Source organism: Ornithodoros turicata, chromosome 1 (assembly GCF_037126465.1).
Source record: "Ornithodoros turicata isolate Travis chromosome 1, ASM3712646v1, whole genome shotgun sequence".
NCBI lineage: Eukaryota > Metazoa > Arthropoda > Arachnida > Ixodida > Argasidae > Ornithodoros > Ornithodoros turicata.
The window spans coordinates 209,703,777-209,992,134 of NC_088201.1; the positions used below are offsets into that span (position 1 = coordinate 209,703,777).

At 45.8% G+C, this 288,358-nt stretch overlaps 3 protein-coding genes, 3 long non-coding RNA genes and 8 other non-coding genes across 16 annotated transcripts; 1 reads left to right on the top strand and 13 right to left on the bottom strand.

The window, feature by feature from the left end:
• Positions 1-15,147: 15,147 nt before the first annotated feature.
• On the bottom strand, positions 15,148-17,524 carry LOC135375982 (uncharacterized). Its single transcript, XR_010417468.1, has 2 exons — positions 16,592-17,524; positions 15,148-15,816 (listed from the first exon to the last, which is right to left on the bottom strand). It is a non-coding gene; the product is annotated as an uncharacterized LOC135375982 (long non-coding RNA).
• Positions 17,525-26,036: 8,512 nt separating this feature from the next.
• LOC135375990 (uncharacterized) lies at positions 26,037-28,412 on the top strand. Its single transcript, XR_010417469.1, has 2 exons — positions 26,037-26,968; positions 27,744-28,412. It is a non-coding gene; the product is annotated as an uncharacterized LOC135375990 (long non-coding RNA).
• Positions 28,413-32,203: 3,791 nt separating this feature from the next.
• Positions 32,204-130,986, bottom strand: LOC135375996 (uncharacterized). Of its 2 annotated transcripts, none has more exons than XM_064608626.1 (7): positions 130,833-130,986; positions 68,067-68,164; positions 57,444-57,639; positions 49,868-50,032; positions 46,153-46,277; positions 44,443-44,653; positions 32,204-32,324 (listed from the first exon to the last, which is right to left on the bottom strand). In XM_064608626.1, the coding sequence occupies exons 1-7, from the start codon at positions 130,929-130,931 to the stop codon at positions 32,295-32,297; spliced, it is 924 nt and encodes a 307-aa protein (XP_064464696.1). In that variant the 5' UTR covers positions 130,932-130,986; the 3' UTR covers positions 32,204-32,294. The 2 variants fall into 2 exon arrangements, with proteins under 2 accessions (XP_064464696.1, XP_064464692.1); XM_064608622.1 differs by lacking the exon at positions 130,833-130,986 and adding an exon at positions 73,229-73,399.
• Positions 130,987-134,681: 3,695 nt separating this feature from the next.
• Positions 134,682-135,230, bottom strand: LOC135394148 (uncharacterized). Its single transcript, XM_064624703.1, has one exon. It carries the CDS (start codon positions 135,228-135,230, stop codon positions 134,682-134,684), a length of 549 nt encoding a protein of 182 aa, XP_064480773.1.
• A 4,838-nt stretch (positions 135,231-140,068) lies between these two features.
• On the bottom strand, positions 140,069-140,141 carry Trnar-ucg (transfer RNA arginine (anticodon UCG)). The gene has a single exon. It is a non-coding gene; the product is annotated as a tRNA-Arg (tRNA).
• Positions 140,142-140,274: 133 nt separating this feature from the next.
• Trnar-ucg (transfer RNA arginine (anticodon UCG)) lies at positions 140,275-140,347 on the bottom strand. Its single transcript has one exon. It is a non-coding gene; the product is annotated as a tRNA-Arg (tRNA).
• Positions 140,348-145,210: 4,863 nt separating this feature from the next.
• On the bottom strand, positions 145,211-145,283 carry Trnar-ucg (transfer RNA arginine (anticodon UCG)). Its single transcript has one exon. It is a non-coding gene; the product is annotated as a tRNA-Arg (tRNA).
• Positions 145,284-157,158: 11,875 nt separating this feature from the next.
• Positions 157,159-157,231, bottom strand: Trnar-ucg (transfer RNA arginine (anticodon UCG)). Its single transcript has one exon. It is a non-coding gene; the product is annotated as a tRNA-Arg (tRNA).
• A 134-nt stretch (positions 157,232-157,365) lies between these two features.
• Positions 157,366-157,438, bottom strand: Trnar-ucg (transfer RNA arginine (anticodon UCG)). The gene has a single exon. It is a non-coding gene; the product is annotated as a tRNA-Arg (tRNA).
• A 548-nt stretch (positions 157,439-157,986) lies between these two features.
• Positions 157,987-158,059, bottom strand: Trnar-ucg (transfer RNA arginine (anticodon UCG)). The gene has a single exon. It is a non-coding gene; the product is annotated as a tRNA-Arg (tRNA).
• An 8,109-nt stretch (positions 158,060-166,168) lies between these two features.
• Positions 166,169-166,241, bottom strand: Trnar-ucg (transfer RNA arginine (anticodon UCG)). Its single transcript has one exon. It is a non-coding gene; the product is annotated as a tRNA-Arg (tRNA).
• A 29,043-nt stretch (positions 166,242-195,284) lies between these two features.
• LOC135376013 (uncharacterized) lies at positions 195,285-200,055 on the bottom strand. The gene is made up of 3 exons (XR_010417491.1): positions 199,534-200,055; positions 197,785-197,948; positions 195,285-195,329 (listed from the first exon to the last, which is right to left on the bottom strand). It is a non-coding gene; the product is annotated as an uncharacterized LOC135376013 (long non-coding RNA).
• Positions 200,056-201,627: 1,572 nt separating this feature from the next.
• On the bottom strand, positions 201,628-267,091 carry LOC135376020 (uncharacterized). Of its 2 annotated transcripts, none has more exons than XM_064608634.1 (7): positions 266,933-267,091; positions 247,081-247,178; positions 228,691-228,883; positions 223,546-223,704; positions 219,652-219,776; positions 210,274-210,493; positions 201,628-201,769 (listed from the first exon to the last, which is right to left on the bottom strand). In XM_064608634.1, exons 1-7 carry the CDS (start codon positions 267,029-267,031, stop codon positions 201,722-201,724), a joined length of 942 nt encoding a protein of 313 aa, XP_064464704.1. In that variant the 5' UTR covers positions 267,032-267,091; the 3' UTR covers positions 201,628-201,721. The 2 variants fall into 2 exon arrangements, with proteins under 2 accessions (XP_064464704.1, XP_064464711.1); XM_064608641.1 differs by lacking the exon at positions 201,628-201,769 and adding an exon at positions 205,083-205,160.
• A 14,501-nt stretch (positions 267,092-281,592) lies between these two features.
• On the bottom strand, positions 281,593-281,665 carry Trnar-ucg (transfer RNA arginine (anticodon UCG)). The gene has a single exon. It is a non-coding gene; the product is annotated as a tRNA-Arg (tRNA).
• Positions 281,666-288,358: the final 6,693 nt, after the last annotated feature.

Below are 288,358 nucleotides of genomic sequence, written 5' to 3' on the forward strand. Positions count from 1 at the left end.
TCTACAGTTCCACAAACTACGCTGGAAAACCGCTAAGAGCATAACAGACACATACTAACAAGCAAACACTGATATTCACTTCTACTGATAGAATATTGGAGTTAAAGGCGTGAACCACTCGTTAAGACAAAGCACACTGCTCAGGGAAAGCATATCAAATGGTGCGGAACAGGACTCGCGTCGAGCACTCATAAAATATCCAGAACAAGGACTTCATCAGGTTCGCTAGGCAATTCTATGAAAAATACTCGGCCCATCCTACAAATTGCAACACAAAGGCGATAACCCTTATTTTTTAAACCAGGATTTCATGCAATAGTAAATAAACTCAATCTTGTGAATTAGTCAATCTTGTCACAGAAAAAGGCAAATACAAAGAACTTAGTTGTCAAGTGGGAGGCCAGTTTCACTGACACATTGGCACATTCACGCTGGCATTTTTCACATGCACACACCACGAGCGAAAACCAAAAAGTATCATCACGACCACATAAAACCGTATTATTTCTATAAGTCAGTGATTGTCCACGCGTGAAACCACGGCCTACATGTACCACATACGTGTGCGCCGATGAAAGAATAGGATGCAGTAGGATATCGCCAGTCGACCGTCGCGAACGAAAAAAATAAAGCGGCTCAGGAATGGATGTTGACTATACATCCAAGAAAACAGCTGCCATGCTTTGGTGCAGCATTTATAATACAGAAGGGGAATCATTTCATTTGACTTTGATTCGCTTACCCTACTATTGAGTGGAACGGGTAAATGAGAACATCATTGGCTACACGCTGTACCTCCCATCATTTTTAAACCAAACCAGTTTACAAATGTTCACAAGCACACCGCCCTCGCAGTTGCGTTGGGCATTACTGAAAAAAAAAACAGTTTAGCCTTGAGACAATAGGATGACGTTATGACCAATGAGCAAGGGCCGCCGAGGGCGCAAGGATTCCCTTCTCTCTTGGCCTCTCGCAGGTATGGATGTCTTACTGAAGGAAGGCGCGCATTTATTTTAATTTTTCAAGTAGTGTTGGCCGTTACTGGAAAAGCGTAGCCTCAGTAGGATTCAGTCTGCCTCTCACAGGGTACGAATGTGTGGCTCCTCACAGGCGGGTGGTATGCGACGTCTCTGATGTTTTTTTTTTTTTTTGCCGAGCAGATTTACAATGAGGGAGTGCTGTGTACGTGGAAATACTTCGATGCTGATGAGTGTTTTTTTCACTGTGTTCAAGTGTCTCTCTGTGCTTGCTTTCCTTTGTTGCCCAGCAGTCGTGTGATTTTGCCTCGTTAGACAGTGCCCGTTGAGCAATGTCCTGACATGCTTTGACCTGTTCTGTCTTATGATGCATGCTTTCCTTTGTTGATGCATCTACCTCTCTATTTTTTCTTTTTTGGACGAGAAGCTACTTGTTGATCACTCTTGTCTTGTCGATGACGCTAGTGCTCCAGCACCGTTGATCTAAACAGGAGTAGTGCTAGAACGATTCTCAATAATTTTGCGATTCAATGAGTTCAGAAACTAACCATAAAAGTGACAGGTGTCTGATTTTAGAGGAAAAAAATTATTACGATTGAGTTTCTGCGTGCCTCTCTCGGATGTAACGAACGTGATAACTTTCATTGCATTCAAGGTTTTGAAACTGAGTAGAAGGTGGCTGTTACGACGAGAATCGCAAGTCCACCCAGAGTGATATAAACGATGTAAACCAGATGTGAACCTCTGCGTGAACCAGAGGTGAACCGCTTAACCATATGAACAGTTTAGTGCAGAAAAGGAAAATAAAAGGGTACAGCTTTTATTAAGTTTGAGTGTTTTGAGAGTTTTTATTAAGTATTGAGTGGTCATGCCGGCAACAGCATGAACGGTGTTACTTGTCGTCATCTGTTGTTCCTAACACAGGTGTCCCTGTTGGTACCATCAACATCTGACGGTTATCATGCTCCGATAGACTTCGGAAAGCTTCGGAACGATTATCTGCATCCCTCGTGTGCTGCGCATCAACACTTCACTAGGTCTGATTGGACATCTACTGCAGCTACCTCTACGTTGCCGCAGGGCTTAAAAGACCATCCCCGCCTCTGCATCTTCAGTGGTCATGCCGGCAACAGCATGAACGGTGTTGCTTATCGTCATCTGTTGTTCCTAACACAGGTTAGTTACTATAGCACACATGATAGATATGGGTTCAAATCCAATGACGTATTTTTGCTGTTGCTGAGATGGCCACGAAATGCTTGTCCCTTACTTTTTTTAGGTTCTGCTGAAAAAGTGTTGGGTGATGTTGTTGACGTCTTTCTCACCTCACTCTTACTACTTGCTGTTGACGTTGACACAAACCCTGGTCCTTCTACGGATAATGACGCTGCTGTACTTGAACTTCTATTAGAACTTAAAGCCGGGCAGGGTGCTATATTGGCTGACCTGAATACACTTAGGGAGAAGCAGCTAAACACAGAAAAAGCTATATTGGACTTGTCAAATAAAGTTGAGAATGTTGAGGAGAAAATTAAAGAACTTACTGATATCTGTACAGAGGTTGGAAACATTGTAGACATGTCAGGATCTCTCCGCGTTGATATTGTTTCCTTGCAAAAGAATTTTGTTGATATGAAGAATCAATCCAGGCGATCTAATCTGGTTGTGTACGGTATATCCGATGTCGCTAGTGATTTAGACTTTTCTGTGATGTCTGTTCCTACCACTATGGAGTGTGTATGGTGTCAATTAAAGAGGGGAGGCGGTAACATAGTGGTGGGTTGCTTCTATAAGCCTCCTTTATCTTCCTACGATTTTCTCTATCTTTTAAATGAGTACATTAGTAAAGAAGTTCCTTCAAGGAGTAAAATCATTCTGATGGGCGATTTAAATATGCCCCACGTTAACTGGAGCTGTATGGTTTCAACCTCAAGTAAAACCGGAGCGTTATTAGACTTATTATTACGCTATCAGCTGAGACAGGTAGTTCACGCCCCCACTAGGGTTACTGCTTCCTCCTCTACTATTCTCGATGTTGTATTGCTAGGAAGCGACTTATTTCTGGCGCCTTTCTCCTGTGAGGTACTATCAGGCATATCGGACCATAATATGGTTCAGGTTACTGTTACTCTCGCGCATGCAGTCAGAAGGAGGTCAAATATGATTAAAATAAGAGATTACAATCATGCTAGTCATGAAAGTATTATCGATAACTTAGCGATATCACTATGTCAGTTCCGGTCATTGTCCAATGATAAAGATATTTCTGTTTGTCACTTGTGGGACTTTTTCAAAAACACTGTTCAGTACTGCATAAACAATTTTGTCCCTCTTAAGCGCAAGGTGGTGCACAGAAATAATCCATGGATAACCCGGGAAATACTGCAGCTGAGTTGTAAGGTTAGAAGACATAGAAAGAAACCCTGCAGTAATAGAAAAGACCTGTGCATAGCGTTGAAAGAAAAGATCACCTCTGCCAGATCGAGGTATTATGATACTACTCTACATAATTTTCTCCAGTCATCACCACAAAAGTTCTGGCGGTACATATCTACTTCCTTAACTTCACCAGACAAAGAGTCCCCGTTGATGGATGGCGAAGATGTTGCTGATAAATTTAGTAACTTCTTTGAATCTGCGTTCTCGACTGATAACGGTATCATTCCAAATGACTCCTTCGCTTCAAGTGTGCCCCCTATGTCTGACATTGACATCTCATTGCCCGGTAGTATATCATCCCTTCTTAAACTAGATTCCAAAAAGACCCCAGGCTCTGATGGCATTCCTAATATTTTTCTCCGAACTTATGCTGAATGGGTAGCGGAGTACCTGGCGACTATATTTCATAGATCGTATCACAGCGGTGAGGTACCGTCAGATTGGAGAATAGCTACGGTTATTCCAGTTCACAAGAGGGGCAACCGGAAGGAAGTGAAAAATTACCTACTATGTATCACACTAAATTGTTGCACAAAATTAATCAGTATTTGAAAAATCAGAAGGTCGGCAAATGGTTAGAGGGCTATCTTCGAGACCGTTCTCAATTCGTTACCTATAATAATAGAAACTCTGCACTTACATCCGTGACTTCTGGTGTTCCCCAGGGGTCAGTTTTGGAGCCCCTTCTCTTTATTATGTTCATGAACGATCTCCCAACACATATTACCTCTAAAATTAAAATGTATGCAGATGACTGCGTTCTGTATAGGCAGATCACCACTGTTGATGACCAGTGGGAGTTACAGAGGGACATCGACAGAGTGTCGGAATGGTGCCAGAAGTGGCAGATGACGCTAAACTACGAAAATACGCTGTGCATGACAGTGACCCTGAAGAAAAATTGCCTTTTGTTTCCCTATACGTTAGCCAGTGAGCCAATTAAACTTGCAACTAAGCACAAACATTTGAGCTTAACGATTAATAATAAACTTTCGTGGCAACCCCACATCACAGATGTTTGCTCCAAAGCGTATGGTCGGCTTTTTTCCCTGCGTCATGCCCTAAGATTAGCTACACCTTCCACTAAATTAGTGGCATATACCACTTGTATTCGCCCCTTAATTGAATACGCCTCTACAGTCTGGTTTCCACAAGCTAAGACGATAGTGTCACAGCTTGAAATGGTTCAGAGAAAATCACTGCGCTTCGTATACAGTAAATATAACCCTTTAGACTCTCCTTCTACTCTGCTGGTACGGGCAGGCCTTCCTACATTAAAACACGAGTAAGGATACAACGATTGAAAACCTTTTGGCAGATTCTGACAGGATTTTTAAAAGTTCCATATGATGAATACTTTACATTCATTCAGAGAGGTGCCACCATAACTACCCATAATCTTTACATTAAGCCCCCGTATAGTAAGGTTGAAGCCCTTAAAAATTCCTTCTTCCCTATTGTAATTAAGGACTGGAATGCACTGCCTAGCGATCTTGTTAACTTCAACTCTCTTGCCTCATTTATTCGTGGAATTGATGATTACTTTCAAAAATGTAAACAGACTGTATTTTATTTTTGATGGTGTTTCGGTACATTTCTGGTAGCAAAGTGTCGTTTTGCTGTTGATGCCTACTCCTGTTTAAATGCGTGTTCAGTTGTTTGTTCAATTATTGTTTAATCGCCATTTAAGTCTTGTTAATTTTGTTCTAATTCCAAGACGGTAGATTTACTTTTGCTGTGCAATATGCTCATGACCTGTACATTTTCTTTTATTTTCACACTCCTGGAAATGACATCTTGGTGATGTCAGCAGTATCCCTTAAATAAATAAATTAACAGCTCCGTCAGCGAGCCGTCACTTTGGGTCACCAATAAAAAGATTTTGCTCTACCTGTCGGTTTAGTGGTACCCTTGCCTATGACTTTCACCAGTCACAGTTATTGCTTTGTCTAATATAGTGCACTTTCAGTGCAGTTTTCATCTGTATCAACGAGTCCTATCGCGCATTTTCCGTGATGGCAGCGCGTGGGCTTTGTGTGCGTCTGTCCATCTCGAATTTCGCGTAACAAAGACAGATGAGTCACGGTTGCACCCAGGAGTGTAACCTGCCTTTTTATCTTCCATTTTCGTGATAAAACTGTTCGTAGTCCAGCGTGTGTGTCGCCCCTCATTCCTCGTCCATGTCTTTTCACCGCTGGTTTACATCGATAACACCATGTACCAATAAGTCCATTCCATTCTGTAATATAATAACCTGGAATGTTCCAGATGATGTAGTCATGATCATTATCTTGAAGTGCACATAAGTCAGTGCAATACCAGACAGTTTTGAAGCGAGCTGCTATTGATCCCTTTTGCATAAAACAAATGTTAGTAAACATTCAGTTCTGAAATCACTTTCTCTTACTGTCCTTATCTTGCCTCCACAGAAAGTCTAAGGTATTGTGGGTGGCCTCAACAAGAAAATGACTGCCGAAAGGAAGACAGACATCGCAAGAGCGCTCAACCAAATGTGAACGCTTAATTTTTGAGTGCACCAAGATTGTTCAACTTTGTAACATTTCAAGTTTTGTTACAAGGAACATTCTTGTTTCCTTGGACAAGCTCCTCATCGGTGAACACAGCAAGTCATACTTTTACCTGGTGGAGGCGACAAATAAAAGTGTACTCAGTGTTGGTATGCCTTGCCCAACAATTACTCACTGCAAGAGGAAAATTTTTGCAAAACTCGTCGACTTTAATTTGAATACTCTGCAACTTTACTGCAACTGAAGTGACTTAAGAATGCATGTCCATGCAACAAATATGTATGTGCACAGAGTAATTGATGCACTTTTTAAGGTTGCCATCTGTCACCGTCACCCCTGTGCCCCACTCCTTCCTAATGTCCTTTCTCCATCTGTCCACGTCTATACTAATAACACAACACTAATTAGAGCCTTGGATAGCCACCTTAAAAAGCTGTCGAGATTCTGAATAATGGGTCAACTGACGTAAACTGCATGGAAATTAACTCCAGCATGCTGTGTAGCGTACAATATGGGACATGGAGTTACCTCTTTCCTGAAAGGAACAACAGTGTTCGCAGCCTTCGAAGCGCAGCACAATAATTGCAGGCATGAATAGCAGTAGTATGGACTGGACACAGACTGCCGCCAACTCACAACTTCGTCTAAACACGATTTAATTAGCAATTAGAGCTAATTGGGACCCCCCACATTATTCAGGACCCTCCAGGGAGTCATTACACTAATTGGGGAGCATCTAACTCGTGTCCAGACCAAGCTGTGAGTTGGCGGCAACCTGTGTCCATAAAAAATAAAAAATAGGTAGAAAATAAAATAAAAAGACGGAATTAGAGTGGAGAGAAACAATTTATTTGAAAATCAACGATGCTGCGACGAAGAAGCCGCTCCGCAACCCCCGAGTGACCAGCGCCCGCCATGTTGGTTGTTGGCACCCAGCAGTTGCAGAGATCGACGACAGGTGGCCAAGTAGTTGCAAGGCATCACACCAGATGGCGCCACCATCATAGCTCTATGCGAGAAAGAGAACAACAAGATACTAGCGGCAGGTAAAAATGGCAGCACTGCTAAACGACAGGCATGCGAGAGAAAAGGTTTAACACACAGTACACACAGAAATCGGGGAAAAGGCAATCGACTAGGCCTAACCACAGCGTCACAACACTATGCAGCTAACACAAGGGGGGAACCGCTAAACGTGCGTCAACACAGAGAAAAAGGCTTGCTCTCCGCTAAACAAGTCTAAACATGCAAGAAAAGGCTTAACACGAGCGCGGTCAAACATCGACAAATCACTCGTTGGTCAGCGCTAAACCCTGGGGGCACGGCGAACATGCGAGAAAAGGAGCGCGGCAAATCATCCACCTTTTCCCACGCGGCGACTGCTCATCAGCCAGGCAGAAACTGAGCGGGCGCGGCGACTGCGAAGCAACCGAGCACACGTCTGCTCTCCGCGACAGCCAGCCAGAAAGTGAGCGAGCGCAGGGTCTGCGGAGCAACCGAGCACACGGCTGCTCTCCACAACAGCCAGCGAGCAACTGACTGAGGCGACGTCTGCTCTTCGCGACAGTCAGCCAGAAAGTGAGCGAGCGCGGGGTCTGCGGAGCAACCGAGCACACGTCTGCTCTCCACGACAGCCAGCGAGCAACCGACTGAGGCGACGTGCTGCGGCAGCTACGCACATGCGCGCGCGCGCGCTCCTAGCGCCCTCTGCTCCTACCGCCACCTGCGGCGACCACCTGCGAGAGGCTAAGAGAGAAGAGGATTCCTGCACCCTCTTCTTGCGTTGCTCATTGATCGTGACGTCATCCCATTGTCTCAGGGCTACCCTGCTTTTTTTTTTTCACACAGTCAGAACACAACTGGCCAAGGTCAATCTGCAATGAAGCCATGGCATGATGTCATCATGCATCTGCGTAGCTCAAGGACGCGTGCGCTCTAGACAGGGGACTATTATTTAATGAATCACTATCCCAAGATTATTTCCTTTATTCTTCTATAACGATTAAACAGGAAACTATTGCAGAAAAGCACCATGCATGAAAGCTGATCATAGGAATTCCAAAGTCTTACTAAATGAGACTTGCAAAAGAACAAAATATCCTAACACGTAACTCCATCAACGGCTAATAAGAGGACTAGGCACTCAACAAATCAACACAGAGTACGGGTAACAAGGAGTGCAGAACGATGCGTCTACTCTATCTGACAGCCAGGCACGGAACTGAGTCATAATGCTTTTTCTCCTCTATAAAGTCATGCATCTGTCCCTCTTGCGGTTGATTTCTGAACTAATTTAATCGCGAAATTATTAAGAATAGCACTATTCCCATTCAGGGCAGCACTATTATCAAGACAACAATGTTCCTTGTCAAAAAAGAAAAAATACAAAGCGTCAACAAAAGAAAGCATGCATATCGGGGCATGTCAGAACACGCCAGCACAAATTGCACGACTGCTGGGCAGCAGAGGAAAACAAACACTTGAACAGAGTGAAAAGACACTCACTATCATCGGACACGTACACTACATTCCCTCATTGTAAATCAGCTCGTTACAAAATCCACCTGCATCGTCGAACACCATTCACCAGTGACGAACCACACATCCGCACCCCATCAGAGGCAGACAGAACCCCAGCGAAACTAAGATCTTCCACTGACGGCCAACACAATTGCTAGAAGCAGAATTAGCGTGTCCAGACCCACCAGTGTCCAAGAGAGAAGTGAATCCTTGCGCCCCCTGCAGGCCGTTCTCTTTGGTCGTGACGTTGCCCTATTACCTCACGGCTGCACTGTTTTTTTTTCCACTAATGCTCCTCTAGACAAGGTCAACCTGAAACAATAGTGTTGCGGTATGACGTCATCATGCAGGTTCGTGGCTCAAGGATGCTTACGCTCTAGACAGGGGACCTGTTATTTATTGAATCACTATCCCTAGATTATTTCCTTTATTCTACTATAATGATTGCGTAGGGAACTATTGCAGAAAAACACCATAGATAAGAGGAGATTGTAGCATTTCATTCCTGAAGTCTTACTGTACAGGAAAAAACAAAATAATGATTCAGCAAGACATGTCCATCCGAGCCGAGAGCCATGGAGCTAACTGAATAATGACGCTTTGTTCCTCCTGAATAAAGTCACACACCTGTCCACCTTGTGGTTACTCTCTGAACTAAATGAATCGCAAAATTATTAAGAGTAGCTCTACTCTCATTCAAGGCAGCACTATCGTCATCGTCAAGAATATTCCTTGTACAAAAAGAAAAACTACATGTAGAAGGAAAGCATGTCAGAACAGGTCAGAGCATGTCAGCACATGTTTGTCAGACAACAAGGGGGGAAAAAAGCGAAAAGAAACAAAGAAGAAAACCAGCATCAAACTATTTCTAAGCACACACACTCCTCTTATTCAAAAACAGTGCTCATCATAAATCCGTCCAGGACAATACACACCATTTTTCTATTGCTACACTTTTTTCCAGTAACGGTCAATGCATTGCTACAGACTGCGTGACGTCATCACAACCTGTCTGAAAAAGACAGCGGCAAAGACAAAGACTCCGATTATTTATTGAATTGCAAGATTATTTCCTTTGTCCTACTCTTAATGACATTCATTCTCTCATTAAAATTCAACAAAAAAGCACCGTGCATATTAACGATTTTCACCCCAAAGGCTCATCATGGTCATTAGAATTACAGTAAACTACCACTGCTGTTTAAAATAATAAGTGAGTCCATTCAACATCACCTCCAGGCTTATGTAATACATGACCCTTTCTATGCTCATACATTCGTTGTCTGAGGCTACACCTGCGAGCAAAAAGGCGCGAAAGCCGGGTGCAAAGTTCCATTTGCGCACGCCAAAGCACAAGACAGAACGCCTTTACGGGAACATGATGGCATTCCCACCATATTAATAATTTTCTACCTTGCGTTGCAGTTTTAGGAGCCCATTAAAATCCAACTTTCTATGGAAACTATAATTGCCCTATTACTTGGATCGCTATTAATGAAGCGCTCCAATTTTTTCTCGCTTCCCATTTCAGCCTTGTCATGCAGTGAAGCAGACTCACATCCAAAATAATTAATTTACACTGAGCGTGCCGTGCTTCAGGAATTCCTATCCTGCGCTCAGATGCAAGCATTTCTTCACGGATACCTTTAACAGCTGACTTCCTCAACATACCGAGCTCCTAACAACATCTAACAAACAATCAGAGAAACCCTCTTCTCAGCTGTACCATGCGACTTTCTTCTGCGTAAAATCGGTGATTTGAGGAAGAGAGCAGTGAAAAATTGCGTGCACTTGTGCTTGACTTAAAAAACCTGAAGCATATGCTAATAAACTAAGAAAAAGACACTCATGTCTGGTATCTGATAGTGCCACATGCACAGATGCATTGCCCTTGTGTAAAGAAAGCACAGGACAGAGATACACAAATTTCCTTAGGTGAGCAGGGAAAAGGCTTAAGACCTCAGGTCATCACACATCGCCACGCGGCTAGCACAACATGACACCAACAAGATACTAGCAGCGGAAAGAACTGCAACACTGCTAAACAAGTCCAGACATGCTATGGTGACGTCACAAATCAGGAAAAAGCACACGCATGCACGCACAGAGGACAACGCATTAAACACACAGAGCGCTCAGGAATAATCGTAGCGTTACCGCACATCGCTACGAAGCTCAACGTCTAACACGAGACGACAACAACAAGATATTAGCGAAGGGTAAAATTGCAACACTACTGAACAAGTCCAGACATGCGACATCGCATACAAAACACTGCTCATCGGGGAAAAGGCCTAAGCCTGCCGCGGATCATCATAGAGCATGCACAACGTCATTTTTCTATTTCGCGTAAACTAAACGCAGTTTGCTTGGAAAACGGCGTACAAATTTTCTTAGGAAGCAGAGAAATATTGAAATTTCTACCCCGTGCTCAGATACCAGCATTTCTGCTCAAAAACCTGCAAAATTAAGCACTGCTTACTTCGTCGAGATATCGAACACCCAATAAAATCAAACAAACAACCCCACTTCCACTGATAGAACACTATTCAGCTCTTACGCAGGAAGCTTTCTTCTACATAAAAGTAGAGAAAATAAGAAAAGAGCAGCGAAAAATTACACGCACTTTTTATTCCAGCGCCAGCAGAATGTATTCAGAAAAGGCTTCGGGTGTGTAAGGTCATCCCAAGGCGTGGTGATGGGAGCGCACTGCTCTGTTGGGTCTCTATAGTATTCTTACAAAATATATGGGTGCAAGAAAATAAAAGGAAAACGAAGAAGAGAATTCACTCCTGTATGATGATCGCTGCATAGAAGCACGGCACCGTTTTCTTCGTGGAGGTATAGCGAACGTGCATTCCTTTCTTTCTTTTTTGGTTCGCGTCGGTCGAGTGGCGATATACTATTACATCCGGAACGAGGAAGCTATCGCTTTGCGATCGCATACAACAGTGAGCCATCTTTTGACGATGGTACGATAATTATTGACCTGAGGAATAATATGGATTTATGTGATTGTGAGAATAGACTGTATTTGTGAGTGTGAAAATGTGAGTGTGTGTCTGTGTGTGTGCGCGGGCGCGCGCGCTTTTCTGAACCAGGGATCCCATTTGACAACTAAGTTCTTTGTGTGTGCCTTTTCATGTGACACGAGTGATACATTTATGTACTATTGCGTAGAATAGTGGTTTAAAAAATAAGGGTAGCAGCGCTTGCATTGCTATCTGTAGGATAGACCGAGAGCGTTCTTAATGGAATTGCATCGCGAACCTGTTGAAGTCTTTGTTTTGGGCAGGCTATTTTATGAGAGCCGGTCCTGTTGCGTTGCATTTGATACGCTTTCCTGAAGCAGTGTGCTTTGTTCTTGCAGTGTGGTTTACGCCTTTATAAATAGAAACGAATAGAAGTGTTTGTTTGTTTGTTAGTATGTGTCTGTCCCGTTCGTAGCGCTGTTCAAGCTTTATTTTCTGTGCAAAAATTCAGACTTTATGGTATTAAGCTGTTCGAGTAGAAGTGACTTTCCCTGCTCACTTAAGATAAATTGTGTATCCCTGTCCTGTGCTTTCTTCATGCAGGGACAATGGAAATGAGTATTTACCATTATGAAATAATTATCTGATAACAGAAATGGGTGTCTTTGTCACAGTTTATTAGCGAGTGTGTCGTTATTTTTTTTTCTCTTATAGCTATGCGAGCAAAAGTGCGTGGAATTTTTTGCTGGTCTTTTCTTATTTTCTCTACTTTTATGTAGAAGAAAGCCTCCTGCGTAAAAGCTGAATAGTGTTCTATCAATGGAAGTAGGGTTGTTTGTTTGATTTTGTTGGGTGTTCGATATCTTGACGAAGTATGCAGTGCTTAATTTTGCAGGTTTTTGAGCAGAAATGCTGGTATCTGAGCACTGAGTAGAAATTTCTATATTTCTCTGCTCCCTAAGGAAACTGGTACGTCGTTTTCCAAGCAGACCGCGTTTACTATACGTGAAATAGAAAAATGAAGTTGTGTATGCTCTAGATGATCCGCCGCAGGCTTAGGCCTTTTCCCCGATGAGCAGTGTTTTGTATGCGATGTCGCATGTCTGGACTTATTCAGTAGCGTTGCAATTTTTACCCTTCGCTAATATCTTGTTGCTGTCATCTTGTGTTAGACGTTGAGCTTCGTAGCGATGTGCGGTAATGCTATGATTATTCCTGAGCGCTCCGTGTGTTTAATGCGTTATTATGCCTCTATGCATTATTATGCCTGTGTGCGTGCATGCGTGCTTTTTTCCTGATTTGTGACGTCATCATGGCATGTCTGGACTTGTTTAGCAGTGTTGCAGTTCTCCCCGCTGCTAGTATCTTGTTGGTGTCATGTTGTGCTACCCGCGTGGCGATGTGTGGTGACCTGAGGTCTTAAGCCTTTTCCCTGCTCAGCTAAGGCAAATTGTGTATCCCTGTCCTGTGCTTTCTTTACGCAAGGGCAATGCATCTGTGTATGTGGCACTATCAGATACCAGACAGACATGAGTGTCTTTTTCTTAGTTTATTAGCGTATGCTTCAGGTTTTTTAAGTCAAGCACAAGTGCACGCAATTTTTGTCGCTGCTCTCTTCCTCAAATCACCAATTTTACGCAGAAGAAAGTCGCATGGTACAGCTGAGAAGAGGGTTTCTCTGATTGTTTATTAGATGTTGTTAGGAGCTCGGTATGTTGAGGAAGTCAGCTGTTAAGGGTATTCGTGAAAAAATGCTTGCATCTGAGCGCAGGATAGGAATTCCTGAAGCACGGCACCCTCAGTGTAAATTAATTATTTTGGATGTGAGTCTGCTTCACTGCATGACAAGGCTGAAATTGGAAGAGAGAAAAAATTGGAGTGCTTCATTAATAGCGATCCAAGTAATAGGGCAATTATAGTTTCCATAGAAAATAGAATTTTAATGGACTCCTAAAATTACAGTGTTGTAGTAGTTTTTCTAAACTGCAATGCAAGGTAGAAAATCATTAATATGGTGGGAATGCCATCATGTTCCCGTAAAGGCGTTCTGTCTTGTGCTTTGGCATGCGCGAATGGAACTTTGCTCCCCGGCTTTCGCGCCTTTTTGCTCGCAATGCGCGAATGGAACTTTGCCCCCGGCTTTCGCGCCTTTTTGCTCGCAGCTGTAGCCTCAGACAACGAATGTATGAGCATAGAAAGGGTCATATATTACATAAGCCTGGAGGTGATGTTGAGTGGACTCACTTATTATTTTAAAGAGCAGTGGTAGTTTACTGTAATTCTAATGAGCCTTTGGGGCGAAAATCGTTAATATGCGCAGTGCTGTTTTGTTGAATTTTAATGAGAGAATGAATGTCATGAAGAGTAGGACAAAGGAAATAATCTTGCGATTCAATAAATAATAGGAGTCTTTGTCTTTGCCGCTGTCTTCTTTAGACAGGATGTGATGACGTCACGCAGTCTGTAGCAATGCATTGACCGTTACTGGAAAAAAGTGTAGCAATAGAAAAATGGTGCGTATTGTCCTGGACGAATTTATGATGAGCACTGTTTTTGAATAAGAGGAGTGCGTGTGCTTTGAAATAGTTTGATGCTGGTTTTCTTCTTTGTTTCTTTTTGCTTTTTTCCCCCTTGTTGTCTGACAAACATGCGCTGAAATGCTCTGTCGTGTTCTGACATGCTTTCCTTCTTCATGTAGTTTTTTTCTTTTTGTACAAGAAATATTCTTGACGATGACGATAGTGCTGCCTTGAATGGGAGTAGAGCTATTCTTAATAATTTTGCGATTCTTTTAGTTCAGAGAGTAACCGCGAGGGGGACAGGTGTGTGTATATTTTGTTCTTTTGCAAGTCTCATTTAGTAAGGCTTTGGAATTCCTACGATCAGCTTTCATGCATGGTGCTCTTCTGCAATAGTTTCCTATTCAATCGTTATAGAAAAATAAAGGAAATAATCTTGGGATAGTGATTCAATAAATAATAGGTCCCCTGTCTAGAGCGCACGCATCCTTGAGCCACACAGGTGCATGATGACGTCATGCCATGGCTTCATTGCAGATTGACCTTGTCCAGTTGTGTCAACTGTGTGAAAAAAAAGCAGGGTAGCCCTGAGACAATGGGATGACGTCACAACCAATGAGCAACGCAAGAAGAGGGCGCAGGAATGCTCTTCTGTCTTAGCCTCTCGCAGGTGGTCGCCGCAGGTGGCGGTTGGAGCGCGCAGAGGGCGCTAGGAGCGCGCGCGCGCGTATGCGTAGCTGCCGCACCGCGCCACCTCAGTCAGTCAGTTGCTCGCTGGCTGTCGTGAAGAGCAGACGTGTGCTCGGTTGCTCCGCAGTTCCCGTGCCTGCTTAGTTTCTGCCTGGCTGATGAGCAGTCGCCGCGGGGGAAAAGTGAGTGATTTGCCGCGCTCCTTTTCTCGCATGTTTGCCGTGCCCCCCCCCATGTTTAGCGATGACCAACGAGTGATTTGTCGAGTAGTAATGGAACAACCCAAGATTTACACAGAAAATCCACGGCAAGTATTGCACATTTTACTTTAAATTATTTTAAAATTACTTTAAATTTTTTTTTAAAATTTTAAAAATTTTTTAAAAAATTTAAATTTTTAAAATTTTGAAATTTGGCAAAATCTGACTCAGTGCAATACTTGTCGTGGATTTTCTATGTAAAACTCGGGTTGTAGGAAATAAAAAACTAGATAGAAAGGAAGCAGACAGTAGGAAAGGTTTTATTTGAAAATCAACGACGCCATCTTGAAGAAATCACGCCGGGGCGACTGGAGCACGACGGTTGCAGAGGCAGGTGGCACGCTAGTTCCAAGGCATCACACCAGATGGCGCCAGCATCGTAGCTCTATACGAGAAACACAGAGAACAAGAAAGTACTAGCGACACGTAAAAATGGCAACACTGCTCGACAAGTCTAAGCATGCCAGAGCGCGGGGAAAAGGCCTAACCGCTACTGCTAAACAGCACGGAGAAAACACTACACATTGGGGGAAAAGGCTTAAGGCAATCGACTAGGCCTAACCACAGCGTCACAACACTTCGCGGCTAACACAAGGCGGGAACCACACGATGGTAAACGTGCGTCAACAGGCTTGGACACCGCTAAACAAGTCTAAACATGCGAGAAAAGGCTTAACACGAGCACGGTAAAACAACGCGCAAACATCGGTAAATCACTCACCTTTTTCCCCGCTGCGACGGAGCGTCCGCTCTCGTCGACAGCCAGGGATCAAGTGACGACGGAGCGAACGACCGCACGTCTTCTCCCAACGAGAGCCAGAGGTGGACTGACGTAAACGCCACTCTACGGGTGCTACGCATGCGCGCGCTCGTAGCGCCCTCTGCGCGCTCCTACCGCCACCTGCGAGAGGCTAAGAGAGAAGAGCATTCCTGCGCCCCCTGCTGGCCGTTCTCATTGGTCCAGACATCATCCTATTGTCTCAGGGCTACACTGTTTTTTTTTCACTAATGCTCCTCTAGACAAGGTCAATCTGCAGTGAAGCCACGGTATGACGTCCTCATGCACCTGCGTGGCTCAAGGACGCGTGCGCTCTAGACAGGGGACCTATTATTTATTGAATCACTATCCCAAGGTTATTTCCTTTATTCTTCTATAACGATTGCATAGGAAACTATTGCAGAAGAGCACCATGCATGAAAGCTGATCGTAGGAATTCCAAAGTCTTACTAAATGAGACTTGCAAAAGAACAAAATATCCCAACATGTAACCCCATCAACGGCTAATAAGAGGACTAGGCACTCAACAAATCAACGCGCGCAGAACTCAGGGCAGCACTATCGTCAAGACGACAATGTTCCTTGTCAAAAAAGACAAAATACAAAGCGTTAACAAAGGAAACCATGCATATCGGGGCATGTCAGGACACGTCAGGACAAATTCGCACGACTGTTGGGCAACAGAGGAAAACGAACACTTGAACAGAGTGAAAAGACGCTCACTATCATCGGACACGTACACTACATTCCCTCATTGTAAATCCGCTCGTCACAAAATCCACCTGCATCGTCGAACACCATTCACCAGTGACGAACCACACATCCGCACCCCATCAGAGGCAGACAGAACCCCACCTAAGCTACGCTCTTCTACTGACGATCAACGCAATTGCCAGGATCATAATTACCGTGTCTACATCCGCCAGTGTCCAAGAGAGAAGTGAATCCTTGCGTCCCCTGCAGGCCAGTCTCATTGGTCCAGACATCATCCTATTGTCTCAGGGCTACACAGTTTTTTTCCACTAATGCTCCTCTAGACAAGGTCAACCTGAAACAATAGTCTCTCGGTATGCGGTCATCATGCAGGTGCGTGGCTCAAGGACGCGTACGCTCTAGACAGGGCACCTGTTATTTATTGAATCACTATCCCTAGATTATTTCCTTTATTCTACTATAATGATTGCGTAGGGAACTATTGCAGAAAAACACCATAGACAAGAGGAGATTGTAGCATTTCATTCCCAAAGTCTTACTGTACAGGGAAAAAAAAAAAGGTTCAGCAAGACATAAAGTCACACACCTGTCCCCCTCGCGGTTACTCTCTGAACTAAATGAATCGCAAAATTATTAAGAATTGCTCTACTCCCATTCAAGGCAGCACTATCGTCAAGAATATGCCTTGTACAAAAGGAAAAAAACTACATGCAGAAGGAAAGCATGTCAGAACAAGCCCAGGCATGTCAGCACATGTTTGTCAGACAAGGGGGGAAAAAGCGAAAAGAAACAAAGAAGGAAACCAGCATCAAACTATTTCTTCTTATTCAAAAACAGTGCTCATCATAAATCTGCCCAGGACAATACACACTATTTTTCTATTGCCACACTTTTTTCCAGTAACGGTCAATGCATTGCTACAGACTGCGTGACGTCATCACATCCTGTCTGAAGAAGAAGACACCGGCAAAGACTCCTATTATTTATTGAATCGCAAGATTATTTCCTTTGTCCTACTCTTAATGACATTGATTCTCTCATTAAAATTCAACAAAAAGCACCCCGCATATTAACGATTTTCACCCCAAAGGCTCATCATGGTCATTAGAATTACAGTAAACTGCCACTGCTCTTTTAGAATAATAAGTGAGACCACTCAACATCACCTCCAGGCTTATGTAATACATGACCCTTTCTATGCTCATACATTCGTTGTCTGAGGCTACACCTGCGAGCAAAAAAGGCGCGGAAGCCGGGTGGGCAAAGTTCCATTCGCGCATTGCGAGCAAAAACGCGCGAAAGCACAAGACAGAACGCCTTTACGGGAACACGATGGCATTCCTATACTATATTAATGATTATTGCATTGCAGTTTAGAAAAACTACAACTAAACTATAATTTTAGGAGCCCAACTTTCTATGGAAACTATAATTGCCCTATTACTTGGATCGCTACTAATGAAGCGCTCCAATTTTTTCTCTCTTCCCATTTCAGCCTTGTCATGCAGGGAAGCAGACTCATATCCAAAATAATTAATTTACACTGAGGGTGCCGTGCTTCAGGAATTCCTATCCTGCGCTCAGATGCAAGCATTTCTTCACGGATACCTTTAACAGCTGACTTCCTCAACATATCGAACACCCAACAAAATCAAACAAACAATCAGAGAAACCCTCTTCTCAGCTGCACCATGCGACTTTCTTCTGCGTAAAATCTGTGATTTGAAGAAGAGAGCAGCGAAAAATTGCGCGCGCTTGTGCTCGACCTGAAGCATATGCCAATAAACCAAGAAAAAGGCACTCATGTCTGGTATCTGATAGTGCCACATACACAGACGCATTGTCGCAAAGAAAGCACAGGACACGGATACACAAATTTCCTTAGGTGAGCAGGGAAAAGGCTTAAGACCACAGGTCACGACACATCGCCACGCGGCTAGCACAACATGACACCAACAAGATACTAGCAGCGGGAAGAACTGCTACACTGCTAAACAAGTCCAGACATGCCACGATGGCGTCACAAATCAGGAAGAAAAAAAAAGCAAAACGAAAAAAAGCACACGCACGCACGCACGCACGCACGCACAGAGGACAACGCATTAAACACACGGAGCGCTCAGGAATAATCGTAGCGTCACCGCACATCGCTACGAAGCTAAACGTCTAACACAAGACGACACCAACAAGATATTAGCGAAGGGTAAAAATTGCAACACTACCGAACAAGTCCAGACATGCGACATCGCATACAAAACACTGCTCATCGGGGAAAAGGCCTAAGCCTGCGGCGGATCATCATAGAGCGTACACAACTTCATTTTTTCTATTTTGCGTAAACTAAACGCGGTCTGCTTGGAAAACGACGTACAAATTTTCTTAAGGAGCAGAGAAATATTTCTACTCCGTGCTCAGATACCAGCATTTCTGCTCAAAAACCTGCAAAATTAAACACTGCTTACTTCGTCAAGATATCGAACAAAATCAAACAAACAACTCCACTTCCACTGGTAGAACACTATTCAGCTTTTACGCAGGAGGCTTTCTTCTACATAAAAAGTAGAGAAAATAAGAAAAGAGCAGCGAAATATTACACGCACATTTGCTTGACTTAAAAAACCTGAAGCATATGCCAATAAACCAAGAAAAAGACACTCATGTCTGGTATCTGATAGTGCCACATACACAGACGCATTGCCCTTGCGTAAAGAAAGCACAGGACAGGGATACACAAATTTCCTTAGGTGAGCAGGGAAAAGGCTGAAGACCTCAGGTCACCACACATCGCCACGCGGCTAGCACAACATGACAGCAACAACATACTAGCAGCGGGAAGAACTGCAACACTGCTAAACAAGTCCAGACATGCCACGATGACGTCACAAATCAGGAGAAAAAAAAAGCACACGCATGCACGCACAGAGGACAACGCATTAAACACACGGAGCGCTCAGGAATAATCGTAGCGTTACCGCACATCGCTACGAAGCTCAACGTCTAACACAAGACGACGACAACAACAAGATATTAGCGAAGGGTAAAAATTGCAACACTACTGAACAAGTCTAGACATGCGGCATCGAATGCGAAAACACTGGTGATCGGGGAAAAGGCCTAAGCCTGCGGCGGATCATCATAGAGCATACACAACTTCATTTTTCTATTTTGCGTAAACTAAACGCGGTCTGCTTGGAAAACGACGTACAAATTTTCTTAGGGAGCAGAGAAATATAGAAATTTGTACTCCGTGCTCAGATACCAGCATTTCTGCTCAAAAACCTGCAAAATTAAGCTCTGCTTACTTCGTTAAGATATCGAACAAAATCAAACAAACAACCCCACTTCCACTGGTAGAACACTATTCAGCTTTTACGTAGGAGGCTTTCTTCTACATAAAAAGTAGAGAAAATAAGAAAAGAGCAGCGAAATATTACACGCACTTTTGCTCGCATAGCTATAAGAGAAAAAAATAAATAAAATAACGACGCACACGCTAATAAACTGTGACAAAGACACCCATTTCTGCTATCAGATAATTATTGCATAATGCTAAATACTCATTTGCATTGGCCCTGCGTGAAGAAACCACAGGACAGGGATACACAATCTATCTTAAGCGAGCACGGAAAGTCACTTCTACTCGAACAGCTTAATACCATAAAGTCTGAATTTTTGCAAAGAAAATAAAGCCTGAACAGCGCTACGAAGGTGACAGACACATACTAACAAACAAACAAACACTTCTTCGAGTCTGTATTATCTTTTAAAAAATAACGAAAGCACACATAAAAAAAAAATCAAATCGGCTAGGTAGCCTTCCAGACGTTGTGCCTTAAAGTTGGCTGCACGCAATGTGCGGAAGCATGCTGTAAAGCCAACTTGCGGTTTTGCTGGATGCACATGAAGTCCGATTCCAATTGGAAATCGCGCTAAGGACGTGCCAAACGTGGAATTTTCGCAAGATTAGTCCCAATACCTGGAATTCTATTCATTTTAGCGGGAATGCTGGCGCTTGTGCTCCATTATTCGAAATTTTCGAATATTCGAATTTCTCGATTATCAAATTTTCGAATACGAATAGGGTTCGAATATCAACAATATTCGAACAATATTCGAAAGTTCGAATATTCGCACACCTCTAGTGAATACTGACACTCAACGATATATAACAAAAAACAAACAAATTCCATTCTCATGAACTCTCCTCTGCCGAGCGGCTTTCTCCTGCTCTACCTGGATGCTGACTTTTTCCCCCCTCACCTACATTCTGAGTAAAAACAGTGACAGAAGAAAAGAACCGCGAAACATTACACGCATTTGTGTCACAGGACAGGGATACACAAATTTCCTTAAGTGAGCAGGGAAAAGGCTTAAGTCGGTACCGCTCAGGAATAATCGGAGAATCACCGCGTATCGCTACGCGGCTAGCGCTTGAACAGCGCTACGAACGTGACAGATACATACTAACAAACAAACAAACAACAGCAGGACCGGCGTCGGGCACTCATAAAATACCCTGGCCAAAACAAAGACTTCGCCAGGTTCACGAGGCAATTCCATTAAAAACGCTCGTCCTATCCTACAGATAGCAATGCAAACGCGACTGCCCTTATTTTTTAAACCACTATTTAACGCAATAGTACATAAGTGTATCACTCGTGCCACACGAAAAGGCAAACACTTACTTGTCAAGTGGGGTCCCAGCGCGTGCGCGCGCGCACACACACAGGCACGCACACACATACTAACATTTTCACACTCACCAACACAAAGTCTATTTTCACAACCACATAAATCCATATTATTCCTCAGGTCAATAATTATCCTGCCATCGTCAAAAGACGGCACAGACATGTATGCTTACGCAAGACAATCGGTCCTCGTTCCGGATGTAATAGGATATCGTCACTCGGCCGGCGCGAACCAATAAAGAAAGAAAGGAATGCATGTTCGCTATACGAAGAAAACGGTGCCGTGCTTCTACGCAACGATCATTATACAGACGCGTAAATGTGAACATCATTCGCTACACACTGTAGCTCTCATCATTTTTAAACCAAACCGTGTTCATAGGTCTTCACTAAATAGGTGAGCCGATAATGACTCCAAATCAAATCAAATAAAATAATCATTCCAGCATCGCTGGCTGCAAGCTTGGGTACCCAACAGAGCAGCGCGCTCCTATCAACACGCCTTGGGCTGACCTTACACACCCGAAGCCTTTTCTGAATGCATTCTGCCGGCGCTGGAATAAAAGATTTATCGCGAGGGTACTACGATGTCAGCTCTGTTGCTGTTTAAGTGATAAAACAGTGCGCTTACTCGGGCAATCGCGCGCGTCCAAACCGCGAGAACGGGTCCGCGTTGCGCTCGCGCCGCGGGGAATCGCACGCGTCGCGAGTCCAAACCGCGAGACCGGGCACGCGCGCGCGCTTCGCGGTTCGGGCGCACTGTTTTATCACTTAAACAGCAACAGAGCTGACATCGTAGTACCCTCGCGATAAATCTTTTATTCCAGCGCCGGCAGAATGCATTCAGAAAAGGCTTCGGGTGTGTAAGGTCAGCCCAAGGCGTGTTGATAGGAGCGCGCTGCTCTGTTGGGTACCCAAGCTTGCAGCCAGCGATGCTGGAATGATTATTTTATTTGATTTGATTTGGAGTCATTATCGGCTCACCTATTTAGTGAAGACCTATGAACACGGTTTGGTTTAAAAATGATGAGAGCTACAGTGTGTAGCGAATGATGTTCACATTTACGCGTCTGTATAATGATCGTTGCGTAGAAGCACGGCACCGTTTTCTTCGTATAGCGAACATGCATTCCTTTCTTTCTTTATTGGTTCGCGCCGGCCGAGTGACGATATCCTATTACATCCGGAACGAGGACCGATTGTCTTGCGTAAGCATACATGTCTGTGCCGTCTTTTGACGATGGCAGGATAATTATTGACCTGAGGAATAATATGGATTTATGTGGTTGTGAAAATAGACTTTGTGTTGGTGAGTGTGAAAATGTTAGTATGTGTGTGCGTGCCTGTGTGTGTGCGCGCGCGCACGCGCTGGGACCCCACTTGACAAGTAAGTGTTTGCCTTTTCGTGTGGCACGAGTGATACACTTATGTACTATTGCGTTAAATAGTGGTTTAAAAAATAAGGGCAGTCGCGTTTGCATTGCTATCTGTAGGATAGGACGAGCGTTTTTAATGGAATTGCCTCGTGAACCTGGCGAAGTCTTTGTTTTGGCCAGGGTATTTTATGAGTGCCCGACGCCGGTCCTGCTGTTGTTTGTTTGTTTGTTAGTATGTATCTGTCACGTTCGTAGCGCTGTTCAAGCGCTAGCCGCGTAGCGATACGCGGTGATTCTCCGATTATTCCTGAGCGGTACCGACTTAAGCCTTTTCCCTGCTCACTTAAGGAAATTTGTGTATCCCTGTCCTGTGACACAAATGCGTGTAATGTTTCGCGGTTCTTTTCTTCTGTCACTGTTTTTACTCAGAATGTAGGTGAGGGGGGAAAAAGTCAGCATCCAGGTAGAGCAGGAGAAAGCCGCTCGGCAGAGGAGAGTTCATGAGAATGGAATTTGTTTGTTTTTTGTTATATATCGTTGAGTGTCAGTATTCACTAGAGGTGTGCGAATATTCGAACTTTCGAATATTGTTCGAATATTGTTGATATTCGAACCCTATTCGTATTCGAAAATTTGATAATCGAGAAATTCGAATATTCGAAAATTTCGAATAATGGAGCACAAGCGCCAGCATTCCCGCTAAAATGAATAGAATTCCAGGTATTGGGACTAATCTTGCGAAAATTCCACGTTTGGCACGTCCTTAGCGCGATTTCCAATTGGAATCGGACTTCATGTGCATCCAGCAAAACCGCAAGTTGGCTTTACAGCATGCTTCCGCACATTGCGTGCAGCCAACTTTAAGGCACAACGTCTGGAAGGCTACCTAGCCGATTTGATTTTTTTTTTATGTGTGCTTTCGTTATTTTTTAAAAGATAATACAGACTCGAAGAAGTGTTTGTTTGTTTGTTAGTATGTGTCTGTCACCTTCGTAGCGCTGTTCAGGCTTTATTTTCTTTGCAAAAATTCAGACTTTATGGTATTAAGCTGTTCGAGTAGAAGTGACTTTCCGTGCTCGCTTAAGATAGATTGTGTATCCCTGTCCTGTGGTTTCTTCACGCAGGGCCAATGCAAATGAGTATTTAGCATTATGCAATAATTATCTGATAGCAGAAATGGGTGTCTTTGTCACAGTTTATTAGCGTGTGCGTCGTTATTTTATTTATTTTTTTCTCTTATAGCTATGCGAGCAAAAGTGCGTGTAATATTTCGCTGCTCTTTTCTTATTTTCTCTACTTTTTATGTAGAAGAAAGCCTCCTACGTAAAAGCTGAATAGTGTTCTACCAGTGGAAGTGGGGTTGTTTGTTTGATTTTGTTCGATATCTTAACGAAGTAAGCAGAGCTTAATTTTGCAGGTTTTTGAGCAGAAATGCTGGTATCTGAGCACGGAGTACAAATTTCTATATTTCTCTGCTCCCTAAGAAAATTTGTACGTCGTTTTCCAAGCAGACCGCGTTTAGTTTACGCAAAATAGAAAAATGAAGTTGTGTATGCTCTATGATGATCCGCCGCAGGCTTAGGCCTTTTCCCCGATCACCAGTGTTTTCGCATTCGATGCCGCATGTCTAGACTTGTTCAGTAGTGTTGCAATTTTTACCCTTCGCTAATATCTTGTTGTTGTCGTCGTCTTGTGTTAGACGTTGAGCTTCGTAGCGATGTGCGGTAACGCTACGATTATTCCTGAGCGCTCCGTGTGTTTAATGCGTTGTCCTCTGTGCGTGCATGCGTGTGCTTTTTTTTTCTCCTGATTTGTGACGTCATCGTGGCATGTCTGGACTTGTTTAGCAGTGTTGCAGTTCTTCCCGCTGCTAGTATGTTGTTGCTGTCATGTTGTGCTAGCCGCGTGGCGATGTGTGGTGACCTGAGGTCTTCAGCCTTTTCCCTGCTCACCTAAGGAAATTTGTGTATCCCTGTCCTGTGCTTTCTTTACGCAAGGGCAATGCGTCTGTGTATGTGGCACTATCAGATACCAGACATGAGTGTCTTTTTCTTGGTTTATTGGCATATGCTTCAGGTTTTTTAAGTCAAGCAAATGTGCGTGTAATATTTCGCTGCTCTTTTCTTATTTTCTCTACTTTTTATGTAGAAGAAAGCCTCCTGCGTAAAAGCTGAATAGTGTTCTACCAGTGGAAGTGGAGTTGTTTGTTTGATTTTGTTCGATATCTTGACGAAGTAAGCAGTGTTTAATTTTGCAGGTTTTTGAGCAGAAATGCTGGTATCTGAGCACGGAGTAGAAATATTTCTCTGCTCCTTAAGAAAATTTGTACGTCGTTTTCCAAGCAGACCGCGTTTAGTTTACGCAAAATAGAAAAAATGAAGTTGTGTACGCTCTATGATGATCCGCCGCAGGCTTAGGCCTTTTCCCCGATGAGCAGTGTTTTGTATGCGATGTCGCATGTCTGGACTTGTTCGGTAGTGTTGCAATTTTTACCCTTCGCTAATATCTTGTTGGTGTCGTCTTGTGTTAGACGTTTAGCTTCGTAGCGATGTGCGGTGACGCTACGATTATTCCTGAGCGCTCCGTGTGTTTAATGCGTTGTCCTCTGTGCGTGCGTGCGTGCGTGCGTGCGTGCGTGTGCTTTTTTTCGTTTTGCTTTTTTTTCTTCCTGATTTGTGACGCCATCGTGGCATGTCTGGACTTGTTTAGCAGTGTAGCAGTTCTTCCCGCTGCTAGTATCTTGTTGGTGTCATGTTGTGCTAGCCGCGTGGCGATGTGTCGTGACCTGTGGTCTTAAGCCTTTTCCCTGCTCACCTAAGGAAATTTGTGTATCCGTGTCCTGTGCTTTCTTTGCGACAATGCGTCTGTGTATGTGGCACTATCAGATACCAGACATGAGTGCCTTTTTCTTGGTTTATTGGCATATGCTTCAGGTCGAGCACAAGCGCGCGCAATTTTTCGCTGCTCTCTTCTTCAAATCACAGATTTTACGCAGAAGAAAGTCGCATGGTGCAGCTGAGAAGAGGGTTTCTCTGATTGTTTGTTTGATTTTGTTGGGTGTTCGATATGTTGAGGAAGTCAGCTGTTAAAGGTATCCGTGAAGAAATGCTTGCATCTGAGCGCAGGATAGGAATTCCTGAAGCACGGCACCCTCAGTGTAAATTAATTATTTTGGATATGAGTCTGCTTCCCTGCATGACAAGGCTGAAATGGGAAGAGAGAAAAAATTGGAGCGCTTCATTAGTAGCGATCCAAGTAATAGGGCAATTATAGTTTCCATAGAAAGTTGGGCTCCTAAAATTATAGTTTAGTTGTAGTTTTTCTAAACTGCAATGCAATAATCATTAATATAGTATAGGAATGCCATCGTGTTCCCGTAAAGGCGTTCTGTCTTGTGCTTTCGCGCGTTTTTGCTCGCAATGCGCGAATGGAACTTTGCCCACCCGGCTTCCGCGCCTTTTTTGCTCGCAGGTGTAGCCTCAGACAACGAATGTATGAGCATAGAAAGGGTCATGTATTACATAAGCCTGGAGGTGATGTTGAGTGGTCTCACTTATTATTCTAAAAGAGCAGTGGCAGTTTACTGTAATTCTAATGACCATGATGAGCCTTTGGGGTGAAAATCGTTAATATGCGGGGTGCTTTTTGTTGAATTTTAATGAGAGAATCAATGTCATTAAGAGTAGGACAAAGGAAATAATCTTGCGATTCAATAAATAATAGGAGTCTTTGCCGGTGTCTTCTTCTTCAGACAGGATGTGATGACGTCACGCAGTCTGTAGCAATGCATTGACCGTTACTGGAAAAAAGTGTGGCAATAGAAAAATAGTGTGTATTGTCCTGGGCAGATTTATGATGAGCACTGTTTTTGAATAAGAAGAAATAGTTTGATGCTGGTTTCCTTCTTTGTTTCTTTTCGCTTTTTCCCCCCTTGTCTGACAAACATGTGCTGACATGCCTGGGCTTGTTCTGACATGCTTTCCTTCTGCATGTAGTTTTTTTCCTTTTGTACAAGGCATATTCTTGACGATAGTGCTGCCTTGAATGGGAGTAGAGCAATTCTTAATAATTTTGCGATTCATTTAGTTCAGAGAGTAACCGCGAGGGGGACAGGTGTGTGACTTTATGTCTTGCTGAACCTTTTTTTTTTTCCTGTACAGTAAGACTTTGGGAATGAAATGCTACAATCTCCTCTTGTCTATGGTGTTTTTCTGCAATAGTTCCCTACGCAATCATTATAGTAGAATAAAGGAAATAATCTAGGGATAGTGATTCAATAAATAACAGGTGCCCTGTCTAGAGCGTACGCGTCCTTGAGCCACGCACCTGCATGATGACCGCATACCGAGAGACTATTGTTTCAGGTTGACCTTGTCTAGAGGAGCATTAGTGGAAAAAAACTGTGTAGCCCTGAGACAATAGGATGATGTCTGGACCAATGAGACTGGCCTGCAGGGGACGCAAGGATTCACTTCTCTCTTGGACACTGGCGGATGTAGACACGGTAATTATGATCCTGGCAATTGCGTTGATCGTCAGTAGAAGAGCGTAGCTTAGGTGGGGTTCTGTCTGCCTCTGATGGGGTGCGGATGTGTGGTTCGTCACTGGTGAATGGTGTTCGACGATGCAGGTGGATTTTGTGACGAGCGGATTTACAATGAGGGAATGTAGTGTACGTGTCCGATGATAGTGAGCGTCTTTTCACTCTGTTCAAGTGTTCGTTTTCCTCTGTTGCCCAACAGTCGTGCGAATTTGTCCTGACGTGTCCTGACATGCCCCGATATGCATGGTTTCCTTTGTTAACGCTTTGTATTTTGTCTTTTTTGACAAGGAACATTGTCGTCTTGACGATAGTGCTGCCCTGAGTTCTGCGCGCGTTGATTTGTTGAGTGCCTAGTCCTCTTATTAGCCGTTGATGGGGTTACATGTTGGGATATTTTGTTCTTTTGCAAGTCTCATTTAGTAAGACTTTGGAATTCCTACGATCAGCTTTCATGCATGGTGCTCTTCTGCAATAGTTTCCTATGCAATCGTTATAGAAGAATAAAGGAAATAACCTTGGGATAGTGATTCAATAAATAATAGGTCCCCTGTCTAGAGCGCACGCGTCCTTGAGCCACGCAGGTGCATGAGGACGTCATACCGTGGCTTCACTGCAGATTGACCTTGTCTAGAGGAGCATTAGTGAAAAAAAAACAGTGTAGCCCTGAGACAATAGGATGATGTCTGGACCAATGAGAACGGCCAGCAGGGGGCGCAGGAATGCTCTTCTCTCTTAGCCTCTCGCAGGTGGCGGTAGGAGCGCGCAGAGGGCGCTACGAGCGCGCGCATGCGTAGCACCCGTAGAGTGGCGTTTACGTCAGTCCACCTCTGGCTCTCGTTGGGAGAAGACGTGCGGTCGTTCGCTCCGTCGTCACTTGATCCCTGGCTGTCGACGAGAGCGGACGCTCCGTCGCAGCGGGGAAAAAGGTGAGTGATTTACCGATGTTTGCGCGTTGTTTTACCGTGCTCGTGTTAAGCCTTTTCTCGCATGTTTAGACTTGTTTAGCGGTGTCCAAGCCTGTTGACGCACGTTTACCATCGTGTGGTTCCCGCCTTGTGTTAGCCGCGAAGTGTTGTGACGCTGTGGTTAGGCCTAGTCGATTGCCTTAAGCCTTTTCCCCCAATGTGTAGTGTTTTCTCCGTGCTGTTTAGCAGTAGCGGTTAGGCCTTTTCCCCGCGCTCTGGCATGCTTAGACTTGTCGAGCAGTGTTGCCATTTTTACGTGTCGCTAGTACTTTCTTGTTCTCTGTGTTTCTCGTATAGAGCTACGATGCTGGCGCCATCTGGTGTGATGCCTTGGAACTAGCGTGCCACCTGCCTCTGCAACCGTCGTGCTCCAGTCGCCCCGGCGTGATTTCTTCAAGATGGCGTCGTTGATTTTCAAATAAAACCTTTCCTACTGTCTGCTTCCTTTCTATCTAGTTTTTTATTTCCTACAACCCGAGTTTTACATAGAAAATCCACGACAAGTATTGCACTGAGTCAGATTTTGCCAAATTTCAAAATTTTAAAAATTTAAATTTTTAAAAAATTTTTAAAATTTAAAAAAAAAATTTAAAGTAATTTTAAAATAATTTAAAGTAAAATGTGCAATACTTGCCGTGGATTTTCTGTGTAAATCTTGGGTTGTTCCATTACTACTTTGTCGATGTTTGACCGCGCTCGTGTTAAACCTTTTTTCGCATGTTTAGACTTATTCGGCGGAGAGCAAGCGTTTTTCTCCGTGTTGACGCACGTTTAGCGGTTCCCGCCTTGTGTTAGCTGCATAGTGTTGTGACGCTGTGGTTAGGCCTAGTCGATTGCCTTTTCCCCGATTTCTGTGTGTACTGTGTGTTAAACCTTTTCTCTCGCATGCCTAGACTTGTTTAGCAGTGCTGCCATTTTTACCTGCCGCTAGTATCTTGTTGTTTTCTTTGTCGCATAGAGCTATGATGGTGGCGCCATCTGGTGTGATGCCTTGCAACTACTTGGCCACCTGTCGTCGATCTCTGCAACTGCTGGGTGCCAACTACCAACATGGCGGGCGCTGGTCACTCGGGTGTTGCGGAGCGGTTTCTTCGTCGCGGCATCGTTGATTTTCGAATAAATTGTTTCTCTCTACTCTAATTCTATCTTTTCATTTTATTTTCTACCTATTTTTTATTTTTTATGGACACAGGTTGCTGCCAACTCACAGCTTGGTCTCGACACGAGTTAGATGCTCCCCAATTAGTGTAATGACTCCCTGGAGGGTCCTGATTAATGTGGGGGTCCCAATTAGCTCTAATTGCTAATTAAATCGTGTTTAGACGAAGTTGTGAGTTGGCGGCAGTCTGTGTCTTGTCCATACTACTGATAGCCTCTTAAAAAGGTGATTTGAAATTTCAATTGATTTTAATTCAGTTGATTTTCCTCTTGAAATGTGAAGTAGACTTGAAATTCTGATTACTTTTTCAAATAGCGGAATTACACGGAAATTACTTCCAGCATGCTGTGCATTGTACTTAGAGGACACGGAGACCGCTTTCCTGGGAGGAACAGAAGTGCTAGCAGCTTTCGAAGCGCAGCACACTAATTACAGCCATGGATAGTCCCTTGAAAAGTTATCGAGATTCCGAATAATTTCTCAAATGGCACAAATGATATGAGAATTACTTCCAGCATGCTGCGTACCGCACTTATGGGAGACACAGTGCCATCCTTCTCGAGGGGAACATACATGCCCGCAGCGTTGGAAGTGGTACACTACGAGGGATCTTCAAACTGCGGACGAGAATGCGATTAATGGCTCAACTGTCGAAAACGGCATGAAAATTACTTCCAACATGCTGCTGTTGGGCGCTTACAATATACGCACTTACCTCTTTCCGGAGGGGAACACAAATGCTGGCAGCGTTCGAAGCGGGACACACTATTTTTTTTTTAATATTCCGTGTTAGCGCCGCGAAGTAACTGCGGCTATGAGCGGCGTACAGACGTGGAGAGATGGAGCGAGGGCAGCAGCAAGGAGCGGGAGACAGGGGGGTTAGTATGCGTCCGGGGCCGACTTCAGGGGGAACTATACTTACATTCGCCTGGAAAGTCTTGGGAAAACCCAGGGAATACCTCAGACAGCACAGCCGGTGACAGGATTCGAACACGTGTCACCTCCCAGTTTCTGCGTGGAAAGCGGTCATCCTAACCACAATGCCACGGGAGCTGGTGGGACACGCTAATTACCACCATGTATAATCTCTTTGAAGTTGTCGAGATTCTCATTAATGGTTCAAATGGCGCAAATGACATGACGCACGTCTCGCCGGGTGGCTCTCGCTTGAAGATGATTCTTGGTGGTCAATGAAGGCCAGCCTTTGTGGCCAGCCTCACGTCACGAGACTCGAGGAACCGCTGAGTGATGTCATCAACGCTGCGCTCTCTCTTGCAAAGCAATTTTCTCTGTTTATTCGCACTTCCCAAAGGAAATATTTTGGGCTGATTAGTACCGCATATCGGGTATCGCTTCTGGCGATGAAACTGCCCAGTCATCATCTTAAAATAAAGTTGTCGTTGTCATTTTGCGTGACGGTTCCTGAAGGTAATAAGCTCACATGGTGACGCAAAAGAAAAAAAAGCGTTCCAAGTCGTTTTTATGCTGTTTTAAGGTGCGTACGTGGGCGATCTTCTGCTCTCATTTCGCCCAGGCGTACACCCCACGGGGCGGCACATCTGGTTAGAAGTGTACAGGGCTCAGTCTAAAGGGTTGCTGTTTACGATAGAGCTTGCAAAGGCGAATGTTTACATTGTGTTGACATCCACGATTAAGCACTTGATTTCCACAGGTGCTGGTGCTACTATCCTAGATCTAATAAGGGCTCGTTGCCGGTCGAGTCGGCTAATACCAAAATAGTTAGAAGGGGCTTCAAGAAAGCGAGACCTAAGCTCTGTTTCACCAACGGCGATTAACATTTGAACATAGATCAATGGTCCCTTAACTTCAATTGAACGCTTAAATGTGCTTCACTAAAGGGAGTTTTTGTTTCTCAAACATTCCTCGCGTCACCAACTAACGTTTGGAAAAAAAGACGCTTGGTGTCGGTTCAGAGTTAGCCAGCGTTGGTGAAACTGGGACTAAATGCAGCACTGCAATGTTTACGTGTCCATCCTATTTAAAAATCCCTGAGTGTGCAGATCTATAAACCACCACATCTAATGTGTTCCCGGTGGGTGTCGTTGTATTTTTAATGACCGAACTAGAGGAAGCCTTAGAAGAACACCAACAACAGATTGCACGGAAGGGCGATCATGACAGACTCAACTTGAAAAGCTGGAAGATATCAAGGATGCGCCTGTTGTCGTATCACACCCAATAAGCTGTGTAGTTTATGCAGAAAGATGAACAGTACAGCATCTCACGCTGGGTACCAATGTGAGCATGATACTCCATATGTGGTGTGCCGTGAGGCAGTTGCTTCACATGTGGACGGTTGTTCATTGACCAGAAGGAGGGGAAGTCTTCCGCAAGACTTCAAGCGCTCCATGAGTAAAATCTTGCAGCCAAAGAGAGGACGGAGCCACAACGGTAGAAACACACAAAAGCGGAACTGCAGTTCCGCTGTTGTGTGTTGTGTGTTTCACAGTATCTGACCACGGTGAAAGACAAGTGTGAAGTCATTGTGTACAGTACGTCACTGCTTGCTACAAACAATAATTTCATAGACCTTTTCTGATTTACACCAGGGATGGTAATGTTAGTTGTCTGTCTTTCAGGCTGACCGAAGATGCGTTTAGTTGCGTATGGTTGGTCGGGTTCACTGTACAGCAAGCAGCAAAGTGTGGTTCTCTGTATTAGTGTGATACCACTTGTGTTGTTCGCTTTCTTTCTGTCTTCGTTTCTTTGTTTAGGTTCACACCGTTTCAGGATAAATCTCTGTCAGTTGCGAATTAGCACATGTGTAGTCCATCTATCTCTATGTGTTCGTTTTGGGTGCCTTTATTTGGTGTGACCGTGTACCAATTACCTTACACCTCACCTCTTGTGAACCTAACACCATTACACCGCCGGAGACATTCTACTACAGTGGTACAAGGTGCAACCATAGGATTCCTGCAGTTTCGATGTTCGACGTTTCCTACTTTTTCGCGACCTAGATTGATTCGGTTTGCTATCGCAACCATTAAGAGCAGGCGTAAGGCGGGGCTTACACTCCTCGTTCAGCGGCTGAACACACAAGACGGGAAGTTACATTTTCAATGTTTTTACTTATTTATTACTTCAAAAGGAACGCACACACACACGGACACCGTCTCCATCATCACACGTCGCCAAGCTATTAGACCTCTGGGTTGACCATTCCTGACGTCTGCAAGAAGAGGACAAAACGTTTCAGCTTTTCAGCTTCTTATCAGTATACTTGATTGGGCTAAAAACAGTCAGCATACAATGAAAGGAGTTTAGCGTTATTCAGAACCTAGGTGAACAACTGTCGTATATTTACATGAGCGTGTCATTCTCCTAGTGCAGCAACGAAAGTTTTACATTCTGTCATAATATGGCAGAGATGCAGACAAGCTCGTGGATCAACCTCATGATGAAGAAAGCCCGTGCTCTGGACGAAGACACAACGGACGCAGTGTCCTGTCTGTTTGTTGTGTCTTCGCCCGTTTAGGCTATTTCTTCATGGTGGAGTTTACCATGTGTTTTTGCCTATGAAATCTGAAGATACGGGGACCTAGCATGTTCTGCAGATTCGTTCACACAAATATTCTTTAACGTTCAGCGAAGAAGTAAGACACAAGCAAGCTGCTGTAATGAAGACGTAAATGATATTTTCTTGAGCATGAAGATGTTGCATGACAGCAAGAGACATGAAAGAACGAACTCCGATCAGCATCTCCTGGTTTCACTAGCACAGAGCTTGTCTCCTCCCCTGTCTGTGCTCGTTTGCAGTGCTAGTTTACCTCGATGCTGGTTCAAGTTGGTCCCTCTGTGTCTCTTATTTTCCTCACCACCCAAGGAAATGTTTCCTGGTTCCCCTCGTACTCAAAGTATTGTTCATTTACATGGTTTACTTTAGTTACAATGGCGGGAAACGTACAGCTACAACGTGCAATTACACTTAGGTTACGCGGAGCTGCCTTTCAGTGTTCAGGAGGAACACTCGGGATGCACGACTTCCAGCCGTGATGCACCTTCTAATCCACTAATAAAACAAAAAAATTCTTAAAGGGACCAAAAAGTGAAAAATAACCCCCATATTTTTGCCCACTGTCGTGCACAACATCGTTGTTTGATAAGACACAGAAAGCATTACTTCTCAATTCGGCATATTTTTTACGTATAAATATTTTGAAGATTGCCGGAACATGGACGGTGCTGCCAGCGAACGGCGAAAAAGAGCAACTTGGGTTTCGGGTCCAGGGCTCCCAGGGATTGGTCAACCCTTACCACGTGAGAGTTAATTTTGTAGAGAACAAGTTGACGCACATTATCTTACAGATAAACGCCATTTTAAAAATGACGCTCACTTCCATAGCTTTTACGTTAATAAAGCATTCAGCTACTTCGCCGCTACGAGCTACGATCCGCCGCGCCATCTGCAATGCCATCTGTGCATCTGTGTTATCGCGTTTATTGTTTACGTCGTGGGTGGTCATGTTGGTTGCGCGAAGCAGAAACCACAAAGTATAAGTGAATGACATGTTCGTGGCTGTTGTGTCGATTATTCGAGAGACCTACATATGCCCGGTGTAGTTTTGGTGTTCGGGGATGCAAAAATCATGTTCGTTCACCATCGGCGGCGGGCGTTTTCTACCACAAGGTTCTACAGGAGAGTGCGCGAAAACGAATGTGGTTCGAAACACTCGGCTATTAGATGTAGCAGTCGTGTCGTGTGTGCTGAGCTCATTTTGCTGCCGATGACTACGAAGATGCCGTAGAAGGCGAATTGCGAAGACGTCCGAAGCACACTGATGTTCAGTAACTAGTGATTTTGCTTCACCGAGGTGACGAGTTCAACACAACGTCTTAGGTATGTACAGGCGCCACACATGTATAAATTATAATATAGCGATGACGTATTCCATTTAACTTATGTTATCCTACTTGTCCCGTACTCAACATTGTCAACATCAACAAATTTAATTTTAGGGGCATTCCAGTGTTGAAATGGCGCAAGACTGCTTCGTGTGTGTGTGATCCAGGCACTCAAGTTGACATGACAGAAATAGCTGAAAGCAGGTATGCAAAGTCTACAGATGGAAGCACTAGATTTGTTGCGTGTTGCAGACTTTGTGACATTTTTTGGAGTCTTTGGACAGGTGCAGAACATTAGTATGACGTCAACAATAGGAGAAGAAACCGATGAGAGCTACTAGCTTGTTTGAAGGGTACAAGAATACTTCCTGTTGAGATGTAGTTATGTCTAAGGAACGCTAATTAATTTTCTAGAGATGCATCCTCTACACTTGAATGCCCAAGGAAACAGCAAAAGTTCATTGTCTTTGAAGCCCCACTGCTGGAATTGTTCAATGTGTGTCAGAGCTGCAGTGAGCCATGCAAGGTTACCACGTCATATTGGTCCTAAATTTGCAGAGTTCCCCTATCACGGACGCAACTGTCATTTCTCTTTATTGCTCTTCCGATCCCACCTTCTCAGAGGTTAATGTGGTTCACCATACACTGCATGGGCACTGCCTTTTTCTACTCATGCTTTCGGTTTCTTGTTCTGTTGAATAAATCTTCACTTGAGTTTGCAGCCATCACGCTGGCTACTGTGTTTGCCCCTCATCTATATTGATGTGCTATAACGGTATAGCACATCAACATGCCAACAACCTACCAACAACAACCAAACAACCTTGCCTAGTCCTACTTTTGGATGGAAACTACACGATGTGGTAACATCCACATATATAAAGTTTTAGTCGACGGAGATTTGCTGTGAAAGATAGATGCTGTTTTTGAACAACCTTCATTGTACATTTCTTTTGTCTCACTTAGCATGCCTGAAGAAATGTTCTCATCTTCATCAAGATGACAGGTCATTGTTTGATCTGCAGCATTATTGTTCCTGTAATCTTTTCACCAAGAGAGAATACAACAGTGAACAAATGGTAAAATATAACTAGCTTGTTAAATTCAAAAGCGAAAGAAGAAACTGTTTATACTTCTCTTGTTTATTTGGTTGCAGGTTTTACAGCTCTATCAAGTACGTCGAAACATTAGAGGGCAGGAAGCCCTACTCTGTTTCCTAAATCTCTGGACAATAAAAAAGAAAGATATAGTTTGAGTTGTGACAAAATGTTGCTTCTGCTCTTATATTATATTTCAATTAAATGTTACGATGCATTTGTCATGCACACTGAAGCCAGTTGCAGTTTACGGGGCTGTTAAAAGTACTTTACAAAAGTACATCTCAATTACAGTAACAGAGAACTTATGCAATAAATTATTTAGCCATTTTGGAGTATTATGAACACCAATGGTGCATGGTTTACTTTGAACCCAGATCAAGGGTTAATAATACCTGAAGTCAGCCCTCAAGTCCTCCTTTACAAATGTTAGTTGGTGACGAGATAATGAATCAGTTACAAGTACTCCGTTTAGCAACACAGAGTTAATTAAGTGTAAATCCCAATCTTGGTTCAAATATTAATTGACATTTGAAAACGTGGTCACTAAGAAGTATACTAAAAGGTTCTGAACACAGTTCAGCTGAATGACACTGATTAAAATTATCTTACTTACTCCTCATATATACAATTGAGACATGAGTATAACCTACAAATACATCTATGCCCACAGGTTACTCAACACTCAAGGAACAAACTAGTAATTATAATATGCTGTGACAGCAAAGAAAAAGCAATGAGAAAAACTTGCAGCAAGCAAGAAATGAAAATATGCTGACATCAACATTTCTACAAGTCTGCGCACTGAGGGGAAAGCATCCCTAATAGCATGCACGACGCAGATCGAGATCCAGTGGAGTACTTTCTATTGTATTTTCTCGGAGCACCCCATATCCTTTTTGTGAATGGCCGACAGGTGGTATAACGAAATTTCCTGCAGAAATAAGGGTTTTACGTCCAGTTTGCCGTTCAAGTAGCGCGTAAAGACCACACGGCGCTGCCGTGTATGTTGCCATGCTCTTCGGTTTCTCGGATGTATCTAAAAGACACTTGCAGTACTTCGGTGTCAAGGCACAGTATTTCGAAATATTGGTTAGTTCTGATGCAGTTGTCTGTCTGCTTTTCACACGCATTCTCTACGTCCCGGCGGCAAAAACCGTAGTATCCATCCGTAGTATCCGTCGGTTTGCATTTCACACATGAACACCTGCACGACGAAAAAACAACGCTTGTTTCGGCTTACACAAGTGCTTCTCCCTGATACATGGAAATTTCACAAAGCAGTCCATGTTCACGGCACGGTGAGCTACTGCTGAGGACGAATGTGACTCCGATTAATTTCTGGACGAGGAATCTTCTGCTGCGAAGAACACACTTTCCAGCACGCCAACGCACGAACAGCAGTTCTGTGTGAGCGACAGTTATCGAATGTGGAATTCCAGCGCACTCATGTTCAAGAGGCTCGACATTTTCGACGTAGAAAGTGGTCACAAATGCCCACTGCCATTTTCGTTTTCGCCGGATTAGCGCCCGGAAGTGCGCGTATTACATGCGTCCTCGACAGATGGCGCGGGGTCATGTAATTGTTGACAGACTGCTCGGTTTCCTACTAGGTCCCTGAACATGTAATCATGGAAAATTCGATCACAGAAAAACTACAGCGATTTCAGCGGAGTTCTTTGATATTTGAACTTTTGAAGGTTCAAGCTTTTCGCTGAACATAAAGTTTCGATAGGTTTATATTCACTTTTCGGTCCCTTTAAAGGGACCGTCGCACTTATTGAGGTCCACTCTACAGCCGTAGTGCTGTTTCTTTGCGTGTCCATTACTGACCATAACGCCGAAAATACCATGCGTTTTACGGAGATTGATGTGACGCATGGCAAAGCAGACGACGAACGTTGAGGATATTCCGGAGCGCACTCTGTGAAAATCAGGGAACACGTCACAAGTACAAAGCCAATGAGTAAGGGCCCTATTCCCAAACCACCCGCAACTTCGCCCTCAGTGCGCCCGTGGCGCAGGGTCCCTTGAGAGCGAACAACAACAACTTTATTTGAAAGAGGAAGAGTGGGGAGGTTCATCGCCAGAGGCGATACTCTACCCCATTGCTGGTGGGAACGCGGGGAATAAAATAACGAGCCCCTTCACAATAACGATCGGAGTCCGATGGTGTCCAGAAATGTCAAAAGAGCTTTGAGCGTCGTTGCTGGGCTGGATTGGGCCAGGGACCAAGCAATTTCGATAGGGAGAAGGGGCGAGAGTCCAGACTGGAGAGTCCAGAGAGTCCTGACTAAGAAACTCGGAGAGTGCGGCTCCGGAAGGTTTGTAGTGGGGGCAATGAAGAAGAATGCGCTCCAGATCCTCAAGGGCACCACAGTGGCAGCAGGTGGTAGGATCAACTTGTCTCAAGCGGTAACGCCACTGAGCTGTAATGGCCACATCGAGGCGCATTCGATGGATTAATGCAGCATCTTGACGAGAGGTGTTTCGTGGTATGCGGAAAGCGAGCGTTGGATCAACTCTGCTCAACATAGATGGGGGGAGAATGTCGGTGGTCCATTGGCGGGAAGCCAGGGGTGTCACGAGGCGTCACAGAATGGAACGGCGGTCTCCTCGCAACAGAGTAATACTGGTCCGTGTCCGATACGAGAGTGCTGTTTCTGCGGCGCTGTCGGCCTGCTCGGCCTGCAAGGTTTCGCAGTGCGCAATAGGTGATTTTATCGGGTCCCGGGGACGAGGCTGCGTTCACAAGCTTCAACGCTGCCTTTCGCTCGATTAGTGTGAAGTCGCGGTCCATAACTTCCGGTGGACGGGGTCAGTCTTGGTGAAGTTCAGCCGTCAAACTTTGCACAAAACTGCGGTGTAGCGGTGTCGTCGAGGCAGCCGCCGGTGTCGTTAGTACCACACACAAGTCGGTCGCTAGCGTGTTTTCATCTACACCCTGAACGATAGCCAAGGCCGCGAGAGGATTCTTTTGAGGGGCGCCTCCTTCAGAGAACGGATTGTCCGCCAGATCTTCGTGGCCGGGTTAAAGGGTGAAAGATGGTGACAAAACTTACGCCAACGCTTTCTTAAGTTCTCGTGTTACTTTAGCTTTCGTCCGGAAGTAATCAACAATGTCCGTAAGTTGCCCTGTCCGACGAGCCGTTCTTTCTGCCCGGTGACGTAATGCCCTAAAGTGGTTAATTGCTGGAGAATGACAGACATGTCCGGTTACCCTTTTAGACATGAGCACCGCGTGCTGAATACCACGGCTAATTGCTTGCGAGAGAGCCTCTGGGGACATACCCGCGTGCACAGATGTTCTGAGAGCCTCGCGTAAAAGTCTCCAGTTTGTGAAAGAAATCAGTCCAGTAGTTGGTGAGTGGGGCAGTCTGTCGTGCGAAATATACAGAGGAAAATGATCGCTACCTCTAGTGTCGACGTCTGTAGCCCACGACAAGTGGCGATGATGTCGGTTGAGCACCACGAGAGGTCCAATACATCAAGTGACGTTGGGGATCGCATGTAAGTTGGCTCTCGATCGTTCAGCAGTGTTATTGTTCTCTATTGCCTCCAACAACCTCCTTCCTCTACCGTCCGTCCTTCGGCTTCCCCAGGCCGAGTGATGGGCATTGAAGTCACCCAGCACGAGCACCGGGTTTCCAGAGAACCAAGTAAGCGTTCGAGGTCACTCCACGGGACCTGTACCGCGGGACGTATATAGATACTGACGACCATGGGGCCAAGGCGGATCCTGCAGGTGACATAATCATAAGAGCAATGACAAACTGACCCTATGGGCGCAGCAACGAGGTCATTACGAACGTATAGCGCTGTTCTGCTCTCAGAGGATTGATGAGATCGATAGATTGTGCATCCATTAACGCGATGTATAGAATCCATGCCGTGTTCGCATACAGCTATGAAAGGGATCTTGTACTGTTGTAGATGTAATTTAAAATCCGGGAGCTTGTTACGCAGGCTTCGAGGATTCCACTGCATCGCCATAGTCTTTCTATACAATGCCGTCATGCTGATGCAAAGATAATGCCTCCAGTGCCAGAAGCGCTTGGACCTCGGGCAGTTGCGGAAAACAGAGACAATTGCCTTAAGGGCAGCGAGTACCGCTGAGAAGAGTCCCAGAGAGGGCACATCTTCAGGGGCTGATGAGGGTAACTGTCTCCTCGTGCCTGCTGGTTCCGTCACACTGCCATAAGTGTGTGTAGTCTGCCTTGATGGACGAGGAGGCGGTGGGTGACTGCTTGTGATGGGCTTAGCCGCGATTGTGTTCAGCGATCCTCGTTCACCTCGTGCAGATCGAGGGGGTAGTGCAGGAAATTCTTGTGTGTTTGTACCAGACGGGGGTGTGGCACTACGACCCCTAGAAGCGCCAGACGGAAGTCCTAGTGTCCGGTCTCGATGCCTTTTGGTGGCGGCGGTCTTCATAGGACATTAAAAAAATGATGCGGGATCGCTGGATTTGCAATTGACATACTTTGGCTCTCTTTAATTGTTGCAGTCTGATCTCTGGTGAGGCCCGGCGCATATGCCGCACCGTGCAGAACCTTGGCAATTTCGTGCAATATGGCCAAATCGTTGGCAGTTATAACACTGCATGGGGCCTTCCATGCACTCTTGAACTGTGAAGGTCTGAAATCCGATGGCAATTCGGTGGGGAAGACTGATTGTAGGTTCAAAAGTCAGGATAACGCTCCGTAACGGGGTAAACGTATCACTGCCATCTTCTGCCATGGAATGCCGAACCTGTCGCCGTGCAGATAAAACCCCTGCGTCTTTGAGGTAGAGCACGAGGTCGTCGTTCGAATACTCTCTGGGAACATCACATATCTTGCCCATATATCTGGCATACGATTGGGGTATTGATGGTACCACCGGAATCCCAGCTAAGCACTTAGCTGACAAAACGTTGCGGGCAGCTGCTTCGGACCGTACGCAGACGAAGAGAGAACCATCTCGGTGGAAACGATGGTGCATAACCTGTTGTTGGGCTAGCAGGCGTATCTCCCTAGCGACCGCATTGGGATTCACCTTCCCGAAGGAGTAGCCACTCGTTCCTTGTCGAAACACTATGGGAATACCACCGGCTCGGTTCTTCCTGTAGGTGACAGAGGTGAACGGGTCATGAAAAGAACTGGCAAGGCTGCCACCGTTCATCTCTTCTGTCTGCTGAGGAGCTGCCGGTGCCAAAGTATCCATGGTGTTATCGAGAACATTCACGGCCTGTGTATTGTCGGAATCACCAGAGGAAGGGCTCCCTACCCGTTGTCGTTTGGCAGGGCTGGCGGGGACCTGTTGACCTGTGGGAAGTGTCAGACAGACGTTGGACCTCCCGTCCAGATTACGGCGTGAGGTCCGTGAAAGGTTATATCTCTCCTTTCAAAAGGCTCCGAAAAAGCCTAAGTGCCCGTCCACCTGACAATGGTTATCTTCATGGCTGCTTCGTTCTGAGGGCGAACATCCCCTCAGGGCAGCATGCGTTTCTCGAACGTAAACGTGCACGCCCTCAGCGAAGGGCTGGGCTGTCGGGAGGGTCGAACGGGATTCGGCCAGATTCCTCGTAGAACGAGGCAGAAGCGCATGCGCAGGACCGCGCTTCATTTCCGCTTCCGACGGCTATCGTCTGCTAGTTTGGTATCTCCAGTTCTGCTTGCGTTTGGCTTCCTAACTTCATGTCAATATTGCGTTCCGAGGTTGTACAACTGTTGGGTACGGCGGATATGATTTGTACCCATCTCATCATTGTCTCTTGTGCATGCGTGTTGTACTAAAACGGCCAGATTGTAACAATCACTGGATGGGCGGACAAGGGAAGTCAGGATTGTCCGTGCCCCTCCTGATGTTCAGTATAGTCGGTAGTGTTCATGCACACACAATTTGGATAAGCAGTATCTTCATTTGAATTCATATTCGTCGTACCGCTCATGGTGGTTTTCCCAGTCCCGAATTCGTCGCACCGTCACTACGGCAATAACGCCGTGGGAGTAACGCTTGAATCGCAAGACGCGATCCACAAATGCACATGTCCTCCCTGTTTGTTTCGAGGCGAGCGTCCCTCAGGGAGCGTACAGGGAGCTTGCGAGCTCACTTGGCTGGCGCGTGCCCTTGGGGCTTCCATTGCAGATACGGGTGCTTTGGGAAACGTAATTCTCCTCCCTCTGGGCTAGCGCTTACATAGGGAGCCCTCAGGGTTGCTTGGGAATACGGCCCCAAGCGTCCTTTGTCGCGGACAAGTACAATTATGGAACATACACGACCGGGCGGTGGTCTGGAGCGGCAGCGTCTGCTGGTCGCGAAGAGGATGTGGACGGCTTGTGAAATGTTGTTTATCATAAGTGCCGGACCTGTTCGTACAGCCAGGAGCGTAACACTGTGTTCCACGCAACATGGTCACCTCAGGTCTCGCACTGGCAAGCGAAAGTCGGCGTATTTACCCATGACTTTTCACTCAGTATATTGCTGCACGAACGCGAAGCGGACGACGTCGGAGAAAATCGCATGCGCTGTGCTTCCATTCGAGTGGCTGGCTGACGTGAGCATTATGTACCTGTGGCTGAGACTTCCTGAGCTACAGAGCACGTGCGAATCTTTAAAACCCGTTTATTTCATAAGTAACTGTTTTTCGGAAGAGAAACTTGGCCAAGTTGACCGTGAAGCGGCGAAGAACGTTATCGGTATTATTCGTATGGTTTCGGATGTGATGGTCTCTTTAATGGAGCTGGTCAATTTCTCAAATGCCCATATTCTTTCGTGCCCTTGCCTGCGCGATTCTATGACGAACACGGCGCACCCCAGCTGCGTTTCCAACAAGCTCTCATCTTGCTCTTTTATTTTCTTTTCTTTTTTGTTTCGCGAGGAATTGGCGGTGTCCTTCGCTCGGAAACAGCGCAGATGTATTTTGGTAATGCGGAGGCCTGCTGTTTTCTAGGTAGGTGCTTTACCGGTATTACCATGACGTTGTTATGCTCAAATGTCGTCCACCAGTAACAAGGGCATGAAGAGGCAACACCACCTAGATAGAGAAAACCTGCGCATTGCCTCCTCTCCCTCTTTCGCTACGTAGACATATATAGTCAGAATTCGTCTGCTTCTGCGATTCACCGTTCTGCGACTCCGAGTACCCGCAAACGATTGCAGCTCACCTGGAACCCGCAGACCTAAATATCTAGACAAAAAGTGCAAGACGCTTTCCAGAACATCACTTTTGAGAAACGTTGAGACCGTTTCGCGCTCTATTTCAACTCTTTTTCTTTTCTTTTTTTCATTTACTACGTGGGGACATTCAATCACAGCTCGCAGAAGATGGTGGTTCTCGATGCTCACAACCGCTGAAGGCACGTCCGTGATTGGCTGCCGCCGTTGAAAACATGATCCTGATTGGCTGACACTTAATTGTTACGTCACGTCGACCACTAAGCAGGCTTTCTTACTTTATCTAGGAGGTGTTTGAAGAAGGAGGTAACGAATTTCGACACAGACGCAGGGCAAAGCTGCCACCGGGCGTCCGCCTTTCGAGAACACTGCGACATTTTCCTAGTCAGAGACGTGACAATCTCATCTTAAAGGGTCTATGAACTCTTCCACTTAGCCCGGCGACTGTGTCGACACGAAGAGGCGATTATAACGTGTTGGCTGTGACACCTTTTGTATAGATGAATCCCATAGGTCTGCATCCAACCAATGCCATCACGGTTACCTCAGGTACTGATCTGTTCCGCAGCCGATCGGTCCGCCAAAGTTTTTCAGTGCGCATTTCTTCTTGTCATCGTTTTTTTTTTTTTTGGGGGGGGGGGGTGAGAACAAAGAATAAGTTTCGCATTTTAGGCAGATCGCAGAAAGCGTACTTTGTGAACTAAATGCGCACTGTGTGTGATCCTTGTCGTCGTCGGAGTTAGAAAGAAAATGATTTGCACTGACACCTAGAGCAAGCACCAAACACAACATCGTAGTAAGCAAAGCCTGTGAAACGAACGACGAGAAGAAACATATTTCTCGCACATTTTCTGCCCAACATTTTAGGCCATATTCTACCAAATCGCGTAAGTTCTTCATCTTTTCTCGTTGTTTTTAGACTGCTCACCGACCAAGAGCAGAGGACGCAATGTGTACCTCCCCGTTGGCGTCTGATTGGATGCTACAGTTCGACAAATGACGTAACTACTCATAGAGGCAACTGTGTGGCAGTACTTATAGACGCCCGTATCCGATAAAAGTCTGCTTTTGTATTAATGGCGCACCAGTTACGAAGAAATATTGTACATGGACCTGTATATATAATCCGAAGGATAAAACAACAATATGGCGCCCGTAGCTCAATAACTGCAGATACGAGTTCTCACCTCCTTTAAATGTGTGCTACCAAGCTTCTGCTATGGCGATTAGCCTGATAATGGTAAGAATAAGAATATTAATAATATTCATTATTATTATAATTACTATTATTACATTATCAGGTTCCTGTAGCGTTAAGGGATCAATGAGCTGACGTTTAGCATGGCTCGAAACATTGTCACATTTGTCAAGCTGTCCATCAGGAGTCGCCGTGGAAAGTATTTTCATTCTGCGGTGGATAGCCGGAACGGATAGCTACGCAATCCATTTTAGAACAGCACTCAGGAAAAGCACCCAGGACGACTCGATCTTCGCGTGACGTAGGGAGGACCCCGTGCCTCCATTTTTTTTTATATTGTTTCCATCTTCTCGGCTCGCCTGTACTTACTTCAGCTGTGTCGCAATTCACGTGCCTCTGAACCAGTTTATGTCCGTAAAATTGTTTTTGGATGCGCTTTTTGTACGAGCGGATCTTTTTTTTTTTATTGTGCAGAGTTGACATCTCACGAGAGAGCGCTCCGTAGGTGCGCTGCACTCGTCGCTCTTTCGTTCATTCAATTCGTTGCAGAGAACGACTCAGCGAAAAGTAAAGAAATATAAGATTGGGTACACCTCCCAGACCTACCGTACTCATCAGGACAACAGGTGTTTCTTGTAAATTTCGTTTTTAGAGGTGACGTGGAGGCACTAAACTCAGGACGGTAACCGCCGGCGTTTCGAGCAGAGATCAATTCCGGAACAGGGTGTGTTCGAAATACTGGCGGCTCACGTCCAGGGGTGCTTCCCATAGTGTAACAATGACAATGACCGTCAAGTTGTTCGTGTGATAGCTCTTCGTGCCAACCCATGCCATATTCGATGACGTGATGCACTAGAGGGCTGTCGAATTGACATCTCTGTTTTTCTTGTTTTCTCTCGGCTTTTGTTGAGCCTACCGTTGTTTAGTGAAGAACCCATGTTTGCCCCCCCCCCGTCCCCATTGCCCTCCCGTGGAAACAGAGTCGCCGCACTCACCATGCAAACCGATATCACGTCGAAGTTTTCAATGATCTTCACTGGGACGGTGTGCGTTCCGTCCACACCCGTCAAGAGCGTCTTGTGATTATCCTGGTATATGAGGACCAATTCGCCTTTCTCGATGGTCAGATGGAGCATTGTATCTGCACTGCGGTCTGATGGGGGATCGATCGTAACTTCGGAATCTTTCATGATACCGAGCTTTATCCTGTTGGAGCAAATGCATAGTCACCGCTCTTCCATGGTACATCCAGTGATGAAAACCTCAAAACTTTCCGCAATTTTCGTAATTTTAGTGTTCGTGACGAACGCTTCTGTCGCACCAACATCTAATCTGCGTGTCCGACACTGTCCAAGTGTTCCAAAATATTGTCGCTCTATATGGTACGCAAGTTTCACAAAATTAATTTCAAATTTTATTTTCAGGAGTGCGATGTCAAGGTACGCCTAATCTACCCATAGACCATTGGTCGCCTAATACCACTAATGCAATGCCTAATACCACTAATACCACGCCTAATCTACCACTACCACCATTCATCATTACCACAGCTGCTAGCAAAGCACGTGAAAATTCTGCTTAAACTGCCAAGTACCCGGCACAAGTAGTACCTTAAGTGCAGTACAAAGATCTTGAAAGTGAACATATTCGACACAAGTGGGTCTGGTTGGGTGAGAACTATATGATAGTAACGAAAATCTCCAACCAAGGTAGAGGACGGGGATACCCGACGATTCGGAGCCAGTTCGGCTGCTTCCTTAGGGGTGACTGTAGTGGCCGTTGGCAGCAGCGTTCTTGCCGTGGTTCGAATTTCGCGATTCGTCGGATTGTTTTTCAATCACGTGACGGAGGCCGCTGACCTATACGCTGGGTAACGCTCCAACAGATCGATTAAGGTTTCCAGGTGTGGATGGCATATGCCAGGACTCTCTGACATATGCCAGGACTATCTCCGAATCAGATCAAAAGAATGTTTGCAGAGTCCTGGCATATACAATCCACACCTGGAAACCTTAACCGATCTGTTGAAGCGTTACCCAGCGTATACGTCAGCGGCCTCGGTCACGTGACTGAAAAACAATCCGACGAATCACGAAATTCGAACCATGGCAAGAACGCTGCTGCCAACGGCCACTGCAGTCACCCCTGAGGAAGCAGCAGAACTGGCTCCGAAACGTCGGGTATCCCTGTCCTGTACCTTGGTTGGAGATTTTCGTTACTATCATAGTACAAAGATCCACATCGCAAATGTACTTCAAGTAAAGTACAGAGTAATCATCTGCTCCCCTGAGTTCAGAAAACGGCGCAAGAATGGCATGACTAATGCACGGTGACGTCGGCCGAGCAGAGAAAGGAACGAGAAGTACATCCATCAACGTTCGGTGGGAGCCTGACTTTTTCTAACTTCGAAACTTGTGTATATGATTTCACCTTCGTTTTCAAATGAGGTATTTCACAACTGTGTGTCAGTCCACGTAAATGATTGCGGAAATACTGCAAGCTACAAATTCATTTGGTTCGGGAGCCTTCCTTTAAGAGACCCGGAGAGCGCAGTTTGCGATGCTTAGTGTAGAGAATGAAGAAGAATGTGCTCTAGATCTTCTAGAGCACCGCGGTGACAGCATCTGGGAAACCCCATAGACTTGGCTTTACAGGTATGTGCACATGTCAATAGCTAAAACCAAAAGTTCTTCAGAGACACTCACTTGTCGTCGCCTTGCCCTGTCTTCTTGTACTTTCCGAAAATGGTCATGGAACCTCCCAGCTTGAAGTTGGCGCTTTGTTGGAAAGATCGGCTTTGGTTCACTTCATCCGAGATTAACCAGTGGTTCTGGCAGGGCACACAGTGAAAATAATGACTGTGGTATAGCATGTACTATTTAAAACATTCGTAGCGCACTGGTCCTTGCTTGAATACCTTAACGAATAAACGAAAGAGCTGCAACGTTCCTTTGGTGGTGTGTCCAATTTTCCTGCACTTTTACTTTGCATCTAGTGGGTTGCTCTTACGCGAACAAAGGAAATAAAAATAACTTTAAGCTTTATGACCAAGTCGGCTGGCGCAAATCCAAGTACCGATCCTTAGGCACCGTGAAGCAGTGGACGATCAGGTTATTTTGGTAGCGCAGATTAATAGTTTATTGCTTTTAACCCCCCCCCCCCCTTTATGAAACCTTTATACGTGCAGCTTTGCGATTTTTTTAATTACTATTCCATTTCCGATCTTACAGAAATGTGGACCACCTGCTATAGAGGCAGAAGCCTGACAAGGCAGCCGGACCGACACAGCTTTTGATTCAACCTACTTACGATACGTGCTTTAAAAGTTCATACGACATCCATCTAGCGGTTCTACCGCCCTCCTGGCCTATCACTTCTGAGAGAAATCAATTATGCAGTTCTAAATTATCACAACCTGCTTCTCTCTATGCAGATGGTGTTGAAAAAAGCGAGACGAAACCCATCATTTTGGTCTGACACCAGGGATATCGGTTTCAATCCAATCAATGCAGTGCCTCCAAAACAGTAGCACCCAGTAATGAGCTAATTTCTTGATGGCCTGCACTAATAGAGAACTGTATTTCAATCTGTGATTGGCTAGATATCTCAAAAAGCAGAGTTCGAGGTAACGCGTTACTGTAACCAAGTTCCTTTTGGGGTAACTTGTAATTTAACACGGTACTTTTGCGCCATGGTAACTTTCAGAGGAACTCGTTCAGTTTTCAGGTAACTTTGCCAAAGTAACTTAAGTTATGTTCCAAGTTGCTTTTAACTCGCTTTTCACTCGTGTCCACATATTTTCTTGCTTTCTGTCTGGTTCCTTCATGGCATTTTTTGCCATGAAACGTGATATTCAGTCATGACAGATTATAGGACAGTAGACAGACAGGAAGTAAGAACCGCTGCCATTGAAATGAAACTAAAATATTGTGCACCCACAGGGGAGTAAGATGCAAAGCGTTCGAATCGACTTCTACCAGAGAAACGTCATCATGACATTGGTAGACAGACTGAAACCGAAACAAATCGGAAGGAGAAGGCTGGGTTCCACGAACGAGCGTTGTTCTCTGCCTCCCACTGAACGAAAATCAGGACCAAGGATCGCGTCCCTGTAAGGAACCATAAGGGAACCATGGCCCCCAATAAGGGACCATATCGTAATCCCCTCAAGACCGTGGCTTTCGGGCGCGACCTTGTTCACCTCTAGCTTCGAGCGTAGTTAACTTCTACCAAATTTGTGGCGCTGTCAAAAATTATGACGTCATTTGTTTACAAACAGGGAGAGGTCTATTGTTGGACACACACGAAAACGATCTAAGCGTGTTGCACTCCTCTGCAAGCAACGTAGAAATCTTAAGGAGTATGCTAGAAGGAAACCTACGAAACTGGAACGTACGGGCGACGGGAGCGCCATATTGAATCAGCTGCTGTTGCCGTGGCGCATGCAAAAAAAGTAAGCATACAGCAAACATAACGCCAAAAATTGTTTTGGAACAGTAACACACAGCCCGAAATCATGAAACCGTGAGATATATGAAAACACACACGAAGAAACAAAAACACGACACGGACGCAACATGGGGACGCCGTCTCCGCCGCTGCGTCAACCAGACCAACCAGCCTTGACTACAAGCCTGGAGAGGGGCGGACACTGACGAAACACGTAGCCAACGGAAGCAGAGGAGCAACCGAGCAAGTGTTGCAACAGTTTTCAGAACTGTGGTTACTCACACGGGCTAGAAATACGCGACGTTTCCTTGGCTGATTCAATATGGCTGCCTCCGAGCGCATACATTGGGAGAGGGAAGAGCCCCGTTTCAGTTCTTTGCTCTCCTCCGATCCTCCTCCCCGCCTTTCCTTCTAGCCTCTCTCCGCAAGATTTCTATGCCAGGCAACTCAAGGTCTAACACAACTGCTCATGCGCGCTGCACCTGCGTAATGCTATTTTGTGTCCGGATTAACTTGGAAGTAACTCGTTCTTTTTTTTTTTAAGTAACTGAGTAACTGCGAATTACGCTTCAGGCTGGAGAACCTCGTTATTAACTTAGTTCTATTTTTCACGCGGTAACTTGTAACGAGTTCTTTTTGACGGGTAACTTCTCAATGTATGTCAGAAAGTGTGTGGAGCCTCAGACATATGCACATCATTAATGGCCATACTCCCTTTTAATACACGACACTGAATGCAACGGGTCTGGGGCGAAGTCTGGAAGGAAATAGTCTGAAATTTGTCAGGCAACAGTGATCTATGCTCCCGGCTGGCTTGCTGCTTATCATGGCTACGTAGCCGACACGTAGTCGACTTCTTTTCTTTAAGACACAGTATTAGGCGCATGTAATGCGGCTTTGCCGGGCTTGACAAGGAATGCGCTATTAATGCCGTCTTTGACGTAGTGTTGCGCGTAATTTAAAATTTGTGTTTTCTACAAAATATAAACCCAATTGTGACCAAAATGTGACAGAAATTACTGAGGGCTCAAGCTATCGGATAGATATATGTATAATATTCTGAGAATGCAGCTCTCTTTCTCTACAGTACCTTCTTTTTTTTTACTCTCTTGTCCGCCCCGAAGGAACTGTGGCTATGAACGGGGGGGGGGGGGGCAGGGGATACCTTCACAGTGGCTGCTCCTCCCCGACCAAAGTTACCCGTGATAAAGGTGGTGGAAGGCGCTGCATTGGTCGGTGTTAACCTACATTGCGACATCGGAAATCGCTTGGCTTAACTTTCGGGGGTTCCATTTCATGCTTATCGGCTTGGCCGAGTTTCATGGGTAGAGCAGAAAAGATACAGGTTCGAAGGGGTTCATTGTAAGCAAATTTGCTGATATTACTTTGCAAATGTTAGTGCACGAGCATTGAACTTTCTCTCACTGAAAGTGGGAAAGCGATCACTGCGTCGCAGGTAGCCTTGGCACGCAAAATACGGGTGGAAAGTGAAAGGACATATTGTGTTACCTGGCGGGAATGTAATTCTTCTGACAAGGAGTGATATGGTAATGTAATAATATTCGATATAATATGGTGATAACATTCGACTCCGCTCAGACCTTTTGCGCACTCCGCGTAGTATTGAAGTCACAGGTGATCTCCCTCGCCAGAAATAACCCGAATGTATATGACGAAATCCCCGAGTCTGCGGGAATATCCGAGGATATTCCAAGGGGACAAAGCTAGCAGTGAGAATGTACTTAAAAGAGATGAGAACGGTGGCACCCGGAAAGAGACAAGCCGTAGGAGATAATTATACAGATAAGGTACATTCAATAATTAAGGAGCTTGTACACGAAGAGGCAATCTCGAATAAAGTGAAGTAAGTATAGGTAAGTAAGTATAAGTAAGTAAAGCGCCTAGTAGCGTAAGTCATCCTATGGAATGGCAATACCAGTTGCCTGTGTGCCGCAGTACACGCCGGCTTACCATTGGCAGGAGAGTTGACACATTGCTTTTGTCGCATGTAAAGTGGCACTCGAAGCATAAGATGTCCTGATTCTCCGCGAGGTCTACCCACGCTGCCATGCCGTCGTACACAGGAGGACTTCCAGGTAACGCCTCCTTGTGGTACGAGTCACCATTGAAGAGTATCTGGAAAACCAGGCATGAGCAGATGGCAAGATACGGGAAATGAACATCGTTTAGGGAGGTCGAACACGTGGTGACTTGGAAAATTTCAAACGATATTTTTATACGTTCCGGAACACCTTTGCTACAAAACAGAAAAAAAAGAAAAAAGAAGAAAACATATTCGAGCGTTGCTGGTGGGCGATTCCACGCGAAATGATCCAGCGGACCTGCTCGGCCCCCACAAAACCATCCCAAATTTTTACGAATTTTTTTTAGCAGTCTCTAATAATGCAAAACGACACACCACGAAACATTTCTTCCCAAATCTCAATTTGGCGGGTGCTACACTCGAGCAAAGTTCGCAGCGCTGGCGAAAACCGTGCCTGGCGTGAACGGCAACTGCGGCTCATAGAAAGCACCTAGAACTGTGCGGTTTTCCTTTGCGTATAGAGGTAGCTATGCTCTACACAGCGTTCAAATCCCGGTTGTCGTGCTGTAATAGGTGCAAGTATAGAAAGGCCGGAAGTTTCGCAATTTTCCTCCTACTTTGCTATTTTTTGGGGCAAAATGAAACCGTTAAATTTTAATGAATATTTTTTCTTGCCAAGGCCCCAAGGAATACTTCAACAGGAAAAATCGCCAGACACGTAACTTTCATAGTCATTGCAGGAAAAAAAGAGGAAGTATGCAATTTTTCCAAAATTCGCTACAATCCAGCGTAATACACGCAATGAAGAGGTCGGAAGAGACGCCTGAAACCAAGGCAGTTTTATAGAACAAGCCTTCCTCTACAACATATAAAAAAATCTCGAGGGTGTTTTTTTGTATACAGGAGAAAATATTTTTTTTTGTAGTAGAGGGTATTACAACCACAGTGACCCACGTTGCAGTGTCCAGTGGGGTGCTATATTTGTTTCTTGGGCTCCTGTTTTAATTCTTTTGATTTTCAATTTTTCTCTGGTCTGGGGTGGGTTTTAATGAGCAAGCAATATGCTGTGGCACAGACTTCTCAGGGTTACCATAGCCTTTGCTTCTGTAGCATATCACGCCTATTGCAATCCTGGGTGGTTAAGTTTATGGCATTGTTTCCGGTGTTTACGGTGCCGGCAACGGAGATTGGGGATTAGCGGTGATGGACAGGTCTAAGTAATACTTTTTATCGTGTGAGCTAAAGCCCTGCGCGGGTGAGCTTTTTCACATCCGCATCCTATCCGAAAAAATCCGCGTCTCCCACGGCACGCAGCAATAGTTCAGTTTCTATGCTCGATATATCAGGCCAATTTTCCAGGAAATAAACGTTATTTCCCGTCAGCACAAAACAGCAAAAAAAATATAAAAAAAAGCTGTCACCAAACTTCATCCACACGAGCGACTTCCTCTCTCTCGTTCCGACAGTGAAAACCACGGAGCGGCATAGCTTTTGTAGCGAGTCCTGAGCGTCCATGATGATACCAAAGGATACACGACAGCAAGTACAGATTTAGCTTCCACGAAAGACTATACGGCACCAAGCACAGCAACACATTTTGCACCAAACGGGATAAGTAGAGTTTATTACAAGTGAAACGCAAGATCGGCGCTGCACGCGCACCTCGACTCGAGACGCCAGAGCCAGAGATCTCTCTCAGATGCGCGAGTGGCTTTCGTACACTTTGTACTCTATCTTCTGTACCTATAGTGTGAAGTAAACTGATGGCGCAATCTCGCGGTTTATCCGAGTCTGACCCGCTCCTGATCTGGCGCCATCCACGTCCGATCCGTAGATCACAACAAGCGTCCATATTTCATCCGAACCCAGAAGTTTCTTGCGGATATCCGCGGGTATACGCTTCCATACGTGGTGCAAGGCTCTATATAGCTGTGAGCCTTATTGGAACCTAGGACAGCATGGACGATGAACCACCACCACGAGATTCCGTCGTTTCCAGTACTGCCATGTAAATGACTTTTTTGCACGTTCGTCTTTTCCTCTAGCGTTATAATTTGTTAGACTTTTCGTGGTTAATATTTTTGCTGAATTGTTCAGCGTTTAAATGTGACAGTTAAAGGAAAGTTTCTTCAGCTGAACCTGCATCCACGCGCCTATAATATTCATACTGGTGAATTGGAACTCTACAGAGCGCAACTGGAGCCATGTTCCTTTGGTCCGGGTGGCTGTCATATTGAAAACCAACAAGAAAAAAAATCGGAAATACGCAGAATTAAAACGGGAGCCCAAGAAACAAATATAGCACCCCACCGGATACATGCAACGTGAGTCCGTGTGGCCGTAATACCCTCTACAACAACAAAAAATTATTTTCTCCCGTATACGAAAAAATACCCTCGAGATGTTTTAATATGTTGTAGAGGAAGGCTCGTTCTATAAAACTGCGTTGGTTTCAGGCGTCTCTCCCGACCTCTTCATTGCGTGTTTTACGCTCGATTGTTGCGAATTTTGGAAAAATCGCATACTTCCTCTCTTTTTCCTGCAATGACTACAAGAATTACGTGTCTTGCGATTTTTCCTGTTGAAGTATTCCACGAGGCCTTCTCAGGGAAAAATATTCATTAAAATTTAATGGTTTGATTTTCCACAAAAAAATTGTGAAGTAGGTGGAAAATTGCGAAACTTCCGGCCTTTGTTTACCAGCACCGATTACAGCACGACAACCGGGATTTGAACGCTGTGTAAAGCATGGTTTCCTCTATACGCAAAAGAAAACCGCGCAGTTGTAGGTGCTTTCTATGAGCCGCAGCTGCCGTACACGCCAGGCACGGTTTTCGCCAGCGCTGCGAACTTTTCTCGTGTGTAGCACGCGCCACATTGAGATTTGGGAAGAAATGTTTCGTGTTGTGTCGTTTTGCACTATTAGGGACTGCTAAAAAAAAATTCGTAAAAATTCGCGATAGTTTTGTGAGGGACGAGCAGGTCCGCTGGATCATTTCGCGTGGAATCGCCCTGGTGTACGATAATTGGTAACACATTTCCCACGCCCCTGGGGAGCTACGAGGAACGGATAAACGGAAACGCCAGTTTGTATTCGTCCTTTATTCATAGCTCCTCACACTGCGAGCCACTAATAAACTTCGCTTCAGAGACTGACCTCTGCAACGCGAGCAGGAGAGGCACGTAGATGCCATTTTGTTTTTTCGTCGCACCAGCGCCACCTGGCGGTGCGTGGGATGTCATTCCATTGAGGTGGTTGAGAAATGTTCCTGCTTCAATCAGCTGACCACGGTTGATGCCCTGATGGCGTTCACCTCCTCTGAACAGTCTTATCGACAATGCATTGATAATGAATGCCCCACGACAATCAAATACCATTCCCTAGCCCATGCTGTGCACGGCGAGGATTGTTATGTTAGTTGTCTCTGTTCCCCAACTGGAGATGGCCATGGCACGGAGCAGAAACAAAAAGTCTTCCCTGCTCGGCTGTGGAACTCAATGTTGTCGCACTGACGCGAAGCTCATTTAGTGACGCGGTCACTCTGGTAAATCCGTCTTCTAGTGCGTCGTTAGAAGACAAGCGCCAAGTGCCATTAGTACGTTAGACGACACGCATGATGTAACATGACGCATGATGCACTGGCATGGTTCGGTGGAAGTCATGCAGGAGTGTTTTGTGTGGCGTCTATTTTAGCCGCTGTTCCTTCATCAGAATTCTACCCTCCTCACCTGCCCTTTCTCGTGTCCCCTCACCTTGCTTCGGCCCTGCAGAATCGTTAAAGCACACTGAACGCAGCACTACTGCGAAAAAAAAACACATTTTATTTGAGGCATTCAGTTCACAACAACACTGACGAGTTAAACAGGAGCAATCGTCCAAATAGCAGTATTTAAGAAAGTTAATGTGTCGATAGCAAATTAGGAATAGGACGACAAACGAGAAATATGGGATGTGTCTAGATCGTCAATTAAGTACAGGGTGGAAACATTTTAGGGAAAATTTTGAGAAATAAAATCATATAGCAGTGGATGATAAAATTACTCCTCTGCGTGCTAATGGAACATGCCAACAGACGTACATCCAATGAGTCGCGTTTGGGCACATCCAATATTCTGTCTACTTCATATTAACCCTTTCCTGACCGCGTTAAGTTTTAGCGTGTTTCGACAAATATAGTTCTTCTATGACTCTCGGTATCACATTAGAATAGGTTGCTATAGCAGAATCTGTACCTAACTCAGCGCCCTATGGAGTGGTATAGGTTTTGGAAAACTAGCAATCCCTGTACCTCGTGAATTATGCTTTTAAAATTAATTATAATCTCCAGCGCGCTTGCTTTTTTGCAATTCTTTTATTGTGATTTTTGTGTAACGTTCGTATTGGTGTACAAGGTGTGGACACTTTGTGCTAGCAGAGCTTTAATTTTTAATCGAATATAATTGACGTTATGCCTTCCTGATGGTTTATGTGGATGACACTTATGAAATTTCACGTTTTGGCGTTACGGTTTTGTGTAGGCTTAATTCACGTTGCCAATTTAATGAAGGTACCATAATGAAATTACAAGTCACCAAAACTAAATTCTACTCCAAAAAACCTTGCGAACCTCTCCAAGGAAAAGGTTCCCTGAGAAATTCCCACAGAAATTCCAAAGGCAGTAAGCTGTACCAAGTGAGGACAGTGTGAGGCCCTATGCTGAATCTCAAGATTCGCTGAGGTAACCGCACGAGAGCTACGGCCTGGTCTGAGGTCTCGAGACGGAACCTTAAATAAACCACAGCAAGATCTGGGGTTCTGAGGTGTACCCTCAGACTTTCTTGAGGTTACCTCAAAAGAGCGAAAGTGAGGTCTGAGGTCCTGAGGCAAAACCTCAGAATTTCTTGAGGTAACCTTAGAAGGACCACAGCCGGGTCTGAGGTCCTGAGGTAGAGCCTCAGGGTTACTTGAGGTAACCTCAGAAGAACCACAGGCAGTTCTGAGGTAACCTCAGGATTTCTGGGGTAACCTCAAGACGTTTTTCCAATAGGGATGCATGATTCACACCGTTGAATCGTCACGCGTTACGGATGTGGCACACGGCACGGTTCAAATGGCACCCAAGTACGGCGAACCGAAATGCACACGCACAGGGTTGGCCTGGGCCGAGCTCTGTCATTTTTTCTGTTTGTTGGACTTGCGCCACAATTGTTGACCCGGACATCTGATATGTCTGTCGGCGACAACACTTCGCAACAGCAGACCACCATCGGACGCATGGACATGAAGCTTGCTCCATTCTACGCGGCCCACCCTGATATGATGGGTCGGTGGGCTGGTGTCGCTCAACAGCAATGTTTCAGGCCAAGCCGGCGCTCATTCGGAACCCGCCCCTGTATCTCTTCTCCGACAGGAAGTTCTAGAATTGAAAAGCATGGTACAACAGCACACTTCCTGCAATGCGTTACCCTCCCATGCTCGTTCTTCCGCACGGCGTGCCTCCCGAGACCGTTTCCGGCGCCGTTCTGCTCGTTCTCCCACACCAGACTCTTCCCAGCCGGAACGGTTGCAAGATAGCCCTCTACCATACTGCTGGTATCATTTCAACTTTGGTGCATCAGCCCGGAGATGCAGTGCACCATGTCAATGGCCGCGAAATGGTTTAGGGAGCCGATAACGACGACACCCGGCGCCTCGACTTCTGCACTTAGTCGTCTTTTCTACCTTACGGACCGGAAGACTGGGATAAGGTACTGGATGAAAGATGAAAGATGAAAGTCACTGAAAAGGTTAGCCAGCTGTAGGACTCGAACCCACATCTTCTGGATTACCGGGCCAGGGCTCTACCAATTGAGCTAAGCTAACACGCCTTCTCAGCGACTTGCAGGGTGCGTCATCTGAAGGGACAAACCAGCCACTCTCTTAGCTGAATTGGTAGAGCCCTGGACCGGCAATCCAGAAGATGTGGGTTCGAGTCCTACAGCTGGCTAACCTTTTCAGTGACTTTCTTTCATCGTTAATTTCTTAGGCAAATTGAGGCTTTGTATGTATTTGTCCCTTCTATGTTGTTCCAGCCTCAGAACATCAGTTCTTTCATGTAAGATACTGGAGTCGCTGTAAGCGTTCTTCCTCACTCCCACTCACTCCCAGCGCCGCCAGAATCCTATTTGGTATCTCACGGCGGTCAACAATACCGGAATTGCTGTGTTTGGACAAAAGTCTCTCACCTTGGACCTCGGCCTTCGTAGCCAATTTCAATGGGGGGGGGGGGGATATGCTTATTGAAGAAAAAAACGAGGAATGATTAGTCAGGCATAAACCGACTTGCTATTCCTTTCATAAAAAGAAATTGCTCTTCACCGTCGCTGCAGTGAATCAGCCAATACTCGTTGGCGATTTTCTCGAACACTTCGACCTTTTGGTTGACATTGCCCGTCGCAGGCTACTCGACTCTATGACATCCCTTACCGTACACGGAATGCCTGTGGGCACTTCTAGAGCATTACGAACTGGAACTGTGCCTATCACGGCGTTACTCAGTTCGTTGACATCCTCTGAGACCATCCTTGCCTTACTCAACGATGCGACTGGTCGAAGCCCGTCAAACACGACGTTGTGCACCACATCATCACCAAATGCCCTCCAGTCACTTCACGATATCGTCGGCTTGCACCTGAGAAGCTGGCAATCGCCAAGCAGGAGTTCCAACACATGATCGACATTGGAGTTGCCAGACCATCATCCAGCAGCTGGTCGTCACCCCTCCATATGGTCCCGAAAAAACCGGGGACTGGCGACCCAGTGGTGACTACCTACACCTCGCAGATCCCTACAGCCTCCATACGCTCGTCCTTACCGCGTCATATCCCGGTCGGACAAAACCTTCCTCGTCGACATCTACGGCCGCCATCAGACAGTGTCTATCGACCGCTTGAAGCCAGCGTTCATTGCATCCCTGTCCACCAGTTTCCCTTTAGATGACACCGACCTGTGTTAATCCCACGTTTCCGAGTCTTTTCGAAAGCCTAAACCCAAGAAGCTCTCTTGGGCTTCGACCAGTCTTCAGTCGTGCTGCTTCATCGCCTCACCTCTTCCACCAGGAGGGGGAGGGGGGGCGTGGCAGTGTAGCGTCCTTTCGCCTCACCATCGTCAAGCCGGTGGCTTCACCGCGCGCTTCAATAAACTATCATGCTCATCCTGCCCTTCTGTGTAGCAGGTCATTCTTTCTCTCTCTTTGCCTTGCACGGAACACCTCCGGCTGCGCAGCTTTCCAAGGAGCGAAGGAGCACTGGAGAGTGAAGCCATATGGTGGACTGGACAGTGACTGTGAGACATTTTTCCGCATCAAGAACGCATGCGCCTGTACAGTGTGCCGTACGGCAACCGCGTGCGCAGTCGATCCGTACCGAGCCCCCAACGAAGAGAATTTGCGGTGTAAACGAGGTATGATCCTTCTTTTTCTCTTTTTTTTACGCATGGACACTCGTACGCTCCATCATTCGCACAGCATTCGCAAGCATACTTACACTGAAGCTGCTCGCATCTCTCACAAACTGGATCCAGTAGAAGGTTTTCACGGCTGCCGTACGCGAAGTGTCGGTTTTGGTGGGGCCGGTATTATCATGGCCACACTTGATTTTGTTATCGTCCGCGAAAGTACCGATTTCAAAGAAGGCAGTCTGGTGCCCAACTTGGAATACGTGCCCGAATGCAATGCGGAATCTGCGAAAAAGAGAGGAAACAACCGGAAATCCTACTGTAGGTGTTGTGGGAATAAAAGCATGGGAGAGGCCACTGCTATACAGTCACATAGAGTAACTGTACAGTGCACTAACAGTGCAGTAACAGAAGGCGCGAAAGGATGAAAATACTTTTCGTAGTGTGATGTCCCTTCCGGCTGAAGGGGACGCCCTATTGAAAAATCCTACAAACTTTCTTATAAGATTAGAGCTTTCTTTTATGAATTCTCACAGAGGATGTGGATTCCAACAGACATTCTTACAGAGAACACATTTTCTCACACAAAATCATTTAAATGAACTTCTGATGGTGCATCTTAAAGGGTCTCTGACCAGAAGCTGGAGAGACTTTTCCTCAGTGGCTACCGATAGAATATACAAAAGCAACTTCACATACACAAATGCATCTTTCACCACCTCGTTGTTTTCGTAAACTCGAATTTTGAACATCGCGGTTCACGCCGACGCTGGCACACCTAGCGTCAAACCAAGAAAACGTACGCATATATAGAAAACTCATGTGGTCATCCCACTGGGATGACATCAATCGCTCATGCAATCAGCGCGCAGAATGCCGTCACGTGATCGAGCACTACAACAGCAACTTTCAGCAAGAACCAACATGTTTTACACCGATAAACTGTTGTCACAATGCGCTGTTTATACAATACAATGTTTTATAACAGCGATAATTAGCGACTTCCGTGGAAAGAGGAACTAGCTACGAGGCTACGAGCTACGACGACTTTCGGGATCCAGCGCTAGAGTCTACCAGCGCGCTGTTTCACCGCGTTAGTGTAGTGTGTGTATTTCCAGGTTTTCTTTATTTATATCTTTTGGAACAACGACCAATATATCGAGGTACACAGACTTTATTTGACATGCCTCAGTTGTGTCGTCAAAGCGAGATTTCTCGGCGGCCATTCAGTTCCGTACGATACTGCGCGTTCAACCGCAGCGGCAGGTATGGTTGGCAGCGGATTTGATGATTTTGCCAATCGTATTTGAAGAATGCAGACTATGAGACGGACCCCTCGGTTTGAGTACAAAGAACCTCTGCCTACAGCAGTCCGCAGTGCTTTCCTCGAATTTATCTTCCAAGACTGTTGCATCTGGACGTGACGAGGTTAGTGTCTTCTGTATAATTTATACAGATTAGTGATTAGATAGTGATTACTCTCCTTGTGAGAATTGCGTTGTGGCTTGCAGATGTTAGGAGACCATTTACGCAACAAAGAAAAATAAGGATGAAAGAAAATTGAAGTTTACGCTCTAAATCAAAAGATATACTGTACAATTCCGAGTGTTGTTCAGAATGCAGCCATGCCATTGCATGCCCGCCATGCATTGCCAGTAAGCATCATCTACAGTACGTGAAATGAAGATGTGTATTCCGCATGTAGGTGTAACATTTTAATTGTCACAGCAGTGTGCACCAATGTAGTTTATGACGCCCTTGGACAAGATGTGGAACCAAATGTTGGAAATGCAAGGCAGGGATCAGCTACAAGTTTTCTTCTATTTGTTTTCCTTATAATATGCAGCATACTGCACACAGTAAAAAAGGGCTCTGGATTCTAAACCAACGCAGTTGAAATCTTTAGTTTACCCCAAGCTGTACTATTGTTGTCTAATCTGGGGAAACACCGCAGAGGGCAGCTACAATAAAATGGTGTACGACAACCATGTCTACAGGTGCAATGTGCTGGACCCTCGTTGCAGAGAGGCCCACCAGGGGTGCCACTACAATCCATCCATCCAGCCCCTCAGCTTCTTCAGGACATGCAAAATACAGCAGACAAAGTGTTCACTTGCAAATCAGACATTTATACAAGATTGCCTTGCAAATTCATGATCTTTTAGCGCCAACTCAAACACTCTCCATTACGGTATGAAATCCATCACTGTACCATCTTACAAGGTTCCACTGGTACGGACCAACTGCGGAAATCAGCAGAAACCGTTCTTTTTCCGAACAAATTTTTTCGGCTGATTGGAAACGGTCTTCCTGTGTCCAGTTTCAAAACAGAGTTACACAAACTTGTTGAAGTCTTGTTAGGGACAGGCCACTCTGTTATGTATTTGTGTGTGTGTGTGTGAAAATGTACACAGCTCGGTGCAATTGTGTATTTTATTTATGTGGTTGTGATCTGCTGTATGCTCGTAGTGGTCATACCTCAGTTATCGCACACTGTATTGGTGCTAGGCACCTAATCAGGCTGATTCCTTTCGTGCCTGGTAGCCTCATTTAATTTTCTATGAAATGAGATCCTAATAAATTTATATGGCTTTTTTTTAACAATATTAGGGTGATGACTTCATGGAAGTGGAAGTAACAGGAGAGGAAGTCATTGTCATGACAGTTGTCCGTCAGGTACGGGATCAATTTCTTTTATAAATGTGGTATATAGCGTGAAGTTGTTACTAACAACAAGTTTTTTGTCCCCTTTAAAGGAATCTACAGGTGGTGAGCACGCGTAAGGACTTGACATATCTCAATACAACTTAGACCTGCCTGTTGCACATGAGATGTGTGACTCTACTTACACACACAAGCTTCTGCAGGTTCGATGCATGTATGTTTTGAAACATGAAAGACAGAGTGCTAAAAATATATCTGAGGTGAAAAATTGAGCAGTTCATTGCAGTAAATCTATCGATTTATTTTCAGCGTTTTGGGAAATATATAGTGACGGCAAGATTACCTGTGTTGTACTGCCAGACCATCTGCTATTGGAGTTCCATGACCTAGTTATTACATATAATAGCTGTTTGAAGCTATTACATATTTATTATGAAAGTTTTGTGCCTGTGACTTCCTGCAAATGTGCTCTGCGGTGATCATACTGGACAGGGAGCTATGCCTGTATAATAACAGTGGCTAATGTTCTTCTGCCCATAAAGCGATTCCTAGGGTACATCCGCACCCTTGGAATTTACTGGAGAGGTGTGTTGGCTTAGCTCAATTGGTAAGAGCCCTGGATCGGTAATACAGAAGATGTGAGTTCAAGTCCTACTACTGGCTAACCTTTCCAGTGACTGCCTTCTTTCATCATTCATTTCTTACGCACTTGATGCTTTGTATGTATTTGTCCTTTCTATGTGTTCCAGTCTCAGAACATCAACTGCCATGTTCAAAAGAACTGGGATATGCCTCTGCAATCTGGAACCCATCCCAACATCTCTTAATCGACAAAGTAGAATTTGTACAGAACCGCACGGTTTGTTGCTTGTGATTATCATCCTTTTTCCAGCGTCTTAGCCATTAAAGCCCAACCCTCTCTTACTCCTTTGATTACCAGATCAGGTATCAGGCCTGGCATTCTTTCATAAGTTATATTACGGTCACCCTCCTCCCCACCCTACTTACTGTCAATCCCCTCACAAGTTACTTCCAAGACTTGATGACCCGCACAAAGTACTTGCTCCACCTACACAAACAAAAAAATTCCTCTACTTTCCGCACCAGCTGATGGTGTCAAACTGGAATGACCTTCCTGCCCACATTGCATCAGAACAAAATATATCGTCATTTATTTCGAAGTGCTATGATCATTTTCAGATCGAATGAATTCCTTTGTGGTGGGTGAACGAATTTTGTGTATTTTTTGTGTACATCATTTTGGTATTTGTCGTTTTTGGATACAAACCTCCAACCTTTATGTAAATCCCTTCACAAAAGTATTTAAAGTAAACAAATGAAATGAAGAACTTCGTGATACTTTCATAGTTGGAGCATTTTAATGCATATTTTAAAACAGTGGCTGCAAAAAATGTGTCAGACACCATTACAAAGGCTGCCGTCTGTATCAGGTGAATCATGATTTTTCACAGAAGCCAAGTAACGTATGACGCTGCATCACATATGCTATTTTGGAACAATCTCTGCAGACATATTATGAAGATCTTATCTGAGTGCCACAAAAAATTTATGAACCGCATTTCATGTTACATCATCTTTGACTACAACATGCCTATTTGAGCAGCCCAAGATACAAAGCTTGGTTCCTCAAGGTCTACATCCTACTCTAACGGGTTCCGCACTTTGCACACAAAAGGAAGATTGAGGTTTTCGATAGTTAACTTGTGTAGTGAGCACTTCTCGAGGACTGAGAGCAGGAACCGGATGTCACACACAGGCTAACCTGCATGACAGTCTGATTTACTTCCACATAACGATCAGTAAAATACTTGAGGTGCTTAAACAATACTATTTGGGTGCTATCAGACAGTAAGAGTTCGAACAACACTTACGACATACTGACTGAATGGGTGGACAAAAGGATGCGTCAGAACAGGATTGGATTTGTGTCTGGTGGAATTGAGAGCCCAATGTAATTCTTACCAGGCGGAGCAGGCTGATGAGATGGTGCTCTCTGCCAGGGATCAGCACAAAGGCTTATCCAGAATCCCAAGCATGGAGGGGTGTTGAAAAAAGTTGGGGTGGAGGGGGGTCATTATTATAGTTACATCATTACCGACATGTGTCTACAGCTGAAAATGCAAGGGCACCCCCTGTGGGGGGTACTTCCACCTAATATCTTGTGTATTTAAAGCATGTAGTAGTTAGTATGGGAAAGGCTTTGCGTATCCTGTTCACCGGGCAGACTGGTATAACGATTCTCTTGTTTTTTTTTTTTTTTCAAGTTTGTGCAACACCCATCTCATGAACTGTTGGTATGTAGTGTATCTATTTCCTGTATGAGACACGCAAGCTTTGAACACCATCGCCATCCAATGTATGTGGTGTGTGTGTTTGAAGAAAGCTAAAGCTAGTAGGACGCCGAGTATTAATTCAGCTGCACTCTTTCTGAATAAGTGACGAACAATAACGAAAAGTTCAGAATAACTATTTTGTATTGAAACCAACCGGCATGATTGTGCATGAGACACGCTTCTTACTTGTGAATATGAGCGCTAGGTTCGTGCTGCCCTCGAAGTTCTAAATATGCTGCTCTAAGAGCAGCTCCTTGCAACATAAGCACTCGATTTCTTTCGGCATTATTATGCATGAACCACTCCGGCCCCTTTACACGGCGCTGTCAAACACGAAATTTACACAAACTGTTCATGGGCTTCATCATGATGAATGCTGAAAGCTCATCTAACAGTCTGTCGTTGGAACTTCCTCTTCATGCTGAAGTCGATTCGCGGGTCAACATTTCAAAAGCAAGGCCTCCAAACTCTGCTGCACGTAGCAGGTCCCTCTCAGCTGCTGAAAGGTAGCTGAAAAGCTGACTTGTCGACTCCGCTGTGCTTCCTCGTCCATACTGAAAAAGCGACCACCAATACGGAAGTAGCGGAAACCACCCAAACTTCCGGTGTGCGCTTTCCACCAATAAACGTCGCGGACGTTTGCCGTCATACACACGGGAAAACCACTGCATAATAGCTAGAGTTTTGCGCTGATCGCACGAGTTGAGGGCAGAAATCGAAACCGCTTTTGGGCTCCTTGTTTGGAATAGTTCGCGGCTCCGCAGAGACGAAACGTTTCAGTTGTAACTTGGAGGCACCATGTAGGTTCGTTATCCATACAAACAAAGACATTGACCAGGTTCTGGTCAGAGACCCTTTAAGAGAAATTTCAAGGATGGTTTTTGTGAGAAGAGATGCAGAGCCCTGTTGAGGTATATAAACTAACGGGTACGCTGATATCGGAAGTACTGTACGAAGCTTCCAAAATTGTGTAGTTAGAATAATGTTGATCTCCCGCTAGAGAATATTATATCTCCCCCAGCACACCATCAAATGTCGTATTTGTTTACTAGTTGTAGTATCCTCCACGCCCTTTTTGGTAGGGGTGGGAGATGAGGAAAGTACAACAATTGCAATTTATGTGCTGTGCGTGGTTTTTATGAATTCATGCTGTTGTGTATTTGTATTGCATCATTTTTACAACTCTCTTGCTCTGCAAGTCAAATTATGTTTTATGCTCTCATGTCATGTCATGTCATGTCATGACTACTCGGGATGCATGACTACTATGCATCTTTATTTGTAGACGACTTTTTTTCTGTTTTTACGGACTTTAGACATTCTGCTTTCGGAACCTTCTGCATGCTGAACATTCTGTACCAAACGTAAGACCGTATAAACACCATGTAGATGTGTTTACGGTCTTACGTTTGGAACAGAAGGTGCAGACTCCGGAAGGTGCATAAAGGAGAATGTGTTAGAGCCACAAAAAGAGCATGAAAATTAAAGCAGCGTTCGTTATTCTCATATTGAAATTCTATATGACTCGCAATAATGATCTCTTCACAGCGATATGGTTTATCATAACTAAAACAGCTTATCCCGCACATTAGTCACCATTACCTGCGAGTATAAATTAATACTCCGACTGAACTGAGCGCGTCTATCACAATTGTGGTTTTCTGGCCTAGATTATGATTTGTATTGCACCATATGCCTGTATTCTAAAATATGTGCTCCTTCATCCAATTTCCGCACACACATGCTTTGCCTGCTTTTCCAAACAACAGCATATGTAGCATCGTAATGTCACAATTGACATTATGACGTTCTCACTTCCTTTTCTTTTTTCTTTCAGATGCATATAAATGATATCTTAATTATAGGCAATCAGGTCCACCGAAGGCTACAAGGCTGAGTTCTTTTTGTTCTTGTTGTTTGAACAATTTAAATAAAGAGTGAACAGATGACACCGATTGTCACTTGGTGAAGAACATCATTTCTTTACTGTCTCCTGCAAATCTTATCAGAACATTTGGGCTGTGTCTAGTGAGAAACAAGCTATAAGAATGTCTATGAGAAACCCTTAAGAGAAACTCTGTGAGATCTGATAGAGATCCTCTGAGAAATTCTATGAGAAAATCTGTAAGAATTTGGGCAATAATCCCATAGAATTTCTCTTAGGATTGTGTGACATGTTTCTTGTGAGAATTCCTGTAGGAGTTTTCGATAGGGCGGTGCAAAACATTCATCAAGAAAAGTGGATACACCCAACCTGGGCACCCGCAGGGGAATGACACCACGAACTTCGTTATACACAACAAAACATGATTTGATGAAAGCTCAACTGCAACGGTATTATTCACTTTGCATGACAGATTATAGAAACTGCGACAATAATACACGTGAGATAAAGCGGGCCCAACTTAAGACAACAACAACAACAATAAATGAAGAAGTGATGATGACATGGGCCAACTTAAGAGAAGGAGATAGAACTACCTATTTATGATGATGAAGAGCTGAAGCAGAACATCAAGGGAGGCTGTATACTATATTTACCTAACCCCCAACAATATATATAATACAAACACATCATAAAAATAAATAAAAAAATGGTTATAAACAAAACAATGTCTAAACAAATCCATAGAATGTACAGACTAATAAAAAGGAAAAAAAAGAAAAGAAGAAAAACATAGAACCTCTTCAAGTATCCAACACACAAAGCCAAAAAATAAATTTCTAAAAATATACTAATATTATCCCTCATAACACGGGAGCATCCAAAACAAAGGAAAAATGTAAGAAATGTATTAAGTTTTTACACGAGTCAATACCAAGCGAGACTTCTAGCCACAGACGGGAGAACAGCAAAAACGGAACAGAAGACCAAAGGGATCATAGGATTCAACAAGAAATGGAACTACAAGGAAGATAAAGAGGTTTATGAAGAGAAGAACAAAAAAATAATCAAATGTATCAATTAGCTAAAATTATTTTTTTCTTTACTCACATCACATCACATCACATCACATATAACTAGCAATGATGTCATATTCCTTTATCCGTATTTCTTGTAAGATACAAGATACTTAAATAAATCCGCTGATAGCTTTGCTCGTCCCCTTGCTGTGATGTTCGCTGGTGGTATATATACTAAACTCTTTCCTTTGTTTTAAACTCTTTTCCCTGTAATACTACTGTGAAACAGGGATGGAGATTATTTTCTTCCTCTTCTAACTTTCCTATCTTTCATTTTTTCCTTCTTCTTTAAATCTTCAAATCCCCCCCCCCCCCCACTTGGAGGTCCGGTCCCAGGGACTTGGGCACCGCCATCGTCGGTCCGTCTCTTAGCTCACCACATCGTAGGCGGGTGTACCTGGTTCTGGTAAGTCGCCGCCAGCTGGGCCCGTAGGTCGTAACTTCGGAAGTGCGAATCATTGGGCGTGTTGGTTGAGGATAATAATAGTGGTTTAAAGGCGCTAAAAGGACAAGGACAAAGAGTGCGACGAACAAAGCGCAAATAAAATGGTCAAAATTGGGCTGTTCGGGGTATCATACTTGGCGCTGTAGCATATTTACGGTGTAGGATAGCAGAACAAGGCGCTACATCCAACAAGGTTTATTGAAGAAGGCACGTCTTATATACATTTATAGGGAAAAGGCGGGAAATTGAAGAAAATCTAGCTCTTTATCAGACAGCGTTACCAACGGGGTATTGGTGCACCGGGTTTACGCACCGGTTTATGCATCGATGTCCCGGGTTTATATATTCTTTCTGCATCGATAATCTCACGAGTGGTCTCGTTGATAGATCTTGCTAGCACATTGCTTTGTCCAGGTGCTGGCTTGCAGCCGCATGATTTACAGTGAAGAGTGAGCCATCAGCCCTTCACGTTTCTAGCGTTATGTTTCCTGACCCTATCGTTCAAACATCCCCCCGCCTGGCCAACATAACTTTTCCCATAAAAAAGGGGGGAAACGATATACAACATTATTAATGCACTGAACAAATTGATACATCACTGTGGTCCTTTGCACACTGTTTTGCACTCCGGTACAGTGACCTTACAGAACCTCAGGAGCTTGTAGGGAGCGGTGAAGACCGCACTAAACACGAACTTGTTCACCCACTTTCTTGAGGTTATGCGGCACGCAGTGCAGATAGGGGATGACTGAGACTATGTCTTTCTTCTTTGTCTGTTGCACCTGAGGCCCATTGCTAAGCTTCCTAAGGAGGCTTCCGGCGGTCAAAAGGTGATGGGGGTAACTTGAACTGGTCAGCCTGTGCGCTTGGTGACTCAAACTAGCTCACATCCGATGTGGACAAGATTCTTTCAATAGCATTCCTGAAACAGTGACCAACAACTGCCCGTTTTACTAACTTCAAGCGGGAAGAGCTGCGGGGCAGGAGAGGCACGTTACCTCGGTGTTGATAGCCCCAACAGATGTGATTTTCTTGGAACGCAAGCCTACGGTCCGGGAAATTCATGCTATACGCTGTTCTGGCATCCATCTCATGGGTCACCAATGAGGGTGTATGGTTGCGTTTGGCCACGTCTTTTCTAGTTCAATTAAGCTAATTAGACAAATTAATGAGGTGCACTAATGGAAACCACCTGTTTCGGCGGCAAAAACTTTCACCGGTATGAGACAGAAGGTTTCTAATTTTTATCTCAAGTACTTTGCTTTTAACAATTAGGGGTCACCGTTAAGTGAAACACCTTGTATGTCATTCAGACTCCCAAGATCGAACTCGAACGACAAACATCGACACGATCGAAAACAAACTCACATCCAACTTACACAGCATGAATGTGAATCGGAGCGGAAAGAAATGGAGTAGCGAGAAATATATTAGCATCAAATTGGAAACTAAGAAGCAGGACCAACAAGCAGCAGCAGATGTCATTTTTTTGTCAAGCAGACTTTTTCTTTTCTTTTCTTTTTTGTACTCCTCACGAGATTCGCGGCTTATATTCAGTGCATATCTGTTGTTATCCTGGACTGTTCAACAAGGTTTGCCCTTTCAGTCCTATTGTATATATATATATGTCTTTATAAGTGTTCTAAATTCAATAAAAAGAGAGAAAGTATGGACGCTCCTTCGCCCGGAAATGATGTTTAGTTGTTTCGTGAACAAATATAAGGCTGCCAGATATCGCTGCCCAACCTGACTAGAATGCAACTGAGTTAACGACTGTGTTCTCTTAATCAACGTACTATTTAACTGAGATGATATCGCCCCCCTAAAAAATTAACGTTATCCCACACGTTGCTTATGTAAAGGTGTACAAAGCGTTGGGGGTATAAAATCAATATGAAAGTACCTTATTATAGAATCAGCTGCCGTGAAAGGTATAGTCCAAGTGATGTAGAGCTTCTACATAGTCTAAACGGGGGTATATACGAGATATAAATGAAGTGCATTAGCCTGCCTTTTCATTCATTCATACCTTTCATACCTTAAACCTTTCGTTGAATGTCCATTCACCCCTTGAACTGCAGTGAAAAAGCACGAAACCTGGAAGGCTGCGAGCGGAGGGCAGCCGCAGCGAATTTGCAGTCCCGCGCACACCTGCTCGTGTGAGTGCTATGTCAGCACGTGTTCTGTTCTCGTGACGCCACTAGACCCGCCGTGGATTTATCCCACACGCGGATCCTCGTGTAAACTCGCACAAACTGCATTCCAGAAAGCGGGTCCTCACTTACCTAGCATAGCGGTCCCCAACCGTGTAGATCAGTACAGACATCGTAACGCCATCGAAGCTGTCATGAGGCGCGTGTTGCTCATAGGCCCTCACTGGCACCTGTAATCAATACGTACAACGCAAATATACGAATGTGCACGCACTTACAAACATTGTAATTCCGACGCCCAGTCGAGAACACGATTTTTCGGGCAATTCCTCGAATAGTGCGAGCCGCTTGAGGACTCAGTGTGACACTGCGTGAAAGACCAGGCCTGACCAAGCCTGGAAGATTCACGATGCCCCCATAGAAGGCTTCTGTCAAAGTTAGTTCACATCCTTACCGCAATGGCGCTCGAGACATGACTCAGGATGGTGGCAATTTCGTTGGACGGCACGAAGTGTAAAATGTTCAAATATGCCAAAGAATAATGAAGGAAGTGTTTGTAACGCTCATTTTTAAGAGTTCAATCCTCGTAATAGTTGGAACATATGTGAATGTTCATGTGCGCATGTAATAAAAAGAACGGGATGTGAACTATTTGCATCGTCTGCTATGACCACTAGACATGTACGTACCTTGAGTATTGTATTTGAAATACAGTAATTTAAATGCTTTTTCAGTATTTTGTATCTTGCTAATTACTTTTCAAGAAATGTATCTTGTAATCTAATTTAAATATTTTTTGTATATTTTTTATGTATAAATATTGTATACTGACCTGACGTGTTTATTTGTATGGACGCACGATGTAGATTTCAGTGACGAAGCTATGTGTGTGCAAAGAGGACGAAAGGAATACAAGACTGAGTCAAAAACATTATATTACAAATGGCTGGAGTCAGAGAAATACACGTATATAGCCTTCGCTAGCAAGCCAGGATTTTGTGAGACGTCAAATAACCATCCTCTCGACGTATCACTTACAGGTGCTTTGACCAGACAGACGCGAGTGGCTGTTCTCCTTCCGCACTGTCAGATACATTATAAATACGGTGGTTGCTCCTGTGCAGTTTGTCTCCATTCTCTTCGTTCGCGCCCGAGAAAGGTTCCACATTATTTGCACTTCGAAAATTAGCCGTTCTAATTACGGCGGTCGCCCCGCAAGCCACGATTCCTATGTACGGTTCCACTTGAGATGGTGGTGGATACGGTGGTATCACGTCGGATACTTCCAAGACCGCCACTGGCGGCGCTGTCGCGACGGAGCAGCGCGCCCCCCTTGTGTCGCACGGTCCCTATAAGGAGACGCTTTCTAAGGGTTGTTTTCAGTCACTGTTGGCTGCGCGCATGATCACATCCCAGGGTGGAGCCCCACACGAAGTCTGCGCCTTTACTTCCTTGGCCTTATCTGAGGCCCTATTTCGAATGCATCGCCAAAACAGAGAAAAGGCTATCGTGGTGTCTGTTCTTTATGCCAAGTACGAAAGTATCTTGTGAGTATCTTAATTACTTTTTCAAGTATTTAGTATTTTACTCTAAATACTTTTATTCGTAAGCAGTTTGTACTGTATTTCAAATACATTCTCGCTGATGTACTCTGTATCTTATTTCGAATACTTTTTTGCGGTATTTTGTACATGTCTGATGACCACGATATATAATACACGATATAATAGGCGAAAAAAAAATCACTCTCCTTTACGAGCGCCATAGCAGCCACCTTGGGGGAACTGGGGGAATATTAAGTGAACAAAATCCTTAAGTTAAACTAACACAATAATTTTATACAATTCAGATTTTTATGGTCTAAAAGTTTGATGTAATCGCGCTCGGAAACGACACCATATTGTGTTCAGTGTTATTATTAAGGTTTACGAGAGTTGTACATTTCACCAGACCGCTAGCATTTAAATTAATTCTAGTTGGCATTCTGCCTCAAATTTCAAAGGACATGACGTTTATTCGAAGCAACAGCGACAACGAATTATACATGGATGGTGCACACTAAAAGCCTGCACGATCCGCGAATGGAAGCGGATGTCCGGAGAAAACTTGCGGGTTCGGAGGAAATATGGACATTTGTTGTGATCTGCGGATCGGATGCGGATAAACCGAGAGAAAAGGCCACCAAGTATTGTTCCACAAGGCACTCAAAAAGGACTACAAGCTGCACGCAAGCCGCTCGCACTACTGGGAGAGGCGACACCTGGCGTCTTGAGTCGAGGTGCGCGTTCGGCGCCGATCTTGCGCTGCGCTCGCAATAAGCCCTACCTACTCCGTTTGTACCTACTCCTGGATTCGAATCCGGGCGTCGGATGATTTCCCTGGGTTTTCCTCGGGCACTCTAATACAAATATCGCCAGTTCTCTGTGAAATTAGCCCAGGAAGCAACGGTCCCCCACTGCGGTAGTGGCGACGTTGCCCGCTTCAGTGTGGCCAACCACGGCAAGCAGTTCTACCACGACCACAAACGTCGTGAGTGCAAACGCCGACGGACACGCACTCGTTTCACGCGCACACCTCTGGGTCCGTTTACGTCTATTGTCTATCGTTTCGTGCTCGCATACTTCTTCGTCCTCCCGCTAGGCTTCGAGTGTCCTAACTTTCGGATTTTCCCAGCTTCGTCTCATCGTTTCATCGTCTCATCAGCTTTGTGTTCCCTCACCGTTGCGTCGTGTTGACTACGGGCTACCAATTCGCACTGGGCAGCTCTCTCACTCGACGTGCTCCGCCATTCGCGTGCTGCAGCCGTGCATCGACATCTCAACTGCCCATCTCCGGACGGCGTAAGCACTTACGTGGCCGTCCCATAGCGTCTAATACAGCGATGGCGCTGGCGGCCCGCGCGGCTACCGCTTTTCTTTTTCTATTGTTCATCTGCCCTCGAATTTGCTGCTGCATCTAATAAAATGGTGGGGACCACGATGCCGTTACCTTGACAAAAACCACTTTAGCGCCGGCTTATTCCAACGTCAGAGCCGTATATTGAAAGGGCGTCTGGCCGTTAATGGGTCTTGCCTATACCTGAAGCTCCGCTCACTTTCCCAGCTTTCTGGCCAATGACATCTTGAAATATGAGGCGCTATCAATCAGCCTATTCTCACTGCATGAGCAGCGCCATTTTGGGTGACAAGTGGACTGGATGGGTTTAAAACGCATACCTCTTGCGATCTGCAAAATTTGGGGATTTTGGCGCAATTTCGTGAACGCCACCTAGGCGACGCGAGGCACGTCGGGTATTGTCGTCTGCTGCCGTCGTAGTACTGCTGCCGGCCGAACCACTTCCTTATTCCGTTGTCTGTACGAGTTTTTAAATAAAACAACGTGACTAGTTGGAACGGAAAAGGCAAAAATAGCGCATCAATAATATTGAGTAATTACGTTCCAAATCGCACAGTGCAGTGCCCCCTCTTTTTTTTTTTTATTGTTTCGCTGTTGTCGCTGTGTCGCGGCGCGAGTAGAACGACCAGCGATGAAATCTGCGAAATCTGTGAAATTTGTGCAAAACCTCGCAGCCAGGTGATGTCTACGGATGTCTGGATTAGTGATGTCTGGTGTGTCCCTGACGACTAGCTGCTAGCGTTCTCAGAGGTGAGGCGCGAGTCGCGTCGCGGGGGTTGTGACGTATCAGACTCCGAAAAGATTTGATTAGGGCTAACACTATCTGAAACTGTGTTGCCAACGAAACGCCCAGTGTTCCCAGAGCTACTACCCAGAGCTATTGCGTATCTGAAGTGCCAAACGTACAGGACCTGGAATAGCTCACAGTTTCTACAGGTCCACCGTTCCCTTTACAGTTAAGTTTTGTTGTTGTCGTCGTTGTTGCACATTCAAAGTCGGTTTTCTGAAGGGGAAGAACGCAATCTTCTTGGCTGATATAGTGTCCATAGGTCCCCCCTAAGAGGGAAGTTTTGCATATAACGGATTCGGGAGTCGGTCACAAAAGTTTGGTTAAGAACATTCCCGTTCGAATAAGGGGTATGCGAAATATCCATACCCATCGCTATCGCCATGAAGGAGACGCCATTAACAGGGCAGCTCGTTTTGACGCTTGTCCTGGCTTCGGTAGTCAGTGCGATCCAGTTTCGCTTCTCGCCTCCGAGTGTATGGTGGTCTTCTGGGAAAAGCCGCAGCCAGCACATTTAACCCTTTATGAGGCAAGATGGTTGCCCGAAAGAAAGGTACTTTGAATGTTAAAGGTGATGTTTTGAGCCGCCCGAACGGTTAATATCTGAAATTTGGTTCAAATCGACAAAGTGCATCTCATGAAAAAAGTGGGGCATATTTCTCCCAACATCTTATTTGCGTTCAAAGGGAAGTGGGACATTTCTGTCCCACTGACCTGGTAGTGCATATGCTCTGAGGTTTGGGAGGAATGTTTTTGTTTGAAGTTTATTCTGACGATATTCTGAAGCGTAGTTACACGGCGAACTGAAAGTTGCAGCACAAACTTCGGCGACGTCTCACCCGTTGCCATCTGGTGTGCGACAGCGCGACGAGTAGTAAACAGCTTCTATAAACATCCAACAGGTGGCAGAATACTTTAAAGCCGGGCACGGATATCCCACTGGCGCACAAGAAATTTTCCGAAAAGAAGGAAGTTTTCTCACGCAGGCCTACTGGCATTTTGTATGCGAGGGCGAAGTGCTACCGCAGTCAGAGGAAAACAGGCACACCATATATTGTGATGTTAACACTTAGGACAACTGGCATTATCACGGGGTGCATGTGCAAATGTCCTGCTGGACGTACTGGATCAGCCTGTAGCCATTGCTTGGCGCTCCTGCGGCTTATCATACTGCTCCAGAAGAAGGGGTTCAAGGAAGCTCCTCCAGAAATATCGCCCACAGATCCGAAAAGAAAGCCGGCCGGCCGGCCAACCGTCCGTCCACCATTAAACGGGCAGACAGTGCTTCGCGAGCTGACCGCGAGGTGGGGCTTTAACATCGCATACCCCCTATTGAAATATGTCGAGCACTCACTGTTACCACAGGATATGGTATGAAACAATTGTCCTTTAACTTTGATTGGGATCGGCGTGTCCTTGTTAGGGCCCCGCGTTGGGGCTCCACAGCGACGCGAAACAGATTCAAATAAAACAAGAGTGCGCTTTGCGAAACTACCTGGAACTTGACTGGTGACTCTACCAGGTCACTCCAGACGTGCTGGATGACTTCTGCAATGACCGGTTCGTATGCGGTACGTACAGCGCAGGTACATACGGGGTACTGTGCACTTACATCGAAAATAGTGTGGAGGCCCGGCTGGTTGTGGAGTTTTCCTCTTATCTCGAGAATATTCGGAGGCATGGCAGGAACACCTTCAAAAAGCGCACTCATCGTGTGAGAAGAAACCCTGGTACTTTCTTGGGGAGCTCGCAACGACCAAGTGAATCCGCAGTGCAAGGTGAGAGCAACTAAATATCATCTGGTGAATAGAGGATGCACATGTGGTTCGTCCCTATTGAAACGCATTGCTCTGATTTAAGGCTCCCTCATAATTCTCCAGCATGCGTCTGCCAGAAGGCCTCGTACAATGGCTAACCTTCCAGAGCGTTCCACAAGCTTCTCGAAAGCTGCATTTACTTCCCCTCTATGACGTACGAGAAGTTTCTAGTTCCGTAGAAAGGTTTACGTATTGCTGGCCGTACCGAGAAGGACGTTTCTCGCGAATTTGAAATTCTCGTTCGATATAGTGAAGTCCACCGATGAAACCGCGAAGCTGTAGGAGGGTCATTCCACTCCAACTGACCCAGAGGTGCCGCTCGACCCCGTAGAATTTTATGTGATTTTTTTACTTTTCTGTTTTTTTTACTTTTTCTTGTGGTCCCTTATGCATCGGAAAGAAACAAAACATTTATAACATTTCGTAACAAAATTGAACTTTATGTGATGCAGCGCCTCAGAAAGATGCAGTGATTGGCGAAAACCTATGTTAGAGCCTTGCACGTGCCCTGGCCCCCGACCCGGCCCGCGGGCCGGTCTTGTTATTGGCTGTGTGCCGTCGCTGTGTGCCGAGCCGTCAAAATACGCTACCACCGCGGGCCGGACCCGGGCCGACAAACATGCTTCCGAGAGTCGGGCTCGGCCGGGTCACGCAGCTAATTCCACAAAATGGAGGACTATTATTTCATATCATCACGCGCTTGCGTCATTCCTGTGCATATATTTGCAAAGACAAGCAAAGGGCACTTCGTTATGCGTATGATTCGACCGTCAGTAGTAATAGGCCTTGTCCAGACTACAAGGTGTCCAAACTACGGCACCCCTGCCCTGAGCCCTGCGCGTATTTTTCCCCACGCGACGCGTCCCTGCGCGTTTTTTTCCCCGTGCGGCGCCAGTGCGGAGGCTTGTCCGCGCGCTTATAACATGCAGAGACATGCAAAGAAGGGTCATACACAAAAAGTACGAGTGAAAATATATTTATTAATGCCAATCAAGTTGCGATATATTTATTAAAGCCAATTGTGCTGGGAATTGTGCCAATTGTGATGCCAATCAGGTGAAGGAGAAAAACCCAGCCGAAAAACCTTCACAACCTGTAATAGAAGAAACACAACACACATAATAAAGAACATACTTACTCATTACCAATTTCACAGATTCCATATGGATATGACTCAATGGCATTAAAGAGGTATCTCTTATCAAAGTGGGCCAACTTCTTTCGTCATTTTTCAATCTGCGCCGAATTTTTTCGCGACTTTTTCCCGTGCGCGACAGACGGCGCTCGGGTAGAGGGCTGCTGCGGTGGGCGGAGCGTGGCCGGAGGGTTGCGTGCGCGCTTACCCGCTCACATTTTTCAGCCTGGGCCGACTTCTTTCATCATTTCTCAATCTGTGTCGAATCCAATCGCAATTTTTTCCCCGCTACAACAGGTGTGCAGTAGGCAGTTTACATGCAAATGATAGCCATACACAAAAGTACAAGTGAAAATATATTTATTAAAGTCATTAGTGTCAGGAATTATGTTATGACTCCGTGTGAAGGAGAAAAACTCAGTCAAAAATCTGATGCAATAGCATTGAAGGGGTATTTTATTAGTGATAATCACGCAAGTTTTCAATTAAGCAGAAGGAGTAGCACATTTTTAATAAAAGAAGATATTTTTAATCAATACGATTACTATCAAATTAAAAGTTTTATTATAAAAAGTCTAACATGACAACCATAGCGGAGTTTTAATTACATAGTTCTAATATGTAACTTCATGCGCAACAGCTAATATTCCATTATGATACATTTAATCAAAGAATATATTTTTAATCAATATAATTACAATCAAAATTAAAAGTTTTATTATAAAAAGTCTAACATTATTATATGTGACCACCATACTGGAGCTTTAATTACAAGTGCCAATATATGTATGTGAACAGCAGAGAACCTGGAAGACCATGAGACACGAACACGAGAGGAAATAAAATCTATAACAATACATTTGTTAATCAAAACAACAGAGGAGAATAATCTATCACTTTAACTGTCATAAAATCATCCTCGTGACTTCCCAATACAATTTTCATTCTAAGAGACACTACAAGCTTTACTTTGTTTTATGAATCCGACACGGAAAAGATATTAAAAAATGAACATCAACACAGAGCACGCTCCTAGCCAACAATCAGCTCTAATAATATCTGCCCTGATTTGTTGAAGACGGGAGGCGTACACCTGACAGTTATGAACATTTTCGAGCGCAATAGGGAAGATTATTCCAACATTACACAATTAATCATTTTCTTATTAAGTAAACAGCATAGACATACGAAAATAATGACAAACAAAACGATCAATAGAGAGCCAAAACCTATCACATAAACAACAGACACATGCAAGAAAATAAATTAAAAAGAATCTATCAAAGCCGTCAACATGCACGGATGAACAGCAGAGAAACACTCTAAACGGTGCATCTACCAAAGTGTAAACATCAGACAGGAAAATATTACTGAAACAAGATCAACAGCTAATAGAGAGCCAAAATCCAACACGTAAACAAGAGATACACAAAGGATAAATAGTTGAAGAACAATCTAACAAAACAAGAAACATGTACGAATGAATAGCAGAGAAAGACTCTAAACAGTGCATCTGCCAATGGTAACAACATGCAGGAAAATAATTGAAAAAAGAATCAATCAAAACGATAAAGATGCACGAATGAATAGCAGAGAAAACGTTTTGAACGATGCATCTGCCAACATGTAAACAACACACAGGAAAATAATAGCGAAACAAACTATCAAACATTACAATTTGAAATAATATATCTTTTGAAATATCATAAAATCAACCACCCTAACAATATAGAATTTTCACACTACTCAGGCACTATAAACATTACCTTGGCAGAGGTGTCCAAACACGCACCACAGCTAAGCTTTCCATAGTACAACCGCACTGGAGCCAAGAGGGGTCACTCTCTCCCTCTATGCAGCCCGGTGGGGTCACTCTCTCCATCTATACAGCCCAAAAGCGGGGAACCTGTTATCAATCTGCGGGGTGGGGAAATCCTCTCTCTTTTTCAAATTCTTTCCTCCGAAAGGAAATATTCTTATTACCGGTGTACAGAGGCGAATTTCTTTATTGATCGCAAATAGACATTGGAATTATTCGATTCTAAAGAACACAATAAAAATTCTATAAAAAAAATCTAAGAATAGACTTTCTCAGCAAATCAGAAATATTATCGACGCAAACAATACCAAATGAGAAACGATGAATTTTATTGTACTTCAGATCAGACAAAACTATTAGGCATACATTATTCTCAACTCACAAATATCATTCGATTGAATATCTGAAGCAAAGAGAGAAAGTCAAATTTATTCAATGATAGAAACAATACTCGTTCGAAAACGAGAATCAAATTTAATTACATCGTTTTATGTTAACTTTGCAATACACGCAGAAGTCGCAAACAACTCATCTGAAATGCAAATTATTGTGTTTGCTATAGCGGAAATCAACGCACACAACATTCCCAACTAGTAGAATATTTTTATTAATATCAATCGAGTGATCATCTGAAACAAAGTCAAAAGCAGTAATTAATTTAGGCAAACATTTTTTTCATAATCACACAGCGCAAATATACATCACAGAAACATCTCTTTTTTCATTCAGGACCAACTAGTGGAAACGAAGTGAGAGAGGGAAGCTGAGTTCCCGTACACATTCGTTAAGGTTACGCCCGCAGGGAGTAGGGGAATCCAAACAATGGTCTCGGTATTCAAAGCCATAAAATCGCTCCTACAAGTCAAGTTAGGGAAGGAGGGTCTCTAGCGCTGTCTTGTACGTAGAATCATTGAACGCACACATTTTTTCATTACACATCACATCTTTTTTGGTAAACTGACTTTCATAATTCTATCGTCAGGAGGAGTTCTAAACCTGATAACATAATAAATAAAATTAGCATCGACATGATTTAATTAAATGTCGAGGCACACTACAAAACAGAACAGACAATTGCTATACATTGAAGAGATGGACGGATTTTGTACTCGTTACCATACGTCATGGGAGGACCTGATAAAAAGTTGCTTCGAAAAGGAGGAGACGCGAAACGATTCATTTATCGCTGCATTTCAATACGTCCTAGACATGGTCGTATTCGGAGATATGGTGCAAATTATGGAATTCAAGATGCGAGAACTTGTATGCCGAATCTACAATAGTTATAAAAATATTTGCACGTCATCGTCGGAAGGACCACTTGGGCTGATGGTGGAGTTTTTGAGGTTCGCTAACGAAGAATTGAAATACACTAGACCAAACGTAATTGTAATCATTGCAATGGGCATTGCATTAATCAAGAAAGCAATCAGATCAAATTATCATATACAAGCAGTCTATATCGCACGATTCATTACGGATTTGTTGAAATTACACCTAACGGTTGAAATGGAAAGTACATAAAAACATCTTATCACGTGGTATATTCCACCCTAGAACCTCTACACATTTATTTTATTCTACCAGTCAAGGATGTCGAATGAACAGAAGTTCAATATTGTCGTGCAAGGTCTGATGTATTATCACCTGTTGAAACTCAACAAACATATCAATTGCGGTGGACCACCAGACGATTTTCATCTAATACTCTCTTGTACGCCATTCAAGAACATTCATACAAAGAAAGGAAGCATCAATAAGAGATTGTGTAAGTTCATCGCGACAAAGTGCAAGTTGTTGAAGCAATACAAACACGGCGACAACATATCACCTGCCTTAATCAACGCTGGATTCAAGCGCCCAATAATCAGAATAAACTACCTGATGTCTTCGGAATTCATCAAGCAAGACAACAAACGCAAACTTCAGAGTTTGGAATAGAATTGTAATTTATCAAAATAAACAAGTGTATAATTGAAATAATAATTGTATTCTACACAGCGCAACGAAAGCAGCTTTTGATTAGATTGCTAAGGAGACACTACGTACAAGGATCTTCGCATGGAATCAGCGCTGGCAATCAAAGAGATTTTTACACGACCACACTCTATACAACACCGACGCCCGAAGGAAAGAATTGTAGAAGAATCGATAATAGAAATTTAGAGGCATGTTACATCAATATTTGCTTACAAAGAGGATCACTAATATTTTGCGAAAGCTTATTTTACGAATTAAATTGCACAGTGTATATATTTTCTCAAACTATTGGACAGTTGACAATACTATATTGAAAGGAATCTATTATCAAATGACGCGAAGGTGGAGTCTACAATTCTAATCATCATAACATGCGGCACACAATTCCAATAAGATTTTGGGAGAATTGAATCACACAACTGTCATCAGAAATGTTTAATTGCAATACAATGAAGATGAACACTATGCATAAGATATGTAATTATAATAATTAAATATTCCTTTGCAAACTTAACCAAAGCAGCACACATAAACGTAGCTTCAATTCACAGAATGTACCCGAGGTTTTTAATTAGCCATACTGAAAAACTACGAGTCTATTCGATATGTCACGGCATATGAGGCACTACAATTGGAAAGACATACATTAATTTTAGAAGATTTTAGCTCATAATGATTCAAAACGCAATCTCCAACACCAAAGGTTCGTGTTTAAATTTTCAAAGTCAAAACTGTACACTCTTTCTTACAATTTTTTTTTAAGATGTAGATTAAAAAGCTGCCTATATAGTCACACATTGTATACAAGATATTTGTTTGTACATTAATTGATAAAATTTATCAGATCACATTCCAGAGCAGTGGAGACTATCAGTAAGTGTTTAATTAAAATTTGAACTGCTACAGCAATTTACGAACTGAGTTGTAGAAAGCGTAATTTCACAGCTTTAGCTGGCTCACTTTGATACGCCAAGGTTTTAAGAACTCTTTTGCGATGACAAAGAATTTAATCGAATGTATTGCTGTTTTCTATATACTCTATAACGTAATGTGAATTCTCCACGACGTGGATAGTAAAAGTTACGAATATTTTTCGAACAAAATTTACTTAAAACTTGGAGAAAGGTTCACTCGCGTCGTCGAATGCGTTTCGGCAACACGCCGGGCAGCGTTTCCAGGACACCCTTCCGAAACCGAACGCGATTCGGCGCCCAACGCGTTAACGCGGCATCCCACGCGAGCGTGTTGCTTTCATCCGGAAACGGGTTCGTCGACGCGGGTGACCCTTTCTCCGAGTTTTAAGTAAATTTTGTTCGAAAAATATTCGCAACTTTTACTATTCACGTCGTGGAGAATTCACATTACGTTATGGAGTATATAGAAAACATCAATACATTCGATTAAATTCTTTGTCATCGCAAAAGAGTTCTTAAAACCTTCGCGTATCAAAGTGAGCCAGCTAAAGCTGTGAAATTACGCTTTCTACAACTCAGTTCGTAAATTGCTGTAGCGGTTCAAATTTTAATTAAACACTTACTTATAGTCTCCACTGCTCCGGAATGTGATCTGATAAATTTTATCAATTAATGTACAAACAAATATCTTGTATACAATGTGTGACTATATAGACAACTTTTTAATCTACATCTTTAAAAAAATTGTAAGAAAGAGTGTACAGTTTTGACTTTGAAAATTTAAACAGGAACCTTTGGTGTTGGAGATTGCGTTTTGATTCATTATGAGCTAAAATCTTCTAAAATAAATGTATGTCCTTCCAATTGTAGTGCCTCATATGCCGTGACATATCGAATAGACTCGTAGTTTTTCAGTATGGCTAATTAAAAACCTCGGGTACATTCTGTGAATTGAAGCTACGTTTATGTGTGCTGCTTTGGTTAAGTTTGCAAAGGAATATTTACTTATTATAATTACATATCTTATGCATAGTGCTCATCTTCATTGTATAGCAATTAAACATTTCTGATGACAGTTGTGTGATTCGATTCTCCCAAAATCTTATTGGAATTGTGTGCCGCATGGTATGATGATTAGAATTGTGGACTCCACCTTCGCGTCATTTGATAATAGATTCCTTTCAATATAGTATTGTCAACTGTCCAATAGTTTGAGAAAATATATACACTGTGCAATTTAATTCGTAAAATAAGCTTTCGCAAAATATTAGTGATTCTCTTTGTAAGCAAATATTGATGTAACATGCCTCTAAATTTCTATTATCGATTCTTCTACAATTCTTTCCTTCGGGCGTCGGTGTTGTATAGAGTGTGGTCGTGTAAAAATCTCTTTGATTGCCAGCGCTGATTCCATGCGAAGATCCTTGTACGTAGTGTCTCCTTAGCAATCTAATCAAAAGCTGCTTTCGTTGCGCTGTGTAGAATACATTACAATGATGACAAAGAATACAATTATTATTTCAATTATACACTTGTTTATTTTGATAAATTACAATTCTATTCCAAACTTTGAAGTTTGCGTTTGTTGTCTTGCTTGATGAATTCCGAAGACATCAGGTAGTTTATTCTGATTATTGGGCGCTTGAATCCAGCGTTGATTAAGGCAGGTGATATGTTGTTGCCATGTTTGTATTGCTTCAACAACTTGCACTTTGTCGCGATGAACTTACACAATCTCTTATTGATGCTTCCTTTCTTTGTATGAATGTTCTTGAATGGCGTACAAGAGAGTATTAGATGAAAATCGTCTGGTGGTCCACCGCAATTGATATATGTTTGTTGAGTTTCAACAGGTGATAATACATCAGACCTTGCACGACAATATTGAACTTCTGTTCATTCGACATCGTTGACTGGTAGAATAAAATAAATGTGTAGAGGTTCTAGGGTGGAATATACCACGTGATAAGATGTTTTTATGTACTTTAAATTTCAACCGTTAGGTGTAATTTCAACAAATCCGTAATGAATCGTGCGATATAGACTGCTTGTATATGATAATTTGATCTGATTGCTTTCTTGATTAATGCAATGCCCATTGCAATGATTACAATTACGTTTGGTCTAGTGTATTTCAATTCTTCGTTAGCGAACCTCAAAAGCTCCACCATCAGCCCAAGTGGTCCTTCCGACGATGACGTGCAAATATTTTTATAACTATTGTAGATTCGGCATACAAGTTCTCGCATCTTGAATTCCATAATTTGCACCATATCTCCGAATACGACCATGACTAGGACGTATTGAAATGCAGCGATAAATGAATCGTTTCGCGTCTCCTCCTTTTCGAAGCAACTTTTTATCAGGTCCTCCCATGACGTATGGTAACGAGTACAAAATCCGTCCATCTCTTCAATGTATAGCAATTGTCTGTTCTGTTTTGTAGTGTGCCTCGACATTTAATTAAATCATATCGATGCTAATTTTATTTATTATGTTATCAGGTTTAGAATGTTCCACCTGACGATAGAATTATGAAAGTCAGTTTACCAAAAAAGATGAGATGTGTAATGAAAAAATGTGTGCGTTCAATGATTCTACGTACAAGACAGCGCTAGAGACCCTCCTTCCCTAACTTGACTTGTAGGAGCGATTTTATGGCTTTGAATACCGAGACCATTGTTTGGATTCCCCTACTCCCTGCGGGCGTAACCTTAACGAATGTGTACGGGAACTCAGCTTCCCTCTCTCACTTCGTTTCCACTAGTTGGTCCTGAATGAAAAAAGAGATGTTTCTGTGATGTATATTTGCGCTGTGTGATTATGAAAAAATGTTTGCCTAAATTAATTACTGCTTTTGACTTTGTTTCAGATGATCACTCGATTGATATTAATAAAAATATTCTACTAGTTGGGAATGTTGTGTGCGTTGATTTCCGCTATAGCAAACACAATAATTTGCATTTCAGATGAGTTGTTTGCGACTTCTGCGTGTATTGCAAAGTTAACATAAAACGATGTAATTAAATTTGATTCTCGTTTTCGAACGAGTATTGTTTCTATCATTGAATAAATTTGACTTTCTCTCTTTGCTTCAGATATTCAATCGAATGATAATTGTGAGTTGAGAATAATGTATGCCTAATAGTTTTGTCTGATCTGAAATACAATAAAATTCATCGTTTCTCATTTGGTATTGTTTGCGTCGATAATATTTCTCATTTGCATAGAAAGCCTATTCTTAGATTTATTGTGTTCTTTAGAATCGAATAATTCCAATGTCTATTTGCGATCAATAAAAAATTTCGCCTCTGTACACCGGTCCTAAGAATATTTCCTTTCGGAGGAAAGAATTTGAAAAAGAGAGAGGATTTCCCCACCCCGCAGATTGACAACAGGTTCCCCGCTTTTGGGCTGTATAGATGGAGAGAGTGACCCCACCGGGCTGCATAGAGGGAGAGAGTGACCCCTCTTGGCTCCAGTGCGGTTGTACTATGGAAAGCTTAGCTGTGGTGCGTGTTTGGACACCTCTGCCAAGGTAATGTTTATAGTGCCTGAGTAGTGTGAAAATTCTATATTGTTAGGGTGGTTGATTTTATGATATTTCAAAAGATATATTATTTCAAATTGTAATGTTTGATAGTTTGTTTCGCTATTATTTTCCTGTGTGTTGTTTACATGTTGGCAGATGCATCGTTCAAAACATTTTCTCTGCTATTCATCCGTGCATGTTTATCGTTTTGATTGATTCTTTTTTCAATTATTTTCCTGCATGTTGTTTACCATTGGCAGATGCACTGTTTAGAGTCTTTCTCTGCTATTCATTCGTACATGTTTCTTGTTTTGTTAGATTGTTCTTCAACTATTTATCCTTTGTGTATCTCTTGTTTACGTGTTGGATTTTGGCTCTCTATTAGCTGTTGATCTTGTTTCAGTAATATTTTCCTGTCTGATGTTTACACTTTGGTAGACGCACCCTTTAGAGTGTTTCTCTGCTGTTCATCCGTGCATGTTGACGGCTTTGATAGATTCTTTTTAATTTATTTTCTTGCATGTGTCTGTTGTTTATGTGATAGGTTTTGGCTCTCTATTGATCGTTTTGTTTGCCATTATTTTCGTATGTCTATGCTGTTTACCTAATAAGAAAATGATTAATTGTGTAATGTTGGAATAATCTTCCCTATTGCGCTCGAAAATGTTCATAACTGTCAGGTGTACGCCTCCCGTCTTCAACAAATCAGAGCAGATATTATTAGAGCTGATTGTTGGCTAGGAGCGTGCTATGTGTTGATGTTCATTTTTTAATATCTTTTCCGTGTCGGATTCATAAAACAAAGTAAAGCTTGTAGTGTCTCTTAGAATGAAAATTGTATTGGGAAGTCACGAGGATGATTTTATGACAGTTAAAGTGATAGATTATTCTCCTCTGTTGTTTTGATTAACAAATGTATTGTTATTATAAAGAAAATTTATTACATTAACCTGATGATATGTACAGTGCAAGCAGTAAATAACAGTGGTATATACAGTGAAGCCGGTTAATAACATGCAACGGATGACAGTGGTATATACAGAGAAACCAGTTGATAACATAGAGTGAATAACAGCAGTATATACAGAGTAACCAGTTAATAACATACAATGAATAAACAGTGGTAGATAAAAAGAGACAGCGAAGAACAGCGCATACAATGAACCAGTGAAGAACATTACATTACATTACATACATTATATACATTGCATTACATTACATGCAATGAACCACTGAAACTATGAGGAAGAAATCCTATACAGTGCTCAATTAGTGAAGAGAGAGGACTAATGGAGGACAATGTATTGTTATAGATTTTATTTCCTCTCGTGTTCGTGTCTCATGGTCTTCCAGGTTCTCTGCTGTTCACATGCACATATTGGCACTTGTAATTAAAGCTCCAGTATGGTGGTCACGTATAATAATGTTAGACTTTTTATAATAAAACTTTTAATTTTGATTGTAATTATATTGATTAAAAATATATTCTTTGATTAAATGTATCATAATGGAATATTAGCTGTTGCGCATGAAGTTACATATTAGAACTATGTAATTAAAACTCCGCTATGGTTGTCATGTTAGACTTTTTATAATAAAACATTTAATTTGATAGTAATCGTATTGATTAAAAATATCTTCTTTTATTAAAAATGTGCTACTCCTTCTGCTTAATTGAAAACTTGCTTGATTATCACTAATAAAATACCCCTTCAATGCTATTGCATCAGATTTTTGACTGAGTTTTTCTCCTTCACACGGAGTCATAACATAATTCCTGACACTAATGACTTTAATAAATATATTTTCACTTGTACTTTTGTGTATGGCTATCCTTTGCATGTAAACTGCCTACTGCACACCTGTTGTAGCGGGGAAAAAATTGCGATTGAATTCGACACAGATTGAGAAATGATGAAAGAAGTCGGCCCAGGCTGAAAAATGTGAGCGGGTAAGCGCGCACGCAACCCTCCGGCCACGCTCCGCCCACCGCAGCAGCCCTCTACCCGAGCGCTGTCTGTCGCGCACGGGAAAAAGTCGCGAAAAAATTCGGCGCAGATTGAAAAATGACGAAAGAAGTTGGCCCACTTTGATAGGAGATACCTCTTTAATGCCATTGAGTCATATCCATATGGAATCTGTGAAATTGGTAATGAGTAAGTATGTTCTTTATTATGTGTGTTGTGTTTCTTCTATTACAGGTTGTGAAGGTTTTTCGGCTGGGTTTTTCTACTTCACCTGATTGGCATCACAATTGGCACAATTCCCAGCACAATTGGCTTTAATAAATATATCGCAACTTGATTGGCATTAATCAATATATTTTCACTCGTACTTTTTGTGTATGACCCTTCTTTGCATGTTATCAGCGCGCGGACAAGCCTCCGCACTGGCGCCGCACGGGGAAAAAAACGCGCAGGGACGCGTCGCGCGGGGAAAAATACGCGCAGGGCTCAGGGCAGGGGTGCCGTAGTTTGGACACCTTGTAGTCTGGACAAGGCCTATTACTACTACCGTCTAGAACATTATCAAAGCCACTTCACATTGCTCCTCACTCCTCACGTATTTCACAATCACGTTGGCAAAGCTTGGTGAGAGGTGTAGGGACTGGGAGAAGGAGTTTGTCCACAGCATCCTCTACCTCCGCAAAAACTTGACGGTATAACGATAAGGCCCATGCCCTTGTGCGTACTGGATTTAATTTGCTCTCGTGCTGTTACGGTGTTAAACCGCCAGCACTTGTATGTTTGTCTTCTCTCCTTATAAATTTACTTATACATTTGTTTGATAATCTCCAGAAACGCGTACGTCACGTCTGGAAATACTAGGGCGGGGTCTACTGGCCGAGTCACCGGGCCAGGCCGGGCCGGGCTCTATTCGCTAACACGCCAGGCCGGACCGGACCACGTAAGACATGCAGCATGTTATAAAGCATCTTATTTGATAGGAGAGAGTTCATTTTACCACGTTTAAGTGATTTTCACTATCGGACGCCCGACTGGCTCGACGCTACGAAAGTTGCAAAATCTGTGCAAGTTCGCGATTTTTGTTAAACATAAACTTCTGGAATTTCTGAATGAATTTTTTCGCGAATAGTCGCACTCTTATACTTTCACCTAAAAAAAACTCCAGTGGGGCGGGTGCACGGTAAGGCGTAGTAAAAAATCGGGAAGTTGTGATTTTGACGGAACAATTCGGTGTGAGGAGCTCGTGATAGAAGCGTGATCAAGGTGTCATTCGATACACCGTCTTCCAAACAAGACGTAGCTAGAAATCTCAGAGGTACTTTTTGTTAAACTCAAATAATATTTTTGTTAAATTCACGGTAACTTTGGAAATATGTATACGCGGTGCGGCGCATCGTCCCAGTCAACCACGAAATGTAGAATCAACGTTGAAGTAACACTGTAAATCTACAATACCATCGTAGAATCGTGAATACCATCGTAGAATGTCCGGTAGTACGTAAAGTAGATTCTACCCAGAAAATGTCCGCTCAAAAATACGTGGAATATTAACGTTACTTCTAGATTGACGTTTGTTTTTTCTACATTGATATTGCCACGTATCATCTCTGAAGCAACCACACGGAACAACAGCCAACAAGGCGTCGAGCGACGGGCTGAGATCCACGACACGCTGCGCTGATTACCAAGCGATCCTTCCAGAAGCATCTGCTCCTTCGCTCACATCAATCTCAAGGACGGGCCGACGACCTTGGAGGGGCTTCCGTATTTCCTCCTCTCCACCGACGCGCGCTTTCTACAATGTTCGCCGCTGTGCATAAAAGCTTGTGAGCTCCCAGTCGGAGCATTGTTCTTTTACCTTAGTTCTGTCTAAGAGCTATCGCTCTGATGTTAACCAGCTAAGCAGCTGAATAAAGTGTTCGCCGATTATTCGCTGTCTCGCTCGTCTGTTTCATCCGTGACAATATAACATTCATCAAATGTTGTGAATCGGTGTTAATTCTACGTTGTCTAGCACTATCTCTTCCTGCTATGTTACAGTCATAGAAAATGAACTTCAACGCATAGCGCTCCTAGCTACCCACAATCTGAATCGACATTGTTCTTTCGCATGATTTGACGGGAACGCGTTTTGTCCGCGTTTTTGTGACTGTTATGCAGAAATGTTAACTGTCACAAAAAGGCGTCCGCGTCGCGCTTTCCCCAAATCAAGAGTGGCAGAAGTATCACTCTGTACAACGGTTGGCCTTCAACGTACTGAATGGGAAATCTTCGTTTTAAGAGTATACGTTAAAACTACTTCTACTGACACAAAAGCGCAGATATCGTGAAACCTAAATGTGTCCAAATACAAATTATGTGTCATGCCGAATATTCAAGAAGACAACGACGGGCATGTTCTTTTATCAGCACGTTTATTAAAATCTTGAATCTGTTAGTGAAACGTGTACAAAAAGTTCAACACTGCTCACTGCCATAATAATAATAACCACATGATTACCGCACCTCTTCGGAACGGCAAACCTGAGAGATAACCAATAATATAGTTCATTCCATCTATTGGGATACCAGCTCAAACACTGCCATAAGTATAGGCTTAAGGAACAGACACACCGCAACAAGTAAAAACAAATGCCTGACAATGACTTACCGCATCTTCTTTCGGAATATAGACGGTTTGATGCGGAAGCAGCCTAATCACTGGCAGACCAATTCTGGATTATGCCTTGCCCTTCATTGTTGTAGAAACGGCAGGAACTTTATACATGGGTGAGGACGTCCATGGGTGTGAGTGGATACCGTAAAACAGTCATGTTTCATCAATCCAGAATCACATGGCATCCATCTGACAAAAACACACGCAGTTCAAGCTTTCTCGCAACTGTTACCGAAGCTATATGTTAATAAACCAAGGAAGGAAGGAAACGCCACGAGCTCACCCAACAGCAAAATTAGCAGTCATCGGGGTCACTCCGGACAACAGCGCAGTCAGATGTGAAAAGGCAACTGTTATACTTTTATATCATAGGAAACTGTCGCTGGCTTGTCTGCTAGCAGGCTGCTCATACTTCATTGAATAGGCCACCATTGCTTTCATCAGCCCCAATGCAGGATATCCCAAGAACGTATAAAACAGCAGCTGAATCAAATAGATGTAAAGAATCCTACCTGTATTCTGCAACATTCTACATCTGGAATCACCGCGCTACATACAGTTTTAACCAGAGAGTCGAACGGAAACGTTTATCGGTTCGGTTCGGGTTTAAGTTCGACTGTAAGGGTTCCGTTCTAGTTCAGTCCCGGAAGGGAACTATATGCTCCAAACCATTCACTCTGAACGGACTGCTCGATTCGAATGGTTATCTCTCTCTCGTATAGCGATTTCGAAGGGTAGCGTCGGCTTCGCCAAGAAAATGGTTGTGTGTGGGGTTGTCCCTGTGCTGCCCTGATTCCTCGTGAAAATAGATTCCAAAAGCCGGGAAGAGGCATACTTTAAAAGGTGTATTGTCTCCGGCTGAACAAAACAGAGAGAAAAAATAAATAAAAACGTAGTCGTTTGGCCGACCAGTTCCGCCAGTGCCACCAGTCGTTTCGCCGCCATCATCAGTGCACAATGTGTCCGAAGGTACAGATCAGCCTACGTATCCACCAAGATATAGTAAACCTCCGGCAGAGGGCCACGGTTGGCCCTCTGCCGGGCAGTGGCGTCGCTAGGGTACTCGTCACCCGGTGCTGGAGTTCTTTGCGTCACCCCCACCCCACCCCGTGCCCCATTAACGTACCTTTCCGTACCAGGCGATTCACGATAAACATATTACACCACACTCAGACAAAAAAAACACAAGCGCAGAAGGCCCTCATGGTGTTTTTGGCGTCATCGTGCCACAGAGAACGGGAGGAAGTGGCAGTAATGGTACGTGCGGCACGTCACCCCTTCCGTCGCTGAACCTGGTACGGACCGCACCCCCCTAGTGACGCCACTGCTGCCGGGCCCTCAGAGCCATTTATAGGGAGAGTTTGGCCATTCTCTGATCTTTTGCCGCCTCGTGGGCGGAGCCTATTTTGATGTCAGAGTCGTCGTTGCGCCGCCCATAAAGCCTGAATTCAAGCAGAATCCGCTTATCAGCCATCTGGTGCGCGCCATATTGATGCTGTCCGTCGGCTTTGTTGTCCCAATGACCCACAGCCGCCTGTGATAAAGGGGGGCTTTGTTGCCAAACTGAAAGAGTTCAAGGACGAAGGGCTTTCGAAGGACGATGTACGCACGTGTCTTCCCGCCTTGCATCGTAAACAACGACCAGCAACAATATGGCGTCGGCGACCGGCTGACAACGGGAAAACAATAGAGCACGGCGAGGGAGGTGGCTTAGCCGTGACGTCGCATAAGGCGCTTCAAGTTAGGCTCCTGCTAATGGCCAAACTCTCCCTATAAACGGCTCTGCGGGCCCTCTGATCGCTTGTGTCACCCGGGAACGCGATCTATTTCCGGTACTGAAGGATTCGGTAATGAAAATTCCGCAGTAGGGAAACCATTGTATGGAACTAGAAGCCTCTCCTACGTCCTGAAGGAGAGATAAATGCAGCTCTCGAGAAGCCTGTGGAGCATTCTGGAAGGTTAGCCATTGTACGAAGCGTTCTGGCAGACGCATGCTGGAGAATTATGAGGGAGCCGTAAATCAGAGCAATGCGTTTCAATAGGGACGAACCACATGTGCATCCTTTATTCAACAGATGATATTTAGATGCTTTCATCTAGCATTGCGGCTATACATAGCCTTTCGGAAGATATAATAGACTTAAACTTTTCGGAAGAAAGCCCACTGTGGACTCTCGCCGGCTTAGAAACTAAACAGTAAATTAATAAAAGACACGCACAATAATGCAGGATTTTATGGTGCAAAACAAATTGGTAAACTTGCACAAACTTTACAACTTTCGTGCACGCCACAATCGTCCAGTCCATCGAGTGCGAAGGTGAACATTGCTTAAATACGGTACAGTGAAGTTTCCCCTATCAAATGAACATGATACCTAACATAGTCCGTGCCTTACGTGTGCCCTAATGTCTGCTCAAAACGATGTAGGCTTTCGTCAAGCACTGCATCTTTGGGGGGCTCTGTACCATATAAAGTTCAAGCGCATTAGAAAAAAAAACAATGTTTTCTTGCTTTCGGAGTCATAAGGATTCACACACACACAAAAAAATGAACACAAAACTATACGGAGGTCGAGCGGCACCTATGGATCACGTGCCGCGGATGGCAAAGTTTTTTTTTTTCTTTTTGTGTGTGTATATACTGCGGCCTCAACTACGATTATCTTGATCTTTCCAGAGATCTTCTCGTTAACAGCTACCGCTGCAAAAATGAAGTGTGTAGTATTGATACTTGACAAGTGTCTTGCTGTGGGCACATTCGTGGAATGCATCCATGGATATACAGGGCGCCCAAAACGCGGCGAGAACACTTGTGTCCTCCGCTGTTCCGCGTTTCGCGCTGAATGTATATTGTATTTTGTGCGTAAATACATCATAATTACATGTATATACACCATCTGCACGTCGATGGCAGACGTTGAAGTATTGTCTAGCGATTATTCACCTCGTTCGAAGTACTAGTACCCTTCATTGAACTAACAGGGATATTTTGAACATCTTTAAGCAGCTTGGTGACAGGGCACTAGTTCGTTAGACATGCGGTCTTTTGCGGGCGAAGTTTAATACAACGCAAGAGCACTCAAGTGAGCTACATTGATCCACAGACTGATGGACCGGCCACTGCAGCGCTGCTCATGATCATCGTGTAATGCGAACTATCATTGGATAGTCCACTTCAGCGTGGTGCTTCCTTGAGGTCCGAACATAACCTATGACCTGATGAGATTGCGATGAGATTATACCGAATATGAAAATTTATTTTCCAATTCATTATTTCGTATGTCTATTTATACAGACATATAAAGGGTGGGTGGAAATAAAGTAGCCCCACATTTTCGCACATAGCGCGGTCCCTGCATACCGGTCCGAACTTCCGACGGTGCAGGACGGTGCATTTATGCGGTGCAAATCAAGAAAAAAATCGTGGTAACCAAGTTCTGCGCAATAAAATCGTTAGCAACGTGAACTTCGCGCCGTGTGTTTCCAATGGGACATTGCAGTGTAGCACAGTTCCATCGCCCTACCGCAGGGGATGTCACCTACACAAACAAAACGAGATCTGGTACGCCTAGCGGTAGCTAGACGCAACTGTGCCGTGACAGCCATATTGACTTCTGCATAGGAAAATCGGAATGCACGGAGAGCAACGTTTACGAGGATAACTTTTTTGTTACGTGGGGTTGGGTTACTACAATTCTTTGTGCGTTTGCACCGGATAAATGCGTCATCGCGTGCCACCGGAACTTCATGCGGTAAGCACGGAACGCCATACGTGCAAAAATGTGGGGCCACTTTATCTGCACCCACCCTGCATATCTGGACATGCTGCCAGCTGTGGCCAAGGCTGGAGTGGACAAACAATGCGCAAACACATACATGTTGTAACGCAAGTGCAACGATGACCTAATGATCAGGAATATTAACCTTCGGAGCAACGAATGGGAAGCAACGCCTCCGGTCGCGAACGTTTCCGATCCGATCAGCTACGCTAATCACGTACAATGAAATGTAATAATTACAGCCCGGATTTTTAGGCACAGAAAAACCTTGTTTTAGGCGCCCTTAAAAGGCGCTAAAAATCCGGATCTAGGTACTGAAAATGGCATCATGGGCACTAGAAATTGTTGACCTGTTTCATCTGTAACACAAAATGAAAGTGAATAAATCAGTTTTGTAAGCAGGAACAGTACCGTAAATGGGAGTTGTGACTATTTCTCTATTGTATTTTTTTTTTTTGTTGCTGCACGAAATTCAAAACTTATTAATCCTATCAACGCTCTGCCCTCAAAGCTCTCTTCACCTTTCTGCATACAAGAGTACTTCGATCCATATTGTGAAGGGGCTCATTATTTCATTCCCCGCATCACCACCAGCAAAGGGGTAGAGTATCGCCCCTGGCGATGACCCCCCCCCCCCTCATTCATCATCGCACAACAAAGTTGTTGTTGTTGTTGATCCTACTATGGTCACAAGGCTTCTAGCCATTGCCACCTGTGTCACGGCACATCTCGAGAGGCAGACTATGATCGATATGCGAGATGGGCATCGACCATAGGAGGCTTTAGTGTAACGCTGAAATTTCTTAGTCTTCGCCCTCTAGGTTTCCGTGTCAGCATTACTACGAGGATCGCAATAGCAGCAAATACGGGGGATCAAGTCTTTTCACACTGGACGCGGTGTCACTCTCGCTTGTGTAGCTATGCGAGGAGGCAGCTTGCTAAGGTTTCAAGCTGTAGGGGTTGTACGTCACGAATCCATCGGTAACATTTTACAGCGTGTCCAATTCGTTATTAAAAAAAAAGAAAATTACAGAGAGTGACGAAATTACCAAAAGCTTCGGGGCCTCTTCTAGATGTGTCCCAGACTTCTTCTATATATTTCTAGATGTATACCAGACTGCGACAAAACCGTTTCGAAACGTGCCTGTATATTTTTAATAACAACCCACGAGACAACACAATGCTAGAATGGCGACAAAGAGCGTGTAAGCTCTGGACCGAGTAATGTATTTTCAATTCTCAACCTACAACTGAACCTCTGTATGCAATAAGGAGATACGTCGAATTATCCACGTTTTAGTATTTTGGTTGAAATGACATCTACATACCGGTATGTACCTGTCAAACAAAACTTTGGACCATATTGCAATTTATTGACTTCATGTAGGAGCGTAAGAAACGGGAAATGCATGCGTGTCAATGGGATGGACAGCCAGATCAGGCCGTTTTTCTACTCGCGCATACAAATTGCGTAGCTTAAATTTTGCTACTATGAGCAACTGAAGTTCTGCCTCCACTCGAAATACGTATTCTTCCTACCTCAGGTGACCGTGTCAGCGGCTTTATTGAGTCGGAAGTGGGTTGTAAACGTGTGCATTATGCTAATTAGTGATATAGTTGCTGACCATACAGAACATTATTTTGAGGATTGTGCTTGTTTAGCAGCATCACAATGTAGACTGCCCTCTGTACAAAGGTAACTTCGCTCGTCCTGGCGCCACCACGGAAGTCCGAGTTGTGAAACCGTTTTTTTTTTTTCCTGCACGAAAACCCTGTGCGTGCGGTGTTATATAGAAAGAGGGGATATGTCATGCTCCTGGGTTTTGTTCAATTTCTGCAACGTCACACACCCAGAAACTATGCTAACGGGACATAAATGTAGAGTAGACACATGCATACATGTTACACATTTTGCATGTGCGTTATTCGTGGAAACTGATCTGCAGTTACTTTACCAAATAATCACTTGCAGTTTTCTCGGTTTGGGATTTTTCGACTTATCCCCTTATTGCATACAGAGGCTCAATTTTGCACGCACAACGGTGTTGTCGCCAACGCTTTATAGGGAACTAGATTTGCATTTTACGATGTTTAATCGGAATCTTTAGCATCTACGTCAAAATGGGCCCTAACGCCGGAATAGACATTTATGGGCACTCTCAAATCGATACAAGATGTTCCCCAGCACCCTGTATCGCATAGGCTCTACTAGGACCACACACACACACACACACACAAAACGAAAAAGCATTTCCCCAGAAATCCAGGCTCTAGTAATAATGAAATACATAAAACCCTCAGTCACTTTCACCGTCAATTACTATAAAAATGTAACAATACAATCAGTGTTGCATACGCCAGCGGCTCCTATCCTGGGATGCTCCTCCAATTTACCTATCATGGGGTTCAAAACACTCCCCGACGTCATTTCTACAAAGCGCCACCAGGGTCTGCAGACCGGAGTGGCGTTCAAGTTAACCCTGATGCGAGCTGTATAAGCTCGAGCCAGTGCAACTTTTTCTACAGTACGACGATCAGCAAATTCGCCGTAACTGTGCTGAGCTTGGAACACAAACGGACAAACACAACACATGCCATCTCAGAACGAGTCAGTAGAAATATGGCCGCTGCCCGGCTTTTTCGACGACTTCCATATTTCTACCTCATACTTCGTCCAACTCCACCCGAGGACGGTGGCAATGTGGGGAAGGTAAAATTACTTCCAGCACCGTGCATCGGACGTTTGCTTAGTACATCGAAAGAACCCCAGGTGGTCAAAATCATCAGCAGTTCTACCCTACTGCACGTGCAGCATGTCACCACAATAGACTGACTCACCTTTCGCCCCCCCCTTCCCCCCGCTTTTCGATTTCCCTGTCTTGTTTTGTGGCACGTGATTGTCATTCGGGTTCAGGTGACGTCACTTGCGCGTACGTACCTGCGCACTTGTGTCAAGTAAACTTTTGACTGTTGGAGCTTGGGTTGCGTCCCCTTGTTTATTCTGGGCGCAAGGTTTGGACCTGCTAATTATGTACACTGGAAAAAATGTGGTCCCGAGCACGATTACAGCAAGCCTTCGGACCTTTAGGAAATCTTCATTGAACAAAATTATTCTGTTAGTTTAACGAAAGCATCTTGTTCACTTAACATTCCCCCAGTGCCCCAAGGGTGGCTGTTATCGCGCTGGCAAATGAGACCGAATTGTTTCCAGTGTTATTATTAAGGTTGGCCGGAGCTGTACTAAGTTAAAAGGTGTTTTATTAACAAGAATCACATGTGTTCAAGATCGTTCTTGTAGCGCAGAAGCTAAGCATTTGGCAAAGTCTCTATTTGCTCCTCAACCTGCTTCGGGGGATCGAGCACCGATTGCTCACTGACCATCCCAGTTTCATGAATTCCTATGGAGTAGGAGTGGAAACGCTTTCCTGTACACAAGCCGGATGGCCTATCTTGCCATTGACTTTCACACGCTTTTGGTGACCCGGACGATGAACATCAAGTTTGGATGCTTCCCGGCCCAACGACACCCTGCGTTCTGGCAACACCCGACCATTCAACTGCAACTCGTCTTCTTCGGACCGTCTGATCCACACGCCATGACCTGGTCCATTTCCAAAGTCTTCCTCTGCTCGCTAAGACCACAGGTGTACTGCAGATGCCATATTGCAAAGCACGTTCCTCCGGCACAAACGCGCTTCACAGATGGATGCGCTTCACTCCTGCCGCATCTTGGCACTCTTCACCGCACCCAGCGCTTTTCACTGCCGGCCGCGACACTCGAGCCTTGCGCTCACCTGCCGGTCGCGGTAGTCGCAGCAGCCGACGCCACGGCAAGCTTCAGCCTTCGTCTCGGTGTCTCACCACGGCTCGCATAGCCTCGCCTCTCCGTGGCATACCATCACCGTCGGTCGGGACCATGGAGGAAGGAAACACAAGGAGCGGCTCTTCCCTCCAGACTAGCGTAGCCATCCTCTAGCGGTCGCTCGGGTCAAAATCGCCATTGCTTCCTGTCCACCACGTGATCCCCTCTAAAGTTTCGGTTTTGCAAGGCTTTGTTTCTCGCGCTGCTGTCCGTATGATTTTGCTTCTTGGAAGTAATTTATTGTGAAAATGTGAGCACCGTCGTAGGAACGACGTATGGTAATATGTTCCTGTCCCGGCTGCCGCTCTCGTTGAACTGAAATCAGCTCTGTCACGGGAACGCGTTGAACAATCAGCTCTGTCACGGGAACGCGTTTTGTTCGTAAGTACACGGTAACTTGCTTTAGTCGCCCGTGTGTCTTCGAGTCATCTTGATTTGTTCATTTGGGACCTCAAACTCTGCCGCAGATTCATTTCGTATCTTCAGTTGTTGTACAAATCTGATTACTGGAACGGCATTCTTAACCACTTACTCAAGAAAAGTACATACGTTGGAAGTAACCGTTGCCACACGTAAGGTACACGGAAACGTTTCCGGTCCCGCGTACTCCTTTTGCGTTCTGCACACTGTGACTGGTCTTCTAATAGAACAGTAAACATTCGTAACACACAGAAATAAAGTGCAAGCACGCGTTCACCGTAATACTGCCATCAGAACTGCAACACAACTACAGCTCGCGTCGTCTGCTTTGCTAGAGCCATGCTGTCTGGAGGGTCACGTGAACGGTCACGTGGTAGACAGGAGCATCCCAGAATGCAATGCGAGGCCGGCTACGCTCGTCCCGATAGAAAACTGTCGGAGGGGCCGCTCCATGGTCGGGACTCCCGACCTGCGGTAATGGTATGCCACGGAGAGGCGATGACGGTGGCCTATCTCCATGGCCGCGCCGGTGGAACTCATGTAGAGGAAGACCATCGTCCTCTACACGCTTACTGACCTCGTCCCAACTCCTCGCGGGGCAATGGGAAATGTTTTGAGGTGAACGTTCCGGAATAGTTGGGAAACTGACTGTAATAGATGGGGGATATTTCAGACAAAATGGAAAGGCAAAAATGGCTTCATTATGCGGATGTGTGTTTTATGGCGTCTTATAGGGTGTTCGCTGTTACCCGCTAAAGTTTTTTTTTTTTTTCATTAATAAAGCTACGCGCATTCTTCCCCTTCATTGTTGGGGGGCGAGGATGCGTGCTGCGCCTGCTCAGCCGCTTTCGGCGGGCGGCGAAAATTTATAGCCTGTTCTGACCCATGCAAACCAATCTTCCATTGCCGGTGGGTGAAGGTGCGCTCCGAGGAATGCGACTTGTTGACGACTCTCGGGAAAAGTTCTGACAAGTGTCCTGGCTGTACTCGAAGACCTAACAATGCAAGGATGAAGCTGTTGCAAATGGGACAGACCTTTTCGAAAGAGGACGTGAGTGCTCCGCAGTCCTTACCTTCATCTACAGACAATGAATTGATTGGCCGGACATAGTTTAGTAACGATCCGGAAGGCCGCTAGGAAGACAAAATAATTAAAAACGCATAAATATGACAAGCTCCCGGTCTCCGCATGCAGTTCCAATATTTTATAGGTAAAGATTTCCATAAATATGCAAAATTTTTAAACTTAGCTACGAAATTAACTTTTTCCACAGCGGAGAGCTCTCGTAGTCTATCGTATCCCCAAATCTTCACACACTACTTCACACAGCCAACTCAATGAAAGCAAACAGTGACACGAACTCATCGATATAAAACTGAATCCTTACAGTTCCCAATGTTTTTATACAACTGGAAATTAGATAGCAGAAATAACGCCCAAGCCAAGGAATAAAGTGTGTGATAATACCAATGTCGCCAAACACGGCAGACAAATGCTGCAAACGGCAAGACTGACATCCCTGGCTCACCATGAGTATGGCCCGGTTTCACCACGGCTGGTTTTCTTGAACCGAGATCGAGGGTTGCAAAAACTTGAAGTTAACACTCACGTCTTATTTTACAAACGTTAGCTGGTGACATGATGAATGCTTGAGTGTTAGTAACTCCATTCAGTGAAGCACAGTTAAGCGTCCAATTCAGGTTAAAGGGCCGTCGATCCTGGTTGATTGTTGTTGATATGTAACCGGGCCTAAACCAAACCCCGAAGAACAGGCACGGTCCTCAGGATGTACCCACAGTGTCCTCGTATCCTCGTCCTTCGAGGTGTGTTCCAAGGATGTCTTGCGGCTGATACTCGCGGTGTGTTCGTGAAGAGTAACTCAGGTACGTCCTGTGCCCGTCCCAGTGGGTAGCTAGCGGAACCAGAAATATTATGCATAATGTAAAAACCCCGAGACTAGGGAACACGAAGGGACGGACACAAACACGAAGTCTCAAAAATGTCTGTCACTTCGTGTTCCCTAGTCTCGGGGTTTTTACATTATGCATCATCTTCACCAGCTCGCTTGCTTCTTAGCCATTCTTTCATTGAGAAATATTACTTTGCTCCACAAGAACAGTCGCGATCCTCAGGACGTCCTCGAAGTGTCATTGCGTCCTCCTCCTTGATGGGATGCCCGGAGATGATCCAGAAAGTGTGATCATGGGATCTTTGAGTGATGGTCATTTGCGTACGTCCTACGGCCGTCAACTGGAGGACATATATAGGCGAAGTAAATTAGTTTAATCCTGTTGAGAACTGCGTTGTGCATTTCAATGCCTGGACCCATTCATTGGTGCCCCGGTTTGTTTCCCACAACCATATTCAACCGAACCAACAGTGATCATCTATAAACTACAAAAATAGTACAAAGAAAAAATACAAGAGTACAAATACAAATTGAATGGTCTCAATGGATACCACATGCATTGAGTTCAATGTAATAATAATAATAATAATGCAATAATAATGCAATAAAATTTCTACTGTAAGCGTCTCTTCACTTATAATATTGTGGTGTTTCTTCATGAATGCAGTTACACGTACGAAAAGAAATAGACAGTTGGCATGTATGAATCACCCAAGAAGAGCCTATCGTGCTCCAGAAATTATCCTGTACTTATCCCAAGATAGCGTACTCGGAAGCCACATCAGAGTAACACTACGGATTCACTTGGGAGTCTCGCTTTGACACTCGGAGGACAAATTGAGGTTCCTGCAGGGATCTCCGAGGGATGACCTCTTTTTCCTTCAGTGATACGCTCAGGATGATCGAGGGATATCAACGTGTTCTTGAGATTTAACTTACCTGCTCAGACACCTAAACACATTTGTTTTGATTTTTGGGCCGATCCTTGGACCCGATTGACATCTTTCTGATATAAAGGGTGATCAAGCGTCAAATTATCTGCCTCCGAAAAGGATGGACACCCACTATTAAAAACGCACTTTCTAAGGCGTATGTGGCAGTGGCATTCCCTTGCGAAGACAAAACAGGTACTATACCGGGTGTCGTGTTTTTAGGCGAGGTTTTAAAATAAAGTTAGATGCCGTATCTATCAGGGCACGCGCACATTTTCCGTCTCGAACGAACCGAATATTTACGTTGTGAGCGTAAGATAACATATGTTATTCAGCTGTCACGTGTGTGTTTCAAGGGAGATGCACCTGTATAAGGCAGACATGAGAAAAAAAGGAGGAGGAGGAACAGCTCACCCGCGACAAAACTCGACAATACAGTCTTCTGATCCGAAGTCAGACGCCTTTTCCATTTTTCATGATTTCTACGTTTCTTCTAGCTAAAATATGGATTACTTAAATGTATGTATTTAAATTGAGTATGTGAAATGTAATAAAGCAAGGTGTCACTGGCATGGTGTAACATACTAGATGTCTGGTGAAGTATTACAGGATGCACGGCAAGTTGAGCAGGGCATTCAGGGTACAAAAGTCACACCGCTCGTGACTAAAACAGGGCAGAAGAACAAGTATACACAACAAACAACCACGCCCAATAGATGATGTGCGCCCTCGTGAGAAAAAAGGTACCAATTGATGAAGCAATCAAAACTTGACACAGAGCCAACGGGACTTTACTCATCGCGTGACGTCCACCACATATGGGGACATTGGTTTCCTCATACTGTCAGCACCAAATGTACACCGCACAGTTGACTATCTCTTGAACCATTACCGCATAAGAAAGGGTTGTTGCATACACTCTCGAAAAATATTGGCCCAATACTTTCTTACGGCACTGGCGGAGTGCATGTTGTGCGGCACATATGCAGCACTATGATCAGGCGAGACTGGCTTTCCCAAATGGACTGGAAAAGTACCTACTGTTCCAGTCCCTTTGGGAAAGCGTTTCCCAATGCGTCCCGCGTATTCAGTGTCCTTCGCAACATTTCGTCGTCTGACGCACCAAATTCTTTGTGGGCACTGACCGACCAGTCCAATTCGGCAGTTAGTCGAACTTGGGGAATCCGTGCTGCTGTCTTGCACTCGGCAATATCCATTCGGTGTTGCCACAAGGCATGTCTTTCGCAGATGTACAGGAGAATTAAAGAAAGACCGTCATTCTCGCGGACGACCAAGAACCTCAACCGGATCCAGGCTGTTCCTCCTTCGATGCGAACACTGCCTCGAGGAATCCCCAAAACTGTATTGCATTTCTACATCCGAAGAAGATGTGGATCAAGTTTTCTTGCTCTGCGAAGCACGTGCCGCAGGTACTGTCGCGTGGTACCGGGAAGCCTTTACCTGCGAGCCAGGTTTTCACTGGCAGCGCCTCCCTCCGTGTGAAATAACGTGAAGAATCTTTGCCTACCGATAGGAACAGACGGTTTCTTCATCACCTTCGGAACCTTGTCATTCTCTCGTCCTGTGCATAGACTCCGATATAGGGGCGTCGGAAATAAGACGCAGATAAGGTCCCGGTACACTGTCCGGATTTTAACTCTTATGAGGACCCTCTTATACACTGGTCGCTGACACCGCTGTCGTTACTGTGAAGGTTGGCGCGAAAGCGGAACAACGCGCCTGTAGAGCGCATTCCAAGACGTTATGCTTCCTCTGGCGAAAGCAGAAAGGGCGGTGATCGGCTACTTTGACCCCTGGTGCACTGGAAGCAAGGCATCGTGTGACCTGTGCACGATAGAAGAAAATTGGGTACACCGAAGTATTGCAAATGCAAGATATGTTCATGCCGGACCAGTTGAAAATCAGGCCTCGCAGATGTTCCGCATGAGGACGCCAGTCCTCGGTGACTGGCTTAGGTGACGCGAAGGCAATGACGAGGTATTTCTTCGCCGTTTTGTCCCACTTGATGCCCAGAAACCACTCTGGTGTGACATCCCAAACACGGACTGATCATTTTATCTAAGTTAATGCAGGCACCAGGCTCTCTGCAGAAAATTTCGACATGTTTCAGTATGGCAGGCACTTCCAGTATTGCAGATAAGATGATCGCAATATTGTCTGTGTAGGCCAGCACACTCCGATTCCGGTTATGTGTTTCGAAATCTTTCAGACGTCCATCCGTGAGGAGGTTCTTGCACAGAGGATTCAGATACAACCAAACGAGCATAGGAGAGAGTGCACAGCCTTGCTTTACTGAGTTTCACCAAGGAATAGGTTGAGCTCCCATTAATCAGAAGCGTATCTGTTAGGTCACGGTAGCATAGCCTAACACAGGTACTCGCCCACATCACACCAGCGCCGAAGTGCAAACAAGAAGTCGTGTCTAACCTTGTCAAAAGAGCGCCTTAGGCCTATTTGAAGCTACCCCACATGTCCTGCAGCCACTTCGTACACAGTACACGGTACGCATAAGGTTGAGGTTGTTCACGAGCGATCGGCCCTTGAACCAGTAATGTTGATGTACTATGACTACCCCACTTAGTTCCAACATTAAATATCAGAAAAGAGGAGAATAAAAAACACAAGAAAGTTTAACCCTCCGCAACATGGTATCACAGAGGAGGCAGCCTAGGAGAAGAAAACTAAAATAAAAGAAGCTGAAAGGGAAAGTGATAAACAACAGATAAGAAAAGGTAAAGAACGAGAGACAGACACTCCTTCCGAGCTAGAAGAACAGAAAAGAAAGCAGAAAAGGTGATTGAGATATAGAAGCCTAGCGAAACCACAGCCATAGACAGCGGGCCCAGCAAATCAACAGCATTTGTTATACAATTACAAACCAAAAACAAAAGCACCAAATACAACGACTGGTCACGCGTCCCGACAAGAAACCGCTGCCGCTTCTTTCCAGATGGACTGCTCCAGGGATCCCGCTTCTCCTGATGTACCGAGAATGGCAAACATACCCTAGACAACTCAACCTCCCCTCTGCATACTTCGGTGACTTGACCAGTTTATTGAACGGGTGGTAGCCCCAAGCCACACCACGATAACCTATAACAATAACTAAAACCAAACCAATACAAACTCCACACAAACACCCATATCACACACCAGTCACCCCGTTTTAAAAGAAAAACTCTGTAAACTACCAGCCGCACCCCCCCCCCCAAAAACCCAACGGAACGAAGAAAGAGAAAAAAACAAGAGAAAACAAAAAAAAACTTGAAGTTAGGTTAATATACAATCCAGTGAAAGCAGAAAGAGAACGAAAAAAGAAACCAACCCCAAACATGACAGGCCTACATACATACCAGTCAGACACGTGAACAACGTCACCAAACATCCAAAAAGCCCTACCAAAGTACGCCACAGAAGCGAGCGTACCACGTCACCCAACCCTCACATCACCAGTCCAAGCACCGGCTATGCCAATAGTTCAAACTATTATACCATAAAAGAAAAATCAAAAGAAAAGCGGAAACCATTCCACAAAAACAAAAAGAAAAAGGAAAAAAGAAAAACCAACCGGGCAGCGGTCCGCAACTCGCGAGTAGTAGATATTCGAGGCAGCCATAACCCTTAGCCCGAAGTACGCCACAGTAACCCACAATGATGAGCTGTTGTGCACAACCACCAACAGGACAACAAGCAACCTGATTAAACGACCCCCTGACCCGACGCCAACCGATACCCAACAACCAAGCATATAACCCGAACATTAGCTCCCCACCCCAGCGAGGCCAGTGACACGCCCGCCCCCCGGGCTGCAGCTCACGCGTAACCACCCGTAGGGCCGGCAAGCCACCCGCCCCGCAGGGTCCCCCCATACCCCAACCAAACAAAGCAAAAAGCCCCTCAACCTCCAGCACCTTAGCAGCCACAAAGGACACCCAAAGCCACGCACCGGGCCCCTACCCTGGGCGATTGCCACGCGGACAAGATACCGGACGAACTGCTGCCGCCTATCCCCACTCTAGTGAGCACTATCCGAATTGTCATCCTTACCAAGCGCAACGGCCCAGCACCGTGACCAATATAGTGTCCCGTCACGTCACCCAGCGCCATACACCTGCATCAAGGCACTGTGAGGGCAACCCCCATAGTCAGGAGGAAAATCCCCAATCCCATAGTGAGTACAGGTAGGCCGAGCACTGAGCCACACCCTTGCATCGCACAGCTGTATTTCCAGTTCCTAGTGCCTTTCATGCCACCCAGGGGACTGCCCCACACTCGCACAGGGACTTCCAAAGGAAGCAAATGCAACAAAAAAAAGGAAAAATAAAAAATAAAAACAAAAATAATAATAATAAAAAAGAAATATTAAAAAGGAATGGGGAATAAAAAACTATGAGGGGGAGTAGTAGCTATGGGACGCCACCGGGCGAGGGAGTCGCCAATCCTCCTCTGTCAAAGACTTTGGTGGTGCCCCCGGTGAAGGGCTCGCCTGTACCCTACCAAAAAGGATTCTGACACTGACCCAATGCGAGGGAGTCACCAATAATTCTCTGTAGAAACTTTAGGGTCAGGCCAGACAGGTACTACTCCATGCTTCACTACCCGAAAAAACAAACAAAAAAAACGCGAAGGCGTCGAGTCACACCAATGGCACAACCTCTCCGCCCCAAGCCCAACGGCCGCAATACACGCAACCAAATCCCCAATGCAACCAAACCCGCCTGAAATTGAGGGCCCACGAGGAGGGGAAAAAAACGGCAACGTAACAGGCACTCTCACCCCCCGGCACTGCTGCAGCGCAAATCCTACACAACAGTGCAGTCGGCAACGACCCAGGCGCAGCATACGAAAACCAATGCCGAAATAACAGGCACTTCTCATGCAAACCTAAGTCCACCCACACTACCACAATGCCCCCCACTCGAAGCGGTATCCAAAAGCATGACACTCCGTGGCCACGGCACGCGTCTCCTCACCGAAATCTTTCCTAGGATTTTATAGTCGGTGCGCAAAAGACTAATCAGTCGGAAATCGCCGTTTTCGTAGGCGCCGCTCTTCTGTGCCTTTTTCCTAACCAAGACAATTCGTGCTCATCTCATCGAAGGAGGAATGAGCTACCGTTCATGAATGAGTTGTAGAGAGACAGAGAGAGAGAGACAAGTTGTAGAATGGGTGCGACGCGCTTAGAGAAAACCTTATAAAAGGCGGTACCATCTGGGCCCAGAGACTTCCTCCGTTGCACTTTCTTAATGGCCCAAGCCACTTCTACAATTATTTCTTTTTGCATCCTCTCCCTTAAATGCACTGGGACTTTAGCTATATTTTCCACCATTGTTGTTGATGGGTCGATCATCGCTTTCCCACATGGCACATTCCACAAGACACCTGTATCGCTTTCCTCCAACGTATTACGTTATCGCCAGTATTTATAGATGGGATCATTATCGGCAACTTGCTTACTTGCCAGTGCTGCCAAACCTTCCCTCTGTATGGAGCACTTTTACTCTGCTACGTATCATAACTCCAGCATATTCTCTGTTCACCAAAGCTTGCAGCTGTTCCTTGCATAGTCGGATGTCCTCTATAAATAGACTGGGAGTTCCCTCGTCTTCGGGAATTAAGAGCTTGAGACATGAAATTAATGAGAAATGAGAAAACATGAAAATTAGAGACATGAAATGAGAAAACATGAAAATCAGAGACATGAAATGACATGAAAATTACTTCTAGCATGCTGGATAGTGCACTTTTGGGATATGCAATTACCTCGTGCCGGTGAGAAACAGAAGTGCTGGCAGTGTTTGAAGCGTGACACATCAACTACCACATTGAATAATCTCTTCAAACGTGGTTGTGATTACGATTAATGCCTCTGATTGCGCAAAAGACATGAAAATTAGTTCCAGCATGCTGGATATTGCACTAATGGGACACGCGTTTACCTCTTTCCGGAGAGGAACAGAAGTGCTGGCAGCGTTTGGAGCGTGACACATTGACTACCACATTGAATAATCTCTGCAAACGTGGTCGTGATTACGATTAATGCCTCTGATTGCGCAAAAGACATGAAAATTACTTCCTGCATGCAAGATATTGCACTAATGGGACACGCGTTTACCTCTTTCGGGAGAGGAACAGAAGTGCTGGCAGCGTTTGAAGCGGGACACATTAACTACCACATTGAATAATCTCTTCAAACGTGGTCGTGATTACGATTAATGCCTCTGATTGCGCAAAAGACATGAAAATTACTTCCAGCATGCAGGATATTGCACTAATGGGACACGCGTTTACCTCTTTCCGGAGAGGAACAGAAGTGCTGGCAGCGTTTGAAGCGTGACACATCAACTACCACACTGAATAATCTCTTCAAACGTGGTCGTGATTACGATTAATGCCTCTGATTGCGCAAAAGACATGAGAATTACTTTCAGCATGCTGGATAGTGCACTTATGGGACACGCAGTTACCTCGTTCCGGTGAGGAACAGAAGTGCTGGCAGCATTTCAAACGTGACACATTAACTACCACATTGAATAATCTCTTCAAACGTGGTCGTGATTACGATTAATGCCTCTGATTGCGCAAAAGACATGAAAATTACTTTCAGCATGCTGGATAGTGCACTTTTGGGACACCCAGTTACCTCGTCCCGGTGAGGAACAGAAGTGCTCGCAGCGTTTGAAGAGTGGCACATTACCTACCCCATTGAATAATCTCTTCAAATGTGGTCGTGATTATGATTAATAATAATAACAATTTTTATTTGTGCCCAAGAACGACCGCTAAGGCCATGGTGTTTCTGATTGCATAAAAGACATGAAAATTACTTCCAGCATGCTGGATAGTGCACTTTTGGGGCACCCAGTTACCTCGTCCCAGTGAGGAACAGAAGTGCTGGCAGCCTTTGAAGAGTGGCACATTAACTACCACATTGAATAATCTGTTCAAATGTGGTCGTGATTACGATTAATGCCTCTGATTCTGCAAAAGACATGAAAATTACTTTCAGCATGCTGGATAGTGCACTTGTGGGACACGCAGTTGCCTGGTCCCGGTGAGATACAGAAGTACTGGCAGCGTTTGAAGCGTGACACATTAACTACCACATTGAATAATCTCTTCAAATGTGGCCGTGATTGCTATTAACGCCTCTGCTTGCGCAAAAGACATGAAAATTACTTATCCAGCATGCTGGATAGTGCACTTATGGGACATGCAGTTACCTTTTTGTGAGCGAGGAACAGAAGTGCACGTAGCGTTCGAGGCCGTATACATTAATTGCCACCATGGGTAATATCTTCAAAAGTGTTTGTGATTCACATTAATGACTCAGGTGGTGCAAATAAAAAGAAAATCTCTCCCAGCATGCTGGATAGTGTACCTATGGCACAAGAAGTTACCTTTTTCCCAGAGAGAAACAGAAGTGCTTGCAGCGTTCGAGGCTTGACACATTTATTACCACAATGGAAATCTCTTGAAAAGTCGTCGCGATTCCGATTAATGACTCAGGTGGCGGAAACGACATGAAAATTATTTCCATCGTGCTGGATAGTATACTTGTGGGGCACGCAGTTACCTTTTTACGAGAGAGGAACAGAAGTTCAGGCAGCGTTCGAGGTTGGACACATTAATTCCCACCATGGGTAATCTCTTCAAAAGTGGTTGTGACTCCCATTAATGACTTAGGTAACGCAAATAAAAAGAAAATCTCTCCCAGCATGCTGGATAGTGTACTTATCGGACACGCAGTTACCTTTTTAGCAGATAGGAATAGAAGTGCACGCAGCGTTCGAGGCTGGGCACACTAATTATCTCCATGGGTAATCTCTTCAAAAGTGGTTGTGATGCACAATCATTATAAAGTAAATATGACTATCCATTTCTTGTCATTAAATGCTTTTTCTTTTTTTCTTTTTTTGTTCTGCAGTGATGAGCAACCACATGGACACATGCCAGAAAGGGAATCTCTTTGGGATGACAAACCCTCATCACCTCATGAGGATACAATGGCTGACGAATGGTTCATGTTCTCAAGCACATCGAAACTTCAACAAATAATTCATAAAAAAGCCAGTCAGTGCTAGCACCAGGAATCGAACGTGGACCGTCCTGCTACCAGTCAGAGGTTGATACCAGTCAGTGACTTTGTCCCAAGGTGGAGCTCGCCACAGCTCATTTGCCTATCTGTTAATGTTGTGGCGTGTGTTGCGTGTTTTTCTTTGTGTGTTCCAGACTCAGAAGGGTTAATTTGGATCAGGTCAGGTACGTTTCATTTAGACATGGCAACCGTGAAGTGGTGTTTCTTAACAAAACTTAGCAGTGGCCTTCATGCATTACTGCTACGGCCATTAGGCGTGAATGGAAAGCTGCACATTATGCATGATCTAAAACCCCAAGACTAGGGAACACGAAGGGACAGACACAAACACGTCTCTTTGTGTTCCCTAGTCTCGGAGTTTTACATCATGCATCATCTTCACCAGCTCGCTTGCTTCCTAGCCATTTTTTCTGCACATTATGTTCACTCTACTTTTATCGTGTGCTATGTAATCTTCTTCATGTTCTGTCAAACGATCGTGTAATGCTATAAAAAGGTTCAGTACACTCTTTATGTGGGTTGAATGGTAGCGCATGAATGCAGGGAGGAAACTGTCATGTTATGGCAAGTGTTTATGTATTGTACATTTAACTACTAATCTTATTGGTTAGCTTTCGTCGGCGTATCATGTCAAGCCATGTTATATTAATTTGGAACATGTTCTTCTTAGTAGCCAGAGCAGCTGATACACAGTGAGGACATAGCCCGTGTGTGTTTGTCTTTTCCACCGCAGCCCTTGGGTTTCCTCCCTGATGGCTACACATGTCAGGGATAGGTTTTAGCACCGGTAGTTCCGGCCAAGTGTGAATTGCTTTTCAGGGGATCATCACGCTGGCAGATGAAACATATGGTTTAAATTATTTGCGGGACAGCAATTGCGTAGCTTCACTCAAGTACTACTACTACGACGTAAGAGTGGTTTCAAATCTAGCTTTTTTGTGTTCCTGACATTATCGCACAAGATGTAGCATCCACTATGATCCTTTATATGGGGGGGGGGGGGCATGTACAGTACAATCAACAGATGCTATTTACAAATATGTGTTTCCTACTGTGCTGAAATGGTGTAGTTTGTATCTGGGAGCCATAGTGAAACACAGGCAGCCAAGGACAGACTTTCGATGCCCTCGAGAAACATGGCAACACATTGAAGGGACTCTGGATGCTGCCTAAATTTCCAAAACACAGAGCTCAAGGCGGCGGTTAAACATAAAGCGGTTAGAGAAATCCAAGACAGTTGCATGTGTAAGCAGTCCGCTGTTGGATTTGCTTCTGTCCGAGATAAGTTATCTCAAAGGGGACGCACGGGCACACTCAGAATGATACTGGGGCTGCCTGTCAAATAGAATGAGGAGAGGGGGAGACATATAACCCTTTTTTCTTGTCTGTTATTCTATTGGTTAAATTGTCATTTGCGTAGCAGCATATATGTGTATATCCCAGAGTTCAAGGAGAGCATCTGTTCCTTTCGGACACCTGATATCCTAGCTGTTTCCAGAACAAGAATCCGTCCGGTAGATCGTCCGCCAAAAATTCGTCAAGCAACAATACGAGAGTTTCGAATCAGTGTGCGTTACGTTACTGTGGCTCTGTTTCTGCATAAAGTGCGGATTGTGTTCAGATTGATTGAAGTAATGGAACATAATCAGGGTATTTGTACCTTGTGTTCACTACAAAGTGTCCGTTGTGGAGTGTTTTGCTGGACAGTCTAGCGACGCTGATCGCAGCGTCTGTCTGTCTAGTCTGTCCGTCTCTTCAACGCGGTTCAACGGCTCAACACAGTGTGTGACGTCCCTTCTTTGCTTAACCATTTCTCATCCTTTTGTGTTTCACTTCCTCGTCTGCCTCTGATTTGTTACAATCGCGTCGCTTACGTGTCATTCCCAGATATCAGAAAGCAATAGGAACGTTCTCGAAGTACTGATAGGGACTTGCAACCACGTGAGGACTGTAAAGAGTATACTTCGTTGAAACTGAATGTCACTGACTGTATTGTGACGTCCTCGTGCTCCTGCCTCCGGTGTAGTGCCAGTTTTCAAATTATATAATAAATATTTTGCAGTTCCAATTGTTTCTTCCATTTGTAGTGCATGTGAATCTGCGCATGTACTGTTGGGGACACGGCTGTCTAAAATCTCAAGCCCATGCGAAGCAGTCCCCTATCGGCGATGTCGCGCACGAAGGATCGATACCATTACAGTGCCCGAGGTAAGGCCACGCAGTGCCACCTGTCGGCAGAGAGTACCAGCGCATTCTCAGCGTCGTCTGCCAGGGAGAGCAGTTCAGCGCGGCCACCACTCGGGGAGGGTATTGGTACAGTTCCTTCGAACCCGACATCGCCGATGGGGGATAGTTCCGCCACGGGCTGGAGATTTTAGATAACCGTCTCCCCAACAGTACAGTTATCGCTCGTTCTTCGCCACTGGATACCTCTACATGAATTACGTATGCTATAGCTATATGTTGCAAAAGACAGGTTGTGTTCTTCACTAAATGAGAGCTAATTTTGAATACCATTGGTTATGTAGTGTCTGTGAAGAGGCAGGCGTCCTAGAGGCAGCCATACCTGGTCAAGCTGTAACTTTGACGTAGACCTGTGTTGCGGTTAGTACAGTGACATCTATTTATAGGTGATGTGTGTAACGTTCATAGAGGGTACAGTCCATAGGTTACAGGGTAACTTTTGAAATAGAGGGTAAAAAAATGAAATTCTTATCCTTTACTAGACGGTACTAGGTTTAGAGTGGTGCTAGACGAGGGAGAGACCAGGACAGCTGTTCGCTGGATGCTCGTCAGAGAGCAACTGAACGAGCGCCGATTTATTTCTCTCGCGCCTTGGCAGGCTGCGCGCTGACAATGATAATGGCGCTACAACTGCTCCCCCCCCCCTAAGGCGATGCAACATTGCGTCGACTGATGACGAGGTGCTTCGCCCAGTAGACTCGACGGTTGGGATTACAGGTAGCGGCCGGGGAAGGGAGAGAAGGAAGGGAGCCGTCGATGAATGAGACAGCCGGGATGGTACTGGCGGGTGGGGTGCTGTCGAGCCATGTTGGTTTTAAACGCTCGATGTTGACGCTGTCCTGCCGTCCGTTGATGAGTACAGTGAAGAATGAGGACGACCGGTGCATTACGGGGTGAGGGCCGGTGTAGGGTTTTTGCAGAGACTTCCGGACGCTGTCACAACGGATTAAAACATGCGTGCACCGGCACAGCTCGGGGTGTTGATAGGCGGGTCTCCGTGCAAGCTGGCGAGTAGAGGCGCGACGCAGAGAAGCCATGGCATCCCGGAGGCGGGATACAAAGTCCGCCGCAGAAAGGGTAATGTTCGGGGCTGGCGCGACAAAGTCACCCTGTCGGCTGAGGTTGCCCCGAAGTCCGGCTTGAAGGCGGTGCGGATGCCAAGGAGGATGACAGGTATTGCCTCTGGCCAAGGGGTCTCTGGGGTGGCCCGCAACGCAACCTTGATTTGACGAAGTAAGCGCTCCACAAGGCCATCGGATGAGGGATGATAAGCTGTGGTGCGGATACGGCGGGTGCCGAGGGTATTCATGAGATTTGTGAACAGCGCCGATTCAAATTGTGTGCCTCGATCCGTGTTGATCAGCGAGGGAACCCCGAATCGGGATACCCATTCGCGGATGAGAGCTGAGGCGACGGTAGGCGCTGTCGCATCAGGTAGAGGGATTGCTTATGGCCAGCGTGTGAATCGATCGATGATGGTGAGTAGGTATCTAAAGCCTTGAGAATGCGGGAGGGGACCAACAAGGTAGATATTGATGTAATCGAAACGCTGGTCAGGTGGTGTGAAAGTCGAAGGCGGAAGACGGGTGTGGCGCTGAACTTTGTTGCGTTGGCAGGGGAGGCAGGACTGGACCCAGTGCTTAATAACCGCATGCATCCGGGGCCAGACGTATCGCGGAGTGATGGCCTTCTGCGTTGCTCGGACGCCTGAGTGGCATAACGAGGGAAAGCTGTCGAAGACGGGTCGACGGAACTGTGCGGGAAGGAAGGGGCGAGGATGGCCTTGGGACGTGTCGCAGGCTACAGTTGAAGAGGCGCCGGGCAGAAGGACATCCTCAATCGACAAGGCGGTAGACTTGCTCGCGCGGAAGGAGGATAGCTCGTTGTCTCCGGCTTGCGCTTTGGTTAAGGCATCCAAGGATAATGGCTGTGGTGTCAGTGGGTCGGCGGTCTGGATGTTGGTGACGGCGCGGCTGAGAGCGTCCGCGACGGGGATGTTAGCTCCGCTCACGTGCTGAATATCCTTAGTGAATTCGGAGATAAAGGAAAGATGTCGAATCTCTCTTGGTGCGTATGAACTTCCAGCAGATGACAATGAGTAGGTGAGCGGTTTGTGGTCGGTGTAGATGGTGAAAGAACGACCCTCAAGAAAATGCCTGAAGTGCTTCACGGTGAGGTAAGCAGCGAGAAGCTCACGACCAAATGTGCTGTATCGTCTTTCTGCGGGTTTCTGCTTACGCGAGAAAAATGCCAAAGGCTGTCACGAAGAAGACACCCGCTGCTGGAGCACCGCGCCGACGGCAGTATCGGAGGCATCCACCATGACGCATGTTGGGGCGTCGTGCCGTGGGTGAATGAGTAGGGATGCTGCAGCGATGTCAAGTCGTATCTTCTTGAATGCGCTTGTGGCTTCAGGTGTCCAGAGTAAGGTCGACGAACGCTGCTTGCGCGATGATAGGAGGTCGTCAAGTGGTTGGAGAGTAGCCGCGATGGAAGGGACGAAACGGCGGTAAAAATTTACCATCCCGAGGAATTGGCGCAGCTTGGTGATGGAGTCAGGTCGGGGGAAACTGCGGATAGCGGCGACTTTGGATGGTAGGGGGAGAATGCCGTCTTTGGTTATCCGGTGTCCAAGGAAGTCGAGTTCGGTAACGCCGAATTCGCTCTTCGCGGCGTTGATCACGATGCCATGCTGTTGGAGTCGCATGAAGAGCGCACGGAGGTGTTGGGCGTGTTCCTCAGGCGAGCGGCTAGCGACCAGCAGATCGTCAATATAGGCGTAGACGAACGGGAGGCCACGGGTTACCGAATCGATAAACCTTTGGAACGTCTGTGCGGCATTTCGCAGCCCGAAAGGTATTCGCAGGCACTCTACAAACCAAACGGGGTGGTGATAGCCGTCTTGGAAATGTCTTCTTGTGCCATGGGGATTTGGTGATAAGCGCGCACGAGGTCTATCTTCGAGAAGATGGAGGCACCGGATATGTTGGCAGCAAAATCCAAATTGTGGGGAACAGGATAACTGTCCGGTACGGTGACACGATTTAACGCGCGATAATCTCCGCAGGGGCGCCAATCCCCAGTCTTTTTCGGCACCATATGTAGAGGCGATGCCCAGGTGCTCGAGGATGGGCGGATGATGCCGTGCTCGAGCATGTGGTCGAATTCAGCCCTGGCAATCTTCTAGTTCTCGGGCGCAAGCCTGCGGGGTCGGAAATGTACAGGATGACCCTTGGTGATGACATGGTGCACAACATCGTGCTGTACAGGCTGATTCCAATCCGGTGGCTTAGTAAGTGCTGGAAAATCTTTGAGGATGTACGCGTATGGTGATTCCGGTTCGATAAGGGTCATAATTCGCTGCGGAACAGGTTGGGCGCAAATTCGGTGGACTGACAAGTGGGTCAAAGAGTCAACGAGGCGCTTCTTGGCAACGCCGACGATCAGGTGGAAGTGGTGGAGAAAGTCTGCTCCCAAGATTGCCTGAGTAACGTCAGCGACCAAGAAGAGCCACTGGAAAGATCGTCGAAGGCCAACGTTCAAGGTCAAAGACTTTTGGCAGTAGACGGGGATCGTTGAGGCATTGGCTGTTTTAAGCTTGAAACATGCTTCTCGTGATCGGCGGTACAACTTGGGGGCAGGTATGACGCTGACCTCCGCGCCGGTATCAAGCAAAAAACGCATGCCAGACGAGCGGTCCGTGATGTAAAATAGGCGGCAGCCAGTAATGAGTCCACTCGCCGCCATCAGTGGTTGGCTGGCGGGTTTCCCGACCACGTACATGGTTGGAGGCAGTGGTGGGGTCCCAATATGGAGGGAGCTTAACGGAGATGGAAAGCATCACAGGGGTTGTCGCAGATGTCGTCGCTGGGGGCTGCCCATTCATGAGAGCGTCGCCGGAATGCATAATGACGACGATGGTGCAATGGAACGTCCGGGTCACCAGCTGTTGCTAGACGAGGGAGAGACCAGGACATCTGTTCGCTGGATGCTCGTCAGAGAGCAACTGAACGAGCGCCGATTTATTTCTCGTGCGCCTTGGCAGGCTGCGCGCTTACGATGATAATGGCGCTACAAGAGTGATGGTGACATTTGTCTTAGAGTGCCTGAGGAAAACCCAGGGAAAATTTCCGGCGCCGGAATTCTATTCCAACCCAGGTCACCTCCTGCTCTCGGCCTACAATGTTTGCACAGGCTAACACGGACTTTGCGGAGAAGTCTCCAAAGAATCAGTTTCGAAATGTTCGTGACGTTTGCAATAGGCTGTGGTTCATTCGTTGTCGATCTTGTTCCTGATATATTCGTCAGTTTCAGCATATCGCGCGCTATTGCCTTCGCGAAGGATCCACAAAAACTCAGTATTGTATCTTCTTGCTGGACGCTCAAAAGAAAAGAACACAGCAGTTCGGTGTGAGAACTGATGTTCTGAGGCTGGAACAACATAGAAGGGACAAATACATACAAAGCCTCAATTTGCCTAAGAAATTAACGATGAAAGATGAAAGTCACTGAAAAGGTTAGCCAGCTGTAGGAGTCGAACCCACATCTTCGGGATTGCCGGTTCAGGGCTCTACCAATTGAGCTAAGCTAACACGCCTTCCCTGCCACTTCCAGGGTGCGTCATCTGAAGGGACATACCAGCCACTCTCTCTCACTCATCCTCCTCTCACTCTTACATTTTTGCTCACTCACGCACACACATTCATACGACGGGATCGACGCAGGCGGCAACTGTTGAACATGCGAGAACTGATGTTCTGAGGCTGAAACAACATAGAAGGGACAAATACATACAAAGCCTCAATTAGCCTAAGAAATTAACGATGAAAGACGAAAGTCACTGAAAAGGTTGGCCAGCTGTAGGAGTCGAACCCACATTCGGGTTCGACTTCTACAGCTGGCGAACCTTTTCACCTTTTCGCCCCTCTGAAATTTGAGGCAGAATGCTATATAGAATTAATTTAAATGCTCGGGCTTCGGTGTAATGTACACGAATCCAAATTATCATAGCAGACGACAACCCTAACTGTTGTCATCGTTTTTTTTTATTATGTATGCACACATGAGCATTCACATATGTTCAAGCTGTTGCTAGGACTGAATTCTTAAAAATGTGCGCTACAAATCCATAATTTAGTATTCTTTGATATATTTTAACGTTTTGCACTTCCTGCCGTCCAACGAAATCGCCACCATTCTGTCCCGAGCGCCACTGCGGTATGCAAGTAAACCAAGTTTGGCAGAAGTTTCCTATGTAATCGTCGTGAATCTTTCAGGCCTGGTCAGGCCTTGCCTTTCACGCGATATCACACTGAGTCCCCGAAAGGCTCGCAATTTTCGAGGAATTGGCCAAAAATGGTGTTCTGGGCGTGGACTGGGCGTCGGAATTACAATGCTTGTAAGTGTATGTAAGTTTTGTTTATTTGCATTTGTGTGTATTGATTACAGGTGCCAGTGGATGCCATTGAGCAGCACGCGCCTCATGACATCTTCGATGGCGCTACGATTTCTATACTGATCTACACGCTTGGGAACAGCTATGCTACGTAAGTGAAGACCCGTTTTCTGGAATGCAGTTCGTGCAAGTTCACTGGAGGGACCGCGTTCGGGATAAATCCACGGCGGGTCTGGTAACGTCACGAGAACCGAACACGCGCTGACAGCGAATTCACACGAGGAGGTGCACGCGGGAGATCACATCTGCCACTGTGGCTGCCCTCGGCGCACGATTCCAGGATTCGTGCTTTTCCACTACACTTCAAGAGGTGACGTCAAGGTGAGACGAAGATAGACCTCGTGCGCGCTTATCACCAAATCCCCATGGCACAAGAAGACATTTCCAAGACGGCTATCACCACCCCGTTTGGTTTGTAGAGTGCCTGCGAATACCTTTCGGGCTGCGAAATGCCGCACAGACGTTCCAAAGGTTTATCGATTCGGTAACCCGTGGCCTCCCGTTCGTCTACGCCTATATTGACGATCTGCTGGTCGCTAGCCGCTCGCCTGAGGAACACGCCCAACACCTCCGTGCGCTCTTCATGCGACTCCAACAGCATGGCATCGTGATCAACGCCGCGAAGAGCGAATTCGGCGTTACCGAACTCGACTTCCTTGGACACCGGATAACCAAAGACGGCATTCTCCCCCTACCATCCAAAGTCGCCGCTATCCGCAGTTTCCCCCGACCTGACTCCATCACCAAGCTGCGCCAATTCCTCGGGATGGTAAATTTTTACCGCCGTTTCGTCCCTTCCATCGCGGCTACTCTCCAACCACTTGACGACCTCCTATCATCGCGCAAGCAGCGTTCGTCGACCTTACTCTGGACACCTGAAGCCACAAGCGCATTCAAGAAGATACGACTTGACATCGCTGCAGCATCCCTACTCATTCACCCACGGCACGACGCCCCAACATGCGTCATGGTGGATGCCTCCGATACTGCCGTCGGCGCGGTGCTCCAGCAGCGGGTGTCTTCTTCGTGACAGCCTTTGGCATTTTTCTCGCGTAAGCAGAAACCCGCAGAAAGACGATACAGCACATTTGGTCGTGAGCTTCTCGCTGCTTACCTCACCGTGAAGCACTTCAGGCATTTTCTTGAGGGTCGTTCTTTCACCATCTACACCGACCACAAACCGCTCACCTACTCATTGTCATCTGCTGGAAGTTCATACGCACCAAGAGAGATTCGACATCTTTCCTTTATCTCCGAATTCACTAAGGATATTCAGCACGTGAGCGGAGCTAACATCCCCGTCGCGGACGCTCTCAGCCGCGCCGTCACCAACATCCAGACCGCCGACCCACTGACACCACAGCCATTATCCTTGGATGCCTTAACCAAAGCGCAAGCCGGAGACAACGAGCTATCCTCCTTCCGCGCGAGCAAGTCTACCGCCTTGTCGATTGAGGATGTCCTTCTGCCCGGCGCCTCTTCAACTGTAGCCTGCGACACGTCCCAAGGCCATCCTCGCCCCTTCCTTCCCGCACAGTTCCGTCGACCCGTCTTCGACAGCTTTCCCTCGTTATGCCACTCAGGCGTCCGAGCAACGCAGAAGGCCATCACTCCGCGATACGTCTGGCCCCGGATGCATGCGGTTATTAAGCACTGGGTCCAGTCCTGCCTCCCCTGCCAACGCAACAAAGTTCAGCGCCACACCCGTCTTCCGCCTTCGACTTTCACACCACCTGACCAGCGTTTCGATTACATCAATATCTACCTTGTTGGTCCCCTCCCGCATTCTCAAGGCTTTAGATACCTACTCACCATCATCGATCGATTCACACGCTGGCCATAAGCAATCCCTCTACCTGATGCGACAGCGCCTACCGTCGCCTCAGCTCTCATCCGCGAATGGGTATCCCGATTCGGGGTTCCCTCGCTGATCAACACGGATCGAGGCACACAATTTGAATCGGCGCTGTTCACAAATCTCATGAATACCCTCGGCACCCGCCGTATCCGCACCACAGCTTATCATCCCTCATCCGATGGCCTTGTGGAGCGCTTACTTCGTCAAATCAAGGTTGCGTTGCGGGCCACCCCAGAGACCCCTTGGCCAGAGGCAATACCTGTCATCCTCCTTGGCATCCGCACCGCCTTCAAGCCGGACTTCGGGGCAACCTCAGCCGACAGGGTGACTTTGTCGCGCCAGCCCCGAACATTACCCTTTCTGCGGCGGACTTTGTATCCCGCCTCCGGGATGCCATGGCTTCTCTGCGTCGCGCCTCTACTCGCCAGCTTGCACGGAGACCCGCCTATCAACACCCCGAGCTGTGCCGGTGCACGCATGTTTTAATCCGTTGTGACAGCGTCCGGAAGTCTCTGCAAAAACCCTACACCGGCCCTCACCCCGTAATGCACCGGTCGTCCTCATTCTTCACTGTACTCATCAACGGACGGCAGGACAGCGTCAACATCGAGCGTTTAAAACCAACATGGCTCGACAGCACCCCACCCGCCAGTACCATCCCGGCTGTCTCATTCATCGACGGCTCCCTTCCTTCTCTCCCTTCCCCGGCCGCTACCTGTAATCCCAACCGTCGAGTCTACTGGGCGAAGCACCTCGTCATCAGTCGACGCAATGTTGCATCGCCTTAGGGGGGGGGGGAGCAGTTGTAGCGCCATTATCATTGTCAGCGCGCAGCCTGCCAAGGCGCGAGAGAAATAAATCGGCGCTCGTTCAGTTGCTCTCTGACGAGCATCCAGCGAACAGCTGTCCTGGTCTCTCCCTCGTCTAGCACCACTCTAAACCTAGTACCGTCTAGTAAAGGATAAGAATTTCATTTTTTTACCCTCTATTTCAAACGTTACCCTGTAACCTATGGACTGTACCCTCTATGAACGTTACACACATCACCTATAAATAGATGTCACTGTACTAACCGCAACACAGGTCTACGTCAAAGTTACAGCTTGACCAGGTATGGCTGCCTCTAGGACGCCTGCCTCTTCACAGACACTACATAACCAATGGTATTCAAAATTAGCTCTCATTTAGTGAAGAACACAACCTGTCTTTTGCAACATATAGCTATAGCATACGTAATTCATGTAGAGGTATCCAGTGGCGAAGAACGAGCGATAACTGTACTGTTGGGGAGACGGTTATCTAAAATCTCCAGCCCGTGGCGGAACTATCCCCCATCGGCGATGTCGGGTTCGAAGGAACTGTACCAATACCCTCCCCGAGTGGTGGCCGCGCTGAACTGCTCTCCCTGGCAGACGACGCTGAGAATGCGCTGGTACTCTCTGCCGACAGGTGGCACTGCGTGGCCTTACCTCGGGCACTGTAATGGTATCGCTCCTTCGTGCGCGACATCGCCGATAGGGGACTGCTTCGCATGGGCTTGAGATTTTAGACAGCCGTGTCCCCAACAGTACATGCGCAGATTCACATGCACTACAAATGGAAGAAACAATTGGAACTGCAAAATATTCATTATATAATTTGAAAACTGGCACTACACCGGAGGCAGGAGCACGAGGACGTCACAATACAGTCAGTGACATTCAGTTTCAACGAAGTATACTCTTTACAGTCCTCACGTGGTTGCAAGTCCCTATCAGTACTTCGAGAACGTTCCTATTGCTTTCTGATATCTGGGAATGACACGTAAGCGACGCGATTGTAACAAATCAGAGGCAGACGAGGAAGTGAAACACAAAAGGATGAGAAATGGTTAAGCAAAGAAGGGACGTCACACACTGTGTTGAGCCGTTGAACCGCGTTGAAGAGACGGACAGACTAGACAGACAGACGCTGCGATCAGCGTCGCTAGACTGTCCAGCAAAACACTCCACAACGGACACTTTGTAGTGAACACAAGGTACAAATACCCTGATTATGTTCCATTACTTCAATCAATCTGAACACAATCCGCACTTTATGCAGAAACAGAGCCACAGTAACGTAACGCACACTGATTCGAAACTCTCGTATTGTTGCTTGACGAATTTTTGGCGGACGATCTACCGGACGGATTCTTGTTCTGGAAACAGCTAGGATATCAGGTGTCCGAAAGGAACAGATGCTCTCCTTGAACTCTGGGATATACACATATATGCTGCTACGCAAATGACAATTTAACCAATAGAATAACAGACAAGAAAAAAGGGTTATATGTCTCCCCCTCTCCTCATTCTATTTGACAGGCAGCCCCAGTATCATTCTGAGTGTGCCCGTGCGTCCCCTTTGAGATAACTTATCTCGGACAGAAGCAAATCCAACAGCGGACTGCTTACACATGCAACTGTCTTGGATTTCTCTAACCGCTTTATGTTTAACCGCCGCCTTGAGCTCTGTGTTTTGGAAATTTAGGCAGCATCCAGAGTCCCTTCAATGTGTTGCCATGTTTCTCGAGGGCATCGAAAGTCTGTCCTTGGCTGCCTGTGTTTCACTATGGCTCCCAGATACAAACTACACCATTTCAGCACAGTAGGAAACACATATTTGTAAATAGCATCTGTTGATTGTACTGTACATGCCCCCCCCCCCCCATATAAAGGATCATAGTGGATGCTACATCTTGTGCGATAATGTCAGGAACACAAAAAAGCTAGATTTGAAACCACTCTTACGTCGTAGTAGTAGTACTTGAGTGAAGCTACGCAATTGCTGTCCCGCAAATAATTTAAACCATATGTTTCATCTGCCAGCGTGATGTTCCCCTGAAAAGCAATTCACACTTGGCCGGAACTACCGGTGCTAAAACCTATCCCTGACATGTGTAGCCATCAGGGAGGAAACCCAAGGGCTGCGGTGGAAAAGACAAACACACACGGGCTATGTCCTCACTGTGTATCAGCTGCTCTGGCTACTAAGAAGAACATGTTCCAAATTAATATAACATGGCTTGACATGATACGCCGACGAAAGCTAACCAATAAGATTAGTAGTTAAATGTACAATACATAAACACTTGCCATAACATGACAGTTTCCTCCCTGCATTCATGCGCTACCATTCAACCCACATAAAGAGTGTACTGAACCTTTTTATAGCATTACACGATCGTTTGACAGAACATGAAGAAGATTACATAGCACACGATAAAAGTAGAGTGAACATAATGTGCAGAAAAAATGGCTACGAAGCAAGCGAGCTGGTGAAGATGATGCATGATGTAAAACTCCGAGACTAGGGAACACAAAGAGACGTGTTTGTGTCTGTCCCTTCGTGTTCCCTAGTCTTGGGGTTTTAGATCATGCATAATGTGCAGCTTTCCATTCACGCCTAATGGCCGTAGCAGTAATGCATGAAGGCCACTGCTAAGTTTTGTTAAGAAACACCACTTCACGGTTGCCATGTCTAAATGAAACGTACCTGACCTGATCCAAATTAACCCTTCTGAGTCTGGAACACACAAAGAAAAACACGCAACACACGCCACAACATTAACAGATAGGCAAATGAGCTGTGGCGAGCTCCACCTTGGGACAAAGTCACTGACTGGTATCAACCTCTGACTGGTAGCAGGACGGTCCACGTTCGATTCCTGGTGCTAGCACTGACTGGCTTTTTTATGAATTATTTGTTGAAGTTTCGATGTGCTTGAGAACATGAACCATTCGTCAGCCATTGTATCCTCATGAGGTGATGAGGGTTTGTCATCCCAAAGAGATTCCCTTTCTGGCATGTGTCCATGTGGTTGCTCATCACTGCAGAACAAAAAAAGAAAAAAAGAAAAAGCATTTAATGACAAGAAATGGATAGTCATATTTACTTTATAATGATTGTGCACAACAAAAAGAAGACTCTCGCACAGAAGGCTGTACTTCTTGAGGTCTAACATCAAGTTACAAAATTCCAGAATATATAAGAGGTAGGTATATAAGAGGTATTGAAGGTAGAGAACAAGTAGAGTTATTGAGTTGTCGAGTTGAGTTGTTGAGTTGAGGGGGGAGTTGTAACCCCTTTTTATTTTATTATATGTGATTGTATAATTATTTTTATGTCTGTACCAACCCTCGCTCTCTACATTGCAACATGTTTTATATATTCTGGGATTTTGTAACTTCATGTTAGACATTAACAAGAGCAGCCTTGTGCACGAAAGTCTCGTCTCATTAAAATTTAGATGCTCTCAACAGTGTTCTTTCTGTTGTGAATCTCTATCGCAGCATACCTGCACATTGCTTTTCTACGTACTGTGACTTTGCAGTAAGAGTGTGGACTTTGGGTAAAAAGACTATACAGCACTGCTCAGGTATTTTAGCCTATCGAACAGTATGTATGTATGCAGTATGCACACAGTATTTGTGCACCGGACCCACTAAAAATGTAATGAATGTGGCATTGCCCACGGTAATGCACCAAGTTCAATACAATTATTGTAGAATCCAAGTATTTTAGCTTACATGTCAATCCAGTACCAAATCCAGTGTGAAGTTGTGAAAAATAAATAGTTTCAATTTTTCTTAGCTCTCAGAACAGAGACAGTGAATTAATAAGAATAGACAATGTTAACACGAATTCTGGGCTCTTCTTCAATTAAAGATTCACAGATAGTAAAGGCACCTTCCTCAATGGACGTTGATGACACTGAAAATTCTAAAACGTTATCAGAGGTGACATCAGCTTCTGCGTGTCAGAAAGGATTGTATGTCCAACGGTAATCCAGCTAACAGTAACAAAAATGTGCAAAAGACAAATTAACTGAACTAATGTAACGTACCTTCTATGTCAGACAGTGAAGCTTGTAACACCCCATTCACAGGAACCAGTGTCCAGAGAGCAAAAGTGCTTGAACTGGGAGATAGCAGCTAATCGGAATGGTGACCTTTGTTTTCCACCCTGAAAGCACTGGTTGTAATTTTGAGGGCAGATTTAAAAGTGGTGTCAAAATGTCTGCATGCGAGCGCACATGAAAAGTTGAACATAGGTGAATACTCAAATTATAACATCACATTGTCATACCTGTTGGTGGAGGTAGACTGCAACTAACGTGTCAGCAATTTCTTCATGCACCAGATGCAAGCCAGATCCTGCTTCATTTCCGCATTCAGCGTGCACCCGTGATAATTCAGAAGTTAATCGTGTTAATCGTGGTTATATCAGAGTAAGCGCAGTAGGACAGCTGCACAATCGATTCATTAAGCTTGCTATTTTTTATATCTGAACTTCGACTTACCTTTTTGCTCTCGTTTTTTGCCTTGATCCTCCGTGGCACCTTCAAAATGTTGTGCGTCGGGCACCTCAGATTTTCTTCAGGCGATTTCGTGCCGAGATTCCAAATTGCCTCTGGAGTCGCGCGTAACCTATGATAACATTCGTGGACAAAATCCTTGCAGTGGAAATTATCAGGCACCACTGTCAGCCAAGAGCTTCGCACTGCTTGGTCTTTTGGCAGCTTATAATAGGTAACACTTGAATGCTCCGATGAATTGTTCTAACAACGTAGCACCGTCGCATCTTCGACAACTTCGCCGAGGCATATCACGTATCATATCGCTCCAGCCCATAAAAGGCAAGGTCAGAACAAGGAAGTGCACTTTCCATACGACGCCGTACCAAAAAATATTCACATGCTTTGTTTTCGGCTTAGCAATAGCATAATAGCTGTTCGCTCATGTACGATGCACAGAGGACCAAACAAAAGAAGCCAAGCGGCCAAGCCAAGAGTTCATGCCAAGTCAAAGACAGATAAACCGAGAGCAGTGACGTTGGTGCGCTAGTGCGCAGGGTTTGCCGACGGTCTGACGGGCGGGCTTCGGAACTAAAAAAATGTTTTCTAAAAAACTACGAACAGTCGCACACATATTGAGTCTTCGCTAACGAACACACAGCGCGAGTATCGCTCAGTTCTTGCGGCACTTCAAAATCGGCATATGTGACCTTTAAGGTTCCGTCTCAAGACCGCAGCGCTCCTTGGTTACCTCAGCAAATCTTGAGATTCAACACAGGGCCTCACACCTTGGAAGCCCTAAGGTAACCGCAGGGCCTCATACTCTGAGGTAATCCCAGAAGCCCAAGCTCTGAGGTATTCCCAGGACCTCAAGCTCTGATGTAACCTCAGAACACCAAGCTCTGAGCCAACCTCAAGACCTCAGAGTCTGAGGTAGCCTCAGGAATTATTTTCAATAGGGCCCATTCCCAGAATTGCGGGACACCTACTCTTAAAGTTGGCTTAACCTGCGAACTCGATGCCCTCCATTGAAGCTATACATTCCGTCTGCTTTCCATAAAATATCCATTAGTACTGAGGGTTTGAAAAAAGTGTCCACATCTAGGCGTGACGGCAGAAGGTTCCTCGATTGTCCACAAGTGGATTGGTAGCTTGAGACCGTGACACTTTTTTTCCTGAGAGACTTATTTTCGCCGTGTTGGCTTCATGGCAGAATACATTGGCGTGTCTTAATCCTTTAATTACGTCAAAACTAGGGCTTCCCCAAAAAGTGTCCACATTGGACATGAAAGACTGTCTTGTGAGAGTCTTGTGCGCTCTGCAACTTCATGCGCAGTTGCAGGAGGTCCTAATTTCTTTCCCACGACGAAAAAAGTACACGATAGACCTACGATGGCTTTCAGAGTATTTCTAACCAAATTCTTCGCGCTGTGTTGCGTTGCTGGTCTCGTGGTATAGTGAGCGCGTTGCGGATTTGCGTTCTTGGGTTCAATCCTTGGTGTGGTGTTTTTTTTATACACATATCAATATCGTATTTTTAATTTCATTTATTATACCTGATGTACTTTATAAGCGCTACATCAGGGGATTTGTACAAGGTCGCACAGCTTAACAAAAGCACAGTAAGAAAATATATGAGCAACATTATGGGATGGGACTTTGTATAGGTGAATATAAGAAATAATCTGTTGAGCCTAATGCGGGTTCAACTTCTTCAATTATGTTCTGGTTCAATTTAAATACATTGTGAACCACGGCTAGAAACAAAAAGTGTGACAGTCCTAAATATGAAGAACTCGATAGTGCAACAATGCATTTTTTTGCTGAGCTGAGAGGACATGCTTTCGTTTGAAAAAATACACACAATCTTAGAATTCAGGTACACTTGCTCATAAAATTGGCTTTACCTGCCTGCAGATCACTACCCTAGGCGCGACGTAATTTAGTAGTTTCGATAAGATAGCACAGTATACTGAGTGTTGCACACAGTGTCGTCCACACCTGGAAGTATGGATTAGTTCATGCCTGTCCCTGTAGAAGCAGAGCGGCAGAACACTCACCAATATGACTCTTTCGTTAAAGGGACAGTCGCATTCTCCGATGTCAATTTCGAAACTAATGCGAATTCTAATTCCTTGCCGACCACTGAAGTGGGCCCGAAAATACCATTTCGATCCGCGGCGTACTTTTCGCGCAATCCGATGAAAAAGAAACCGGAATCCTTGCGCCCTCGCTCTCTAAAAGTGGGAGGAAACGTCACCCGGATAAGGCCAATCAGCGCGCGCCCTGGTCAAATGCGAGCCGCGCGCCTGTTTGGCGATCGCGAAGCCAAGGGAGCAAACATGGAGTCTGAAAACGAGAGTGATGTTTCTCTGTCTGGGGGAGATTCTGACGAACATGTTAGCGGTAGCGGCGACGATTTAATGCTGGGTGATGACCCATACTCTACGGACCCAATGCCTCTGGAAGCCGCCGACCATCCACGAGATGTGGCTGCGGCTAACCCGCGGGATGACATTTTTAGGTGACGTATCTCTTTGCATGGTTGCCGTCGGATGTGCGAAACAGTTTAGAATGTTGAAATCGGCAGATGTCTGTCTGGAGTCTGCGACCCACAGGAGCCTGACGAGAGCCTGTGTTGCCATTCTGTTGCCAGGGTGGTAGAAATGTGCAACAGTGCCGCCGTGCAGTGCATAACACAACGCCCATTACTCAGGGACATGTGACTCCGTAGAGAGCTTCTAGTGGTGTACGCGCCTCAATTCTGCCGCTATGATCAACATTTTAGGCGACTCAAAACCCAGGACCACAGGTAAGCATGCTGCAGTGCTCTCCCGTTTGCTATATGATTACGACCGTAATGAATTTTTCGGTTTAAATGACCCCCCATCAAGATTCGGAAGGGTAAACTCGGGTGCTAGTCGGGTGTTGTTGGTTATGCAAATTGTCGCACCTAAAGTGGACAAGGGCTGTGTACAAAAGGGCGACTATTTTCAGCAGCCTTTTGGCCTACACAAGTTTGTCCCCCATAAATCGTAAGCGTGGACGACAGCCTTGGAACAATCCAGAGAATCCTGGTCCAACAATTCCATTAGGAAAAGTGAAGCAACACAGCCGCCTCAGCTAGTCTCGACATGCTCTCAATTATGCCAGTTAGCCATGGCCTGATTGGCAGCACAAAACCGATTGATTGGCAGATATCCAGTGGGAATTTTAAACTCTGAAGGAAAGCCTTACAAGCCTGAAAACAGAAGCACTTGAGGTGCCAATGAAGGGGGGAAGCATGTTACTGAAGAATGTAAGAGTAACGTATTTTGGGAGAAATTGAATTTTGCCGAAATTGGAGGGAAGATGGTTTGGGAGGGAGTTAGCAGTTGGAATCGGGCTCATCCTGAAAGAGGCGGACATTTTTTTGTTGTACTATGTTGCACATCTGCAAACCTTCCACATTCAAAATGCAGTAGACCCTGGAACTAAGGAAGGAAATCACAGGCTTTGAACTCCAAGGTTGGGATAGTGTCTGTTCTTCTGTTCTGGCCATTGTCTTCCCAACACTGCGGAAGATTTGGCAGGTGTGCAAATGCCCACAAGATATGATGCTAAACAAAAAGAAATGTCATGTGGAGTTGTATTTTCCAGCTGCCTGAGGTTCACGGCATACTCGTCATTCACAAGATGTCCTGGATGCGTTGTCCAAGCAATCAGGAGGAGGTTCCCGTCTACGTCTTATCAAGGCTATCAGCGTTAGGACCATCGAAACACGGGTGTCTTGACAAGAGAGACAAGCTGGTGCATACTGATGGCTGGAACTGGAGACATGTAGTGGCAAGATGAAAATTTTGCCGACATATAGGCACACTTCGTGCAAGTAAGCCCTTGGTCGTCCCCCTTGCCTCCCATCAGAGGTTTTCGAGAATACTATAGGTGTGTGGTGTTCTCGAAAACCTCTGATGGGAGGCAAGGGGGATGATCAAGGGCTCACTTGCACGAAGTGTGCCTATGTCAGCAAAATTTTCGTCTTTTCGTCATTGCAGTGTGGGGGATGTTTTGTCTTGTCACTCTGTATCTCCAGTTGCAGTCAACAGACTGTCTACCCGTCTGTACAGCAAAAACTACTACACGTGGCCAGTATTAGCTCTTGCATCAAATCCAGACTGTACTGCACTAAGTTAGTGCTGAGGTGGGAATATTTCGAACTCTGTGCAGATTGTCAATGCGGTGTAGTGACAGGAATAAAGAATGACCGTATAATTGTATTGATTTATCGTACAGTGGAGTATGACGGAGTGGCAATAACAAAATAGCTTAGGTTTATTTGCCTCCCATTATGTATGGCAGGCAAATAAACCTAAGCTATTTTATTATGTTGTGCTGTGGTTCTAAATTAATGTGGTGTAAAGTCTGGGTGGTTACAGGTATGCTGCCACAGGGATGTTAGGAGGGTTCATGTTGGCAGATCCATATCTGGTGTACTAATACGCTATGCAAGTGTGTGTCCTTTGTTTTCCTCTTCCTGGAATCAGGGGATAACAACCCCCTAGTGAGATGCGCCGTGAAGTGGGAAGTGGGTCCCCAGCACTTGCTGCAGCCATGACCTCCGCATCTGAAATATGGCCTTGAGTGTTAACACTGAAAAGAATACGTTGAGGGCCTAGCGGGTACAATAACAAACATAAAAATGACTATGCAAATAAATCTTCCCCTTTGCGTTCCGTGCAAAAAAAATTGCAATATTTTCGTGGCTTGACAAAACATACCAAATCCAGCTGATTCCGTTGACGTGCTTGCTGCCGCCTGAAATAGAGCCAGAAATTAGCAACAAGGCTGCAGTAGAATACTGATGCAACGTCAAGTGTCTCGGACGTAGCCAAACACAGATTGCGATGTTTCCACATCCCTGAATGCTGCCATCACGCTTACACTATGAACTGTAGAAACATCCACTAGCTGCAATAACATTAGAATAACGCTGTCATGTGGGAGTGTTACGTTACTCCTGCATAATACAGGCGACAATTAGCACAGCAACAACGCACCAATCTTTTTTCTCGAGAGTACGCGTACTATTGCGTCAGGATGCTGCAATCATTGTAATAATTTGTGTACATTAGTAGGCGGTGTGACTGTGACGTTACAATCGGCGGCGAGGCCAGGTGTTCGCGATGATGTTTACTGTGACAACTGATATTTTTCATCGCAGCGTAGCTGTGACCACACAGGATTGTCACTTACCTCCGTTACTGGTTCCTGCCCTTGTTCCTGATCGAATATGGTAGGCACGCCGTCAATCTTCAGCCGCTTCCGTTTCTGCCGTAGCCCGAGCCGAACTTGCAATACATCTTCATCAAAATAGGCGTCGTCGGCGAAATGACAGGAACAGACGCGTGAAACATTCAATCCTTGGGCCACACCACAGTAGTGGCTGGCGATCGCTGCCTCCCACTTTCGTTCCGTCTCGCCATTGCGAGGTCGGTGAAATGTAAGCTCGGGATTCGCGTTATAAGTCTTTGTGCACCCGGGCACGTAGCACCGGTTTCCTGGCTGTGAAATCGCACGTCAACGGCGTGAAATCCTAGGGCACACGCTGTGGTGCAAAGTACTTCAAAGCAAACGCGACAAGACAACAAGAAAAAGGGTCAGACGACGCTCAGACACACACAGAACTCCGGCGGGAAGGAGCGCCACCTGATGGTTGGTTTATCCGGGTGACGTCATCCAGTGTCGGCGCCTTGCGGGGATTGCCGTGCGCGCCGGAAGCGCGAACATTTAAAAATCGTTTCTGAGTCAACCAAGTGGATTTGTGCGGAGAAAATTCGCCGGCGTACATTATGAACGACAGGGAACATGTCCATAACAGTTCTGGAACACGCTTCCGGATGCGACTATCCCTTTAACTAGCTTAACTTGCGTAGTTGCAGCTCCTGTGTGTCGGCGACAGCCCAGCAGCTAGCGCATGCTTTAGAGCAGTTGTGTAGATTGCTCTGTCGCTGGACATTGGTACACACGGCGCTGATCCGAAGCACGTTTTAAGAACACGCCTTTCATGGTATGTGATGTCGAAAAAACACTTCAACCTGGGATGCTGTCACCGGAGGTGTGGCATGTGATGTGACGGAACCTCCCCGGTCTCAGCGGAGAAGGCGAAAGCTTTAAGCAAGTGTGGTCAACAAGACTGCACTAAAATTGATACCACCGACGTAGCTATAGAACAAATGCACTTGCCCATGCGCTCATGCGCGGCCTGAGTCCGTGTGTTTCGGAAAACGAAACTACCGTCGTCTTTTATTTCGTTGTGACTATTGGAGCGCTAGCCTCTACCCTAGATGTATTGGGGTCTTCGAGATGAAAGTAAGATCCATACAGACAATAATTTGAGACTCAAATGTAGTACCGGTTATCTTAATCAATCAATTGATTGATTGGATTAATCCAATCAATTAATTACTGGAGAAAATCACCAAGTGTCGACGCGGTTTTTTAATAGTTTTTTTTTATAAAATAGAGGTTCCGGAAGCGTCAAGTAAAAACGGGATTTTTATTTATTTAATGAGCGCATGCTAATTGCTATGCTCAGTAAAAAGAAATCTTTTAGATATGTAGCGACCACATTGAAAAAGGACTCCCAGCAGCTGGCTCATTTTCTTGTTTGCTTACTGCCGCGAGTGGTTACGTCGGGTACGTACTAAAAATAAGTGATCCCGTAAATGTAGCTACATTGGTACTGATTGACGAACAGCAGGTCTGCAATAGCGATCTCTGGACGTCCCTGTCTACTCTTTTTTAATTGCAATAGAAAATATTCTCGAGTACATCGTTCATGTATATATTAATTTCCACTAAGGCCATAGCTGCCTTTGCATCATGAAGTTGTTCACAAATAGACCAATCTATCTGCCGTGGCGTCGCTCATGATCATAGACGGCGCCACCAGTTATTAATATTAAGATCGTGCCTTTCTCACACGGACCAATCATTTCGCTTCACGAGCTTCTATTGCGCGATTTTTGATTTCGCAACGACATTCAACCAACAGAAAAGGCTTGATGCATATTTCAATTCTGAGCCACGCGTTGCGTTTTTTTCTTTTTTCCTGAGCACGAGCTCTCGTGCGTGCCCCACGTGCCCACAGTGTTATTGCCGTGCAGATGACGTTAAAAGTTCTCTTTCTTATCTCTCCTCCTCGTCCCTCCCCGAATTTTTCCTCCTCCCATATCCTCGTGCAAATCTGTCAAGTCGGCTATCTTGCATGGTTGTCTGCTATCCCGCGAAGCCGGCTCCTTTGCTCCTGATAACTACTAGAGTTTAATATGCTGCTTGCGACACATTTGTCTGGAATCTACAGCTCGTGATCCACCTATCGCTCATCGTGCGAAGGACCTGCTCTGTTATCGCTTCCGGGGGTAGTCAGCGTTTCACCCAACGCCACCAATAGGGAGAGATCATATGTGATACTCTAGCCCCTACACGCTTAAAAATGAACTTCACCACCTAGCACGCTCCTAACCAACCATCATCCCGAATGTTGAAAACGAGAGGCGGAGCCTATTTTGTGCCGTACATAATGGCACAAAATAGGCTCCGCCTCTCGTTTTCAACAAATCAGGGGCGAGAACGTCGTCATTCGGGATGATGGTTGGCTAGGAGCGTGCTATGTGGTGAAGTTCATTTTTAAGAGTGTAGCGCCGTCTGGAATAATGCCCCCCCCCCCCATACTGGCAAACAACGCCCAGATATCACAGATGGCCTGTCCCGGTTGGGTGAAACACGGCCTCCCCCCGCTGGCGACAATTGTATTGGTCCTCGCGCGATACACAACCGATAGGGTACAAGTGGGTCACGAGCTGCAGATAAACCAGTGATGCGATTGGAACGATCTGAAGCGATTGAGGTCTTGAGTGCGTTTGACGCGACCAAGTTTTCGTTTGAGATTCTAGTTTTTTGTTATTATTATTCAAATGCTATTCTCCGGGAGTGTACTGAGCACTGCGTACTCATGATATGGGCGTCTTTATTTTTCTTTTCATTTTGTGAGTATACGCTGTATTGTCTGTCGGGACTCTTCATTGTGGAGTCGACTGTATTAACTACATCGCACTTAATGGGCGAAACCATAGGACGTCCATAACATACCATAGGGAATACCATAGGATTTCAATCTTCATTGATACTTAATGTGAATGGCTGATTATTTCATTCCCCGCATCATCGCCAGCAATGGGGTTGAGTATCACTCCTTGCGATGGAACTCCTTATCCATCATCTCGCAATGAAGTTGTTGTTGACATAACCGATAAGCGGACAGGTGGGTCACGGGCTGGAGATTCCAGACAAGTATGTCGCAAGTAGCACCAGATTGCATAACTTGACTTTGAGGAGACGCACATAAGACCTCCTATTTCAGTTCCTCCTAGTCTTTGTATTGAATAATTTTGAACGCTTCTACAAATCTAGCGGTAGCGGCCTTCATAAGTTCGTCCGGAGAAACAGTGGGAGCCCGCCCACGATTGGCGGACAGGCATCACATGATGTAGAAGTACTACGTAATCACATGTCAGACAGGTTATTTATTACTATAAAATACGTTTTGAAGAATAAGACCACATGTTGAAAATTTAGATTTTAACTATTGCAACCCGTAAAAATATCAGTGAGATGTCCGCTATCTGTCTTTCTCTCTCTGCGTGTCGTCTCCTCCTGTGCCGTGACACACTGTCGCGGCGCTGTGGTATGACCGGCGATGAAACCTAGGAAAGTCGTTTACTATGGCCGCTGCGGGCAAAACCTCGCAGCCAGGTGATTTCTGCGGATGTCTGGATTATGCTCTGGTGCATCCTCGACGGGCTATCAGCTAGCGTTCTCAGAGGTGAGCTGTGAGGCGCCTCGCTGGTTTGTGACGTATCAGACTCCGCAAATAGTTGCTTAGCGCCAACAATATTTGAAACTGTATTGCCAACGGAACGCTCAGTGTAGAGCAGAGCTATTACGTTTCTGAAGCGCCCAACTTACAGGATTTCGGAAAAGCACGCAGTTTCTACAAGTCGACCATTCATTTTACAGTCAAGGTTTTGTTTTCTTGCACATTGAAAGTCAGTTTTCTGAAGGGGAAAAACGCGATCTTCTTGGCCTGATATGTCCATACCTCTCCCCTAACAAGGAAGTAGTTGCATGTAACGCATCCGGGAGACAGTCCCTTTAATCTCCCGACAGACCAGAAAAGCGATTGCACTGTTAGAGACGCCACAAAAATTTGGTATTGAACATTTATGTTCGAATTTAAATATGTTGAGCAGTCACTGCTACCACTGGATGGCTTGCAACAAAACTTGTTTAAGTTTGATTGGGAAAACAATAGTACGATAAAACAAGAGTACGTTTTTCGAAAATATCTGAAACTTGATTGGTGACTGAACCACGTCACTCGAGACATACCAGATGACTTCTACGACGAGTGGTTCGTATGCGGTACATACAGGGCAGGTACATACGGGGTACTGTGCACTTACATCTAAAAGATTATGGAGGCCCGGCTGGTTGTGGAGTCCTCGTCTTATTTGGAGAATCTTCGTAGGCACTGTAGGAATATCTCCGTAAATCGCAGCCATCGCGGAAACTCTGGTCCTTTCTTAGGAAGCTCGCAACGACCAACTGATTCCGCAATACAAAACGAAAGCCTCTAAACATCATCTGTTGAATAAAGGATGCACATGTGGTTCGTCCCTATTGAAACGCATTGCTCTGATTTAAGGCTCCCTCATAATTCTCCAGCATGCGTCTGCCAGAAGGTCTCGTACAATGGCTAACCTTCCAGAATGGTCTACAGGCCTCTCGAAAGCTGCATTTATTTACCCTCTATGACGTAGGAGAAGCTTCTCCTCTAGTTCTATAGAAACGTTTACCTATTGCTGGTCTAACTGAAAAGGATGGTTTCCCACCGTCTTTGAGCAGACATTATGGCCCACGTAAGGCACGCAGCATGTTAGATGTCATGTTTATTCGATAGGAGGAAGTTCGTTTCACCATTTTAAGCCATGTTCACCATCACATACCCGACGGGCTCGACTCTTGTGACATGCACGAAATTTTCAAAATCTGTGTAAGTTCACGATTTTTTACGATAAAGTTTTGAAATATTTGCGTCAAAACTTTTTGGCGAACAGTCCCTGTGCTGTACTTTAATCTAAAAAAAATCGAGTGTCGCGGGTGCACTCTAAGGCGTAGTAAAAAATCGGGGGAGTTGTGATTGTGACGGGTTAGAAGCGTGATCGAGTTCTCATTCGATGCACCGTCTCCCTAACACGACGCAGCAAAAAAAATCTCAGAGGTACTTTTTCTGAAACTCAAATAATATTGTCTTTAAATTAAGGTAACTTTTGGAAACATCTATGAGCGCTACGGTGCATCGTCCCAGTCAACCACAAAGTATAGAATCAAGGTTGAAATACCATTGCAAGTCTACAATACCATCGTAGAATCTGCAATAGCATGCAATGTAGATTATTACGTCGAAAATGTGCCCTCAAAACACGTAAAATCAACATAATTTTATAGCGCTATTTCTACGTTGACGTTTGTTTTCTCCACGTTGATATGATATTCACAAATGGTATGAATTACTGTTTGTTCTACGTCATCTTGTGTTACCTCTTCCTACTAAGTTACACTCTTAAAAAGGAACTTCACCCCATAGCGCTCCTAGATAACCACCATCCCGAATGACATTGTAGAGGAGGTGGAGTTCCTCTACATGAGTCCTGACCGGCGATGATGGAATGTCCCAGCGGGCAGATGGACGTGGCCTCACACTAGGACGGTGCCGGTAGAACTGCTGTGCCAGCGCCGTAGCGCGTGGCAGCAGAGGCACGTCGTCATCGTCGTCACCGGGCCGCCACATCACTCCCCCCCTCAGACGGGGAGCGGTGCATGTGGTTGAGATTCGCGTCGATACCACGAAGAGGAGAATGAATGACGGCTCGTAGATGGTGGATGTCTGGGCATACGGCTTGTGCTTGTGGCTGTTGATGCAGCAGCAGCGGGATGGCGGGAACAAGAGCGCTGCGATCCGGGCGGGTTCCAGTGATGAGATGTGAATGTTGAGTGCTGAGTGATTGCTGATTGCGGGCAGAAGCTGCTGATTCCGTTGAGTGCGTTGACTTGCTGAGCGGTGATTGCTGCTGAGTGAATGCGTTGAGTTGCGTTGCTGAGAGCTGATTCTTGCTGGGTGAGTGGGTTGCTGAGTGGGCGACAGTACCGCGACCGGTACGTAAGCGTGGATGCTGTTTGTCGCCAGAGAAGTGCCGGGGAGGACCATCATGAAGCAGGTGGAGGCCGGAAAGTCAGCTTACTGTGGTCTCCCTGCGGGTCCCCGGTAGAACAGTGGTCCCGGTGCGCCTTGCCTGCTAGAGGGTGGTTCGCTGCTGGTTTGCCGAAAAATTTAGGATGTTGAGTGGCCGAATTACGCCGAACACGGTGTTCGTTGTTCGGGTCACCAAATGTAGAGGAGGTGGAGTTCCTATACATGAGTCCTGACCGGCGACGATGGAATTGCTTCTGGCCACCTCGTAAATCTGTCAACGCATGTTAACAGGTATGAATTACCATGCGACGGAGGAAGCGGCCCCACCAGATCGATGTGCACGTGCGAAAACCGGGCGTCAGGGAGCGGGAAGGCTGCTAAAGGTGCCTTGTTGTGCCGGTTGACTTTCACACGTTGGCAGACGAGGCAAGCGCGGGTCCATGCCCGAACGTCGGCGTTCATCGATGGCCATAGAAAGCGGGTGGTGAGCAGCTTCTGCGTGGCGCGGATACCAGGGTGGGCTAGGGCATGCACGCTATCAAGGACAAGGCGACGGAAAACCTGCGGAATGAACGGCCTGGGTCTGCCCGTGGAGATGTCGCAAGTTAACTTGAGGAGCGATCCGGGCAGAGGCACCTCTTCGAAAGAAAGAGTGGTGGCAGAATCTCGCAGTTTCCGCAGCTCTTCGTCTGACTGCTGCGCCTCGGCGATCTTGGAATAGTCCATCGTCAACTTCGGAAAGGTGACAGCATCGACGTGCATCCTGGACAGAGCATCCGCTACAGGGTTGTCGGTTCCGTTCACGTGGCGAATGTCGACGGTGAACTCACTTATGAAGGCCAGCTGCCGGGCTTCACGGGGAGTGTAACTGTCGGCAGCCTTGGACAGGAACGCGTAAGTCAAAGGCTTGTGATCTGACAGGATGTAGAACGTTCTTCCTTCGACGAAATACCGGAAGTGGCGGATGGCTAAATAGGCAGCGAGCAGCTCACGGCCAAACGCGCTGTAGCGGGTCTGCCCTGGAGAGAGCTTCTGCGAGAAGAAGGACAAAGGTCTCCACTGCCCGTCGATAAACTGCTGTAAGACACCGCCAACAGCATGGTCAGAGGCGTCAACCATGACGTTAGTTGGCGCGCCGTGTTTCGGGTAGACGAGGACAGTAGCGTCTGCAAGGGCTTGTCTGGCAGCAAGGAAAGCGGTGTTAGCTTCTTCCGTCCACGAAAACTGCGTTGAAGATGGTGTGCCGCGCAGCATGTCTGTCAGAGGTCGCAAAATGCTCGCACAGCCGGGAATAAATCGTCGATAAAAGTTCACCATTCCCAAAAACTCTCGCAGCTTACGCAGTGACGTTGGCGTTGGGAAGTTGCGTATGGCAAGAACTTTGTGGTCGAGAGGGCGGATGCCGTCGCTGCTGATTAGGTGCCCGAGGAACTCCAGCGATGGCTTGCCGAAGTCGCATTTTGCGGCGTTCACAACAATGCCGAACTCTTGGAGACGCTGGAAAAGCGCGCGAAGGTGGTCTTCGTGCTCCTCGGGGGACCCGCTGGCAACGAGGATGTCATCTATGTAGGCAAACGCAAAGGGAAGGCCGCGCAGCACTTGATCCATAAAACGTTGGAAGGTCTGGGCGGCGTTTCGCAGGCCAAAGGGCATCCTGAGATATTCGAACATGCCGAATGGTGTAACGATGGCAGTCTTGGAAACGTCGGAGGGTTCTACTGGAATGTGATGGTAAGCTTTTACCAAATCGACCTTGGAGAATGGCTCAGAAAGTCTGCTCCCAGAATAGGGTACTGCAAGTCAGCCACAAGGAAAATTCATGCGAAGGAGCGGCGGAGGCCCAAGTCGAGAGTGAGGGAATGCTCTCCGTACGTCGCAATCGGCGTGGAATTAACAGCTTGCAGGGTGCGGGACGTTGGCTTGCGTGGTGAACGAAAAAGAGAGGACGGAAGCACACTGACGTCAGCGCCGGTGTCAACAAGAAACTTTAGTCCGGAATTGTTGTCAAGAACAAAGAAGAGGCGGGATGGACGAGTGCCAGAGTCACCAGCCGCCATATCTAGTGACTGGCTCGAGAGTTTCCCTGGAAGGTGCATGGTGGTGTACAGTTGCGAGCCTTGGTGCGGAAACGGCGATGATACCAGCAAATTCCACCTGTAGATGGGGAACGTCGATGCGCGAAGCGGGATCGGCGTGAAGACGGAGAAGGACTGCAGCGGCGGAGGGCTGCAACCTCCAGCTGCAGGTTGGAGATCTGTTCCACGAGCTGAGAAAGGTCCACTGCTTGCGGCGAGCTGGAACAAGTAGCCGTAGGCGGAAAAGGGGGGTGCGAGGCAACCGCTGCGATCTGCGGTGGTGCCATTTCCATGACCTTGTCGGCAAGGTTGGCCAGGTCGTTCAGGCTCATGGTGCCAGCAGCGGCTAAAACCATGCGGACATTGGCCGGCAACCGCTGGAGGAAGAGTTGGCGGAGCAGGGAATCGTCGATTACGGCGTTGGCGGGACGGTCGCCGAGCAGTTGGAGCATACGCCGTAAGAGCTGAGAAGGCGCGCGATCTCCGAGTTCTTCTTGGGTCAGCAGGCGCTGGAATCGCTTTTGCTCCGACATAGACGTCCGGCGAATTAATTCAGTCTTGAGCACGTCATATGGTGATTGTGTCGGTGGGGAGGCAACCAAGTCGCGCACCTCGGAAGCATCAGTAGGGGAAAGTGCGGCAACGACGTGGTAGTTGTCGTCGTTGACGTCAGTTGGTCACTGATGAGACGAAGGGCGAATTGGGCCTCGGCTTGCCTGAACCATACGATGGGATCGGCGGCCCAAAACGTCGGCAGCTTGAGAGCGACGGCGGAAACTTGAGGTGGAGGCAACAGGGGCGCCGCAATAGCGGGCACCGCAACGTTCCGTTGTTGTGGTCCTGGGACTTGCTGGACTGGTGGAAAGTGGCCTGCTGGTCCTGGGAGAGGGCCAGTAGCAGAAGGGGGTCCAGTGGCCATCAGGTCCGGGTCCGGGTGTTCTTTCGCATGATTTGATGGGAACGCAAACGTCCACCTTTTTGTGACTCTTATGCAGAAATGTTAACTGTCGCAAAAAGGCGTACGCACCGCCCTTTCCACAAATCAGAAGTGATAGAGGTATCACTCTCTACAGTGGTTGGCCTTCAGTGTGCTATGTGATGGAGCTTTGTTTTAAGAGTGTACGTTGAAGTTCCACTTCTACTGGTACAAAAGCGTAGGTATCCTGAAACCAAAATGTGTCCGATACTTGAAACGTGGCCCATAACGGCGGCCGTGCATTGGCAAATTCACCCGAAGTAAATGTTCGTCTTTACTTGAACAACACGACTTGAGACGACAAAATGTTGTTACTTTCGGTATATGCGAGGCGGTTCTCGAGGAAACATTTCATTATTTTTTTAAAAGTAAAACTGAAGCTTCATTGTGGAAAAAGAAAAAGAAAAGCCGCTTTTTGTTTCACACACACGGCCACTTGCGTTCAAGTGGCTTTGGCAGATATGAAGTAACCATTTTCCCGGCGTACAGTCAAGTAGGATAGCTGCCCCTCGAAGCAAGTTAAACAATGACGTTATACAGCGTACTCGCAGCGGTTACGCGCAGGGACGAGTAAGAAAGAGTTATGCAGCGGCAGAGAACGCCTGAAAGCACAGGACACTGTCCCGCTGGAATGGACACGCTTGTACCATGTTGACCACTGTTACGTAAATGAGACAGACGGACCGAGGCTCCAGATGACTAACCCCAACAAGCTTTAATCAACAAGTGCCCAGAATCTCAACTCGAGCCAGGAGCCGCGCGCTCACCGCAATCCCATGCACCTGGTCGCCCATCGTCCTCCTCTAAGTTATGCAACACACTCCCGCGCCGACAGGGTGACCGCGTTGGCGGCGATCATATCTGTGCAGTGTCCAAGTGACATCAGGTGGGGACGTGGCCGATCGAGGCAGGTGTCCTCACGGTCTGGGTTTACGAAGACTTGCAATATTTCAATCGTCCGCGTCGTCGTCTGACGTGAAGACCCCAAAACATCCGAAACATCCTCGCGGTGCGGCACAGGGTGTGGTGTGCTGTACAGTAGTCCTTGGCGAACCGTCTGTGGTCTGTGGCAGCTGCCGCTGGGTCGCTGAGTGTCATAAAGGAGACCGATGCGGGTGTCTGCTGACTCGTGCAAACGTGGACGACTGTGGGCAAAGGTGTGGCTTCTAAAGCGCTGCCAAGGTCCTCCGCCGATTGCGGTTGAGCGTTGATTCTGCTGCCGACGTTCGACGACATTCTCCCTATCTTAGAGCTGGCTTCAAAATGAGCTGGAGGGATTATTTCTCTTTCAGCGAAGATCTGCGAAGATCGTTGGTGCCTTTGCACAACGTCGTGCGAATCACATTCGGAGTTTGACGATTTTTGTGCCATGTTGCTCGTGTAGACGGGAGGTAGGCCTTCCGACAACCTGGTTTGAACTAGCGAATCCTTACAGTCAGTGCGGTCTTTCCCTGGTCGCTTACTGAGGTTGCAGTCCTCTGGCAATACTTTTGCATCACACTGACCCTCAGCGGTTTCCTGGTGTTCTGTGTTCGTGCTGTCCGTACGCTGCCATCGCCATTCCTCGAAAGATGCCTCAATGTTTGCTGTGAGGTCCGACTGGTGCGGATGGCGTGACATCGAGCGTTCTTGAATTGTGGCACTGTCTGTCGAATTTGATTGACCTTCAATTGCGCCAGCTAGAGAAGCAGGAGGCTGGCTGACCGAGACTTGACTTCCGAGCTGACCAGCTGTAGTGAGATGAACTGTTCCGCTGGTCCACACAGTGAATGTCCCGGTAGGCAAGGTAGGCAAGAGAGCCAGACGGAGTGCGCTTCTCGCTTTCGAAATTGCCAGTTCCACTTGCCATTCCTGCTCCAGTATATCTTGCACTTCGTCATCGAATCTCTCATCACTTATCAAACCCATGACCTGGGCATCCAGCTTCGCAAGGGCTGCCTTCCCGGCAATCAGGCATCGGAGGTCTGCTTCAATTGCTGCCTTCGCTTTTACCGGTCGAGACAGAAGTACGGCGAGATGTTCGGTGGCATGGGTGACCCCGTCGCGGGTTCCTGCCCGAGTACGCAGTAGGCCGTCGAGTGCTTCGCTTGACATCCGGAGCGCGGTCCGAATCCCGGGTTTCGGCACCAAAATGTGTTACGTAAATGAGGCAGACGGACCGAGGCTCCAGATGACTAACCCCAACAAGCTTTAATCAACAAGTGCCCAGAATCTCAACTCGAGCCAGGAGCAGCGCGCTCACCGCAATCCCATGCACCTGGTCGCCCATCGTCCTCCTCTAAGTTATGCAACAACCACTACACTTCATCTCCACGGCTGAGGTGGCTCCTTTTTCGTAGATGCTGCTCTTGGTCTCGTCACAGTCGGCGACAAGCAACTCTCACACGACCGTCCTGACCTGAATCGAGGCGTCGTATCGGGGAGTCGCGAAACAGCTTCGGAGCTGTGACATCCGACGTGGCGAGATCTGTTGATACCACGCATGGGGCTTTGTGGTCTGCGCGACTTACGGGATGAAACAGTGGGTGCTGCGTGGGCGACGCACTCCAGGACTGGAAGCCTGGTCACTGCTTCAGTGCAGTCGCCGCGACTGCGTTCCATTAACGTCATGTCCTTGGCTTCGCTGTCCACGGGTCTCGACGAAAACAAAGGCCACCCGCTATTCATTACTAGTTTCTGTCTGTTTTCACAAGGTAAGGAGTCCGTTGTCTCTCTATATCACTCTATATCTACCGAACTTTTTATTGTCTCAACATTGTCTGTCTCTAACGAACCCTTTTCGAGGGTCAGTTTCATTTGCGACAACCTAGCTCTCAAGTTGACGAGCCCCTCAGGAAATGCGGTTGCTATGGTTTTCACGCACAATAGAGGTGGAAGTAATTTGCTTGTACGTTATCAGGTCATTGGTTATAAAGCACTTACTAGAAAACAAGCGAACATGCTATCTGTAACTGCTGTACAACATATGTTTCGCGCAGGTTTGGTCGAACACTATATTAGCTGCAGATAGTAACATAAATGAAGTGAATTATGTAGTGAAAAGGCACTTCATGCGGCACCGATAATTGAACGCCTGCTCCAAACCATTGGCTATCACAAGCGTGCGAAGTTCATCAGAATCAACTCACAGAACAACCAGACACAAATCTGCAACCGTCACCGCCATGCTAGCTCTCAACACCGTCGAATGAAAACAACACATGCTGCAGGCGCGGATCTAGGGGGGGGGGGGTCCAATGGACCAATCCCAGCATGCACCTGGCACTTGTCTATAGCGGACCCCCCCCCCCTCTCCTCGGCAAAATCCTAGATCCGCCCCTGACCGGCTGCCCGGGCTCTGCAGAGCAACAAGGCAGCATGGCAACCAAAAATTCGGATACGGGAGAAGAGCAGGGAATTTCTGCTGCTGCGGCTTTCTGTGGCTCCGACAAGGAAAGGGCTGTGGACGTCGTTGTCCCCGTGCTGCCTGATCGCTTCTGTGTGAGATCGAGCAGGAGAACGAACGGAATGCCGTGACCGGCTGAATGACCTGCTTCTGCTAGATCATTCATGGACGAGATGCTCCAAAACGTCCGTTTTGAGCGCCTGCTTCACCTATGTCGTTTACTCGTTCATGAAGCAGATGCTTGAAAACGCTCGCTCTGAGTGGTTAGTTCCCCTTGAATGACTGCTTCGCGGAGCAGTACCGAATGCAACGTCGGCTCCGCTGATCACTGGAGGATTCGCTCGCCTGCACGAGTCTCAAGAAGCAGTCATGGGGGAGCGTGAACTATTACCGAAACCGCAGGTTTCGGTAATCAAAATTCTAAGGGGGTCTAGCGACACCTCTGGATGATTCGGCGTGGAATAGCCTTCCTACTGCTACGCGGTTTAATCGATGGACATCCATGTATCGAACGAAAATTTCAAATTCACGAGAAACGGCGGGAAACCGTCCTTATCAGTAAGGCCAGCAGTAGGTAAACCTTTCTATGGAACTACAGGTGTTCCTGTCCATTTTAGTCCAAGTGCCATCTGAATTAGTCCTCGCGCCATCCGAAACAATCCGAGCGTCATACAGTTTAATCCCTGCGCCATCTGAAAAAATCCAGATGCTATTCAATTTAATCTGGGTGCCATCTGAATTAATCCACGGTGTTTTTAAGCACTATAACCGTGCACTCACACGAGTAACATCCCCGCAGAATACTCTACAGACATGTAGTGGAAGGAAAAGTAAAAAGCTGCTGACAGGACTTAAGTTCTGTTGCGTCTTATGTTGAGCATGCGCACAGCGCCCAGATTTCGGGAGTTAAAGTGGAAGCATAGCAGACGACACTGCATCTTCAGATGTGCATCTGAAGGGATATATACCAGTATAAGGCAGACGTGAGGAAAAAGGATTCTGGCAGCAGTCGTCCGCGACAGGACTCAAACCTGCAGTCTTCTGATCCGAAGTCAGACGCCTTCTCCATTAGGCCACGCGGAGATATGTCACTTTGAACGGACCCAATATTTACCCTCTGTATACATAACATATGTTCTTTAGCGGCCACATGTGCATCTGAAGGGATATATACCAGTATAAGGCAGACGTGAGAAAAAAGGATTCTGGCAGCGGTCGTCCGCGACAGGACTCAAACCTGCAGTCTTCTGATCCGAAGTCAGACGCCTTCTCCATTAGGCCACGCGGATTTTTTTTTCCCTTTATTATCATTGTTCAATACACAACGAGCCACATTCTAAAATCACACTCTCGCTTCCGCCGGAGCGACATTCACAAATAAAAGGGGTTGGATATTAATAGTATGCCACTTCTGCAGTTAAAATAGGCTCACATGTCTTCTGTGAAGCTTATCGCAAAATTCCCTTAGCCAGTCAGGTACGTTTTTCTTCGCCTCAGCTGCCTGTCGTAGCTCTCTTAATTCCTGTCTTAAAAACACTATTGGCGGCTGCAACGGCTCCTCATTTCTGTCTTTCATTCGGACTTTCCATATGCAAAAAAGTGCGATAACACACAAGACATCATATCTAAATCCTCTTTTTCCACTTAATGGCAAAAACCTCATGGTATGCGGGTTCAGATTGAGGTCCTTCCTAAGCATGTCACTCAAGTCAATCCATAAGAACTGGGCTTCCGTGCAATAAAGAAAGACGTGCTCTATCGTCTCTGGGGTCCTGCAGAAACGACAGTTCACTGTCCAAGGCACAAAAAATCCCTTATCTTGCAACCACGTCTTCACCGGCAAGGTTCTTGTATGTAATTTAAAAAAGAAAGTTTTGATTTCCGGTTTGATTGGCATCTTCTTAACACGTTTTAGAATTTTTCTGCCCGGCCATGCCTTTGGTATTTGTCGGTACATTGGCTCAGGGAACAGCACATCCACGAGGTCTGCCGCTAACTGTTTTTTTGTCACTGTGAATATATACTCCTTCGAAAACCTTGCCAAAAGAAACTTCATGCTTCCAACAACCTCAGCATAAAACGCACTGGTCGCCACATTCACATATCTACCAAAATTCGTGACTTCTGGTAACAATTCATGACCAACACTTTGAATTACAATTCTTAGAAATGGATGTTTGCTCTCTCTAAAGAACCCAAGTCTCATAACTAGTTGCTTAATAAACAAGTGGCGCAAACTCAATCCTCCATCTTCAACTCGACGAAACAAGTTTTCTCTGCGCATAGATTCGAACGTCGAGTTCCATACAAAGACAGCGAATATTCTATGGAAAACCTGAATATTCTTGCGTGAGCATTGCAGCACATGTAGCATGTATATCAGTTTTGCGTCGAGAAAGGTGTTGCACACAGCCGCCCTGTGAAAAATTGACATTCTTGCCTCCTTCATAATATTCGCATGCCGTTTTACTTTTGTTGCCTGTTGCTGCCACACACTATTTGTGTTTTTGCTGCAGTCTAGAGGAATACCTAAGTATGTGGCCGGTGTACTTTGCCATGTTATACCCTCGAATTCAGCTGGCATTGTACCCCACATTCCAGACCATACACCTAAGGATTTTTACTTATTTATCTCTGCCCCCGACACTTTACAATATTCGTCGATCTCATACATCACGGCGCTAACGCTCCTCTTATCTTCCGTTAAGAATACTAGATCATCAGCGTATGCTAAGACTTTCACTTCAATATCAGATAGTTTGTACCCTGTTATACAATCATTCAATATCACACTCCGGCACAAGGGTTCTAAATAAATGTCAAACAATAGCGGGGATAAGGGGCATCCTTGGCGAACTGAAGAGTGTAGTTGCACTGGTTTGCTGCACTGATTGTTCACAATGAGTCTGGTCGCTACACTTGTGTAACACAGTCTGATGCGTTGTATAAAAATTGGTCCGAAATTCATCGCTTTCAATACTGTAACCAAAAATAAATGACAGACCCTATCGAAGGTCTTTTTCAAGTCCACCTGCACCACAGCTACCTGATGTCCTTCCAATCGACTAATGTCAAATATAGTCCGTAGCACGTGGATGTTTGTTTGTATTGTTCTCCCTTTAATTGCACAGGTTTGATGATCTCCAATTAGATTTGCCACACAGCCCTGTAATTTCGCTGCTAACACCTTTGAATACACCTTGTAGTCCACATCACAGAGTGTTATTGGTCTATAGTCGGTCACTTTTGGCACTGTTCCATCCGGCACTTTCTTTGGTATTAGCACTGTATGTGATCTTCTAAAGGATGGTGGGAGCATCTCTTCTTCTTCAGCTTCACGAAACACTTGTAGTAGTATCCATGCGATGTGATCTGCATACTTTATGTAGAGATCGGCACCAATGCCATCCGGTCCAGGTGCTCGGTTTTTCTTTAGTGTCCGTATTGCTTCTTTTACCTCAGAAAGGCTTATCGGCTTTTCCAGGTTATCCTGTTCTTCTTTAGACAGTCTCGATAAGATATTTTCTAATTTTCCCTTCAATGCTGGGTTTGTTGTGCCTCTTGATTGGCCTATCAGGTTATTGTAGTTTGTTTCGAAGCCAGCTCGTATCTGATCCGGGTCGTATATTATTCTTCCTTGTTCTTCAATTTCAGTGATTTGTTTCTTGGCGGTATACACTTTTTCTTTGCACACGTACCTCTTACTAGGCGTTTCATCGGGCAAGTAATATTGCGTCCTTGATCTGATTTTTGCGCCTTCATATATGTGATCTGCTATCAGGTTCATCTCTAGCTTTATCCTGGCCATGTCTTCCGAAAATTCTCCTGGCTGTCTTGCTTCCATATGCATTACATTCACTAGTGCCTTTTCAAGCTCTTTCTGACGGTGGTTCCTTTGGAAGGCCAAAATGTTGCTCCGCTGTATTGCAAAGGCTCGCAATTTCAGTTTAAACTCTTCCCACGCCACTATCCAGCTGCCTTTTCCTGTGATTATTTCGATGATCCCGTTCTTCACGAAGTCGTCAAATTCCTGATCGTCGAGCAAAGCCGTGTTAAGTTTCCACAGCTGCCACCCAGTACGATCCCATTTTTCTGCACGAGCCTGGCCCAACGATGCCATAACCAGACAATGATCACTGAAATACGTTGGATGTACCTTATATTGCGTGACTCTTGGTGAGCTTGTAGTTGCACAGTAAATTCTATCCAGTCTAGCGTGTGCAGTACCTTGAAAATGTGTGTAAAGGACACGTCTTTGAGGTATTTCTTCCGCTACATCAAACATCCCGTATTCTTCGAGTATCCCCTTAAATACTTCAATACTCAGGTCGTTGCCTATTTGTTGGTTACTTCGGTCGCATTTGTTTAGCGTACAGTTGAAATCTCCCAATAGCACCGTTTTATATACATCACTCATGTAGCTTCTTAGACTTAAAAAGAACGCTGTTCTCTCTTGCGGTTCATTGTGGACATAGACGTTTATAAATCGCCAAATTTCGTTGTTAATCAGAACATCTAGCATTGCAATTCGGCCTTTGTCATCCACCGCATGTGATATTGGTACAAACAGTCTAGCTTTCTCAGCATCAGCAGACAACCCGCTGATAATCCCTCGGCGTGACTTACGACAACATCGTAAGACTTGATAAAGCAGCTAGATACGAGAGAATCTGCTTCTTTCTGTGTGCTGATCTTCGTTTCTTGCACTGCAAGTACGTCTATTTCAGGAAAATTTTCAAGATAGCGTTTCAACTGATATTGTTTCTTCCGTGAGTTCAGTCCCCTTATATTTAGTGTTGCGACAGTTATGGCTCTCTCCATGGTGTTGTTACGGCGCCGTTGAGAGACTTTACGCTATGTTGACTATGTTGCTAGAAAGCCCATATCGTCTAGTTGCGATGAGTCCACTTGTGTTGGCAGTGGCCTGAACATGTCGTTAGCAGTGGAATTTTCTTTTTTTCCTTTTCACCGTCTTCCACTGCCGCTCTGTGTTCGTTGCGTCTGTTACAGGCGATTCTTTATTTTCGCCTTTCCTTTTAAATGCTATGTCCCCTTCATACATTTCCTCATCCCTTTCTGTTTCCTCGTTTCTGTCAAGCTGTTGTTCTACTTGACTCTCTTTTTCTACTTCACAGTCCTCCCGGCTTTGATCTTCTGCTCTATTTGTTTCGCTGACTTCTTCACCTTCCACAATATACAGTTCTGCCCCAACTTCGTTCGCTTTCCTTGCCCGCGACGCATATGTTTTGACACATTCCTCCTCCTGATGTCCAAATGCACGACAGGTTCTACACCATGGAGTGTGGCACTGTTTTCTGATATGCCCGATTTGCTTACACCTCAAGCACATTGGCGGTCTTCCTGGTACAGCTACGAGGACCCGGCACCCTGCGATGTACATTTGATACGGTAGGTTATCGGCTGATGAATCATCTTTTAGGCAGATAGTTGCTTGCCGCGTAGTTGAATCAACGCCTTCAAAAAACGAAGCTTTCCACTTCTCTCGTCGTATATCGGTAACCTTTCCATATGTCTCGAAGGCTTTATGCACTTCCTCGTCTGGCACGTTACCAGGAAGCCAATGTATTTTCACGTCAATTTTTTTTCCGGTTAGGGTCTATGATAACACATCGTTGTCCCTTTACAGTCAGTTCTTTTCGAGCAAGCAGTTTTTCTTTCTCAGCAACGCTATGAAACGTGATTGCCCACACGTGATTGTACTGAAATACGCCGAATGTAGCAACGTCTTCTCTTTTCACTAAGCCTTGCAGCGTTTGGCCAAAATGATTAACGTTGTACGGTCTTCCTTCGGGTTTCGCGTGCAAAAAAAGCGTATTGCGTGAAACGGTACCTGTAGGCACAGCTGGCATGATGATCCTGTATTCCATGTTGTCTTTCAAAACACGTTTTCCTTCTTCAACCCGGCTAGGCTTAGCCATACTGCCTACTACGGCGGAGGCCGGAACACCTGCGTCCGCACTCATCGACAGCCGGATGTAGACTCATTAGGCCACGCGGAGATATGTCACTTTGAACGGACCCAATATTTACCCTCTGTATACATAACATATGTTCTTTAGCGGCCACATGTGCATCTGAAGGGATATATACCAGTATAAGGCAGACTTGAGGAAAAGGATTCTGGCAGCGGTCGTCCGCGACAAGACTCGAACCTGCAGTCTTCTGATCCGAAGTCAGACGCCTTATGCATTAGGCCACGCGGACATTTCTCACATTGAGCGGACCCAATATTTACCCTCTGTATACATAACATATGTTCTTTAGCGGGCACATGTGCATCTGAAGGGATATATACCAGTATAAGGCAGACGTGAGGTTAAAAGAAGTCTCGCAGCGGTCGTCCGCGACAAGACTCAAACCTGCAGTCTTCTGATCCGAAGTCAGACGCCTTATGCATAAGGCCACTTTTTTTCCTTTTTTTTTTTTTTTTTTGCGGGCAAGGGGGTAAGCCTTGAGTCTGGCGCCTTAGACCACTCGGCCTTTTTTTTATTATTATTTCAGCTTTTTTTATTATTATTGTGTTAAAAGTTGATTATTTACAGATCACGTCACGACAACGCTTTGCTGGCGCCTACTTTGGCACCAAGTCATCCTTGAGTGTAAACCTTCACGAGATGTACCAAAGCAAGGTGTCACCGGCACAGACTGGGTGTATGGAGAAGTATACAGGATGTACGGCAACTTCAGCAGGACATGCAGGGCACATGCAACATCTACAAAAGTCACACGGCTTGTGACTAAAACAAGGAAGAATAACAAACATATACGATAAACTGTCACGTCTGACACTGGATGTGGGCCCACATCAGAAAATCGTTACTAGCTGTTGAAGCAATCTAAACTGAACACAAAGACAGCATGATTTCACTCCTCCCATCACCTTGATCTAGGTGTCCTCGTACAGAGACCAAGCTAGACCGCGTAGTTGACTATGCAAGAGCCATCACTACCTCAGGAAGGATTGTTGCATGCACTCTCAAAGAACATTGTCCAAAACACCTCTTACGGTACTGGCAGCATGTTGTGCAGCGCATACGAAGCACTTTGATGAAACGACACTGGCTCTAGATATTTTTCTAGCTCCTTGGGGAAAGCGTTTCTCAATGTATCCTGCGTATTCGTTGTTCTTCGCAACAGCTCACCGTCTGGCGCGCCTTGCTCTTTGAGGGCACTGACCGACCAATCCAATTTCGTAGCAAGTAAGACTAGAGGAATCCGTGGTGGTGTCTTGCAGTCGGCAACATCCATCCTGTGTTGCCACAGAGCATGTAGCCCACAGATATAGAGGAGCCTCAAGGAAGGACCCTTGTCCTCACGGACGTCCAAGAACTTCAAGCGGATCCAAGTTATGTCTTCTTCGATGTCAAACACTGCCCTGAGAAATCCCCAAAACTGTATTGCATTTCTGCATCCGATGAAGGTGTGGATCAAGGTTTCTTGCCCTGCGAAGCACATGTCACAGGTACTGCCGCGTGGTACCGGGAAGCCTTTACCTGCGAGCCAGGTTTTCACTGGTAGTGTCTCCGTATGAAACAACGTGAAGAACCTTTGCGTACCAGTAGGAACAGGTAGTGTCTTCATCACTTTCAGAACCTTGTCATTCCCTCGTCCTGGGTATAGACTTCGATATAATGGCACCGGAAATAAGATGCTGATAAGGTCCCGGTACAGTGTGCGCCTCTTAACTGTGATTAGGTAGTCCCAGGAGAACCTGCTCGTCAGGAATGTCACGGATTCAGCCACTTCCTTGTAGAATGTAAGGGTCCTCTTGCGCATAGGTGACATCCCTGTCGTTACTGTGAAGGCTGGCATGAAAACGGAACCCAGCACTTGTAGGGCCCATTCCAAGACATTGTGCTTTCTCTGGCGAAAGTAGAAAAAAACGGTGAACGACTACTTTGACTGCCACGTTGATCAGTCCGAATCCACCGTTCTCAACACTATGAAAGATGTTCGTTCTTCTCATTCTTTCCAATGGCGAGTTCCAGATAAAAGTAGCAAAAATCCTATGTACTCGGTGCGCGCTGGAAGCAAGGGGTAACCTGCGCACGGTAGAAGAAAATGGGGTACACAGAAGTATTACAAACGTATGCTCTCGTTAAGTAAGATATGTTCCTGCCGGACCACTTGAAGATCGGGCCTCGAAGATGATCCACATGAGGACGCCACTGCTCGGTGATTGGCTTAGCTGACGCGAAGGCAATGCCGAGGTATCTGCTCACCATCTTGTCCCACTTGATCTCGAGAAACCACTCTGGCGTGACATCCCAAGGCCCCAACCAGGAACCAGACGTCTTATCTAAGTTAATGGAGGCACCAGATTCTTTGCAGAACATTTCGACGTGTTTCAGTATGACAGGCACTTGCTCTATTACAGAGAAGATGATCGCAATATCGTCCGCGTAGGCCAGTACACCCAGATTCCCGTTAGGCGTTTCGAGCCCTGTTAGCCGTCCATCAGCGATGAGGTTCTTGCACAGAGGTTCCAAATACAATGCAAAAAGTATAGGAGAGAGAGGACACCCTTGCCTGACTGAGCTTAGCACGGGAATAGGTTCACTTGGGCTACCATTTACCAGAAGCGTAGCTGTTAAGTCCCGGTAGCATAGCCTAACCCAGCCTTCCAGGTAATCGCCGACATCACACCAATGTAGAAGTGCAAACAGGAAGTCGTGTCGAACATTGTCAAAAGCGCGCCTTAGGTCTATTTGAAGTACTCCCAAATGTTTCTGCATAGCCTCAGCCACTTCGTACACGGTACGCATCAGGTGTAGGTTGTTTACAAGCGATCGGCCCTTGAATCCGTAAGGCTGATGCACACCGACTACCGAACTTAGAGCCAGCTCAAGTATTCGCGCCAATATCTTTGCAAGGATCTTATAGTCGGTGCACAAAAGACTAATCGGTCGGAAAACGCCGATTTCGTAAACGCCGCCGTTCTTTGCCTTTTTCCTGATGAAGATCACGTGTGCTCGTCTCATCGAAGGAGGAAGGAGCTCCCTTTCATGGATGTCCTTGAAGACAAGTTGTAGAATGGGCGCGAGGCGTTCAGAGAAAACCTTGTAAAAGGCGGTGCCGAAGCCATCTGGCCCCGGAGACTTCTTCGGTTGCAGCTTTTTAATGGCTCAAGCCACTTCTTCTACAGTGATTTCTTCTTGCATCATCTCCTTTAACTGCACAGGAACTTTGGGTATATGTTCGAACACAGTTGTAGACGAGACGCTCATCGATCGCCCAGATGGCGCAAAAAGCGCCTTATACTCTTGTACAAAAGACTCGTCTATCCTTTTCCTACTACGTATTATGCTGTCTCCAATGTTTATAACAGTGATGGCATTATCCGCAACGTGCTTCCTTTCCAGTGCAGCAAACACTTTTGCTGGACGTTCTTCTGTCTGGATAACTTTTACTCTACTCCGTATCATAGCACCAGCGTATTCTGTTCAACAAGGCTTGCAGTTGTTCCTTGCATCGTCGAATATCGTCTATATATATATATAAAGAAAATTTATTACATTAACCTGATGATATGTACAGTGCAAGCAGTAAATAACAGTGGTATATACAGTCAAGCCGGTTAATAACATGCAACGGATGACAGTGGTATATACAGAGAAACCAGTTGATAACATAGAATGAATAACAGCAGTATATACAGAGTAACCAGTTAATAACATACAATGAATAAAAAGTGGTCGATAAAAAGAGACAGCGAAGAACAGCGCATACAATGAACCAGTGAAGAACATTACATTACATTACATACATTATATACATTACATTACATTACATGCAATGAACCACTGAAACTATGAGGAAGAAATCCTATACAGTGCTAAATTAGTGAAGAGAGAGGACTAAGAAGGAAAGATAAGACCAGCTTTCATTTGATGTTTTAACACTGTATGAAGGAGAGTGGTAAGACGACTCAACAGTGCGTGAAAAATATTAAGGAATTTTTCACGGTGAAAACGTTCGTGGCTAGCCACGTCAATGAGAAAGCAGAGAGGTCCAAGTGGTGCAACTCATGGGTCAGAAAGTTTCGCACCTCACCACAAAGGGATGCTACAGCTGCCAGGACCGGAAGGAACCTCGCACGTCTCACCACCGCCCTGTTACGGGCCCTCCAGAGAACATGAAACCCTAAAAAAGTAACCAAGCGGCATAGCCGATGCGTTACCGATCGTGGTGCAACACGGAGGGCACCCCACTCTAACGGGCACCGCAACGAGAAACAACGCGCAGTTCGCGACCAGAAACACCTTGAAACCCGGCATTCGTAAAATATGTGGTGTAAGGTTTCTTCTTCATTACAGAAGCAACAAGAGGAGTTTCTTGTTACACCCATCCGAGAGAGGCGCCCGACGGTAGGCAGAGCATCCCACCAGGCTTGCCACATGAAGTCACGTGACGCACCGGAGAGGTCGTTAAACATGCGACTTCGGAAGGGAAGACGTAGGTTACGAAGGCGGGCACGAGCCTCGTCCGCCGTCAGTGCCAGGCGCTCAGAAATCCGGACAGCAGGCACTTCCAAGACATCCCTGTCCCGCAAGTGGTGCTGTATCCGACAGAAGAAATCCACCAACGAGCCATGCAGCTGAAGAGGTGCTTCAGCGCTTACTAGACTGTCCAGTGGAGGAAGACCTGGCAGAAAGCGCGTCTGTTCAGAACAAAAGTACACTGCCAGTGGGCGCGCTGCACACGTGACATCACGAAGTACCCTTAACAGAACCTTAAGCGCCAGACATTGACAGATAACCGAGATGTTTGGTATACTCCAGCCGCCCAAAGAAACTGAAAGCATCAACGTTGGGCGGTTAACCACTGCTTGCCTTCTAGACCAAAAGAACGAAAACAAGATGGCATTCAAGCGAATGACAGTTCGAGGAGGAGGAGGCAAAATCTGCCCCAAGTGCCACAAACGAGCGCCAAAGGACAGAGCGAATAAAATAACTCCGCTCAGCGAAGCTGAAAGAGAAGCATTGCGCCGATCGCACTTTCGCACTGACAGCGGTAATGGCGGAGTCCCAGTTTGCAGTTTGGATCCCTCGCCTGTCAAAAAGGATCCCCAGGACCCGCAGCACCGTACACTGAGCGAACGGAACCACGGCTCGCACAGAGAATGAACCCAATACCATGATCTTGCTCTTAGATGAGTTCAGCTGAGCGCCTGAAAGGAGAGCGTACCGGTGAAAAACGTTACAGACGTTATGTATAGACTCCAAATCCCGCAGAAAGAGGGTGACATCGTCTGCATACGCAGATACCCTAATGGCCCCACCGCCCGGTATTGGGAGACCCCGAATGCCTGGATGGGCGAGAACGTGTCGGACAAAAATGTCCAACGTGAGAACAAAAAGCAACGGTGACATAGGGCACCCTTGTCGGACGCCGCAGGCTACTCTGAAAGGAGGGCCTTCTCGTCCATTGAAGAACAGGCTGCTGGTGTGGGACTCGTAAATACTTTGTATTACAGAGCAAAACTCACGGGGAAAACCATATTTGTGAAGGACGCAAAATAGGAATGAATGCAGAACCCTGTCGAAGGCCTTACTCTGGTCTAACGAGAGAACACAACCGCTGCCATTGCTCCGACCAGTATACTCCAGCAAATCGCGAGTGACGGACAAGGCTGGATACATTCCCCGGCCTGGGACTGCACAGCCTTGAGCTTCATGAATAATGCTCGTGGAAACGGCACAAAGGCGCCGGTTCAACACCGACATGAAGAGCTTGTAGTCGGTGTTCAGCAAGGTGATCGGACGCCACGAGCCCGGGTTCGACAAATCAACACCTTTCTTGGGAACAAGGATAATACGACCGAACGTGAAGAACGTCGGAATTCTCGTACTAGTCATCATGGAAGAGAATAACTCATAGAGAAAAGGTCGCAAATCTCTCCAGAAGGTTCGATAAAACTCGACTGGCAAACCGTCAGGACCTGGGGCTGTACCGCGACGCATATGGTTTAGAGTTTCGTCAAGTTCCTCTGCTGATAGAGGAGCGCGAAGAATCTCCTGGTCCACGCTGTCTAAACGAGGAAGGATGTCAAAAAAGGGATCGTTACTATTGAATTGAGGACAGCCTGCAGAAAGGTCACGTGAGTAGAACTCGTTAAATGTCTGGAAGACCGTTGAAGGGTTAGTGGTAACAGAACCGTTCGGTAACAGGCAAAAGGTAAGAACACTCGTCTTATGCATTTTCCGTTCCTGCAGGAAGCGGTACATTTGAACTCCTGACACTGAGCGGCTGCGTACCCGTTCCAACTGAGCAGCAGTCGAGGTGGATCTCAACAGAAGATCGCGTTTAGCAGTCAGGCCATCGAGATAATCCTGAGACTGCATGGTGAGAGGAACACCCCTCCGAACGACCAGTATTTTGTTGCACACTCGGTTAAACTCCCGCGTTCGCTCTCTTGCACGGCGCTTTCCCCGCTCAGCAAAAAGGGTACGCAGATCGCGTTTACGTCTTTGCCAGTGACGCAAAAGGGGTGAGACGGGAACAGACAGTAATGTGCGGGCCGCACTCACTACATCATTATCAGACAGCAGTGTTCTATCTAAACGCCAAAAGGGACGATGCAGAGCGGGCGGATGGTCCAGGTCAAGGGCCAGGAGGACTGCCGAGTGGTCAAACTTGTATCTAGCAGTCGAAGGAATGCTATGATGGTCACAAGACATTATCTTGTCGCGTAAACTATCAGGAATATAAATGCGGTCTAAGCGCGAGCCAGACATGCCACGCCGCCAAGTGGCGCTCACAAGTTGTGGCCCATGAACCACTCTCCAGGTGTCAACAAGTTGAAACTGTTCCACAAGCCGAACTAATTCCCGAGCATTCCATACAGGTCGCCCCTGACCTTGGCCTATGACATCTACCTGCGAGTCGATAACACAATTAAAGTCGCCCGCAAGAATGACGTTTCTTGTGGACAATAAGGTCGCGTCGAGCGAAGAAAAAAACTGTTAGTATGAGTAGCCCGCGCAGGGGCATACAGGTTAACAATCCGATACTTTACATCTCCTACATAAAAATCAAAACACAATAGCCGACCTTCGCCATCGTACGTACAGAAAAACCGATTCAACAAAACCCTATCCAAGATCACCACAGCAACACCGCACGCGTTTGCCGACCCTAAGCTGGTATAAACAGGAACATTGAATCGAGTTTTAAATTGCGTGACGTCTCGCGTAGAATAGAAATGAGTTTCTTGCAACAGCAAAATGTGCGCTCTTAAATGTCGTCCAAAGCTAACAACGTCCGCTTGTTTGTCGACATTGCGTAGACCGTTAACATTTAGAGTGACAACTTTGACGCGCATGATAGGAATGGAATACAGAAAAAGAGCTACCAGAGCAACACTAACACTAAGGAATTCCATCATACAAGAGTAAGTGCAGAACCTACGAACTTTCTGATTCCGAGCCAAACAGCTCGCGAACGAGTGGTGGCTGCGTTTTCCGTTTCTTCCTCCGATGGGCTACTCCATTGTTGACTGTTTTCATACTGCTTTCACCTGAAGTTGAGTTGTCGGACATGGACTGGTCACCCACGTCGCCTCTCGGTGCCGTTGATTCCGGGGCAACGGAAACAATGGTGGCCTCACTGTCCGAACTACCTCTGATGTCTGGGACAACACCACCCAGAATGAGGGACGAGACGGATGGAGCAGCTTCAGTAACAAGCGGGTCAACAGGAGATGCCAAAGTCGGCGCCATCAGCTGCGCCTCAGCTTCATTTCGATCCCCTGGGATTGTCGCTGGCTCCTCATGCTTGTTCCCAATCCCCGTTGCAGAAACAACCGCCGTCACCGGAGTAGGGTTGGCCCGCCGCTGCACAGGAGGTAGCTGCGGAAAATCTGTGTTGGCCACGGTGGCGTAAGAAGCCGGAGCAGGGCAAGGGCCCTGGGAGTGCCTACTGCGGCACCGACGGCAACGGGACCCACACTCATCCGTCGTATGACCAAAGCTGGAACACCGCTCACAGACGGGCACCTTACAGGCGGACCGAAAGTGGCCCTCTTGCTTGCACCGACGGCACACACGCTTAACACCCGGGTAATCGCAGCGGACTCTTCTGACTCATTTCCATTAGGACCTTCTTATTGCCCGTACGCAGAGTTCCTCTTCCCTTCCTGTCCTGGAAGGTCACATCTTCCATCTTCAGGACCTTACCGTACTTGTTCTAGACCCGGATCAGGTTTTCATCCCGCATGTACAACGGGACCATCTTACACACCACGCTCACCAAGCGTGGACCGAAGAGATCAATGGAGCACGGCTGCTCCGCGACAATCAGGCCGCATTCCAGGACACGGTCCAAATCAGACCGCTTTGCGAGACCCACCTCATACAGGTTTCCACCACGGTGGGAGATCCCGTAAAAGTTGCCGGGACCAACGGCATCGAAGACTGCGTCGACGAGGTCGTCCATCATCGCGACGTCCGGGATCCGAACGCCGAAACACCACTCACGGAGAGGCGGGTTGCTGTCCATCGTGAAAAGTTGGGAAAACCGCGATTAACGCGGCTCCCACGCAAAAAAGCACCAGAAATTCGAAGAGCACTCGAAATTACACCTCTACTTAGTAGCTTCGTCGTCGTCCGTCTATAAAGAGGCCGGGAGTCCGCTCCTCTTCGCGAATTAAAATCTGGAGGGTACTGACCATCTGTTTCTTCTCTTGCTTGGTCCTAGAACTCAATAGTTGGCCAGCCTTAATCGCAGCTGCCTTAAGGCGGCACTTGAGAAACTCCCAGGAAACGGCGTCAACTTTCTTTTGTGCGACATATTCGTTCAGCATATTGGCGATCTGCATGCGAAACTCTTCTGTATCCAAAAGGGCTTCATTGAATCTCCAGGGTGTATCTCTCTTAAAAGACTTGTTGTTTCCAGCTGTCCAGGCACACGTAAAGATCACCAGAGCGTGGTCCGAGAAGCTACTTGGCGCGACCACATATCGGCCCCTTGAGGTGTCGATCTCAGCAGAAACATACAGGGTGTCCCAGAAAACGTGTCATTGAATTATAATAAAAAAACTACATCACCTAGGGTCATGCGGCCAATGGTATTTGTTCTTACTGGGTTTTTGCCACCTCGTCATGTGAATGTCGTGTAACGTAAGTTTAATTATGTAAATTTTTGCTAGCTTAAGTCGGAAATTTGCCTAGTAAAGGTCGCTTTTTTACCCCATCAATGTGAAGAGCGTGTCTAATTTAGTCAAATTAATGATAATTGACAGGGATATTCAGGTGCTATCCCATCGGAAAAAATAGCCGAACATCATGCTCTACGGAGGTCGCACAGAATAGCGCACGATGAATTTTTCAGCGCAATCTTTGTCAGTCCGACGAAAGGAGGTTGAAAACCCAGCCCACCCCGGCATCGCAGAAAGAGATAACGCAGGCATGGCTTATCACGTCCGACTTTCGCTGGGATAACGCGTTCCCTCTCCCAATTTTAGGAACTGTTACTTTTTCCACTATCAATCTGTGGGCTGGCTTCGGAACCTCCCTTCGTCGGACTGCGAGCGATTGCGCTCAAAAAGACATCGCGCGTTATGGTCCGGTGCTCCGAAAAGCATGATATTCGGCTATTTTTTCCGATGGGATAGCTCGTGAATATCACTGTCAATTATCATGAATTTGAGTGAATTCGGCACGCTCTTCATATTGATGGGGTAAAAAAGTGACCTTCCCTTGGCAAATTTCTTAGTTCAGTTCGCAAATATTTGCATAATTAAACTTGGGGTACATGACATTAACGTTACAAGGTGGCAAAAACCTAATAAGAACAAATGCCGTTGACCGTATGATTCTAGGTGGCGTAGTTTTTTTATTATAATTCAATGACACGTTTTCTGGGACACCCTGTATATACGATCTAGCCGAGCATGAGTGCTACCCTGCCAGTGCGTATATCGAAAACTCTCATATTGCGCTCCGTGGGTCACGTCGACCAAGTTGTTTTCGTATAGCAATTTGCACAACTCTGTTGTGCTTGCATCGTTCCAACTTGTACACGACGATTTATCAGTTGGAGACAGCACACAGTTAAAATCTCCTGCTAACACAATATTGTACCCGGCACTTGTAGAAATTCACGCACGCACCTAAAAAAGTCTTTTCTTTCGGTCGGTCCATTCGGAGCATAAACCGAGATTGCGCGTAGCAACTTTCCTTCTATTAAGCAATCCCCGATGCTGCCGCGTCCTTCGCGATCGTGTCCGATATCAGGGATTATCTTGATCCTGTTGCAACGTTTAATAAATACTGCGGTTCCTGCACTGCCTTGAACGGCTTGTGAGTGGAAAACTTGATAGTGGTTCTTAAAAAACAGAAACAACTCCTTTTCCGGCTCAGGATTATCAATTTTCGTTTCCTGCACGAATAAGATGTCGATGTTCTTGACCAGCAATATGTCAAGTAACCATTGTTTTCTCTTCCTGCTAACTAAGCTTCGGGCGTTGAAAGTTGCTATTGTAATTGCCATTATCAAGTGGTTTTGGGTTCTTTCAGAAAGTGACAACCTTTATCACGGGGGTCATACGGGATATTAGGGGTTGCCCACTTTCTACGTTTCATAGTGAGTCCAGGACGATGGGACTTCTAGGAGTCTGATAGCATCTTGCTAGTCTCACCATCCGCGTCACACATCTCTTGCTCTGTAATATCCGTTGCCACGACTGATGACTGCTCCCGCACCTCGTCACGTGTCTCTGTTTCTTGATGCTGTGGTACCATGAATTTATCATCAGCCTGCTGTCTAAAATCCGTTGCTAGTGTTGCTGAGCTTTGTTGCACGGGGAGAATCGCTGCTCAGTCGGAATCGTGAGACAGAACTCCGTCATTCTCGATGGCTTGTTCCGGTACGTTAGTTATAGCAACGTCTGTCTCATGTTGGTCCTTGACATTCTCGTATTCCTCCCTGACTGGACGCGTCAATTGAGCATAGGACCTGATACATTCCTCTGCTGGGTGCCCGAAACGACGACAAGTTGTACACCTCGGTGTTTTGCAGTGCTGCCTTATGTGCCCCACTTCTCGACAACGGAGACACAATCGAGGCCTGCCGGGAACCGATACCAATACTTGACTTCCTCCTACCTTCATGAGGTGCGGAATACTTTCTGCCATCACGTCCTCGTGTAATGTAAGCTTGACGACCCTGGTTGTGGTCTCTACATGTTCGAAAAAATCATCTCTCCACTTCTCTCGTTCTACGTGCTTTACTTTACCAAACCCTCCCAACGCGACCTGAACTTGCTGGTTGCTGACATTATGCGGCAACCAAAACACTTTCAGTGTCACCTCTCTTTGTGAAGCATCGAGCACCAGGCATTTTTTCCCTTTTACAATGCATTCCTTCTGACTGAGTAATTTTTCCTTCGCTTCCTGCGTGCAAGTTGTTATCAGCCATACATGATTCATCTGATATGCCCCAAATTGGGCGATGTCTTCTGGGTTCACCATCAACTTCAAGGCAGGTTTAAAATCTTGAATTCGGTAAGGCCTACCCGTTATGTCGGCGTGAAGAATAACTGCATTGCAGCCCAGAGATTCCTTGGGTAGCAGGGGAAGCACAATTCTGTAGTCCTGTTTCAAATTGACATCCGCTGTATCGTCCTTATCCAGGCTAGGGTTAGCCTTGTTTACCGCTCCTTCAGAGCTCATGATGCCACGTCCGCACTCTTTGACAGCCGGAAGTAGAATCCGCCGCATGCATTAGGCCACGCGGACATTTGTCACTCTGAACGGACCCAATATTTACCCTCTGTATACATAACATATGTTCTTTAGCGGGCACATGTGCATCTGAAGGGATATATACCAGTATAAGGCAGACGTGAGGTTAAAAGGAGTCTCGTAGCGGTCGTCCGCGACAGGACTCGAACCTGCAGTCTTCTGATCCGAAGTCAGACGCCTTATGCATTATGCCACGCCGACATTTCTCACAATGAACGGACCCAATATTTACCCTCTGTATACATAACATATGTTCTTTAGCGGGCACATGCGCATCTGAAGGGATATATACCAGTATAAGGCAGACGTGAGGTTAAAAGGAGTCTCGCAGCGGTCGTCCGCGACAGGACTCGAACCTGCAGTCTTCTGATCCGAAGTCAGACGCCTTATGCATTATGCCACGCGGACATTTCTCACATTGAACGGACCCAATATTTACCCTCTGTATACATAACATATGTTCTTTAGCGGGCACATGTGCATCTGAAGGGATATATACCAGTATAAGGCAGACGTGAGGTTAAAAGGAGTCTCGTAGCGGTCGTCCGCGACAGGACTCGAACCTGCAGTCTTCTGATCCGAAGTCAGACGCCTTATGCATTATGCCACGCGGACATTTCTCACATTGAACGGACCCAATATTTACCCTCTGTATACATAACATATGTTCTTTAGCGGGCGCATGTGCATCTGAAGGGATATATACCAGTATAAGGCAGAGGTGGGGTTAAAAGGCGTCTCGCAGCGGTTGCCCGCGACAGGACTCGAACCTGCAGTCTTCTGATGCGAAGTCAGACGCCTTATGCATTATGCCACGCGGACATTTCTCACATTGAACGGACCCAATATTTACCCTCTGTATACATAACATATGTTCTTTAGCGGGCGCATGTGCATCTGAAGGGATATATACCAGTATAAGGCAGACGTGGGGTTAAAAGGCGTCTCGCAGCGGTTGCCCGCGACAGGACTCGAACCTGCAGTCTTCTGATGCGAAGTCAGACGCCTTATGCATTATGCCACGCGGACATTTCTCACATTGAACGGACCCAATATTTACCCTCTGTATACATAACATATGTTCTTTAGCGGGCACATGTGCATCTGAAGGGATATATACCAGTATAAGGCAGACGTGGGGTTAAAAGGAGTCTCGTAGCGGTCGTCCGCGACAGGACTCGAACCTGCAGTCTTCTGATCCGAAGTCAGACGCCTTATGCATTATGCCACGCGGACATTTCTCACATTGAACGGACCCAATATTTACCCTCTGTATACATAACATATGTTCTTTAGCGGGCGCATGTGCATCTGAAGGGATATATACCAGTATAAGGCAGACGTGGGGTTAAAAGGCGTCTCGCAGCGGTTGCCCGCGACAGGACTCGAACCTGCAGTCTTCTGATGCGAAGTCAGACGCCTTATGCATTATGCCACGCGGACATTTCTCACATTGAACGGACCCAATATTTACCCTCTGTATACATAACATATGTTCTTTAGCGGGCGCATGTGCATCTGAAGGGATATATACCAGTATAAGGCAGACGTGGGGTTAAAAGGCGTCTCGCAGCGGTTGCCCGCGACAGGACTCGAACCTGCAGTCTTCTGATGCGAAGTCAGACGCCTTATGCATTATGCCACGCGGACATTTCTCACATTGAACGGACCCAATATTTACCCTCTGTATACATAACATATGTTCTTTAGCGGGCGCATGTGCATCTGAAGGGATATATACCAGTATAAGGCAGACGTGGGGTTAAAAGGCGTCTCGCAGCGGTTGCCCGCGACAGGACTCGAACCTGCAGTCTTCTGATGCGAAGTCAGACGCCTTATGCATTATGCCACGCGGACATTTCTCACATTGAACGGACCCAATATTTACCCTCTGTATACATAACATATGTTCTTTAGCGGGCGCATGTGCATCTGAAGGGATATATACCAGTATAAGGCAGACGTGGGGTTAAAAGGCGTCTCGCAGCGGTTGCCCGCGACAGGACTCGAACCTGCAGTCTTCTGATCCGAAGTCAGACGCCTTATGCATTATGCCACGCGGACAATTCTCACATTGAACGGACCCAATATTTACCCTCTGTATACATAACATATGTTCTTTAGCGGGCGCATGTGCATCTGAAGGGATATATACCAGTATAAGGCAGACGTGGGGTTAAAAGGCGTCTCGCAGCGGTTGCCCGCGACAGGACTCGAACCTGCAGTCTTCTGATGCGAAGTCAGACGCCTTATGCATTATGCCACGCGGACATTTCTCACATTGAACGGACCCAATATTTACCCTCTGTATACATAACATATGTTCTTTAGCGGGCGCATGTGCATCTGAAGGGATATATACCAGTATAAGGCAGACGTGGGGTTAAAAGGCGTCTCGCAGCGGTTGCCCGCGACAGGACTCGAACCTGCAGTCTTCTGATGCGAAGTCAGACGCCTTATGCATTATGCCACGCGGACATTTCTCACATTGAACGGACCCAATATTTACCCTCTGTATACATAACATATGTTCTTTAGCGGGCGCATGTGCATCTGAAGGGATATATACCAGTATAAGGCAGACGTGGGGTTAAAAGGCGTCTCGCAGCGGTTGCCCGCGACAGGACTCGAACCTGCAGTCTTCTGATGCGAAGTCAGACGCCTTATGCATTATGCCACGCGGACATTTCTCACATTGAACGGACCCAATATTTACCCTCTGTATACATAACATATGTTCTTTAGAGGGCACATGTGCATCTGAAGGGATATATACCAGTATAAGGCAGACGTGAGGTTAAAAGGAGTCTCGCAGCGGTCGCCCGCGACAGGACTCAAACCTGCAGTTTTCTGATCCGAAGTCAAACGCCTTATGCATTACGCCACGCGGACATTTCTCACATTGAACGGACCCAATATTTACCCTCTGTATACATAACATATGTTCTTTAGCGACCACATGTGCATCTGAAGGGATATATACCAGTATAAGGCAGACGTGAGGAAAAAGGATTCTGGCAGCGGTCGTCCGCGACAGGACTCGAACCTGCAGTCTTCTGATCCTCATTTCCTCATTTCGATCCAGCATGCGTACTGTCCATAAGGAAAACATAGCAATAACACATATTACATCATATCTCGGACCATTCTTCTCAATTAAGGGGAGGAAGCGTATTGTATGAGGGTTTAGCCTGAGTCGTACATCAATAGCCCTACTTACATCATCCCACAAGAAAGGTGCCTCCGTACAGTCAATAAATACATGGTCTATAGTCTCTGGTACTTTACAATATCTGCAATTGGTACTCCATGGTACGAATATGCCTTTTTGTTCGAGCCACGTTTTTACGGGCAGCGTGCCAGTATGCAGCTTAAAAAAGAACGTTTTCAGATTAGGTCTGATTGGCATCCTTTTTACCCTGCACAGTATATCTTTTCCAGGCCACTCGTGTGGGATGCTCCTATACATTGGCATTGGGAACAACACGTTGATCAGGTCTCCATACAACCGTTTTTTTGACACAGACATGATGTAATCACATGAAAATCTCGCTAAACAAAACTGGACGCTTTCTATAACTTCTCTGAAGAATCCGCTGGGTGTAACATGGCGTATCCTTGTTGCAACTGTTATATGAGGCAAATGATCTAGCGCTATGCACTGCTTCACATGCTCTAGCAGAGCATGTGCCTTAGTCCGGTAAAACAAAACCCTCATTACAACCTTCTTAACAAAGACATGCTGCAAGCCCAACCCGCCACATTCCAACGTTTTGAACAAGTTGTTCCTAGACATCGGTTCAAACGAAGAACCCCACACAAAAGTAGCAAAAATCTTGTGCATTTTTTGTATATTCGCGCGAGAGCAATGCATGACATGCAGCAGATATGTGATCCTAGCAAGCATGAAAATATTACAAATACTTGCACGTTGAAAGATAGAAAGCGTGGTTTGCTTCCACACGAAGGCTTGTTTACGCAATCTACTTGTGATCTCATTCCACATGCCGTTCGTGTTCTTGCTCTCTCCTAAGGGGGCTCCTAGGTACGTCCCAGGTACAGTTTGCCATGTTATACCAGCGTACATATCTGGGGTTGTTCCCCAGACACCGCCCCATATTCCAAGAGATTTTTCCTTGTTTACACTGGCACCGGATACAGAACAAAAATCCTCAATTTTTTCAAACACCATATTCACACTTTGCTTGTTTTCCGCCACTACAGCAATGTCATCTGCATACGCAAGCACTTTTACCTCTGAACTACCTAATTTAAACCCTTTCATGTTTACACAACTGATAATTTCCTGGCATAGCGGTCCTAGATATATGGCAAAAAGCAAGGGGGAAAGGGGGCATCCCTGCCTCACCGATGATTTAACAGGTATCGGGTCACTACAATTACCGTTTAAAATCAGCTTCGTTGACACGTCATCATAACACAACCTGAGCCTGCCTGTAATTATGTCACCAAAACCAACTTTCTTTAGCACCGAGAATAGGTATGCATGGTTAACTCTATCAAATGCCTGGGACAGGTCTACTTGAACAACACCAACTTGATCACCTTCCGTTCTTGCAATGTCCAGAATAGTTCGAAGCACGTGAATATTCGTTTGAATGCTACGTCCTTTGATGGCGCACACCTGATGATCCCCCACTACTGATTGTATCACTTTTTGAATTCTTGCCGCAAGCACTTTTGCATAAACTTTGTAGTCCACGTTACACAGGGTTATCGGACGGTAATCTGTCACCTGGGGCACCTTTCCCTGCGCTACCTTTTTCGGAATGAGCACAGTATGTGTACGGCGAAACGATGAACAGAAGGTGCCAGTTTCCTCAGCTTCTCGGTAAACGTTCCACAGTACCGAGGCGATGTGATCGCTGAACTTTTGGTAAAGTTCAGCACTGATGCCATCAGGTCCTGGGGTTTTGTTTTTAGTGAGCGAACGTATGGCGGCGAAGACCTCTTGTCTTGTGATGGGCTCTTCTAGAAACTGCCGTTGTTCTCCATCCAAAGTCAGTAATTTCAACTCTCCCAGCTTTTCATCTATATCCACCTGCAGTCCATGGGTCATGCCCAGTAGTTTCGTATAGTGACCAACAAAAACTGCCTGTATGTCCTCCTCCTGGCTGACTACCTTGCCTTGATATTCAATATTATCTATCTTTTTTCCGCTTCCGTGTTGTCGTTCCTTATAGAGATACTTCTTGCTAGGAGTTTCGTCCGGTAGAAAATAGCGCATTCTGGACCTTACACGAGCACCTTCCCATTTGCATTCATTAATGAGTTGCAGCTCCAATTTTATTGCTTCCATTTCTTGATGGAACTCTCCTGGGTTTAAAGATTCTAGCTGTATTATTTTAGACAGTCTTCTTTTGAGTCCTTCCTCCTGTCCCTTACGGGCATGCGCCAGCACATTACTTCTTTGTATCGCGTAGGCCCTAAGTTTCAGCTTAAAGTCTTCCCAGGCCAAGGACCACGACGACGCGGAAGTTATAACTTCCACAATTTGGTCTTTGACAAAATTGACAAATGCCTCGTCTTCCAGAAGATTACAATTGAGTTTCCACAGCTTCCATGGGTTGCCTTCTGTTTTCTTTTTCTTCTGGGTCTCACCGAGCGTAGCAACAACCATGCAATGGTCACTAAAGTATACCGGATGTACGCTGTATTTGGTTACAACTGGGCTTCTTCGGATTGAAGTATATATGCGGTCAAGTCTTGCATGCGAACGGGATTGGAAGTGCGTAAACACAGTGGTTGTCTTTGCATCATCTTCAAGCACATCTTGCATATTATGACTTTCGAGAATACCCTCCAACGTAGCCGTGCTAGCATCACGTTGCGCACAGTTGCTGCTCCTGTCTGTGTCTTTAAGCGTACAATTAAAGTCTCCCAGTAGGACGGTATTCCCCGTGCTACTAATCAGTTTTCCAATGCCTTCGAAGAAGATCTTCCGTTCCATCACAACATTCGGTGCGTAAAGGCAGATAAACCGCCACAACTCGTTTTCAATCTGCACATCAAGGCAAGCTATTCTTCCATCGTTATCAGTTCGGTGAGATACGGGTATCAGGTAATCCGTTTTCTTCAACAATAAAATACATCCAGCTGAGGGTCCGACAGCATGACTCACTACAACATCATAATCTTTATGAAAAATATATTCGATTAGTCTAGTGGTATCTTCTTCCGTGCTAATTTTCGTTTCTTGAATAGCTAGGACGTCGACGTGTGAATAATGCTCTAGGAAACGTTTGAGTTGATACTGTTTCTTCCTAGCATTCAGTCCTCTTATATTTAGTGTAGCGACAGTTATATTTTTACCACTCATTTAGATGTGATGAAGAATCCACTAGACTTACGAGTGCTACGTCTTGCTGCATCCCCTCATATCCATCGGAACCAAGTCTACTCTGCTGTTAAGAAGCTCGCATAGTCAAGTCGTGATGCTCCTACTTCATCCAGTGGCGGCATAAGGGATGAAGGAGTTTCAGTCTTTCGTCTTTTCCGCTCTGTTCCTACTGTCCTTTTCCCATTTCCTTCTTCCTGGGTGTGGTCGGATAGATTGTCCTCCATTACGCTGTTCCCTTCGGCAGTACTCATCTCCAACTCGTTTAGACCACACAGCTGTTCATCTACTTTCTTATCGCCACTTTCCACGTTGCTGACAAGATTAGCTTCATTCCCTTCGCAGTTCCCAGTCGTTACAACCAACTGACTTGCTTGTTCTGTCTCTTCGACATCCATGATATGCTCTTCTGTTGGTGTCGGTTGCGGTTGCCTCAGTCTCGTTGCATATGTTACCACGCACTCTTCCTTATCGTGACCGTACTTTCTGCACGTCTTACACCATGGCGTGTGGCACTGTCTACGAATATGTCCGAGCTGCTTACATTTCAGACACAGAGGTGGCCTTCCGTTCACAGCAAGTAACACGCGAGATCCGCCAATCTGCATTAGATGGGGCAACCCATCCACAGTCCCACCATCTTTCATCCGTAATGTTATCAGTCTCGTTGTCGATTCCACTCCTTCAAAAAAAGATGCCGCCCACTTCTCTCTTTTTATCTCGGTAACCTGGCCATATCCAGCCATCGCTTTACGAATGTCCTCATCACTTGTATTGCCGGATACCCAATGTAGCTTGATCTTGACCTCCTGCTTGTTGGGATCAATAACTAGGCAGCGTCTTCCCTTATCCTTTACCTCCTTTCTAGACAGAAGCCGTTCTTTCTCCGCTCCAGAGTGAAAACGAATCATCCACACGTGGTTATATTGGAAGACTCCGAAGGTAGCCACTTCTTCTTTCCTCACAATATCTTTCAGGGCTTCTCCAAAATGGTCTACATAGTAGGGTCTAGCCCTGGGATCCGCGTGCAAAAATAGCGTATTCAAAGATGAAATACCTGTAGGTAACGTCGGCAGAATTGTCACGTAGTCAGATGGCGATCCTCGTTCCTCAGACACCCGGCTAGGCTTAGCCATGCTAGTCGCTCCAACGGAGCTCAAGGTACCTGCGACTGCACTCATCGAATGCCGGAAGCAGAATCTAGGCCACGCGGACATCTCTCCTTACGAACGGACCCAATATTTACCATCTGTACACATAAGATATGTTCTTCAGCGGACACGTGTGCATCTGAAGGGATATATACCAGTATAAGGCAGCGTGAGGAAAAAGGATTCTGGCACTGGTCCTTCGCGACAGGACTCGAACCTGCAGTCTTCTGATCCGAAGTCAGACGCCTTATCTATTAGGCCACGCGGACACCTCTCCTTACGAACGGACCCAATATTTACCATCTGTACACATAAGATATGTTCTTCAGCGGACACGTGTGCATCTGAAGGGATATATACCAGTATAAGGCAGCGTGAGGAAAAAGGATTCTGGCACTAGTCCTTCGCGACAGGACTCGAACCTGCAGTCTTCTGATCCGAAGTCAGACGCCTTATCTATTAGGCCACGCGGACATCTCTCCTTACGAACGGACCCAATATTTACCATCTGTACACATAAGATATGTTCTTCAGCGGACACGTGTGCATCTGAAGGGATATATACCAGTATAAGGCAGCGTGAGGAAAAAGGATTCTGGCACTGGTCCTTCGCGACAGGACTCGAACCTGCAGTCTTCTGATCCGAAGTCAGACGCCTTATCTATTAGGCCACGCGGACATCTCTCCTTACGAACGGACCCAATATTTACCATCTGTACACATAAGATATGTTCTTCAGCGGACACGTGTGCATCTGAAGGGATATATACCAGTATAAGGCAGCGTGAGGAAAAAGGATTCTGGCACTAGTCCTTCGCGACAGGACTCGAACCTGCAGTCTTCTGATCCGAAGTCAGACGCCTTATCTATTAGGCCACGCGGACATCTCTCCTTACGAACGGACCCAATATTTACCATCTGTACACATAAGATATGTTCTTCAGCGGACACGTGTGCATCTGAAGGGATATATACCAGTATAAGGCAGCGTGAGGAAAAAGGATTCTCGCACTGGTCCTTCGCGACAGGACTCGAACCTGCAGTCTTCTGATCCGAAGTCAGACGCCTTACCTATTAGGCCACGCGGACATCTCTCCTTACGAACGGACCCAATATTTACCATCTGTACACATAAGATATGTTCTTCAGCGGACACGTGTGCATCTGAAGGGATATATACCAGTATAAGGCAGCGTGAGGAAAAAGGATTCTGGCACTAGTCCTTCGCGACAGGACTCGAACCTGCAGTCTTCTGATCCGAAGTCAGACGCCTTATCTATTAGGCCACGCGGACATCTCTCCTTACGAACGGACCCAATATTTACCATCTGTACACATAAGATATGTTCTTCAGCGGACACGTGTGCATCTGAAGGGATATATACCAGTATAAGGCAGCGTGAGGAAAAAGGATTCCGGCACTAGTCCTTCGCGACAGGACTCGAACCTGCAGTCTTCTGATCCGAAGTCAGACGCCTTATCTATTAGGCCACGCGGACATCTCTCCTTACGAACGGACCCAATATTTACCATCTGTACACATAAGATACGTTCTTCAGCGGACACGTGTGCATCTGAAGGGATATATACCAGTATAAGGCAGCGTGAGGAAAAAGGATTCTGGCACTGGTCCTTCGCGACAGGACTCGAACCTGCAGTCTTCTGATCCGAAGTCAGACGCCTTATCTATTAGGCCACGCGGACATCTCTCCTTACGAACGGACCCAATATTTACCATCTGTACACATAAGATATGTTCTTCAGCGGACACGTGTGCATCTGAAGGGATACATACCAGTATAAGGCAGCGTGAGGAAAAAGGATACTGGCACTGGTCGTCCGCAACAGGACTCGAACCTGCAGTCTTCTGATCCGAAGTCAGACGCCTTATCTATTAGGCCACGCGGACATCTCTCCTTACGATTATCGGTTCGGGTATAAGTTCGACTGTAAGGGTTCCGTTCTAGTTCAGTCCCGGAAGGGAACTATATGCTCCAAACCATTCACTCTGAACGGACTGCTCGATTCGAATGGTTATCTCTCTCTCGTATAGCGATTTCGAAGGGTAGCGTCGGCTTCGCCAAGAAAATGGTTGTGTGTGGGGTTGTCCCTGTGCTGCCCTGATTCCTGGTGAAAATAGATTACAAAAGCCGGGAAGAGGCATACTTTAAAAGGTGTTTTGTCTCCGGCTGAACAAAACAGAGAGAAAAAATAAATAAAAACGTAGTCGTTTGGCCGACCAGTGCCGCCAGTGCCACTAGTCGTTTCGCCGCCATCATCAGTGCACAATGTGTCCGAAGGTACAGATCAGCCTACGTATCCACCAAGATATAGTAAACCTCCGGCAGAGGGTAACGGTTGGCCCTCTGCCGGGCAGTGGCGTCTCTAGGGTACGCGTCACCCGGTGCGGGAGTTCTTTGCGTCACCCCCCCCCCCCCCACCCCATGCCCCATTAACGTACCATTCCGTACCAGGCGGTTCACGATAAACATATTACACCACACTCAGACAAAAAAAAAGAAGCCCAGAAGGCCCCTCATGGTGTTTTTGGCGTCATTGTGCCACAGAGAACGGGAGGAAGCGGCAGTAATGGTACGTGCGGCGCGTCACCCCTTCCGTCGCTGCACCCGGTGCGGACCGCACCCCCCGCACCCCCCCCCCCTAGTAACGCCACTGCTGTCGGGCCCTCTGATCGTTTGTGTCACCCGGGAACGCGATCTATTTCCGGTACCGAAGGATTCGGTAATGAAAATTCCGCGGTAGGGAAACCATTGTATGGAACTAGAAGCCTCTCCTACGTCCTGAAGGAGAGATAAATGCAGCTCTCGAGAAGCCTGTGGAGCATTCTGGAAGGTTAGCCATTGTACGAAGCGTTCTGGCAGACGCATGCTGGAGAATTATGAGGGAGCCGTAAATCAGAGCAATGCGTTTCAATAGGGACGAACCACATGTGCATCCTTTATTCAACAGATGATATTTAGATGATTTCATCTAGCATTGCGGCTATACATAGCCTTTCGGAAGATATAATAGCTTTAAACTTTTCGGAAGAAAGCCCACTGTGGACTCTCGCCGGCTTAGAAACTAAACAGTAAATTAATAAAAGACACGCACAATAATGCAGGATTTTATGGTGCAAAACAAATTGGCAAACTTGCACAAACTTTACAACTTTCGTGCACGCCACAATCGTCCAGTCCGTCGAGTGCCAAGGTGAACATTGCTTAAATACGGTACAGTGAAGTTTCCCCTATCAAATGAACATGATACCTAACATAGTCCGTGCCTTACGTGTGCCCTAATGTCTGCTCAAAACGATGTAGGCTTTCGTCAAGCACTGCATCTTTGGGGGGCTCTGTACCATATAAAGTTCAAGTGCATTGAAAAAAAAAACAATGTTTTCTTGCTTTCGGAGTCATAAGGATTCACACACACAAAAAAAGAAATGAACACAAAACTATACGGAGGTCGAGCGGCACCTATGGATCACGTGCCGCGGATGGCAAAGCATTTTTTTTCTTTTTGTGTGTGTATATACTGCGGCCTCAACTACGATTATCTTGATCTTTCCAGAGATCTTCTCGTTAACAGCTACCGCTGCAAAAATGAAGTGTGTAGTATTGGTACTTGACAAGTGTCTTGCTGTGGGCACATTCGTGGAATGCATTCATGGATATACAGGGCGCCAAAAACGCGGCGAAAGCACTTGTGTCCTCCGCTGTTCTACGTTTCGCACTGAATGTATATTGTATTTTGTGCGTAAATACATCATAATTACATGTATATACACCATCTGCACGTCGATGGCAGACGTTGAAGTGTTGTCTAGAGATTATTCACCTCGGTCGAAGTACTAGTACCCGTCATTGAACTAACAGGAATATTTTGAACATCTTTAAGCGGCTTGGTGACAGGGCACAAGTTCGTTAGACATGCGGTCTTTTGCGGGCGAAGTTTAATACAACGCAAGAGCACTCAAGTGAGCTAGATTGATCCACAGACTGACGGACCGACCACTGCAGCGCCAATCATGACCATCGTGTATCGCGAACTATCATTGGATAGTCCACTTCAGCGTGGTGCTTCCTTGAGGTCCGAACATAACCTATGGCCTGATGAGATTGTGGACGGTGCACGTCGGTCTGCTTGGGGGCACTTGTACTTCGAAGATTATTTTTTCGACGTGTTCAAATTATTGCCCGGAGAATTCGTTGTGTTAATCACGTGCCGTTCAAGATATTGTGGAAGTACTGCATGTAATTAAGCACCACGTCTGCATTTTGTAATTAAAGATGCCCCGCTTGGAATGTTTTATACCGAATATGAAAATTTATTTTCCAATTCATTATTTCGTATGTCTATTTATACAGACATATACAGGGTGGGTGGAAATAAAGTAGCCCCACATTTTCGCACATAGCGCGGTCCCTGCATACCGGTCCGAACTTCCGGCGGTGCAGGGCGGTGCATTTATGCGGTGCAAATCAAGAAAAAAATCGTGGTAACCAAGTTCTGCGCAATAAAATCGTTAGCAACGTGAACTTCGCGCCGTGTATTTCCAATGGGACATTGCAGTGTAGCACAGTTCCATCGCCCTACCGCAGGGGATGTCACCTACACAAACAAAACGAGATCTGGTACGCCTAGCGGTAGCTAGACGCAACTGTGCCGTGACAGCCATATTGACTTCTGCATAGGAAAACCGGAATGCACGGAGAGCAACGTTTACGAGGATAACTTTTTTGTTACGTGGGGTTGGGTTACTACAATTCTTTGTGCGTTTGCACCGGATAAATGCGTCATCGCGTGCCACCGGAACTTCATGCGGTAAGCACGGAACGCCATACGTGCAAAAATGTGGGGCTACTTTATCTGCACCCACCCTGCATATCTGGACATGCTGCCAGCTGGGGCCAAGGCTGGAGTGGACAAACAATGCGCAAACACATACATGTTGTAACGCAAGTGCAACGACGACCTAATGATCAGGAATATTAACCTTCGGAGCAACGAATGGGAAGCAACGCCTCCGGTCGCGAACGTTTCCGATCCGATCAGCTACGCTAATCACGTACAATGAAATGTAATAATTACAGCCCGGATTTTTAGGCACAGAAAAACCTTGTTTTAGGCGCCCTTAAAAGGCGCTAAAAATCCGGATCTAGGTACTGAAAATGGCATCATGGGCACTAGAAATTGTTGACCTGTTTCATCTGTAACACAAAATGAAAGTGAATAAATCAGTTTTGTAAGCAGGAACAGTACCGTAAATGGGAGTTGTGACTATTTCTCTATTGTATTTTTTTTGTTGTTGTTGTTGCTGCACGAAATTCAAAACTTATTAATCCTAGCAACGCTCTGCCCTCAAAGCTCTCTTCGCCTTTCTGCATACGAGAGTACTTCGATCCATATTGTGAAGGGGCTCATTATTTCATTCCCCGCATCACCACCAGCAAAGGGGTAGAGTATCGCCCCTGGCGATGAAGCTCCCCATTCATCATCGCGCAGTAAAGCTGTTGTTGTTGTTGATCCTACTATGGTCACAAGGCTTCTAGCCATTGCCACCTGTGTCACGGCACATCTCGAGAGGCAGCCTATGAGCGATATGCGAGATGGGCATCGACCATAGGAGGCTTTAGTGTAACGCTGAAATTTCTTAGTCTTCGCCTTCTAGGTTTCCGTTTCAGCATTACTACGAGGATCGCAATAGCAGCAAATACGGGAGTAGTCTAGAAATCTAGCCCACCTAGCAGTGCCTATCTAGCAAAACAATTGCTAGATACGCTAGCTAGCGTATTTAGCATCAACAAACAAGACCGCCCCCGTCCCCGCCCCATCCCGCTCTTGCGAATGTTAATTAGGGCTAAACCACGTGAGCGCCAGCCCACAGATACCGACCTCACTTTTTCATCTGAGGAATTAACCACGTGGGCACCAGCCCACTTTCACGACTCCATGTGGTAAGCCATCCCTGCCACATGCCTTTCTTAATATTACAATTAGGTGCACGCCCTACTGTGTTGGAGTAAACCACGTCAGGGTGATACCGACCTCACTGTGTCATCTGAGGAATTAACCACGTGGGCACAAGCCCCCATATCGTAAGCCAGCCTCCAGCAAGTCCCTCGCACGCGCAACACGCGCTTCTTATTATAATTAGGTTGCATGCACACCTACTATGTAAATAACTAAGACTGGGCACGCGCCTCAGTCTTATAAAAACGGTACATGCAAACGGAGATTAGTCAGAACAATAAAAAATGGCAGACCAGTTCTACATCAATTTACTCTCAAACGCTTCCACCGATGTATTTCCTAATAACACGATGAGTAAGTTCAGAGTTAAACTTGCTCATCCCGTGCACTTAGATGGGAAGTGGGAAGTTGCCCTGACAGAGGTGAATGTCCCGTTTGCAATTAAGAACGTCACGGACACTGTTAACGCTATATCTGAAACTAGTCTCTTTGCTCCTACACTCACAACAGAGCAAATTAAGTTTCGCACAGGAGAAAACATTATCTTACCAATTCGACATTTCCTAAAGAAACATTTAAAAAGCCAAGCAAGGATTCTACGTGTCACTGGACATTATGAGCTACAACTGCCACTCAATACCGGACTTGAGTTGAGCCTAGCTCTCTCTACCAAGCTTGGTTTTCCTGAAAAGATTATTGGGTGTTCGGAAGTGGATGAAGGTCAAGCAGTAAAAGTATTGAAGTATCAAGAGGATACAGAAGAAAAAATTACTTTAATCATGTACCGCTCACGTACAACAAAATATGAAATTCCAGAAGGGTCTTACGATTCGAGAAAGGACCTAGTTGATGCAATAAATCATGCATACCGAACAAAGCTAGGGCTACCAGAAAGTGCACGTGTTTTGTTTTATAATCCATACAATGGAGTTTGTCAGCTGGAAGGTCATAGCGAGGGTTATGTCACATTTCATCCATATTTGGCTCTGATGCTTGGATTCGGAAAAAGGACTACCTTCTCAAGTTTTGCTGTAGCCCAGCGGGATGTCTGTCTTTTTCCAGCACAAAATTATATCTTTATTTACAGTGACATCATCGAGAATGAAGCTGTCGGTGATATCACGGCACCTCTTCTCCGTTTACTCCCTTTCAGAGTGCAGAGTCGGAATGAAGTGATTTCATATTCTTTCACTAATCTTTACTATAAATATGTGATAGCAAAAGGACTGACCACCATTCAAATCGAACTGGCAAACGAGATAGGTGATTTCATTCCATTCATTGTCGGCTCAGGACGTGTTGGAGTGACACTGCATTTTCGAAAATGTATATAACACAGGCACCCTGTTGCATAGCACATTATGGTACGGGCAAACGTGATCAACCACTGCCACATTATTCAGCTCCTCTTTATCAAGTCGGATCTGGTTATTTCTCTGATTTAGTGCAGAAGTTTATACCTATACTAACGAAGAAGGTAGCTCCCTACGTGAGTCGAAAGCTCCTCGACACTGGACGACACATAGCAGAAGAAGTTAAGCAGGGATCAACCTTTAGAGAAGCTCTAAGGAAAGGAGTTGGTCGTACAATCCATTCAACACGTGACGAGTTGCTTCAGAGGCTCAGAGGAAAAGGAAGGAAAAGAAAACAATCTGTCAACAATAAAAGCAAACGTAAGAGGGTGGGTCGGTCAGTAAAATCCCTGAAGAAGCGAAGAAAGGTCGATTTTTTTACTACAGAAAATGTCTAGCATCGCAATAGTACATAAGAATTCCTGCCTCTGCACCACGAACCAATTGGAACTGTTTTCTCTTCCTCCAACAAACTTTTCCTTGGAGAAGTCAGAATATGTGGAGTTTTTTCCAGTTTCTGCCCCTACAGCAAGTGGTGTAATCGAATATAATGTTCCAGGTCTCGGAGGTGGATTCTTTGACTTGCGGTCTAGTTTTCTACACATTCAATGCAAAATTGTACGGAAAAATGGAGATACAGCATCAAGTACAGTTGGCAGTACAGTGACACCAGATAGTGTGATACCTGTGCAAGCATTTGCATCCTCGCTCTTTCATCATGTCCACGTCTACCTTAATTCGACACTGGTTTCTAACTTCGAAAATTATGCATATCGTTCATACTTGGACATAATAACAAATGCTAATAATGTTACTCAAACTCACACCCTCTCTGCAATGCTCTACGAACCAGATCCAGTGGGAGAATCTGAAAATTTTGCCGCTCCTGTTGAGGCAAAAGGAATTTTTGCACGCCACAAACGGACCAAAGGTTCGACACTCTGCGATCTTTATTCCCCTATCTTCAGTGATATATGTCAACAGGAAAAGTTTCTTCTCAATGGAGTCGACATAAGAGTTGTCCTTCGTCAGAACACAGATGATTTTCGAAATCTTGCACCTGCCAGCGAGACTGAAAAACACACTATAGAGTTTTCACGAATTGTGTTGTACCTGCGACGTGTGCAGGTTTCTCCAAGTGTACTCGTCGGCATCGAACGAAGACTTCAGACAACTCCAGCATCATACCTCCTTCGAGGATTAGAGATTAAGTACAGGACAATTGCTCTAAATCAATCTCAAGTGATTTTCGATGACCTTTACAGTGAACGAGTTCCCTCAAAGCTGACAGTATTGATGGTTAGAAGTGAAGCCTACCAGGGTAACAGACAAAGGAATCCATTTAAACTTGAAAATTTCAAGCTTAAGAGAGCTGTGCTTGATGTTGGTGGACAACAGTACACAGATGACTTTGACTTTCAACGATCGATCTACTCTAAAGGATATATGAATTTGCTTCACAAGCTGAAGCGGAAAGACATACCTCTAGCTCCGGCTGCATATGAGAAAGAAACGTTTATGCTCTACTACCATCTCACTCCAGATGTGGAAGTGCAGTCGCTGAGTCCAGTGGTACAAGCCAATGTTCGTCTCACCCTAACATTTGGTGGAAATCTTACAGAGGCTGTTACAGTTCTCTTTGTTTCAGAAACACCTCGTGTGCTAGAAATCAACAAAGACAGACGAGTCAAATTCGTATAGAAAAAAATGAAGGAATGGGAATTTTATGCAGCCTTTGCTCGAAATCACTGCACAAGGCCACTGTTTCGTGGAACATTTGCATGCAATGAAATTGCAAGTCAAAAAGCTGAACCAGGGCTGTATGTTGTAAACACAGCTCCTAGATCCTCTCCTGGAGAACACTGGACCTTATGTTACATCTCTAAGAACAACAGCATTTCTTATTTCGACAGCTACGGCATACGACCAGTTTGCAAAGAAATCTACCAGTTTATTCACCCAACATCTTCCTTTCACTACAATGCAAAACGACTTCAGGGATATGGATCTGCTACATGCGGACTGTACTGCTTGTATGTAGGTAGTCTTCTAGCCCGTGGTTTCTCTCTTCAAGAGTGCACTCAGAAGTTTTCACCAACCAACTTCAGACACAATGACAGATTGATAGAAACACTTCTTCGAAAAAATTTACCAAGAAAAACAGAGGATATGTCATGCTGTAGTGTACTATGAGCATTCAATAAAATTTCAGTTTGCCTGAAAAGAGCTTTATTTGTCAACTTAATTTGCACACTATATAATGAATCATTGGTAATAAAAAAAATCTCATCTGAGATAGGCTATTTACAAACAGTGACTTGCAAACAAAGACATTGTTGATTATTACATACATGTTATTAGAAACTGGTTATTTCATACACATACAGTCAAACTCCTTTATAGCGAACATTTTTTTAACAAAAATACCACTACAGCAAATTTTTTTGCAGTCCTGCTGGAGCCCTATAGGTCCAATAATGGACATCCTTTTTAACGAAAATACCTTTACTGCGAATTTTTTTTGCTGTCCCCTGAGTTTCGTTGTAAAGGAGTTTGACTGTATAATCAAAAATTTTCTGACACGGATCATTTACAAACAGTGACTCTCATCTGAGACAGGCTATTTGCAAACACTGACTTGCAAACAAAGACGTCGTTATAGATTACATACATGCTATTAGAAACTATCACATACTCTTATAATCAAATTCTTAGAAAACAGGTTATTTCACGCACATATAATCAAATTCGTAAGAGACGGTCCATTTACAAACAGTGACTTGCAGACAAAATCAGTTGTTATTTCCATCGCAAATGCATGCAGCAATATGGGAAAGCAAACTGTCTCTTTCACTCACATCAAGAGCTACACATTACTTCAGGAAGACATGAAATTCATCAGACCAGGTCTTAGCTTAGTCATATCTCGTGGCTAACAAATATCCTCTAGCTCCTAACTCACAGTTGTAAGTAATCCCACACTGACAACCATAGATGTGGAATAATGCAATAGTTTTAGTTCATGGTTCTAACATGACATCGTTCTAATATATGACAAACCATAGCTATATGGATGTAACATCTTTATTACAATTTTTTTCTGTGGGACCAGGAATAGAAGGGCAACATCTGTTGTGGGGGTGATAACAGATGAGTTCCCTCCTACTCCCGTATGCCAACTCTGTAATGAAACCTCGTGACGGTGCACACCCCAACACCATCGCTTCATTAGAGAGACCAATCCGTACACATTAAAAAAATTCAGCCATAGCCAAAAGGTAGCGTGTCAATTCCATCATCACAAATGAAGCGTTTCGTATCCAGTGGATTGAGGGCTATTTTTGTCACTGACACACTTTTGTTGACATTGTCCTTGTGCACAATGAGGTTCTGTTTAACTTTATGCATTGTGCCCTGCTCGAGAGCATTCGTGTACATAGAGAAGTGGAGTTTCTGTGCTTCACATTGTTTAACACCCTTAGCGCGATTGTACTGCTTTTTGCTGCACAGATCAAGGGCGTACAGCTTTGGTTTCAGATAACAGAAGCCAAGAATGTGATCACGAGGAAGCTCATTTTTAAACTTTCCTAGTACCATCCTGTTTTTTGTCGAATAGAGTGGGTGATCAGGGTCATATCCAGAGTTGTCTAGATGCTCGTCAGCTAGTTCGTGGAGTACTTTATCGTCACTCAGCATCACAATGTAAGAATCAGTGTCCATGTATAGCAGTCGTGTATCAAGGGCTACACGGAGAAGATGGTTATGATAAAAATCAAACATCTTCAGCTTAGACAATTCCAATATTGTGAAGCCCAGGTACAGCGGTTGCTTCATGCGAAGGACAGACTGACTAAATTGGAACAAGATGACACGAGAGCTCAGAGGGCGGAACTGTTTCAAGTTTGGTTTACGTAGAAGCTTCAACACTTGCTCATCTGTTACTGTGAGGCGACAATTTACAAATTTCCTGACTTGCATACATGTCCTGCCATATACACTATTAATCATTAGCTTTGATTGCTGTTTCTCAAATGCATTTGTAGCTCGCTTCCGAAGTTCGTGATTGAAGTCGACATAGGATCGCAGAAACGGCTTCTGATTGAACTTGAGAACCCTGTGAAGTTTAGTGAGACGCAACCCCAATTGCAGATACAGTTGCAAATTGCGATAGTGGAGAAAGTACCTCTCTTTATCAAATAATGTTAGCAACAGTTTTGCTTCGGTAGCTTTCTGTGGAAGATTGAACTTCTTCATGAGCGCCTTCTGATAGTCTGACAATAGCTCATAACGAACGGACATTTTTTCAGGGGCAATGGGAAGATCTCTGTGGCGTTCATGAGTTGCTTGGTCATACACTAGGTCTACCTCAAGAAAGTAACCCACAGAGGCATCATCTCGTATCTGAGCTATATCCAAGTTAACAATTTCCTCCTCAGTGAGCCACTCAAATCCTCCGTAAGGCAATGGTTCTCTCATGACTGCTCCATACAGGCCATTTACATCAGTGTAGTTAATTATTTTTTTTTCTTTTTTGGAATCAAACTGTTCTGTTCCTGGCACATTCGCAGTTACTTTTCTCAGGGAGCACTGTGTGACACCTCCTCGTAAGCCATTCTCGATGAGCAGGTATGCGTTGGGGTCGTTAATTAGTTCTAGTTCTACCGGACTCATTTTTAGTGCACAAGACATGCTTAATCCTGGAAGGGATACAAAATGAAACGGTTCAATCTCGTGCACATTGAGTGTCCACTTTCGAAAGTTCTGAAACACATCTGCTAAAAGCAGTGTGTCTGTCAGTGTCAGTGTGTGTGTCCGAATACTCTCCAAGACTCTTGAGCCGAAATTTTTCATACACATTCTGCGCGTGGTTGTAGTCTTGTTCACTTACTTCGGTTCCATTCAAAATGTTAAAGAACTTATCTCGAGGTGGTAGCGAAGGCTCATCATAGGCTTCAAAACTGGTGACAAAGTTATAACAGAAGACCTCCTTACGAACAACCAGCTGAAAGTGTTCCTCATTTGGAAAAAACTGGCGAAGGCATTGAAAGTTGGATTCACTTTTATCACGTAGATTTTTCACCAGTGTTTCAAGGCTTGCGTTCAGAAAACTCACACTGTCCAAGAATCGATAAGAGCCGATGTCAATTGCTTTAAATTTTTGACAGCTGGTGGCAATCACGTTGATGTCTGACTTCTTAAGCAGATGTAAATGAGACAGGAGAAAACTCATGTCATAGTTAGCATTATGTGCAATGATTGGAATCTTGGGTGGCACTCTCAGTTTCAGGTTACACGTCTGACATAGTGTTTGTCGAAATTCTCCGCTTACATGGTCATGGTCTCGAACTTTTTGTCTTTTAGCAAAGGATTCTTTGCAGATATTACAATGAGTGGCTGCTGTATGTTGACACTCATTCTCTTCGGTCATTTCTAGAGGTGCAAAAGCATGTATCCATCCTAAAATTTCGTCATGCAATTTCCGCAGCAGCTCCATAAATACTGACACAATTAGGACCACGGAAAAGATGCTTTTGCAACATGTGTGAGTCGGATGCACGTATAACCAAAAGGCAAAATGAGGAAGGACAGTGATCCTCATACACGTTTGTTTCCTCCAAACAAGGTGACAAAACACTTTCAAAATCATATACACAGTAGAAAGGGACTTCCGACATGAGATGTTCCCCGGCAAATGCTACCGTCTCTCCCTTCTTAGGGTAAATTGTCTTAGCAACCTTCTGATGCAAACACATCTTTAAATGATCACTGAGGATTCTGTCTGATGAGAAGCCCATCATACACCTCTTGCAATGAAACCGTCCACTAGGTTGAAATAATCCATTAAAATTTGTGATAAGCAGAAAATGAGCGTCGATTAGCAACAGATCCACATGTTTCTCACACTCGTCATCGACAACCTTGATGGGGTACAGAGATTTGTCTTCCCTTTTGTAGGCGTACACATTGATACTGATACCATTATTTTTTCGAATGCTTCAACCTCTTTTGGGAAAGCTACTGGGAATGTTTTCAGAAAAACATACTCAGAAATATATGGTCTGTATGAAGATGCCCTACGCCTGCAATAACCAGTAGCAGGATGCAGTGCAGCTATTACAGAGAAGGCAAAACACATGTTCTGCTCATCTTCATGCAAACCAAAGTCTACACACAACAGAGAACGAAACTTATGCTTCAATTCTTGCAGTAACTCAAACTGGGCACATCCAATCAGTTGAGGCATCAAACGTCCAATGTTCATGATACAGGCATGAATGCAAAAGAGAAAAAAACCTGAACCTTCTACTTCGAGGTTTTCCAAATTTTGTGCTATTTCAGCAGTCACTTGAGTGATAGAAGGTTCTACATCTGCCTCTGACCATACTGTCACTACTTTGGAAGGCACGAAACTAATTTCGAGCTGTAACTCATCGTCTGGCGTGTGACGACCAAGTTCCACTTTAAGCAATACAAAATAGCACAGTGGGAAACCAAAGTGTCGTAAGACATCAGCAATGTACTGTCTGTACTCGTGAAAAAAGGTTGTAACATCATGTCCGCTAACGTCCCTGTCGTGTAAATGTAGCTCGAACCGATTAGCATAGTTTCGCAGTGTGCACAAAGTCTCACAAAAAGGAATGCAGGGGGCTTGAAGATTGTGAACATTTGCCAAGTGAATCTGAAGACCTAATGCTGTTGCATAATACTGCCGTTCGTGCTGGGAGCATAAGTGACACGTCACCATATCTCATCACTTTCTCTTCGAATTGGTGAAGATAATATCTGGCGAAATGACTTTTTTACCATCTTTGGTAAACCGTTCTTTCTTCTCCATTTTGAGATTTGGAAGCAGTCGCATTTCCTCTAGCTCTTCCCCCGACAATTTTTTGAAGCGTCCAGGTAGATACACTTTCACTGGCTTGTCGTTTTCCATGCGGAGCTCCACGTATACTGCCTCGCCATACATAGTGTCAATTTTCTGAATGTCCAGCACTTCGAACTTTTCGTTTTTGGGTATGTAGCTCATTTTCTGAATTTCACCGTCACCACATTTTTTCAGTTTATCCAACTTTTCCATGACGGATGACATAGCTTACTTGTGTTATGGAGACTTCGCTGTTATGATGACAATTTGCTTTCTCCTCTTGCTGTATAGAATGAACTGAAAGAGAAGAATAGATTTGTAAACTCTTACATCTTCCACAGGAATATGTAACACACCTCTTCAGTCTGACGTTCTGAATGAAGAACCACTCTCTATGTCCGCTCTTATATAGCGATTGCATGCAGCTCTCTAACATGTGTGCACAGCCTTGAACGTCTACATCCTTGCAACGTTATATGTGAAGACATGTTTCAGCGTGTCCTATCTAACTTCATTGGTCTGGTAACTAACATACCTGCGTGCACAACCTTGAATGTCTACAACCTTGAACGTGTGTACTTCGACTTTGGGCAAGCTTAGAGCACAGACTTGTCTTTGCTTTTTGTTGTCACCTTCCATTATAGAATGCTCCTGGTCTGATAACTAACACGGCTGTGCGCAACCTTGAATGTCTACAACCTTGAATGTCTGTATTTCAGTTTAGCCAATCTGAGAGTGATGTACAGGCTCGTCTTTGCTGTAACCTTCCTTTATGTAATGTTGTGATTTCATAACATGCTTCATTCGTTTGCAAAAGATGGCTGAGGTTGGACCTTATAGGTTTACCACTCCGGTCTCAATGACCATATCAGGTCAAAGCCAGAGTGGAAAGACGACACTTGTTACACGTCTAATTAAACATAGAGCTGCTGTCTTCGACAAACCATTTGATCATATATTGTACATATACTTGTACAAACAACCAATCTTCGATAATTTTCTAGAGGTAACCTTCAGTCAGGATATTCCTACTAATCTTGATACTGTAAGAAATTCTTTAATTATATTTGATGATTGCTTAGCCGACAAACAAAGGCTCAAAGAAATCTGCAATTTTTATGTAGCTGGCTGTCACCACCTCAACTGTTCAGCTATTTTCATAACACAATATTTATTTATTAATGATCCTCTGTATAGATGCATTCAGTTTAACAGCAGTGCCTTAATTTTATGCCATTCCGCCCGCACTGCGGACCAAATGCAAATACTTTCACGACAACTGTTTGGTCGAAAGAAAAGTGAACTACTGCCAAGTATATATAAAGATGCTTGCAAGAAACCATATTCATACCTTGTAATTGACCTATCCCAAAACTGTTCAGACCAATTTAGGGTGTGGACTAATATATTTCCAGACGACCAGCGACAAATAGTATATAAAACATGAAACGTGTCAAGAAGAATATTCATTTTCTTCAGTTACTTGCTGATGCAAAGTTGCCGGAGCAACGTTATTTTCTCCTGGAACATGCTACGAGAGAGCAACTAACTGCTATTCGAGAGATTTGTATGAATCTTTGTAAAGGAAACATTAAGGTAGCTCCAAGAGTGAGAAATCAGTTGCAACCTTATGCAACACCTATCCGCTTTTTGGCAAAACGAGACACTACAGGAGTGAAGAAAGTTCGAAAGGTATTGCAACAATCTGGTGGTTTTCTACAGTTCCTTTTGCCACCTTTGCTGGGTCTCCTCTCGACTTTAGGTGGAAGGGCGATAGCAAAAGCAATCGGAGTGTAGTCGATGCAGAAATACGAGCTTGTGCCTTACCGAGAAACCCCCATCCCACAGATATTGAAGAAAGATGAACCAGACGATATCAAAGCAAAAGAGATAATCCAATATCTTCACTCCTTGCTACATCCCACTGTGAGTGAGAGCACACCTACACTGGGTTCAACAACGGCGAGAGAAGAGGAAACACAGACCGAGGAAAAAAGTAATACTGTCGTTGATTTCATGAGCAGTGGCTATAAAATCAGATCAGAAAACCTATTACGTCTTCTGGAACCAACGATCTCATGGGATAGGAAAACATTTCAGATAATTGTCGACGGTGAGCGAGTAGACAATACTAATATAATTGACCTCGTATACTATCTCGTGATGAAAGCAAGAAATGTTCAAAGACCACCCTATTTTGATCGGATTTTGCCGCTATTGGTCAAGCTAAACTTACCAGCACTTATTGTGCACCCATCTCGTCTTCAAAAACATACAGCAGAGAAAACTCTGGCCACTCCTTCACCTCATTCCGTAAGTGAAGCTTCCACACCTCCACGTGCGTCAGCACCGCTCACACGAGCCGCGAAGCGCGCACGACAGCTCACATGGACACCGTACTGAACTCCGAGGAGAGAGGCTACTTCGAAGAAGAAAAAATACTGTCACACTTCCCTCCAAGACATCATAAAAAGGTATTAGCTATGCTTCAGCTGATGACAACGGTTCTGGCTTACGACGAGTACGGAAGAGTTATCTGTCACGGAAAGGTGGTGCCACACTCATCTATTGTTGAGCTTTTGAAGTACGAACTTCACAACAGGCAACCTCCCTGGATGAGAGGAGGTGTTTCAGCTACAATCAACGCTTACCTATCACTCGATGCTCTGAGAGTTTGCAGTAGGAAGAAGTACTAATGGCAGCCGACAATGACCCGCAACATGTCGGGAGCTTTGGTGGAGTGCAGAGACTTCCTCGAGCCATTGGCGAAAAGAAGGACAAAGTCACTAAATTTCTGGAGACAAGTGATGTGTACAGTTTACATAAGAAATACAAGCGACCCACGAAGTTTCGAAAAACCATTGCACTTGGACTTCGTGAACTATTCCAGGCTGACCTAAAGGATTTGCAAAGTCTAAAGAACCAGAACGATGGTTTTCGCTATTTGCTCTTTTGTATAGATGCTTTCTCTCGGCTTCTTGCCATTGTACCTATTCGTAGTAAACGATCTCCCGAGGTTATTCGAGATTTTAAACTTGCCTTTAAAGGAATTGGGACACCCAAGCTTTTGCACACAGATCGTGGAACAGAATTTACAAACAAGGCGGTACAACAGTTTCTGAAAGCAAGGGGGATCCGGCTCATCCATACAAATTCACCTATGAAGGCCTCCATCTGTGAACGATCTCGGCGAACAATTGTGACCACACTGTACCGTATCTTCACATTCCAGGGTCACAAGCAATATGTGAACATTTTACCTCAAGTAGTGAAAGCTTACAACAATCGCGTACACAGATCGCTTTCTGCCAGACCAGTGGACGTAAAGAAAGAAAACGAGCACATTTTCCGAGAGAGACTGTACCCCAGCCCGGTTGGACCACCAAAAAAGCCGCGCTAGAGTGTTGGAGACGTAGTGAGAATTGCAAAATACAGACATCAGCTAATAAAACGTTATTTAGGGTCGTTTACGTCAGAACTCTTCGTGGTGAGAGCGATCAAGTTAGGGTATCCTAACACGTACCTATTACGTGATCTTAAAAATGAAGACATCATTGGTGGGTTTTATGAGAGTGAAATTGTACGAGTGAGAGAGGTTCCAAAAGTAGAGAAGATCATAAAACGACGAGTTAGAAATGGGAAGCTTCAGTACTTGGTTCAGTTCACTGGCAGTCTGGACAAGAAGTGGATCGCAGAAAATTACCTTGGTTTGTAATGACCAGTCAAGACAAGTCAGCCGCCGATGACACAACATGGCCTGAGGTTGATCCTCGGCTTGATGGCGCATGGACGTCATCATCAGACGCAGATGAAGAGCAGCCTGTGCTAGGTAGAGATGTGTGTGGCAGATGGAGAAGAGGTTACACACACGAATTTCGGAAGCAGCCTGTGTGTCGTCTCAAACACGTCTCCTACAAGGAGATATTGGAATGTGGGTTAACACGAGTAGGCAAAAATTCGCTCGTGGAAGCTTTTAAAATTGTGACGGATATGGTGTTGTTTCAAGCGCTGCCAGATCAACCTCCTGACAGGGTTACTTGGAAAACTGCAAAAACAATGTATGCCAGAGTTCACACCGTCTGTACGTTTGCCTCGGAATCACCTTTCGCCTTACTTGCTGAATGGTCACGTCACGTGGACGAAATTTTGACATATGCTGACGAGGTTGACGCTATGCATCTTGCTGCCGAGAGTCTATGTTTCATGGAATAAGCCGAGTCTGAAGGTTGGCACTACTTAACTGGCTACATCAGCAAGCTAACACTTGACCTCTTCAAACATCGACTGGTGCACAATGGAGCATAAAAAAATAATCACCGCTCGTGTATCAGGGAAATAAAAATGTACATTTGTACTAAGCCCTCTCATTTCATTGTGAGTGAACAGACATGGATAGAGGTTTGTGTGTTCTCTTCTCCGTTGTGTGGCACACGTTTTTGCTTGTTGTGGTGATCATCGAGCTAACGAAGCTTCCATCCTCTTCCCTTCAGCTTCATCAGGGCAATTGCAGCAAAGAAGCTGAACTGGAAAAATATGTTTATGTACATTCGTGCCCTTCTGACTTGCTTGTGGTATGCATTTGGAGTGAAAACGGTAAACCGAAGCGTTCTGGTGTTACCCTAACACGAAACGAAACACGCCAGCTGCAAAAATGCTTAGAGACAGCTAATCTTACAAGGACCTATTACGATAACGAATGCTCAGATGTATGCTGTTTGTGCTTAGAATGTGAGTTAAAACTTCGCCGCTGCCCAGGCAACATTTACTCTCTTGGCAGAACAATTGGTCGACATCACTCTGGCTATGGAATCTCACTATCTAAAAGGGCTGTGATCTCACTGTCCTTGTATCTAAATAAAAAAAAATGGAACTGTTTGCAAACGTTTTCACTTCCTGTGATGGACTAGGAAAGCATTCCTTAAATCACAAAGACCTGCATGTCGCCACTGAAAGCGGGAGGCATGAAACCTTGTCGTTCCTCATATTTGCATTTCCATAAATGACTTGCATGTTCATAGAAAAGCATTATATATATATATATATATACATATATGTATTGCAAAAGAGGAGGGCAAATTCATGTACTTACCACAGTCTGTCTTTCCAGCCAAACACTCTCACGGAGAAAAAATCTTCATCTGGAATCCCGAGTGGATTAACTTGGAAAAAAAAGTTTTCCACCTCTTCTCCATTGTATAGCACACATTTTTGCCTTGTTGTCAAGGAAGATCTCAAACTCTTCCCTTCAACCTCCTCGGAGTAGTTACAGCAAAAGAAGGAAGATGAACTGGAAAATATGTTTTATGTCAAACCAAAATCAAACGATTAAAAAAAAACCGTTTCGCTAAGTTTAAATGCAAAGAAACATGCAGTCCAGCAAGACTGAACATTTCCTAAAGTAGGCTTTCCCCCAATGCACGTAGGAGTTGGGTGAAGACTAGCTACATCTCACAAATGAAGGTAGACAAATTCCTTTCTTTCTGACCTGTTTGCCATTGACGTGCAGGTGAAGTGTTCTGTTGTTACCCGAACATGAAATGAAAGAGAGAAGCTAAAAAAATGCTTAGAAGAAGTCGATCTTACAAGCCCAAAATGTGAGATGACCCTTCAACCTCGTCGGAGTAGTTACAACAAAGACGATGAAGTGGAAAATATGTTTTATGAAGAACCAAAGTCAAACAATTAAAAAAAACACCATTCCGCTGAATTGAAATGCAAAGAAACAAGCAATCCAGCAAGACTGAGCATTTCCTACCGTTGACTTCCCGCAACGCACGTAGAAGTTAGGTGAAGCCGACTTGTAAATTAGCAATGTCCTCCAAAACATACAACGCAATGCAATGTCCTAAATAAAAAAATAATGTTGTACTGTTTGCAATCGTTTATTTTTCATTTCATCTACTGCGATGATCTAAGAAGGTGCACTTTAAAATCACAAAGATTTGCATGTCGGCAGTGGGAAGGAGTGAACCTCTTTTCTTTTTTTCTTTCACGTACATGCATTCCATAAATGGCTGTGACCTTGCACGCTCACAGGGGAAGAACTTATAACAAGAGAAGAGAAAAAAGCATGTACTCACCTTAGTCTGCTTTTCCAGTCAAACACCCGCACGGAAAAACCTGAGCTGGAATGTCAAGTGAATCCACCTGAAAACAATCAAGTGGCATTCACTTGACATTCCAGCTCAGTCCGGAAAGCGTTGCGGGCGAACCGTCTTATATAGAAGTCGCTTCGTTTGCCTATGAGAGTGCAGCGTCGACCGTCTCGCCCCAAAGACGTGATGAGGAAAGTGATATTATCGTTTATCCTTGAGAGGTAATTACGCTTTTCCCGGGCTGGCTCGCTCTGTTCAGAAAGCAAAGCAGTCAGCATGGAGGTAGCTGTCATTAGTATACTGCGTCTTTTTTTCTTCTTCTTTTTCCTGCGGCGCAACATATATCGCATAGTAATTATTTTTCCTGTCTTCGAGTTGCAAATGCGACACCGGCTAGAGTAAAAAAGGTACGACCTTTATCCAACGATATGTCTTATATGCAAATGCTTGCTATTGCAATAACATCGTGTATCTTCGAGCGTTTATTCGACTTGCTCGCGTACTCATGCAAATCAGCAGAAGAGATATCGCAGTGTGAGTGGAAACAGCGTGACCTTCAGCCATCCCGTCGTCTAATATGCAAAGCGTCGCTAACACAACAACATCTTAATGGAACGTGGAAAAAGTGATCTTATCATTTCTCGAGAGTTAATCCGTGTCGTACACAAAACGGATTAATGGGGAGAGGTAGCCTGGTCGACTGCAAGTCCAAGCATGTTTAATGAAATCTCTACAATGAATGTCATGATGTTCCCCCATGATGCGTCGGATGTCGAATTTCGAAGCGGTAAGCCTTTTGTCGGTTACACGCCCCTTAGCACCCTGTCAATAATCACTTCTCAATACTAGCTATGCCATATCCTTGCAATTCGCAACGATGTTGTGGTGGGGGCCGGTGCATTTTTCTTTTTTTCGATCGGTTGTCGAAGGTCAGAGCTCTAGGCTCTAGCTGTTTTTTTTTTCGGTTACGCTCTTAGCGCTCTGAAGTTTAAGTATATACTGTCTCCTCGCACTTCGGAAGGAGTCGATTGACTCATCAACCATTTCCATTAGGCAGACGATAGCGAGGTGTCCTACTTGTCGACTTTAACACGTAATAAGAAAAAAAAATTTGAACAATGTTGTGCCATGTATGAATCGAGCTATCGTTTTATCCTTGCAGGGATCCAATAAAGAAAATACAGAAGCCGACACTGAAGATTTTTGTTTAAGTTTAATTTGTACAAGCTTTCGCGTGGAGGTCCACTCTTCCTCTGTATTTTGTTTATGAGATCTACAGGACTTGACTCCCTTCTTCGTATACGCTTTTGCAGGATCGAGTAAGAATTGTGCAACTATTCATAAAGAATTAATCTTCGTAATCTTATTATTATTTCTTTTTACTAAGATCCTTAGATGGATGAACGGTTATGGCACATTTCTGATTTCATAACTAAGCTAATTATTCATTGTTAACGTAGTTTGTTTAAGACAAGAGGTATATTATTCTGATGGAACTACACACTTAAGATGACATTCAGTGAGTGCATCCTACAGGCAAGCAAAGGGGTTGGTGCCCCCACGTGGTCAGCCACAACTGGTCAGGTTTAAAATCTGCGAGAGGGTGGAGGTAAACTTATTAAGAAGTATAACGACAGCTTCGTGGGCTGGTTCAACCTTCGTGAGATGATGGGGTGGTGCTGTAGTGGGACTAGGGGGGGGGTAGTTCAGTCATAATTAAAATACGATCTTGCAACTGTGCTTTTTATGTAGTTCCTTCTAATCTACAGTAGGCATGCAACCTAATTATAATAAGAAGCGCGTGTTGCGCGTGCGAGGGACTTGCTGGAGGCTGGCTTACGATATGGGGGCTGGTGCCCACGTGGTTAATTCCTCAGATGACACAGTGAGGTCGGTATCACTCTGACGTGGTTTACTCCAACACAGTAGGGCGTGCACCTAATTATAATATTAAGAAAGGCATGTTGCAGGGATGGCTTACCAGATGGAGTCATGAAAGTGGGCTGGTGCCCACGTGGTTAATTCCTCAGATGATACAGTGAGGTCGGTATCTGTGGGCTGGCGCTCACGTGGTTTAGCCCTAATTAACATTCGCAAGAGCGGGATGGGGTGGGGACGGGGGCGGTCTTGTTTGTTGATGCTAAATACGCTAGCTAGCGTATCTAGCAATTGTTTTGCTAGATAGGCACTGCTAGGTGGGCTAGATTTCTAGACTACTTACGGGGGATCAAGTCTTTTCACACTGGACGCGGTGTCACTCTCGCTTGTGTACCTATGCGAGGAGGCAGCTTGCTAAGGTTGTCAAGCTGTAGGGGTTGTACGTCACGATTCCATCGGTAGCATTTTACCGCGTGTCCAATTCGTTACTTAAAAAAAAAAGAAAATTACAGAGAGTGACGAAATTACCAAAAGCTTCGGGGCCTCTTCTAGATGTGTCCCAGACTTCTTCTATATATTTCTACATGTGTACCAGACTGCGACAAAACCGTTTCGAAACGTGCCTGTATATTTTTAATAACAACCCACGAGACAACACAATGCTAGAATTGCGACAAAGAACGTGTAAGCTCTGGACCGAGTAATGTATTTTCAATTCTCAACCTACAACTGAACTTCTGTATGCAATAAGGAGATACGTCGAATTATCCACGTTTTAGTATTTTGGTTGAAATGACATCTACATACCGGTATGTACCTGTCAAACAAAACTTTGGACCATATTGCAATTTATTGACTTGATGTAGGAGCGTAAGAAACGGGAAATGCATGCGTGTCAATGGGATGGACAGCCAGATCGGGCCGTTTTTCTACTCGCGCATACAAATTGCGTAGCTTAAATTTTGCTACGATGAGCAACTGAAGTTCTGCCTCCACTCGAAATACGTATTCTTCCTACCTCAGGTGACCGTGTCAGCGGCTTTATTGAGTCGGAAGTGGGTTGTAAACGTGTGCATTATGCTAATAAGTGATATAGTTGCTGACCATACAGAACATTATTTTGAGGATTGTGCTTGTTTAGCAGCATCACAATGTAGACTGCCCTCTGTACAAAGGTAACTTCGCTCGTCCTGGCGCCACCACGGAAGTCCGAGTTGTGAAACGGTTTTTTTTTGTTTTGTTTTTGTTTTTCCTGCACGAAAACCCTGTGCGTGCGGTGTTATATAGAAAGAGGGGATATGTCATGCTCCTGGGTTTTGTTCAATTTCTGCAACGTCACACACCCAGAAACTATGCTAACGGGACATAAATGTAGAGTAGACACATCCATACATGTTACACATTTTGCATGTGCGTTATTCGTGGAAACTGATCTGCAATTACTTTACCAAATAATCACTTGCAGTTTTCTCGGTTTGGGATTTTTCGACTTATCCCCTTATTGCATACAGAGGCTCAATTTTGCACGCACAACGGTGTTGTCGCCAACGCTTTATAGGGAACTAGATTTGCATTTTACGATGTTTAATCGAAATCTTTGGCATCTACGTCAAAATGGGCCCTAACGCCGGAATAGACATTTATGGGCACTCTCAAATCGATACAAGATGTTCCCCAGCACCCTGTATCGCATAGGCTCTACTAGGACCACACACACACACACAAAACGAAAAAGCATTTGCCCAGAAATCCAGGCTCTAGTAATAATGAAATACATAAAACCCTCAGTCACTTTCACCGATCAATTACTATAAAAATGTAACAATACAATCAGTGTTGCATACGCCAGCGGCTCCTATCCTGGAATGCTCCTCCAATTTACCTATCATGGGGTTCAAAACACTCCCCGACGTCATTTCTACAAAGCGCCACCAGGGTCTGCAGACCGGAGTGGCGTTCAAGTTAACCCTGATGCGAGCTGTATAAGCTCGAGCCAGTGCAACTTTTTCTACAGTACGACGATCAGCAAATTCGCCGTAACTGTGCTGAGCTTGGAACACAAACGGACAAACACAACACATGCCATCTCAGAACGAGTCAGTAGAAATATGGCCGCTGCCCGGCTTTTTCGACGACTTCCATATTTCTACCTCATACTTCGTCCAACTCCACCCGAGGACGGTGGCAATGTGGGGAAGGTAAAATTACTTCCAGCACCGTGCACCGGACGTTTGCTTAGTACATCGAAAGAACCCCAGGTGGTCAAAATCATCAGCAGTTCTACTCTACGGCACGTGCAGCATGTCACCACAATAGACTGACTCACCTTTCGCCCCCCTCCCCCCGCTTTTCGGTTTCCCTGTCTTGTTTTGTGGCACGTGATTGTCATTCGGGTTCAGGTGACGTCACTTGCGCATACGTACCTGCGCACTTGTGTCAAGTAAACTTTTGACTGTTGGAGCTTGGGTTGCGTCCCCTTGTTTATTCTGGGCGCAAGGTTTGGACCTGCTAATTATGTACACTGGAAAAAATGTGGTCCCGAGCGCGATTACAGCAAGCCTTCGGACCTAGGAAATCTTCATTGAACAAAATTATTCTGTTAGTTTAACGAAAGCATTTTGTTCACTTAACATTCCCCCAGTGCCCCAAGGGTGGCTGTTATCGCGCTGGCAAATGAGACCGAATTTTTTCCAGTGTTATTATTAAGGTTGGCCGGAGCTGTACTAAGTTAAAAGGTGTTTTATTAACAAGAATCACATGTGTTCAAGATCGTTCTTGTAGCGCAGAAGCTAAGCATTTGGCAAAGTCTCTATTTGCTCCTCCACCTGCTTCGGGGGATCGAGCACCGATTGCTCACTGACCATCCCAGTTTCATGAATTCCTATAGAGTAGGAGTGGAAACGCTTTCCTGTACACAAGCCGGATGGCCTATCTTGCCATTGACTTTCACACGCTTTTGGTGACCCGGACGATGAACATCAAGTTTGGATGCTTCCCGGCCCAACGACACCCTGCGTTCTGGCAACAGCCGACCATTCAACTGCAACTCGTCTTCTTCGGACCGTCTGATCCACACGCCATGACCTGGTCCATTTCCAAAGTCTTCCTCTGCTCGCTAAGACCACAGGTGTACTGCAGATGCCATATTGCAAAGCACGTTCCTCCGGCACACACGCGCTTCACAGATGGATGCGCTTCACTCCTGCTGCATCTTGGCACTCTTCACCGCACCCAGCGCTTTTCACTGTCGGCCGCGACACCCGAGCCTTGCGCTCACCTGCCGGTCGCGGCAGTCGCAGCAGCCGACGCCACGGCAAGCTTCAGCCTTCGTCTGGGTGTCTCACCACGGCTCGCATAGCCTCGCCTCTCCGTGGCATACCATCACCGTCGGTCGGGACCATGGAGGAAGGAAACACAAGGAGCGGCTCTTCCCTCCAGACTAGCGTAGCCACCCTCTAGCGGTCGCTCGGGTCAAAATCGCCATTGCTTCCTGTCCACCACGTGATCCCCTCTAAAGTTTCGGTTTTGCAAGGCTTTGTTTCTCGCGCTGCTGTCCGTATGGTTTTGCTTCTTGGAAGTAATTTATTGTGAAAATGTGAGCACCGTCGTAGGAACGACGTATGGTAATATGTTCCTGTCCCGGCTGCCGCTCTCGTTGAACTGAAATCAGCTCTGTCACGGGAACGCGTTGAACTGAAATCAGCTCTGTCAAGGGAACGCGTTTTGTTCGTAAGTACACGGTAACTTGCTTTAGTCGCCCGTGTGTCTTCGAGTCATCTTGAATTGTTCATTTGGGACCTCAAACTCTGCCGCAGATTCATTTCATATCTTCAGTTGTTGTACAAATCTGATTAATGGAACGGCATTCTTAACCACTTACTCAAGAAAAGTACATACGTTGGAAGTAACCGTTGCCACACGTAAGGTTTCCGGTCCCGCGTACTCCTTTTGCGTTCTGCACACTGTGACTGGTCTTCTAATAAAACAGTAAACATTCGGAACACACAGAAATAAAGTGCAAGCACGCGTTCACCGTAATACTGCCATCAGAACTGCAACACAACTACAGCTCGCGTCGTCTGCTTTGCTGGAGCCATGCTGTCTGGAGGGTCACGTGGTAGACAGGAGCATCCCAGAATGCAATGCGAGGCCGGCTACGCTCGTCCCGATAGAAAACTGTCGGAGGGGCCGCTCCTTGTGTTTCCTTCCTCCATGGTCGGGACTCCCGACCGGCGGTAATGGTATGCCACGGAGAGGCGATGACGGTGGCCTATCTCCATGGCCGCGCCGGTGGAACTCATGTAGAGGAAGACCATCGTCCTCTACACGCTTACTGACCTCGTCCCAACTCCTCGCGGGGCAATGCGAAATATTTTGAGGTGAACGTTCCGGAATAGTTGGGAAACTGACTGTAATAGATGGGGGATATTTCAGACAAAATGGAAAGGCAAAAATGGCTTCATTATGCGGATGTGTGTTTTATGGCGTCTTATAGGGTGTTCACTGTTACCCGCTAAAGTTTTTTTTTTTTTCATTAATAAAGCTACGGGCATTCTTCCCCTTCATTGTTGGGGGGCGAGGATGCGTGCTGCGCCTGCTCAGCCGCTTTCGGCGGGCGGCGAAAATTTATAGCCTGTTCTGACCCATGCAAACCAATCTTCCATTGCCGGTGGGTGAAGGTGCGCTCCGAGGAATGCGACTTGTTGACGACTTTCGGGAAAAGTTCTGACAAGTGTCCTGGCTGTACTCGAAGACCTAACAATGCAAGGATGAAGCTGTTGCAAATGGGACAGACCTTTTCAAAAGAGGACGTGAGTGCTCCGCAGTCCTTACCTTCATCTACAGACAATGAATTGATTGGCCGGACATAGTTTAGTAACGATCCGGAAGGCCGCTAGGAAGACAAAATAATTAAAAACGCATAAATATGACAAGCTCCCGGTCTCCGCATGCAGTTCCAATATTTTATAGGTAAAGATTTCCATAAATATGCAAAATTTTTAAACTTAGCTACGAAATTAACTTTTTCCACAGCGGAGAGCTCTCGTAGTTTATCGTATCCCCAAATCTTCACACACTCCTTCACACAGCCAACTCAATGAAAGCAAACAGTGACACGAACTCATCGATATAAAACTGAATCCTTACAGTTCCCAATGTTTTTATACAACTGGAAATTAGATAGCAGAACTAACGCCCAAGCCAAGGAATAAAGTGTGGGAATACCAATGTCGCCAAACACGGCAGACAAATGCTGCAAACGGCAAGACTGACATCCCTGGCTCACCATGAGTATGGCCCGGTTTCACCACGGCTGGTTTTCTTGAACTGAGATCGAGGGTTGCAAAAACTTGAAGTTAACACTCACGTCTTATTTTACAAACGTTAGCTGGTGACATGATGAATGCTTGAGTGTTAGTAACTCCATTCAGTGAAGCACAGTTAAGCGTCCAATTCAGGTTAAAGGGCCGTCGATCCTGGTTGATTGTTGTTGATATGAAACCGGGCCTAAACCAAACCCCGAAGAACAGGCACGGTCCTCAGGATGTACCCACAGTGTCCTCGTATCCTCGTCCTTCGAGGTGTGTTCCAAGGATGTCTTGCGGATGATACTCGCGGTGTGTTCGTGAAGAGTAACTCAGGTACGTCCTGTGCCCGTCCCAGTGGGTAGCTAGCGGAACCAGAAATATTATGCATAATGTAAAAACCCCGAGACTAGGGAACACGAAGGGACAGACACAAACACGAAGTCTCAAAAATGTCTGTCACTTCGTGTTCCCTAGTCTCGGGGTTTTTACATTATGCATCATCTTCACCAGCTCGCTTGCTTCTTAGCCATTTTTTCATTGAGAAATATTACTTTGCTCCACAAGAACAGCCGCGATCCTCAGGACGTCCTCGAAGTGTCATTGCGTCCTCCTCCTTGATGGGATGCCCGGAGATGATCCAGAAAGTGTGATCATGGGATCTTTGAGTGATGGTCATTTGCGTACGTCCTATGGCCGTCAACTGGAGGACATATACAGGCGAAGTAAATTAGTTTAATCCTGTTGAGAACTGCGTTGTGCATTTCAATGCCTGGACCCATTCATTGGCGCCCCGGTTTGTTTCCCACAACCATATTCAACCGAACCAACAGTGATCATCTATAAACTACAAAAATAGTACAAAGAAAAAATACAAGGGTACAAATACAAATTGAATGGTCTCAATGGATACCCCATGCATAGAGTTCAATGTAATAATAATAATAATAATGCAATAAAATTTCTACTGTAAGCGTCTCTTCACTTATAATATTGTGGTGTTTCTTCATGAATGCAGTTATATGGAGATGATCATGGAGATGATATGCAGATGATCGAGGGATATCGACGTGTTCTTGAGATTTAACTTACCTGCTCAGACACCTAAACACATTTGTTTTGATTTTTGGGCCAATCCTTGGACCCGATTGACATCTTTCTGATATAAAGGGTGATCAAGCGTCAAATTATCTGCCTCCGAAAAGGATGGACACCCACTATTAAAAACGCATTTTGAAAGGAGTAAGCGGCAGTGGCATTCCCTTGCGAAGACAAAACAGGTACTATACCGGGTGTCGTGTTTTTAGGCGAGGTTTTAAAATAAAGTTAGACGCCGTATCTATCAGGACACGCGCACATTTTCCGTCTCGAACGAACCCAATATATACGTTGTGAGCGTAAGATAACATATGTTATTCAGCTGTCACGTGTGTATTTCAAGGGAGATGCACCTGTATAAGGCAGACGTGAGAAAAAAAGGAGGAGGAGGAACAGCTCACCCGCGACAAAACTCGACCATACAGTCTTCTGATCCGAAGTCAAACGCCTTTTCCATTTTTCATGTTTTCTACGTTTCTTCTAGCTAAAATATGGATTACTTAAATGTATGTATTTAAATTGAGTATGTGAAATGTAATAAAGGAAGGTGTCACTGGCATGGTGTAACATAGTAGATGTCTGGTGAAGTATTACAGGATGCACGGCAAGTTGAGCAGGGCATTCAGGGTACGGGTGACATCTACAAAAGTCACACCGCTCGTGACTAAAACAGGGCAGAAGAACAAGTATACACAACAAACAACAACGCCCAATAGATGATGTGCGCCTTCGTTCCTCCTTCGATGTCGAACACTGCCTCGAGGAATCCCCAAAACTGTAATGCATTTCTACATCCGACGAAGATGTGGACCAAGTTTTCTTGCTCTGCGAAGCACGTGCCGCAGGTACTGTCGCGTGGTACCGGGAAGCCTTTACCTGCGAGCCAGGTTTTCACTGGCAGCGCCTCCCTCCGTGTGAAATAACGTGAAGAATCTTTGCGTACCGATAGGAACAGACGGTTTCTTCATCACCTTCGGAACCTTGTCATTCTCTCGTCCTGTGCATAGACTCCGATATAGGGGCGCCGGAAATAAGACGCAGATAAGGTCCCGGTACACTGTCCGGATTTTAACTCTTATGAGGACCCTCTTATAGACTGGTCGCTGACACCGCTGTCGTTACTGTGAAGGTTGGCGCGAAAACGGAACAACGCGCCTGTAGAGCGCATTCCAAGACGTTATGCTTCCTCTGGCGAAAGCAGAAAGGGCGGTGATCGGCTACTTTGACCCCTGGTGCACTGGAAGCAAGGCATCGTGTGACCTGTGCACGATAGAAGAAAATTGGGTACACCGAAGTATTGCAAATGCAAGATATGTTCATGCCGGACCAGTTGAAAATCAGGCCTCGCAGATGTTCCGCATGAGGACGCCAGTCCTCGGTGACTGGCTTAGGTGACGCGAAGGCAATGACGAGGTATTTCTTCGCCGTTTTGTCCCACTTGATGCCCAGAAACCACTCTGGTGTGACATCCCAAACACGGACTGATCATTTTATCTAAGTTAATGCAGGCACCAAGCTCTCTGCAGAAAATTTCGACATGTTTCAGTATGGCAGGCACTTCCAGTATTGCAGATAAGATGATCACAATATTGTCTGTGTAGTCCAGCACACTCCGATTCCGGTTATGTGTTTCGAGATCTTTCAGACGTCCATCCGTGAGGAGTTTCTTGCACAGAGGATTCAGATACAACCAAACAAGCATAGGAGAGAGTGCACAGCCTTGCTTTACTGAGTTTCACCAAGGAATAGGTTCACTTGAGCTCCCATTAATCAGAAGCGTATCTGTTAGGTCACGGTAGCATAGCCTAACACAGGTACTCGCCCACATCACACCAGCGCAGAAGTGCAAACAAGAAGTCGTGTCTAACCTTGTCAAAAGAGCGCTTTAGGCCTATTTGAAGCTACCCCACATGTTCGGCAGTGCCTCAGCCACTTCGTACACGGTACACGGTACGCATAAGGTTGAGGTTGTTCACGAGCGATCGGCCCTTGAACCAGTAATGTTGATGTACTATGACTACCCCACTTAGTTCCAACGTTAAATATCAGAAAAGAGGAGAATAAAAAACACAAGAAAGTCTAACCCTCCGCAACATGGTATCACAGAAGAGGCAGCCTAGGAGAAGAAAACTAAAATAAAAGAAGCTGAAAGGGAAAGTGATAAACAACAGATAAGAAAAGGTAAAGAATGAGAGACAGACACCCCTTCCGAGCTAGAAGAACAGAAAAGAAAGCAGAAAAGGTGATTGATATATAGAAGCCTAGCGAAACCACAGCCATAGACAGCGGGCCCAGCAAATCAACAGCATTTATTATACAATTACAAACCAAAAACAAAAGCACCAAATACAACGACTGGTCACGCGTCCCGACAAGAAACCGCTGCCGCTTCTTTCCAGATGGACTCCTCCAGGGATCCCGCTTCTCCTGATGTACCGAGAATGGCAAACATACCCTAGGTAACTCAACCTCCCCTCTGCATACTTCGGTGACTTGACCAGTTTATTGAACGGGTGGTAGCCCGAAGCCACACCATGATAACCTATAACAATAACTAAAACCAAAGCAATACAAACTCCACACAAACACCCATATCACACACCAGTCACCCCGTTTTGAAAAGAAAGACTCTAAACTACCAGCCGCACACCCCCCCCCCCCAAAACCAACGGAACGAAGAAAGAGAGAAAAAAAAGAGAAAACAAAAAAACTTGAAGTTAGGTTAATATACAATCCAGTGAAAGAGAACGAAAAAAAACCCAACCCCAAACATGACAGGCCTACATACATACCAGTCAGACACGTGAACAACGTCACCAAACATCCAAAAAGCCCTACCAAAGTACGCTACAGAAGTGAGCGTACCACGTCACCCAACCCCCACATCACCAGTCCAAGCACCGGCTAGGCCAATAGTTCAAACTATTATACCATAAAAGGAAAATCAAAAGAAAAGCGGAAACCATTCCACAAAAACAAAAAGAAAAAGGAAAAAAGAAAAACCAACCGGGCAGCGTCCGCAACTCGCGAGTAGTAGATATTCGAGGCAGCCATAACCCTTAGCCCGAAGTACGCCACAGTAACCCACAATGATGAGCTGTTGTGCACAACCACCAACAGGACAACAAGCAACCTGATTAAACGACCCCCTGACCCGACGCCAACCGATACCCAACAACCAAGCATATAACCCGAACACTAGCTCCCCACCACAGCGAGGCCAGTGACACGCCCGCCCCCCGGGCTGCAGCTCACGCGTAACCACCCGTAGGGCCGGCATGCCGCCCGCCCTGCAGGGTCCCCCCATACCCCAACCAAACAAAGCAAAAAGCCCCCTCAACCTCCAGCACCTTAGCAGCCACAAAGGACACCCAAAGCCACGCACCGGGCCCCTACCCTGGGCGATTGCCACGCGGACAAGATACCGGACGGACTGCTGCCGCCTATCCCCACTCTAGCGAGCACTATCCGAATTGTCATCCTTACCAAGCGCAACGGCCCAGCACCGTGACCAATATAGTGTCCCGTCACGTCACCCAGCGCCATACACCTGCATCAAGGCACTGTGAGGGCAACCCCCATAGTCAGGAGGAAAATCCCCAATCCCATAGTGAGTACAGGTAGGCCGAGCACTGAGCCGCACCCACCATGCATCGCACAGCTGTATTTCCTGTTCCTAGTGCCTTTCATGCCACCCAGGGGACCGCCCCACACTCGCACAGGGACTTCCAAATGAAGCAAATGCGACAAAAAAAGGAAAAAAAAATAATAATAAAAAAGTAATATTAAAAAGGAATGGGGGAATAAAAAACTTTGAGGGGGAGTAGTAGCTATGGGACGCCACCGGGCGAGGGAGTCGCCAATCCTCCTCTGTCAAAGACTTTGGTGGTGCCCCCGGTGAAGGGCTCGCCTGTACCCTACCAAAAAGGATTCTGACACTGACCCAAGGCGAGGGAGTCACCAATAATTCTCTGTAGAAACTTTAAGGTCAGGCCAGACAGGTACTACTCCATGCTTCACTACCCGAAAAAACAAAACAAAAACGCGAAGGCGTCGAGTCACACCAATGGCACAACCTCTCCGCCCCAAGCCCAACGGCCGCAATACACGCAACCAAATCCCCAATGCAACCAAACCCGCCTGAAATCGAAGGCCCACGAGGAGGGGAAAAAAACGGCAACGTAACAGGCACTCTCACCCCCCGGCACTGCTGCAGCGCAAATCCTACACAACAGTGCAGTCGGCAACGACCCAGGCGCAGCATACGAAAACCAATGCTGAAATAATAGGCACTTCTCATGCAAACCTAAGTCCACCCACACTACCACAATGCCCCCCACTCGAAGCGGTATCCAAAAGCATGACACTCCGTGGCCACGGCACGCGTCTCCTCACCAAAATCTTTCCTAGGATTTTATAGTCGGTGCGCAAAAGACTAATCAGTCGGAAATCGCCGTTTTCGTAGGCGCCGCTCTTCTGTGCCTTTTTCCTAACCAAGACAATTCGTGCTCATCTCATCGAAGGAGGAATGAGCTACCGTTCATGAATGAGTTGTAGAGAGACAGAGAGAGAGAGACAAGTTGTAGAATGGGTGCGACGCGCTTAGAGTAAACCTTATAAAAGGCGGTACCATCTGGGCCCGGAGACTTCTTCCGTTGCACTTTCTTAATGGCCCAAGCCACTTCTTCTACAATTATTTCTTTTTGCATCCTCTCCCTTAAATGCACTGGGACTTTAGCTATATTTTCCACCATTGTTGTTGATGGGTCGATCATCGCTTTCCCACATGGCACATTCCACAAGACACCTGTATCGCTTTCCTCCAACGTATTACGTTATCGCCAGTATTTATAGATGGGATCATTTTCGGCAACTTGCTTACTTGCCAGTGCTGCCAAACCTTCCTTCTGTATGGAGCACTTTTACTCTGCTACGTATCATAACTCCAGCATATTCTCTGTTCAGCAAAGCTTGCAGCTGTTCCTTGCATAGTCTGATGTCCTCTATAAATAGACTGGGAGTTCCCTCGTCTTCGGGAATTAAGAGCTTGAGACATGAAATTAATGAGAAATGAGAAAACATGAAAATTAGAGACATGAAATGAGAAAACATGAAATGACATGAAAATTACTTCTAGCATGCTGGATAGTGCACTTTTGGGAGATGCAATTACCTCGTCCCGATGAGAAACAGAAGTGCAGGCAGTGTTTGAAGCGTGACACATCAACTACCACATTGAATAATCTTTTCAGATGCGGTCGTGACTACGACTAAAGCCTCTGATTGCGCAAAAGACATGAAAATTACTTCCAGCATGCAGGATATTGCACTAATGGGACACGCGTTTACCTCTTTCCGGAGAGGAACAGAAGTGCTGGCAGCGTTTGGAGCGTGACACATTAACTACCACATTGAATAATCTCTGCAAACGTGGTCGTGATTACGATTAATGCCTGTGATTGCGCAAAAGACATGAAAATTACTTCCAGGATGCAGGATATTGCACTAATCGGACACGCGTTTACCTCTTTCCGGAGAGGAACAGAAGTGCTGGCAACGTTTGAAGCGTGACGCATTAACTACCACATCGAATAATCTCTTCAAACGTGGTTGTGATTACGATTAATGCCTGTGATTGCGCAAAAGACATGAAAATTACTTCCAGGATGCAGGATATTGCACTAATGGGACACGCGTTTACCTCTTTCCGGAGAGGAACAGAAGTGCTGGCAATGTTTGAAGCGTGACGCATTAACTACCACATCGGATAATCTCTTCAAACTTGGTGGTGATTACGATTAATGCCTCTGATTGCGCAAAAGACATAAAAATTACTTCCAGCATGCAAGATATTGCACTAATGGGACACGCGTTTACCTCTTTCGGGAGAGGAACAGAAGTGCTGGCAGCTTTTGAAGCGGGACACATTAACTACCACATTGAATAATCTCTTCAAACGTGGTCGTGATTACGATTAATGCCTCTGATTGCGCAAAAGACATGAAAATTACTTCCAGCATGCAGGATATTGCACTAATGGGACACGCGTTTACCTCTTTCCGGAGAGGAACAGAAGTGCTGGCAGCGTTTGAAGCGTGACACATCAACTACCACACTGAATAATCTCTTCAAACGTGGTCGTGATTACGATTAATGTCTCTGATTGCGCAAAAGACATGAGAATTACTTTCAGCATACTGGATAGTGCACTTATGGGACGCGCAGTTACCTCGTTCCGGTGAGGAACAGAAGTGCTGGCAGCATTTCAAACGTGACACATTAACTACCACATTGAATAATCTCTTCAAACGTGGTCGTGATTACGATTAATGCCTCTGATTGCGCAAAAGACATGAAAATTACTTTCAGCATGCTGGATAGTGCACTTTTGGGACACCCAGTTACCTCGTCCCGGTGAGGAACAGAAGTGCTCGCAGCATTTGAAGAGTGGCTCATTAACTACCCGATTGAATAATCTCTTCAAATGTGGTCGTGATTATGATGAATAATAATAACAATTTTTATTTGTGCCCAAGAACGACCGCTAAGGCCATGGTGTTTCTGATTGCGTAAAAGACATGAAAATTACTTCCAGCATGCTGGATAATGCACTTTTGGGGCACCCAGTTACCTCGTCCCGGTGAGCAACAGAAGTGCTGGCAGCGTTTGAAGAGTGGCACATTAACTACCACATTGAATAATCTGTTCAAATGTGGTCGTGATTACGAGTAATGCCTCTGATTCTGCAAAAGACATGAAAATTACTTTCAGCATGCTGGATAGTGCACTTGTGGGACACGCAGTTGCCTCGTCCCGGTGAGGAACAGAAGTACTGGGAGCGTTTGAAGCGTGACACATTAACTACCACATTGAATATTCTCTTCAAATGTGGCCGTGATTGCTACTAATGCCTCTGCTTGCGCAAAAGACATGAAAATTACTTATCTAGCATGCTGGATAGTGCACTTATGGGACATGCAGTTACCTTTTTGTGAGAGAGGAACAGAAGTCCACGTAGCGTTCGAGGCCGGATACATTAATTACCACCATGGGTAATATCTTCAAAAGTGTTTGTGATTCACGTTAATGACTCAGGTGGCGCAAATAATAAGAAAATTTCTTCCAGCATGCTGGATAGTGCACCTATGGCACAAGAAGTTACCTTTTGCCCAGAGAGGAACAGAAGTGCACGCAGCGTTCGAGGTAGGACACACTAATTACCACAATGGTAATCTCTTTAAAAGTGGTCGTGATTCCCATTAATGACTCAGGTGACGCAAATAAAAAGAAAATCTCTCCCAGCATGCTGGATAGTGTACCTATGGCACAAGAAGTTACCTTTTTCCCAGAGAGAAACAGAAGTGCTTGCAGCGTTCGAGGCTTGACACATTTATTACCACAATGGAAATATCTTCAAAAGTGGTCGCGATTCCGATTAATGACTCAGGTGGCGGAAACGACATGAAAATTATTTCCATCGTGCTGGATAGTATACGTGTTGGGCACTCAGTTACCTTTTTATGAGAGAGGAACAGAAGTTCAGGCAGCGTTCGAGGTTGGACACATTAATTCCCACCATGGGTAATCTCTTCAAAAGTGGTTGTGATTCCCATTAATGACTTAGGTAACGCAAATAAAAAGAAAATCTCTCCCAGCATGCTGGATAGTGTACTTATCGGACACGCAGTTACCTTTTTAGCAGATAGGAATAGAAGTGCACGCAGCGTTCGAGGCTGGGCACACTAATTATCTCCATGGGTAATCTCTTCAAAAGTGGTTGTGATTCCTATTAATGACTCAGATGGCGCAAATAAAAAGAAAATCTCTTCCAGCATGGTGGATAGTGTACTTGTGGGACAAGAAGTTAGCTTTTTCCGAGAGAGGAACAGAAGTGCACCCAGCGTTCGAGGCCCGACACACTAATTACCACTATGGGTAATCTCTTCAAAAGTTGTTGTGATTCCTATTAATGACTCAGGTGGCGCAAATAAACAGTAAATGTCTTCCAGCATGCAGTATACTGTACTTACAGGACACACAGTTAACTTTTTCCCAGAGAGAAACAGAAGTGCTTGCAGCGTTCGAGACTGGACACATTTATTACCACAATCGTAATCTCCTCAAAAGTGGTTGTGATTCCCATTAATGACTCAGGTGGCGCAAATAAAAAGAAAATCTCTTCCAGCATGCTGGATAGTGTACTTAAGGGACAAGAAGCTAGCTTTCTGCGAGACGTACAGAACTGCTTGCAGCGTTCGAGGCCGGACATACTAATTACCACCATGGGTAATCTCTTCAAAAGTGGTTGTGATTCCCAATAATGACTCAGGTGGCACAAATAAAAAGAAAATCTCTTCCAGCATATTGGATAGTGTACTTAAGGGAAAAGAAGAAGAAGAAATTTCTGACAGTTGTGAATTAGCAGATGTGGAGTCCACCTGTCTCTGCGTGTCCGTTTTGGCTGCTTTTATTTTCTGTGATCACGTACCAGTTACCCAGCACCTCAACTCTTGTGAACCTAACAGCATTACACTGCTGGCGACATTCTACTACAGTGCTACAAGGTGCAGCCTATACGATTCCTGGTGTTTCGGTGTTTGGTGATTCCTACTTTTCGCCACCTAGATTGATTCGGCTTTCTACCGCAAACATTAACAGTAGGTGTAAAACGGGACCTCATTCTGCGTCTGAACACAGTTTGAAAAGGAGCCCACAAGCCGGGAAGTTACACTTCCAGTGCTTTTACTTATTTATTATTTCAAATGGAACACACACACGCACGGACACACACACACACACCGTACCACACGGACACCGTATCACACGTCGCCAAGGTCGTTCTTCTCTGTGTTGATCATTCCTGATGTCTGCAAGAGAAGGACAAAACGTTTTAGTCTTTTGCTTTTGTTTTCAGCATTCACGAATATACTTGATTCAGCTAATAACAGTCAGCATACAATGAGAAGAGTTTTGCTTTATTGAGGACCTAGATGAACAACTGTCGCATATTTACATGAGGGTGTCATTCTCCTAGTGCCGAAACGAATGTTTGACACTGTGTCATAATATAGCACAGATGACGACGACGGTGGATCAACTGCATGATGAAGAAAGCTCGTGCTCTGGACGAAGACACAACGGACGCTGTGCCGTGTCTGTTTGTTGTGTCTTCGACAGTTGAGGCTTTCTTCATGATGGAGTTTACAATGTGTTTTTTGCCTGAAGCCACAAGGACCTAACATGTTCTGCAGATTCGTTCACACCAATATTCTTTAACGTTGAGCGAAGAAGTAAGACGCAAGCGAGCTGCTGCAATGGACACGTAAATGACCTCTTCTTGAGCATAAGGATGCATGGAAGCAAGAGATACCAAAGAAGTAACACAAGTCAGCATCTGCTGGTTTCACTAGCACAGGGTTTGTTCTCTCCCCTGTCTGTGCTCGTTTGCAGTGCTATAGTTTACCTCGATGCTTGTTCTAGTTGGTCCCTTTGTGTCCCTTGTTTTGCTCACCACTGAAGCAAATGTTTGCTTATTCTCCTCATAGTCAAATTAATGTTACTTTACAAGGTTTCCTTTAGCTATGGCGGCGGGAAACGTACAGCTCTCCATATGAACGACCACAACACGCAATTACACTTATGTTATGCGGGGCTGTCTTTCAGTGTTCAACAGAAACACTCACGATGTACATCTGCAGCACGTCGGCGCACCCGACTGAGTTTTCAACAATACCGCTGGACGTGCAACCAAATTATCTCTTGCGTTTTTTCGTGTTCGCGAGGAATTGGCTGCCTCTTTTACCGTTCGCGGCGTCAGTTCGCAAACTGACGCTGCGAACGGTAGCGGGATCGGTCACGGGATCGGACGTGTCTCGGTACGCTCTGCATTCAAACCCCCCGTGGTGGGGCCAGGATCTGTGCATATTTCGGAACTGGGTAAACGGGGCAGAAGAAGGTATCAGAAATCACGCCATTCAACCAGAGAAATTTGACAGAAAGAAAAAACCTTGTTTTATTTGAAGAAGATAAGGACAAGATAATTCAGGCTAAACAAGAGTTTTGGCATGATGCTACAGCAGCAGTTTCGAGGAAAAGCCCCTTCTCTTTACCGTATAAGATCGTTACTCATAAAAAAAATAACATTCTTCTCTGATCAAGCCCTATTAGAAGGGCTGACGTCTCTATTACACAAGATCTCAGAGAAAGTTGCACTGAAATTCTCAGGCAGCTTTTTCAAAGGGAGGACAACGAAGAGAAAATTGATTGGGAAGAAAAAGATAAGCAGGGTGGGGTTTTCGCTCAGGACCTCTTAATAATCATCAGGACAGATTATTTATTTCCATTTATCTCTTATAGTTATAGTTATAAACAAAAATTCTGACATTAGAATTGACCATATTAATTTAGACGTCGTTAAAGTAGCTCAAGAATACCACGAACACTTCCTAACATGGCTACCATCTAGGGAATTACGGTCTAGAGCATTTCCCTACAAGATGGAAAAACTCCTGCTCCAAAACTCCTCCTACTCCTTCCAAAAAGGAAGACCGAGTCTTGGAGGCAAGGGACTACAGAACTATCTGTATCCCATCGCTCTTTGGCACATTTTTTTTGAAAATTAATCCTCACCAGATTAGATTGGGCTTTAACTAGGGTTAAATTTTTTAGGGGGCGCAGTTTGGTTTTGTCCGCAACCAACTCAGCGCACTAGCCCTTTACCAGATCCGTTCACGACTAAGACACGTTAGGCGTCAGGATAAATGTGGAGTATTAATTTTATTACATGCGTCGAACGCATTCAACATGGTCAAGCGAAGTGCAGTTGTATCAATTTTTAAAGCGAACGACTGCCCTGAAAATCTCACCAGGGTTTTTCACGCCTTCCTTGGTAATAGATCGTGCACCCTCCGGGGGGATACTGGGAACATCGTTATAGATAAAGTGGAAGGGTGCCCGCAGGGATCTCCGTTTAGCCCCCTAATCTGGAATATATATATATATATATAAAGAGGGGGAAAAGCCATTAAAGAAACAAGTAAATGACGCTAGCGTCACTTACTTGTTTCTGTAATGGCTTCTCTCCCTCTTTATAATTCACTGGCTTGCACTGGGGCATTGAGGAGTGCTCAGTCACCCTCCCAGGTGTATATCGCTCGTTGAGTGACCCCTGGTTTGCAAATCCCGAACGATGCGCAGCTACCCAGAGCTGACGAGCCGCAAACACGGCGAAACACGTGTCCTCTGGTGCTGTCGCATCGTTCCTTGAGTATATATATATATTGTAAACAGTATATTCAGTAGTGCCAGAGGGGGCGGACGTGTTCCTCTACGCAGATGATGTCAATTTGATGGTTTTCGGTAGAACTAGGAGGGAAGCGGAAATCCGGGCACATGAGGTTATATCGATATCGTATGGGAAAGGAGCAGTAAGTTGGGGGTGCTTTTTAATCCCGGGAAGACCAAGGGCCTTCTTGTGTCAAAAGCAGATAAATATTTATCACAATTATGCAGGACTGACAATAGTAATGGCTTTTTGGTTTTTAGGGAACTTTATAAAAGATGCATAGGGAGGGTTATTTTGTACGGGGCTGGGGCCTGGTTTGGGGGGGGGGTAGGGATAACAATGCGTATATCAATAAAAAGTTAGCAGCAGTCCAGAGAATTACTCTCATAAGAATGTGTAGGGCGGCGTACAGGGCGACGCCCAACAATGTACTTCTGGGTATCCGTGGGGTGTTGCCCATATGTGCTCGGGCACGCGCGGAGACCACGTTTTTCAAGATATGGCAGGCGAGGGAGGGGGTGGAAAGTGGGGATAGGTTTGTTGGCCCGGAGGAAGTTGATACTCTTTTTTCCAATTTGGTGTTCATCCTCGGGATGGGATTATAATTAACTTTAGTAAACAAGAGAAGGTAAGATATGTGGATTTTCCGTGTCGATATGGTGGGGTTTCCGGGGGTGCGGGTTTGTGTTTGATGTGGGGGTGAGAAGTGGTTGCAACGGGGAACGTGGGTCTTTACCAGCATGCTTAAATTTTCGAAGCAGAATTGGGAGCCCTGGAGCGGAGACTGCTGTATGTAAGGGATCATAGTCTTTCATTTCATATTGGTGTTCACACGAACAGTGTTTCATTGCTGCAGGCAATGGGCAATCCCATGCAAACTCACAGGGGGGTTAACGAGCTGAGGAGTTTGATTGTGTCTTCAAAGGCGGCTGTTGACATTTCCTTTGATTTCATTCATGGACATTCCGGAGTTACTGGAAATGATACGGCGGATAAATTAGGAAACTTCGCCAGAACACAACCTATTGATAAAATGGTGACATTATCTTAGACAGCTTTGAAGCGCATTATTTTTCAGCAAGCATGGAGTAACTGGCAAAGGGAATGGGACGACTATGACCACTGGACCAAAAAAGATGGATTCCGCAGGTTAAGCACATCTACATTATTCAGCCAAACTACTAAATTCGTCACTTTTTAACAGGCCATGGAGGGTTCCCCGGGTATCTTTGGAGACTCGGCTTTCGTGTTGAGGACGCATGTACCTGTGGAGAGGCGAGTGCCAGGGCTGAACATTACCTCTTGTGGTGTCCCCTAACCCGAGGCCCCAGGAAGGGCTTGAACAAAGTTCTGGGTAAAACTATTACGATGTCCAACTTACCGTTCCTGTTGCATAGGGACCACTCTGGGCCCTACTTAAGGGAACTAGTCATTATAGGACATAGGCAGTATTTTTTTTCTTTTAGCTGGATTCCGTAGTGTCCCACGGGAGTGGGGACATTATCCTAGCTGCTGCCTCACCCCGGCAGAGGCATCAATCAGCTGCCCGGAATTGGATGGGGGGGGGGGGGGCTGAGCAGGATTCTGATTGTGAGGGGGCCAGGTAAGGGAGGTGCGGGTTGAGGGACTAACAAACGTTTCTCTAACGCTGTTAACACTGGTCTTTACCTCTAGATTGCTCTCAGGGCTTGACTACGGAGGCATATGTGTGGACGTACCTGGAAAATAGATTCGGATATGCAAAGAAGACATACCGAGGGTGCGCCGGTTTCTTCCTCCGGCTTGCGCCTCCCGCACCCCGGACGCTCAGGATCATTTGTGTTTGAACATCTCAAACGGTGTGGAATAGATATCAGGCGGGGTCGCGACGCTGGGGTTCCTCAGGGGGCCCTCGGGAGGAAGCTTTTCTTTTCTTTCCCAGGCAGGTAGTATGGAAGCATAGACATTCTTTCCCCTGAAGCGGGCCTTGGTGTTGGGGGAGGGGGGATGGTGTTTGACTTTTTCCCAGGAGCAGGCGGGTGGTGGGTTCTGGTGTGCTGAGCCGATCCCGGGAGCATGAGTTCCCGGTGGTCCGAAGGCCGGCACTGGAACCCGGGGCCTAGCTGGGCTCGTTGCGTGAGCGATGAAGTTGGAGGCATGCGTTCTCTTTTGGGGGACCGGTTCTGCGAGGGAGGGGGGACTCCTCTGCGGCCTCTTGGGGTCGTATTCAGTTCAGTGCGTGGTGCGTGGTTGGTGCGGTGTGTTCTGTTCAGGAAGGTGTTTATTTTTTATTTTATTTTATTTACTTTTTCAGTCGCGAACTTGGAGCTCTCGTTCGCACTACGGTGTGGCCCTTGGTGGTTACTGACCGGGATTCAGCTTACTCTCCAGGAATTATATCTTAACAAGAGTACAGAGGTAACTGCTGCGTGGGGGATGGCGGGGGGATAGCTTGGGGGGTCTGGTCTGGGTAAAGACAGGGGCGGGATATGTGGGATATATTGGAACTGGGGTTGTATCTATGACAATTACGTGGGTTAGATTTTGAAGGACTGCTGCTGGGTGAATTTTTTAATTATTACCTTTAATTCAGGAAGCAAATATTGGGGGAATACTTGACGAACATCCGGGGGTACACGATTCCCTCACTGTACGTCAGTGGGGTCAATGCGGACGTCGACTGCGAGGGTGCTCGCCGACGCAAGTGGAGTCGGAGATTATGGGATGGCTGCTCGGAGGGACGAGCTGGTCATCTGTGGTGATGTGGACTCGCCCTGTACAAGTGGTTGGAGGCAGCAAAGGCGTGGAGTTGGCCCTGGCAAGACCTAGTCGCGGGGAGGGCAGTGCAAGCGGTCGTAGTGAAGGGCTGCTTCGTCAGGAAATGTCAACTCGAAGTGTGTGTGAAGAATGTGAAGTGGCAGTTTGGAAGTTGGGGACCTGTGATGCCCGCTAGGGGGAGTCGATGATCATGGTCCTCGACAACTGCATGCGAGCCCAGGTGCCTGTGGATTTGGGGACTACGAACCCATTGTCAACCTGGCTGCGGACGTCGACTGCGGCTGGTACTGGCCGACGCAAGTGCAGTTGAAGATCCCGCAAGGGTTGCTGGGTGTGTCATCAGTTGGTCATCTGTGGTGAAGTGGACTCTGCGCGTACAAGGGATCAGAGGCGGCGAAGCCCTGGGATTGGTCTGGCCCAGACCTGTTTGCTGTGATGGCAGGGCAAGTGGCACTGAAGGGCACTGGAGGTTTGGTCTTTCGGAGTGGTATGGACAGAGGGAGGTCATGTAGGGGATCCCGAGGGGCTGACGTCCGTTTGTGGTGCTGATGAAATGGAACCTGTACAATTCAAAATTCTAGTGTTTGAAGACTTTGTGCTGGCTCTTGTTTAGGGTTTTGTTATTCTTATGTCGTTGTCTTTTTTTTTTATGTGTGTGAATGTGAAATAAATGCCCCTGATCGAGCTGAGCCCCTCCCCTTGGCTATGATTCCGGGAGCTCTATCACTCTATTTCTCCCTGCTACTTTTCCATCTCCCTTCTAATAACGGTCATACGGGTGTCCCTGTTCTTTCCTGAGCTATTCCTTCTTCTATTGAGGTGCGGACTTGGCGTCATGTCCCTACTCTTACTCTTCTCCTCGTCTTCCGATTTTGATGTCTCCTTTACCTTGAGAACGCGGAGATGTATTGGATTGGGGTGGTGCTCAGGCCAGCGGTATTCGGACATTTTCTACACAAGATGCCTTGAGGTGAGTGCGTTACAGGTAATATCACGACGTTGTTATGCTCAAATGTCGTGCACCAGTAAGAAGAGCTTGATGGCGGCGGCGGGCAATTTTGACCAAGTCGCAAGGGTGTTTTTTTTTTTTTTTTTTCACGGCATATTCCTTTCAAAGCTGCCACAGGGCGACCGCCTTTCGAGAACACTGCGACATTTTCCTAGTCAGAGGTGACAATCTCATCTTAAAGGGTCGATGAACTCTACCACTTAGTCCAGCGACTGTGTCGGCACGAAACGGCGATTATAACGTGTTGGCTGTCACGCCTTTTGTATAGATGAATCCGATGGGTCCGTATCCAACCAATACTATCACGGTTACTTCGGCAACTGATCGCTTCCGCAGTCGATCGGTCCCCCACTGTTTTTCAGCCTGCGCACGCATTTCTTCTTGTCGTCGTATGGAGGGATATATATATATATTAGAACAAAGAAAACGGTATCGTATTTTACGCTTCATCGCAGAAATCGTGCTTTGTGGCCAAAGGTGTGTGCTGTCGTCGTCGTAGGAGTAAGAAATAAGGTGAGTTGCACTGGAAGATGTGGCACTTAGAGCAAGCACCAAACACAACATAGTAGTAAGCAAAGCGTGTGAAACGAATGGCGAGAAGAAACATGCCGCACGGTCCCACATTTCCTGGCCAACAATTTAGGCATTCTGCTACCAACTAGCTCAAGTTCTACCTTTTTCTCACGCCTTGCAGACTGCTCACCGACCTGGGGCGGACTACGCTATGTGTCTCATTTGGTGCCACAATTCTACAAATGACGTAACAATTGAGAGGCGGTTCTTCTAGACGCCCATATTCGAAAAAAAAGTGTGTCTTTCTATTAACGGCGCACTCGTTAAGAACAAGTATGTATTGAACATGAACCTGTAAGTATAATTACGAAGCGTACGCGAACAATATTACGCCCTTAACCCAATAGCTGCAGGTACGAGTTCTCACGTCCTTTAAATGTGTGCGACCATGTTTCTGCTATGGCGATTACCCTGATAATGGTAACAATTAGAATAATAATAAAAATCGTTATGGTTACTACATTATCATAAGCAGGTGCCTGTAGCATTAAACGATTAATGAGGTGACGTTTAGCATGGCTCCAAACCCTATCACATGTGTAGAGCTGTCCATCACGAGGTACGACAGAAAATATTTTCGCCCTGCGGCGTGTTATAAATACACAATCCAAGTTACAACGCCAGTCAGGAAAAGCACCCGGGACGACTGGCTTGATCTTCGCGTGAAGTAGGGAAGTCCCCGTGTCCCCATTTTTTCTTTGTTTCTTTCTTCTCAGCTCGCCTGCAGACCTCGTCGCGTTACTCTCAAACCAACAGTCTCCGTGCGCTTCTTAACCTCGTTCCCAGTGACGACGTAACAGGGGTGGACTGGAAAAATCGCTCTTTTCATTGGAATCAATACTGGTGGCCGCTTTCTTTTACGAGTATGACTGGCGATAACGTAACATTCCATTTAACTAGTCATCCGGTAAACAACTGAGTAGCGTATCAACATTAGAAAGATCAAGGAAAAAGAATATTGTTTGCTTGAGGAGCGCTGCGAGATGCGATATATTTTCTACACCGGTTCCCGAGCGGGAGACAAAATGAACGGACACGAACAGACATACACACACGGGAAAATGAAGGAACTCGGCAAATGGCAGTCCACACGTGCACAGCTCCTGTGACCACCACGGGGTGACAGCATCAATGGCGGAACCCATTACATGAATCGCGTTTTTTGTATACCTGTTTCAGCTGTGTTTCTCTGCAACACAGGTCACGTGCGTCTGGACCACGTTTACGACGTTCTCCGAAGCGCTCTTTTTACGAGTGGACCACTTATTTATGTTTTAGTGAGCGGAACAGAGGCCTCACGCGCGCGCTCCGTAGGTGAGCTGCACTCGTCGTCCTTTCGCAGAACTTCATTCTATTCGTTGCAGAGAACGCCTCAGCGAAATACAAACAAATAAAACGCTGGGGTCTCCAACTAAGACCTACCGTACTAATCAGGACAACAAGTTTTTTCATGTAAATTTAGTTTTTAGAGGTAACGCGGAGGCGGAAACCTCAGGACGATAACCACAGCCGTTTTGAGCAGAGATCAATCTGGGACAGTTTGTGTTCGAAATATCGGCGGCTCACATCCAGAGCCACTTCCCTTAGCGCAACAATGACAATAGCCGTCAAGTTGTTCGTGAGATAACAAGGCTGTCGAACTGACCTCTCTGTGGCTTTTGTTGAGCCGACTGTTGTTTAATGGAGAGCCCATGTTTGCCCCCCCTCTCCCCATTGCCCTCCCGCGTAAACAGAGTCGCCGCACTCACCATGCAAACGGATATCACGTGGAAGTTTTCAACGATCTTCACTGGGACGGTGTGCGTTCCGTCCACACCTGTCAAGACCGTCTTGTGAGTACCCTGGAATATGAGAACCAATTCGCCTCCTTGGATGGTCAGATGGAGCATTGTGTTTGCAGTGCGGTCCGACGGGGGATCTATCGTAGCGGTGGAAGTGCTGGACCCTTTTTTGAAGGCGAGCTTTATCCTGTTGGAGGAAATGCATAGTCATGTTCGTGACGAACATAGCGGATTCGTTGATGACTTGTGTCGCGCCAACATTTATCTGCGTGTCTGACTCTGTTCAAGTGTTCCAACATGTTGTTGCTCCATATCATACGCAAGTGTCCCAAAACTAATTTCTGATTTTCAGGAGTGTGGTGTCAAGGGACGTCGAATTACCGACACTACTACCATCGCCATGATAAGCCTCACATGTTACATGTAAATATATTATACAGGGTGTTTTTAAAGGTCAGCTATGCCGATATCCCAAATAGTCGAAACGGTTGTGATATTCTGAAAGCCCACATCCAGCTCTCCCCAAAATACACCTTCATTCTCTCAGTTCGGTACAGTACCATGTCAAAAAAATAGGTAATTCATTCCGAAACACACATGGGCGCAGCCATTTTTATGACGTAAATGCGCCCGAACGGGCATTGTGACGTGTACGCGCCTTCGTACTTGTCAGTGGATTTCAGCTACGGCTTCTCGCGGCTTCACGTATCTGTGCTTGAAGATGGCGGACAGCCGGGTTCCACCGTTCCGCGATAAGTAAACAGTGCAGCAGCTGCGAACTCACTCGCGAACCAACCTCTGTGCGATGTTGTGACTGGAATTCGTCGTTTGTGTTTTGTGAGCACGTACAATTTGTATCAAGTCGCGTCTGCGTTAGCCCCTTTACAGCACTTGCCCATTGTAGAGGCTGACGTTTCGACAGCGTTTTATTACTGCAGGAAAATTGTGCTATGTATTTGAGAAACCGCATACTGCTATGGGACAAGTTTTACGTACGATTTATCAATGTGCAACAGCGTCGACGATGATATGTAACGACGAAAGACTTAAAACGAAATACAAATCACATTTTAAACTTTTTGTGGGATTCTGTGCATTTTCCAGAAGCTTTCTTTGAATCACGCACTCCCATGTCACGCTGCGTTGTGTGGTACGCTACAAACTACTGCATTTTATGTCTAACATCTGGATATTGTTTGTAATGAACACCGTCGCACAAAAACATGCACACGAAAGCTCCAGTAGCCATGTGGTTGCACACTATGCAGACGCAAAAGAAGTACCAGAGCACATATTGCCACTTAGAAATGTGGTGTCTGAAGAGTTAGGGCATAGCATAGATCCTAGAAATCAGGTGCACCTTATCCTTCTGTAGAGTGCTCTTTCAATTCACAACTCAGCCCATGGGGTGTAAAAGTATTAAAGGCAGTTATGTGACTTGTCGTCGTGGGTGACATCACTGGCCAGCCTCGGGATTAATTCCGTGCTCAGGAATTATTGTACAAAGCACTTTGTATGTAGGACGTGATAAGCAATATGTAAGTTGCAACCTTGTCTGCAGCATTCTCGATTGCCTCTTACCTTTACAGTTCGAGACACGTTATCAAACCATTTGCAAAGGGCACTCTTACAGGGGCTGTGTAACTTGAGTTTTTAGTATAAAATTTATAAAAATATAAGTATACAATATGTAATATGAAATTTATATAAAATCAAAAATAACATTTATAGAAAGAATTTATAAAAAAAATAAATAAAAAGGCTTCATGGAAGCAATCCGTTAGCATACCCATTGCACATGAAGCACAATTATATATGCTTGGACATCATATAATTAATCTTCTGAACCATATGTGTGGCTGCATACGAAATTTTTTATGCGCATCCTCTACCTTCCTATTCCTACATGTGCACACGAATAACAGTGCATATATGTGAAGTGGCAAAAAGCAACGCTAGACTCTACCATCATTGTGCCCCTTTAACTTTTCCACATTTATGTCTGGTGAACAGGGAATATCTCACTAGAAAAGAAGACATTTGTGCATTGTTTGGCAAGCAAATAAATATATTTATTTACATTTTCCATAAATCAACAATGTTGTGACCTGGTGCAAATATTAATGACAACAAGTAAAGTACTTACAAATTATTCCTATGTGCTCAAATGCAGATATGACAATTCTGTTTTTGTACCTCAGCACAGTACAGTTTCATAATTAACAAACTGCACAGCATCAGCAATCTTAAAGTATCTGAAGAGCGGAATCACATAAAGCTCCAATAATAGACTGTGCAAACAAAGCTAAAAAAAAACGAAGTACTTAAGAAAAATCTGATTAATCGGTTGCCGTTGTGATATGTACTACTATGCACAATTCATGAATGGAACATGTTACCTCATTGCATTGCCTCCATGTGAGCACTAGAACAGGCAGCCTTTTAGGTCGCTCTTTCCGTGTTTTTCTATTGTCTTTTTTTGTTTTCTGTTTTTGCATTAGCAAGCATGGCCATAGTGAACCACAAGCAACCAAGGACAGGATGAGACATCTACAATGCGACTGCTAGCTCTAAACTGATATATTTATTAGCAGACTCTGGAATATACACACATATGCTGCTAAGAAAATGACAATTTAACCAATAGAATAACAGACAAGAAAAAGGTTATACATCTTCCCCTCTCCTCATTCTATTTCACAGGCAGCCCTAGTATCATTCTGAGTGTGTCCGTGCGTTCCCTTCGAGATAACGTATCTCTGACAGAAGCAAATCCAACAGCGGACTGCTTACGGATGCAACTATCTTTGATTTCTCTCACCACTTGTTATTTAACCGCTGCCTTGAGCTGTGTGTTCTGGAAATTTAGGCAGCATCCAGAGTCCCTGCAATGTGTTGCCATGTTTCTCGAGGGCCTGTGTTTCACTATGGCTCTCAGATACAAACTACCCCATTTCAACACAGTAGAAAACACAGATTTGTAAATAGCATCTGTTGATTGCACTGTACATACCCCCCACATAAAGGATCATAGTGGATACTACATCTTGTGTGATAATGTCAGGAACACAAAAAATATAGATTTTAAACCACTCTTACGTCGTAGTAGTAGTATTTGTGTGAAGCTGCGCAATTCCTGTCCTGCAAATAATTTAAACCATATGTTTAATCTGCCAGCGTGATGATCCCCTGAAAAGCAATTCACACTTGGCGGGAACTACCGGTTCTGAAACCTATCCCTGACATGTGTAGCCGTCAGGGAGGAAACCCAAGGGCTGCGGTGGAAAAGACAAACACACACGGCTACGTTCTCTCTGTGTATCAGCTGCTCTGGCTAGGTTTCTATTCACGCTTAATGGCCTGTATCAGTAATGCATGAAGACCACTGCTAAGTTGTGTTGAGAAACACCACTTTATGTTTGCCATGTCTAAATGAAACGTACCTGACCTGATCCAAATTAATCGTTCTGAGTCTGGAACACACAAAGAAAAAAACGCAACACACGCCACAACATTAACAGATAGCAAATGAGCTGTAGCGAGCTCCACCTTGGGACAAAGTCAACAAGTAATTCACCAAAAGTCAATGAGTGCCTGAAATGTAACATCTCCAGTGGCGTAGCCCGACCTCAAAGGTGGGGGGGGGCTCGATACGAATACTCCCCCCCGCTGATCCTGTGTCGACAACACACACATACTTGTGCACACTTCAAACTGAGGATTAAAAAAGTGAACGAAAATAGTTGATTTAGATGTTCACAGTACGATTACATGTATAGGCTGTCATGACCAATGAAGTGGTGTCACGAGATTGGAAGTATTTTGAAAAGCTCATACTTTGAAAACCATTCAAGAATGCTTCTTAGATAGACGCCATGAACTGCAATAACTTTCGCGATAGTCACACTGGTCCCCCCCCCCCCCCCCATATATTATGTTCTCGGATTTGCACGATTTGTGTGGGTCGGTCCGTGGCAGGTAGGGGGGGGGGGGGCTCGAGACCCCCTAGCCCCCTCGTGGCTACACCACTGAACATCTCTGACTGGTAGCAGGATGGCCCACGTTCAATTCCTGGTGCTAGCACTGACTGGCTTTTTCATGAATTATTTGTTGGAAGTTTCGATGTGCTTGAGAACCATTCGTCAACCATTGTATCCTCATGAGGTGATGAGGGTTTGTCATCCCAAAGAGACTCCCTTTCTGGCATGTGTCCTTATGGATGCTCATCACTGCAGAAAAAAAGAAAGAAAGAAAGGAAAAGCATTTAATGACAAGAAATGGATAGTCGCATTTACTGCATAATGATTGTGCACAACAGAAAGAATACTTTTGCACAGAAGGCTGTACTTCTTGATGTCTAACATCAAGTTACAAAATTCCAGAATATATGACATGTTGTAAGGTAGAGAATAAGTAGAGTTATTGAGTTGTCGAGTTGAGTTGAGGGGGCAGTTGTACCCCCTTTTTATTTTATTATATATGATTATATAATTATCTTTATGTCTGTACCACCTCTCGCTCTCTACATTACAACATGTTTTATATATTCTGGGATTTTGTAACTTCATGTCAGACATTGACAAGAGCAGCCTTGTGCACGAAAGTCTCGTCTCATTAAAATTTAGATGCTCTCAACAGTCTTCTTTCTGTTGTGAATCTCTATCGCAGCATACCTGCACATTGCTGTTCTACGTACTGTGACTTTGCAGTAAGAGTATGGACTTTGGGTAAAAAGACTACACAGCACTGCTCAGGTATTTTTGCCTATCGAACAGTATGTATGTATGCAGTATGCACACAGTATTTGTGCACCGGACCCACTAAAAATGTAGTGAATGTGGCATTGCCCACGGTAATGCACCAAGTTGAACACAATTATTGTAGAATCCAGGTATTTTAGCTTACATGTCAAGCCAGTACCACACCAGTATCCAGTGTGAAGTTGTGACAAATAAATAGTTTCCATTTTTCTTAGCTCTCAGAAAACAGACAGTGAATTAATAAGAGTAGACAATGTTAACATGAATTCTGGGCTATTCTTCAGTTGAAGATTCACAGATAGTAAAGGCACCTTCCTCAATGGACGTTGATGACACTGAAAATTCTAAAATGTTATCAGAGGCGACATCAGCTTCGGTGTGTCAAAGGATTGTATGTCCAACAGTAATCCAGCTAACAGTAACAAAAATGTGCAAAAGACAAATTAACTGAACTAATGTAACGTACCTTCTATATCAGACAGTGAAGCTTGTAACACCCCATCCACAGGAACCAGTTTCCAGACACAAAAGTGCTTGAACTGGGAGATAGCAGCTAATCGTAATGGCGATCTTTGTTTTCCACCCTGGAAGCACAGGTTGCAGGGATGGGCATAAATACACTTTTCGGGTATTTAAATATAAATACAAAATACTACATGTTTTCATGTATTTAAATACTGCTTATAAATACGTTATGTTGAAAGTAATTAAATACAAAGTATAAATACAATAAGACAGTATTTAAATACTGTAACTACTTCCGTAAATACTTTGAGCCGTCTAGGCACATTATTCTTTTAAATTAGTGTATAAATGGAGCCACCTATGGATACATCTCTGCTGCACACAATGCCCACATATTTCTTTATTTTTCCGTGATGCAGTGTGATGATTTTAGCATCTTGCGTGGACCGACTTTCCATTGAACAGAAACGTCACCTTGAGTCTCAGGAGCAGCGAGGGGGGTGTTAGGACGGTAACGGGAGAAGAACCGACGACGACTCAAAACCAGCTAATGAACCCGTTATCGCTTCATCCACTTTCTGTATGTTGAATAAAGTGTTTATTTGCCGGTTTTGAGTCGTAGTTGTAAGTTCTTGTCCCGTCTGTCTGCCCTGTCCAGTTCCTCCCGCTGCAACGGGGGTGGCGATGCCCTCGTTCGCGCATTGTGGTGTTTTCTAGAAGGACGGAAATCCCTGAACACACGGGATGAGTGACCTGTAGCCTCTAACCAAGCTATCCTTCATCGCTGGAGGCTAACGATGTGGAACTCGAGAGAAGCCCACAAATACAGGAGGATGAGATATGTGTATTTAAGTGTATTTTAAATATAAATACGCCTAAAACGGTATTTAAATATAAATATAAATACATTTTTCTTGCCTGTATTTAAATACGTATTTTAAATACATGTATTTATATTTTAAATACTATTTTAAATACAATGTATTTAAATACTGCCCATCCCTGACAGGTTGTAACTTTGAGGGCAGATTTAAAAGTGGTGTCAAAATGTCTGCATGCGAGTGCACATGAAAAGTTGAACATAGATGAATACTCAAATTATAACATCACATTGTCATACCTGTTGGTGGAGGTGGACTGCAACTAACGTGTCAGCAATTTCTTCATGACCAGATGCAAGCCAGATCATGCTTCATTTCCGCCTTCAGCGTGCACCTGTGATAATTCAGAAGTTAGATTATCAATAGTACTATTGTGTTGTTAATCGTGGTTATATCAGAGTAAGCGCAGTAGGACAGCTGCACAATCGATTCATTAAGCTTGCTATTTTTTATATCTGAACCTCGACTTACCATTTTTTGCTCTCGTTTTTTGCCTTGATCCTCCGTGGCACGTTCAAAATGTTATGCGTCGGGCACCTCAGATTTTCATCAGACGATTTCGTGCCGAGATTCCAAATTGCCTCTGGAGTCGCGCGTAACCTATGATAACATTCGTGGACGAAATCCTTGCAGTGGAAATTAGCAGGCACCACTGTCAGCCAAGAGCTTCGCACTGCTTGGTCTTTTGGCAGCTTATAATAGGTAACACTTGAATGCACCGATGAATTGTTCTAACAGCGTAGCACTCTCGCATCTTCGACAACTTCGCCGTGGCATATTTACGATTCATAACTCTCCAGCCCATAAAAGGCAAGGTCAGAACAAGGAAGTGCACTTTCCCAACGACGCTGTGCCAAAAAAAAAAAAAAAACATTCACATGCCTTGTTTCCGGCTTAGCAACAACATAACAGCTGTTCGCTTATGTACGAATGTACGACGCACAGAGGAGGAAACGAAAGAAGCCAAGCAGCCAAGTCAAGAGTCCATGCCAAGCCAAAGACAGATAAACCGAGAGCAGTGACGTCGGTGCGCCCGTGCGCAGGGTTTACCGACGGTCTGACGGCCAGGCGTGGGAACTAAAAAAACTGTTTTCTAAAAAACTACGAACAGTTGGAGCAAGATATTTCGCACACATATTCAGTGTTCGGTAATGAACACACAGCGCGAGTATCGCTCAGTTCTGCGGCACTTCAAAATCGGCATATCTGACCTTTAATCATTTACAGGTGTATTATGAGATGCCTACAAGTCTAGCAAGGATGACAGTTTTGCAGTTGAGTTATACGACTTGGCAGACACCATCTCGACGAGGGCATGCGACTGCAAGGTGACTTATTATTGATAATTGGTTCTTAATAGTGAGGTCCTGTCAAAACCTTGATAGCATAATGGAAGACAATCCTCCTTGAAAGTCACGCTATGTTTTTAAAATCCTGAAACAAACAATGAAACGAAGAGAAATGCCCCTCGCCCAAATTCGATAGCCAAACGAGACAGGAAATCTATTTCTTATATGGGCCGCAAAGCGGTTCATCTCGCTGGAAGATTAGCACCTACTTAAATCATTTTCATTGCTCAAAAGCATGCCGCTGTCTGATGTGCTATGAGCGCTGTGCTTCCTGCGCTCCCCATTGATGAAGTTTCGGTTTCGGTTTACTCGTATAACAGCATTCAGCAATGAATATTTCAAAAGGTGTCCGCGTTTCATCGTCATTTAAAAATGGAATGGCTTTCAACGAGGAATGTCTAGCTTTTTCTTGTTCCAATTTTGCCCGAAATGCTATGACTAGGAATATAATATGTTAGAGGAATACATATAGAAACTATAGAAAATGCAGCATTATAAAAAGCTCATAGCAGCCCTCCCGTCTGGGAGACGGGCGAGTATTGCGCTGTTGAGAGGAGACCGCCGTCCTACTCTTCGACGTCTCGCTACCCCACAACGAGTTGACTCAACTAGCTGATGCCACCGCGGTGCCCTAGAAGGTCTGGAGCACATTCTTCTTCATTGTCCACAGTCCCAACCTCCACGAACCACACTCTCCGGATCTCTTAATCAGCCATCCCCCTTTCTCGCCCCCTCTCTCGAAATTGCCTATAGCCCCTGGCCTAATCCGAGCCACCAGAGCCCTGCCCGCAAAGCTCCCTTTTTGGCCACCATAGGACCTACGTCTTTATTGTAAAAGTGCTCATTGTTTCTACCCCTATAACCAACAGCAATGGGGTGGAGTATCGATCCTGACGATGAAACTCCCCATTCATAATCTCACAATAAAGGTGTTTAGAAAGTTCATAGGGTGTCAAAAGGCTTCTTATTGATTTCTTTTAGGCGATTGGAATGAATGTCGATGGACATTTTAGAGTATGGCAATACACTGTTTTGTAAGGAGTACCAAAATTCAGCGATGGATATTTTACAACAAGCGCTCGTTTGAGGATTGAACAAGGGTTGCCGGCTTATATCGAGAGGGCCTTCAGGGCCTTCCTTTGCGTCTGGCTGTGGTTGTCGAGGTTGAATTCTGATATCCCGTAATCATAAAAATTAGCGAACACAATTCAGGTAATTACTCATCTTGTTCCGTTTTCGAGAGGATGGCCTCATCATAGGAACAAGATACGAAACAGAAAAACAAATGAACAAAAACACACTGTTTATCTATTTTCAATATCTTCTTGTATTCGGTCCGTTGTGCTTTCGGCTGGTGGCTATTGCAGGTAACAACAACAAAAATAACGAATGTATTACAAGATGATGAACGGGGAGTTTCACAGCCGGGGATGATGCTCTACCCCGTTGCTGGCGGGGAATGAAATAATGAGCCCCTTCAGAATAAGGGTAGAAGCCCTACGGTGTATGACCGTAGTCAGTAAGACCCGGGAAGAGGAGTTCAGAAAAATTCTTGTTACACAGCAAAGTTTAGTCGACAATATATATATTGTCGACATATATTCAAAAAGCCCTGGTGATCCTCGATCCTACGGTCTAAAAAGAGCTAAAAATACCTTTGAAGGCAGAGTGTTTGTAGGGGAGTTTTGAGAAAGAGGGGAAGGGGTGAGAGCCAAGCTGAATAAGAGACCCGGAGAGTGCGGTGCGGGACGGTTGGTAGTGTGGGTAATCAAGAAGAATGCGCTCTAGATCTTCAAGGAGCGCCGCGGTGATATAGCATCTGGGAGAGTCAACTTGGTTTTGCAGGTACGTGCACATATATAGAAGCAAAAGTTCTTCAGAGACACTCACTTGTCGTCGCCTTGCCCCGTCTTCTTGTAGGTTCCCAAAATTGTCATGGAACCTCCCAATTTGAAGTTGACGCTTTGATGGAAAGATCGGCTCGTGTTCAGTTCATCTGAGTTCAACCACTCGTTCTGACGGGGCACAAAATGAAAATTATGATTCCAGTATCGCATGTATAATCTGAAACATTCGTAGCGCTCTCATCGTTGGCCGAGTACCTCACCGAATAAACGAAATACCTGCAATATTTCCTTGGTGCGGAATTCAATTTACCCGCACTTTTACTTTACATATAGTGCGCTACTCTTGGGAACAAGGGAAATAAAAGTAAGTTGCAGCTTTATCATAAAGTTGGCTGGGGCAAAGCCAAGTACCGATCTTTCGGTACCATAAAGCAGGCGACGGCCACGTCATTTCAGTCGTGGAGGGTAAAGGCGGGGTCCCATAGCCTCGATTTGAGCAGCAGCAGCAGAGCAACAGCAGCGGAGCAGCAGAGCTGTAGCGACACGAACGGTCCCATACCACTGTGCGAGAGCAGCAGCCCTGCCGAGCTGCAGAAATTCCCTGCTGCTCCCGTATCCGAATTTTTGGTTGCTGTGCTGCCCTGTTGCTCTGCAGCCTGAGCAGCCGGTTTCGCAAGCCAATCAGGAGGTTGGATGATAATGTTTTCGTTCGACGGCGTTTAGGGTTAGCAGGGGGGTGACCCAGACAGAACCCTATCTCCTGCGGACGTTCGAAATAGATCCCAACGCCCATGTCCTGAAATGGATATCAAATGGACATCTCTGGGAGCTACATGAATGGACGTCCTTAATTGTACATCCGCAGTATGTACCGTAACGGGCGTTCGAAGAATTGTCCAAATTGGGTTCCTGATGGGATGTTGCAGGGAGCATTATCAGAGGAGAAAGAGAAACATGGCAAGGTGTGTCGCGTCGTGAGTTCGACTTTCGCTGAACCAGCTAAATGCCTCAAATCTAAAGCAGTAAGAAACACAGACGTTATCGTTGGAGTGAGCTAATACGCCAAGCACTTCTTCGGTCCAGTGTTATCTGTATACGCAATCGCATTAAAAGTAAACACTTTACCCTTTAGTTTGACTCGCAGGCAAACGGGACTCTAGAATTGGTGGAAGCTTGCCAGACAAGCAATATATGGTATCCGTTTTCGCTTTGGAAAGGTATGCCACTAGGATATGCTCTGGTCTCCCTTCAAATCCGCGTATTGATCTTTCGATCTATCGCGGTGGAGGGAGGCGAAAGGGAGCCGGTCCTTCATATTTCGAGAAGGGCCCCTTGATAACGCGGTCCGCCCCCGGGTGGGCCGTGTCTTGGAATGCGCGGCCCGTAAAACGGTCGTCGGGGCAACATCGCTTGCGGTGTTGTTTCCGGGAAGATTTTTTCTAAAGATGCCACTACTTTAAGGGGTCTACCTCCATAGGTAGCTCTCCTGCTTGACGACAATACACACTACCTTTCTAAGTTCATGGTTGCAAGACATTTTTTGCTTTTTAAAACTTCACGCTCAATATGCGTAACAGAAATACTACATAGAAATAAAGAGGATCAACTGGGAAAGAAATATGCAGTGGCCGAAGCTGAAACAAAATGGCAGAAAGAAACGCCTAGTAGAAGTCTGTCCACTTGCGCAGCGGCTCAATAAAAAATATCAATAATAATGAGAAAATACCGGGCCCTGAGCACGTACGCAAGTAAGTCCGTGCAACGTCCCGGCATCTCCTTGTAACTTCCTGTGAGGACAAACGACAGATATTTGTGGGAAGTCCAAACCATGGCCACTCGGAGATGTGGGGGACGTCTGTCGCAAAAATGTCTGTCTCCGAGGGAGATCCGAATTGCCGGGAAAGGATATCCCTAGGAGCACCACAGGAAGTTTTGTTCCGTTTGGGGAGTGGCGACAAAAGGTTTGTGTCTGGTTGTTTTGTGATTTGTTTCTGAAGACCTGGTCACGTGGAGGGGGGGTGGATATGTTTATTAAACATAAAGAAAGGGGGAGAGGTCAGACAGGCCAAGGCCGACTTGCTATTCCCAAAAGAGAAAAAAGAAGCAAAAAATGTAAAAGAAAAAGTGGCAGGGGACGATGGGGTGGCTCAAAGGCGGTCACGCTTGTGATTGCCAGTAGTTTGGAGCGAGTGTTCAATCATCGGGACAGCGCGAAGTGCGCTTTCAGGACATAATTCAGTTCATAAAGTTCAATAAAGTGTTCGACCGAACCTACGTGATACCACGGTGGAAGGTACCTGATAACGTACAAGCAAATTATTTTCACGTCCATGCTGTGTGAAAACCACACCGACCACATTTCTTGCGAGGGTCGTCGACTTGCGAGCTAGGTTGTTGTAAATGAAACTGACCCTTAAAAAGGGTTAGGTAGAGATAGACAATGTTCGGACAACAAAAAGAGTTCGATAAAGATAGATAATGAACCCATTCCTTGTGAAAAGAGGCAGAAAGCGGTGAAGACTAGCAGAAGGGGCCTTTGTTTTCCTTATACAATTTTATTTCGCTAAGAGCAACGTAAGCATTTGGCAGTCACAGTAAATCAACTAATACTAAGGAATACTAGTAACGAGGCGATATTTATGCGACAATATCCCGTAGAAGAATCTCCACACAACACAACAAGGACTGTTCTGCACAGCAGTGGGGGGAACCTACGTTGAATGTCACGAAACTGACTACACATCAACGAAGAGTCAATCAGATAATACGAGGCTCAGACCACCACCACACTCATCTCAAAGTCCACTTATGGGCTACAAATCCCCAACATATCTCTCACACAAACGCCTTTCACCTGGGATTGCGTTCCTAGGTGTGTGGGCTAAAAGGCTTAGCTGCTGCGTACGACTTCGAAATGTGCGAAATTGTAAACGATGGCACAGTTGCCAACACGTTTTGTGTTTCCTAAGCCGCTGCTGCCGCTAATTCAAAAAGAAGCTATAGGACGCCTCCAGCAGCAGAGCAGCGGAAGCAGAAAGCTGCTCTGCTGCAATGTTGCCGTGCTGCTGCTGCTCGCATAAAGCTATAAGACCCGGCCCTAATAGCACGGTGCCGTGATAGCTTACTGGTCAGGCACCTCCTCCTTAACTTTATGGGGGAGTTTCGCCCAGGAAGCAGAGGGCTTGCTTGGAGGGGCGGCCATCTGTGTGCGGGAGACACACTCCCCCGTCTGGCATTGTAGTGCATGTGTTTCTGCTGTAAGCGTGCCATAACTGTATGCTAACAGCTTGCCACAAACTGCTGCTGTATTACTATGTTACGAAGTGTCGCTAAGGATACTCGAGAGGAGGGAAAGTGCCGATGTTTACGCTTCCTACGGATCCTGGCACGCGCCTGGCACGGCTGGCTGTGAAGTGGAAACGCGCTATTCTTCGCATTGAAGGCGGCAGTTTTACCTTTGTGCGCGGCTGTGTTGTGCTGTTTTACGCACTAACCTTTTCAGCAACTTTCATCTTTCAACATTAAGCCAGTTCCTCATTCCTTCTATTGGCACAGTCTGTGATACACAACACGTCGGATCTCATTAAATCAATTGGAAATCGACATTTGTCATTGACGCCCACTCAACCAATTCGTTGAGTTGGTTTCCTTGCTTCGTTGATGTAGTCTTCGCCACACAACACGGTGGAACCGGGTTTCGCAAAGGCGGCTTCCCTGCTTAACTCCCAATTCAGTCAATGAGAAAGAGTCGTCTTTCAAACGGGGCGGGGTGGGGGGTGGGGGGGTTGCACGAGCTGTCAGTCATATTTCTCATTGAATCTCATTAAAATTTAGTGAAGAAATGAATAAGACCGTGCCTACTATTTCCAGGAGGATGAAGTCCTAGCTTGGAATGACAATAATAGTTGCCTGTGTGCCGCAGTACATGCCGGCTTACCATTGGCAGAAGAGTTGACACGTTGCTTTGGTCGCACGTAAAGTGGCACTCGAAGCATGCGATATTCAGATCAATGTTCGTCCACGTTATTATACCGTCGAACACGGGAACATCAGGTTTGTACGTAAGCCTGTAGTATCCTTCACCGTTGAAGAGTATCTAGGAAACAGATGCATAATGTAAAACCCCGCCAGCAGCTCGCTTGCTCCTTAGCCTCTCTCTCTCTCTTTTTTTTCACTGGAAAACAGGTTACGAGGAGATGGCAAAATTCAGGAAATAAACATTGTCTAGGGTGGTGGAACGTGTGGTGGCTTGGAAAGTTTCTAACGATGTCCCTTTACGTTCCGGAACACCTTTGCCACAAAGAAACAAAATGAAGCGTTGCTGGTGTACGCTAAGTCTCGGCCACGTTCCCATGGCTATGTGCCTGGGAAGCTATGAGCAACGGATAAACAGAAACGCCCTTTCGTATTTGACCTTTTATTGGCCTTTATTATTCATTATTCCTCACAGTGAGAGCCACTTATAAGCTTCGCTTCAGCGACTGATCTACAAGGGCGAGCAGGAGAGGCAAGTAGATGACATGTTGTTTTTTCGTTGCACCAGCACCACCTAACGGCGCATGCGATGCCATTCTATTGAGTTCGTTGCGAAATGTTCGTGCTGCGATCGGCTGACCACGGTTGATTCACTGATGACCTTCGTCTCCTCTGGACAGTCTCATTGGCATTGATAATGCCCCACGACAATCACATACGCCTTCCTAAACAACGCTGTCCACGGCGAGGATTGTTATGTTAGCTGTCTGTGTTGCCCAACTGGGGATGGCCATGGCGCGGAGGAGAAACAAAGTGGCTTCCCTGCTCGGCTGTGGAACTGAATGCTGTTACGCTGTCACGCGAAGCTCAGTTAGTTACTCTATCACCCTAGAAAATGCGGCTTCTACTGTGTCGTCAGAAGACATGCGGCATGTGCCATTAGCACACATGATGTAACATGAAGCATGATGCAACAACATGGTTCGGTAGACCGCATGCGGCAGCACTTTGTGTGGCGTCTATTTTAGCCTCCTTCCCTCCTTCAGAATTCTACCCTTGCCACCCTCCTCACCTGCCCGTTCTCGTCCCCCTTCAGCTTGTTTCGGCCCTGTACAATAGCTAAAGTACACTAAACGCAACACTACTGCGAAATAAATGCATTTTATTTTAGACGTTCCGTTCACAACAATACTGACGAGTTAAGCAGGAGCAATCGTCCAAATAGCAGTATTTAAGAAAGTTAATATGTCGATAGCAGCTTAGGAATAGGACGACAACCGAGGAACATGGGACATGTCTAAATCGTCAATTAAGTACAGGGTGGAAACATACATTGCGGAAAATTTTGAGAAACAATTAAAATCATCATGCAAGCGTTTAGTGATGCCGGGAAAGAGAGAACGTTTCCGGAAGACCAACGGAACGCGCAAAGTGATAGCTTTTGGGTCTGTGCTTTCATGACTAGACTTCCTGTTGCGTATCGTCTGTTGCGTCAGTGTTCACAGTGTGGCGGTGTGTGCACTTTTGAAACGGTCAAGAATGAGCACGTTCCTCAAAGGTATCTGTTGGAATGGTACATACATCAATCTGCACCTCATGTTGGTCAGGTTTGAATGAGCATACATTATGTACATGCGAAACGGTAATGGTGTCTTCACATGCAACACTTCTGCTGTTACTTTCATGCGAAAAACCATTATTGCAGTTTGACAGTGCGTCTCTTACTTATCATACTATTTGAAGATAAAAATAACAAAGACGGTTAAGAGCATCAACTGCATACACATTAAAAAGTTTGTGTTTTTTTTTAGGTTTGAGGACCTGCTCCAAACGGTGAAGAATATATCGAAAACAAGTCACACGGTACAAGAGTAAAGGGTGAGGGTTAAGGGAAATACGAGGGGTGTCCAAATCAAACCGAGACTTTTCGTTTCTCGCAAAAGTAAAATGAACTTACAGGCGAGAAATTAGTTTATTTTTCAACGTTATCTCCAGCTGCACTAATGCACTTGTCCCAGCGTTTCACTAGGGCTTGGATGCCAGCAGCGAAGAAATCCTTACTGGCGCGTAGCAGCCATGATCGGACCGCATCCTTGACCTCGTCGACGCAGCTGAACTGGCGACCCCCAAGCAACGCCGTCAGTGGCCCTAAGAGATGGAAATCGCTGGGGGCCTGGTCTGGACTGTAAGGGGGATGTAGCAGCAACTCCCTGCCAAATTCCAGTAAGGTGCGTGTCGTGAGGTGCGCGGTATGCAGGCGTGCATTGTCCTGTACGAGGAGGACTCCTTTGGTGATGAGGCCCGGCCCCTTTTGCTTGAGCGCCTTATGCACATCCCAGAGAACCTGCCAGGAATATGCACTATTGATGGTGGTACCACTGGGCAGAAAATCAACATGAACAACGCCAGCTTTGTCCCAGAAAACCGTGACCATGACCTTACCCCAGACGGGCTGCTTCCGAAGTTCTTGGGAGCCGACGAGCCCGGATGCTTCCACTGTTTTAATGCGCGTTTAGACTCAGGAGTGAAATGGTGCACCCACGTTTCATCGCATATGATGATCCGATCAAGGAACGGCTGTCCTTTAGTGTCGAAACGGTACCTTAGCTCTTGGGAGCTTTCCAGTCTTCTCTGCCGGTCAAACACGGAGAGTGCCTCGGGACCCAAAGGGCATTAACTTTCCGAAACTGGAGGTGTTCATGAATGATAGTGTTCAACGTTCCCACAGAAAGGTCCGTCTTTCTAGCCAGTTCGAGACATGTTATCCGTTGGTCCTTGAGGATCAGGCGCTCCACAAGTTGGATGTTCTCAGGAACTCTGACAGTGGGCTCGGAGCAGCCCCGTCCGGGATCGTCCTGCACTGATCTACGGCCGTCTCGGAGCCGTTTGCACGACTCAAACGCTTTGCTGCGGCCAAATGTATTGCGGCCATACTGAGCCTGAAGTGCTTGTGTGAATTTCAGATGACCTTATGCATTCATTTACGAGAAACTTCATGACAATTCGCTGATCGATGTGCGCGCTCACCTCGTTGTCGGCTGTCTTGTCCAGCACGTGTCTTCTGTTTTGCACAGACTTTGGACCACCACGTGGTGAACGCGGAGGCCTGTCGCGTGTGGAAAAGATGAAAAACAAGTAGCGCGATCCATTTGTACACTCAGGACACAGAAAGTAACAGCAGTATCGCGCACACTGTACAGTAGTGTGCATACAGCGCTGCAATTGCACAGTATTGCATACCGTGCAATAAACAATGCATAGGCGAAACACGTAAAACCATCCGCGAAAGATTTTATGGCCATAAATCAGATATTGTTAATAAACGTCGGTCACCTGTAGCGCTACATTTTAATCTCCCGGGACATGATCTGCATGCTCATTTACTTATCACCATTTGAGAATCCTGCTGCGCTAATGACATCAAACGCAAAAATCGGGAATCCTATTTCATTTCGAAATTTGCAACGTTGCAACCGCACGGCATCCACACGTATGGCGGCCCATTACAGTCCTTTCAACATGTAAGTTTATTTCTTAATTATATTTTTTTTTCCTTCTGTTATCATTTGTGTGCTATTTTTCACATGTTGCACGATGATACACAGTCAGTAAACCACGAACTCCGCACCACTTTTCCAGAGTCTGGAGGCTCTTAGCGATCAAGGTGCTCTGTGTCCTCAATCCTTCGCCCTTGAGCCATAATTCTCCGTACGCATTCTAAAGCTCTTTTTGCCAACTGGCCGCTGTTCCTATTCATGTGATGTGCATTGCTTTCCTCCACGTGCACCTCCGATCCGTCTGTATGTCTGTCTGACCTTGTCCAGCCACCTCGTAGTGATTGCGTTTTGCTTTTGTTTATATTTGTATTGCATTTGTTTGCATTTCTCTTAACCCTCACCCTTTTCTTAGAATTGTTTTGATGTATCCTTCACCACTTGTAGCAGGTCCTAAAACCTGAAGAAGCGCAGCCTACTGCACGAAAGTCTCGTTTTTAATTTGTACATAGTAAACAGTTGATGCTCTTAACCGTCTTTGTTATTTTTTTTTTATTCTGCGTCGCCGGAAAGTTGCACATTGCTTTTCTTCACGTTCTACGATAGTTGGCGATAAAATAAATTGCACGCGATCCTGAATCAACCTGATCATGTTCGCTGAAAGAATTCTAGCTTGCGATTCTGGCAGATATGTGACGCGGTGCATAAAAAGTTCAAAGAGAGCGGTTGAAGCGGTTGAAGGTGTGAAGCGGTTGAGATGACAACGAAGTACGGCGAACCGAAACGCACACGCGGCCTTGACTGGACTCCATGCGGTACGGGTACCTCCGGCTTCGCAGTTAATCAAGGAGCGAAGGAGCACTCGAGAGGGGAGTCATGGTGCACTCTAAGAAAAAAAAAAGGAGTGAAACGGGGAGTAATTGCAGCTTCTACTCCCCTAGACTGCAATTACTCCCCATTTTAGTCCCCTAACCCGACATTTAGTCCCGACATTTACACCCCAGGACTGCAAATTGGCGACTGGCAAATTGGGAAACTTCGCGAATGGCCTCCTGAATGCAACAGTCTACGTAAATATGTGCCTGTGATCAATTTGAAACTCAGCCAACGTAGCAATTTTCCAGCCACACAGGGAAAGAAACAGTTAGCGCATCTTTCTTCGCAAATTGTGCCCTATGTATGGCGCAAGATTTCATATCACTCGACATATTACGGTTGACGGTTTGCTTCAAAGTATTTTCATGCATGCACACGAATTATGTACCTGGGACTCTTGCAACAGCGCATGAAATGCAGTCTCAACTCTGTGACATTCATTTACTCCCGTGCATTTACTCCCGAAAGGGACTATTTTTGTGGCAATGCATTTAGTCCCCAAAAGGAGCAAAAGTACTCTTTTTTTTCTTAGAGAGTGTGGTATGCAGTGGAGGGTGACTGCGAAACGTATATCAAGAGCACATGCGCCTGTACAGTTCGAGAACCGCGTGCGCGCTCGATCCGTACCGTGCCCCCAATGGAGAGAAGTTGCAGTGTGAACTAGGCATGCTCCTTTTTTCACGCATATGGACGCTCGCACGCACAATCATTGGCAAGACATTCGTTACCATACTTACACAAATGTCCTTATCTTCTCTCACAAACTGGATCCAGTAGAAGGTCTTCGCAGCAATCGTTTTCTTAGTATCGTAGTAGCCGCTGCTGCTTGACTTGGTACTACATTTGACCCTATTATCGTCCGCGAAGGTACCGACTTCAAAGAAGTCAGACTGATTCGTTACGAAATGGTGCCCGATAGCAACGCGGAATCTGCGTAAAAAGAGATAATCAACTGCACGGCCTACAGCATGTGTTGTGGGAATAGGAGCCTGGTTAAACGTCACTGCTATACAGTAAGGTTGAGTAACAGTACAGCACACTGTAGTAACAGAAAGCGCAAGAGGATGAAAATAGTTTTCGCTGTGTGACGTCCCCCGTAGCCGAAGGGGATGGAGCACAAAATTCGCCAAGAAAAGGGGATACACTCAACGTGGGCGCCCGAAGGGAATGACACCAAGCACTGCCTTAAACACAAGAAAACATGACTTAATGAAAGCTCATCTGCAGCGGTATTATTCACTTTGCATGAGAGATTACAGAAATCGCGACAGCAATACGCATGAGATAAAGCGGGCCCAACCTAACTATATGGCATGATATACTTTAAATGAACAATTACACAACACTCAACTCAACTCAACTCGTTTTATTACAACATAAGTTACACCATAGTACAATTAATAGCCGCAAAGCAGTGCCTGTGAAGCGGCTCACATAATAACAGAGTACATATTACCAAATACAAACAGACTCAGGGGCAAAAAGAAAAAAAGAGAGAGAAAGAGACAGAGGGGGAGAGAAGAGAAAAAAAAAGAACATGGTGAAAAAGCAATAAATACCAATTGACAATTTTAACTGTCCATAAGTGTCAGACCTCGTTTCAATACATTCAGAGAGACGGAGTCTCTCAATTCATAAGGGAGAGCGTTCCAAAGTTTACCGGAAAAATAGGTGAAGGAAAACAATCCATAGCTAGAACGGGGCTGAGGTAAACATATGGTTAAATTGTCAATACGTAGTTTTCTGAATTGAGGCTTAATCATGGAAGAAGCTACGACACCGCGAAGTATCTTATAAAGAAGTGTTAAACATTTGAAGTGACGTAATTCATAAACAGTCCTAATGTGTGCGAATCTTTGGGCGTGTTGGTTGAGGATAATAATAGTGGTTTAAAAGCACTAAAAGGACAAGGACAAAGAGTGAGACGAACAAGGCGCAAATAAAATGGTTAAAAATTGGGCTGTTCGGGGTAGCATGCTTAGCGCTGTAGCATACTTACGGTGTAGCATAGCAGAACAAGGCGCTACTTACAACAAGGTTTATTGAAGAAGGCAGCGTCTTATATACATTTACAGGGAAGAGGCGGGAAATCTAAGAAAATCTAGCTTTTTATCAGACAACGTTACCAACGGGGTATTGATGCACAACGTGCTGGGTTTATCTATTCTTTCTGCCTCGATAATCTCACGAGTGGTGTCGTTGATAGATTTTGCTAGCACATTGCTTTGTCGAAGTGCTGGTTTACAGCCGCATGATTTATAGTCAAGAGTGAGCCACCATTCCTTCCCCTTTCTAACGTTATTGTTATGTTCCCTGAGCCCACTATTCGAACATCTCCCCGTCTGGCCAACGCAACTTTTTCCACATGAAATTGGGAAATAATATACGACATTATTAATGCACTGAACAAATTCATCCCTGTGCTTCTCTGCACACTATTGCTGCACCTGTCTCTCCGTTATAGTGGCCTTACACAACCTCAGGAGCTTGTAGGGAGCCGTGAAGACAGCACTTCACCATCTCGTTCACCCACTTTCTTGAGATTATGCAACACGCCGTACAGACAGGGGATGACTGAGACTATGTCTTTGTTCTTTGGCTGTTGCACTTGAGGCCTACTGCTAAGCTTCCTAAGGAGGCTCCCGGCTACGGCGGTCAAAATCTGTTGAGGGTGACCTGAACTGGTCAGACTGTGGGCTTGGGGGCTAAAACTAGCTCACATCAGATGTGGGCAGGATTTTCTAATAGCATTCCTGAAACCACAGCCGTCGCGCAGCCTGTGCGACATTGCTCCCTAAGAAACCCCAGAACTTCACCCGGGCTCTTAATAAGGAAACGGGCATTCACTTCCAAGCAGCCGAGCTTGCGCTGCAGGAACTATGCCACCACCCTTTGCCAAGTTCCTCTCTCGGATACTATCACCCTAAGTGGAACCTCGTGCTCGTGTTCTTTTTTTTCTTTTTTCTTTTTTTGCGCTGAAAAATACTGGTGAGCGTCTTAAGAGCGGCTTGTAAGTTGTGGCTGTGACACAGGTCGCCCACTTCTTTCTTTATTGAAGCCGTCGGAACATTATCGTGCTTGTGAAAAACTGAGGAGAGGGTCTGTACAGCTTGGATTTAAAAAGGTCATGACGGAGTACAGTGAGTCCTGCCTCCTTATCTTGATGGAATCACCGCTAGATTGTTCTATTTTAAGAAGGCTTCTGCCTCTTCAACGCCGATTCGTAGAATATGGGGTTTGCGGCGCATGACAAGGTTGACTCCCTCCGAAACATGCCTTCCTTGGTCACTTTCCGCCGCTCGACCCGACACACTGCGCACTAGCGATAGCAGATCCGGTGGTGAACGTTTAGACGGGACTGCGAATTTCCGGCCAAGAGACAGCACCTTTTCCACCTTTGGGGGCAGGTTTACAGTTTCCGGCATGTGGATGTGTGGATTGGTTGTATTCGGTTGCCCGAACCTCACTGCTGGTGGCAGGAGCCTTCGGGAACGAACCCCTAGGTCCAGGGTAGGTTCCAGGCATCAAGGCGCCGCCGTCGTCCATTTCCCTCGGGCATCCGTCCGGGCTCCTGCTCCCGATCACATCTCGATGACTCTTCGCTGGTTCCGACTCTCTACAACTCCTACGAGTGACTGTCCGACTTTCGGCGCCATGTCACAGTTTTACACTTTAACTGGGCTTTAACTGTGGGGCAACTGTGGCTTTCAACTGCTGGGCAACACGAGCTCTGGCGCAGACTTGAAACTAACAGGGCACGCTATCCCTTTGATGTTAGAAAACAGGAAAACGTTTCTGCAACGGATTTTATCAAAAAGCCCAGACAGTGCTAAGCCCGTGACATCTATGCCGAGCATAAGTGCGTCTAGCAGAAATAGGCAAACTAGCCGAGGCGAGCCCCACTTTGGGGCAAACACCCCATGCAGCACAAAATATTTGGCCCATATTGGCTGGTCATTGGCGATACGGGTCCAATATGAGGCCCGTTTCGCCAAGAGTTCCCCCATATTGGCTGAAACTGGGCAATATACGTGGGCCCCATATTGCAGAGTTCGAGCCAATATTGGGAAAATCCTGGCAATATGGGCCCCATATTGCCCGTGTACACCGCATATTGACTGAAAGTACAGAAAATGGTGCGCGCCCGTGTTGTATAAATGCTCAAGCAGCACGGCAAGATTAGACGTTGAAGCATGTGAAATGCCCAATTCAATACGTCGTTACATCCAACGACTTCACACAGATGATACACATTGTTCGAAACAATAAACGTACGTGGCAATCCCATTGTAACATTCACCAGAACTCAACAACTCTACAGTACACCGGAGTCTTCATTGGTAATCCACCGGAACTTGTATATTAGAAATTACTCGCGTTGTTGTCGGCATCGGTCGAAACCAAGGTTTGACTGAAGAAGCAAACTTGAAACATCATTAATTGGGTGGCCGTGCTGGCTGAACTGGCTCGAACTGGTAGATCAGGTTTCTTAGTCACGTCAGATCACGTTGTTAAACCTAACCCTGAAGGACTTTTTTTGTCTGGCCCACATACTGGCCCTGACAATCGTTACATTGAATGACATAGATAACATTGGAGGAGCTACAGTTCAGTTTTGAGTCGATATTGACAGTAAAATTAGAATTAGTGCTTTTGAGTGACTGGGCACATTGCACTACTTTGCATATCTGACACCTGCGGTGACAGCCTATTGATGAACCTGCCGGTTATTTTACTTTTGAGCTGACCAAAGTATGTTGAAGATTGCGTGCACGCCGGTAGGCGACACGCGGCGATTGACGTGAAGATTTCCTTTGCGCGTTTCTCACTGGAGGACAATACTATGGTGGCGTCTGAGTATATAATTAATATTCGGAATATTGGTACCAAATGTTACAATTAGATTTACTGAATCGTTTTCCGCGTCACTTCTGCGTTTCGTGAATAGAGTTTGGAGACCCGTCTAACCAACTTTGTCCAAGGTTCGCTCCGTGAATGTTCGTTCTAGTTGGTTTAGATTATGTTCCGGCTCGTCGTCGTTCCAACAGATTCTCCAGTATGGGGGCTTGGCTGCAAGGGATTGCAAGCTTTGTATGCCTTGGGTGACAGCTGTGAAACGATAAGTATTGCTGCGAATCCGGTGGCTTACGGAATAAGCCCCATCGCTTAATGTTACTTGCACATCCAGGAAACTGACAGTTACGGCCGAGTAAGAATGGGTGAATTGGATGGTTAAAATGGGCTCTAAATTTCATCAGGTCTTCCTCTTCATAAACATACAATCAAGATAGCGATTGTACAGTATTGGTTATTGTTCACGCGAAGCCAAGAATGTTTCTTCCAATTCAGCCACGAAAATATTAGCATACGCAGGCGCCATTTTGGTTTCCATAGCCGTGCCGTTGGCGTAGGTAGTGGGAGCATGTAAAATGTGCCTGGTGTCGAATTTCGGGGAAGAAGATACTCGTACAAGATTGAGTCAATGCTTTTTGTTGTCCTTAGATAGGTTTTTAGGTTTGTTTAGGTTTAGGTTTTTAACGATAACAGCCTCAATTAATTTCTTCAGTAGTGTCAGCATCAAGAGCTTTGAAAAACGCTTTACAAGCCAGCCACCGATTGCACAGGAGAATCTGTTCGAACGACGATGAGCTGGAACAGAATCTAAAGCAACTAGAACGTACATTCGCGGAGCGAAAATTTCCAGCAAACCTTGTTCGGGAACCCCTGCAAACCCTGGACAAACCCGGCAGGCTCGGCAAACCCTGGACAAAGCTCGTAAGACGGATCGCCAAATCCGCCATATTCCGAATATTAATAATATACTCAGACACCACCAAAGTATTCTCCCCCAGTAAGAATTCACAAAAGAAATATTTCCTCAATCGCCAGGTGTCACCTACAGGGGTGCAAGCAGTCTTTAAGGTAGCTTACTCAGCTCAAAAGTAAAAGAACCGGCAGGTTCATCAAGAGGCTGCCACTCATGCAATGGCCGCAGATGTCAGACACCCAAAGTAATGCCATGTGCCCAGTCACTCGAAAGCCCTACTTCTAATTTTACTGTCAAAATCGACGCAGATTTGGAGTGGACTGTAACTCCTCCATTCTCATATATACATTCTATGCAATTCTATGTATTCTATGTTCCTCTGTCATTCAATGTGACGCATATCAGTGCCAAACAAAATCATGTATCTAAACAGGTGGTCGAAATTATCCGCAGTCCTACTCTGCGGCACGGGCAACATGTCGCCACACTGCATAGACAAACCTTACGTGGAACATCACGGTACCATTATTATTTGCTCAAACGTCGCCCACCTACGCATTGTTGATGAAGGCTCAATAAGGCACAAACAGCTGTCCAATGCCGGTGTGGCGACTTTTGGGACATATGAACAGATGTTCAACGTGCAGCCAAAGAGCCTCTGCTAATTTTTTCCCCATAATACTTTACTGGCTTCGCACCTTGGCTTTCAGAGGTGAGTTTCTCACCCTGACGGGAGGACATCGCGTTCCACGTGACCTTCCGACGCCACTTGGTCAAATGTCGCCTACCTGCGCATTGCTGATGAAGGCCCAGTAAGGCCGAAACAGCTGCCAAATGCCGGCGTGGCGACGTTTAAAGGGACCGAAAAGTGAATCTAAACCTATCGAAACTTTATGTTCTGCGAAAAGCTTGAACCTTCAAAAGTTCAAACATCAAAGAACTCCCCTGAAATCGCTGTAGTTTTTCTGTAATCGAATTTTCCATTATTGCATGTTCAGGGACATAGTAGGAAACCGAGCAGTCTGTCAACAATTGCATGACCTCGCGCCATCTGTCGAGGACGCATGTAATACGCACACTTCCGGGCGCTAATCCAGCGAAAACGAAAATGGCAGTGGCCATTTGCGACATGGAGGAAGGAAACACAAGGAGCGGCTCTTCCCTCCAGACAAGCGTAGCCACCCTCTAGCGGTCGCTCGAGTCAAAATCGCCATTGCTTCCTGTCCACCACGTGATCCCCTCTAAAGTTTCGGTTTTGCAAGGCTCTATTTCTCGCACTGCTCTCCGTATGATTTTGGTTTTTGAAAGTAATTTATTGTGAAAATGTGAGCACCGTCGCAGAAACGACGTATGGTAATGTGTTCCTGTCCCGGCTGTGGCTCCCGTTAAACTCAAAACAGCTCTGTCACGGGAACGTGTTTTTTCGTAAGTACATGGTAACTTGGTTTGGTCGCCCGTGTGTCTTCGAGTCATCTTGAATTGTTTATTTGGGACCTCAAACTCTGCCGCAGATTCATTTCATATCTTCTGTTGTTGTACAAATCTGATTAATGGAACGGCATTCTTTACCACTTAGTCAAGAAAAGTACATACGTTAGAAGTAGCCGTTGCCACACGTGATGTTTCCGGTACCGCGTAGTCCTTTTGCGTTCTGCACACTGTGACTGGTCTTCTAATAGAATAGTAAACATTCGAACACACAGAAAGGAAGTGCAAGCACGCGTTCAACGTAATATTGCCGTCTGAACTGCGACAGAACTCCAGCTCGCGTCGTCTGCTTTGCTGGAGCCATGCTGTCTGGGCTGTCCATGAGCCATGGAGGGTCACGTGAGCGATCACGTGGTAGACAGGAGCATCCCAGAATGCAATGCGAGGCTGGCTACGCTCGTCCCGATAGAAAACTGTCGGAGGGGCTGCTCCTTGTGTTTCCTTCCTCCATGATTTGTGACCACTTTCTACGTCGAGAATGTCGAGCCTCTTGAACATGAGTGCGCTGGAAGTCCGCATTCGAGAACTGTCGCTCACGCCGAACTGTTGTTCGTGCGTTAGCGTGCTGGAAAGTGTGTTCCTCGCAGCAGAAGATTCCTCGTCCAGAGATTAGTCGGAGTCACATTCGTCCTCAGCAGTAGCTCACCCTGCCGTGAACATGGACTGCTTTGTGAAATTTCCATGTATCAGAGAGAAGCACTTGTGTAAGCCGAAAACAAGCGCTGTTTTTTCGTCGTGCAGGTGTTCATGTGTGAAATGCAAACCGACGGATACTACGAATGGATACTACGGTTTTTGCTGCCGAGAGGTAGAGAATGCGTGTGAAAAGCAGACAGACGATTGCATCAGAACTAACGAATATTTCGAAATACTGTGCCTTGTCACCGAAGTACTGCAAGTGTCTTTTACATACATCCGAGAAACCGAGGAGCATGGCAACATACACGGCAGCGACGTGTGGTCTTTACGCGCTACTTGAACGGCAAGCTGGACGGAAAACCCTTATTTCTGCAGGAAATTTCGTTATACCACCTGTCGGCCATTCACAAAAAGGATATGGGGGACTCCGAGAAAACACAATAGAAAGTACTCCACTGGATCTCGATCTGCGTCATGCATGCTATTAGGGATGCTTTCCCATCAGTGCGCTGACCTGTAGAAATGTTTTCAGCATATTTTCATTTCTTGTTTGCTGCAAGTTTTTCTCATTGCTTTTTCTTTGCTGTCACAGCATATTATAATTACTAGTTTGTTCCTGGCGGGTTAAGTAACCTGTGGGCATAGATGTATTTGTAGGTTATACTCATGTCTCAATTGTATATGTGAGGAGTAAGTAAGATAATTTTCATCGGTGTCATTCAGCTGAACTGTGTTCATAACTTTTAGTATACTTCTTAGTGACCACGTTTCCAAATGTCAACTGATAATTGCACTACGATTGGGATTTAACACTTCATTAACTCTGTTTTGTTAAACGGAGTACTTGTAACTGATTTATTCTCACGTCACCAACTAACATTTGTAAAGAAGGACTTGAGGGCTGACTTCAAGTATTAGCAGCCCTTGATCTGGGTTCAAAGTTAACCATGTAGCATTGGTGTGGGCAATAGTACTCCAAAATGGCTAAATAATTTATTGCATAAGTTCTCTGTTACTGTAATTGAGATGTAAAGTATTATTGACAGCCCTGCAAACTGGCTTCAGTGTACACGACAAATGCATCGCAACATTTAATTGAAATATAATATAAGAGCAGAAGCAACATTTTGTCACAATTCAAACTATATATTTCTTTTTTATTGTCCAGGGATTTAACAGAGTAGGACTTCCTGCCCTCTGATGTTTTGACGTACTTGATAGAGTTGTAAAACCTGCAACAAAATAAACAAGAGAAGTAAAAACAGTTTCGTCTTTTCCTTTTTAATTTAACAAGCTAGTTATATTCTACCATTTGTTCACTTTTGTATTCTCTGTTGGTGAAAAGATTACAGGAACAGTAATGCTGCAGATCAAACATTGACCCGTCATCTTGATCAAGATCAGAGCATTTCTTCAGGCATGCTAAGTAAGACAAAAGAAATGTACAATGAAGGTTGTAGAAAAACAACAAATCTCCGACTAAAACTTTATATATGTGGATGTTACCACACCGTGTAGTTTCCATCCAAAAGTAGGACTTGGCAAGGTTCTTTGATAGGTTGTTGGCATGTTGATGTGCTATATCGTTAGAGCACATCAATATAGATGAGGGGCAAACACAGTAGACAGCGTGATAGCTGCAAACTGAAGTGAAGATTTATTCAACAGAACAAGAAACCGAAAGCATGAGTAGAGAAAGGCAGTGCCCATGCAGTGTATGGTGAACCACATTAATCTCTGAGAAGGTAGGATCGGAAAAGCAATAAAGAGAAATGACAGTTGTGTCCGAGACAGGGGAACTCTGCAAATTTAGGACCAATATGATGTGGTAACCTTGCATGGCTCACTGCAGCTCTGACACACATTGAACAATTCGAGTAGTGGGGCTTCAAAGACAATGAATGTTTGCTGTTTCACTGGGCATTGAAGTGTAGAGGATGCATCTCTAGACAATTAATTAGCGTTCCTTAGTCATAAAGTTATAACTACATCTCAACAGGAAGTATTCTTGTACCCTTCAAACAAGCTAGTAGTTCTCATCGGCTTCTTCTCTTGTTGACGTCTTGTTGATGTTCTGCATCTGTCCAAAGACTCAAAAAAATGTCACAAAGTCTGCAACCCGTAACAAATCTAGTGCTTCCATCTGTGGACTTTGCATACCTGCTTTCAGCTATTTCTGTCATGTCAACTTGAGTGCCTGGATCACACACACACGAAGCAGTCTTGCGACACTTCAACACTGGAAGGTCCCTAAAATTAAATTTGTTGATGTTAACAATGTTGAGTACGGGACGAGTAGGATAACATAAGTTCAATGGAATACGTCGTCGCTATATTATAATTTATACATGTGTGACGCCTGTACATACCTAAAACGTTGTGTTGAACTCGTCACCTCGGTGAAGCAAAATCACTGGGTACTGAGCATCCGTGTGCTTCGGACGTCTTCGCAATTCGCCTTCTACGACATCTTCGTAGTCATCGGCAGCAAAATGAGTTCAGCACACTCGACAACACGACACGACTGCTACATCTAATAACAGAGTGTTTCGAACTACATTCGTTTTCGCGCACACTCCTGTTGAATCTTGTGGTAGAAAACGCCCGCCGCCGATGGTGAACGAACATGATTTTTGCATCCCCGAACACCAAAGCTACACCAGGCATATGTAGGTCTCTCGAATAATTGACACAACAAACACGAACATGTTATTCACTTCTCTTCGCGCGACCACCCACGACGTAAACAATAAACGCGATAACACAGACGGCCTTGCAGGTGGCGCGGCGGATCGTAGCTCGTAGCGGCGAAGAAGCTGAATGCTTTAATAACGTAAAAGCTATGGAAGTGAGCGTCATTTTTAAAATGGCGTTTAGCTGTAAGATAATGTGCGTCAGCTTTGTTCTCTACAAAATTAACTCTCACGTGGTAAGGGTTGACCAATCCCTGGGAGCCCTGATGGACCTGAAACCCAAGTTGCTCTTTTTCGCCGTTCGCTGGCAGCACCGTCCAGGTTCCGGCAATCTTCAAAATATTTATACGTAAAAAATATGCCGAATTGAGAAGTAGTGCTTTCTGTGTCATATCAAACAACAATGGTGTACACGACAGTGGGCAAAAATATGGGGGTTATTTTTCACTTTTCAGTCCCTTTAAAAATATGTGGACCTATAACCATATGTTCGACGTGCAGCCAAAGAGCTTCTACTAATTTTCTTCCCTATACATATACATGTGCAGCTACAGAGCTTCGGCTATTTTTACTTTGTATATGTACTTGCTGGCTTACACTGCGGCCTCCACAGGTGGCGCTGTCACCGTGGAACATTGACGTCTTGCCGAGACACACTGTAAGCGCCGACCCAAGATCGTGTCACTTCCCTGCGCCAGGCTGACGAACTCCAAGTAGAGCGAAACAGCTGTCCTTCGCTAGCAGTGCACGATCAAATTGTTGACATATATATATATATATATATGTGTGTGTGTGTGTGTGTGTTTACAATTCAAGCGTGCCACAAACGGCCGTCCATAGCTGGGATTGTGGCACGCTTGAATTGTAAACATATGCCTCACGTGCAGCCATGGAGCATTTGCTCATTTTTATATTTGTATATATATATATATACAGGGATATATATATAGGTTGTATACATATATATGTCGATGGAAGTACAAAAAATTCAAATTCTTCCTCAGCCACCGTGGGTAGGCGCGCGCGCAACCTGCACGATAATCTAGTTAGCTCTAAGGTTAGCAAGCCAGCACATCCAGGAACCGGCTGCCGCCCGTGCGATGATCGCAGGTGTCAAATATGCAAATTAATGCAACGCACCCAAGCACTTAAAACCACTAATTCTAACTTTTCCATCAAAATTAATGGCGACTTTGACTGTAATTCATCTAACATCATTTATGTCATTCAGCGCGACATGTGCCAAGCACAATACGTAGGTCAGACCAAAACATGATTTCGGATCAGGTTCAACAACACACCGGTCTGACGTTACAAAAAAGCCAAATCTCCCGGTCTCTCGCAATTTCAAACAACCAGGTGATTCCCTAAATAATGTGCCACTTTTCATTCTCCACTCACTCAGATCGGTGGAGAGAACTACGCGAATCCTATCTCATTCACAAATTCCAATCAACCATTAACGAAGATCTCGGAGCACTGTCAACGGTGAGAACTCTGGCGGCCTAGTTGAGCTTCTTCCTTTCCGTTCCTTTCCTTTTTTTTTTCTTTTTTCAGCAAAGTCAGAAGCAGCACTCACCCTGCCCTGGAATTTCCCCCCAAGACGGACAGGGACCAAAGGAGAATGACCTCACCACCCGGACTTGACCTTCTAGAATATTCGCGTACCTGACCCACCGACAACCGCCTGTGGCGCGCCTTGTACCGATGATGACGTCACATATCAAACCTATTTAAGAAATCTGTAACCGCATGCGCATCTTTTGTGCAGACAAATACAATGCCACTGTCGAAACGTCGACCCCTTTTTGTCACCCCTTCTAACTTTTAATTTCTGCCCATTAAATGAACAGGTGTTTCTAACTTCCCTAAAATCTGCTGTCCACGTCTTTTTTCTTCCACAAATATATATATATATATATATTTATATGTGTACGCTACAAAATGGAGGTTCGAACGACCAGGGTGTTGTATATAGATAGGGGGAAAAAAGACACCAGAGACTGAAGTAGGGAGTTGGGGGAAAGTTATTTATTAAGCTGGCATTTAAACTAAAGGGCTGGGAAAGTCTACGTTTCGGCGGAAGCTCCGCCTTCTTCGGGACTAAGACGAAAATCTATGTGCAAGGTCTTTTAAAAGGTTACAAAAGTGTCGTCACAGCCGGTACAATTCCACTGCGAGGCAGTCGTCAGTGAGTCATGTTCTGGAAGGTTCCGGAAGGTTCCTGGGTCATCGGCCGGGGAGATTACGTGTTAAAGCCTTGGAATTCCAGAAAGGTCCGGGGTCCCGCTCGTTGAAAACCTGTTGTCCGTGGTGTTCTTAGCGTCATTGTGTCCAGCTGTAAAGAAAAGAAGAAAAGAGGCAGCGGCCACTCCGAGGGCACACAGAAAAAAAGTTATCCGGATATCCTTCTTACGGTTGATAGCACTCCTTTATCCTCATTTATTAGAGATTGGAATTTGTAGATCAAGTACGATTCGCGTTGCTCTCTGCAGCGATCGGATATGAAATTTGACTCTAAGATAAAAAGTGCGACGTTACTAATGGAATGACCGGGTCGACTAAAATGGCGGGAAACCGGGAGGCTACCTTTTTTCGAAACACCTGATCGGTGGTTATTGAATCGAATGCCAAATGAATTTTTACTTTGACCTACATATTCCGCGGAGCATGTTGTACATTGAATGATATAAATAATGTTACTGGAGTTACAGTCAAAGTCACCATTGATTTTTAGAGAGAAGTCGGAGTTTGTACTCTTGACCGCTGCCGTGCTTTGCATTCATTTGCATATCTGACATATTTTACCATTGCATGGATGGCATCCCGCCGTGGGTGTTAATGGTTTGGCAACTTTGGAGTTGACTAGTCTATCTTGAAGGTTGGGGGCACGTCTGTAGGTAACTCGTGGCTCCTCGGCAAATATTTGTCGTGTCCGTTCAGATTGCAGAAGCATGCTATGGTGGCGGTGGAGGATACTGTTAATATTACCCGCGCCTGCACCGAAGGTAAGAACAAGGTTTACGCGGTCGTCCTTGGGTTCGTCGTTGCGTTTACCGAATATGTTCCTCCGGTCTGTTTGTCGTGCTCTGGACAGGGCGTCTTTTACTAGGCTGGGTGGAAAATTACGAAAATTACGACGAGATGACCAGCGTTAATCGTAATTTTCCACCCAGTCTAGTAAAAGACGCCCTGTCCAGGGCACGACAAACAGACCGGAGGAGCTTATTCGGTAAACGCACAGACGAATCCAAGGACGACCGCGTAAATCTTGTTCTTACCTTTGGTGCAGGCGCGGGTAATATTAACAGCATCCTCCACCGCCACCATAGCATCCTTCTGCAATCTGAACGGACACGACAAATATTTGCCGAGGAGCCACGAGTTACCTACAGACGTGCCCGCAACCTTCAAGATAGACTAGTCAACTCCAAAGTTGCCAAACCATTAACACCCACGGCGGGATGCCATCCATGCAATGGTAAAATATGCCAGATATGCAAATCAATGCAAAGCACGGCAGCGGTCAAGAGTACAAACTCCGACTTCTCTCTAAAAATCAATGGCGACTTTGACTGTAACTCCAGTAACATTATTTATATCATTCAATGTACAACATGCTCCGCGGAATATGTAGGTCAAAGTAAAAATTCGATTCAATAACCACCGATCAGATGTTTCGAAAAAAGGTAGCCTCCCGGTTTCCCGCCATTTTAGTCGACCCGGTCATTCCATTAGTAACGTCGCACTTTTTATTCTAGAGTCAAATTTCACATCCGATCGCTGCAGAGAGCAACGCGAATCGTACTTGATCTACAAATTCCAATCTCTAATAAATGAGGATAAAGGAGTGCTATCAACCGTAAGAAGGATATCCGGATAACTTTTTTTCTGTGTGTCCTGGGAGTGGCCGCTGCCTGTTTTCTTCTTTTGTTTACAGTTGGACACAATGACGCTAAGAACACCCCGGACAACAGGTTTTCAACGAGCTGGACCCCGCACCTTTCTGGAATTCCAAGGCTCTGACACGTAATCTCCTCGGCCGATGACCCAGGAACCTTCCAGAACATGACTCACTGACGCCTGCCTCTCAGTGGAATTGTACCGGCTGTGACGACACTTTTGTAACCTTTTAAAAGACCTTGCACATAGATTTTCGTCTTAGTCCGGAAGAAGGCGGAGCTTCCGCCGACACGTAAGCCTCCCCAGCCCCTTAGTTTAAATGCCAGCTTAATAAATAACTTTTCCCCACTCTCTACTTCAGACTCTGGTGTCTTTCCCCCCCCCCCCCTATTTATATGTGTATATACATCTTTTTTGTGTTGTTCTGTTTTGCGATATCCTTATAGGTTTTAGTTCCCAATGCTGCACGTGTAACAACCTATGAACATCCTTTCTTTTTTGTATTATGTCCGTCTTTATCACACACCTACGTAATGTCCCAAGGGACCTTTAGGGTACATTGAATAAATAAATACATCCACACCACAAAACAGCGTGACCATTCGCAAGTGCGATGAGCTCATCCCCGGACGTGGCTAATAATATTCTAGATGCTGACTTTGTGAGAAGCGCCACCTGGCACGACCTGCTCCACTGTGACGTCACTTTGGACTTTCGGAAGCCCTGTGAAGTCAGTTAATACTTTTGTCCTGAAGAAGGCGGAGCCTCCGCCGCAGAGGAGACTTCAGTAAAAATGTAAATTTCCGTTATCACATTTTAATTAGCTAGTTTAATTCATAATAAATATGTCGTTTTTTTACTTAATACTCTTACTCCTGTTGTCCACGTCTCACCCAATCTGATCGTATGAGACAGGTGTTTCTGGAACCACCCTGCGTGACTTATCGCCGAGCAAGGAACATCCAAGATAGACTTGTGAACGCCAACTTAAACAAGCCTCCGGAACATAGCGGTTGTCAGCCATTCAACGGACGCAGGTTCAAGAATTGTAAATTAATGCAAACTGCTGCCAAGCACAAATTCTAACCGTCGCACAAAAATCGGTGGTCTATTTAACTGCAACTCCTGTAACGTGCTTTCTCTCCTTCACTGTACTGAGTCGAAGGCTCAATATATCGGTCAAACAGCTATGTCCTTCAGAATCCGATTCAATAGCCACAGATCTGATGTCTTAAAGAAACCTAATCCGCCAGCGTCTCGACATTTTAGTAAACCCGGCCACTCAATTAACAACATAACCATTTTCGTTCTGCAGGCGGGTTTTCCATCCTAACGCCTTAGACAACAACGAGAATCATCCCTTATCTACAAATTTAAAAGCCAGGTTCACAGAACCCAGGCGTCCTCTCGGCGGTTCGCAGCCTAAATTCCTAATTTTCTCAGAATACATCCGGTCTTTTCTATCTCTTTCAGATTGCCGGGTTGGTCAGTCCAGGAAATGATTGCCTTCCAGCGAAGAACATGACCGCGTGTGGCTCATTTTACAATTTTTCTTTAACCTGTTTACGTTTATTTGACAAAACACGTGTGCTGCACTCTCCCCTTGTACATACTCCCCTCTCATTCTTTGAAATTGTCGTGTGTCACCATAATCACTCCTGTTGAAGACAACACCGCTGTCGGAAAGTCTGATATCCCCGCTTAGTTTTTAGTAAAGTCTCGTTTTATACTATGAAAGATGAAAGTCACTGAAAAGGTTAGCCAGCTGTAGGAGTCGAATCTACATCTTCTGGATTGCCGGTCCAGGGCTCTACCAATTGAGCTAAGCTAACACGCCTTCTCAGCCACTTCCAGGGTGCGTCATCTGAAGGGACAAATCAGCCACTCTCTCACTCATCCTCCTTTCACTCTTACATTTTTGCTCACTCATACACACATCCATACGACGGGATCGACGCAGGCGGCAACTGTTCAACATGAGAGAACTGATGTTCTTAGGATGGAACAACATAGAAGGGACAAGGGGAAGGGCTTCGTATGTGTTTGTCCCTTCTATGTTGTTCCAGCCTCAGAACATCAGTCCTCTCCTTTTATACTCTTTCTCTGTAGCAGCACTGTCTCTATTTCTGATCCTTATTGAATATATCAACCCTGCAACTCCGTCTCCGTATCAAGCCGTCTGAAATATCAACCTTTTAAACCTATACATAGAGGGTATCTTATTTCTTTTTTTTTTTCGATACAGATTTTTCACTTAAAAAAAACTATAAGTGCTATAGACATGGTACTGGGCCGGCAGACGTTCTTGGCCATATGTTGCTCAACCATCAAATGAATAATTAGCTCAAAACCGTTTATTAATTTTTTTATTATAAAAGCTACGAAGTTGTCCCAATGAGAACATCTGGCGCTTTCGGTGAGGTGATATCGCAGACGTTTTCAGCAAACCGTTCAGCCGTTTTGTTTATTTTGTTCATTGCGCATCCTGGGAGACCCGCTAAAAGCAAACAGAAAATGCAACACAAGGTAAGCGCATTTCCGAAACCATCACCCGATATATGTACGAATATTTTTGTTTTGTTTCCGCTAGTTAAAGCTCATCTTCGACGCATGAAGCTGCACTGTGCTCCTTCATCCTCTCACATTGGGGGTGAAGGAAAGACGCGTCTCCGAAGATGCGCAATGAAGAAAATAAAGAAAACATGGTGTTCCTTCACGAATTCTACCGAATGGATTTTTGTTCTGAAAACGGCTACTATATCAGGTCACCGAAAGGAACATATGTTCTCATCGGGACAACTCCGTGGCTTTTATAATTAAAAAGCTAATTAACGATTTTGCGTAATTAGTCATTTGACGGTTGAACAACATATGGACACGAAAGTCCGCAGGCCCAGACATGATAGAAGTGAAAACAGGATGTCTACAGCCCTTATAGTTTTTTTAATGAAAAATCTGTATGAAAGAAAAAAAGGCACCCTCTATATGTATCCTAATATGTCCCAAACGTCGCCACAGCAGCACTGGACAGCTGTGGACAGCTGTTTCAGCCTTATTGGGCCATCATCTGCAATGCGTAGGCGACGTTTGAGCGAGTGGCGTCAGAAGGTCACGTGGAACGTGATATCCTCTCGTCAGGGTGAGGGGCTCACCTCTGAAAGCCCGGTGCAAAGCCAGTGAAGTATAAAGGGAAGAAAAGTAGCAGAAGCTCTTTGGCTGCACGTTAACATATGTTTATAAGTACCAAACGTCGCCATACCAGCACTGGACAGCTGTTTCGGCCTTATTGGGCCTTCGTCAGCAATGCGTTGGTGGGCGACGTTTGAGCGAGTGGCGTCGGAAGGTCACGTGGAACGTGATGTCCTCTCGTCAGGGTGAGGGACTCACCTCTGAAAGCCCAGTGCAAAGCCAGTGAAGTATAACGGGAAGAAAAGTAGCATAAGCTCTTTGGCTGCACGTTAACTTACGTTTATAAGTGCCAAACGTTGCCACACCAGCACTGGACAGCTGTTTCGGCCTTATTGGGCCTTCATCAGCAATGCGTTGGTGGGCGACGTTTGAGCGAGTGGCGTCGGAAGGTCACGTGGAACGTGATGTCCTCTCGTCAGGGTGAGGGACTCACCTCTGAAAGCCCAGTGCAAAGCCAGTGAAGTATAACGGGAAGAAAAGTAGCATAAGCTCTTTGGCTGCACGTTAACATACGTTTATAAATGCCAAACGTTGCCACACCAGCACTGGAGAGCTGTTTCGGCCTTACTGGGCCTTCATCAGCAATGCGTTGGTGGGCGACGTTTGAGCGAGTGGCGTCGGAAGGTCACGTGTAACTTGATGTTTTCAAGTCAGGGTGAGACACTCACCCCTCACCAAACCAAACTGTGCCCCAACGTACAAAACCTTTTGTTGTTGTTGTTGTTCATACAGTGTAAGAAAGTGAGAAAAGCCTTTCACGCATACTGATAGATGCCGTTGCAGACAGACTTGTCCGCTCTCATCTATCGTCCTCTGTGTACGCTTGGCGGGACGTATACTCCTCGATCCGCGTGACGTCACTCGCGCGGATTTCTCCTGCTCCGGTCCCTCCAGTGAACTCGTCCTAAGGGTGCATTCACAGGAGGGACACATCCCCGGACCGGTCCGCGTAAACCTCGTAGAGTCATCCCTCTTCGGACCCCCAAGCATCAGTTCCAACCAGTGGATCTCTTATCTCAGACCTAAAAACTCTCCCCCACACTGGCGGGAGATCCGGCGAGCTTGCACCATTCCTCGACTGGTATTACTTGAGGCGTCCTGCAACCCTGGTGATCTCTAATGGCGTCGATCGGCAAAGCTGTATACCGCGAAGGAAGTGCGCTCCTTTCTTTTTCGTTAATATAACATTTTTTTTCATGCTCAGTGTTCAGTGTTCAGTATTCATGCACCTCTTGAAGTGTAGTGGAAAAACACGAATCCTGGAATCGTACGCCGAGGGCAGCCACAGCGGCAGATGTGATCTCCCGCGTGCACCTCCTCGTGTGAATTCGCTGTCAGCGCGTGTTCGGTTCTCGTGACGTTACCAGACCGACCGTGGATTAATCCCGAACGCGGTCCCTCCTGTGAACTTGCACGAACTGCATTCCAGAAAACGGGTCTTCACTTACGTAGCATAGCTGTCCCCAAGCGTGTAGAACAGTAGAGAAATCGTAGCGTTACTGCAGATGGCATGAGGCGCGTGTTGCTCAATGGCATCCACTGGCACCTGTAATCAATACACACAAATGCAAATAAACAAAACTTACATACACTTACAAGCATTGTAATTCCGACGCACAGTCCACGCCCAGAACATCTTTTTGGGCCAATTCCTCGAAAATTGCGAGCCTTTCGGGGACTCAGTGTGATATCGCGTGAAAGGCAAGGCCTGACCAGGCCTGAAAGATTCACGATGATTACATAGGAAACTTCTGCCAAACTTGGTTTACTTGCATACCGCAGTGGCGCTCGGGACAGAATGGTGGCGATTTCGTTGGATGGCAGGAAGTGCAAAAACGTTAAAATATGTCAAAGAATACTAAATTATGGATTTGTAGCGCACATTTTTAAGAATTCAGTCCTAGCAACAGCTTGAACATATGTGAATGCTCATGTGTGCATACATAATAAAAAAAAACGATGACAACAGTTAGGGTTGTCGTCTGCTATGATAATTTGGATTCGTGTACATTACACCGGAGCCCGAGCATTTAAATTAATTCTATATAGCATTCTGCCTTCAAATTTCAGAGGGGCGAAAAGGTGAAAAGGTTCGCCAGCTGTAGAAGTCGAACCCGAATGTGGGTTCGACTCCTACAGCTGGCCAACCTTTTCAGTGACTTTCGTCTTTCATCGTTAATTTCTTAGGCTAATTGAGGCTTTGTATGTATTTGTCCCTTCTATGTTGTTCCAGCCTCAGAACATCAGTTCTCGCATGTTCAACAGTTGCCGCCTGCGTCGATCCCGTCGTATGAATGTGTGTGCGTGAGTGAGCAAAAATGTAAGAGTGAGAGGAGGATGAGTGAGAGAGAGTGGCTGGTTTGTCCCTTCAGATGACGCACCCTGGAAGTGGCTGGGAAGGCGTGTTAGCTTAGCTCAATTGGTAGAGCCCTAGACCGGCAATCCCGAAGATGTGGGTTCGACTCCTACAGCTGGCTAACCTTTCATCGTTAATTTCTTAGGCAAATTGAGGCTTTGTATGTATTTGTCCCTTCTATGTTGTTCCAGCCTCAGAACATCAGTTCTCACACCGAACTGCTGTGTTCTTTTCTTTTGAGCGTCCAGCAAGAAGACACAATACTGAGTTTTTGTGGATCCTTCGCGAAGGCAATAGCGCGCGATATGCTGAAACTGACGAATATATCAGGAACAAGATCGACAACGAATGAACCACAGCCTATTGCAAACGTCACGAACATTTCGAAACTGATTCTTTGGAGACTTCTCCGCAAAGTCCGTGTTAGCCTGTGCAAACATTGTAGGCCGAGAGCAGGAGGTGACCTGGGTTGGAATAGAATTCCGGCGCCGGAAATTTTCCCTGGGTTTTCCTCAGGCACTCTAAGACAAATGTCACCATCACTCTTGTAGCGCCATTATCATCGTAAGCGCGCAGCCTGCCAAGGCGCGCGAGATATAAATCGGCGCTCGTTCAGTTGCTCTCTGACGAGTATCCAGCGAACAGATGTCCTGGTCTCTCCCTCGTCTAGCAACAGCTGGTGACCCGGACGTTCCATTGCACCATCGTCGTCATTATGCATTCCGGCGACGCTCCCATGAATGGGCAGCCCCCAGCGACGACATCTGCGACAACGCCTGTGATGCTTTCCATCTCCGTTAAGCTCCCTCCATATTGGGACCGGAACCCCTCGACATGGTTCATCCAAGCCGAGGCGCAGTGCCATCTTGCCGGCTCTCGTCCCAACGCACCAAGTTCGATCATGTCATCGCAGCCCTTCCTCCATCGGCGGCGGAAGAGGTATTTGACATCATCACACGCCCCCCGCCGACAACCCGTACTTTTCACTGAAGAACGCTTTACTTAAATGAACGTCCCCCTCTGACCGCGCACCGCTCCAGCAGCTTCTCTCTTCTGAGGAACTTGGCGACCGACGCCCCTCTCAACTTCTGCGCCACATGAGGCAGTTACTCGGCGAAGGAACTGACGCCACGACTCAAAACTTCCTCCGCGAGTTGTTCCTTCAACGCCTTCCTCGCAACGTTCAGATCGTCCTTGCCCCCGCCTTCAGGCTATCTATCGACAAGTTGGCTAGTTTAGCCGACGCGGTCATGGAAGTTGCTGCACCTTCCGTACCAAGTGTTGCAGCGTTACAGGCCTCCGCTGCGGACCAGTCGTCCACCATAAGATAATTCTCCCGCACGGCCCAGCCTGGCCACTTTTTCGCAGCAGGTCAACCATCTCACCAGCCTCGTCGCTGCTTTGACAGCACGTTCCAGATCGCCCCCATCACGACGTCGACGTTCCCGCTCCCCAAGGCACCCGCGGCGTCCCCGCTCACGGCGTGGATCTCCCAACAGCCTTTGCTGGAACCACAGTCGTTTCGGCCAGAACGCCCACCACTGCCTCCAACCATGTACGAGGTCGGGAAACCCGCCAGCCAACTACTGATGGCGGCGAGTGGACATGGCATTACTGGCTGCCGCCTATTTTACATCACGGACCGTTCGTCTGGCATGCGTTTTTTGCTTGATACCGGCGCGGAGGTCAGCGTCATACCTGCCCCCAAGTTGTACCGCCGATCACGAGAAGCATGTTTCAAGCTTAAAGCAGCCAATGCCTCAACGATCCCCGTCTACTGCCAAAAGTCTTTGACCTTGAACGTTGGCCTTCGACGATCTTTCCAGTGGCTCTTCTTGGTCGCTGACGTTACTCAGGCAATCTTGGGAGCAGACTTTCTCCACCACTTCCACCTGATCGTCGGCGTTGCCAAGAAGCGCCTCGTTGACTATTTGACCCACTTGTCAGTCCACCGAATTTGCGCCCAACCTGTTCCGCAGCGAATTATGACCCTTATCGAACCGGAATCACCATACGCGTACATGCTCAAAGATTTTCCAGCACTTACTAAGCCACCGGATTGGAATCAGCCTGTACAGCACGATGTTGTGCACCATGTCATCACCAAGGGTCATCCTGTACATTTCCGACCCCGCAGGCTTGCGCCCGAGAACTATAAGATTGCCAGGGCTGAATTCGACCACATGCTCGAGCAGGGCATCATCCGCCCATCCTCGAGCACATGGGCATCGCCTCTACATATGGTGCCGAAAAAGACTGGGGATTGGCGCCCCTGCGGCGATTATCGCGCGTTAAATTGTGTCACCGTACCGGACAGTTATCCTGTTCCCCACATTTTGGATTTTGCTGCCAACATGCTCGGTGCCTCCATCTTCTCGAAGATAGACCTCGTGCGCGCTTATCACCAAATCCCCATGGCACAAGAAGACATTTCCAAGACGGCTATCACCACCCCGTTTGGTTTGTACGAGTTCCTGCGAATACCTTTCGGGCTGCGAAATGCCGCACAGACGTTCCAAAGGTTTATCGATTCGGTAACCCGTGGCCTCCCGTTCGTCTACGCCTATATTGACGATCTGCTGGTCGCTCGCCGCTCGCCTGAGGAACACGCCCAACACCTCCGTGCGCTCTTCATGCGACTCCAACAGCATGGCATCGTGATCAACGCCGCGAAGAGCGAATTCGGCGTTACTGAACTCGACTTCCTTGGACACCGGATAACCAAAGACGGCATTCTCCCCCTACCATCCAAAGTCGCCGCTATCCGCAGTTTCCCCCGACCTGACTCCATCACCAAGCTGCGCCAATTCCTCGGGATGGTAAATTTTTACCGCCGTTTCGTACCTTCCATCGCGGCTACTCTCCAACCACTTGACGACCTCCTATCATCGCGCAAGCAGCGTTCGTCGACCTTACTCTGGACACCTGAAACCACAAGCGCATTCGAGAAGATACGACTTGACATCGCTGCAGCATCCCTACTCATTCACCCACGGCACGACGCCCCACCATGCGTCATGGTGGATGCCTCCGATACTGCCGTCGGCGCGGTGCTCCAGCAGCGGGTGTCTTCTTCGTGACAGCCTTTGGCATTTTTCTCGCGTAAGCAGAAACCCGCAGAAAGACGATACAGCACATTTGGTCGTGAGCTTCTCGCTGCTTACCTCACCGTTAAGCACTTCAGGCATTTTCTTGAGGGTCGTTCTTTCACCATCTACACCGACCACAAACCGCTCACCTACGCATTGTCATCTGCTGGAAGTTCATACGCACCAAGAGAGATTCGACATATTTCCTTTATCTCCGAATTCACTACGGACATTCAGCACGTGAGCGGAGCTAACAACCCCGTCGCGGACGCTCTCAGCCGCGCCGTCACCAACATCCAGACCGCCGACCCACTGACACCACAGCCATTATCCTTGGATGCCTTAACCAAAGCGCAAGCCGGAGACAACGAGTTATCCTCCTTCCGCGCGAGCAAGTCTACCGCCTTGTCGATTGAGGATGTCCTTCTGTCCGGCGCCTCTTCAACTGTAGCCTCCGACACGTCGCAAGGCCATCCTCGCCCCTTCCTTCCCGCACAGTTCCGTCGACCCGTCTTCGACAGCTTTCACTCGTTATGCCACTCAGGCGTCCGAGCAACGCAGAAGGCCATCACTCAGCGATACGTCTGGCCCCGGATGCATGCGGTTATTAATCACTGGGTCCAGTCCTGCCTCCCCTGCCAACGCAACAAAGTTCAGCGCCACACCCGTCTTCCGCCTTCGACTTTCACACCACCTGACCAGCGTTTCGACCACATCAATATCGACCTTGTTGGTCCCCTCCCGCATTCTCAAGGCTTTAGATACCTACTCACCATCATCGATCGATTCACACGCTGGCCATAAGCAATCCCTCTACCTGATGCGACAGCGCCTACCGTCGCCTCAGCTCTCATCCGCGAATGGGTATCCCGATGCGGGGTTCCCTCGCTGATCAACACGGATCGAGGCACACAATTTGAATCGGCGCTGTTCACAAATCTCATGAATACCCTCGGCACCCGCTGTATCCGCACCACAGCTTATCATCCCTCATCCGATGGCCTTGTGGAGCGCTTACATCGTCAAATCAAGGTTGCGTTGCGGGCCACCCCAGAGACCCCTTGGCCAGAGGCAATACCTGTCATCCTCCTTGGCATCCGCACCGCCTTCAAGCAGGACTTCGGGGCAACCTCAGCCGACATGGTGTACGGTTCGGTCCTCCGCCTCCCCGGTGACTTTGTCGCGCCAGCCCCGAACATTACCCTTTCTGCGGCGGACTTTGTATCCCGCCTCCGGGATGCCATGGCTTCTCTGCGTCCCGCCTGTACTCGCCAGCTTGCACGGAGACCCGCCTATCAACACCCCGAACTGTGCCCGTGCACGCATGTTTTCGTCCGTTGTGACAGCGTCCGGAAGTCTCTGCAACCCCCCTACACCGTCCCTCACCCCGTAATGCACCGGTCGTCCTCATTCTTCACTGTACTCATCAACGGACGGCAGGACAGCGTCAACATCGAGCGTTTAAACCCAACATGGCTTGACAGCACCCCACCCGCCAGTACCATCCCGACTGTCTCATTCATCGACGGCTCCCTTCCTTCTCTCCCTTCACCGGCCGCTACCTGTAATCCCAACCGTCGAGTCTACTGGGCGAAGCACCTCGTCATCAGTCGACGCAATCCTGCATCGCCTTAGGGGAGGAGCAGTTGTAGCGCCATTATCATCGTCAGCGCGCAGCCTGCCAAGGCGCGCGAGAAATAAATCGGCGCTCGTTCAGTTGCTCTCTGACGAGCATCCAGCGAACAGCTGTCCTGGTCTCTCCCTCGTCTAGCAACACTCTAAACCTAGTACCGTCTAGTAAAGGATAAAAATTTCATTTTTTTACCCTCTATTTCAAAAGTTACCCTGTAAACTATGGACTGTACCCTCTATGAACGTTACACACATCACCTATAAATATATGTCACTGTACTAACCGCAACACAGGTCTACGTAAAAGTTACAGCTTGACCAGGTATGGCTGCCTCTAGGACGCCTGCCTCTTCACAGACACTACATAACCAATGGTATTCAAAATTAGCTCTCATTTAGTGAAGAACACAACCTGTCTTTTGCAACATATAGCTATAGCATACGTAATTCATGTAGAGGTATCCAGTGGCGAAGAACGATCGATAACTGTACTGTTGGGGACACGGTTATCTAAAATCTCCAGCCCGTGGCGGAACTATCCCCCATCGGCGATGTCGGGTTCGAAGGAACTGTACCAATACCCTCCCCGAGTGGTGGCCGCGCTGAACTGCTCTCCCTGGCAGACGACGCTGAGAATGCGCTGGTACTCTCTGCCGACAGGTGGCACTGCGTGGCCTTACCTCGGGCACTGTAATGGTATCGCTCCTTCGTGCGCGACATCGCCGATAGGGGACTGCTTCGCCATGGGCTTGAGATTTTAGACAGCCGTGTCCCCAACAGTACATGCGCAGATTCACATGCACTACAAATGGAAGAAACAATTGGAACTGCAAAATATTTATTATATAATTTGAAAACTGGCACTACACCGGAGGCAGGAGCACGAGGACGTCACAATACAGTCAGTGACATTCAGTTTCAACGAAGTATACTCTTTACAGTCCTCACGTGGTTGCAAGTCCCTATCAGTACTTCGAGAACGTTCCTATTGCTTTCTGATATCTGGGAATGACACGTAAGCGACGCGATTGTAACAAATCAGAGGCAGACGAGGAAGTGAAACACAAAAGGATGAGAAATGGTTAAGCAAAGAAGGGGCGTCACACACTGTGTTGAGCCGTTGAACCGCGTTGAAGAGACGGACAGACTAGACAGACAGACGCTGCGATCAGCGTCACTAGACTGTCCAGCAAAACACTCCACAACGGACACTTTGTAGTGAACACAAGGTACAAATACCCTGATTATGTTCCATTACTTCAATCAATCTGAACACAATCCGCACTTTATGCAGAAACAGAGCCACAGTAACGTAACGCACACTGGTTCGAAACTCTCGTATTGTTGCTTGACGAATTTTTGGCGGACGATCTACCGGACGGATTCTTGTTCTGGAAACAGCTAGGATATCAGGTGTCCGAAAGGAACAGATGCTCTCCTTGAACTCTGGGATATACACATATATGCTGCTACGCAAATGACAATTTAACCAATAGAATAACAGACAAGAAAAAAGGGTTATATGTCTCCCCCTCTCCTCATTCTATTTGACAGGCAGCCCCAGTATCATTCTGAGTGTGCCCGTGCGTCCCCTTTGAGATAACTTATCTCGGACAGAAGCAAATCCAACAGCGGACTGCTTACACATGCAACTGTCTTGGATTTCTCTAACCACTTTATGTTTAACCGCGGCCTTGAGCTCTGTGTTTTGGAAATTTAGGCAGCATCCAGAGTCCCTTCAATGTGTTGCCATGTTTCTCGAGGGCATCGAAAGTCTGTCCTTGGCTGCCTGTGTTTCACTATGGCTCCCAGATACAAACTACACCATTTCAGCACAGTAGGAAACACATATTTGTAAATAGCATCTGTTGATTGTACTGTACATGCCCCCCCATATAAAGGATCATAGTGGATGCTACATCTTGTGCGATAATGTCAGGAACACAAAAAAGCTAGATTTTAAACCACTCTTACGTCGTAGTAGTAGTACTTGAGTGAAGCTACGCAATTGCTGTCCCGCAAATAATTTAAAATATATGTTTCATCTGCCAGCGTGATGATCCCCTGAAAAGCAATTCACACTTGGCCGGAACTACCGGTGCTAAAACCTATCCCTGACATGTGTAGCCATCAGGGAGGAAACCCAAGGGCTGCGGTGGAAAAGACAAACACACACGGGCTATGTCCTCACTGTGTATCAGCTGCTCTGGCTACTAAGAAGAACATGTTCCAAATTAATATAACATGGCTTGACATGATACGCCGGCGAAAGCTAACCAATAAGATTAGTAGTTAAATGTACAATACATAAACACTTGCCATAACATGACAGTTTCCTTCCTGCATTCATGCGCTACCATTCAACCCACATAAAGAGTGTACTGAACCTTTTTATAGCATTACACGATCGTTTGACAGAACATGAAGAAAATTACATAGCACACGATAAAAGTAGAGTGAACATAATGTGCAGAAAAAATGGCTAGGAAGCAAGCGAGCTGGTGAAGATGATGCATGATGTAAAACTCCGAGACTAGGGAAGACAAAGAGACGTGTTTGTGTCTGTCCCTTCGTGTTCCCTAGTCTTGGGGTTTTAGATCATGCATAATGTGCAGCTTTCCATTCACGCCTAATGGCCGTAGCAGTAATGCATGAAGGCCACTGCTAAGTTTTGGTAAGAAACACCACTTCACGGTTGCCATGTCTAAATGAAACGTACCTGACCTGATCCAAATTAACCCTTCTGAGTCTGGAACACACAAAGAAAAACACGCAACACACGCCACAACATTAACAGATAGGCAAATGAGCTGTGGCGAGCTCCACCTTGGGACAAAGTCACTGACTGGTATCAACCTCTGACTGGTAGCAGGACGGTCCACGTTCAATTCCTGGTGCTAGCACTGACTGGCTTTTTTATGAATTATTTGTTGAAGTTTCGATGTGCTTGAGAACATGAACCATTCGTCAACCATTGTATCCTCATGAGGTGATGAGGGTTTGTGATCCCAAAGAGACTCCCTTTCTGGCATGTGTCCATGTGGTTGCTCATCACTGCAGAACAAAAAAAGAAAACAAGAAAAAGCATTTAATGACAAGAAATGGATAGTCATATTTACTTTATAATGATTGTGCACAACAAAAAGAAGACTTTCGCACAGAAGGCTGTACTTCTTGAGGTCTAACATCAAGTTACAAAATTCCAGAATATATAGGAGGTAGGTATATAAGAGGTATTGAAGGTAGAGAACAAGTAGAGTTATTGAGTTGTCGAGTTGAGTTGTTGAGTTGAGGGGGAGTTGTACCCCCTTTTTATTTTATTATATGTGATTGTATAATTATTTTTATGTCTGTACCTACCCTCGCTCTCTACATTGCAACATGTTTTATATATTCTGGGATTTTGTAACTTCATGTTAGACATTAACAAGAGCAGCCTTGTGCACGAAAGTCTCGTCTCATTAAAATTTAGATGCTCTCAACAGTGTTCTTTCTGTTGTGAATCTCTATCGCAGCATACCTGCACATTGCTTTTCTACGTACTGTGACTTTGCAGTAAGAGTGTGGACTTTTGGTAAAAAGACTATACAGCACTGCTCAGGTATTTTAGCCTATCGAACAGTATGTATGTATGCAGTATGCACACAGTATTTGTGCACCGGACCCACTAAAAATGTAATGAATGTGGCATTGCCCACGGTAATGCACCAAGTTCAATACAATTATTGTAGAATCCAAGTATTTTAGCTTACATGTCAATCCAGTACCAAATCCAGTGTGAAGTTGTGAAAAATAAATAGTTTCAATTTTTCTTAGCTCTCAGAACAGAGACAGTGAATTAATAAGAATAGACAATGTTAACATGAATTCTGGGCTCTTCTTCAATTAAAGATTCACAGATAGTAAAGGCACCTTCCTCAATAGACGTTGATGACACTGAAAATTCTAAAACGTTATCAGAGGTGACATCAGCTTCTGCGTGTCAGAAAGGATTGTATGTCCAACGGTAATCCAGCTAACAGTAACAAAAATGTGCAAAAGACAAATTAACTGAACTAATGTAACGTACCTTCTATGTCAGACAGTGAAGCTTGTAACACCCCATTCACAGGAACCAGTGTCCAGACAGCAAAAGAGCTTGAACTGGGAGATAGCAGCTAATCGGAATGGTGACCTTTGTTTTCCACCCTGAAAGCACTGGTTGTAATTTTGAGGGCAGATTTAAAAGTGGTGTCAAAATGTCTGCATGCGAGCGCACATGAAAAGTTGAACATAGGTGAATACTCAAATTATAACATCACATTGTCATACCTGTTGGTGGAGGTAGACTGCAACTAACGTGTCAGCAATTTCTTCATGCACCAGATGCAAGCCAGATCCTGCTTCATTTCCGCCTTCAGCGTGCACCCGTGATAATTCAGAAGTTAATCGTGTTAATCGTGGTTATATCAGAGTAAGCGCAGTAGGACAGCTGCACAATCGATTCATTAAGCTTGCTATTTTTTATATCTGAACTTCGACTTACCTTTTTGCTCTCGTTTTTTGCCTTGATCCTCCGTGGCACCTTCAAAATGTTGTGCGTCGGGCACCTCAGATTTTCTTCAGGCGATTTCGTGCCGAGATTCCAAATTGCCTCTGGAGTCGCGCGTAACCTATGATAACATTCGTGGACAAAATCCTTGCAGTGGAAATTATCAGGCACCACTGTCAGCCAAGAGCTTCGCACTGCTTGGTCTTTTGGCAGCTTATAATAGGTAACACTTGAATGCTCCGATGAATTGTTCTAACAACGTAGCACCGTCGCATCTTCGACAACTTCGCCGAGGCATATCACGTATCATATCGCTCCAGCCCATAAAAGGCAAGGTCAGAACAAGGAAGTGCACTTTCCATACGACGCCGTACCAAAAAATATTCACATGCTTTGTTTTCGGCTTAGCAATAGCATAATAGCTGTTCGCTCATGTACGATGCACAGAGGACCAAACAAAAGAAGCCAAGCGGCCAAGCCAAGAGTTCATGCCAAGTCAAAGACAGATAAACCGAGAGCAGTGACGTTGGTGCGCTAGTGCGCAGGGTTTGCCGACGGTCTGACGGGCGGGCTTCGGAACTAAAAAAAATGTTTTCTAAAAAACTACGAACAGTCGCACACATATTGAGTCTTCGCTAACGAACACACAGCGCGAGTATCGCTCAGTTCTTGCGGCACTTCAAAATCGGCATATGTGACCTTTAAGGTTCCGTCTCAAGACCGCAGCGCTCCTTGGTTACCTCAGCAAATCTTGAGATTCAACACAGGGCCTCACACCTTGGAAGCCCTAAGGTAACCGCAGGGCCTCATACTCTGAGGTAATCCCAGAACCCCAAGCTCTGAGGTATTCCCAGGACCTCAAGCTCTGATGTAACCTCAGAACACCAAGCTCTGGGCCAACCTCAAGACCTCAGAGTCTGAGGTAGCCTCAGGAATTATTTTCAATAGGGCCGGGCCCTATTGAAAATACATTCCCAGAATTGCGGGACACCTACTCTTAAAGTTGGCTTAACCTGCGAACTCGATGCCCTCCATTGAAGCTATACATTCCGTCTGCTTTCCATAAAATATCCATTAGTACTGAGGGTTTGAAAAAAGTGTCCACATCTAGGCGTGACGGCAGAAGGTTCCTCGATTGTCCACAAGTGGATTGGTAGCTTGAGACCGTGACACTTTTTTTCCTGAGAGACTTATTTTCGCCGTGTTGGCTTCATGGCAGAATACATTGGCGTGTCTTAATCCTTTAATTACGTCAAAACTAGGGCTTCCCCAAAAAGTGTCCACATTGGACATGAAAGACTGGCCTGTCTTGTGCGCTCTGCAACTTCATGCGCAGTTGCAGGAGGTCCTAATTTCTTCCCCACGACGAAAAAAGTACACGATAGACCTACGATGGCTTTCAGAGTATTTCTAACCAAATTCTTCGCGCTGTGTTGCGTTGCTGGTCTCGTGGTATAGTGAGCGCGTTGCGGATTTGCGTTCTTGGGTTCAATCCTTGGTGTGGTGTTTTTTTTATACACATATCAATATCGTATTTTTAATTTCATTTATTATACCTGATGTACTTTATAAGCGCTACATCAGGGGATTTGTACAAGGTCGCACAGCTTAACAAAAGCACAGTAAGAAAATATATGAGCAACATTATGGGATGGGACTTTGTATAGGTGAATATAAGAAATAATCTGTTGAGCCTAATGCGGGTTCAACTTCTTCAATTATGTTCTGGTTCAATTTAAATACATTGTGAACCACGGCTAGAAACAAAAAGTGTGACAGTCCTAAATATGAAGAACTCGATAGTGCAACAATGCATTTTTTTGCTGAGCTGAGAGGACATGCTTTCGTTTGAAAAAATACACACAATCTTAGAATTCAGGTACACTTGCTCATAAAATTGGCTTTACCTGCCTGCAGATCACTACCCTAGGCGCGACGTAATTTAGTAGTTTCGATAAGATAGCACAGTATACTGAGTGTTGCACACAGTGTCGTCCACACCTGGAAGTATGGATTAGTTCATGCCTGTCCCTGTAGAAGCAGAGCGGCAGAACACTCGCCAATATGACTCTTTCGTTAAAGGGACAGTCGCATTCTCCGATGTCAATTTCGAAACTAATGCGAATTCTAATTCCTTGCCGACCACTGAAGTGGGCCCGAAAATACCATTTCGATCCGCGGCGTACTTTTCGCGCAATCCGATGAAAAAGAAACCGGAATCCTTGCGCCCTCGCTCTCTAAAAGTGGGAGGAAACGTCACCCGGATAAGGCCAATCAGCGCGCGCCCTGGTCAAATGCGAGCCGCGCGCCTGTTTGGCGATCGCGAAGCGAAGGGAGCAAACATGGAGTCGGAAAACGAGAGTGATGTTTCTCTGTCTGGGGGAGATTCTGACGAACATGTTAGCGGTAGCGGCGACGAGTTAATGCTGGATGATGACCCATACTCTACGGACCCAATGCCTCTGGAAGCCGCCGACCATCCACGAGATGTGGCTGCGGCTAACCCGCGGGATGACATTTTTAGGTGACGTATCATTTGCATGGTTGCCGTCGGATGTGCGAAACAGTTTAGAATGTTGAAATCGGCAGGTGTCTGTCTGGAGTCTGCGACCCACAGGAGCCTGACGAGAGCCTGTGTTGTCATTCTGTTGCCAGGGTGGTAGAAATGTGCAACAGTGCCGCCGTGCAGTGCATAACACAACGCCCATTACTCAGGGACATGTGACTCCGTAGAGAGCTTCTAGTGGTGTACGCGCCTCAATTCTGCCGCTATGATCAACATTTTAGGCGACTCAAAACCCAGGACCACAGGTAAGCATGCTGCAGTGCTCTCCCGTTTGCTATATGATTACGACCGTAATGAATTTTTCGGTTTAAATGACCCCCCATCAAGATTCGGAAGGGTAAACTCGGGTGCTAGTCGGGTGTTGTTGGTTATGCAAATTGTCGCACCTAAAGTGGACAAGGGCTGTGTACAAAAGGGCGACTATTTTCAGCAGCCTTTTGGCCTACACAAGTTTGTCCCCCATAAATCGTAAGCGTGGACGACAGCCTTGCAACAATCCAGAGAACCCTGGTCCAACAATTCCATTAGGAAAAGTGAAGCAACACAGCCGCCTCAGCTAGTCTCGACATGCTCTCAATTATGCCAGTTAGCCATGGCCTGATTGGCAGCACAAAACCGATTGATTGGCAGATATCCAGTGGGAATTTTAAACTCTGAAGGAAAGCCTTACAAGTCTGAAAACAGAAGCACTTGAGGTGCCAGTGAAGGGGGGAAGCATGTTACTGAAGAATGTAAGAGTAACGTATTTTGGGAGAAATTGAATTTTGCCGAAATTGGAGGGAAGATGGTTTGGGAGGGAGTTAGCAGTTGGAATCGGGCTCATCCTGAAAGAGGCGGACATTTTTTTGTTGTACTATGTTGCACATCTGCAAACCTTCCACATTCAAAATGCAGTAGACCCTGGAACTAAGGAAGGAAATCACAGGCTTTGAACTCCAAGGTTGGGATAGTGTCTGTTCTTCTGTTCTGGCCATTGTCTTCCCAACACTGCGGAAGATTTGGCAGGTGTGCAAATGCCCACAAGATATGATGCTAAACAAAAAGAAATGTCATGTGGAGTTGTCTTTTCCAGCTGCCTGAGGTTCACGGCATACTCGTCATTCACAAGATGTCCTGGATGCGTTGTCCAAGCAATCAGGAGGAGGTTCCCGTCTACGTCTTATCAAGGCTATCAGCGTTAGGACCATCGAAACACGGGTGTCTTGAAAAGAGAGACAAGCTGGTGCATACTGATGGCTGGAACTGGAGACATGTAGTGGAAAGATGAAAATTTTGCCGACATATAGGCACACTTCGTGCAAGTAAGCCCTTGGTCGTCCCCCTTGCCTCCCATCAGAGGTTTTCGAGAATACTATAGGTGTGTGGTGTTCTCGAAAACCTCTGATGGGAGGCAAGGGGGATGACCAAGGGCTCACTTGCACGAAGTGTGCCTATGTCAGCAAAATTTTCGTCTTTTCGTCATTGCAGTGTGGGGGATGTTTTGTCTTGTCACTCTGTATCTCCAGTTGCAGTCAACAGACTGTCTACCCGTCTGTACAGCAAAAACTACTACACGTGGCCAGTATTAGCTCTTGCACCAAATCCAGACTGTACTGCACTAAGTTAGTGCTGAGGTGGGAATATTTCGAACTCTGTGCAGATTGTCAATGCGGTGTAGTGACAGGAATAAAGAATGACCGTATAATTGTATTGATTTATTGTACAGTGGGGTATGACGGAGTGGCAATAACAAAATAGCTTAGGTTTATTTGCCTCCCATTATGTATGGCAGGCAAATAAACCTAAGCTATTTTATTATGTTGTGCTGTGGTTCTAAATTAATGTGGTGTAAAGTCTGAGTGGTTACAGGTATGCTGCCACAGGGATGTTAGGAGGGTTCATGTTGGCAGATCCATATCTGGTGTACTAATACGCTATGCAAGTGTGTGTCCTTTGTTTTCCTCTTCCTGGAATCAGGGGATAACAACCCCCTAGTGAGATGCGCCGTGAAGTGGGAAGTGGGTCCCCAGCACTTGCTGCAGCCATGACCTCCGCATCTGAAATATGGCCTTGAGTGTTAACACTGAAAAGAATACGTTGAGGGCCTAGCGGGTACAATAACAAACATAAAAATGACTATGCAAATAAATCTTCCCCTTTGCGTTCCGTGCAAAACAAATTGCAATATTTTCGTGGCTTGACAAAACATACCAAATCCAGCTGATTCAGTTGACGTGCTTGCTGCCGCCTGAAATAGAGCCAGAAATTAGCAACAAGGCTGCAGTAGAATACTGATGCAACGTCAAGTGTCTCGGACGTAGCCAAACACAGATTGCGATGTTTCCACATCCCTGAATGCTGCCATCAGGCTTACACTATGAACTGTAGAAACATCCACTAGCTGCAATAACATTAGAATAACGCTGTCATGTGGGAGTGTTACGTTACTCCTGCATAATACAGGCGACAATTAGCACAGCAACAACGCACCAATCTTTTTTCTCGAGAGTACGCGTGCTATTGCGTCAGGATGCTGCAATCATTGTAATAATTTGTGTACATTAGTAGGCGGTGTGACTGTGACGTTACAATCGGCGGCGAGGCCAGGTGTTCGCGATGATGTTTACTGTGACAACTGATATTTTTCATCGCAGCGTAGCTGTGACCACGCAGGATTGTCACTTACCTCCGTTACTGGTTCCTGCCCTTGTTCCTGATCGAATATGGTAGGCACGCCGTCAATCTTCAGCCGCTTCCGTTTCTGCCGTAGCCCGAGCCGAACTTGCAATACATCTTCATCAAAATAGGCGTCGTCGGCGAAATGACAGGAACAGACGCGTGAAACATTCAATCCTTGGGCCACACCACAGTAGTGGCTGGCGATCGCTGCCTCCCACTTTCGTTCCGTCTCGCCATTGCGAGGTCGGAGAAATGTAAGCTCGGGATTCGCGTTATAAGTCTTTGTGCACCCGGGCACGTAGCACCGGTTTCCTGGCTGTGAAATCGCACGTCAACGGCGTGAAATCCTAGGGTACACGCTGTGGTGCAAAGTACTTCAAAGCAAACGCGACAAGACAACAAGAAAAAGGGTCAGACGACGCTCAGACACACACAGAACTCCGGCGGGAAGGAGCGCCACCTGATGGTTGGTTTATCCGGGTGACGTCATCCAGTGTCGGCGCCTTGCGGGGATTGCCGTGCGCGCCGGAAGCGCGAACATTTAAAAATCGTTTCTGAGTCAACCAAGTGGATTTGTGCGGAGAAAATTCGCCGGCGTACATTATGAACGACAGGGAACATGACCATAACAGTTCTGGAACACACTTCCGGAGTCGACTATCCCTTTAACTAGCTTAACTTGCGTAGTTGCAGCTCCTGTGTGTCGGCGACAGCCCAGCAGCTAGCGCATGCTTTAGAGCAGTTGTGTAGATTGCTCTGTCGCTGGACATTGGTACACACGACGCTGATCCGAAGCACGTTTTAAGAACACGCCTTTCATGGTATGTGATGTCGAAAAAACACTTCAACGTGGGATGCTGTCACCGGAGGTGTGGCATGTGATGTGACGGAACCTCCCCGGACTCAGCGGAGAAGGCGAAAGCTTTAAGCAAGTGTGGTCAACAAGACTGCACTAAAATTGATACCACCGACGTAGCTATAGAACAAATGCACTTGCCCATGCGCTCATGCGCGGCCCGAGTCCGTGTATTTCGGAAAACGAAACTACCGTCGTCTTTTATTTCGTTGTGACTATTGGAGCGCTAGCCTCTACCCTAGATGTATTGGGGTCTTCGAGATGAAAGTAAGATCCATACAGACAATAATTTGAGACTCAAATGTAGTACCGGTTATCTTAATCAATCAATTGATTGATTGGATTAATCCAATCAATTAATTACTGGAGAAAATCACCAAGTGTCGACGCGGTTTTTTAATAGTTTTTTTTATAAAATAGAGGTTCCGGAAGCGTCAAGTAAAAACGGGCTTTTTATTTATTTAATGAGCGCATGCTAATTGCTATGCTCAGTAAAAAGAAATCTTTTAGATATGTAGATATCGCCACTTGTTTACGAATAATTCAACCGCAGGCCTTCAGAAAACACCGTATAAGAGTGATGATAAGCGCCGAGAAACGTATGCTACCGCTTCATTCAAAGATAGGTGAAGACAGCGACATAACTGCGACCACATTGAAAAAGGACTCCCAGCAGCTGGCTCATTTTCTTGTTTGCTTACTGCCGCGAGTGGTTACGTCGGGTACGTACTAAAAATAAGTGATCCCGTAAATGTAGCTACATTGGTACTGATTGACGAACAGCAGGTCTGCAATAGCGATCTCTGGACGTCCCTGTCTACTCTTTTTTAATTGCAATAGAAAATATTCTCGAGTACATCGTTCATATATATATTAATTTCCACTAAGGCCATAGCTGCCTTTGCATCATGAAGTTGTTCACAAATAGACCAATCTATCTGCCGTGGCGTCGCTCATGATCATAGACGGCGCCACCAGTTATTCATATTAAGATCGTGCCTTTCTCACGCGGACCAATCATTTCGCTTCACGAGCTTCTATAGCGCGATTTTTGATTTCGCAACGACATTCAACCAACAGAAAAGGCTTGATGCATATTTCAATTCTGAGCCACGCGTTGCGTTTTTTTCTTTTTTCTTTTTTTTTTTTCCTGAGCACGAGCTCTCGTGCGTGCCCCGCGTGCCCACAGTGTTATTGCCGTGCAGATGACGTTAAAAGTTCTCTTTCTTATCTCTCATCCTCGTCCCTCCCCGAATTTTTCCTCCTCCCATATCCTCGTGCAAATCTGTCAAGTCGGCTATCTTGCATGGTTGTCTGCTATCCCGCGAAGCCGGCTCCTTTGCTCCTGATAACTACTAGAGTTTAATATGCTGCTTGCGACACATTTGTCTGGAATCTACAGCTCGTGATCCACCTGTCGCTCATCGTGCGAAGGACCTGCTCTGTTATCGCTTCCGGGGGTAGTCAGCGTTTCACCCAACGCCACCAATAGGGAGAGATCATATGTGATACTCTAGCCCCTACACGCTTAAAAATGAACTTCACCACCTAGCACGCTCCTAACCAACCATCATCCCGAATGTTGAAAACGAGAGGCGGAGCCTATTTTGTGCCGTACATAATGGCACAAAATAGGCTCCGCCTCTCGTTTTCAACAAATCAGGGGCGAGAACGTCGTCATTCGGGATGATGGTTGGCTAGGAGCGTGCTATGTGGTGAAGTTCATTTTTAAGAGTGTAGCGCCGTCTGGAATAATGCCCCCCCATACTGGCAAACAACGCCCAGATATCACAGATGGCCTGTCCCGGTTGGGTGAAACACGGCCTCCCCCCGCTGGCGACAATTGTATTGGTCCTCGCGCGATACACAACCGATAGGGTACAAGTGGGTCACGAGCTGGAGATAAACCAGTGATGCGATTGGAACGATCTGAAGCGATTGAGGTCTTGAGTGCGTTTGACGCGACCAAGTTTTCGTTTGAGATTCTAGTTTTTTGTTATTATTATTCAAATGCTATTCTCCGGGGGTGTACTGAGCACTGCGTACTCATGATATGGGCGTCTTTATTTTTCTTTTCATTTTGTGAGTATACGCTGTATTGTCTGTCGGGACTCTTCATTGTGGAGTCGACTGTATTAACTACATCGCACTTAATGGGCGAAACCATAGGACGTCCATAACATACCATAGGGAATACCATAGGATTTCAATCTTCATTGATACTTAATGTGAATGGCTGATTATTTCATTCCCCGCATCATCGCCAGCAATGGGGTTGAGTATCACTCCTTGCGATGGAACTCCTTATCCATCATCTCGCAATGAAGTTGTTGTTGACATAACCGATAAGCGGACAGGTGGGTCACGGGCTGGAGATTCCAGACAAGTATGTCGCAAGTAGCACCAGATTGCATAACTTGACTTTGAGGAGACGCACATAAGACCTCCTATTTCAGTTCCTCCTAGTCTTTGTATTGAATAATTTTAAACGCTTCTACAAATCTAGCGGTGGCGGCCTTCATAAGTTCGTCCGGAGAAACAGTGGGAGCCCGCCCACGATTGGCGGACAGGCATCACATGATGTAGAAGTACTACGTAATCACATGTCAGACAGGTTATTTATTACTATAAAATACGTTTTGAAGAATAAGACCACATGTTGAAAATTTAGATTTTAACTATTGCAACCCGTAAAAATATCAGTGAGATGTCCGCTATCTGTCTTTCTCTCTCTGCGTGTCGTCTCCTCCTGTGCCGTGACACACTGTCGCGGCGCTGTGGTATGACCGGCGATGAAACCTAGGAAAGTCGTTTACTATGGCCGCTGCGGGCAAAACCTCGCAGCCAGGTGATTTCTGCGGATGTCTGGATTATGCTCTCGTGCATCCTCGACGGGCTATCAGCTAGCGTTCTCAGAGGTGAGCTGTGAGTCGCCTCGCTGGTTTGTGACGTATCAGACTCCGCAAATAGTTGCTTAGCGCCAACAATATTTGAAACTGTATTGCCAACGGAACGCTCAGTGTAGAGCAGAGCTATTACGTTTCTGAAGCGCCCAACTTACAGGATTTCGGAAAAGCACGCAGTTTCTACAAGTCGACCATTCATTTTACAGTCAAGGTTTTGTTTTCTTGCACATTGAAAGTCAGTTTTCTGAAGGGGAAAAACGCGATCTTCTTGGCCTGATATGTCCATACCTCTCCCCTAACAAGGAAGTAGTTGCATGTAACGCATCCGGGAGACAGTCCCTTTAATCTCCCGGCAGAGCAGAAAAGCGATTGCACTGTTAGAGACGCCACAAAAATTTGGTATTGAACATTTATGTTCGAATTTAAATATGTTGAGCAGTCACTGCTACCACTGGATGGCTTGCAACAAAACTTGTTTAAGTTTGAACAAGAGATAAACTGATGTTCTGAGGCTGGAACAACATAGAAGGGAAAACAACATTGGGAAAACAATAGTACGATAAAACAAGAGTACGTTTTTCGAAAATATCTGAAACTTGATTGGTGACTGAACCACGTCACTCGAGACATACCAGATGACTTCTACGACGAGTGGTTCGTATGCGGTACATACAGGGCAGGTACATACGGGGTACTGTGCGCTTACATCTAAAATATTATGGAGGCCCGGCTGGTTGTGGAGTCCTCGTCTTATTTGGAGAATCTTCGTAGGCACTGTAGGAATATCTCCGTAAATCGCAGACATCGCGGAAACTCTGGTCCTTTCTTAGGAAGCTCGCAACGACCAACTGATTCCGCAATACAAAACGAAAGCCTTTAAACATCATCTGTTGAATAAAGGAAGCACATGTGGTTCGTCCCTATTGAAACGCATTGCTCTGATTTACGGCTCCCTCATAATTCTCCAGCATGCGTCTGCCAGAACGCTTCGTACAATGGCTAACCTTCCAGAATGCTCCACAGGCTTCTCGAAAGCTGCATTTATCTCTCCTTCAGGACGTAGGAGAGGCTTCTAGTTCCATACAATGGTTTCCCTACTGCGGAATTTTCATTACCGAATCCATCGGTACCGGAAATAGATCGCGTTCCCGGGTGACACAAACGATCAGAGGGCCCGACAGCAGTGGCGTTACTAGGGGGGGGGGGGGGGTGCGAGGGGTGCGGTCCGCACCGGGTGCAGCGACGGAAGCGGTGACGCGCCGCACGTACCATTATTGCCGCTTCCTCCCGTTCTCTGTGGCACGATGACGCCAAAAACACCATGAGGGGCCTTCTGGGCTTCTTTTTTTTTGTCTGAGTGTGGTGTAATATGTTTATCGTGAATCGCCTGGTACGGAAAGGTACGTTAATGGGGCATGGGGTGGGGTGGGGGGTGACGCAAAGAACTCCCGCACCGGGTGACGCGTACCCTAGAGACGCCACTGCTATTATATCTTCCGAAAGGCTATGTATAGCCGCAATGCTAGATGAAATCATCTAAATATCATCTGTTGAATAAAGGATGCACATGTGGTTCGTCCCTATTGAAACGCATTGCTCTGATTTACGGCTCCCTCATAATTCTCCAGCATGCGTCTGCCAGAAGGTCTCGTACAATGGCTAACCTTCCAGAATGGTCTACAGGCCTCTCGAAAGCTGCATTTATTTACCCTCAATGACGTAGGAGAAGCTTCTCCTCTAGTTCTATAGAAACGTTTACCTATTGCTGGTCTAACTGAAAAGGATGGTTTCCCACCGTCTTTGAGCAGACATTATGGCCCACGTAAGGCACGCAGCATGTTAGATGTCATGTTTATTCGATAGGAGGAAGTTCGTTTCACCATTTTAAGCCATGTTCACCATCACATACCCGACGGGCTCGACTCTTGTGACATGCACGAAATTTTCAAAATCTGTGTAAGTTCACGATTTTTTACGATAAAGTTTTGAAATATTTGCGTCAAAACTTTTTGGCGAACAGTCCCTGTGCTGTACTTTAATCTAAAAAAAATCGAGTGTCGCGGGTGCACTCTAAGGCGTAGTAAAAAATCGGGGGAGTTGTGATTGTGACGGGTTAGAAGCGTGATCGAGTTCTCATTCGATGCACCGTCTCCCTAACACGACGCAGCATAAAAAATCTCAGAGGTACTTTTTCTGAAACTCAAATAATATTGTCTTTAAATTAAGGTAACTTTTGGAAACATCTATGAGCGCTACGGTGCATCGTCCCAGTCAACCACAAAGTATAGAATCAAGGATGAAATACCATTGCAAGTCTACAATACCATCGTAGAATCTGCAATAGCATGCAATGTAGATTATTACGTCGAAAATGGTATGAATTACTGTTAGTTCTACGTCATCTTGTGTTACCTCTTCCTACTAGGTTACACTCTTAAAAAGGAACTTCACCCCATAGCGCTCCTAGATAACCACCATCCCGAATGACATTGTTCTTTCGCATGATTTGATGGGAACGCAAGCGTCCACCTTTTTGTGACTCTTATGCAGAAATGTTAACTGTCGCAAAAAGGCGTACGCACCGCCCTTTCCACAAATCAGAAGTGATAGAGGTATCACTCTCTACAGTGGTTGGCCTTCAGTGTGCTATGTGATGGAGCTTTGTTTTAAGAGTGTACGTTGAAGTTCCACTTCTACTGGTACAAAAGCGTAGGTATCCTGAAACCAAAATGTGTCCGATACTTGAAACGTGGCCCATAACGGCGGCCGTGCATTGGCAAATTCACCCGAAGTAAATGTTCGTCTTTACTTGAACAACACGACTTGAGACGACAAAATGTTGTTACTTTCGGTATATGCGAGGCGGTTCTCGAGGAAACATTTCATTATTTTTTGAAAAGTAAAACTGAAGCTTCATTGTGGAAAAAGAAAAAAAAGCCGCTTTTTGTTTCACACACACGGCCACTTGCGTTCAAGTGGCTTTGGCAGATCTGAAGTAACCATTTTCCCGGCGTACAGTCAAGTAGGATAGCTGCCCCTCGAAGCAAGTTAAACAATGACGTTATACAGCGTACTCGCAGCGGTTACGCGGAGGGACGAGTAAGAAAGAGTTATGCAGCGGCAGAGAACGCCTGAAAGCACAGGACACTGTCCCGCTGGAATGGACACGCTTGTACCATGTTGACCACTACACTTCATCTCCACGGCTGAGGTGGCTCCTTTTTCGTAGATGCTGCTCTTGGTCTCGTCACAGTCGGCGACAAGCAACTCTCACACGACCGTCCTGACCTGAATCGAGGCGTCGTATCGGGGAGTCGCGAAACAGCTTCGGAGCTGTGACATCCGACGTGGCGAGATCTGTTGATACCACGCATGGGGCTTTGTGGTCTGCGCGACTTACGGGATGAAACAGTGGGTGCTGCGTGGGCGACGCACTCCAGGACTGGAAGCCTGGTCACTGCTTCAGTGCAGTCGCCGCGACTGCGTTCCATTAGCGTCATGTCCTTGGCTTCGCTGTCCACGGGTCTCGACGAAAACAAAGGCCACCCGCTATTCATTACTAGTTTCTGTCTGTTTTCACAAGGTAAGGAGTCCGTTGTCTCTCTATATCACTGTATATCTACCGAACTTTTTATTGTCTCAACATTGTCTGTCTCTAACGAACCCTTTTCGAGGGTCAGTTTCATTTGCGACAACCTAGCTCTCAAGTTGACGAGCTCCTCAGGAAATGCGGTTGCTATGGTTTTCACGCACAATAGAGGTGGAAGTAATTTGCTTGTACGTTATCAGGTCATTGGTTATAAAGCACTTACTAGAAAACAAGCGAACATGCTATCTGTAACTGCTGTACAACATATGTTTCGCGCAGGTTTGGTCGAACACTATATTAGCTGCAGATAGTAACATAAATGAAGTGAATTATGTAGTGAAAAGGCACTTCATGCGGCACCGATAATTGAACGCCTGCTCCAAACACCATTGGCTATCACAAGCGTGCGAAGTTCATCAGAATCAACTCACAGAACAACCAGACACAAATCTGCAACCGTCACCGCCATGCTAGCTCTCAACACCGTCGAATGAAAACAACACATGCTGCAGGCGCGGATCTAGGGGGGGGGGGGGGGTCCAATGGACCAATCCCAGCATGCACCTGGCACTTGTCTATAGCGGACCCCCCCCCCCCCCCTCTCCTCGGCAAAATCCTAGATCCGCCCCTGACCGGCTGCCCAGGCTCTGCGGAGCAACAAGGCAGCATGACAACCAAAAATTCGGATACGGGAGAAGAGCAGGGAATTTCTGCTGCTGCGGCTTTCTGTGGCTCCGACAAGGAAAGGGCTGTGGACGTCGTTGTCCCCGTGCTGCCTGATCGCTTCTGTGTGAGATCGAGCAGGAGAACGAACGGAATGCCGTGACCGGCTGAATGACCTGCTTCTGCTAGATCATTCATGGACGAGATGCTCCAAAACGTCCGTTTTGAGCGCCTGCTTCACCTATGTCGTTTACTCGTTCATGAAGCAGATGCTTGAAAACGCTCGCTCTGAGTGGTTAGTTCCCCTTGAATGACTGCTTCGCGGAGCAGTACCGAATGCAACGTCGGCTCCGCTGATCACTGGAGGATTCGCTCGCCTGGACGAGTCTCAAGAAGCAGTCATGGGGGAGCGTGAACTATTACCGAAACCGCAGGTTTCGGTAATCAAAATTCTAAGGGGGTCTAGCGACACCTCTGGATGATTCGGCGTGGAATAGCCTTCCTACTGCTACGCGGTTTAATCGATGGACATCCATGTATCGAACGAAAATTTCAAATTCACGAGAAACGGCGGGAAACCGTCCTTATCAGTAAGGCCAGCAGTAGGTAAACCTTTCTATGGAACTACAGGTGTTCCTGTCCATTTTAGTCCAAGTGCCATCTGAATTAGTCCTCGCGCCATCCGAAACAATCCGAGCGTCATACAGTTTAATCCCTGCGCCATCTGAAAAAATCCAGATGCTATTCAATTTAATCTGGGTGCCATCTGAATTAATCCACGGTGTTTTTAAGCACTATAACCGTGCACTCACACGAGTAACATCCCCGCAGAATACTCTACAGACATGTAGTGGAAGGAAAAGTAAAAAGCTGCTGACAGGACTTAAGTTCTGCTGCGTCTTATGTTGAGCATGCGCACAGCGCCCAGATTTCGGGAGTTAAAGTGGAAGCATAGCAGACGACACTGCATCTTGAGATGTGCATCTGAAGGGATATATACCAGTATAAGGCAGACGTGAGGAAAACGGATTCTGGCAGCAGTCGTCCGCGACAGGACACAAACCTGCAGTCTTCTGATCCGAAGTCAGACGCCTTCTCCATTAGGCCACGCGGAGATATGTCACTTTGAACGGACCCAATATTTACCCTCTGTATACATAACATATGTTCTTTAGCGGCCACATGTGCATCTGAAGAGATATATACCAGTATAAGGCAGACGTGAGAAAAAAGGATTCTGGCAGCGGTCGTCCGTGACAGGACTCAAACCTGCAGTCTTCTGATCCGAAGTCCGACGCCTTCTCCATTAGGCCACGCGGATTTTTTTTCCCCTTTATTATCATTGTTCAATACACAACGAGCCACATTCTAAAATCACACTCTCGCTTCCGCCGGAGCGACATTCACAAATAAAAGGGGTTGGATATTAATAGTATGCCACTTCTGCAGTTAAAATAGGCTCACATGTCTTCTGTGAAGCTTATCGCAAAATTCCCTTAGCCAGTCAGGTACGTTTTTCTTCGCCTCAGCTGCCTGTCGTAGCTCTCTTAATTCCTGTCTTAAAAACACTATTGGCGGCTGCAACGGCTCCTCATTTCTGTCTTTCATTCGGACTTTCCATATGCAAAAAAGTGCGATAACACACAAGACATCATATCTAAATCCTCTTTTTCCACTTAATGGCAAAAACCTCATGGTATGCGGGTTCAGATTGAGGTCCTTCCTAAGCATGTCACTCAAGTCACTCCATAAGAACTGGGCTTCCGTGCAATAAAGAAAGACGTGCTCTATCGTCTCTGGGGTCCTGCAGAAACGACAGTTCACTCTCCAAGGCACAAAAAATCCCTTATCTTGCAACCACGTCTTCACCGGCAAGGTTCTTGTATGTAATTTAAAAAAGAGAGTTTTGATTTCCGGTTTGATTGGCATCTTCTTAACACGTTTTAGAATTTTTCTGCCCGGCCATGCCTTTGGTATTTGTCGGTACATTGGCTCAGGGAACAGCACATCCACGAGGTCTGCCGCTAACTGTTTTTTTGTGACTGTGAATATATACTCCTTCGAAAACCTTGCCAAAAGAAACTTCATGCTTCCAACAACCTCAGCATAAAACGCACTGGTCGCCACATTCACATATCTACCAAAATTCGTGACTTCTGGTAACAATTCATGACCAACACTTTGAATTACAATTCTTAGAAATGGATGTTTGCTCTCTCTAAAGAACCCAAGTCTCGTAACTAGTTGCTTAATAAACAAGTGGCGCAAACTCAATCCTCCATCTTCAACTCGACGAAACAAGTTTTCTCTGCGCATAGATTCGAACGTCGAGTTCCATACAAAGACAGCGAATATTCTATGGAAAACCTGAATATTCTTGCGTGAGCATTGCAGCACATGTAGCATGTATATCAGTTTTGCGGCGAGAAAGGTGTTGCACACAGCCGCCCTGTGAAAAATTGACATTCTTGCCTCCTTCATAATATTCGCATGCCGTTTTACTTTTGTTGCCTGTTGCCGCCACACACTATTTGTGTTTTTGCTGCAGTCTAGAGGAATACCGAAGTATGTGGCCGGTGTACTTTGCCATGTTATACCCTCGAATTCAGCTGGCATTGTACCCCACATTCCAGACCATACACCTAAGGGTTTTTACTTATTTATCTCTGCCCCCGACACTTTACAATATTCGTCGATCTCATACATCACGGCGCTAACGCTCCTCTTATCTTCCGTTAAGAATACTAGATCATCAGCGTATGCTAAGACTTTCACTTCAATATCAGATAGTTTGTACCCTGTTATACAGGGTGTTACCCTATAAAAGTCTACCCGTGCCGCCATGCCGTATTCGCCAATTACTCAATGCAGGTGGCACATTGTGCGATCTTTATATAAAGCTCATAAGGACAATTAATCTTGGTAAATTTCAAAGTGATTGAGTGCCGCAGCACGAAGTTATAACTCAAAACGTGCAATTCCCATAGTCAAAACAAACAAGATGGCGGCGTTGAGAAGAGCACTTGACATGCTGCTCCCCACACGACAACGTGTCGCATATCCTGCCAGCCGGATGGAACTGCAGTTTTCATTTCGCTTTCGTGTAACTGTCGTATTTTGCTCAGAACTAAGCAACGTGAGGAACGAAAAATGCCGACGCTTACTCAGCAGACGACACCCAAAAGGGATGTCGTCTGCTAACTGAGAGGCGCCATCTTGGCTGTTTTCAGTACGGGAACCTCACGTTTGGCGCTATAACTTTCCTTTACGGTGCTCAATCACTTCGATATTTACCATGATGGAATGTCCTTATGAGTTTTATACGTAGGCAACACATTGTACCGCCTGCATTGAGTAATTGGCGAGCACGGCATGCCGGCGCGGGTAGACTTTTATAGGGTAACACCCTGTACTACTAATTCCCGAGCATTCCATACAGGTCGCCCCTGACCTTGGCCTATGACATCTACCTGCGAGTCGATAACACAATTAAAGTCGCCCGCAAGAATGACGTTTCTTGTGGACAAGAAGGTCGCGTCGAGCGAAGAAAAAAACTGTTAGTATGAGTAGCCCGCGCAGGGGCATACAGGTTAACAATCCGATACTTTACATCTCCTACATAAAAATCAAAACACAATAGCCGACCTTCGCCATCGTACGTACAGAAAAACCGATTCAACAAAACCCTATCCAAGATCACCACAGCAACACCGCACGCGTTTGCCGACCCTAAGCTGGCATAAACAGGAACACTGAATCGAGTTTTAAATTGCGTGACGTCTCGCGTAGAATAGAAATGAGTTTCTTGCAACAGCAAAATATGCGCTCTTAAACGTCGTCCAAAGCTAACAACGTCCGCTTGTTTGTCGACATTGCGTAGACCGTTAACATTTAGAGTGACAACTTTGACGCGCATGATAGGAATGGAATACAGGAAAAGAGCTACCAGAGCAACACTAACACTAAGGAATTCCATCATACAAGAGTAAGTGCAGAACCTACGAACTTTCTGATTCCGAGTCAAACAGCTCGCGAACGAGTGGTGGCTGCGTTTTCCGTTTCTTCCTCCGATGGGCTACTCCATTGTTGACTGTTTTCATACTGCTTTCACCTGAAGTTGAGTTGTCGGACATGGACTGGTCACCCACGTCGCCTCTCGGTGCCGTTGATTCCGGGGCAACGGAAACAATGGTGGCCTCACTGTCCGAACTACCTCTGATGTCTGGGACAACACCACCCAGAATGAGGGACGAGACGGATGGAGCAGCTTCAGTAACAAGCGGGTCAACAGGAGATGCCAAAGTCGGCGCCATCAGCTGCGCCTCAGCTTCATTTCGATCCCCTGGGATTGTCGCTGGCTCCTCATGCTTGTTCCCAATCCCCGTTGCAGAAACAACCGCCGTCACCGGAGTAGGGTTGGCCCGCCGCTGCACAGGAGGTAGCTGCGGAAAATCTGTGTTGGCCATGGTGGCGTAAGAAGCCGGAGCAGGGCAAGGGCCCTGGGAGTGCCTACTGCGGCACCGACGGCAACGGGACCCACACTCATCCGTCGTATGACCAAAGCTGGAACACCGCTCACAGAAGGGCACCTTACAGGCGGACCGAAAGTGGCCCTCTTGCTTGCACCGACGGCACACACGCTTAACACCCGGGTAATCGCAGCGGACTCTTCTGACTCATTTCCATTAGGACCTTCTTATTGCCCGTACGCAGAGTTCCTCTTCCCTTCCTGTCCTGGAAGGTCACATCTTCCATCTTCAGGACCTTACCGTACTTGTTCTAGACCCGGATCAGGTTTTCATCCCGCATGTACAACGGGACCATCTTACACACCACGCTCACCAAGCGTGGACCGAAGAGATCAATGGAGCACGGCTGCTCCGCGACAATCAGGCCGCATTCCAGGACACGGTCCAAAGCAGACCGCGTTGCGAGACCCACCTCATACAGGTTTCCACCACGGTGGGAGATCCCGTAAAAGTTGCCGGGACCAACGGCATCGAAGACTGCGTCGACGAGGTCGTCCATCATCGCGACGTCCGGGATCCGAACGCCGAAACACCACTCACGGAGAGGCGGGTTGCTGTCCATCGTGAAAAGTTGGGAAAACCGCGATTAACGCGGCTCCCACGCAAAAAAGCACCAGAAATTCAAAGAGCACTCGAAATTACACCTCTACTTAGTAGCTTCGTCGTCGTCCGTCTATAAAGAGGCCGGGAGTCCGCTCCTCTTCGCGAATTAAAATCTGGAGGGTACTGACCATCTGTTTCTTCTCTTGCTTGGTCCTAGAACTCAATAGTTTGCCAGCCTTAATCGCAGCTGCCTTAAGGCGGCACTTGAGAAACTCCCAGGAAACGGCGTCAACTTTCTTTTGTGCGACATATTCGTTCAGCATATTGGCGATCTGCATGCGAAACTCTTCTGTATCCAAAAGGGCTTCATTGAATCTCCAGGGTGTATCTCTCTTAAAAGACTTGTTGTTTCCAGCTGTCCAGGCACACGTAAAGATCACCAGAGCGTGGTCCGAGAAGCTACTTGGCGCGACCACATATCGGCCCCTTGAGGTGTCGATCTCAGCAGAAACATACAGGGTGTCCCAGAAAACGTGTCATTGAATTATAATAAAAAAACTACATCACCTAGGGTCATGCGGCCAATGGTATTTGTTCTTACTGGGTTTTTGCCACCTCGTCATGTGAATGTCGTGTAACGTAAGTTTAATTATGTAAATTTTTGCGAGCTTAAGTCGGAAATTTGCCTAGTAAAGGTCGCTTTTTTACCCCATCAATGTGAAGAGCGTGTCTAATTTAGTCAAATTAATGATAATTGACAGGGATATTCAGGAGCTATCCCATCGGAAAAAATAGCCGAACATCATGCTCTACGGAGGTCGCACAGAATAGCGCACGATGAATTTTTCAGCGCAATCTTTGTCAGTCCGACGAAAGGAGGTTGAAAACCCAGCCCACCCCGGCATCGCAGAAAGAGATAACGCAGGCATGGCTTATCACGTCCGACTTTCGCTGGGATAACGCGTTCCCTCTCCCAATTTTAGGAACTGTTACTTTTTCCACTATCAATCTGTGGGCTGGCTTCGGAACCTCCCTTCGTCGGACTGCGAGCGATTGCGCTCAAAAAGACATCGCGCGTTATGGTCCGGTGCTCCGAAAAGCATGATATTCGGCTATTTTTTCCGATGGGATAGCTCGTGAATATCACTGTCAATTATCATGAATTTGAGTGAATTCGGCACGCTCTTCATATTGGTGGGGTAAAAAAGTGACCTTCCCTGGGCAAATTTCTTAGTTCAGTTCGCAAATATTTGCATAATTAAACTTGGGGTACATGACATTAACGTTACAAGGTGGCAAAAACCTAATAAGAACAAATGCCGTTGACCGTATGATTCTAGGTGGCGTAGTTTTTTTATTATAATTCAATGACACGTTTTCTGGGACACCCTGTATATACGATCTAGCCGAGCATGAGTGCTACTGCCGTGCTACTGCTACTGCCGAGCATGAGTGCATGTTTGCTCTCTCTAAAGAACCCAAGTCTCGTAACTAGTTGCTTAATAAACAAGTGGCGCAAACTCAATCCTCCATCTTCAACTCGACGAAACAAGTTTTCTCTGCGCATAGATTCGAACGTCGAGTTCCATACAAAGACAGCGAATATTCTATGGAAAACCTGAATATTCTTGCGTGAGCATTGCAGCACATGTAGCATGTATATCAGTTTTGCGGCGAGAAAGGTGTTGCACACAGCCGCCCTGTGAAAAATTGACATTCTTGCCTCCTTCATAATATTCGCATGCCGTTTTACTTTTGTTGCCTGTTGCCGCCACACACTATTTGTGTTTTTGCTGCAGTCTAGAGGAATACCGAAGTATGTGGCCGGTGTACTTTGCCATGTTATACCCTCGAATTCAGCTGGCATTGTACCCCACATTCCAGACCATACACCTAAGGGTTTTTACTTATTTATCTCTGCCCCCGACACTTTACAATATTCGTCGATCTCATACATCACGGCGCTAACGCTCCTCTTATCTTCCGTTAAGAATACTAGATCATCAGCGTATGCTAAGACTTTCACTTCAATATCAGATAGTTTGTACCCTGTTATACAGGGTGTTACCCTATAAAAGTCTACCCGTGCCGCCATGCCGTATTCGCCAATTACTCAATGCAGGTGGCACATTGTGCGATCTTTATATAAAGCTCATAAGGACAATTAATCTTGGTAAATTTCAAAGTGATTGAGTGCCGCAGCACGAAGTTATAACTCAAAACGTGCAATTCCCATAGTCAAAACAAACAAGATGGCGGCGTTGAGAAGAGCACTTGACATGCTGCTCCCCACACGACAACGTGTCGCATATCCTGCCAGCCGGATGGAACTGCAGTTTTCATTTCGCTTTCGTGTAACTGTCGTATTTTGCTCAGAACTAAGCAACGTGAGGAACGAAAAATGCCGACGCTTACTCAGCAGACGACACCCAAAAGGGATGTCGTCTGCTAACTGAGAGGCGCCATCTTGGCTGTTTTCAGTACGGGAACCTCACGTTTGGCGCTATAACTTTCCTTTACGGTGCTCAATCACTTCGATATTTACCATGATGGAATGTCCTTATGAGTTTTATACGTAGGCAACACATTGTACCGCCTGCATTGAGTAATTGGCGAGCACGGCATGCCGGCGCGGGTAGACTTTTATAGGGTAACACCCTGTACAATCATTCAATATCACACTCCGGCACAAGGGTTCTAAATAAATGTCAAACAATAGCGGGGATAAGGGGCATCCTTGGCGAACTGAAGAGTGTAGCTGCACTGGTTTGCTGCACTGATTGTTCACAATGAGTCTGGTCGCTACACTTGTGTAACACAGTCTGATGCGTTGTATAAAAATTGGTCCGAAATTCATCGCTTTCAATACTGTAAACAAAAAGGAATGACAGACCCTATCGAAAGTCTTTTTCAAGTCCGCCTGCACCACAGCTACCTGATGTCCTTCCAATCGACTAATGTCAAATATAGTCCGTAGCACGTGGATGTTTGTTTGTATTGTTCTCCCTTTAATTGCACAGGTTTGATGATCTCCAATTAGATTTGCCACACAGCCCTGTAATCTCGCTGCTAACACCTTTGAATACACCTTGTAGTCCACATCACAGAGTGTTATTGGTCTATAGTCGGTCACTTTTGGCACTGTTCCATCCGGCACTTTCTTTGGTATTAGCACTGTATGTGATCTTCTAAAGGATGGTGGGAGCATCTCTTCTTCTTCAGCTTCACGAAACACTTGTAGTAGTATCCATGCGATGTGATCCGCATACTTTATGTAGAGATCGGCACCAATCCCATCCGGTCCAGGTGCTCGGTTTTTCTTTAGTGTCCGTATTGCTTCTTTTACCTCGGAAAGGCTTATCGGCTTTTCCAGGTTATCCTGTTCTTCTTTAGACAGTCTCGATAAGATATTTTCTAATTTTCCCTTCAATGCTGGGTTTGTTGTGCTTCTTGATTGGCCTATCAGGTTATTGTAGTATGTTTCGAAGCCAGCTCGTATCTGATCCGGGTCGTATATTATTCTTCCTTGTTCTTCAATTTCAGTGATTTGTTTCTTGGCGGTATACACTTTTTCTTTGCACACGTACCTCTTACTAGGCGTTTCATCGGGCAAGTAATATTGCGTCCTTGATCTGATTTTTGCGCCTTCATATATGTGCTCTGCTATCAGGTTCATCTCTAGCTTTATCCTGGCCATGTCTTCCGAAAATTCTCCTGGCTGTCTTGCTTCCATATGCATTACATTCACTAGTGCCTTTTCAAGCTCTTTCTGACAGTGGTTCCTTTGGAAGGCCAAAATGTTGCTCCGCTGTATTGCAAATGCTCGCAATTTCAGTTTAAACTCTTCCCACGCCACTATCCAGCTGCCTTTTCCTGTGATTATTTCGATGATCCCGTTCTTCACGAAGTCGTCAAATTCCTGATCGTCGAGCAAAGCCGTGTTAAGTTTCCACAGCTGCCACCCAGTACGATCCCATTTTTCTGCAAGAGCCTGGCCCAACGATGCCATAACCAGACAATGATCACTGAAATACGTTGGATGTACCTTATATTGCGTGACTCTTGGTGAGCTTGTAGTTGCACAGTAAATTCTATCCAGTCTAGCGTGTGCAGTACCTTGAAAATGTGTATAAAGGACACGTCTTTGAGGTATTTCTTCCGCTACATCAAACATCCCGTATTCTTCGAGTATCCCCTTAAATACTTCAATACTCAGGTCGTTGCCTATTTGTTGGTTACTTCGGTCGCATTTGTTTAGCGTACAGTTGAAATCTCCCAATAGCACCGTTTTATATACATCACTCATGTAGCTTCTTAGACTTAAAAAGAACGCTGTTCTCTCTTGCGGTTCATTGTGGACATAGACGTTTATAAATCGCCAAATTTCGTTGTTAATCAGAACATCTAGCATTGCAATTCGGCCTTTGTCATCCACCGCATGTGATATTGGTACAAACAGTCTAGCTTTCTCAGCATCAGCAGACAACCCGCTGATAATCCCTCGGCGTGACTTACGACAACATCGTAAGACTTGATAAAGCAGCTAGATACGAGAGAATCTGCTTCTTTCTGTGTGCTGATCTTCGTTTCTTGCACTGCAAGTACGTCTATTTAAGGAAAATTTTCAAGATAGCGTTTCAACTGATATTGTTTCTTCCGTGAGTTCAGTCCCCTTATATTTAGTGTTGCGACAGTTATGGCTCTCTCCATGGTGTTGTTACGGCGCCGTTGAGAGACTTTACGCTATGTTGACTATGTTGCTAGAAAGCCCATATCGTCTAGTTGCGATGAGTCCACTTGTGTTGGCAGTGGCCTGAACATGTCGTTAGCAGTGGAATTTCCTTTTTTTTCCTTTTCACCGTCTTCCACTGCCGCTCTGTGTTCGTTGCGTCTGTTACAGGCGATTCTTTATTTTCGCCTTTCCTTTTAAATGCTATGTCCCCTTCATACATTTCTTCATCCCTTTCTGTTTCCTCGTTTCTGTCAAGCTGTTGTTCTACTTGACTCTCTTTTTCTACTTCACAGTCCTCCCGGCTTTGATCTTCTGCTCTATTTGTTTCGCTGACTTCTTCACCTTCCACAATATACAGTTCTGCCCCAACTTCGTTCGCTTTCCTTGCCCGCGACGCATATGTTTTGACACATTCCTCCTCCTGATGTCCAAATGCACGACAGGTTCTACACCATGGAGTGTGGCACTGTTTTCTGATATGCCCGATTTGCTTACACCTCAAGCACATTGGCGGTCTTCCTGGTACAGCTACGAGGACCCGGCACCCTGCGATGTACATTTGATGCGGTAGGTTATCGGCTGATGAATCATCTTTTAGGCAGATAGTTGCTTGCCGCGTAGTTGAATCAACGCCTTCAAAAAACGAAGCTTTCCACTTCTCTCGTCGTATATCGGTAACCTTTCCATATGTCTCGAAGGCTTTATGCACTTCCTCGTCTGGCACGTTACCAGGAAGCCAATGTATTTTCACGTCAATTTTTTTCCGGTTAGGGTCTATGATAACACACCGTTGTCCCTTTACAGTCAGTTCTTTTCGAGCAAACAGTTTTTCTTTCTCAGCAACGCTATGAAACGTGATTGCCCACACGTGATTGTACTGAAATACGCCGAATGTAGCAACGTCTTCTCTTTTCACTAAGCCTTGCAGCGTTTGGCCAAAATGATTAACGTTGTACGGTCTTCCTTCGGGTTTCGCGTGCAAAAAAAGCGTATTGCGTGAAACGGTACCTGTAGGCACAGCTGGCATGATGATCCTGTATTCCATGTTGTCTTTCAAAACACGTTTTCCTTCTTCAACCCGGCTAGGCTTAGCCATACTGCCTACTACGGCGGAGGCCGGAACACCTGCGTCCGCACTCATCGACAGCCGGATGTAGACTGATTAGGCCACGCGGAGATATGTCACTTTGAACGGACCCAATATTTACCCTCTGTATACATGACATATGTTCTTTAGCGGGCACATGTGCATCTGGAGGGATATATACCAGTATAAGGCAGATGTGAGGAAAAAGGATTCTGGCAGCGGTCGTCCGCGACAGGACTCGAACCCGCAGTCTTCTGATCCGAAGTCAGACGCCTTATCCATTAGGCCACGCGGACATTTGTCACTCTAAACGGACCCAATATTTACCCTCTGTATACATAACATATGTTATTTAGCGACCACATGTGCATCTGAAGGGATATATACCCAGGCAGAAATCTGGAATGGGACCATTTCAAAATGGTTTAACGAACTGGTCCCACTCTGGTAATGGTCCCACTCTGGTCCCACCCTAGTAATGGTCCCACTCTGGTCCCACTTGCCAAGTGGTCCCATGGGGGACCAGTTCGTTAAACCACTTCAGAATGGGACCACTCTGGAGTGGGACCACTTCAAAGTGGTTTATTGGACAGGTCCCACTTTGAGTGTGTCCCACTTACTGACTGGGACCAGTTGAAAGTGGAACCAGCTTCACGATGGTCCCACTTGAACTGGAACCAGTGGAATTGATCCAGTGGTCCCCTCTGCCAAGTGGTCCGGGATCCGACCACTTAGCAGCTGGGGCCACTGAATGCATGACTGAAAATAATGCGTAGAAATGTACATATTGCTCAATTAAATACCGTTTATTCTGCTAAAAGCATACACTGAGCAGAAAGAAATAATCAATACATCTCTACATGTACATACCGCGTAGTATAAGTCTGATCACTCACTGTGTCTTGACAAAGCATATGCCTGACTGTGCGATGCACTCACGGACCACAGGGAGCTTTCGTTCGTTGGCCACCTCACATCTTGTATTTTCTTAGAGAAGATGACACATGACACTCCTGTTTTCCATGCAGGTCGCGACACCCCCTTCCTCTTCACCGTGCGTTCGGAATCTTCTTATCCTGTTTCTCTTCCAAGTTCCACCTAAGTTTCTAAAATGAAACATGTATTTAATAGCAATCAAAACATCACGGTCATCACTCATACCTGCAAACATTCGCGACGTGCAGTCCGATTGGCGTTTCACAGTGCGTTTTGCCCCTACGCCGTTTAGGTCTTCTTGGCGTCAAAACTCTTCCGGGAAATCGACAATGTGTTGCACACGAACCATTGTCATCGCATTGTCTTACAAAGCCCACTAAAACACACGTAAATACTGCACAGGAGATACACCATCCTTGCGACGGCAACTGAAGACCAAACCAACTTGCTGCGACGCGTTCAAGCGTTCAAGCTCTCCAACTGCCATGCCTGGCCATGCCACCTGCCACTCTCGCCTCTCTCGCCCTCTCCTCTCCCTCTCGGCTCTCGCTGTTTGAAGTTTGAATTTGTAGCCGCCGTAGCGTCTCCACATTGCATCAGCCTCTGCAGTTACCTTTTCTTTTTTTTTCGTTGTCTTTCTTCTAGTTATTTAGCTTAATTTTTGTTGTTGTTGAGATGTATTTTTTACCTTTTTCTGGTACTTAATGTGTTATGATATGCACCTTCAGATGAGAATATGTGCTCGAATTGGAGTTACAGGGATACAGCATATATTTGATCGCAGAAGCACGCACCTGGATAAACAGCAATAAAAAGAGATCATGCATGTGCTAAAATAGATCAGAGTAATAGACCAAACAAAACCAGAAGGATATATGGCGAGTGTGGACAAGATGAAATCTCAAAGGGGAAAGCTGGGAAGCTGCCCAACTTGGAGTCTCAAGTGACCATTCTGGGAACAAAATGGTACCTGTGAGGCTCCAGCTGGAAGTGCTGGAACCATCTGAGCCCAAAATGGAACCCGCTTAAAGCCAGAGTGGGAACCACACACCACTTTGGCACCCATCTGGGCCCAGATGGAACCCGCTTAAAGCCAGAGTGGGAACACTGCACCACTTTGGGACCCATCTGGGCCCAGAATGGAACCCGGTTAAAGCCAGAATGGGACCACTAACACCACTTGGGGACCCATCTGGGACCAGAATGGAACCCGCTTAAAGCCAGAGTGGGACCATTAATACCACTTGGGGACCTATCTGGGACCATTCAACTGCAAATGGAACCACTTGGGGACCATTTGGGAACCAGTCCTGATTTCTGCCTGGGTACCAGTATAAGGCAGACTTGAGGAAAAGGATTCTGGCAGCGGTCGTCCGCGACAAGACTCGAACCTGCAGTCTTCTGATCCGAAGTCAGACGCCTTATGCATTAGGCCACTTTTTTTCCTTTTTTTTTTTTTTTGCGGGCAAGGGGGTAAGCCTTGAGTCTGGCGCCTTAGACCACTCGGCCTTTTTTTTTATTATTATTTCAGCTTTTTTTATTATTATTGTGTTAAAAGTTGATTATTTACAGATCACGTCACGACAACGCTTTGCTGGCGCCTACTTTGGCACCAAGTCATCCTTGAGTGTAAACCTTCACGAGATGTACCAAAGCAAGGTGTCACCGGCACAGACTGGGTGTATGGAGAAGTATACAGGATGTACGGCAACTTCAGCAGGACATGCAGGGCACATGTAACATCTACAAAAGTCACACGGCTTGTGACTAAAACAAGGAAGAATAACAAACATATACGATAAACTGTCACGTCTGACACTGGATGTGGGCCCACATCAGAAAATCGTTACTAGCTGTTGAAGCAATCTAAACTGAACACAAAGACAGCATGATTTCACTCCTCGCATCACCTTGATCTAGGTGTCCTCGTACAGAGACCAAGTTAGACCGCGTAGTTGACTATGCAAGAGCCATCACTACCTCAGGAAGGATTGTTGCATGCACTCTCAAAGAACATTGTCCAAAACACCTCTTACGGTACTGGCAGCATGTTGTGCAGCGCATACGAAGCACTTTGGTGAAACGACACTGGCTCTAGATATTTTTCTAGCTCCTTGGGGAAAGCGTTTCTCAATGTATCCTGCGTATTCGTTGTTCTTCGCAACAGCTCACCGTCTGGCGCGCCTTGCTCTTTGAGGGCACTGACCGACCAATCCAATTTCGCAGGAAGTAAGACTAGAGGAATCCGTGGTGGTGTCTTGCAGTCGGCAACATCCATCCTGTGTTGCCACAGAGCATGTAGCCCACAGATATAGAGGAGCCTCAAGGAAGGACCCTTGTCCTCACGGACGTCCAAGAACTTCAAGCGGATCCAAGTTATGTCTTCTTCGATGTCAAACACTGCCCTGAGAAATCCCCAAAACTGTATTGCATTTCTGCATCCGATGAAGGTGTGAATCAAGGTTTCTTGCCCTGCGAAGCACATGTCACAGGTACTGCCGCGTGGTACCGGGAAGCCTTTACCTGCGAGCCAGGTTTTCACTGGTAGTGTCTCCGTATGAAACAACGTGAAGAACCTTTGCGTACCAGTAGGAACAGGTAGTGTCTTCATCACTTTCAGAACCTTGTCATTCCCTCGTCCTGGGTATAGACTTCGATATAATGGCACCGGAAATAAGATGCTGATAAGGTCCCGGTACAGTGTGCGCCTCTTAACTGTGATTAGGTAGTCCCAGGAGAACCTGCTCGTCAGGAATGTCACGGATTCAGCCACTTCCTTGTAGAATGTAAGGGTCCTCTTGCGCATAGGTGACATCCCTGTCGTTACTGTGAAGGCTGGCATGAAAACGGGACCCAGCACTTGTAGGGCCCATTCCAAGACATTGTGCTTTCTCTGGCGAAAGTAGAAAAAACGGTGAACGACTACTTTGACTGCCACGTTGATCAGTCCGAATTCACCGTTCTCAACACTATGAAAGATGTTCGTTCTTCTCATTCTTTCCAATGGCGAGTTCCAGATAAAAGTAGCAAAAATCCTATGTACTCGGTGCGCGCTGGAAGCAAGGGGTAACCTGTGCACGGTAGAAGAAAATGGGGTACACAGAAGTATTACAAACGTATGCTCTCGTTAAGTAAGATATGTTCCTGCCGGACCACTTGAAGATCGGGCCTCGAAGATGATCCACATGAAGGCGCCACTGCTCGGTGATTGGCTTATCTGACGCGAAGGCAATGCCGAGGTATCTGCTCACCATCTTGTCCCACTTGATCCCGAGAAACCACTCTGGCGTGACATCCCAAGGCCCCAACCAGGAACCAGACGTCTTATCTAAGTTAATGGAGGCACCAGATTCTTTGCAGAACATTTCGACGTGTTTCAGTATGACAGGCACTTGCTCTATTGCAGAGAAGATGATCGCAATATCGTCCGCGTAGGCCAGTACACCCAGATTCCCGTTAGGCGTTTCGAGCCCTGTTAGCCGTCCATCAGCGATGAGGTTCTTGCACAGAGGTTCCAAATACAATGCAAAAAGTATAGGAGAGAGAGGACACCCTTGCCTGACTGAGCTTAGCACGGGAATAGGTTCACTTGGGCTACCATTTACCAGAAGCGTAGCTGTTAAGTCCCGGTAGCATAGCCTAACCCAGCCTTCCAGGTAATCGCCGACATCACACCAATGTAGAAGTGCAAACAGGAAGTCGTGTCGAACCTTGTCAAAAGCGCGCCTTAGGTCTATTTGAAGTACTCCCAAATGTTTCTGCAAAGCCTCAGCCACTTCGTACACGGTACGCATCAGGTGTAGGTTGTTTACAAGCGATCGGCCCTTGAATCCGTAAGGCTGATGCACACCGACTACCGAACTTAGAGCCAGCTCAAGTATTCGCGCCAATATCTTTGCAAGGATCTTATAGTCGGTGCACAAAAGACTAATCGGTCGGAAATCGCCGATTTCGTAAACGCCGCCGTTCTTTGCCTTTTTCCTGATGAAGATCACGTGTGCTCGTCTCATCGAAGGAGGAAGGAGCTCCCTTTCATGGATGTCCTTGAAGACAAGTTGTAGAATGGGCGCGAGGCGTTCAGAGAAAACCTTGTAAAAGGCGGTGCCGAAGCCATCTGGCCCCGGAGACTTCCTCGGTTGCAGCTTTTTAATGGCTCAAGCCACTTCTTCTACAGTGATTTCTTCTTGCATCATCTCCTTTAACTGCACAAGAACTTTGGGTATATGTTCGAACACAGTTGTAGACGAGACGCTCATCGATCGCCCAGATGGCGCAAAAAGCGCCTTATACTCTTGTACAAAAGACTCGTCTGTCCTTTTCCTACTACGTATTATGCTGTCTCCAATGTTTATAACAGTGATGGCATTATCCGCAACGTGCTTCCTTTCCAGTGCAGCAAACACTTTTGCTGGACGTTCTTCTGTCTGGATAACTTTTACTCTACTCCGTATCATAGCACCAGCGTATTCTCTGTTCAACAAGGCTTGCAGTTGTTCCTTGCATCGTCGAATATCGTCTATATATATATATAAAGAAAATTTATTACATTAACCTGATGATATGTACAGTGCAAGCAGTAAATAACAGTGGTATATACAGTCAAGCCGGTTAATAACATGCAACGGATGACAGTGGTATATACAGAGAAACCAGTTGATAACATAGAATGAATAACAGCAGTATATACAGAGTAACCAGTTAATAACATACAATGAATAAACAGTGGTCGATAAAAAGAGACAGCGAAGAACAGCGCATACAATGAACCAGTGAAGAACATTACATTACATTACATACATTATATACATTACATTACATTACATGCAATGAACCACTGAAACTATGAGGAAGAAATCCTATACAGTGCTAAATTAGTGAAGAGAGAGGACTAAGAAGGAAAGATAAGACCAGCTTTCATTTGATGTTTTAACACTGTATGAAGGAGAGTGGTAAGACGACTCAACAGTGCGTGAAAAATATTAAGGAATTTTTCACGGTGAAAACGTTCGTGGCTAGCCACGTCAATGAGAAAGCAGAGAGGTCCAAGTGGTGCAACTCATGGGTCAGAAAGTTTCGCACCTCACCACGAAGGGATGCTACAGCTGCCAGGACCGGAAGGAACCTCGCACGTCTCACCACCGCCCTGTTACGGGCCCTCCAGAGAACATGAAACCCTAAAAAAGTAACCAAGCGGCATAGCCGATGCGTTACCGATCGTGGTGCAACACGGAGGGCACCCCACTCTAACGGGCACCGCAACGAGAAACAACGCGCAGTTCGCGACCAGAAACACCTTGAAACCCGGCATTCGTAAAATATGTGGTGTAAGGTTTCTTCTTCATTACAGAAGCAACAAGAGGAGTTTCTTGTTACACCCATCCGAGAGAGGCGCCCGAGGGTAGGCAGAGCATCCCACCAGGCTTGCCACATGAAGTCACGTGACGCACCGGAAGGGAAGACGTAGCTTACGAAGGCGGGCACGAGCCTCGTCCGCCGTCAGTGCCAGGCGCTCAGAAATCCGGACAGTAGGCACTTCCAAGACATCCCTGTCCCGCAAGTGGTGCTGTATCCGACAGAAGAAATCCACCAACGAGCCATGCAGCTGAAGAGGTGCTTCAGCGCTTACTAGACTGTCCAGTGGAGGAAGACCTGGCAGAAAGCGCGTCTGTTCAGAACAAAAGTACACTGCCAGTGGGCGCGCTGCACACGTGACATCACGAAGTACCCTTAACAGAACCTTAAGCGCCAGACATTGACAGATAACCGAGATGTTTGGTATACTCCAGCCGCCCAAAGAAACTGAAAGCATCAACGTTGGGCGGTTAACCACTGCTTGTCTTCTAGACCAAAAGAACGAAAACAAGATGGCATTCAAGCGAATGACAGTTCGAGGAGGAGGAGGCAAAATCTGCCCCAAGTGCCACAAACGAGCGCCAAAGGACAGAGCGAATAAAATAACTCCGCTCAGCGAAGCTGAAAGAGAAGCATTGCGCCGATCGCACTTTCGCACTGACAGCGGTAATGGCGGAGTCCCAGTTTGCAGTTTGGATCCC

Excerpts from the sequence above, each read along its gene's own strand:
- LOC135376020 (XM_064608634.1), bottom strand. The coding sequence starts at position 267,031 with ATGTCTGCGATTTACGGAGATATTCCTACAGTGCCTACGAAGATTCTC. Across the intron at positions 228,884-247,080 it reads CTTGGGGACAGCTATGCTAC|ATTCCGCGTTGCTATCGGGC; the intron begins GTAAGTGAAGAC and ends CTTTTTACGCAG. Across the intron at positions 201,770-210,273 it reads ACGTGATATCCGTTTGCATG|ACATCAGGAATGATCAACAC; the intron begins GTGAGTGCGGCG and ends CTTCTCTTGCAG.
- LOC135394148 (XM_064624703.1), bottom strand. The coding sequence starts at position 135,230 with ATGTCGGAGCAAAAGCGATTCCAGCGCCTGCTGACCCAAGAAGAACTC.
- LOC135375996 (XM_064608626.1), bottom strand. The coding sequence starts at position 130,931 with ATGGCTGCGATTTACGGAGATATTCCTACAGTGCCTACGAAGATTCTC. Across the intron at positions 46,278-49,867 it reads TGTCAACTCTCCTGCCAATG|AACCACTGGTTAATCTCGGA; the intron begins GTAAGCCGGCGT and ends GTGCCCTGCCAG. Across the intron at positions 32,325-44,442 it reads ACGTGATATCGGTTTGCATG|ACGTCAGGAATGGTCAACCC; the intron begins GTGAGTGCGGCG and ends CTCTTCTTGCAG.